General features: G+C 47.2%; 2 protein-coding genes across 5 annotated transcripts; one reads left to right on the top strand and one right to left on the bottom strand.

Annotated features, from left to right (window-relative positions):
- Nucleotides 1–43,672: 43,672 nt before the first annotated feature.
- SHC1 (SHC adaptor protein 1) lies at nt 43,673–179,419 on the bottom strand. Of its 4 annotated transcripts, none has more exons than XM_078671071.1 (14): nt 179,254–179,417; nt 147,672–147,748; nt 114,866–115,027; nt 102,905–102,975; nt 81,625–81,688; nt 66,923–67,042; nt 66,412–66,465; nt 65,071–65,122; nt 64,566–64,692; nt 60,207–60,402; nt 60,047–60,107; nt 47,566–47,739; nt 46,878–47,119; nt 43,673–46,787 (listed from the first exon to the last, which is right to left on the bottom strand). In XM_078671071.1, exons 2-14 carry the CDS (start codon nt 147,681–147,683, stop codon nt 46,659–46,661), a joined length of 1,464 nt encoding a protein of 487 aa, XP_078527197.1. In that variant the 5' UTR covers nt 147,684–147,748; nt 179,254–179,417; the 3' UTR covers nt 43,673–46,658. The 4 variants fall into 4 exon arrangements, with proteins under 4 accessions (XP_078527197.1, XP_078527198.1, XP_078527199.1 ...); XM_078671072.1 differs by lacking the exon at nt 179,254–179,417 and adding an exon at nt 165,290–165,425; XM_078671073.1 differs by lacking the exon at nt 147,672–147,748 and having other exon boundaries at nt 179,254–179,419.
- Nucleotides 179,420–179,988: 569 nt separating this feature from the next.
- Nucleotides 179,989–210,272, top strand: CKS1B (CDC28 protein kinase regulatory subunit 1B). Its single transcript, XM_078669507.1, has 3 exons — nt 179,989–180,146; nt 195,427–195,554; nt 210,124–210,272. Exons 1-3 carry the CDS (start codon nt 180,088–180,090, stop codon nt 210,174–210,176), a joined length of 240 nt encoding a protein of 79 aa, XP_078525633.1. The 5' UTR covers nt 179,989–180,087; the 3' UTR covers nt 210,177–210,272.
- Nucleotides 210,273–239,483: the final 29,211 nt, after the last annotated feature.

Genomic DNA, 239,483 nt, shown 5'->3' with positions numbered 1-239,483 from the left:
TTTGCTATACTCTATAATGTAAACCATATAATAAATACCACCGAATCTTTGATAATGCCTTTAAACATGAGCCACTAGTGAACTGAGAGGCAAGACAGGTGTCGTGTAAACCCTGTACATGAACAAGAGGATTATAGAGAAAAATGACAGTCCACTAAATCAAGCACAATAGATTTTGTACAACTGGTATTCAGAACTCAAATCTGAAAGAGCTTTATTAAACAATAGTGAAGAAAAATAAGTTTTGGTGAAATAACATATTTGAGTAAGATCACACAATTTAACCAGTAAGCCATGATTTATCCAGGTTTTCTGATTTAACTTTGTAAAAATCAGTCACTAAAGAGGTATCTCTTTTTTTTTTAAGGTAAAGGGTTTGTTTTCACCTCTTTGTGCACTTTCTGCAATTTTAATATAGCGCAAACCTGACATGATGGTATTCGAGCGCTTTATGTGGGCACCAGTTATATTACACGAGGTCACATTCTTTATTTTTAAAGGAATGGGGATATTATGTGATTAGCCCAGAATCACAGTATACTGAGCCAGTGCTGAGACTAGATCCTGGTTCCCCAATTCCAAAGTGGGCAGCTCCATGGTACCACATTCTGGGCAGCGATGGGGTGCCAGGCAGAAGCCACTGGAAAGCTTGGCACGGGGTTCCAACAGGACCTCAGCTGAGCCGGAGGTAGGCTTCAGGCAAGCTCGACCTTTCAGTGGCTTGCCAACTTCTAGAATAACATAACATGTGTATTTGTAAAGCACACGTTCACCTTAGGGTATCTTGACGCTGAATAACAGATTTTTATTATTACCCAACTCAATGGTGCTCATGTTATCAACCTCAGAGAGATGAAAAGCTGAGTGAACACGCCAAGATTTGAACTGGTGACCATGAGGTCAAACGCAGACCTTTATAGAGGATGCATTAGTCCACTAAACCACCAGACCCAGCTTTATAAAATAGTGGTATAGTGGTATAGAGATGTTAACAATCTATAATTGGACCAGCTGATTAATTTCTGGACTGGAATGAATGTTTTTATGGTCTAGGCTTCACTGGACAGCTGGCAGAAGAGGTAACACTAAAGGGCCAGGGCCTGTCAGGTGAACTGAACCCTGCCATTTTCAGAGACCTATCAAAGTTATAGGGACCAAGTGGCCCCATGTCCTCCGTGGCACTTCAATCCACCCTGGCTTTTTAATGAACAGCACTTTGCATGCTAAGATTTTGAGCTCAGGCTTACATGCTCAGAATTAAACTACAAGTCCCAGAAAGCAAGATGCAGTTGGCAAAAAAGGCTGAACTGGCTCAGGGTGTCACGCAAGGAATGTGGCCACATGGGAGCTGGGTGTGTAAGTGCACACCTCAACATTTAATACATTTCACAGTATCCCATATCTAATGTGAGTAGCTCATCTAGTAAATTGCTTTGCATTCTGGTACTTGTAGTATTGATTTGTTGGTTAACATTTCAGGACTGCACACTCATGAATGGGAAACAAAACATTGGCAACTGAGCAGTTTAAGAGCTTAGTAACTATTATTCCCCTTGAGAATGTGCAGGACAAATCTCCTGTGATTCATTTTTTTTATAATTTTCATTCTAGTACTTGCATGGTACCTTACTTAGTTGACATCAGGTCTCTGAAATGTGGGGGAACTCACTATGAATGAAAATTGCAAAAGCATAACATATTGTGTATAATTCATTCATGTTTACAATATATGTATAAAGGCATGGATTTAATTTACTTATAACTGTCTTGTTGTGACAATACTGGTCACACGTAATAAGACAATGCCAGCTACTCTACTATAATAGTTTATTACAGCTTGGTTGTGCTATTGCAATGCATGTTTCTAGCGCCAGCAGACAATGAGAAAGCCAGGTCTGAAGCAGATTTAGAACCTTTGCTTGAAAGATGAAAGTGAGAACTGGCTTTTAAACTCTTCTTAACTGTTTTCCTCAGAAAACCCAGAAAGCCAGCAGATACAGAGAGATTATGGCTGTTTTTGTGTTTATTGCCCCGCCAGAGTTTATTAGAGGATGCATTGATCAACATCAAGATTACCACAGATTCTGAAACAACATTTTTAAAGTGATTTAAATTAAATTGCTTATAATTTGTGTTTGCAACAAATTACTAGCTACATATGTTTTATTTCACACCTCAATTTCTAAATGTACAGTTCATATCTGCAACTGTATTACATCATTTATGTGAAGGAACAAAAGAGCTAGGATTTAGGTTGCTTGGAGAAGATTGACTGAGCGACCTTGTTTTATAAGGAATAAGGAATAATATATCCCCCTGTATTAAATTAAAAGATATTGTAAGTCATATCGGAGTTCCATGATCTTCTACACAAACGCGTCCTTCGGTATTATTCCACTATGTGGTCACAAAACCCCTGTGTGACTTGCAATAGCCCTAAAGCGTAGGATAGAGGTTTTTTTTCCAATGTATAATTTACACATACAGATGTTCACGGACTGGGGTGTTACAAAGAGGTTTGGCAGTAAGATGGAAAGCTCTAGAACACGTATAATAAAGTTGCCTGTTTGAAGGAGTCCAGGCCCGTGCCAGACCCTGACAGGTGTGGGAAGCAGCCGGGCCCTTATGCACCAGCTGCCACCAGACAAACTTTCCAAGACTATTTTTAGGATTGCTTTCAGCTCCACGGGGGAAGCGTTCTGGCCGGATGCTTATGTGTGTGGATAAAATCTGAATTATGTCACTTATGCTAAGGTTAAACAAAGGGGAAACTTTTCAAGGTAATGCACTGGGCCAGGGACACCGGAGCAGGAAAACATGGGTTTGAGACAAGGAGTCGCAGTTCCATTAGAACTGGCAAGAACAAGCAAAAAAAAAAAAAAAAAAAACAAAGATAATAAGCCTGGCCTTGGCAAACTGCAAGATGGTACACTTTCTCTTTTGGAAGCATGTGCGACAAAAATATAAAGATTATAAAAAATAAAAAAAAATGCTGCAAGCTAAACGTGGACACTGCATGTTTAATTTTTTAAAAAAAAGTCTAAAATCCTTTGGCAGGATGTCAGGTGAGTTCTGTTTTTTTTTCTTTTTAGAAACCAGAAGAAAACGAGTTTACATTTACAAAAAAAAAAAAAGGAACCATCAAATCCAGGTTTTCAGAGAAGACATTTTTTATAGGGCAAATAAATTGCCCGATTCTGCGGTGGAATTACACTTAATAAGTAATTAGTTTAACAAGGAAGACAAGAAATGTGACAATGCAAGTCAACTTTGATGTGCGCCTGAGGAATTCTAACAGTTTTAATAGTGGCCAAAGGTGGTATTTTTACCCAAATCAGCGGCACTCCTTTTATCGACCCCTAAAACATGAGAGACCGAACAGTCCCATGAACACACCGAGCTATCACACTTGCATTTCAATGAGCCATGCCAGCTTGCCCCTCTTTCTACCCCTAAAGGGGTGACATTAAATTGTCTAGCAGAGCATGGCTTGGGAGCCTGTCTTGCCACTCTGGCGACAGACAGGGACAGGTGGCATTTGAGAATAGCTGGGAACTTCCCAGGGCCCTCGTGACTGGGCAGAAATACCACAGGCTTGCTACAGAGAGGGGACTGTCCCACAGTGCAGCAGGCAGGGCATCTGTGGGTATCATTTTCTGGAGGAGTCACCTACCGAGCATGAGGAGGCTAAAGACACACAGATGATGGATGGAATGCGGAACAAATCAAACATTCACCCCCAGTCAAGAGATCTGGATTAAATCCATCATTGGATGAGGAGGCTGGCACGCCTTTTCCTTGGGGATCTAGGCCTTGTATTATTATACCAGCTTGAGGGCAAAAAGCTACTTTCCTTCTATCACCTTTTTCGATAAACATCAATTTTTCTTTAACCGCTGTGTTGCACAACTCTTTTCTCTACACCTTCCATGATGGGCAAGCACACATGTTAATATGCCACCTTATGGAGAAAACACTTTTTTTTAATGTATGCCCGCATTGAAAGAAAAGACACACTTCCCTAGATGCATTTAGGGGGTGGGGGGGTCTAACACAATTTTCTATCCTCTTAGGGAGGCAAACACCTGTTCTCCTTTAGCCTTTAAAGGAGGGCGGGGACACCCATTTCACACAACCTATTCCATTTACCTATTTCACTCATCCCACTTTGGGTATACATACATTTCCCCTACACACACTTCGTAGGGAAATATCCTTTTACATATATTTACTTTGTGGGTAAATACCTACATCACTGTACCAACTACAGGTAAATACCAATTTCACTATGCCCACTTTCGGGGTAAATACCCATTTAGGGATACATGCTTATCTCAGTATACCCTCTCTAATGGTGAATACTGATTTTATTAAAAATCACTTTACAGACAAAAACCTATTTCATAATAACCACTGTCTTCAGAGTCACGCTCATACCAGTCAAAAATTAAAGATGCCAAAAGTCATATAGCGCCTTGAGGATTCAAACCTTCCATCATGGTTTGAGGAGGGAGTTGCCATTAGGAAGAATCTACAGAAGAAATATTTAAGTGTACCAATTGGGAGACTGTCTAAAGTCCTAAAATTGACAATTGTCTCACTTTCTTCCTCCCGAATTGTGCTTGACTCAAGGTTGGTCAAACCTAGGCGCGGGTGCGATAGCTCAGCAGGTTCAGGGGTTCTCTTTGTAACCTGTAGGTCAAAGGTTCCATGGGCACCTCAACCTTTCATCCTTCTGTGGTCGATAAAAGGAGCAATTTTGAACCAAGATAATAGCAACACCTGCTATTTACAGCTCTTTACGCTGCAAGCCTGTGTCATTTGGACTTACATTAAAAAAGGTCATTATGGTGTTGAGAAACTTTTTGGCTAAAACATTTTTGGACAGAAATGCGGGCAACAGAAGGTTGTGGCAGAATAAGAACTGGACATTGTCCCTCGCTGGACTACCGGCTAAAAATAAAACTTGGGTGGCGGTGTTGGTGAGTGTCTGAGAGTTTACGGTCTATCACTTTCAAAGGTGTCCTCTTCTAGGAGCACAGCGGACAAACAAACGTCCTCTGGCACTTATGCCAACTTTGCAGCTAGTTGGCACCCGCACTGGCACTCCCAGCAGAGAGGTCAAGGACTGCATGGGGGTGGTGCATGGGCCTCTCTATAGCTGTTTATGTCCGGTTCCCAGGCAGAGGCTATGTGGCAGCCCAGTCAGAAAGAAATCCGTTACTGTCAGTCAAGCAACTTTTGTGATTACCTAATTCAGAATCTCAAAACAAACGCTAAAACAATTCAGCAGAGGGATAAGACTCCCCAAAAAGTAGAAAACACCCCTTTTAAGGGGGGAGGGAAGGGGTCACCCATCAAAGAAAAAAGGCTTGGTTTTGTGTACCAGTCTTTCGGCTCTGTAAATGCTTTTGTTTTGTCCTGTGTTTTTTTCTAAACTTTATTATTGGGGAACCTGGGGCCCTCATCAATTTACATTTTTTTTTAATTAGCTAAAAGCACAAATATTTTTGGGGTCTAAAAAAAGAACGCATTCCCTGATTTTGATGCTCTTAGTGCCAAAACGTAAATAAAGATAAGTTATATGTGGATCTCCTTATTGAGTTGTGCGCATCATTTATTGACTATTGTGTGTATTTGCAGATGTCTAACACTCTTCTCTGATAAAACTAAAGCTGCTCGACTACACTACCCCCTTGAGGAGCACCTTGGGATTGCTAGGGCAACCTCCTGTCCACTCATAAGGGAATACCTGTACTCTTTGCACGTATACCTCTTTTTGGTATACTATATGAAGAAGCAGCTTTCTACAGTAAATTTATTATACATACAATTTCAATTTTAGTAAAATCAAAAGGTCTTGGCTAAAGAATAACCTAATACTACAGATGTCGGAATCATGCTAGGTATGGGCACAGGTGCTTGCCCAGTCGAAGACCATTTGAACAACTTCAAGGTGCTATTTTGTTCAGCAACAAGGAGGTGCCAGTGCTAAATGGCTGCAAATACAAGAGAAGGGTGAAAATGATAATGAACATGCATTGGCAAAGCCAACAGATCTCGCCTTTGGCACCTACTTGCTCTGCCAATGCTTTCTGGCATAATCAATCAATCAATCAATCACAGCATTTGCATAGCGCGCTACTCACCCGGAAGGGTCTCAAGGCGCTTGGGGGAAGGGGGTTCGCTACTGCTCGAACAGCCAGGTCTTGAGCTGTCTCCTGAAGGCGAGGTGGTCCTGGGTCAGCCGGAGGTGGAAAGGGAGGGAGTTCCATGTCTTGGCCGCCAGGTAGGAGAAGGATCTGCCTTCAGCGGTGGCTCTTCGGATGAGTGGTACGGTTGCGAGGGCGAGGCTGGTCGATCGTAGCTGGCGGGTGGGCGTGTAGAAGGTCAGGCGGTCATTGAGGTACTTGGGGCCCAGGTCGTGGAGAGATTTGTGTGCGTGGGTGAGGAGCCTGAACGTGATCCTCTTGTCAACGGGGAGCCAGTGCAGGTCCCTCAGGTGGCCGGAGATGTGGCTGCGTCGGGGGATGTCCAGAATGAGTCTGGCGGAGGCGTTCTGGATGCGTTGAAGTCTTTTCTGTAGTTTGGCTGTGGTTCCGGCGTAGAGGGTGTTTCCGTAGTCCAGTCGGCTGGTGACGAGGGCCTGGGTGACCGTCTTCCTGGTTTTGATCGGGATCCATCAGAAGATCTTGCGAAGCATGCGAAGGGTGTGAAAGCATGATGAGGATACGGCGTTGACTTGTCTGGTCATCGAGAGGGAGGAGTTGCGTGACGGTTGGCTTGGGGGCGGTGCCCAGGGCTGGGGCCACCAGGAGTCGTTCCAGGCGGAGGGTGATGGTCCCAGGATGAGCACTTCCGTCTTGTCTGAGTTCAGTTTCATACTACACAGGATTAGTAAAAAGCAAGGCATTTTCCTGGTGCTGGTCAGTATCCGTGGGCGCGGGGGTGAATGGCGTGATGACGTCCCCGCTTTTGGCAGTTGAGTCATTCTATAGACACGCACCTACAGAATGATGTGGATGGCATTTTCTTTTATTTTTTTATCGACCGATATAAAATGGTGGGCGGCACTTAGATCAGTCAATAAAAAAAAATGACACTGTAGGTGTGCGAAAGCTCCTTTGTGGAGGGCCGACAACAATTTGGTGCCTGACCCTCCAAATAAATAAATAAAAGAATATACTTTAAAGAAATTACGGCAGAGGTGAAGGGCAATGAAGGAGCGGTTTGGGGGAAATGTAACGGCGAGTGAATTGGTCCACCAGAATAGAGCTACATTTCCCGGCTTGGGAGAAGCATATCAGGGGGTAACAAAGGCTCCCACAGCTCCCATGGTGCAGTGGGCCCCAGGCTTACCCATACTGGAGGGGGCCCCCTCAGCCTCTACTGATGTGAAAGTGAGGGGCTCCTTCAGCATATCTTGCAAGGGGTCCACCTCACGTTTTGTTATGCCACTGAAGTACACGAGGGAGACAGCAACACGTGATGCGGAAGGCAACGCAAACAAGGGAAGCAGCACCACAGAGCCCTGGGGGAGGAATGCCAGTAGAGGGAGTGACTAGGGGCCACAAGACTAAGAGAGAGCAAACACAGAGCACAAGGTGAGTGTATTTGGGGCAGGAGAAACGCAAGATGAAGAGAGCTGGAAAACACATGCACTCTGATGGAGTGCTAAACCAAGAAGAAAAGTAGTTCCCTAAAAGTGAGCAGTGGAAGGACACAAGTAAGTCATTCAAGGGGATGGTTAGCAGGCTATGCTTCAGGGGTGAGACAAACACAAGAAGGAAAGCCATCAAACAAGAAACAAGCACATGAGAGTGAAAAGTAAACAATGGTTGGGCTCTAAGCCCCTGTAGCTTTTTGGTAAGCTCACAAGAGGTCTTTCACAACCAGACAGCTTGTGCTGCATGGTGGGCTCAACCTAAAAGGAGACAACATTATGTGGGAGTATGGATAGCCATTTTTGTACTTCCTCTTTTAGGAATGTGGACATTGTTTAGGCTCTTGGATCGAAAAGTGGTCAAAGTTGCAGGTGGACAATGTATCAAGTTGGATTTTGATCTGTTTAAAGGCCAGGTTTAGTAAATGGTGGTATTATAACCTTCCCAGCCATCTCAAATTAGTAGTATTCAACCTCGTGAGGATGAAAGGCGTAGTCATCCTTTCAAAAATTCAAACTGAACAGCTTTCTCGAGCTAAGCAAGAAAAGGATTCACAGACATATCCATGCAGAAAGGCTAGGACAGAAAGCATTATAGTTTTTATTATCATCACCAGGAAGAGAAGAATTCTTCCACCAAGCACTTTGGTTACCCGAGCAGAGGGCAGCAGGTGGTAGTGGTTTGGGTAGGAAGCGGGGGAAGCAGAGCTTGCCCCAGAATGAATCAGAAAGGCTGGATACCAGAGGGGTCTGCACAAGTGTCTGGGAGGGTCAGCTGGTACCAGCACATCAGCAGATAAAACCCACAGCAGCTGCTGGTAAAAATATCCGCCTTCCTCTTGTAGGCTTGGCTCTCAAACATTTGGCCTGAGACGAGTGACTGGCACTGGGAGGGGCGGAGGGCACAAAATGAGGTTGCGTCCTGGTGGGCATCGTTTGGAATACTGTACGAGGTATGAATGTTCCCTTGGAACTACTGGAGCGGTTCTTAACCTGTGGTCCGAGGACTTCTGATTTATAAAGTGTATATGACTGAAGAAGCAAAATGTACAACTGAAATGTCTTCAATCGTGCTGTAAACGTGAGGGAATTTGACATTGGAGGCCAAAAATGAAGGTAGTATCCACAGATTGAATTGTGGGAACAGTGCAAGTGCATCAAACAGAATGTAATATTGTCGATGTGTGGCCTTAATTGAATTTAGAAAAGCTCCAACCTTCCCATTACAACTAAAATTTAGATTTTTGAATATATGAGAATTAGATTTTTGAATATATGAGAATTAAATGAGATAATAATTTGTGTAGCTTTGATGAATGCTTGTTTTTGTATTTTTCGTGCATTGTTTTGCAGTTCAAATAATCAATACTGCTTAGGCCGAGATACCTGGCTTCCCGTAATGACTCAGTGGGGGTCCGCAGACTCCAATAAGGATGCAGTGGGGTTTCCAGGTTCTAGTAATGATTACATGGGGGTCCACAGTCAAAACGTTAAGAACTACTGTGTCCAGTTCTACAGGAAACATATTGAGTGTTGTTCCCAGGTCTTAGGATAGCGTTTGGCGAAATGGGCAAGTTCTGGAGCCCTATCTGGAGGTTATATCTGGAATATTGTAGCCAGTGCTGGAGGCCCCATTGGGAGTACTGTGTCCACTGGTCCATGTGTGAGCAGCTGATCGACTCCTGGTTTTAGCTATGCAGGTTGGTACATTGTTCTGTTTATCCATTAGACATCTAGGACTGCAAATACCAGAACGTAAACAAGCATTGGCAAAACAAATCAGTCTTGCTTTCTAGCTGCTAATGCAGACCTATTAGCTCTGTCAATTGCTTTTTCCGGATGCTATTCAAAATTAGCAAAAATAAAATATATATATTTTTTGCCAAAGCTGTGCCGTCAGCACAAAAATAAATACATTTTAAAAAGTGCATGATGCATTGGAGTGCATGAGTCATTACACATGTATGGGTATTCGTTCTGATGATACGGCAGCTCTATAGTCACCACGCAACCATTTTATTTTTTGCAGAAATGTACCACTCCAAGATGACGAACACCCATCTAGAATTGTAAATAAATAACACAAAAAAGTGCACCAAAGTGCATTTTTTTCCTAGAAAGTAGTGGCTTGGTAAGAAATTACACCTGCCTGTCTTCCAAGAAAGGTTTTGTTTTTAGAAAATGAGATAGGAAGGGTGATGAAATGCTGGAGTGGGCAGGGGATAGAGTGAATGATGGGAGTAGAGGGAAGTGGGAGTAATGAAGGAGTTGGTTGGGGAAAATATTAAAATCAGAGAGGGTCGGGGAGGCAGGTGCAGTAAGAGGAGAAATTGGGGTCTGGCAAGGGAAAAGGGAGCAGCAACAGTCTGGGGGAGAGGATAATTGAGGGCAGGAAATACAACAGGTGAGACAGGATGGGGAGAAGATTGAGGATGTCAGTAGGGAAGGGATGTATGTCGTTACAACGCATGCTTTACCACGCATGCCTTTACAACGCAAGTCGTTACAACGACTTGCGTTGGGGGGCGCTGGATAGTGAATAGTTTAATTTACTATTCCAACTCCAGTCCACGTGGATAGCAGGGAAGGTGTTGGATAGTAAATTAAACTATTACCTATCCTAGAGCGCCCTCCAGCGCAATTCGTTGTAATGACTTGCGTTGTAAAAGTTGCGTCGTAATGGTAGTGCGTTGTAAAAGTTGCGTTGTAAAGGATGTTTCCCGTAGGGAAGTAGAATACAAGAAAGAGAGGAAGAAAACATATGCATTCTTGTGGGGTGTTAAAAAAAGAAGAAAGACATTGTTTTCTGAGTGCAAGGATACACATCATCCAATCAGAAGTATGAAAAATAAGCTCTGCTCCGGGGAAGAAAAAATATCAAGTAAGACATGAGTAAATGAAATTGACAAGAAAGCCAACCAATGGTAAGCAATGGGCTGAGCAGAAGACCACAAAGTATTGATATTGTCCACAGCAATTCTTCCCACAAGCTCTCTGTAGGTGAGAATTAATAGATATCTGGACTGGATTGGTTACACACACATGGACCTGGGAATCGTAAGAGCAGTTCTCGTCTTGAATACTGCATCCATTTCTGGATGTTCCATTTATTGTACAATGTCCAGTTCTGGCAGCCTCCTCTGCATATTTATTAGTTGTGGAGGTCACAAATGTATTGTACGTTGTCCTGTTTGAGATTTATCTGAATGATTTGATATAGTTCGGGAAGACACACCAGTAGTATCGCTTTCTTGGGACTGCATATGGGGTACTCTTGTCTAATTTTGAAGATCTCATATGGCGTATCAGGTCTAGTTCTGGAGTTAATACCTGGAGTATTGTGTCCAGCTTTCAAGGTCACCCTCGGGAGTATTGTGTTGAGTTCTGGAGATTGCTTCCACAGGACTGTATCAATTTCTGGTGGCCACGTATGTATAGAGTGTCTATTTTTGGAGGTTACATCTAGTCTTGCATCCATTTCTGGAGACCAGACTGGGATATGGAGTTCTTTTCTAGAGGTCACATTTGGGGAATTGTGTACAGGTCTGATAGGAGCATTGTCCCCTGATCCAAAGGACTATATCAAGTTCTAGAGATCAATTTTTGATATTGTGTCAAGTTCTGGAGGTCATATCCGGAGTGCTGTTTCAATATCTGTTGCATCAGGAGATGGTGTCCGGTGCAGAAAGTCGCATCCGAAGCATTGTGATCCACTCTAGACCCACATCTGGTTTACCGAGTCACATTCTGGTGATCACATCTGGAATGTTGCTTCAGCACCGGGAGGACACATCAGCATTTTGTGTACAGTTCTACCGATCACATTCTTAGTACTGTGGCCAGGCCTGGCGATCACATCTTGAGCACTGCATCTATATCTGGATGTTATGCCCCATTCTGGAGGTCACATCTGGGAAGTTGTGACCAGCTCTGGTAATCATTTGGGGAGAATTGTGTCCAGTTCCAGATATCACAACTGGAGTATTGTGTCCAGCTCTGGAAGTCATAATTGTAGCACTGAATCGATTTCTGAAGGTCACTCAATGACACTGTGTCCAGTTCTAGGCTCCTCATTTATTACGTTGCACCCATGTCTGGCGGTCACATCATGGGGAGATTACAGATTGGAGGCAAATCATCACGGCCGGACTAGCCGTAGCGGGCACTGGGCATTTACCCGTTGGATGGAAGGGCAGAGCTGGTCTTCGAGCAGTGGGGGGGCCAGTTAAGTTACTGGCCCGCACCACCCGCCAGGGCCAGTCCAGATGGATAGCCAGGGCTGGTTTGCGTTCCCAGTCTGGCCCTGTAAAAGATTGAAAGGGGACGAACATGGTGTTTGGTTTAGATGACAGGTCCTAGGAGGACAGGCTTGAGCATGTGAAGCAGAACAGAGGGAGGAATAAAACTTACAAAACAGGCTCCAAAAACAGTAGATAGAGGACTTTGAGACGAGGGCAGGAAAAGCGGGTGACATTAGTCCCTCATAGTCAAGAATTTTCTGGGACATGGCTACAGTTGCTGCATCCTGGCAGACCAGCTCTGCTGTCACACTCTCTATATGGTCAACTGCAGTTGCTCTGAAAGAGACAGTGTCATACAGACCTGCACAAGAGAACACAGCTGGGCAGCAAGTAGCTGTAAATTGAGCACAGCTAGTCTGCCTTCACTGTAAGGTTATACAGTGAACAATCATGTGCAGTGTGTCCTGTACAAACACAAAAAGCTAAGAAATGTTGACTGCAGGAGTCAAGGTATGATGAAATCTAGAGCAGAGCTAATAAAATGAGGGGTGAAATAATTAGCAAAACTGTTGGCAAGTGATGTGACAATCTGAAATCAAGAAGAAACAAGCACTGGCGTTGCCAATAGGTCTCGCAGTAGGAAAGTTGGAGCTATTGGTTTTGTAAATGACAAAGCCCTTTATGTTTTTAAAATGAAAAAAAAATAAAAGGCATTGTTATTTGCAATTGTAATGGTTCCAACTTTCCTACTGCGAGACCTATTGGCAACGTGAGTAGTGTTGCGTGTGTGAGTGGCGTTGCGTGTGTGATTGGCGTTGCGTGTGTGAGTGGCGTTGCGTGTGTGAGTGGCGTTGCGTGTGTGAGTGGCGTTGCATGTGTGAGTGGCGTCGCATGTGTGAGTGGCGTCGCATGTGTGAGTGGCGTCGCATGTGTGAGTGGCGTCGCATGTGTGAGTGGCGTCGCGTGTGTGAGTGGCGTCGCGTGTGTGAGTGGCGTCGCGTGTGTGAGTGGCGTCGCGTGTGTGAGTGGCGTCGCGTGGGTGAGTGGCGTCGCGTGGGTGAGTGGCGTCGCGTGGGTGAGTGGCGTTGCGTGTGTGAGTGGCGTTGCGTGGATGAGTGGCGTTGCGTGGATGAGTGGTGTTGCGTGGATGAGTGGTGTTGCGTGGATGAGTGGCGTTGCGTGGATGAGTGGGGTTGCGTGGATGAATGTAGTTGCGTGGATGAGTGGGGTTGCGTGGATGAGTGGGGTTGCGTGGATGAGTGGGGTTGCGTGGATGAGTGGGGTTGCGTGGGTGAGTGGCGTTGCTTGGGTGAGTGGCGTTGCGTGGGTGAGTGTGGTGTTGCGTGGTTGATAGTGGGCTTGCGTGGGTGATTTCCTTTTTAATGAATATTTCTTTTTTTAATCATGGTGAGCCGGCCGCAGACATTTAGCCCCTAAGCACCGACCATACCCTTGTATATAACCCCCAGCAATTAAGGTTGTTGCAGGGTTAGAAACAACTCATGCAGCATAAACACAGGCAGGGCAAAACAGTGGTTTCACAGCAGAATCGGCAGTCTGAAAACCGTAGCAAGGCACAGGGTTTGGGGGACGGGCAAGCAATGAAGAGACAGGAAACAAATTAAATGGGGAAGGGGGGGGGGGCAGGAACGATTGGAAAGCTCACAGAGGAGGAGAGATAAAAGCTGCAAATGCAGTAATAGAGTGATAGATAGCAAATACAAGTTTGCTCAGGGTACTTTATCAATAAAATAAATATTCATCTAAAAAAGTTTGATTGCAAAGCGTCCTGTCCAGCTTAATGAGTGCGTGTTGCAAGCTGGTCAATGATGCCACAGAAAGGGCTTAAAAGTTTCCCCTCTTCTAGGTAAGGACATGGATGGCTGCGCACTCTATGCACGGGGAAGGGTGGGTTGAGGGAGACGTTGCATTCGTGCTCGGAGGGTGGGGGAGGGCTCAACACCAATCCGGAAGGTGAGAGCGCTCACTTTGAAGCTCCGTGGGCTCCTGTGGTGACCTCAAACAAAACAAGGAGGGAAAAAAATGGTGTGCCTGCAGAAATGTTGTGCGGGGAAAACAAATGTAAGCCTGGGGCCACGAATTACTTCTTAAATCCACTTGGGAACGTAACTGTCAACGGCAAACGGCCATCTGCGCCACAATAGAAAAGGAGACAATTATGTAAAAGAAAATTAGTTTTTGCAGCTTAGTGGATATTGGGAACGGGTTTAGACGCTTTAACCAACTGTTCTTAAATTGAGCTTTATTTTCCGCAGCACTGTAAGCATGAACACTCCAAGCAGACAGCCCACAGATGTGCATCAACAGACACACCAGTCACACCAGTCACTTAAGAAATATGCAGTGCACAACTGAGGGTGTATGGATCGGATAACCAACTTAACATCAAAATGATATATTTTTAATTAATTAATTAATTTAATTAATGAAGCAACAGTACATGTCAGGCACTGTTTCATGGTATCACAGTGAGATAGCATCGCAGAAGACTTTCACAGCTGATCATGAAAAGCATTGCACACATGAATGCGAGTATCTTTCTATTATAAGTTATTTTAATGGATCAGCAGAACAACAATTATGATGTACATTATGACTCAGACTTGGTATGTTTTCGCTGGAATATAGACATTTGTCCGGATAAACAGTAATGCAAATAGATTCATGCATTTCTTAGGGCGTACCTGAGTGCCAGGGCTGTGGCCGGAGGGAAGCCGGATGGGGGCAGGAGAGCCTGGTGGGGGGCGGGAATGCGAGCGAGGGGAGGAGAATGGAGGGGGAGGCAAGACAGAGGCAAGGAGTGTGGCAAATGGCCGGAGGGAAGCCGGATTGGGGCGGGAGAATTAAGGTTGTTGCAGGGTTAGAAACAACTCATGCAGCATAAACACAGGCAGGGCAAAACAGTGGTTTCACAGCAGAATCGGCAGTCTGAAAACCGTAGCAAGGCACAGGGTTTGGGGGACGGGCAAGCAATGAAGAGACAGGAAACAAATTAAATGGGGGAGGGGGGGGCAGGAACGATTGGAAAGCTCGCAGAGGAGGAGAGATAAAAGCTGCAAATGCAGTAATAGAGTGATAGATAGCAAATACAAGCAGTGACGTGCCCTGTAATGGCTGCACATGTACTGCTTCCGCACATCGATCTCCAAGTCTGCAGAGCAAAGCTGTGTACAAACTAAAAGGAAAGGCTATAAATAAAAAAAGGAGAAACACGAGAGACGAGGAGAGGTGGGCAAAAACAATGAAAAGGTGGACAAGGGAGGAGAGAAGGAAAGGTGACAGAACTGCTGGCTGCTGGAGGAGCAATGAGGAGAAAAGAAATGCGACACGGCGGGCAGGGGAGGGGGCGGAGCGGGTAAAAAAAAAAACAAGACGGAGGGAAAGGCAGATAAGGGGAGGGGGAGGAGAAATGCGATACGGCGGGCAGGGGAGGGGGCGGAGCGGGGAGAGGGTGTGAAAACAGCAGGAGCCTGGAGTGCGGCTGAGGGAACTGATGTGCACGCACTTTTAAGCTCAATGCACATGCGCATTGAGCTTAAAAGTCACGGGCACTGCAAGGAATCGCCACGATTCCTTGCAACCTGGTTAAAGACTGTTTAAGCCCCAATAGTCTCGCAAGCTCGATGCGCATGCGCATCGACAGGCGAGACCTAAAAACAGTTAGAACCAAGGATGAAGAAACCTTCAGGCAGGAAATGATGAAAGGTGAAGGCAATGGATGATGACTGCTGTAGAAACAAAGGGGTAAATGGACCACTTACTTCTCACGAAATACTCACTGCAATTTGCGACCAGTATTTTTGAGCCCCGTAAATAATTTTCTGAACCAACCTATGTACAAGTAGGTCGGTTCTCAAAATCTAGATTGAGTGTGTCACAAACCAACCTAACTCATTAACGTTTATGACAGGGGTTGCAAACTGCAACTCACTCCAACTGGAGGCTTCTAAAAGGATGGAAGCCTGCTGGGGTCAGCAGACCACCATGTCTGTGATTACCTTTCAGTAAAGTAAACATTTTATTTTCCTTAAAGAAACAGAGATGCGTTTAAAAAGTAAAGTTCATTTTATTTTTTTTTGGTTCAGAATTCGCTGTGCTCTCATGGACCACTGACTACTTCCTAGCAAACTTTAAGATTTTTTTTTTAATAAAGACCCCTTCCATTTTGCGAATGCATTAACATAACACCTCCTTTGAGTTGACAGAAAAATTGTCAATGTTCTGCAATCGGAATTTGGGGGCAAATTGATACCAAGTTGTTATTTAGAAGGGACGCCTACAACATCCCCTTCCATGTACTAAATCAATATTAATTCAGAATTCCATTATAGGATTTGCAAATCCTTTTCAGACGCCTAAAATGGAATTAGTGCGGAGCAAAAAAACATTTTAACCTCGAAAACACCGAATTGGAGTACCGTATTTTCTGGCGTATAAGGCGACTGAGCGTATAAGACGACCCCCTACTTTTCCTTTAAAATATAGGGTTTGGGCTATATTCGCTTGCTCATAAAATGACCCCGGCGTATAAGACGACCCCCGACTTTTGAAAAGATTTTCAAGGGTTAAAAAGTCGTCTTATACGCCAGAAAATACGGTATATGCAACTGTTAAAATGCTTCGCACACCTGGTCAGAAATTTGGGAAAATTAGCGGCAACTGGTTAGCCTGGCTGAGACACAGCATAATGAAAGTCGAAGAAACCAGTGACAGCTGTGGGGAGAAGGGACATGGAACAAGAGACGTCTGAGACAGCTCTGTGCTGAGCTCCTAACAGCTGTGGGGAGAAGGGACAGGTGTCAGTCTGAGACAGCTTTGTGCTGAGCAGAAGCAAACAAGCCAGGAGTTCGAGGTGCCCTTCTGCCCTCAGTTACATGGCTGCCTATTATTGCCCCAGTGAGGAACAAGAAGCCATTTTCCCTCCCTGGGACAGGGCCATGGCATTCTTGCTTCGCCACTGTTACCCGGTTACGACAGTTAATTCAAATAACTTTATTCGGTTCAAAAGAATCATAAAAGTTTACATGAAAGGTCGTACATTCAGTCACTTTAGTAGCCCGCACCTTCGAAAGTTTGAGAGTTTTTTGGTAGCGTCCCTCAGTCTCGCCTGTTCTTTGTGCCAATTAAGGAGGCAGGAAAATACATTTTCGTCTCCCTTCCCTCGACCGTATATGGAGAAATAACAGAAACACAACATTCTATCAGCAAAATAGATCTTCCCCAGTGCAGGGGCGCCATCTGCTGGTCCTGGCGGTGTGTAGCTGATCCTGGTGACTGTTCTAGAAGCTTACAGAGGCTCACCTCACTTAATCAAGTGTAATTGGCAGAAATGACAGGGCGCTGATTTAGAATAAGTGAAGAAAAAAGACTGATTCTTGCGATCTCTTCTCTTCCATCACTAAAAAATTGACACTGTTATAGGAAGGCTGCATATAACACACCACGAATGTAAACGTGGAAGGGAAACTGCTTATATTGTAAAAGTGTTCTATTCTGTAGAGCAAACCAATTCCTTGGCCTCTTGGTGTTTTAGGTACGGGGTCCCCCTGCCTGAGCCTTTTTCAGCCCCAGGAACCGCATCCCCTCGGGCCCAAAGCATTTTTTTTATGGGAGGGTGGGGGAGTGCGAGCCTATCCCCCAGGGATGTAACTTAACTTTAAAAGGTAGGGGACAGTGCAGCCGTCCCTGAACCTTTAATGGCACTGGGAACCCCAGTCCCCAGGGCCAGTTCACATGCTGTCCCCTGGGAAGCCCAGGACACACTACTGTCCCTGTCCGCACTAGCGCGGACAGGGAAAGACGCGTTTGCTCCTGTCTGGCGGGAGCATTTTCAAATCTCCCGCCAAGCGGGAGCAAACACAAAGTCTGCTCTCAGCGGGCAGGAGCTTTAAAAACGCAGACAGGACAATATATTGCTCTAGCCTGGAGGGAGCTTGATTAACAGCAGCTCCTTCTGAGCAAGAGCAATGCCGGCTACTGCACCATGCGGGGTGCCGGCTGGGGCTGTGGGGGCCCGCTTGGATAAAAAGAGTTTCCACTCTAAACTGGTCCCTCTCTTCCTGGCCTTCCTTTCACTGCCTTTTCTTCTCACACATGAAGAAATATCATGGTTCACTTTCCCGAGACATTTACCTATTGGTTTTGTTTTTATTTACTTGCAAGAGGCTAGGGAACAAACTGCAGAGGCCTCCTCAGACCTCTGCCAAAGTTGCAGGAGGTAGGGCTACTGAAAACACAGTAGCCGGCCGCCTATAGCAGTAGGCTTGTCAAATAGGCAGAGGCTGTTGTGTGTTGGAGTCTTCAAGGCCCCCTGTGCCCTGTCTGTATGTCTCCATGCCCTCTATACTCATCTCTAAGATTCCCCTGCTTACCCCTCAGGGTCTCAAAGTTTCCAAAATCCATTGGGCCTGCTCAATAGTTGCCTTTTTTTTCATATCAGTCCCTTAAACTCCAAAATGAACTCACACTCCCTCTTAGTGGCCAAGAAAGCTATCTGCCATTTCCTCCGCCTCAGTAGGTATGGGTACCGGGGCTACTGGTATCTACGGGATGGGATAAAACCATCCTATTAGAAGTTGGACTCTGTGGGGCCATTAACCCCTTCCACGTGAGGCTAATTTCCCCGGAGGGGGGCTCGGCGCCACAGTGCTCGTGACGAGCTGGGCTCGTCATGACTCCACCCACTCCTTTAGAACGCCCGCACAGGCGGGGAATTAGCCGCGCGTGGGAGGGCCGCAGCAGTTATGACGAGCTCAGCTCGTCATGAGCACAGCTCCACTGTGCCAGCATGCAAGGGGTTAAGAAATGAGAAATATTGGGGTAATCAGTAATTTCAGGTCTGTGTCCTTCAGTAATTCCAGATTTTAACCTCAGACTTTCACCTGGATTAACTCTGAGTGAAAGTAAACATCTTGTAATTTTACGAAGAAGGTAACTCCAGTTACTGAATATTTGTAATGAAGACATCAAAGGAGCCTGTGTGAATCACACAGCTGTAGAGTCTCTCTCTGCCCCCCCCCCCCAACTCAAGCTTTGGCCAGAGCTCAGCCAATCTGAGTAGCAACTCACTCTACAAAATGTATATTCCTTCATTTAAGATGAGCCATCTTTGTCTTTTTTGTTTCCATTATTAACCCCCTCGACTGTCAGGTTTTCAGTGCAGTCCTGTGACAATTTGCCATGTTTGCACTGACTTAGCAGAAACATCTTCGGGTCACTTTCCGTGACATTTTTGTCTTGTGTCAAACATATATATGAACATCATTAGCGTGTACAGAGTACACACTTTTGATGACCTCTCGATATGGTGGAACTAATGCATCCACTCCAGGAACCTGTGTTTGACATTATGGTTTGCATCCTTGCGCATGAAACCAAGCCTTTTGTCCTTTTAATCTCTTCGGTGCTCATGACGAGACACAGTGGAGCTGTGCTCATGACGATCTGGTCTCGTCATAACAGCTCCGCTCCGCCCAGACGCAATTGATTCCCCGCCTGTGCGGGCAAATTAATCAGTGGGCGGGGTCGTGACGGGACCAGCTCGTCATGAGCACAGCTCCACCGTGACGCCTGATGAGCTGGTCTCGTCATGAGCACCGCGCTCACCCCCCGGGAATTACCCCCGCAGGGAAGGGGTTAAGCCTGTGAGATGGAGCCGGAGGGAATGATGCAGCGATACCCTGTGGCAGTCGCTGCTTCCCAGGTGTACAACTGGGAATGTCGTGTGCTCTGTACCCCATTGGGAAGGTATAGGCAGGGTATGGCTGCACATTGGGAATATGAGGGTTCTAGAGCAAATGCGCTTCTATTTCCTATTGTCTTCTCCACGGGAAAACCTTATTCTCCATGGAGAAAGCTCTTCCCCTACACACCCACAAAGCTTGTATATTTATGGTCCCTTTCCTAGGCTGGAAGGGGAGTTACTCCAGACCTTTGTTGGATTATTTTTGTGATTTTTCCAGGGCGGAAAAGGGCCTGGGAGGAGTTTATGAATGAATTTTTTTTTTTAAATGAACAAGATTGTAGGTGTTCACAAACTCAGAAGACAAACTGTGCCTTGATCCATTACTCCAGCCTCCTTGCATGGTGTTTATTACGGTGTGGTAGTATGAAGCTGTGGAGTACAATAATATACTCACAAAACTCTTTACGTCCAACAGTAATTTGGACGATAGCGGACTGGTGTAAATGGAGCAATTTTCAGGCATAATTATACGTTTATGGCAGTGAATAGCTTTGTCAATCTAGTCGTCGCTTATTCGTTGTCGCAGAGATACCTCATCGGAGGCGATTTACACACTATAGTAAGCTGTATTAACAAAACATCGTTCATCAATGGACTAGCCACTCACGCTAAAAGTAAAGATAGTACTGACGTGTTTTTGTAATTGTGTTTACAGATCTACCTTCCTTGACAGTATGGATGAGAGTACTGGAAGGACAAAAACAAAGGACATTTCCTAGATTGACAAGAGAGTCGAGCAGCAAAAACCTGGTCATAAATTGTGATGCAACCAATGAACTAATCGGTCGCATGACAAACTTTGCACTTGCAAAGAACAATCTGCCTAATTAATTTTAATTCAAATGGTCTCTATGTGCAACCCTGTACGATTGGCTACAAACACAAGAACAGTAGCCTGCAAGGATAGCAGACCACCTGCCATGTGCCTGCATTCCCAAACAGGAAACATGTTTTACTCTTTTTAAAGGCAGCTCACTTTCTTTAAAGGAACCTCTGCTGTTCTTTAAAATTAAAATAAAAGAAAAAGTAAATACATTTTTTTTGTTTTTTGTTTGCAGAGTTTTATATAGCGCGAACTAGACCCGAACCGAATCAGGTATCAGAGCGCTTTACATAGCACCAGTTACGTTACATGAGGACGGACACACATTCATTTTAGGCACGTGGAGATTAAGTGATTTGCCCCGAATCACAGGTTTTGGCGTCATTACCAAGATTCGAACCCAGATCCACAGGTCCGAGGTCGAACGCCCTAGCCGTTTTTTTCCAATGGGTGCTGCCTCCTTCCACGAAGGCTGGTAACACAATTTTACAAGGGAGAAGATATCCCTTGGGGACATCTCTTTGGAAATCAGTTACCTTCACAGCTATGTTGTCCGCATGTCATTAATGGTTCATGGTGGCAATTGTGGGTATAAACCATTGAGCCGTTCCTCTCTGGTTTCAAAATAGGGGTGGGGCGTCCCTTTCATGCTCCCCCATCCTATTTGCAATTTGGAAAGAATTGCAAAAAGCCATTTAGGAGTCAGAAAGATATTGTCTGGCTAGAAGGCTAGCCCTGACTTTTGAAGGTGCAACAAATAGCAGGCGAGGTCTTATACCTTGGCTTGTAAGGGCTGTTTGTAAAGATTGTTACAATAGTGGACAGATCTCTTCTCTTTAGCTATGTATCATGGCCATGTAGTGGGATTCTTTCAAGATTTCCATGGAATCCTTCAGACGCTGTGGAAAGACTAGTTCTACAATCTTAGGTGCCAAATGAGATAGAGCGATCTGGGGTGGGGCAACTTGCCTTGCTGCTACCGAGGAGATCTGAACTCAGTGGTAGGGTTTCATGGCGATGGATGGGCATTTCCAGGAGTGGAGGGTACCACAGCTGCTGATTCCAGATGGAAACTATGAACATTAATCTCATTGGTGGTGGTTTGAACTTCCTCATTATATATAGAATGCATGATAGTGGGAAAAGCCTAGGCAAATATCCCTGACCGGTTGATCCATAGAGCATGCCCTTGGTTTGTGGGGACCTGGAGGCAAAGCTTTGGCATTTTATGTTCTCGTGTGTGGCAAACAAGTTTACGGCTGGAGGTGCCTAAAAAGAAAGTATTGATAGCCCATGTGGACACAGATTTCATATTTCTGTCTTTGTTGATGTGGTCAGATGAGCCGGTCCGCAACATCGTTGTCCACTCCAGAGAGATGTTCCACCATGAGGAAGACTTGGTGACAAATGGCCCAGTGCCAAGTTGTCCATGCTAGTGTAGACAATTGTAGGGAGTGCTTACCCTCTTGCTTTTGTGAATACTGCTGGTGACTAGTTGAACGAGCATCTTGTTGTGAATGAGGTTGTTAAAGGTAGGGGTAGCAGAACTGCATCAGATCCAGTACATTTATGTGCAGAAGAGCTTGCTGAGGTGACAAAGTGCTTGGATTGTGAGCTAGTAATAACGGTTGATGGTCGATTATGGTTTTAGGGGGTTGAGAAGCTGCCTGCGCCATAACGAAATGGTTACTTACCAGTAGGAGTAGTTTTGCAGCTTGAAGAGTTTTCTGGATTCACATGCTGTGCATCATTCTGCCATCTAGTGGTTTGGTCCAGAATAGTCTTTTTTTCCCCCCGTGTTTTGGGCGTCATCAATCACCATTTGGTGCCAGGTCCGTCCCCTGCACGACGTCAGACGGCGCCCTGGAGGTTGTTGTGCGTAGTAGCCATCTTTGGATTCTTTTTTGTGTTTCAGTCTTATACTCTTTTAGAGGGTACTATAGTGAATTGTGAGTTATAGTTCCCCACCGGTTTGTATTCCTTGTAGGGGACTTTGGGTGGGTCTCGTGTGAATCCAGCAAACTCTTCAAGCAGCAAGACGACTTCTACTGGTAAGCAACCATTTCATTTTGCAGCGTGAATCCTTTTCTGGATTCACATGATGTGCATCAGATTACATAGAGGTTTCTCCCTTGGGGAGGCTGTGGTACGAGGAAGTCTTTGCAAACAGGTGTTGAAGTACCTTTTGTTCAACTTGTGCTTACTTATTCATTTGTATGTCCACACAGTAATGCTTGGTGAAAGTGTGTGGGGATGCCCATATTACTGCAGCACATAGTGTCTATTGGCACATTGGCAATAAATGCTAGAGTTGCTCCTTTCTTCCTTGTTGAGTGAGCTTTTGGCCGAACGCTTCGGGTTTTCCCTGCGGTGGCATAGCATATTTGAATGGTTTGGACTATCCACTGTGTAATTGTTGCCTTTGTGACAGGCGTCCCTGTCTTGGTATGTGAGTAAGCAACAAGCAGTTTGCTCTTACGAGCTTGTTCTGTTTGCTGTAGGTAGTATAGTAAAGCCCTCCTTACATCCAGGGTATAGAGGCTCTTTTCCCATTTTGTTTGTGGGTCTTTGAAGAACACTGGTAGGAGAATGCTTTGATTCAAATGATACTTGAATACAACCTTTGCTAAGAATTAAGGATTAGTTCTTAAAATAACCTTGTCTTTATGGATTTGAATGTATGGTTCTTCTATGGTTAATGCTTGTAGCTCACTTACTCTCCATAAGGATGTAATGGCTATTAGTAAAGCTGTTTTTAACCTGATGTGTTTGAGGTCTGCTTTGTGCATGGGTTCAAATGGTTCTGTCATAATTTGGGTAAGGACTCTATTTAGACTCAACATGGGGCTGGAGATGTCCTTGGGGGTGTAATTCTTTTAGATCCTTCTCGGAATCTCTTTAGGGCAGGTGTTCTGAAAAAGCTTTTGCATGATTTTCCTCTGGTGTACGCAACGATACCTGCGAGGGGTACTTTCAGGCTTGAGTAGTTGATGTGACTGTCTAGGAGGTGTGTTAGGTATATGATCACGTTTCCTGTGTGGATATTGAGTCCATTGGGTTGTTTGTTGTGCACCAAGTGGTGTACCGCTTCCATTTTGTGGCATAGCATTGCCTTGCGGTTTGTTTTCTTGCCTCTTTTAGAATTTCCATTGTTTGCTGAGGTAAGTTCAAGTGACCAAACTCTACGTATTCAGGTGCCAAGATTTGGCCCTGTTGCATTGTTAGCAGGTCATTGTCCGCTTTGAGTCTGATTATTGGTCCCTTGGACAGTTCTAGCAGACTTGAGTACCATGTATGTCTGGCCCATTGTGGAGCAATGAGAAGGAGTAGTTTATGTCCTGTAACTCCAGTTCTGTAGTAGGGGTATCTCTGTTATAGTCATAATCTAGTGAATAGTCCCGCCCCTGTACGTGGACCCCGGAGCAATCAAAACTAATCTCTTAAGTTGTCTAAAAATGCAGTCCTGCAAAGACACTTAAGAGAGAATTTAAAGACATATAATGCAGCCTATATCCACAGGCTACACTGTCCAGTACTTCAGCTAGACATTCCACATTCTACCAAAAACCACAACCAGCACAGCTTGCCAAGTTTTCTTCACAGAGAAAAACTTCCCCTTTTACCAGTAAAGCCTCAGGAATGATAGAGAGGAAGGGGAGGACAGACAAGCCCCACAGGCTGCTATTATGTGGCTCAAAAAGGGATACCGTGCCTTTAAGAAAACTTTATAGAACTTTCTCAGTATCCCAGAATGCCCTGCAGGTCCCATTTACTTTCAGTTCTTTTTGAAGGCGTATAACGCCAGACCTGTAGCATTCCAAACATAATATTTGTCTCCACCCGGTAGGAGGGCGGGCGCTTATGACTATAACAGAGATACTGTTAGATTCCAAAAAATGGGATGGGCAATGCACTGCTGTTGTCAATTGGGAAAGTTGAACTCTTCGTCTTATTTTTAATTGAGTATAAAGGTGCTCCAACTGGAGGCGTAACCGTCCGTTTACGCCGGAGTGTAAACTAAAGATATGTGTGAGCAAATCAATGCGCACATCCCAGTATAGTGGGCACTCCCTCTGGTTCACAAAAAGGACTCCTCTGTTTTTGTTCAAACATTTATTGGTTTGAATTGAAATTCATATTTTCATTAATGGATTGTTTTTCATCCAGGTTTATCCTTTACACAAAAACAACATTGCTCCAATGCATTTCGAGTTGAAAACTCTTTCTCAAGGAGCTCTGTGAAGGAATGAGAACGATCTAAGTTTGTACCAGCATAGCATTAACAGGTAAATCAAGTGAAAACGACATTCTCAACGGTGAATGACAGCAAAATTAAATGAATGTAAACAATCTGTGCATAAAAAGCCGGTGTGACTTTTGAACCAAAAGTGACTTATCACATTGTTTCACATGCGTGATCAAATTATGTAAGAGGATGGTCCTCTGGAAGCGATACCTCGAGTAGGCAACCTAGAAAAACACCCCATGAGACCATCAGGGGTCAACAACAAGATAGAGCACAAGCAAATGAGAGCGCCTCTACATCCAATAGCGGTCCTTTTTTAGAGAAGGGCCCCGCGGCAACCGACGACCCAGGCGAAGTAAGAGACAAGGAACCAGATGTTCCAAACACAAGAGGCTCCAAGAAGGACAAAAAGAAACAGAATCGTTAGTCATTAATATCTCGGATATTGAATTATCGCAACATGAGATTGAACTCTTACAGAAAGGCACGTCTTTTATCCCCACTTCATTTACCAATCAACTGGAATTGGAGACCAGCACATTCAAATTAACTAGAAAGTTAAGACTACGCCACTTCTTCGAAAATGTAATTCCACCATCATCAGATCAGAAAGTGGATCTTCTCTGTGGACTACGCCCCACAAGTTCATATATACCACCCGTTAGCCACAAAAGTATAGACACTTTTGAGACTTTAGTCAAACAGGATTTGGGAAAAATCAATTTCAGGAAAAAAACTAAGAACAGAAATTTAACACAGAAAGATAATGATACATTGAAAAAAATTGCCAATAACAAATTGATCAAATGTATTAAGGCTGATAAAGGCGGGGCTCTCGTCGTCATGAATTCTAGCATGTACAACGCCAAAATGGATGAACATATCGGGAAAACCGATACTTACATTCCATTAGATTCTAACCCCACGAACCTATATAAAACCACACTAACAGTGATTATCAACGCAGCCCACGACAAAGGAACCATCGATGATCGTACCAGGAAATTCTTATTGGTAGATTTTCCAAGAAGTCCCACCATAACCCTGTTACCGAAAATCCACAAAAATCTGATGGACCCACCCATGCGGCCAATAGTGTCCACCAAGGGATCCCTCCACGAGCCTGTGGGAAAATTTCTAGATCGGCATTTGCAACCATTCGTGAAAGAATTGAAAAGTTATGTAAAAGACACAACGGAATTCATTCTCAAATTGTCGGAAATCAAAATAGATAAAAATGACAAGATTTTCTTCTGCACCGCAGATGTGAATAGTTTGTACACCTCAATTCCACACGGAGGTGGAATTGAAGCAATTGAAAAGAGCCTAGCACACAGCAACATCTCAGAAACTTTGAAAGTATTCCTCATGGAGCTCATGATTTATACTTTATACCATAGCTATTTTTGTCACAACAACAACTGGTTCCAACAATCATCTGGGATGTCTATGGGCAACTGCGCCGCACCGGCGTACGCCAATATTTACATGGCTGATTTTGAACAACAGTACATCTATGAAAACCCAACTTGGACCAACAACCTACTGATGTACGTTCGGTACATCGACGATTTATTTTTTGTGTGGAAAGGCACTAGAACCATGCTGGAAAATGAACTCAACAATCTAAACACTAAAGATGATCGAATTCAAATCACATGGAATCTGGATGATACACAAATCAACTTCTTGGATGTACTGATCAAGAGATCTGAAACTGGTTTAATCACAGACCTTTACAGGAAACCAACCGATCGCAATAATACGTTGCATTTCACAAGTTTTCATCAACAATCATTGAAGCGCCATCTCCCATACAGTCAAATGTTACGATTAAAACGCATAGTATCCAATCCGGATACATACATTCAAAGGATTGACGAAATGAGTCTAAGATTCACAGCCAGAGGTTATCCGGCAAACACCACAGTGGAAGCAAGAAGAAAAGCATCTGCAATCACACGTGAAACAGCTCTTAAAAAGACAACGAAAAAAGAAACAAACCGGATGGTAGTTGTTTCGAAATATTCCACACTAAGTGGTAGATACAAGAAGATTATTTTACAGCATTGGAGAATTTTGGCTTTGGAACCAGATTTCAAAGATATGTTTAAAGATCCTCCAATTTTTGCATACACTCGTGCCAACAACCTCAAGGAAATCCTATCGAAAGCAACACCTGTTCAACCCATCTACAAAGGCACAAAACCGTGCCTTAACTGCAACAATTGTAACAACATTATCAGTGGTAACAAAATCAACCACCCAATGAGAGGCACAGAAATCAAGGTAAAAGTCAATGCAACATGCGACTCGTCTAACCTAATTTATCTTCTCAAGTGTCCTTGTGGGAAAATCTACATAGGGAAAACTGAGCGAAAAATGAAAGTCAGATTGAATGAACATAAATCTAATATCAGGACAAAGCAAGCAAAATCAAGTGTAGCTGTACACTTCATGGAAAACCATCATACAGTGGCACAGTTGAAATTCATGATTCTTGAAATTGTGGATAAAAAAGAAGGAAGAGATAACAGCAAGTTCCTTCTCCAAAGAGAGACTTCATGGATTTACCGTTTGCAATCTTATAAACCGTTCGGTCTCAATGACCGCATTGAACTGAGTTGCTTCCTATAAATACCCGGCTGGGTATACAAGGACACATTAATAATTGTGCGAGTTTACATATATGTTTACATATTTGTGTACACATGAATCTATTGTTGCATTTTTTTGACTACTTATTTTTGATTATTAATTCATGGTTTGTTGCACCAACCCTTTTGTCTTACTCTTTGTTGTGTCCTCTACCATTTTTTTACACTGTTTGACGACTCTTTTCTTAGCTTTTCACTATCCTTTCCCTTGCGGCAAACATCCGTTCCAATATGGCGCCCAAAGTCGCTCCGAGTTAGTCCTTCCTTGATCTTCATGATCAGTCAGCCCGCCGCGCGTTCATAACAGAGTCAGCCTCGCATGAGACTCCGCATTGCAAGCCAGCGACTTCACGTCGCTACTAACCAACCCGGAGACCCTTGTAGTCCCTTGAAGAATCCAGCTTTGGTAAGCTTTGACAACACTTTCGAGTGTGTCTCAAACGCGCTAGTACCCGCCCACAGAGCGTTCTCCTAACCTGCTTTTTCTTTCCGTCCCATCCAGCACGGCAGTTTCTGCCCGGCACACACGTGAGCAAATTTTCATTTGCCTACCGCTTTCTCCTACTATCTGCTTTTATATCTTGGTTTCCTTTTTGGGTGCACTGACCATCCTCTTACATAATTTGATCACGCATGTGAAACAATGTGATAAGTCACTTTTGGTTCAAAAGTCACACCGGCTTTTTATGCACAGATTGTTTACATTCATTTAATTTTGCTGTCATTCACCGTTGAGAATGTCGTTTTCACTTGATTTACCTGTTAATGCTATGCTGGTACAAACTTAGATCGTTCTCATTCCTTCACAGAGCTCCTTGAGAAAGAGTTTTCAACTCGAAATGCATTGGAGCAATGTTGTTTTTGTGTAAAGGATAAACCTGGATGAAAAACAATCCATTAATGAAAATATGAATTTCAATTCAAACCAATAAATGTTTGAACAAAAACAGAGGAGTCCTTTTTGTGAACCAGAGGGAGTGCCCACTATACTGGGATGTGCGCATTGATTTGCTCACACATATCTTTAGTATAACAGAGATACCCCTACTACAGAACTGGAGTTACAGGACAGAAACTACTCCTTCTGTAGTAGGGGATCACGGTGTATCGTCATAATCTAGTGAATAGAATGGCAAGCCCATCCCCACACAAAAGCGGCGGTGGAGAAAGAGTACAACACCACTACTGTGCGAACAGATTTCTCAGCGAATCCTGCCCAACCTGAGCATCTGCCCTGGCATCAGAGTCCAGACAGTAATGCTTAGCAAAGGTATGGACTGACTTCCAAGTGGCAGCCCTGCAGATTTCTGCAATGGGAACATTACGTAGCAAAGCAGTCGTAGCAGCTTTGCCCCTGGTGGAATGATCCTTAGGTTTACCCCCTAAGGCAGTGGTTCCCAAACTTTATTGACCCTCGGCTCCCTTGACCTGTTGGCCGTTGGCCACGGCTCCCAATTATGTTACTTTTTTTTGGGCAGGCTGGGGGAATGTAAGCCAAATTTTTCTTTGGGATGAAGCTGATGACGTTATTATAATCATGCAGTCTGGAAAAGTGTGTCGATGGTAGGCTTTGATTTGTGTGACATGACATGGCAAGACATTTAGGTCAGTACTTCCATGCAGTCATTTCACTCACAAATGAGTTTTGAAGAACTATTGCTTTAACACCAGACTTTGCATGTATGCTTGCAGTGCTCGTCACTAACATACGTTGCTTTATGCAACACACTGCATTGTTTACATAGATGGGGAAATGTGGCATTGCTGCTCCATAGTGTGATTGGGCAGGATGAATGATGAAGCGAGTGAAATTCTGGAAGCATGGAATGGACTGCTGGCAAACACAAAACTAGACTGATGTGGCGTTTGGCTCTTGATCCTGTCCCACCCCCCCCCCCTCTCAGAGAGCCTTGCTAGTCTAGCAGGAAATGAAAAGCAAACTATTTCACTAGTAGAAATATGCCTCCTTCCATGCACCCTCAACTTGCAGGTACAGGTACACCTGGTATTTACAACATTAAAAAACACTAAATGCCAAAACTGAAGTAGAACGTGTCACAATTTACTATGTGCAGCATATTGCACTGTGTGTTATGGTAAAGCATCAGATACTATGACAGCCAATAAGGAAAGGCACTGTCCAGTGCAGTGCATTACTCACTTTACCAGGATGCTGCTAGGACATATTCTCTGTGGTATTCTTTGTTATCTGGGGCAGGTCACTCACTGCCCTGTGGTGTTACAACAAGAGGATTGGTAGGACCAACACAGGGGCATTGTCGCCCCCACAGCAGTGAGAAGAAAAAGGAGTGACCCAGACACACACAGAATGTGATCCCCTGCAGAATCTGCTCAGGTGAGAATGCAGGGCCTCAGGCTCTAGGTAGGTTGAGCACACTATGGGCACAAGTTTGGACTACAAAAGAATGGCCATGCAATTACCAAATGAAACAGAATGCAGTACTTTTTTTTTAATTAACTATAAGATTTTGAATGTATTCATTTTAAAGGGAAAACTGTTGTTTAAAGTGCTCGTACAAGAACAGCTTTTTTGTTAAATAGCGGGCATTTGCTTGATCCATATGTAATTGCTGCAACACAATTGGCAACAAGAACAAATGTGGTAGTAAATATGTTCTCGCATGTTTATATGTTGCAAATGGGCTGCAATTTAAAATAACATGAGGTGCCTGCAACCAAGATCCTTGTATACCCAACAAGTTATGTGGAGGCGGAGGGACGTACCTGTTTGTCAGCTTGGAATCTGTGCACATGAAGTACTTCAGTCAGTGTGTTAATTCAGTTTTTATTGTCCTTAATGGTTTGTGCTTATATTATTTAATCTCGAAGCTTCATGGAATTCTTACCTCACAAAAACACAGGTCAAGAGTGCGCTGCTATACGCTGAAGGCTTCTTTGAATAGAGTGTCTGGCGAATAGACCCTGCCTTTAGTCTCCAGCTCTACCATAGCTGCCCTCCCTGTGTTCACAACATGTAATCAACACTTCAGTAAAGGCTTCCATTGGTTACGTCTGCGCCTCCTTCGGTCAGCCCCTCTCTCCACCGAGGCTTCTTTCTCCTTCGTCTCGTTTTAGCCCCGGGTTGGCAGGTTGAGCCCAGGTCTCTGCGCAGCAGCTGCCACCGGAGATTTATTTACAAACACTAGGAGGGACTGTGACCCGACCCCGGCAGCCTTTGTAGGTACAGCGCCCCTCTGCAGTATTTCCCAGTTTGTGTGCAGGTGTGCATTGCTACTGTGGATCGTGGACTTTCTCTACAAGTAAATCAGCCTTTTTAAAATCGATTTTCATATTTAATGGCATTTCCGCAACTTTCATTCCACATACTGTCTTGATCTATTAATATGCCAGGATTAACAAATTAATTTGGTTCCCTAACAGTGCGTTTAGTGCGCGGCGCCCCTGTGTAGTTTTTACGGCGCACTGGGGTGCCGCAGCGCACAGATTGGGAATCACTGCCCTAAGGTCTTACTAGCCTTTTGCTAACACAATTGAATACAGGACACAATCCACCTCGAGATGGACTGCTTAGAGGTAGCAAGACCCGTCCTGACTGATCCATAATTGATAAACAATTGGTCCAACCTACGAATATCTTTGGTTTTATCCAGATAAAATTTCAACACCCTCCTAACATCCAGGGAATGTAAAGACCTTTCCGCTGGAGGATTCTGAAAAAACGTAGGCAAAGTTATAGTCTGGTTGACATGAAAATCAGAAATAACCTTGGGAAGAAATTTAGGGTGAGTACGCATAACAACCTTAGCAGCATGAAATACATTATAAGGTTCTTGGCAACACAACGCCTGAATTTCACTCACCCTGCGGGCCGATGTAATGGCCACGAGGAACGCCGCCTTCCAGGACAGGTGCTGCAACGAAGCCTTATGAATAGGTTCAAAAGGCTCCTTCATCAATCTGGACAGCACCACATTCAATTCCCATGAAGGCGAAGGAAGCCTGACAGGAGGGAATACTTTCTTCAAGCCTTCCAAAAAGTCTTTGATCACAGGGATCTGGAAGAAGGAAGTCTGTGAAGGGCATTTCCTGTAGGCAGTCAATGCAGCCAGATGAACCTTAATGGAATGGACATTAAGGCCAGACTGCGCCAGATGTAGAAGATATGGAAGGATGACATCTTCCTTACAGGTCATCGGGTCATAGTTCTTGGACTTGCACCAGATGCAAAACCTCTTCCACTTGTAAGCATAAGAAGTCCTAGTGGAAGGCCGCTTAGCCTCCTTCAGTATGTCCATGCAATCTTCCGGGAGATTAAGATGGCCATATTGCACTATCTCAGGAGCCATGCCGCCAAACTCAAAGACGAGAGGTTGGGGTACAACATCTGCCCCCCGAACTTCGTGAGAAGGTCCGGCCTGCACGGCAGCCTCATGTGAGGAAGGAGAGACCGGTGAAGCAGGTCCGTGAACCACCACTGCCTGGGCCATTCCGGGGCAATCAGTATCATCCGCGCCCTGCACTGGGACAGCTTGATGAGAACCGTCGGAATCAGGGGAATGGGTGGAAAAGCCTACAGAAATCTGTTCGACCAGTGATCCATAACGCATTTCCCAGCGTCCCCGGCTGGTAGTACCTGGAGGCGAAGTCTCGGCATTTGCTGTTTTCTGCGGTGGCGAACAGATCTACCTCTGGAGTCCCCCACCTTGCGAAGACTTCTCCTAGTACTTCGTCGTTTATGACCCATTCGTGGTTTTCCTGAATCAGTCTGCTCAGTGCGTCTGCCTGAACATTCCTCGGGCCAGAAGCCAGATCGCCTGCGCCTCCTGCGACAGGGTGCGTGATCTCGAGCCCCCCTGCTTGAGGTAATACATCGTGGTCGTATTGTCCGTCTATACAAGCAGAGAGTCGGTCTGGAAGGACGGGTGAAAGGCCTTCAGTGCCAAGTGAACAGCTCTGAGTTCCAGGAAATTGATGTGGTACGTGGACTCCGTCTGGGACCACGTCCCTTGAATCTGTAAGTCTCCGGAGTGCACTCCCCAGCCCTGGAGAGAAGCATCCGTCACGATAGTCTGAGTGGGAATGTCCTTGTGGAAGGGAACCCCTCTGAGGAGATTCTCCGCTGAACACCACCACTTCAGAGACTGAAGAGCATGCAGAGACAGTCGTATCTTGTCGTCCCAAGATCCTCTCCTCTGGTCCCACTGATCCTCCAAGCACTCCTGCAGCGGTCTCATGTGCAGCCGTGCATGTGGCGTCAGGAAGATACAAGAGACCATCGATCTCTGGTCCCACTGATCCTCCAAGCACTCCTGCAGCGGTCTCATGTGCAGCCGTGCATGTGGCGTCAGGAAGATACAAGAGACCATCGATCCCAGTAGAGAAGACACCGTCCTCACTGTTGTAGATGGAGTGGTCATAAGAGCCTGAGCCTTCCGAAGGAGTGATAATCGTCGCTCCTCCTTAGGAGACACGCTTGCTGACCTCGTATCGATGGAGGCTCCCAAGTACTGAATGCACTGGACCGGAGTCGGGACAGACTTGGACATGTTGATGTGCAACCCCAGCTTGTTCAAAAGAACGCACGTCTTCTGGAAGTGCGCTTGAGCTTTCGAGAAGGAGGAGGCCTTGATCAACCAATCGTCCAGGTACGGGTAGACAAACACCTTGTTCTTCCCCAGGAGCGCCGTTACCACAGCCATGCACTTCGAGAAAGTCCTGGGCGCAGACTTCAGCCCGAATGGAAGTACCGTGTACTGATAGTGATTGGTGCCGACTTGAAATCGCAGGAACTTCCTGTGTTGGTGTGCAATGGGCACATGGAAGTACGCATCCTGTAGGTCTATTGCACATAGCCAGTCTCCCTGTTGCAACTGAGGGTAAATCTGATGCAACGACAGCATGCAAAACTTCTCCCTGCGAATCCATTTGTTCGCCTGTCGCAAGTCCAGAATGGGCCTGAACTCGTTCTTGTCCTTTTTGCGGACCAGAAAGAACCGGGAGTACAGACCTCTTCCTCTTTGAGGCAGAGGTACATCTTCTATCGCCCTTTTCCTTAACAGGATATCGGCCTCCGCCTGGAGCTCGTGCAGTTGATACTGCGAGCTGACCGGAGGAATCGATGGAGGAGGGCTGGTGAACCGAAGACTGTATCCATTGCAAACAATATTCAGCACCCACTTGTCCCCACTCTGCCAGAAAAAATTGAACGCTTCCCCCCACCGGAGCGGGTAACGGATGAAGGGGAAGTAACCGCTCAGGGTCGAGACCCGAACGGTCCTTTGTTAGCTGTAGAGGGCTGCTGTCCACCTCTACCCTTCTGGCGCTTCTGGAAAGGTCTCCGGAACTGCTGCTGTTGTTGCTGCTGCTGTCCCGAAGACTGTCCTCGCCCTCTGCCCTGTGCACCGAACCGTCTCTGGAACGGTCGGTAGGGCTTCTTTTCTTTGGGCTTCTCCAAGCCCACTGCAGTCAGGGTCTCTGCCTCCGCCTTCATGCGGGCCATCTCATCATCGGCATGTTTTCCGAACAGAGTCTCTCCACTTGCGCCTCGACGGCGACCTATTGCGCCTCGACGGCGACCTCGACCTCTTCCGCTTCGACGGCGGACCACTCCTCGACGACGAGGATCCCTCCGATGACGATGTTCTCCTCCTCTTTGCCGACGGCGAACGGCGGTGTCGCTTCGATGGCGAGCACCGACGCCAGGCCCTTCGACGGCGATCACCGACAAGGATGACGACGAAATCGTCACCGGAGACTTTGACGGCGGTCTGTGTACATCCCTCGACGTCGAGCACCGACGGCGCTTCGCCCCAGAGCATTGGGGGGACGGGGAACAGACCGTAGTCATCCCTCTCGAAGTCGTGGTCGCTGCAATCGACCCAGACGGAGAGTGGGCACGCTTGCTGGTCTTCCTGCCTCTGGGGTGCCCCCCAGAGGCCTCAGCATGGGCAGAAGGAGCCCCTCCAGACCCACCTTGCGCCTTCAGCCTTCTTTCCTCGAGTCCCTGAAGCCTGATCTTCTGTCTGTCCTTCAGGGTCCTGCCAGAGAAGCCTTGACAAATCTCACACCCCTCTGGGACATGGGAAGAGGGAAGGCAGAGGATACACACCTCATGGGGATCTGATTTGGGCTTCTTCCTGGAGCACTCCGGGCATTTGTCAAATAATGCAGGCATATTTGACATCAAAAGGGAGCAAAAACCAAGAAGAACAGCACCAAAGTACTTTAGAAGCACTCAAAACGAAATTAATAGTGAAAAATCACCAAGAAACCCTTGAAAAAGGGAGAGCTCAATGCTCCAGGGTCCTGCTTGCAGGAGCCGGAAAAAAGAACTGAAAGTAAAAGGGACCTGCAGTGCATTCTGGGATACTGTGAAGTTCTGGAAGGTTCTCTTAAAGGCACAGTATCCTGTTCTGAGCCATATAATGGCAGCCTATGGGGCTAGTCTGTCCAGATCCTCCTCTCCTATCATTCCAGAGGGTTTTTGCTGCTGAAGCAAGGGAAATCTGTACAGGCTATGCTGTTTTGTGGATTTTTTTGGTGGAATTTCTAGTTGAAGTACTGGACAGTGTAGCCTGTTTTATAGGCTGCATTATCTGTCTTTAATTCTCTCTTAAGTGTCTGTGCAGGTCTGCATTTTTTTACACTTTAAGAGATTATTTTTGATTGCTCCGGGGTCCACGGACATGGGCGGGACTATTCACTAGATTAGGACTATACACAGAGATCCCCTACTACAGAAGTATGCATCTTGCAGGTCTCTTGCGCACAGCCAGTCTCCCCTTTGCAGTTGCGGGTAAATCTGGTGTAAGGACAGCATGCAAAACTTTTCTCTGCGAATCCACTTGTTTGCTGGTCTCAAATCCAGAATAGGCCTGAACTCGTTCTTGTCCTTTTTGCGGACTAGTAAGAACCGCAAGTACAGACCTCTTCCCCTTTTGGACAGAGGGACGTCTTCTATCGCCCTTTTCCTTAACAGGGTATCGGCCTCCACCTGGAGCTCGTGCAGCTGAAACTGCGAGCAAACCGGTGGAATTGCTGGAGGCGGGCTGATGAACCGAAGACTGTATCCATTGCAAACAATATTCAGCACCCACTTGTTCCGAGTAATTTTTCTCCACTCTGCCAGAAAATATTGAACGCTTCCCCCCACCGGAGCGGGTAACGGATGACGGGGAAGTAATCGCTCATGGCCTAGACCCGGCCGGGCCTTTGGTCGCGGCGGCAAACTGCTGTCCACCTCTGCCCCTCTGACGTTTCTGGACGGGCTTCCTCTGGAACTGTTGCTGCTGTCCAGACTGTTGACCTCGCTCTCTGCCCTGCGCTCCGTACCGTCTCTGGACCAGGCGGTAGCTCTTCTTCTGGTCCTTAGGCTTCTCCAAGCCCACAGCCGTGAGAGTCTTGGCCTCTGCCTTCATGCGGGCCATCTCATCGTCGGCGTGTTTCCCGAATAGGGTAGCGCCCGAGAAGGGCAGGTTGGCCACCCTCTGCTGGGCTTCCGGCTTCAGTGACGTCAATCTGAGCCAAGCTTGGCGCCTCTGATTAACCCCATGGCAGTACCCGTGGGCTGCCAGGAGGGACGAGTCTGCAGCTGCGCTGATCAGCTAGTTGGACACCAGCAATCCCTTATTCAGGATCTCCATGAAATCCTCCTTCTTTTCCTGTGGGAGGAGGTCGGCGAACTGCTGGAGGGACTCCCACAGAGCCCGATCATAGCGCCCCAACAGTGCCGATGCACTGGCAGCCTTCATAGAGGTAGCGGCCGTCCCGCACACCTTCCTGCCCGCTGAATCCAACCAGCGACTCTCCTTGTCCGGAGGCACATTGGAAGACGGGGGTGGCGTGTTGCTTCCTCGCCGCAGTCACAATCACAGAATCGGGGGTTGGATCCACACGGAGGAAAGCCGGGTCCGCCTCAGGAGCTTTGTACTTTTTAAGTAGCCTGGAGGGGGCTGCTTTCATCACCGCCGGAGTGAGGAAGAGTTCCATGGCGGGCTCCACTAAGCCAGGCACCAAGGGCAACAGAGGCCTAGATAGGTGTTTCTTGTGGAGCGTTTCAAATATTACGGAGGTCGTAGGCGTGGGCACAGTCAGTTGGATGCCCAGCTTGGCCGCACCCCTCAGCAAGACTTCCTGAAAGGAGACCACATCGTCCACAGGGGATACCCTCGTCCGAGGGGATTCTGATAGCGTTGGGGAATAATCCCTCGCGCTGGACGAATCAGTGCTGTACTTGGACCGACCCTTCCTACGGTGTCGTCTGGATCTCGTCGAGGAGCGCCGGCGACTCCTTGATATTCCTTTCCGTCCGGAGCGAGATCTGGGTCTTTTAGGCTTTGGACGTTCCGCGGGTGCTTGCGGCGAAACCTGCGGTGGCGGCCTGACCGGGGACTTCGGCCGAGGTGCCCCCTTAGGCGGCGTAGGAAAGTGCATCAGCGAGACCGACCTTGGAGGGCGTGGCGGTGCATGTGGAGGCACAGGAGGAGGAGGTGGCGGAGGAGTGCGCGGAGGCGGTTCCTTCGGCAGTGAGGAGGCGGAGTAACTGACTTCAGCTTGGGAGGAGAGTACACCACAGAGTACACCGAGCCCGGTGACTCCCTCATCCTCTTCCTCGGTGTAGGAGACCGAGAGGCAGCACCCCCTGTCGGTGACCGACGACGCCGTCGTGCCCCTGAGGACCTGGAAGGACTCCTGGCTCCAGAACGCCTCCTAGAGGGTGAGCTCTTCCTCTACGGCGTCGAACGCCCCTTCGGCGTCAAAGAACGCCTCCTTGATGCCGATGAACGTCGTCTCGACGTCGAAGACCTATGCCTCAACAGCGGGCTTCGCCGCCTCGACGCTGGAGATCTGCGCCTCGACGTTGAACGCCTCCTTCTCAACGCTGATCGCCTGGTCGACGTCGAGGGTGAACGGGAGTGTTGCCTCGACGGCGAGCGCTGTTGCCGTCTGGAATCCTCACGGCGTCGACGTGTCGAAGATGATGACGTCGAAGATGATGACGTCTTCGGCGGCGACCTCGTCAGTCCCCTCGACGCCGAACGTCGACCCAGAGCCCTGGGGAAAAGGGGAGCAGATCGCCGTCATGCCTCTCGATGGTGTCGACGGAGAACGTCAACGTTTTCTGCCCTTCTTGACGCTGGGGAGCCCCCCAGAGGCCTCAGCATGGGCAGAGGAAGCAAATCCAGCCTGCCCAGACCCACCTTGACTCTGCAGCCTTCTTTCTTCCAGTCCTTGGAGCCTGATCTTCTTTCTGTCTCTCAGAGTCTTGGAGGAGAAGGTCTGGCAAATCTCACACTTCTCAGGGAGATGAGTAGAAGGAAGGCACAGGATACACACAGAGTGTGGGTCTGACTTGGCACTCCGGGCATTTATCAAATAATGCAGGCATTTTTTATAAAAAGAACTGCACAGAACACTAGAAGAGGGCACCAAAATATGTCGAGTGTAGACACTCAGACACTTTAAAAGTGCAAAAAAATCTATAATAAACCCAAAAAGGGAGAGCTCTATGCTCCAGGGTCCTGCTAGCAGGAGCCGGAAAAAAGAACTGAAAGTAAATGGGACCTGCAGGGCATTCTGGGAAAGTTTTCTTAAAGGCACGGTATCCCTTTTTGAGCCACATAATAGCAGCCTATGGGGCTTGTCTGTCCTCCCCTTCCTCTCTATCATTCCTGAGGCTTTACTGGTAAAAGGGGAAGTTTTTCTCTGTGAAGAAAACTTGGCAAGCTGTGCTGGTTGAGGTTTTTGGTGGAATATGGAATGTCTAGCTGAAGTACTGGACAGTGTAGCCTGTGGATATAGGCTGCATTATATGTCTTTAAATTCTCTCAAGTGTCTTTGCAGGACTGCATTTTTAGACAGCTTAAAAGATTGTTTGATTGCTCCGGGGTCCACGCTCATGAGCGGGACTATTCACTAGATTATGACTATACACAGAGATCCCTACTACAGAATTAGGTTTGTCCCTGGTTGTATTCCTTTTTCTAGAACTCTTTGGATTAGGGGTATCAGTGGAAAGGCATATGCAAATGTCCCTGACCAATCTAGTAACCGGGCATTCTTTCTTGACAGGTGGTGATGAAACCTGGAGACAAAGAACTGGCATTTCTTGTTCTGTATTGTCGCAAACAGGTCTATCTCTGGGGTTCCCCAGAGTTTGAAGATGTAATGTCATATAATGGCAAAGGTTCTTATATAGCGCCTTATCACCGCAAGGTCTCAAGGCGCTTGCTTTGGGAACCCGTCCTGGCTTTTCCTAGTGAGATAACCCCTACTGGGCATCCCCAAGGTGAAAGCCAGGCATCCCGCCGCGGGGGCGTAGTGGAGAGTAAGCAAGCTATTGCCCAGAGTTGCAGAGTGTGAACCCGTGATTCGAGTAGGCACCGAAGCGAGAATTATCGAGTCCGTGGACATTTTGGGCTCAAGACCCTGCCGCATCGGGAATTGAACCCTGGTCCCGGGTCTGACCTCTGCTTCAGGGTCTGCCTCCTCTAACCAGTGAGCCACCCTTCTCCACTGTATTGTTTTGTGTTTCAATTCCCACTCATGGGATCAGCTGTTCTGTCTGCTCAGTTGATCTGCTGTTGTGTTGTATATTCCTGGTAGGTGCATTGTCTGCAAATTGACTCCTTGTGAAACTGCCATGTTCAGATCTGTTGTGCTAGTTTGCGGAGTGGGAATTACTTTGTGCCGCTGTGCTTGTTGAGGTAGAACATTGTGGTGGTATTGTCTGTTTGCATCAAGGCAGTCTTAATGCTAATGTGTTTCTGGAACGCCTTCAGTGCTAGGAGGACTGTTTTCATCTCCCGGTAATTAATGTGTTTTAAGGAGTCGAGGTTGTTCCACTGTCCTCGTATTTTCAGTTGGCCGAGATGTGCTCACCACCCGCTGTGGGAGGCATCTGTTGTGACTGTCGCAGAGGGGGTGGGGCTTTTGTAAGGTCTGCCTAGTGCTATGTTCCTGGATGTCCACCATTGTATTTCTGCTTACAGTTTGTGTGCAACAACCACTAGATCATCCCAACTCCCTGTGACCAATTGTTGGAAAGCCATTTCTGGAAGGGTCGCATATGGAGGAATGAGTGGGATGCATGATGCAATCATGCCCAGGAGTTTCATGACTCTGCTCACTGTCAGAGATTGACCCCTCTGGTAAAGTGATGTCTCCCGTTTGATGGCTTGTATCCTGTTTTGCGTTGGATACACTTGTGCGAGTTCTGAGTTGAGTCTTGCACCTTATAAGGTTTTTTCTTGTTCTGGGTTTGTGGAGGACTTCTTGTGATTTATTGAGAATCCAAGTATGTGGAGTGTGATGATTACTGTTTGAACATGGCTGCAACATTTATTTTTTGTATGTGCTCTCAGCCAGTAGTCTAAATAAGGGTAGATGTGTATTCCCTCCTTTCATAGGTGTGCTGCAACATTTTATTTGTATGTGCTCTTATCAGCCAGATTTCTAAATAAGGGTAGACATGTATTCCCTCATTTCGTAGGTGTGCTGCAACTGTGGCTGAAGACACTTGGTGAAGACACATGGTGCTGATCTTATTCCGAAAGGTAGTACCATGAACTGGTAGTGTGTTCTTTCGTGTAGGCATCTGGAATATATTTCTGTGGCTTTTCTTCTTGGGGATGTGCAAATAGGCGTCTTTGTGGTCTATTGTTGCCATGTAATCTACGTTTTGGATTTGTGGTATTATTCCTTGTAGTGTAGCCATTTGGAAATGTTGCATTAGAATGAACTTGTTTATGAACCTTAGTCTAAGGTCTTGCTTGGGAACTAGGAAGTATGGTGAGTAGTTTCCCTTGAAATGCCCTTCTTTTAGTACCGTTTCTATCGCTTGTTTTCGAAGGAGCTCTTTGATTTCTCAATTGTGTGATTTCGGATTTGAGGTACTTTTTTTACTTTTGGGAGGGTTTGCTGGTGGTGTCTTTGTTCACTCTATGCAATACTTGTATTTTATCAAATTAAATATCCAATTGTCTGTAGTGATATTTTGCCATTGTTGCAGGTCAGGTATTGTGCTATCCTGCCCCTCACTGGTGTTGTGTGTGGGTCCTCTTTTGTGCCGGAGTCAATTTGATCCAGCTCCCCTTCCTCTGGAGGGCTGTCCTCCGCTCTTCCCCTTCCCCGAAAGGACTGCCTTGGCTGTTGATGCCAGTTTTGATATCATATTTGCTGGCTTGGCTGTTGCCCGTGCCCATAGCCCTGTTGTGGATGAGGCATTTGTTGCCCATACTCAAAGGTTCTTCTTCCTGCGAGTTTCCTCCCCCTAAACCCTCCTCTCTCGAAAGCTCCTCTTTGTTGTAGGGCTCTCATAACTCTTGCAGTTTCGTTCTCCTTTTTTATTTGTTGGAGGGGCTCGTCGACTTCTTTTCCGAACAGGAAGTCCCATGTAAATGGTCTGTTAATAATGGCGGTCTGCACATCCTGTTTAAAAACGGATATTTGTAGCCAAGCAGGTCTCCGTAGTGTGGTACCTTTGCACATTTGTCTGCTGGCCGTGTCTGCTGCGCCGAGTGCTGAATTTAGTCATGTATTTGCAATATTTTTGCCTTTCTGGACAATTGATTTTGCCCTTTTCCTGTCCTCTTCTAGGAGTTTGTTGATAAGTTCCTCAATGTCATCCCACTGCTGGTGATCATATCTGTTTCTAAGGGCGTTTGAATCTGCAATGCGCCATTGTGTCACTGCCTCTATTTTCCTGCCTACCATGTCCATTCTTTTGTTTTCCTTTTCTGGAGGTGGGCCAGTGTTGGAGAGGGAGTTGGCCCTCTTACTTGCCGCGGTGAAAATAATAGAATCTGGCACAGTATTTTCCTGTATATACTTAGGGTCTTTGGAGGAGGGTTTATACTTCTTCTCAACCCTTGATGTCACTCCTATGGCTGGCTCCTCGAAGGCTTCTTCGCCTTGGTCCAGATTGCTTGGTAGCATGGGAAGATACTGTGAGCCCTTGTTCGCAGGGGCTAATGTCTCCAAGAGGAAGCATGTTTCCTCTTTTTCCTCTTCGAGGACGACCCCGAAAGTGTTAGCCTTCTATAACAGCCTTGTGAAGAGAGCAGCTATGTCATCTGGAGGCGATGCCTTTGAGGAATAGCAGCATATCTCCTCTTCTGGGCTTTCCATGTCAAGGTCGTTCCATTGATCCTCGAAAGTCTCCGAGGAGTCCTCATCCTTTGAGGAGTTGATGTTTTCTTCGACGTGCTCTGTGCGTTGTTCGGGGTTTGAGGCGATTCAAGGTTTTCTTCTTCCTCTTCGGCATCTCTGTGCCTTTCTTCTTCCTCTTCGGCATCTCTGTGCCTTCGGTGTCTACATTTTCTGTTTTGGCAGTGGGAACAGTGGGGATACGGAATCCCTGGAGCGCTTCGTCAAACTCCTTCTTTTGGAGGAGTGCCGCCATTTCTGCCTCGAGGCGTTTTTTTTTTCTTTCGACCTCGAGGGCTCTCCCCTGGCATTGGAGACTGGAGAATTCTTCTTCTTTGAAGTGGTACACTCAGTTTGAGGTCAGAATAGTTCCCTTCATGAGTTCGTGCTCAACCCTCTGTTTCGACCCCTTATGCGATCTTCCGTCGTTGGAGTCCTTCGGCAAGGTTCTGTGGGGTTCTTTGATCGCGGCTGACCTTTGATCGCCTTTTCCTTCAGCGTCGGGCTGCCTTAGGCTGTGTCTATTCCTCATGGCCCTTCGGTTCCAACGGTTGTAAGTGTCTGACCTTGTCCGTCTTTTTCTCAGTCTTTCACCATCTTTTTCTTAGTGCAATTTTTCTCGGCGTCTCCTTCGAGAATTTCGAAGTCTGATCCTTCATTTGTCGACTCTGATGGGGCCCTTTGGTCCTAATCGTCGCAGGAGAGACCCAAGTCCTTCAATGAAGATTTCTTCTGTCCTTGGGACATTGTTGTATTGTGGCCCTCACTTTGCTTTCAGCGTGCCCTGAGTATCTTCAACAGCAACACCACAAAGACCTCACAATCCTTGTCCTTGTGATCCTTGGGTAGACGGAGGTTGCACATGCCGTGTGGATCACTTTGGGCGAATTTCTGGTGGCACTTGGGGCAGAATTTGAAGGGGGTATTTTCCATTGCCCCCACCTCACCATTTGTCGAAGTATGCGCGTCATGGAGATGTTCAGTATCAAAGACATCGTCTCCGGAGGTCTGTCGTGTTCTCTGGTCGCATAGTCGATGTCCGATGTAACTTTTTGTTTAAATATTGAGTTTTTTCAGGGATTTTTAGATAATGTTTGGAGCTTCCCCTATTGCCTCCAGAGCCAACAGCATAAAAAAGAATCTAAAGATGGATACTACGCACAACAACTTCCAGGGCGCTGTCGGATGTCACGCAGGGGACAGACCTGGCACCAAATCATGGTCAACGACACAAAACACAAGAATAAAAATAAAAAAAAGGACTATACCGGACCCAACCACTAGATGGCAGAATGATGCACAGCATGTGAATCCAGAAAAGGATTCACACTGCAAAACAAGTTTTTAGTTACACCATTGCAGTTTGTGCTGAGCACTGGGCTCCACCAACACCAGGATTGCCCTACTTGCCAGACACTTGTAAATCATTGTCTCGCAAGGTGCTCTTGTGGAGGGGAGCATGTGTAACCACAAGTTTGCAACCAGCCCAATTCAAGACACAATCTTTTCAAACAGCATTTCATTATTCTTACTGCCCGAGGACACAATGACTGGTAAAGAGAAAGCACCTTTGAAATGCTATCACCATCGTTGCCGGGGTGTGCTTTGCTAGCCATTGTACTGCGTATAGCTCCCAAGAATACTTTTGAGTATTGCTGGCAAAGATGATACCACTGCATTGCGGATGCGCCACTTCTACTGACACTTGATGGGATGGTGCAACCCCGAAAGATAGTACCATTATAAAAGGTGCGGTCTCTTTATCCTCCCTCCACATAAGTCACTTCTATCCAACCTTTTCCTGGGACTCTGGATACAACTCCGCTTCGAAGCATTCGGCTGTAACACTCGCTCCTTGCATGCTGAAAGTCCGCGCTCTAATGTCTTGCCTTCTGTAACTCGATGGTACCTGAGCACTCGGATAAACACCCAAATCCAACAGCGGGAACAAAAACAATTAAGTTTTAAACATGCATAAACCTAGACCATGGAAGGAGCTACAGCGAGCGAACATAGTGAAAACTAGACATTTTGGTGCCGCAATGGTCTTTATGATGGCTGCTTCATCATCCAGGGCCTATAAATGTATAGAGCTGCAGCCCTTTCCTAGAAACCACAGTAAACTACCAAAAAAGACATGGCGAGGTTGATTTTCTTAAAGAAATACTGCCTTTAATAAGCATTGTGTTTTTCCTTTGGTATAATCAAGGCCCATTAACAAATGAAATAGAAAAATACAAAGAAAAATAAAATAATACCAGTAAGCAAACAATTCAAATTCATAAAACCAACTAATAGTCATTTAGAATATATTGTGAAGACAACTACAAAGTGCTGCTATGATATGTAAAGGCGTGACAGCTACACTTTGGTATAAGGATGTGCATGCGAGAGAAGTAAGTATACAAACTGATTTACACTTCAAGAGGGAAGACGGATGGATGGATCAGGGGAGTGACCGTGTGGGGAACGACAAAGTCCTCAAAGGAAATGAGGGTGTTTGCCTTCTAGAAAGCTGTAGACCAGTTTCTCTGGGACAACCCCCACAACTCTAGTCACAGGGCTACCAAGGAGATGGCCTGAATATGAGGAAAGTGGCCATTTTTCTTAGCTAGATTATCATAAAATGAAATATTCTGTATGAGGAATGCTTCCCTCCCCTAACATAGACCACTGGAGTGTAAGGGGATGTTCATATGTGGCAAAGAAAGGGAGGAGTGAAGAAAGTGTCCTACCGAGTCAATGTCACAAGAGTGATTTTCAGAAGAGGTGCACCACTAAAACGCCCCCTCAACGAAGAACGTCTGAAACCACTCGCGACTGTCCACATACAGAGACAGACAACGCTCAGCGTCAACTGGAGATTACCTGACCCTATAGCTCCATCTTCGCTTTTGTCGAGTTTACATAAAACAGCAAACCCCGAAGAGTTCCTTTTCGGATATTGGTTACATCTACAGGATGTGTAAATGCACATTTAACAAAACAAAAAAATGAACAGTCAATATTGTGCTCACAACAGCGAGAGGACAACCTGCTGTTGGTTCATTGTTTTTGGACGTGGGGTCCAATGCTTGGGGACCACACTGAATGGCTTAGGTTATGGAAAGCTTCATGTCAGCTAGTGAAGTAGTTGCACAGCCACTAAGAAAACAACACGTGCCTGCGGGATTGTGGCAAGCAACTCTTGGATTCCATCGAAGGCATGGTGACTGCTCCTCAGCTCATTTGTCACTATGCAGCTCCTGGGGGGTGATGAGGATGAAGGAACAGCCACCTTAAGCCCCAAAGTCATCTTCAATGGTTTGCCACCTTCCTGATGAAGGCCACCATGTTGTTTCTTCTTCTAGGGATAAATCTAATCAGCTAAAGCGGGAAGCTTTTGTGAAAGAAACTGTGCAGGGAACAGCAAAGTCCTAGAGGAAAAAGGCACATGATCTCAGTCACCAGTTGACAGAAATGAAGCAAAATGGGCTGTGCTTTTGGGAAACACATTGCTTTCTTCACACTCAGGAGTGCCCCTTGTCCTCACCCATGGTATACGCAACAAGAAGAGCGACCAAGTAGGCATTCAAGGAAACTCAAAATAAGTAAATAAACGCCGGTGAACAGTGATCCACCGTGAAGCCAACAGTCCACCGCTATAACCTGGTGGCAAGTCACCCCCTGTAGAACCCAAAGATACAAGTTCTAATCACAGCATCAAGTACTGTTGGTACCTACATCGGTCACTGATCTGCAAATTCATTTAACTTTTCTTGTTTTGGTTTAAACTCACATGCATGAAATTAGAAAAAAAAAATCTCACAAAAAAAACAAAGACAGTAGTGTCTTACATCTGGGCTGAGTGGACACCACAGAGAAGTAAAAGATGCATTAGATTCAACCAAATATCCTGGTCAAATTCAATAAAAATGAATGGACTTAACTGGATAATTCAAGGATAAAGAGATACTCTGCAAAGTAAAACTTTGGCTAAAAGGTTGCAATCCAAATCAGCCCAATTAATTAATTTACATTTGATTCAAAACATAAGCAGCAAAGCAGGTCGGTAGAATTAAAAGGCCACATTGGTCACCAAAATCTAAAAAAAATAATAAAAACAATAATATCTAATAATATCTAATTTGAGGATTAAATGCCAGCAAGCAAAATCGTCCAGTCTACTATGCTGAATCAAAGCTTTCACCAGACGCCAACTAATTCAGCCAATCCGGTTATTACACTTTGTAGCAGCTTATTTTCATTGGTTTAAAACCAACATAAAAATATCTAAAAACGGCAAACATTTTGTTCAGATAATGGGAAAGTAAAAACAGTACTATCATCCAGCTGGTAAAAACAGGGGAATAAATGCCTAGATCTTAAGAAATTAGAATTTCGAACTCGTCTTTAGCATGCAAACCAACCAAACGACCTACAAAGTGCATTTGGATGAAGCTGTGTTGCCTCTGAAGAATCCAACACTTCCAGGCAAGGTTCCAAAGTGTGGAAAGCAGGTGCAACCCTAGTAACATGTGCTTTGCTACTAACAGAACAGAACTGGTGAGGAGAGGAACGATCTAGTAATCGGAAGGCCTGACTAAGATACTCATTAGTTTCACAGATCCATAGCGGGCTAGAGGGTACTCTTTCGATTCTCCCCATGGTACAAGGATTCTGGTGTTCCAGCTCTGGCATTTGGTTTTGAAGCCTCCTCCCCCTGGAAGGCGCGGTCTGTTCGGAACATTGTAGCAAGAGAGGCGCCCGGGCTGAGATACGTCCACGGGCTTCCGACTCCCATGTTGCATCACTCTCTGTGAACAAAAGTCACAGCGGTTTTCTGATGCGCACTAGAGACTCGGGTCGCTCCTTTCGAAGGAAGTGATCCCAAGAGGAAGATGTGCGAAACTTCTGAACGAGTGCAGGTGTGGCAGCAGAGTGCAAGAAACAGTGAAAAGGAAACAGCACCCAGGTGCACACAGTTAAGTGTCTGGACACAGAGCACTGCTGGGTAGAAGCTGATCTTCTTAATCAGCAAAGAGACAGCCGTGGAGGTGTTCAATGAAGATCCCCGGTCCACCAGCCACAGGAGAAGCACGCAATGGAGAGTCACTTCGGCTCAAGGATGGACAGATTCACAAACTCCGCTGGAGTTCATACTCTCCTCTCGACGGGCTGCTGAAGGCTCATTTCACTGCCAGCCGAAATGATGGGCAAATGATTGTCCATGTGGTAGCTGATGAGATGACTGACACTCTCAAACCGGTGATCCTTGGTCCGGACCTGTAATTGAGGAGAATGGAAGTAGTGAGAAGAAAAATCAAGGGTATTGCAGCCGAACACAAGCCTTCGACATATGTTAGACTGACTTACCACTCCTTCGGGATCCACAAGAAGAAGGTGCTTGGGCTGAGAGTTCTGAAGCCCCGTCAGGACATACTGACCGGGGGTGGTGGTGCTCTCCCGCACCAGGAAGTCCCCGTTTCCCTTAAGGAGCTTCTCAGCATCCTTCCGGCTCATCTTCCCGTGGTACCAGAGTTCACACTTTAGCTGTTCTTCCATGGAAGCCATCGCCTGCGCTACAGGGGGGACCCGCAGGGCATCTTCAAAAGGCTCTAAACATAAAAAGCAGCGTCAACAGTTAAAACAGGCAAAAGAAAAGGACCAAACAGTAACAATGCCTACACCAGCGGCGTGTGTATAGCCTATTCTGAAACCAGCATTGAACCATGCATCATTTTTCAAAGCTGTAAAATGAAAAAGACGCCTCAATCAAGGGTCTCTTACAAAGACAAAGAATCACATAGATGTCCTCGTCTCAATGTGGAGGAATCGCAACGTTTCCATCCTTTTACTAAAGAGGAGTATCAGTGAATTCCCACCCTCCCCTGTTGAGTGCAGAGTAATCACTAACTGAGACGGCCTTCTGCCTTTGAATAGTAAAACATCAGTAAGCCTTCCTACCATTTGAGGAGTCAAATACTCACCCCATGCCTCCCCTCTAATGCCTACTAATCACACAGTGTTCCCACTCTCACTCAACAATACCGCCGGAACTCACTCATGTCAAAGATATCCCGTTGTGTATTGCCATTGGTGGCGCAGGCGCCCCCGGCGGCGGCCTGGCGAGACTTCTCCAGGTTCTGCACGTTTACGTAAGATGGATCATCAAACACTTCCCCACGATTAGGTGGTTTGTTGGCAGGCGTTGAGGAGACTGAATACTTCTCTCGCCCTATGCAGAAGAGAAAATGCATATATTTTCAGAAGGATCTTTTCAGATCTGTAGCATAATGAGAGAAACTCTCTTAGTTTAGGTACCAATGGCTGGATCTTTTTGAGAGAATAGAACATGTGAAGAATATCAGCCACAAGCAAAAAATACCACTTCAATAGCAGCAAATTTGTCTGTTAATCTACAGTCTCTACCTACCCGTCACGTAACCATTCATTATCTCACCTACCATTCAACTGTGATAAAAAGCCAGGCATTATACCACACTTCGGTCAAAGCAGAAGTAGTCTTTTCTCCATTATACACGCATGGAGTAGTTTCCACCCTTCTAAACACCAGAGCTGAACAGCGCCCTCTTAAAAACAGAGCTGGAGCATCACCTACCTTACCAATAATTTACTCTCCAAACAGCCAGGGGGTGAATGCAGTTTTTTCAAACTAGGGCAGAATTGTGTCTCCCATTATCAAAGACATATCCCTCCGAAGACCAAGGTTCGAGTGACTGTCTTAGTCCTACAGCCTAGAGCAGAGGTGGTAATCTTCCTGTACGCCATTGTCGATAGCGGTGCATCCGATCGTAGAAGCCCTAGGAGATATGACTGGCTATCCCAAGGTGCCAGGCTTGATCCAGAAGCTTTCATAGCAGTGCTCTCGCAGATGCCTGGCTCCTTGCTGACTTGGTTTCACCCCGGAAGTGGCGAAATGTGTTGCATATAAGCACCAACCCAGCCTTCTAATGTCAGTAACTTTCCTGACTGTTTGCACCCTCCAACTAGGACCCCACAAACAATTAAAGGTGCAGATCTCTAATTTTAAAACTTTTTAGATGGGAAAAGAGACCCCTCCACAGTGGCAAAGCACTGAAGAATCAGCAGTATATAGAATATCCATCAGAAAGAGCATTACAGAAGGTAACTTGTTCTGCTGATAGATCTAACCAACCTCAGATTCCTCACCTTTAGAATAAATACCAAAGTAGTACCTGCCTGGGAAGAGTGGGATATCTGTGGAATGGGTTCAGATCAAAACTCCTACCGTGCCCTTTCAGTCACACTTGGCGGTCACGGAAGCAGCTAGCGCTTTGTGAGCAGGTGGAGTGACGCTCAGGTCGCAGCCTGAGAAATATCCACAAAAGGCATTCTATGTGCCAGCGCATTGCTGTCAGCTTTGACCCTGGTGGAATGGGCCCAACTCTGGAGGCCGCTTCTTGGCCAATTCACAGTTCTTAACGCAGAGGACTATCGAAATTGATTGTTCTTTTCTCCACCGCCTTCCCTTTCTTTCACCACAGAACCCTACAAAATGCCCATTATCCACCCAATGGCTTTGGTGCAATCGAAGTATCAGCTAAAAGATCTTTTGGTGTCAAACAAATGAAGTCTATCCTCCTGTTTTTTCACATAGGTGATGGCTTGCCCAATGTGAAAAGGAGTCCCGACTTTTGGCAAAAAGGCTGCCTAGGTCTTTACAAACAGTTTTATCTTGAAAAAAGGCTTTGTAGGGCGGCTGCACCGAGAGAGCCCAAAGCTCACATGTGACAAAGCGAAGTAAATCACAACAAGGAAGAGTCTTTAGAGTCAAAAGACGAAACAAACAGTTGTGCATCAGCTCGGAGATGGTACACAGAAGGAAAGTCTAATTCAAATTAAGATTTCCGCTGCTGCGTCAAAAAAAGTTTGAGAGGAAGACTATTAAACCTTATATGCACCTCATCACAACAGGTGATTCAAACAAGGACGGCTGGTCCATCAAAAGCAAAAAGGCATAGAGGACCAACAAATAACATTTAATGGTGCCCAACCCGAGGCCTTGCAGGGCTGAAAACAAAAAGAAAGAAAATATGGAGTTTGTAGTGTTAGGTGTCCTGTTGCATGCAGACTCATCAGGCCACAAAAATGTCCCAGCGTCTGTAATAAATAGACATTGTAGAGGGGGCAGCAAGGATAACATCCACAACCTCAGAAGGTAGATTGAATGCAGTCAACTGCCGCCACTTAATCTTCACACATGAAGGTGTAAATTGCACAGTTACTGGTGCAGAACTCTGTCCACCTGCTGTGACAGAAGAATCTCTTGAAGCGGAAGCCTGATCAACGGGACAGATGCTCAGACCCAGAAGATCCAGGTACCACACTCTCCTAGGCCAATCCGGCGGCACAAGGATGACTGGGGCGGGTCATTCCTGATCACTTTCAGAACTATGGGCAGAAGAGGTACAGACAATAATTTTATTTATTTATTTATTCAAAGTTTTATATAGCGCGAACAGGATCCTTACAGATATCAGAGCGCTTCACAAAGACAGGGTAGGGGCAGTAGGAGTCAACAGAGATAATGGGAACAGTATAATAGTCAATAACATGGTAATAACATGGATAATAAAAACATACATAAAACCAATCCATATACAATTAGGTAAGGAAGTAACATAGGACAGCACAAGTCATTGATCCCACTACAGAGGTGTCCAGGTGGATCAGTAAACCAGCGTGTATCATATCTTGGACGGTAGTAAGAGAGTAGCGTAGTAGTGCCCCCAACAAGTAGAGTATAGTGCCAAGGGATAGGGTGAGCAGTGATACAAAGCAATGCAGAGTCTCTGAACCAACATCTATAACGATCAGGAGATCTTGGCCAGAAGGATTTTTTTCACCTCTTTCTTGAAGAGTGCAGTGGAGGAGATCAGCCTGGTTTCAGGAGGGAGCGCATTCCAGATCCTGGGTGCCATTCCTGAGAAGGAGCGCTTGTAAGTTTTCACTTTCCGGAATCTACGAGGTTTCAGGAGTAGATTTTTTGTACTCCTATTGGATCTCGAACCTCCTGATATAGACAGCTTTTGAGCGAGGTAGTTGGGTGCCTTGTGGTGCACGGCCGCGTGTGTCATAACTGCAATTTTTAGCTGTATTCTGGCTTCAAAAGGCAGCCATTTTAGAGACTTTAAGTCTGGGGATATGTGCGAATGCTTTCTAGAGCCAGTAATGAGTCTCGCGGCAGCGTTCAGGGAGGCTCTTAAGGGTGCTGTTGTGGATAGCGGGAGACCGCTGAGGGCCGCAATTCCGTAGTCTATTCGAGGGATGACTAAAGCTTGTACAGCAGTTTGGAAGTCTTTGGCCGGGAGGAAGGGTTTGATTTTCCTCAGCGTGTTAATTTGGAAATTAGCTGCTTTTGTGGCTTTGCTGACGTGCTGCTGCATGTTGAGCTTGGCGTCGAGTGTGATGCCTAGGGATTTCGCCGAGTCCACGATGGTAGGTTGGACATTGAGTGCTGTTAGGTTGTTGAGCCAGGTTTGGGTGGTGGAGATTTTCGCCGGGGGTGTGATGAGTAGGAACTCAGTTTCAGAGCATTTAGTTTGAGGTGATTATCGGCCAGCCATGATTGGGTGTTAATAAGCGTGGAATTCAGATGTTTGATATCTTCCGGGGATTGTAACTTTAGATAGAGTTGTGTGTCATCGGCGTACATATGGAATTGAACATTGGATGCTTGAAGCAAGGTGGCGAGCGGTTCCATAACGAGGTTGAACAGTGTAGGGGAGAGGGTGGATCCTTGTGGGACACCTAGATCTGCAGGCACAGGTGTAGATAGCACATTGTCGATCTTGAACCTCTGAGACCGATTGTGAAGGAAGGACGAAAACCACTTGAGAACAGTTCCCGATAGCCCCATTCTAGTGCTTAGCAGCTCCAGCAAGTTCTCATGTTTGACCGTGTCAAATGCTGACAAGAGGTCAAGAAGGATGAGGAGACAGGACTCATTACGATCCAGAATTTGGAGGGCGTCATCAATTATGTGTGTCATAGCTGTTTCCGTGCTATGTTTCGCTCTAAAGCCTGATTGATGAGGGTTGAGGAGGTCAAATTGATCAATGTGTTTTGTTAGTTGGAGTTGGACACATTTCTCCAGCAGTTTGGCCAGGGTGGGGATATTGGTGATGGGCCGATAGTTGTTTAGGTCAGACGGATCAGCTGTAGGTTTCTTGAGTATAGGCGTGACTTGCCCCACCTTAAGGGAGTCTGGAATGTGGCCTTGTTGCAAAGAGCTGTTGATGATCTTGGTCCAGAGAGGGAGGAGCAAGGGGATAAAGTCTTTTACAGCATTAGCAGGTAGATGTATAGCAGGTAATGTATACAAGAGTTGCATGCTCCACTCTAGTTGGAGTGAATCTCTAAGATAGAGCCTTCTTTGGAAATCCAGTGCATACATCATTTTTGACACTGTGTGTTTGAGAGGAGGGGAGATCGAGCCAGGGTTCTCCCCATCATTGGAAGATGGTGGTGGGGTATAGAGCTCATTGGCCTCCTGCAAGTCAATGCATACATGCTCATCATCATAAGGTGGTGGTAAGTCATCCCCACCATCTCCCCGGTGATCGCTAAGTGGTGGCAGGCTCTTATCAGAATCTGAGCCAAAAAGCTGATGGAGCACCTTAGGATGGCTATGCAGTAGAGGCAGTGTTTTACCTGAATCTGACTGTGCGGAGGTCACATGCATCGGCATGGGACCTCAATCAGAGCCAAGACAAGTCTGTAAGCATAGGTAAAGGGTCCTCTTTCGTGTCAACTGCACATATGGCATCAAGGACAGTTCTGCCAGTGGTAACCCAAATAAAGGCCAAGGCGAACTCTTGGGGCCCGAAGGTACACAAGAGGGAATCGGAAGGGTGCCAAAGACGCAAAACATGGCCTCCCTAAAAGGCCTCGATCTGCTGCGTTGTTGCAGATGACCCAGGGAATTTAAGGTGTGTTGCGACCAACTGTGGAATCAGCTCCTAGGTCGAAGATAGAGAGCAAGAAGAAGTGGCACATTGACGCCATAGGGACTGCTCTGGAGATAGGGAGAGGCAGAATGGGAAGTGCCCCACTTGGACTTCTAATGTTTCCAGTTCGAGTTTGACTTACCAGAATACTTTAACCACAACAATAAGGTTTTAAAGAAATGGCCTCGGGAACGGGAAGGAGTCTGTGTCTTCGACTTTGAGCTGGAGCGGAACTTGCACGATTTCTTCCAATGTTTGGAGACGTACAGCTTCGCTTCAAGGTCCCAGATTGTCTTTTGGTTGAAGATGGTGCATTCCTCACACAACTTTGAAGCATGCCCAGTCCAAAGATCAAAGGCACTCCTCTTTAGGGCTGCCACTGCCATTTGTTTAGGACAGTTATTGCATTGTTTGAACCATGAAGTTTGACAAGGTGACACTGTTCCATAGCACACTGGTTCTCAAACCTTTTTGAATAAAAAAGAAAAGTGTCAAACCTACGAGAAATATGTAGAGCACATCCAAATCCACGTCAGAGGGCATGGAAGGAATATGCTACTTACCAGTATGCATCTGTTCTTGGCATGTAGGGCTGCTGATATTCACATCTTATGCATAGATCGCCACCTAGGGTTGGGTCCGGATGATTGCACATTGTTGTCCTGGAAGAGCCTTTGAAGTATCACGAGATAGGTGGCTCCTCCCCTGGACTACAGTGCGCATGGGCATCCTGTCCATCCTCAGATTGTTTTTCGCCATTGTGGCAGGGACGGATTATGGTACAGTAAGTAATGCCCATGCTAGAGAGTAATTCTGAATGCTACAGCTGCTACAGGCACCGGGGAGGAGGGAGGGCGATGTGAATATCAGCAGCCCTACATGCCAAGAACAGATGAATACTGGTAAGTAGCATATTCCGTTCGAGGCATGTGGGCTGCTGAATTCACATCTTATGCATAGAATGTATAGCAGTGTCCTCCTAGCGGCGGTTGCCTGCGCCAGCTGCAGCAGTTTGAAAAAGAGTTTTGAGTACAGCCTGTCCTACAGCTGCCTGCTGTTTGGAGTGTACATCTACACAGTAGTGTTTGGTAAAAGTGTGTATGGTAGTCCATGTGGCTGCCTTACATATGTCCTCTAGAGGAATGTTTCCTAGGAAAGCCATGGATGCCCCTAAGTTGCGCGTGGAATGCGCTCTTGGGGGAACTGTTAATGTGCGTTTAGCTTTTTTATAACAGATTTGTATGCACTTAACAATCCATCTGGCTATGCCTGATTTGGAAATGGGGTTGCCCTTGTGCTGTGGTGAAAAGGCAACAAACAGCTGTTTAGTTTTCCTGAAAAGTTTTATTCTATCTATATAGTAAAGGAGAGCTCTCTTGACGTCAAGGGTATGCAGAGCTCGTTCTGCTACGGAATCTGGGTTAGGGAAGAATACCGGCAGTTCAATAGCTTGGTTGATGTGAAACTGGGACACCACCTTTGGCATAAATTTAGGGTTAGTCCGCAGCACTACCCTGTTTGCGTGAATTTGTGTGAATGGTTCCTGAATAGTTAAGGCTTGTAGCTCACTAACTCTTCTGAGGGAAGTAATTGCAACTAGGAAAGCCACTTTCCAGGTTAGGAACTGTATTTCACATGAGTGTAGAGGTTCAAAGGGCGGTCCCATTAGCCTGGTAAGGACTACATTGAGGTTCCATACAGGAGAAGGAGGGTGCCTTGGAGGAATGATTCTTTTGAGCCCCTCCAGGAATAGCAGGCACTCTAAAGAATGAAAGGTGCTGCCTATTTTGAAGATAGGCGGCTACTGCAGCTAAATGTATACGAATGGAGCTGTAAGCCAGATTGCATCTGTGTAAATGTAGTAGGTAACAGATGATGTTTTGTGTAGATGCATCCAGCGGATTTATGTTATTATTTTTACAATAGATGACAAATCGCTTCCATTTTGCTGCATAGCATGCCCTAGTGGTAGGCCGCCTTGCCTCTTTGATAATATTCATACAGTCGGGAGGCAAGTTGAGGTAACCAAACTCTAGGACCTCAGGAGCCAGATCGCAAGGTTCAGCAGTTGCGGATCTGGGTGCTGAATGTCGCCATGGCTCTGTGTTAAAAGGCTGGGTGTTAAGTGCAGCCTTTGATGAGGCACCATGGAAAGTTCGAGGAACGTGGTATACCATGGTTGCCGCGCCCACGTTGGAGCAACTAGGATTAGTGTCATGGAATGTTGTGGCAGTTTGCGTGCCACTAGTGGTATGAGCGGGGCTGGTGGAAAAACGTACGCAAATCTGCCTGACCAGTTCATCCATATCGCATTGCCCTGAGACTGCGGATGTGGAAATCTGGCGGCGAAGCTTTGGCATTTTGCGTTTTCGTTTGTGGCGAACAGGTCTATCTCTGGGTGACCCCACTGCTGAAAGTACAGGTGCAGCACTGAGGGATGTATCTCCCACTCGTGCATTTGATGGCTGTGTCTGCTGAGCAGATCCGCCATGTGGTTGTCCTTGCCTGGGAGGTGTTCCGCCATGAGGAAGATGTTCCTTTGAATGGCCCACTTCCACATGCTTTGTGCTAGGTGTGACAACTGTGGCGAGTGTGTCCCTCCCTGCTTTTGTATGTAGTACATGGCAGTCATGTTGTCCGTCCGGATCAACACGACTTTGTTGCACAAGTGAATTTTGAACGCCTTCATGGCCATGAAGATTGCCATCAGTTCCAGTAGGTTGATGTGCATTTTCTTCTGTTGGGTTGTCCACAGCCCCTGGACTGTGTAATGGAGGACATGCGCTCCCCATCCCAGGAGAGATGCGTCCGTTGTCAGCACTACTTGTGGTACAGGCCCTTGGAACGGTTGACCCCTGCAAAGGTTTTGTGGATTCCACCAATGCAGAGAGTTGTATGCGCGACCGGTCACCAACACTAGGTCCTTCAATTGTCCGTGAGCCTGGTTCCACTGCCGAGATAAGCGCTCCTGGAGGGGACGCATGTGTAGCCTCGCGTGAGGGACTATGAAAATGCAGGAGGCCATCATGCCTATCAACTGCATAAACACCCTTGCCGGGAGGGAGTGTTGTGGCCTGAACTTTTGAATGAGGAGCAGAATGCTGCTGAGTTTGGCTGCGCCTTGGCCGCCATAGTGTTTATTGTGGCACCCAGATACTGTTGGACGTGGGCTGGCTGAAGATGAGATTTTGGGTGGTATAATGTGAAACCAAGGCTGTGTAGGAGGTGAATAGTGCGGGACACGTGATGGGCACATTGCTGGGCCGATTTTGCTTGGATGAGCCAATCGTCTAGATAGGGGTAAATGTGAACATGGTTTCTTCGTAGGTGTGCAGCCACTGTCGCCAGGCATTTGGTAAACACCCTGGGGGCTGTAGTCACCCCGAAAGGCAGTACCTTGAACTGGTAGTGCTTGTTTTGGATGGTAAACCTGAGATACTTTCTGTGTGCAGGATGTATTGGTATGTGGGAATACGCATCTTTTAAGTCTAGGGTTAACGAGGAAGTCTCCCTGACTGAGTAATGGAAGAACCTGCTGTAAAGTGAGCATGTGAAAATGTTCTGACAAGATGTATTGGTTTAGTGGCCGCAGGTCTAGTATGGGCCTGAGAGACCCGTCCTTTTTGGGGATTAAGAAGTAGAGCGAGTACACCCCTGTGCTTTGTTCCTGTATAGGGATGAGTTCTATGGCCCCTTTTTGCAGCATGCTGAGAACTTCTTGCTGCTATAAGTGTATGTGCTCTGCGGACATAGGACGGTGTTTTGGGGGTATGTTGGACGGAGTGGATGTTAGCTCCAGGCAATAACTATACTGAATGAGTTGTCTCACCCACCTGTCTGTGGTAATGCTCTCCCAGACTGGCAGGAACTGCTGTAGTCTGCCCCCGACTGGTGTTACATGGTCTGGGGGCAGCGACAAGGCGTCACTGCTTAGTATTGGCAGAGGATCTGGTGTTATTTCCTCGTCCTCTGCCTTTGCTGCTGTTGCCACGGTATCCACCTCTGTTTGTTTTAGTGTAGGTGGTTTGCGTGTTCCCTTTGTTGTATTGAGTTTGCTGGGATGCCTGTCCTCTTGAAGCTCCTCTGTTATTGGAGCGACGAAAGGAACTACCTCTGAATTGTTGAGACTGCAAGGCCCCCATAGATTTGGCTGTCTCTGTGTCTTTCTTTATTTTTTCTAAGATGGAGTCTACATCAGGGCCAAACAGAAAATCAGGGTTTACAGGCTGATTTAATAGAGTTGTTTGAATCTCTGGTTTGAACCCTGAGATACGCAACCAAGCATGCCTCCTGAGCATGACACTAGTGTTGATGGCTCTGGCTGCAGTGTCCGCTACATCCAGCGCACATTTAATGGATGCGTTGGATAGGAGTTTCCCTTCCTGTATTAGTGTTTCTGCTCCTTCCTTGTATGCATCAGGCAAATGTTGTAGCAGTTGCTCTAATGTGTCATAATGTGCCCTATCGTATCTGGCTAATAGGGCCTGCGTGTTGGAAATTCTCCAGATGTTAGCTGCCTGTGCAGCTACCCTTTTCCCAGATGCTTCCAACACTTTAGATTCTTTGTCTGGAGGAGGAGCATCACCAGTGGTCTGAGAGTTGGCCCGTTTACGGGCATTGGAGACAACCAAAGAGTCCAAAGGCAACTGTCCCTTAATGTAGGTAGGGTCTACAGGTGCCGGTCTGTATTTTCTTTCAATGCGGGGGTTAACAACCCTTGCCCTGGTGGTCTCTTTAAAAATGTCTCCTGCATGTTTGAGGACACCCTTTAACATTGGCAATGTTTTAAATGATTTCTCTGAAGTGGAGAAAGTGTCAAACAAGAAATCCTCCTCAATTGGGTCAGCATGCATGTCCACATCATGATTATGTGCTGCCCTCTCTATCAGTGCGTTAAACGCTGCTGTGTCCTCTGTGGGTGAAGTTTTTACTGGATAAGAAGGAGTGTCAGGGATAGGTGGGGACTCCCCTTGGTCCGCAGTGTCTGTCCATGTTTGAGCCTGTTCATCTGGATCATTGTCCGCAGGGTAACCATACTGGTCGTCATAGGTGTACCCTAGCTCCTCAGTAGAGCGTGCAGGTGAGTAGGTAGAAATGTCTTGTTCATGGTACTGCACAGTTTCAAAAAGGACAGGCGATGTGGAAGAGTCTCTTTTCTTTTTTAGTGGAATTTTATAGGATTCCAGTGGAGTTTCCGACCTGATTTTCCTTTGATATATAGTAAGTCTGCCAGTGTCGGCGTCGATATGGAGCTTTGATTGTTCATCACAGGATGGCGCCTGATACATAACGCTTGCTTCTTGAGGATGGCTCCTCTTCCCAAGTGTCACAGGTGTGGATTGCTCCAAGCCTTTTGTTGGATCTGTTCCCTTAGGTCGAGCCGTTGGGGGCAGACCGAACTTTATGGCTGGCTTTGGGCCTGGCGTCGATACAGCATCGACGGACTTTGCTTTGTTGTCGTGCGTTCTACTTTGGCTCGGGGGCTTTGACCACTTTTTGTTTTTCGACTCGGTGCCTCGGTTTGAGGGCCTTATGAGAGGCAAGTCCCTTGTTTGTGTTGACGGCCGTTGACGCCGACCCTGTCGGCTCGACGAACTTGGCTGTAGCGATGGCATGAAGCGCACCAATCTTCGGATCGATAGCCTTTGCGGTGGACCTCTTTGGGTCGTTGACAGTCGGCCTCGATGTCGATTCCAATGTGCTTGCACTCTTCGATCCGAAGGCTGCCTTTAGCAGTTTCGGTTTAGTTTTCTCCTCGGTACCTTTCGGTTTCGCTTTCTGTTGGGCGACCGATGGCTCATGTGAAATATTCTTAGCCGGGCCGAGACGCGGGGCTATAGAATGCTGAACACGATCTAGGCTAAGGCCTTTCAGCGATGCCTCGACCGGAGCCTTGGAGAGTGTAAGAGTGTCTTGTTTTGGTCCAGTACCCACTGTTGGGCCTGGTTCATCACTGGAGTCGTCGTCGACGGCTCCGATGGGGGGACACGTCGTCCCTTACCTCTTCGATGTTTTCATCGTCAACGACGTGCTCCTCGTCGACCTCGTAGTAGTCTGAGCCGTGCTCCGAATCTGGATCCGACGGCTGTTGTGGATCCACAGTGTCGACGATCTCCTCGTCGTCTTCATCGAAGATATTCACCGGGTCTGGCGCTGTCTTCGACATCGTCTGTCGTGCTGCACGTCGGAGTCTAAGCGTCTTCTTGCACTGGAACCGAGCACAAGCGAAGCAATTGTCCTCGTTGTGGTCGGGGGATAAGCACTTGTTGCACACCGGGTGTACATCGATGTGCGGGTATTTTGCGTTACAAAGGGGGCATTGTTTGAATGGGCTCCGTTCCATCGACGATCGGGCCTTGGTGTCGAAAAGGCCACGCGGCACTCTTCGACGTCCTGCTTCGAAAGAAACTGGAACAAGAACTCGGCACCGAACGAGAGAAACAATACCGACGACCCCGAAGGCCTTTTGGCCTTGAAGAAAAGTTTCCGAACTGGAGTTAAGAGAAGAACATCCGAACCCAATGGCGGAAAAAAACAATCTGAGGATGGACAGGATGCCCATGCGCACTGTAGTCCGGGGGAGGAGCCACCTATCTCGTGATACTTCAAAGACTCTTCCAGGACAACAATGTGCACTCATCCGGACCCAACCCTAGGCGGCGATCTATGCATAAGATGTGAATTCAGCAGCCCACATGCCTCGAACAGAAAGGCACTAACTGAGTGCACATATATGCGGCTCTGGTCATCTCTTATAGGGTGGAACAAAGTCAAGGCTGTGCCGCACGGCATCACATAGCAGAACACAGGAGCACCGCTATGAAAGCTTCTGGATCCAGACTGACACCTGACAATATTCTAAAAGGCGAGTAATCTGCTGTTACAAGCATAATTAAGAATGCGTTATTTGTAACATACTGTATATCTGTGTAACTATATATTACAGCTATAGTAATGTCCAAGCCCATCACTAAATGGCAGGAGTGTGCAAAGCATGTGCTCTACAGCTGCACTTGCTAAACACACAAACACGGTGTGTAACACTGGTTTAGTTTCTCCACTACTGGTGTGACCACAGCCACAAATACATCCATTGCCTCTTTATGTCTCCACCGACATAAGATGCAAGGTTCAAGATCCTCTGAATAACATTTCTGGTAGTAAAGAAATATTTTAAGACAAGTGAGCAGTGGGTTGTATCTTTTTAAAGGAAGCCATCATGCTGTCTCTCAGAGATCCTCATAACTGACCATAATGAATTTGTACACAGCTAGTAGGCTGCTGTGATCAAAGGTCCCTTTTCATTCCAGCTGTCATCAAGTTAAAGAAAATCACTGCTAATCATGAATTGTTTAGGACCAATATGATCAGAAACAAAACAGGGAAATGTTTGAATGAGGCAGGATGCATAATGGGCCAAAATGCTGATATCTGTTTTCTTCATTGCAAAACAATGTGCTTCAGCAGTGCCATCATAAGGAATTCTGAAATAGGAAAACAATAACATATATCTTATTGCACAACGTTCAGCAATTACCCTGGGTCACATACCTTGCACTGGAGGGTGCTGCTTCCGGTTATCGTAATCTCCGCCAGACATCTGACCGACAGGCTGCAAAAGAGTAAGGAGTTAGATGCGGGACCTTCTGAAACAAGCAACAACCACTGGGGCCTTCAAAAGGAACTGGGTCTAGCAGCAGGTCAGACTCACCAGTGTGGCTCCCAGGTGATTGGGGAGCTGCCCGGATGCAGGGGGCCGAGCCTGCCCCACGCCTGGACCATCTCGCAGCCGCATGTCGACCACACCCCCGATGGGAGGCTCCTTCCCAGGGAAGTCATTGTAGTACTGGTGATCTGGAGGCTCCTCTTCTTCCTCGTCCCAGGCAGAGCCATCGAAACCTGCCATTCTGGAGAGAAAGCAGAATAAGGAATCCCTGAATGCAAAAAGGGCTCCTTCTGTCCTGGCATAACATTTCTTTTACAAAACTATGGCCAGAGGCCGGAAGGGTAGAGAGGGTCTTCACAATGCTGGAAGAGAACAAAGGGGGATACGTCCTCCCAACTAAACACTGACCATCACAAGAGGTATCCCACCTGATTGGGCTATACAGCAGGCACTATCCTCTCTTCAAGGAGCCTCATAAGATTAATTCAAGCATGAATGGGAGCAATTCCTTTTTATTTAGTAAAAAGGAATCGCTCCCATTCTTAGTTGAATTAATCTTATGAGGCTCCTTGAAGAGAGGATAGTGCCTAGTAGATAACCCAACCAGGTGGGATCTCTTGTGATAACATTTCTTCTGCCATCCCAGACATTACAAAATCAAATGTAGAGTCATCCTCAAAGCTTTAGGGCAATCCTTTTACCAGCAGCAATGTAGGCAAAACCCTGAGACCAAGACCGCACATCCATCCACAAGTTTCTTATGAGCAAATAGAACTGATTCCAGCTCGAGCTGGACCTAGAATTGCTTTTTTACCACTGTGTGCACAGCTCGCTTGTGAACGTTGTTCGAGTGAATTCAATGCCTTTGGCCAAGCTTCCGTCTTAACTGCTGTGTACACCACTCAGCCAGTTATGCATGCATATTTCTATCTGTGTGTACTTTGCATAGTGCTGCCTCTTGCAACTCTTGGCTGTTGAATGCATCATTGTTGGTATGCATATGTGGTTGCCCTTTGTCTTCTTTATCAGTGGGTACACTATTCATCAGATAGCACATGAGCCCACACCCTGTGTGTTTGTAAACTACAGGAACACACCACTGTTTTCTCAACTGTGGGGATACCTGTCCATGTTTATTGAGCCCAATTTTAGTATGTACAGCACACACGGCTGCTAGCATATTACGGTGTCCACGGATGATATGTTGGATGCAGGATATCCTATGCTCTCCCCTTGTGTGCATCAAAGTATGTGCAATTACTGGTACATGTTGCATCCTTTGCTAAGTGTCTCCTCGCGTGTTTGCTCATATGGCTAGTCCCTACAGCTTTGTTGTGTGCAGCGGGGTGACCACTGTCTGTATGATTCTATGTGCATGTTTCAACAAGTTCCCACCTGCAACACTGTCCTCTTGTGTCCAGTGAGTGCACGGTGTACACCCTTCTGCTTGTGTACAAGCTCTCTGCTAATGTGTGCACTCTCCTGAGTGTGTGTGTATGCCTTCCTGAAGCCTTAGATGTGTTGGATTTAGAATCCATTATAGCCCAAATCGGGGCCCAATCATTACATTCTGTGGCTATTTTATTACAGACACTACAGGGAACGTGTGCATCTTCTTAGCAAAACTGCTCTATGTGCCATAGGACTCAAGCTGCACCCCTACTGAGGAGGCCCAAATAACCAGGGACCGATCTGGAGCTGCCAGCGTTCTCCATCAGGGGGCACCTGGCTTGGCAGATTGTGCTGGACTGTTCCTATTGCAGCAGGATCAAGGATGAAGCCATATGGCTGGTCAGTGTGTAAGGTGCCACAGTGGACAAAACAAAAATTTGATTAGATCGCTGTCCAGAATATAAACCAGAGGCAGAGATTAATTTAATCAATCCACCTATCACTGTTTTCTTTCCCTCAGTGTGACACCCTAGGTGCAACAGATATGCCCAGATGTGGATCTTCTGCTACAACATTTCAGTTTGTCGTTCTTCCTTTTTGAATTTAGAATATTCTACCCTCCGTGGGTGGAATGTTTAAACAGCCCTTTAGCCCTTCTGCCTTTGGGTTATACCAGTCTCCCTCGTAATAAGCACTTGAATGCGGCTTGGGCCAATAGCTCGGGTTCAGGGCCTTTAACAACCAGTATAGCTTTCGGCAATGAACTATAGTATACATTGTCATTTTGTCTGGGTTTTTTTTCTCCAAAATGTTCTGAGGGACGAGGTTACTGACACAGACACACACCCCCACCTCTCGACCCCCTTCTCCCAAACTCCCATCATCAAAACCAGCTTTACTCAGGGTAATCTAAGGCTGGTATTTCCACCCTTTAAAATTTCATCTGCTGTCACAAATGCACCCCTGCCTCTTTCAGTGTTAGGTGTTGTTATGATGGCACTTTGCAGCTGCAGAGTTGGAGGACAGTTGACACCCCCTCCCCCAAAAACAAGCTTCGATTCCTGAATTTGCAGCCTTCGCTTGTAATCTTGCCTCATGAATATTGATCAAGCAGCATAGTTGTGAATCGTCTGTATACCACTGTTGCACGTGCAGGCTTGGCACAAAGTTCACGGTGGTAACAACTCGCCAGGTCGGTTCAAGGACGATGTGCAATTATTGCTCTGTAGTGCGACTTGGCTCATAGTCCACCTGGGACATCCAGTGTAAATGTTCTGAATAGGGGACATCAGAACAGGGATTGGTCTCTATCCATTGCCCCATATATCATTCAGATGGCTCTGGAAGGACAGCTGTTTCAACAGGACTGACCCACAAATGGCTTCCTGGCCTTCTCACTCTTGCAAGCAAAGGTGCCGTGAGGACCACCACACCGTGCGTTTTGGAAACCAGGATTTTGGAGGGGCTCCTGCTTCAAACTATGAGGTCATAAGCATCACTACAATGTCACCGAAAAAAACAACTGGATAGGGTTAAGGTATCAGTGACGTGAAGTAAGGTGGCCCAAAATTGAATGCATACGTTGCAGGTCGCTGCAGGAAACGTGAGCGTGACTTTTAATGGTGGAGGACTTCTTATTTTTTTAAGGCACGCTACATTGTTGAAACAGCAGGAGTTACAGGTTGTTGAAAAAAAGAAAAAGAAAAAGTGCTGGCCATGCGCTTGGGTGCAGGGCCACTACATCCTGCTAAATTACGATTTCGACATGACAGGAAGACTTCTATTTACTCATACTGAAGATGGTCAAGAGTTTCTTAAACAGAGGAAAGGCTGTAATGGGGACTCAGCCTGCTGAAACTTGATCTGAATTTCTTTTTTTTGTTCAGTGTTACGAGTTACTGCTGGGATTGCTCAAAACATGTCCCATACATAGCTGAAGAACACAAACAATGAGGCTGCAATGGTATATAGATATCCCAAATTTAGTGAGTTTGCGATGTGCACATTAAATTTATTTCAAATGTATTACTGTACTCCTTCTCCCTCCTGCCTGCAAACTGGGGCCAGACCTCCTTCACTGGATGCTTGGAGCCACCGAGGCAAGGCACTTATTTTATTCGGCCGTGGTCCAACAATACCCAGTGCACTTGTGTTTGGCATTCTACTTTGCACATTTTGGAGTGGATCCCTACTCCTGTTACTCTGATGTCACACACTGCGGTTTGCTATTGCATCAATAAACATTGTTTGAATTAATAAATAAGGGAGTACCATGGCATCTACAGTTAATGCTTTTTTCTCTCTGAGAAATGCGAGGAGTTGGCTTTTGCTATTAGGTTCCTGATGACCAAGAGAAGGTATCTGAAGCGCATGCTTGCTATTAGAATTCCCACCCCTAAGCACTTTGTCTAGACTTCTATTTCACCGGAAAGCACTTATCATATTTTTGGGAGTATTTGAGGCAAGTTAAAAACAGCTGACTAGCTTTCCCAATGCAGTACTGAACCTTGAAATAGAAAAAAACTAAAACTGAAGTCAAAGTTGGGATGTATTAAACAAATATATTAAACAACTATTTATTAATTTTGCCGAGATATTAACATGCCATAATGAAGTGGAAAAGAATTATTACCCAGGAATAGTACCGACTCATACTGGCATGGTTCCGTATGCAATTTTAGTTATGTAGTCGTAGTTATTAAAAACCAAATGATGCATTATGTGTGGCATGTGCGTTAAACTGCGTATAATGAACAAATGTGAAGCGAGAGGCTGAACAGATTCTTCCACAGCACTTTTTTGTTTTTGAGAAGATTTGCTTGCGTTTTAAGCTGGACAACGAAACCAAAGAAACCACGCAGGCTCCACACTATAAGATGCATACACGTTTTCAAACCCCAGGAGTGTATTCGCGCTCTTCACTACAGGCTAGACGCCCAATCCCATTCCAAGACAAGTCATGCATTAATCACACAATATCCCGTCATATGCAAGCATCGCCGTCGCATTTACCTGTCGTGGGGCGTGACGAGCTTCGGTGGGTTCTTCAGGTACTGCTTGAATCGCAGCTCGAAGGCTTGTCCAATGGTGCTAATCACATCCTGAGCCAGGCCCTCCTGACACTCCAAAATATGGCATGCTGAAAACAGACGTCGAACAGCTTCATGAAAGGGAGCACCCAATACTCATCCAATTCCAAACACATTCTATTACATTTTGTTCTTCCCACTGTCTCTTTAAAATCAAACACCAGTGCCCCCAATTTAAACCCTTTTACTGATACCAACACGTAGGAAATGTGGGGTAGCCAAAACTCTTTAGGCCTGCTAAGGCACTACAAGCCAGGAAGGCTTCCGCTCTCGAGGACTCCTCTTTAAAGACTTTTTTCCCACCAGGCAGTGTACATCAAGCATCCACCATTCCTCCATTCAAAGCAGCCTATTTTAGGAGCACAAAAATAGAAAAAACCTCTGGCTAGTGGTTGTCGAACCCCCAAGCTAACCACTCATCAACGCACCTCTTTGATTCACTGGATCTTTGGCAACGTAGGCGACATATTCAGCAGTGTCCTACATGATGAAACAGAAAAACAACATTTAATGCAAGCGTGGCGGAAAGAAGACTTTTCTTCCACATTGTGGCTAAGGTAATCTGTTGCAAATTGCTAGTATAGACATTAAGGAAGCCACAAACCTTGAACAACTGTCCAGCGAATGACTGGAGTATGAATATTTGGCTATGAACACAACCCCCAAATTTAAAAGCAAATTACTCAACGACACAGGCAGCCCGACATCGTCTAAAGCCCGATACCTGCAACTGTTATCCTTTTTACTTACTGAACTTCTGCCGCTAAATCTCAGCCTGAGTCACTGCTGTTTTTGCGTGGGGACATTACTCATTTTCTTGACCTACCAATAGGGCCCTGACAGAGTAGCGCCAAGGGAGGAGGTCTATAGAAGAATATGTGAAGAGTGTGTCTCTAGCATAGAGATGGCGATGGCCGGAGCAGCAGCAGCTCCTGAAGCAAAAGTCCTCAAGATCATCACTGCGCTCACTTGCAGCCAGCGTACAGCAATCGCCATCAGCAGCTGCAAGTATTGTAGCTATTGGTCAGCTATAAACCCCTTTAGCCCACAATTAACATCAATATCTCAGACACAGAAGATCTTTATACTCAACAGTAAATAAACAATGTTGGGCTAAAGCAGCAGCAGAACAGCCATGTTCGCCTTATTGAACTAACATTGTATCCGTAGATACAAAACAGAGGAAGGGGGAGCGCTCCAGCCACCATCTTGAAATAAACAAAATAATCATTGGGTCACGCGGGTACGTAATGGCAGCATTAAATTAAATTTAGGCATTCATGCTACAGCCAAGAATATTTACACACACAGCTCTGGTGCATATTTCAGTGAGATACTAAAGGATTTTAGACTATTTACAAACCCAATATATACAAACGTATCTAAAGTTCGAGAGTGTAAGATTAATAAGACAGTTTACTACATACATTAGTAACAGCAGCCCAACGCTGATTGCAGTTTCTTTTATACAGCAGCCTCTGCAAATTTCAGAGCAGACCAACTCGATGGCCAAGAGGCTCATACCACAAGGAAACCGCTCGTCCGCTATCTGCACAGTAGCTTGGAGAACTGGTTGAACGGTAACCCAGTTGTGGTGTTCAGGATTACACTTTATTTTGATAACGTAGTACTCGGGTCTATTTTCAGGTAGTGCCAGGAAGACCCTAGTACTTAACTTTTAAATGACCATGCGATCACATTTGTTTGCTGGTGCCGGTGAGAAACTACAATCACAGTGATCCTTTTTTAAAGGCAAATGGTGTACTTACCGGGTCACCTCCTGAGGCAAAGGAGATGGACTGCATATGGTGGTTGGCAATGATCTGTCAAAGAACACACAGAATAAAAAAGTATGACTTGTAAATTCTCCCATTTAAGAAAAGGGAGTGGAGAAGAAAACAGTCAATGCATTGAGAGGGGACAGATGATGTGACCATACGGAAATCCATTTGGGAGAAATCGAAAGCAAAATGTATAAACACTCTATGCAAAGGCAGTGGATTCATGAGCTAGCAAGTGGTCTAAGCTTGGCCTGGAAAGTGCACAGACCTAAGAATAAAAGTTGAGTCAGATCTTATGGGTCAGCACCTGGGCAGAGAGACCTGCTCGAATCACAGCAGGGTCCACTCATCCATCTAAATTCATTAAAACAGAGTTCGATGAATGAGAATATGTATACAAGATGTAGGCTTAAGAGACCGGCAAAGCTGCAAGAGTCCAAATTTGTAGTTTCACTCAAACTTCCCACCCTCCCTCCACACAACCACCACCGCGGCTCACCTGCTTGCAGTCAGAGGCCATAAGATTGAGGCTACTTGTGGAGATGGTGAGCGTGATTGGCATCCCGGCAAACTTCAGGTTACTCTTCCCCAGGATAGAAGTGAGCGAGCGTCCGCAGGTCTAGGAGGGAAGCAAGCATGTGGGTCAGAGAAGAAAGAGAAAACCTGACAGTGTTAGACAGAAGATGGAGAAGGTGAAAAAACACAGGACAGGATACTGGATGACTGGAGCAGAATGTAACCACAAAAACAACGTTTACCGTACGGAGGGGTAAAAAGATGAACCCCGCAGGATTAAAGTGAACACGGTTTTGAAGGAACACAAGCACAACAGTCACAGATCGCACCGGGGATAGAGGGAGCAGGATCAATACAGAGTGGAAAGACAGGAGGATGACTTCAGATTGGAGGATTAAAAAAAAGGAAACACCTCTGCTGGTAGAGAGGGGAGCTGAAAGATGAAGGGTTAAACACAGAACCTGCAGGGTGGAAGGAAGGAAGTGACTGATGGTCTACGAGAACATTTGTTAGAAAAACACACACTGAAAGAGGATCTCCAGAATGCAAGAAAGGTATCATGAGGACCAGTTTGTGGCAGATCAAGGGGACTGAAAGAAGGAACTAATGTGGATTGAAAGGGCAGGGCGAGTCAGTGCACTATCAAGGAGACAGGTGGGGGGCAGGTGTGGGAGAGAGGCAGAGAGAATCTCCATGCAAGGTACAGGATGGAAGGGCACTGAGGGGGACTTGAGAAGATGAACAGGAGGAAAGAGGATTCTGTGCTGCTGGGTAAGGGTCAGCAAACTACCACCGTGCAAAGTAAAAAGGCTGAACGAGGGCCCTATCCATGGTGGGTGGGCAGAAATAGGACCCTTTTCTGAGTAAAGAATCAGAAAGAATAATCCAAACAGGAACAGCTGAACTAAGGAAGGCCCTGTGATTGGTGCGGGGGTAGAATGAGGGCCTTATGCAGTGTATAGGGACACAGAGCGGGTGATTTCATTTTTAGGTCTCGCCTGTCGATGCGCATGCAGCTTGCGAGACTATTGGGGCTTAAACAGTCTTTAACCAACTTGCAAGGAATCGTGGCGATTCCTTGCAGTGCCCGTGAAATACAAGCTTAATGCGCATGCGCTTAAAAGCGCGTGCACATGCCCCCAGCCGCCTGCCTGCCCCTGCTGCTTTTACACCCTCTCGCCGTCTGTTCCCCCTGCTGCGTCATCAAAGGCTTTCACGGCCGGCCGGCCGTGCTTTCAGTTTCACTGCCGGCCGGCCGTGTAAAGTGCGCTTCAAAGGCCGCTCTCCCCGCTCCGCCCCCTCCCCTGCCCGCCGTGTCGCATTTCTCCTCCCCCCTCCCCTTCTCTGCCTTCCCTCCGTCTTGGATTTTCCCTCTGCTCTTTCCTTTATTCTTTTTCTCTTTCCTTTCACATTCCGTTTCTTTCCTTCCCTAGTTTGTTTCTTTTTTCCTGTTCCATTTTAAACCTCACACTGTATTTTCTGTACTCTTCCTGGGTGCACGCACCTCTTTTAGGACAAACGTTTAATCACACACAGGGTGATGAACAAGGGGTTACATTTGCATGTTGTTTAGAGCTTCACTTCAAAGGGAACCACTCTCCCGCCCCCTGCTTCACACTTCAAAGGAATGCGCCCACGCCCACACAATGCCGAGAGCATTTCCCGGCCGATTTTCACCTTTTTTTTTAACATTGTAAGTGCTGGCTCAAAACGTCCCGACTGAAGTCATCATGTATGGCGTTCTATGTTTGCATTTGCGGAAGAAAGAAGCCTGGATCCAAGTCATTTGCCTTAAATAGTGAGGTCCTTGTTGAGCCATGTCACTACTGCGCAATGACTCGTACACCTTATTTGAAACATTTTGCGTGTTTTCAGAAATGCCGGGAGCCTTTGTCACCCATTTAAATCCGGATACTGACAAACGCACTTTAGGCAGCCATGTTGTACGTCTCTTTCTCTATACGCCAATGTCTGCGTGTCCTCCTCTCCTCCCCCTCTCATTTTTCCCTCCACTCACCCTCCTCTCTCCCTGCCTTGTTTTTATAATGCTCTGTATTTATTACGCCAATGTCTCCGTGTCCTCCTCTCCTTCCCCTCTCATTTTGTCCCCCCCCCCCCCGTCACCCTCCTCTCTGACTGCCTTGTTTATCTAGTGCTGCACGCCACACGTGCCATTTCCAAATACCTGTAAATGCCATGTGTGATTGTTACCCAGTTTAAGAGAGGCCAGGTAGCTTCACATCACCGCACGTTTCAGCGACGAATGTCCAACTCACTGAACCTTCTTTCCTGCTTAAAAAAAATAAGAGTGAACACTACAACCGGGCGTACTACTCCCACGTGTGATGGGCAATTTGAGACCTATGAAAACCTAACCATTATTTTGGCCACATTTAGATATTACTACCTTACTTGGGACTGCTTAATTCAGCGGCCTCTGCTCTTTTGCAGCTAAACCTCAGAAGCTTCCGGCAGCAGGCTGTTCTCTGCAGCAGCCCCCGAACCCTTTCAGCTATCCTCTAGTTTAAATCCACCCCAAGTACAGTGGCTTCGTAGGGAAGTGTTTCACTGCAGTTCCTTTTAACCTTCTCCATGAATTCAACCCCTGGGACACACCTCGTGCTGGTATTGTGCAATATTCTGCAATTGGCCAATTTAATATCGGGTTAACGTGTTGTTTTGCAACTAGCTGATGTGAAGTGCTTCAGGGTACTACAAACAACTCGTTTTTTTTGTAAAGTTAGATCTGCCCTGGTTTGCGGCTTCACATCTCAGTGATTCGTAGATGCTATTTAACTACAACACAGCGTTGCACATTTTTCTCGACTTCGGAAGGATGAGTCCCAATCTCATTTGTGCAAAGTGTTGTAATGGGATTATTGGAGAGTTAGAGAAACGTGCTCACAAGTTACATTTTTATGCAAATCATCTGAGTAAATAAACAATAGCATGGTGCCGTTTGCGTCCTTGACTTGATCTGGTTTTTATTTTTATTTTGCTATTATTCTCACAAAGGCTAAGGTCTGCCTACTTTAGTATTAAGTGCTATACGTCGCATAAGCAACAGCTAACCATTCACTCAACCACGCAACGCCACTCACCCACGCAACGCCACTCAACCACGCAACGCCACTCAACCACGCAACGCCACTCAACCACGCAACGCCACTCAACCACGCAACGCCACTCAACCACGCAACGCCACTCAACCACGCAACGCCACTCAACCACGCAACGCCACTCAACCACGCAACGCCACTCACCCACGCAACGCCACTCAGCCACGCAACGCCACTCAGCCACGCAACGCCACTCAGCCACGCAACGCCACTCAGCCACGCAACGCCACTCAGCCACGCAACGCCACTCAGCCACGCAACGCCACTCAGCCACGCAACGCCACTCAGCCACGCAACGCCACTCACACACGCAACGCCACTCACACACGCAACGCCACTCACACACGCAACGCCACTCACACACGCAACGCCACTCAGCCACGCAACGCCACTCAGCCACGCAACGCCACTCAGCCACGCAACGCCACTCAGCCACGCAACGCCACTCACACACGCAACGCCACTCACACACGCAACGCCACTCACCCACGCAACGCCACTCATCCATTTGCAAAACGAAAAATGTAAAACTCTTCTATTGCGAGACCTATTGCATTTTCAATGCTTGTTTAAATAATAGCCATAAGGACGGCTCTGCTTCGGGTTAAGAATTAAGTGGCAGAATGCCGGTCCAATGCTGGGTGAAAGAACAGAAAGAATTAAAGTTACCTGCAACAATACTTTTGCAGTAGGACTACTTTAGTGGTTTAAAACATAAAAAACCTTAAAGTGCTTTCTGGTGGCCATGGGTACGGAGCCATAGGTTCAGCCTAATTGAGGAGTGGAATGGGCTGGTTTTGAATTAATTGTTGTTCATTCAAATCACATGAAAAATCCATCTTTTTCAATAGAAAAATTATCCAAGAAGGAGCACAATGACACATCTTAAAGAGGTCGTTGAGCGAGTAAGTCCATGTGGTACAAGACGAGACTGGTCATCACCTGAATGCGACACAATAACACAGCAGCACCCCAGTCCTGGGTGCCGACCCTCCAAGAGCATGGACATTACAGTCCCCCTTCTCTCAAAGATTTATTTCACAAGAGAGCTCTGTAGGGCCCAGTCCTAATAATCCCCGAAATGTGACTTGGCATTGGTATCATGCTGATTCAGAGGGTAAATCACAAAGAAGTTGGCTCTGGTGTGCGGTCTTGGGAGAAAAAGCCAGACTAATTTCAGTACTGGTAAAAAGGGCCTTGTTCAGGAATAACTGGTCAGAGAGAGCGAACACTGGGTCAGAATGGGCTGAGAGGGATCAGTGACCCTCTAACACCGCGGGGAAGACTGGACAACATGAACAAGTGGCAAAATGACGCCCCTCCACCACCATCATCATCATCTGGCCAGGAACACTGGGCCAATGCAAGATCCGAGATGACAGTGCCTGCTACCATCAGTGAGCACTGTGTTACTTTCGACTGAGGAGGATAGTTGTCTGCACTAAAACTACACTTCCAGGCACCATGCTGAGCACTGGGTCAATGCGGGCGGTTCATGAATGAAGTCCATAGTCCAACGTTCACTGCTGAGGTATATTGGCAAGTTTACATAAGGCTGTTCTGATGTAGTTCATTACCCCCCCCCCCCGCACACACACTCCTAACAAAACCTGCATTAGACCCTCGCACCCACCAGTCCCTCATTGAACTACCTTTTATCAGCAAGATCACTGAAAAACAGTCTACGCTCAGCAAGATCACATCAACCTCAACAATCTCCTGCAAGACTACCACACTGGCTTTAGACCACGCTACAGCACTGAAAGCTAAATTACACATCGTACACAACTCTCACATGAACACAGACGAGGAGGGTTTCTTGGTCCTGCTATTGCTGGGCCTCTCAGCTGCCTTCAACGCCGTTGATCATCCCACCTTTATTCATACCCTGAGGTTTTGAATGGGTTTCACTGTTAAGATCTTCTAAAGGTTCTCCTCCTTCCCTTCCAAACAACACCAGTTTGTTCACATGACGAAGACTAGGTCTCAGAACATCACCATCACCAGTGGAGTCTCCCGGGGAACCTCTGGCACCTTCAACCTCCACGTGAAGTCTCTATGACAGCATCCAAATTCACCAATACGCCAACGAATCCCAACTCTACCTTAAAGTCACCTTTGCTCCAAATAACGAACACCTCAAACCCAGCCTGCACCTCATTCAGACATCGATGTCCAACAACTACCCAATGTTCAACCCAACCAAGACAGAATTCCACTTATTTGCCAAGGACAACAAGCAGAAAATACCACAAACCTGGCTCAATGGTATGCACATTGATGGCTTTGAATTCTAACTTTCCCCCAATGTCAGGTCACTTGTATCCACCCTGGGCACCAACCTCACCCTCAAGGAACATGCTGCCAAGAAATCAAAGACAGCCTGGTACCAACACTGTGTACTGAAGAAAGTGCAACTGTTCCTGCCAGAAAACTGCTGTTCACGCCCTCACCCTCTCACATGTGGATGGTGAAAAACCCGGTCTGCTGTCTCGCAGTCAATAATGGTCTGCCTAAGGGTATGCTACACATCTCATCGGGACCTAAAGAAATATGATCATATTACCCACATCCCTGTGGAACTCCACTGGCACCCCTTGCTGGTACATACCATCTTCAAAAGTAGCCGTATAATTTACCAAGACATCGTGAACTACACCCCCATGTAGCAGGCTGACAGTTCACCATCTCTAGTGGCTTTCAGCACACCTTCAGCCAGGACACCATGAGACTGGAAGCCAAGAAACATAAAAAAACACAACAGTCCTTTTCCATCTATGCACCCAAGATCTGAAATAATGGCCCTCTAAACAACCAGGACCTCAAAAAACCGGGTCAATTCAGACAAGAGCTCATCATGACAAACTAGTAGTCCACAAACCAGCTACCTCTGCAATTATTTGTTAACTGTACCCTTAAATTTGATCTTTTACAGCACTCCATTACATTCGGCTAGGTTTGCACTATACTCTATTCAGATGATACATACATACATACATACATACATGTTATAACCCAGTACTCAAAAGCATGGGTGTAGTGCCAGAGATCTTCAAATGGCATCCCTGTACTCACATGAGGCGGAGCTCACTGAACGAGTGGAAATAACATGGAGAGAAAAAGAGCATGAATAGGATGATATCGCTACATCCGCATTGTTGGGGGGGGTGACCAAGGCGAGCATAGGCCAGGCCATCTATGAAAGGACCATATTGTGATGACCTAATGACCCAGTGACAGGAACTACTGGAAGGGCAAAACACAAAGCCCATCGACCTAGAACCTTGAGATTCAGAACCAGAGAAACGGGTTCTGTGATTAGCCAGTGGTCAAAATTAATGCGGACAAAGATGGGTCTATTGATGAACAACACTTTTTTTCTGTTGTATCTAGTTTCAAATGGAGCAACGGTGAGCACATTTAATTGCTTGATATTAAGGGTAAAAGGACACAAGGGGGAGAGGAAGAGGGTAAGAATGGTTGGTGGAAAGTCTGCAATATAGGAAGTTCGAGCAGTCTAAAAATCAGCTGCATACGTTTGATATTCATATAAAAATAGGGGGGAAAACCTGAATATGTACAGTCTAGTTTTGGTGGTAGGGAGGAAATAGAACTGTATTAAAAAATAACCAAGGGAAACGTTTAAGAACAGCAAGTTTGAGATAGAACTAAATTGGAAAATAGAAAGATTTGTGTTTAATGAGTAAGGAAGTAGAGTAGCCACTTGACATCTCAATTCCAAAACCCGCATGCACCAGGTGACTTCAGCAGTTGTGAGGGTGTGAAATAAAACAAGAAGATGGTGAATTACTGATCACTGGATCAAAACTAGTTGGGGGCAGGGGTGGATAATTACCCCCACAGTTGTAAGCACTGGGTCACAGCAGGTACCAAGGGAAGAATTACCTAAATAAATGGCTGGAACTTGGAAGGTATTAATTCAAAGAGGAGAATTACCCTTACAGTGATTTGGGTATTGGGTCCAAATTGACTGCAAGAGAAGAAATCCCCCAACAGTGGTGGGCATCTTTTTTTGGTCCTAAGACCACCACATTGGCTTCCTGCTGTCAGAACTCCTACGAAAGAAAGATCTGATCTAAATACAAAAACTATGCTTGGGAAAAGATCATTTATGTTACAATCAACTAAAAGTAGTAGTTTCTAACCGATGGTCTGGGGAAACCTATGGTCTGGGGACCCGGGGGGTCTGCGATGCCTACTCAGGGGTGCCACGACCGCTTAGAAAATGAAGTAATATTAACCGATTAATAACATGCATGTAAATAGAAAAGCAAAAAGTAAAATGTAACATTTTAAAACGTTCCGTAAAATTGAAGAAATTTGAAATTGTAGGCTGAAAATGAACTAGGTACCCTCAGATTGATTGGTGGCAGCAGTGCAAGTGCATCAAACAGTATAGTATGGACAACAAGAGTCAACTGGATTCAGAAAGCTCCAAACTTCCCAATAAAATTACGTTAATACTTGTTTGTGAACTGAATAAAATATTTGATCATTTGTATATTTATTTGATGAATGCTTATTCCTGTTTTTTGTGTATTTGCTTTGCAATTCAAATCATCGAAAGTGCTTAGGCTGTGGGCCCAGATTCAATCAATGAATCAGTGGGGGTCCCCGGATTCCAACAATGAATCATTGGGGGTCCCTGAATTCCAATAATGCTTCAGTGGGGGTGCCCGGATTCCAATAGTGGCTCACTGGGGTCTGTGGATTCCAATAATGATTCAGTGAGAGTCACTGGATTACAGTAACGATTAAGGGGAGGTTCACAGAAGTCAAAGGGTTAAGAACTACTGATATAACATTCAATTCTGTATGGGATGGGTAACGCTGATCACCTGATTTCCAAAGTCGCATTTAATACCAGTTTTTCCCGTAGCTACCTATAGCAATGATGTGCCCAATCTCCAAAACCTCCCCATATTCACCAGCACAAAAATATACTATAAAAAAAAGAAAAAAACTCAATGAACATTAATTTCAAAGGAACTTGCATACCACTGCACATCATGAACAGTCATTAGCCAGCATGGACTACAGAACTAGGTGACTCATTAACGTTAGGTTAGGAACAGAGCCTCTGACCTTCCCGACAGGCCCCGCAGTCTGCTATTCACTAGTCTGGTAAATCTCATCCCTACTGGATGGGGTGAGCAGGCAAAAGATAACCGCCCATGGGACACGCCAGTTGAAATCCAATATGTGGGCTCTCAACACTCACAAATTTTCCAGATGGACTCAGTACATGATCTCAATGGTGTGTTGGCGTAAGAGGTGACAGCTTCTCGGCTTGGCCTTCACTACCAACCTGATCACCTCCACCTGGAATGAATCTTGCTTACATTGCGGAAGGGTGTTAACTGAGTCATGACAGTTACTCTACTCCCCATTAAGGGCTACACCTACAAGACAAACCGGTGACTGCTAAGGTTAATGCAGGAGGTATTTGGTCAACAGATATTAAAATACTGGGAGTACAACATGCTATCCTATTGCCACTGAATGTAAGCAAGCGCATGGTCGCAGCTGTGTTAAGAACAGCTCTCGGCATTCCTTGCAACTTCACTCATGACCTGGACAAATTACAAACTACAATGCCTATTAACCAGGGCCAGCACTTCAATAAGGCAAGTAATGATACTTGTGATGACGTCACATCCTGTGGCAGCAAATTACATAGAAAGGTTAGAAAATTGCTAATTTGTGGATCGCGTCAGTGCTTTAAAAGGGCAGGTACTGTCGGGTATTGAGTGTCTGCACTTCTTTATTTTGAGAGGGAGTACCTGCACTTCTCAGCAGAGGTATACTGATTGTAAGTGGAGAGTACTTATCATAAGCAAGTAGGTCCTCCGATATAGGGTACCTGCACTTCTACTTTTCCATTTAAAGCACGACATAGGCAAAATGGTGGACTCCTAAACATCATCGACTCCTTCCACGCACCTAAAAACAAGTATTCATGGCCCGATCGATAATCAATCGACCTAGGCTAGTATCCCTCCGACCTGCAAAAAAGCACTAGTAAAAGGGCGCTATACACGCCAAGCAGCAATAACACTGACTGAACTCATTCATCCAAGGTAAGGTCCTTTCTCGGTCCCCCACGCCAGTAAGAGCAGCGTCCCCCATGCCCTGGCCCCCACACTGGGGCCCCCCAGGCCCTGCTTCCCGGAAGGCGCGGCCCCACCCTGCAGTCGCAGGCCCTCCGTCCCCTTCCTTCCTCTAATTAAATCCCTGCTCTGCTGTTCTGGCGCGGCCTGCTCGAGGCCTCCTCCCGGCTGCCAGAAGAGGCCATTTTATTAGCAGGCCGATCCATTACCTCTCATTAGCCGGGGGGGATGTCAGGGCCGCTTAGTGTCAGCCGGGCGCACGTAGCGCCCACAGGCTGCAGACACGAGGCGCACGGAGGGCGGAACAGAGCCATCGATCGCGCGGCCTCATTAATCGAATCCCCATCACACCAGGGCGGGGTATGGGTGGCGCACCCCGATGCAGCCACGGGGGTGGCACCGATGCGGGTGGCGAGGGGTTCAGACAAACGGGGTAATAGATGCACAACCACCCCGACCGTCATCGAGTAAAAGGTAATAACCGCGTGATGTGTAAATTAGAATACAGGATAATGGGAGAGGGGTCCTCTCGTTAAGACACAAGGGCTCAATTTGTAAACAAAACAAATTCACAAAAAATAAGTGATAGGGCCAAAGCCTTTTGTTTTATTGTTCCTCTATGTATTTATCCTCAACTAGCTGACATTTGCTATGTCAAGATAACCGGCTTTGCATGCTTAAGTTTTGTACCATGATTGCACCTATCCCATGCTTTTATTCCATTTTTGGTTTCTTGCTTACATTTGTCTGTAAAGGGCTCTGCTAAGAGTCTTGTTCGCGCTACATAAAACCTTCAAAATAAAATTAGAGGTCCGGCCCATCTCTTCCAGCTTCTTTAACTCGCTTTTGTCGGAGTTTTCTCACCCCTGCTTTCTCCCCTTTTCACAGCTTTTCTTCTTGCTGTGTGTCAAAGCAGGATGACGGAAAAAGTTCCGTCCCAAACGAGCATTGACAAAGCCAATAGGTCTCACCCTTGGGACCAATTAGCTTTGCTAATGCTTTTGGCGAAGCTGTACAGTATAGGCAGGATGCCACCCAGCATGGCCCTAAAAAAAAAAAAAAACCACCAAAAACCGTCAAAGAAATGCGATTTTGCAGCTGCCATTTTGTAAGTGAACGCACGTGCGCCTAAAAAAAATGATGCAGGTGACACTTTAAGGCGGGAGGGGGGGGCAGCCTGGTTCTTCTCCCGCCCCTAAATGATGCTTTCTGTCTAAAGTAGAGGGTGGGCATGTGTGAGGGGCAAAGGTGGAGCGGGTATAGGGGAAGGACTAGGAAGTGGGTGGGAGCGGGAGGCCGGGAAAGCAACACAGGGTGGGGAGAAGCGCATGAGCAAGAAAGCAACAGCGCGGGGGGAGAGACACACACGAGAGCACATATAGGTTGAGAGAGACAGTAACACGGAGCACAGGCAGCGTCGGATTGGTAACGCGGGCATTCGGGCAATGCCCGAGGGGCCGGTGTCCGAGTGCTGCTGTGGGCTGCTTTTTTGAGCAGTCTGGGGGGCAATTTGGGCGCTGTCTCTATTGTTCGAACAGCTAGCGGCCCAGTGGGTGTCTGAGTGGCCCTTCTATAGGCAGATGGGCGCTCATTACCTCCGTTTAGCAAGAGGTGTCACTCCCTTTGTCTCGCTGGCCGGCCCATTAATGTATGCATACTGAGAAGTGGCCTCACTTGTTTCCAGGTGTATTTCAGCAGTGTAAACTAACGTGTACATTTTTTTACCCCCACTCCACCCCATACGCCCCCCCCCCCGCTTATTTTTTTTTTTATAAGATTACGCCGAAGCAGTCATTTGAGTAGTGTTTATGCAAATGTGGGGCGATTTTTTTTTTGCGTGCCCGGGCCAATTTTCAATCCCGATCCAACCCTGAGCACAGGAGCTGGTATTTAGCAGTAGGGAAGCACATAAAGGAGACCGCTGGAAAGTTAGTGCACTCGCGGAGTGATTAAAGAAAAAGAAAAGCAGTGGATGGACAGAAGCCAGCCAATAAAAGACGGTAAAGTGGTTACGCTCCTGGGGAGGGACAAACAAGATTAACAGACTGGGACAAGGAAAACCATCAAATAAGAAGAGACGGACAAAAAAGCCAACCAATGGTAAGCAGTGGGTGAAGCCCCTGTGTGTTCTTGATAAGTCCACAAAAGGGGTCAGATGTACCTGGTACTGGTCACAAAATAATGGTCCATAAAAGGGGGCAGATGTGCCTACAACTGTGCACAACATACTGGCCGCTATTTGCAGACCGTATTTTTGAGACCAGGGAGGAAATTTGCAAAGCAAACCATGAACTAATAGGTCGATTTGCAAATTACTGATTCAAAGTGGGTCGCTTTTGGACACAGCCGGTCGGCAGTAGGAGTTCCTGCAGGGCGGTGACGTGGGGAGGGGCAGGGTGGGGTTAGTAATGTATGGATTACAGAGTTTAACAGGTAAGTAAACATATAAATAAATAAAACAAATTTTGTTGCGCGCACTGCATCACCAAATGAGATAATGTAATCCATACATTACTATCCCCCACCCTGCCCCTCTCCCTCCCCACGTCACCGCACTGCAAGAACTCCTAATGCCGACCGCAGCTGTTTGGACATATCTCATGAACATTAGTGAGGCAAGTCATTAATTGTGAGCCACCAGGAACCACATCCATCACGGGGAAGGTGGCCTGCGGAGATCAGCAGACCACAATGTTTTAAAAAAAATATTTTTTTCTCTAAATGCAACCCGGTTTCATTAAACAAAAACAGGATGGGTTTAAAAAAAATGGTAACTTTAATTTGAGGGTAGGAAGTGGTCCAATGGACCAAGCCCGCCACATTTAAACATTTTTTTTCAACATTCATAAAAGTGGTCCCCGGGGGACCCCTTTCTGTTTGAAAACGGGTTACTGCCCTTTTGAGGTAAGGGTAAAATATTAAAGTTTTGCAACCGAATTTCGGTCACAAAAGCCTAATACATACCACTAAGATTATTGAATTTGGAAGGTATGTCGTAAATGTGCCCTTTCCAAATACCGAATCGGTATTAGATAGTAAACCCAAATTGCGATTTGGTAGTATGTATCTGAATCACAAGTTGGGTTAGATACATAGGACAAAAAACTTTTTACATTTGCAAATGGTCGGATTCTGTGAATCAGGCAGTTTGCGACTGCAAAAACGCTTCATACATCTGGACCTGGGTCTTTTACAACCAGACAGCTTGCACTGTTGGGTAGGCTCAACATAGAAATGTGTTGGTGTCCACCACATGCTTGCATCCACATAAAAAAGGTGGGCAGGTGAGACCATTGCCTGCATCACCTAAAAATGATACATCAGACCATCCACTGATCTGCGAGACATTTTCATCTCACACCACTCTCCTTGCGTGATTTTCCTAAGAAGGTTATGCGCACATGCAGTGTTAATACAGACATGCTGAAAGTATTTCATATTAACACACATTTTCTTCAAAAGCTAGGGACATGTCCCTTCCTTGCCCACAACTGGTATGCATTTGGCCCCTCGTACCCTGGGGCCCAAGAGTCACTGTTCCTCCTATATACTATTGATAGCCGATGCCAGCCACCCGACGCAAGACAGATTTCTTGCTACACTGCTTTTCCAGTTCCTAGGCAAATTACCCCGAGTTAGGGTTGCCACCTGGCATGTTTTTTACAGGCTTGACCAACATTTTAATGTCCTGGCTGGTACAAAAATTTCAGGGGGGAGGAATCACCTAAACACGGTATTTCTTTCCCCTTTTCAATATGCACTTTAAACAGTACATGTAAGAAGAAAACATTTTAAAATGCCCTTATGAGCCCGGACTGGTAATTAAAGTAAACAAAGAGACAGGCAATGTTAGAAATGAACGCGGCCGACTTCATATAAAGTTCTACTAAAGAATCATGTCCAGGCCTTTGCAGAATGTTTAAACGTGTTCAGATGTCTGGTATTCTTCTCCGGGGAAGGTGGCAACCCTACCCGAGTCCACTCTGGTCTTAATGAGTGTTTAGGGTTGGATTAAACTGATATGCCAGTTCAATTACTGTGTGGAAACCTTGGTTAGATGGGGACTTTAGAGACTGTGTTATTTTTGGGGCACTTTCATGCAATTTAAGAGTATCAGGATTAAGAACAGCATAGCTGGTAAGAAAAAGAGGAATATAGGAACAATTTAAACATGAATCAATGTGGCATTTTCTAAATTTGTGTTCGAAGGCATGTGTAGTTATATAAACACAATTGCGCCTGTAAAACATCGGCTCCCCGGGATTATAAAATATTTAACGCAGTTAAGAAGCCACTCCCTTTTACTGAGCCTTGGCTGCACAGACCAGAATGTACTCTCTTTGAAGAATTTGTACCATTGGCAAAGAAGCGCAGGCAAAAGTTACTTAACAAAACAATATCCCTACCACGGGCATTGCTGGAAGAAATGTGTGTACAGGGTGAAAGTGAGAGCATTGTGGGCGAGGCAGGTTTGTCTTTTATAAGCAAGGGCAGAATTCTTGCAAGAACATTTGCAGACCAGTGCAGACTCTGGTTTTAACAACACAGTGTAAACAAGTCCACTGGGATATATATGGGATGACAAAGTCATAAAATGGTGCTGTGGCCTGGGAGGGGCAGGGGGTGTGCTAAATCTAATACCAAACTTCCACAATTAAAGAGGGGGAGAGGCTGTTGATCGGCAGTGTCCGTTTGCTGTGGTCAGTGCTTGATTTGTAAAAAACATAAGTGCCAGGGCCCTCGTCAGGAGCCCCTCAACTTGCACCACCCATGGTCCCTGCCATCTCAGCGAACGACACAACCAACACAACTACTAACCATCACACTCCTAAGTGTGACAGTTCAGACTATTCCAGGACCCCTAAGCTATAAGAATGGCTTAAGCGGCAGGTATCACCCATTTTTAATGTATATTAAATTAATTTAAAAAATTTGTTACACTCATCTGTAAATTTCATAGTCAACGCTACGATGTGACAGACTGTCATAAGCTCCGGTGTTGAAAATTAAGTGCCAGTGTTGAGCACCGGAAACCACCAGCTCAAATTAAGGACTGTTTGTGGTAAAGTTCAACCTCCTTTACCACTTATGCTACGCCCACAAGTTCCAGGTAAAAAACAAAGTTATTTTTCTCCATTTCATACGGAGGTATATGAGCAGAAACATGCGTGTAAGACGACTGGCAGTAACCAATCCCACCACCACCACCCTCAAATTTTGTCTGAATAGTATCGTCCTATTTGCTAAACAGTTTCCTACAATTTCGACCACTCCTAAACAGGACACTCTTTTGGCTAAAAATGGGCTACTCTGCCATGTAGCAGATGAATGTTTAATGTGGGTTTCTTTCAAGCCTTCCACCCAAGAAACGACAGCGTTTAAGAATTGGCCACCAAAGACATTTCTGTAATATGACCCAGGGGTCCCCGACTCACCTTTCTTCTGCGCAGAGCACCCTTGGCGCCAGGTACCGCCTCACACACCAGACTGATGGCTTCCCTAATATTGGAGACACAAGGTGGCACATGAAAGACTTGCATGCATCCGTGTAAATTCAACATTCAGCCTGACCCACAACCCCTTACAAGGGAGTAGCCAGAACATTTAAATACCCCCCCACTTGAAACATACCTATAATCAGAGCGAGCATGTGAATTGAGCAAATGCGACCTTCCTAAGAAGAGATCCTTTCATACCTATCCTTTCACCCTCATTTCATTTATCCATCCATCTGTCCATACTATCACCTTTACATGTGAGGGTCCTTTTCATAGAGGCAAGGAAAATGCCAACCTGAGCTCAGCAAATCCACTCCCAGGGCAGGTACCAAACACAAAACTGCTGTACAAATCCATTTAATTCATAATCCCCTTCCAGGACTAGGGTGTCCAGCGTTTGACCAAGCAGGCCAAATCCACCCCATATTGTCGAGAGACTCACATGCAAAAAATTGACATAGAATGAATCTGAATGACAATTGTTTAAATATTTAGTTATGTTCCAGAAAACAAAATCGGGCATTGATTCAACGTTGGACACCCTTGTTTCGGTATATAAGGCTGTCAAACAGCCTGAATGGAAATATATTTAATGCATGATATAACGTGCATTTGCAAAGCGCATGTTCACCCAGAAGGGTATCTTGTTGCTGAATAACAGATGTCTATTGTTACCCAACTCAATGGTATGCATGATTAAAACACTTAAAAAATGCAAAGATGAAGGGCGAGATGGCTTTTCTACTATTTTTTTTTCTATTACCCAACGTTTTAACTGGCACACATTCTCAAATATGCAGAATACGTGGATTATTTTGCAGCAAGGAAAGAATACGCCCCGCGAAACTCTTACGCGCCTTATTCGATTTAAATAAAAATGCAACAGACCACACAACTTGCCAAGATGCAGCTACGTGAGAAGTGTACAACGGACGTGAAAAGGAATACATCATACAAATAACTTATTTATTTATTTGAAATCTAATAATCATGGGTGAAAGGGCAATGGAAGCATGATTGTGGACATTCCTTGAAAGGATGGCCCTCTCAAAGGCTGGCATGGCTGAGGCAGAGTCAGACAGAGACCTCCAAACAGACATACAGACCCTACTCTTAAATCAAATGGGCCCTTCTGTTCGCCAACTTCTGGAAATGCCAAGGCCGAACTCTCAAGACTTAAACAAATAAAAATAACTAGATTTTGTTTTTTGGGGGGACGGGGAGATAGGGGTGAACAAATACCAGCATACTGCTGTGCATCCAGAGATTTTGGAAATCAACAGGTCAAGAAAACTTAGCATATAGAACATTAGGTCTGTAGGGAATCTTTAAAATACCTATGAGCCCAGGTCTAGGATTATATCAACCTGAACTTTAGAGAACTTTCTCGTCCCACAAGAGAGAGTACTGGGCAGCGTGAAATGTAAAAATATACCCAAGCTGCATGGCGGGGGCTACACTTCATACATTACAGAGGGAGGGAGGGAGATGGGCACTAAAAGACAAATACACAGCAGTACAGAGTGCGTGGGATTTGAATTTGTATGCAAGGGTTGGGTGGCAAGCATTAAGTTGGTGGGCATGCCCACCTATTTGTGTTGTACTTGATTACCTGGTGAAATATTTTCGCATTAAAAAAGAGAACCCTAAAAAGTTCCATCACCCTAAAATAAAAATTGTGTAATGGGTACTTAGGAGTCCTATGTCCATCACTCAGTTAAACTTTCACACAGTCTCAGGTTCCAAGCTCTCTTGCTATATATATAGGTCACATGTATGCACCATGAATCCCAGAATACACACTGAGCCGTGGGGTGACCGAGACCATCAGAGATGTCTTAAGATTCTTCTTTCCACAGGATCCAGTTAGGAAGGAGTACAATGTGTTACATTTACATAATGTCTCCAGGTGCACGCTCTCATGAGGCTTGGATGCAAAAAAAACCCCACAAAAAAACATCAACAAGCATTGGCAAAGCCAAAAAGTGTCACCTTTGAGATCGATTGGCTCTACCAATGTCGTTTTTCCATGCTGGTGTGCTTCAACGCCTGAGTTACAGCGGAGCAGGTTGTTTGTGTAAGAAAAGTGAAGTGCTAAGTGAAGTGCAGTTATGTGTTAAAAATTGTCTCTAGGTATAACCCTCATGAGACTTTTAATGGCAGGGCCCTAGGACAAGGGTTAAAAACAGTCATGGGATCTACTTGAGGTTTTTAATGTACCTCAGTATGCCCGTTAAAAATAAAGGTCTACTAGTTTCAGCCTTTAGTTTGGATCATAAGGCTTTCTTCAGGACCAACCAAGTGTCTGTGACCCAAAAAAAAACCGGGTCACAAAGGTGATAATATCAGCACACACCCTAAAGTGTGCTGTGAGTGTAGTGGATTGTTTTACTTACAAATCCTGTTTGGAGTACTTTGACTCTGAGCTAAATATGCCTCATGGATCCGATCAACCACTGCTACTACCCTGCCGACTGTTTGTCGTGGGCGAAAGGTTCGGTATAACCTAGTTAGCTGTTCGGGTCCCGTTGGCGCACCAGCGGGTCTCGAACAGCTAACTAGGTTATACCGAGGTTCCTGTGTTGAAAGCGTTTGGTAATTTTATTCCTGATGAAGAGTGGTTCTGTTCCATGTATCGCTTTGTGTGCGATACAAAGCAGCTTGAACATGGATCTTCTGGCAACCGGTAATCCAGGCCGGGCTTTCAAGTCAGGGGAGATGTGGTCTTGAGGTTTTATATGTAAGAGTAGTCGGGCAGCAGAGTTTGGAATCCGTTGTAGTCTTTTCATGGTCGTTAAAGGTGATCCGTGGTAGAGGCTATTGGTGTATTCGAGTTAGGACAGAACAAAAGAGATGGAAGCTTGGACCTTGTGTGGAAATCCTAGATAGGGAAATATTAGTCGCAGAGTTTTTATAGTACCAAAGCTTGATTTTGCTAGTTTGTCCACTCGGGCATTCATCGATAGCTTGGTGTCGACGTTCATTCTGAGGTTTCTTACTTCCTTCGATATTTTAGGCGATGTTCCCAGACCATTAGGCCATACGGCGAGCGAGTCATAATGTTTCCAAATTGCCACACCGAGTATTTCCGTTTTGGAAGCATTCAATTTGAGATGGCTCCACGTTATCCATTTATCCACAGCTCGGAGACAACTAAAAAGTGGCGAGTTTCCAATGTCTTTGGGGCATTTCAGTTGAAGGAGTATTTGGTGTCATCTTCATAGTTATATCACGTGAGGTGAAATTGATTGATCAGAGCTGTTAATGACTTCATGTAGATGTTGAAAAGCATGGGCGAGATGATAGAGCCTTGAGGGACCCCTGCTTATGTGAAGCACGGTTTGGACGAGAAAGTGGAGTAAGGATGACATTAGTTCTGTTGTGAAGGTAGGAGGCAATCTAGTCTAGAGCAGTCCCCTCTATGCCGGCTTCGTAGAGTCTTTGAATCAGTGTCAACCATGTCACAGGCAGCCGATGGGTCCAAGAGCAACCCTATTGTGGTCAACTGTGTTCTTCAGGTCATCCCAGATGGCAAGGAGGGCAGATTCTGTGCCTCTTTCTGGGCCAAATCCTGTTTGGAAGTCTGAGAGTATAGCATTTTCTTCAATGAATTGTGACATCTGGGCGAACGCTGCTCTTTCTATCAGTTTGGCCAGGAATGGTCCATTATCAATCGGTCTGTAGTGGTCGGGCTTCAGCGGGTCCAAGTTTGTTTTCTGCAGTAATGGGCGTATGTATGACTATTTGAGTTCTTCTCTAAATATTCAGTCAGTTAAGGAGTTGTTGATGATGATTCTTCGTACTGGAGTGGCAGCAGAGGTTGTCAGAAGAATGGTCTTGAAGGTTTGCATTGGACACGGGTCAGGAGGGCTGCCAGCAGGCCTACTTGCCTTCAACAGGTCGATAAATTCATCGCGTGAAATGTGTTGGAAGGAACGGAGAGGCTGGGTTAGAGTATTCTTGGATTGTTGTTTTGTAAAAAGGTCAGTGCTGGTGTTTTGTGTTTGTTTTTAAGTATGAGACCAATGTGTCTGCTTTGTCAGTGCAATCATTTGCCAATTTGTCTGTAAAATCTTGAGTAACGGGATAAGATCCTTCTGGGCAAGTTGGTTTACAGAACTCATTGAGAATTTTTATAGAATTCTTTATTTTCACATTTAGCATTTTGAATTTTGTCTGAATAGTAGTTTTTCTTCGTTTTTTTGATAGCAGACTTGTATAATCTGTAAACATTTTTGTAGGCGAAGTTTGTCTTGAATGGCGTTGGTTTTGAGCCAGGCTTGTTGCTGCTTTCTAATTTGTTATCATCACTTTTATCTCTGTATTTCTCCAAGGTACTTGCTTTCTTTTGTTCTATTGTGTGGATTTTAGTGGTATAGGGTTTTCAAAGGCTTCCTGTAGCCACTCATAGGTATTTAACAGAATTTATTGTTTCTCGATCTGTAATAGATGTTAGTTGTGTTTCTAAGTGTTCCAAATTGAGTTTATGATGTTATTGTACTATCCACTATATATTGAGATCTGGTAGTCTAGAGATTGCTTTAAGCTGAATCACTAGCCTCATGTAATGCAAAAATCATTTTTTTAAATCACAAATCAAATACTTGAATACATACGAGGGGCTTCAGTTCAGACCTCTTCATCCTTTGGTCTGCTTGCTTGTCTTGCACATTCTGATTCCATCCACCCAAGCATACAGCATGCAACAATGGATTATTAGCCCACTTCAGGCATTGGCTCCCCTGCACCTTTAGTGACTATTTTACTTGGCACATGTGCACATCCGCCTCAAAAAAACACACTACAGTGCGGGTGCAGAAATTAAAAATGCATTTTGCCATTTTTCTTTTACTTCATTATGCTTTTTTTAAAAACTCATTTTGGTGTGTTTAAAGTAGGTTTTCAGGTTACACCAATGTAAAGCCAATATTACAGTTTTATTGCGCCAAAATGAATCATATTTTCCTGCAATGTGCATTAAAACTAAGTTTTAAAGCTGATCAAAGCAAACCTGCATGCAAGAAAACTGCTCCATTAAAGCTATATGCAATGGTAATGGTTTTGTTAATTTCCATTTTTTATTGCAAGTATTTGGCTGTCAGATTTAGGCGGTAGTATTTCTTTTTTTTTCTTGTTGCATATGCATGCAATAAAAAACAAAACAAAAAAATGCACATGCTTGGCAAGGTTAGACATCATGTCTTTGCCAACGCTTGTTGACTATTTGCAGAAAGTTATGTAAATGGATTGCCATGTGTTTCTTTGAAGAATACAGGAAATACCATCTGTCTGTTTTGGAGAGATCTGAACAGGAGTGAACTAACCGCAAGTAGAAACATTTTTCCAATGTAGAGGCTTGAAGATTTTCCAGTGGCAAATTATCAGCAACCTACACTAAATTTCCTGGCTGCCCACTGGAAAAATGACCATATGGTTTTAAAACCCACAAGCGTAGAGACATCAAAGAACAATCCATGCAGTGCTGTTAAGTGTCTCACATCCAATAGTTGAATATTTCATGATTTGTCTCTTCCTGTCTGGTAGACTTTGGACAAGTTGAGGCAGGGATGTTCTTACACCTCAGCTGCTTCCTGGAAAACAGCAGCTCCAATAGACGGGAACCTGTGGCACCAACCCAGGTCCCTACATCCGGCAACCGCGCTGCCTGCAGAAGATGGCCTAGAAAAGTGTAAGCGATATTCTACACATTGACGCGTTTCAAGAGTTGCTTCTAAGCAAAGGATCACCAAAGAAAGCCAGCAGGGATTGTATTAATTAGCTTTGCAATGTGGTGAAGCTCCCTTGACCAGTTTTTAAAACTTCTAGCAGTCCTCCATGATAATAAAATAATTTGTAAAGTGCTTGGTCACACCACAACGGTGTGTCCCCGCGCTGGAATGTAGATCAAACTAGAAGAGGGGAACACTCAAAGGAAAACAAGAGAACAGAAGACAACGGACCGGATTAGAATTGAGCAAGATTGCTAAAAAGCCATGTTTTCAGTTTTATCCTAAAGTCAGTTTCCGATTGGAGAATCACTGAGGATCCTGGGAAGGGAGTTCCATAGTTTAGCCACTATGTACCAAAAGATTTAGCTCCCATTCTCACCTTCCTGATCTTGGGGATCGCGCCAGATTGGCAACAGAAGATCTGAGGTTACAAGTAGGGACGTCGGTTGAAACCAGAGTGAATTTAGCTGTGGCCTTTTTTGCATTAGAATGCGGTGGCATATGCCTAGAGCTTTAAAGCGGATTATTTTAGTTACTGGGAGCCAGTGTAGCTGGTCGAGGGCGCTAGAAGTTGACGATCATTTGGGGAGATTCAGAATCAGTCTAGCTGCCACCTTTTGGACTCGTTGCAACAGTCTAAGATTCCCTTTGTAGGCATCTAAGTATAGTACATTCCCGTAGTCCAGCTGGGAGGTAATGAGAGGGGAGAGGGTGTGGTCTGATGGCTAGATTGCCGACTTTGGTGCTGGAACCCAAGGTTCGAGCCTCAGGGTCGCGTTCACATCCTGTGATTCTGGGCAAATCACTTAATCTCCCCATTCCTGAATGTGTCCTTGTGGAACGTAACCGGTGCTCATGTAAAGCGCTCCAATACCTTTGGGGCGAGTTTGCAATATATAAATCTGCATTAAAATAAAAACAAATTTTTATTGAGTGCATGAACTATGATTTTCCGCGATCTGGTAGGAATTAGTTCGAGCATTTGCCACAGAGTCTTTAGAGTGCCAAAACATTTCCCTGCAGTTTTACAAAATTTGATCTTCATAGGGTTGTTTTGAGTCAAAGATTACTCACAGGTTCCTGGCCTTGTGTTTAGGGGCTGTGGGTTCCCCCAGGGACACTGTCCACCAGGCTGATGTCAAATTGAGTGAGTTCTTCCAAATAGTAGAATCTTCGTTATGTAGGCATTCAGTTTTAATCAGTTGTTACTCATCCAAGATGCAACGTCAGACAAATTGGCCTTAAACCTCTTGGCCATGATGGCAGTGGAATCCGACAGATTTACTATTAGTTGAGTGTCGTCGGCATACAATACCACTTGAACATTATGACTTTTAACAATGTCTGCCAGGGGTTTCATATATAGATTGAATAAAGTGGGGCTCAAGATGTAGAGCGAAACCAGTCCGAAACACAGGATTTGAGTGTAACTTGGAAGGATCTGTCACGTAAAAAGGAACTAAATCATTCCAGGGCATTGCCTCTAATTCCGGAATCCTGATGCGTTTGGACCAATACGTCATGCAACACCATGTCAAAGGCTGCACTCAGATCGAGTAGTATCAGAACAGAGGTCTGGCCCATGTCAGCATTCTGTCTCAGTGTTTCCTCAGATAGGAGGAGGGCAGATTCAGTGGAGTACGTTGCCCTAAAAACAGATTGCGTAGGGTCTAGCAAGTCATTGGATTCTAGGAAACTAGTCAAGCAGGTATTGACATGCTTCTCTAATATTTTTATCCCAAACGGGAGAAGGGAGGTGGGTCTTAAACTGTATAGAATGGAAGGGTCAATCGAGAGATTTTTCCTCCATCATGAACATATATATATATGGGGGGGGGGGGGGGCTGATTCCATAGCTTCTCTTCATCACAGGACATTGATACCATGCTTACACATATTTTGTTCAATCTAGGTTCCACCTCCTTTTTTTGTCCCCAGTTCCTTTAACCTGAACATTCTTGGTGGCTTGTGTTCACTGAACTAGGCTCTCTGGTGCTTTTGACGTGGGCAATTGACCCAAATTGGGGAGCGCCACCCATACAGATGCAATACCATAACTATACTCCTCTAATTAACCCTAGAAGTACCACCTGCCACTCTTCTTCTAAAGGGGACCTCCCTCTAATTGTACAGTTTAGGTCTAGGAAAACCCACCAAAAAAAACTATCAAAAACCTCCCACTTGACCTATATTTCTTTCCTTGTAGGGCAAAAAGAACTCCAATGGGTTAATAATCTACAGTCTGAGACATGATCCATACTTGCTACTTTATCAAAAATATTTACTTATTTCTTATTTTTTTAACATGATTTACTTCAATATTTGTATCAAAAAAGTTTTAAAAACATACATTGTGTTCATAATTTTATCAATTTTTCTTTTGTTTAACAAATGTGTTGTACAGTTCATAGAGCTATTTGTACATCATTGATGTTGTGTATAACCAACCCCTATAAATTCACCACACTCGTACGGACCTCTCGCTTCCACACACATACTCGCACAAGTCATTCACACTGTCAACCCACCCAAGAGCACATACACCTTCTGGTCAGTGTGCAAATAATCATTTTGTAAATTAGCGGACTTTTTTTTTTTAACAGAACTGGCGTGTTTATTTGATTCTTTAAACATAGTTTAAAGCTCATACACCTTGGTCATTCATAAACTCTCAGGTAAATCTTGTGCTTGGCTGTTGGGCAAAAGCTGTGCAGTGTGAGAGGCTTGATCGCTATTGCTTCTATTGGGTTCCACTAGGAAATTATGGATTAGACCTACGCTTAAAGGTAAATAGTTGTTGGGACTTCTGGTCAGCCCCAAGACAAGACTTACAGGTACTAAATATGGAATTTAGGTGACCATACAAAGTTTTCAGGGGCCGAATGAGGATCAGTTTTCATGTTGAAAAGTTTCAAGACATAAATGATAGATAACGGTGGCCCTGGTACCAGTTTTGGTCATCGCTGGTGCTGTGAAAATGATTGGCCAGTGTCCACCTCGAAAATCTGCTGACAACCTAGTGGACGAAGGGCAACGGATTCCCAGAAAGCAGTTTACAGCAACAAAAAGTGTAAATGAAAACTGTCAGTTACTGGCTTTGCTCCTAGTATGTAATGGACTCCGTCTTTAGGTTTAGATAGACTGATTTTTCTTCAGAAATGGAAACTGCTAGTTGTGGATCAGGTAATGAACTCTTGGAGTTGCCTTTATTTTCTCTGATGAAGATATGCCTTGGATAGGAGAGGCGTCCATCTACAGATAAACCCTAGTTACGTACCCGCAAAGTTGAAACACACCACCAGAAAGGGTACTGTTGGAATACATTAGAGAGGACTCCATAGAAAAGGAACAAACTATACGAGACAATGTAAGAGATTCTATATTTTCTTTGGTACGAAATAGCCCTTTTCGAAGATAAAGGAAGGAGTAAACATCTTTGTTCATCTTTAGTAATGCAAGCTACAAGTACTATACACCCAGAACCATGCAGCTTATTAGAACCCGTTCTAGCTCTTTACCTTTTGCAGGTACTACCAAGTAAACTGAAGAGTATGGTGCTGCCGAGATCATAGATGAGTTTATCCATTCCTCCTAGTTTTCCAAGTTGTGACTACACGGATCTTCTGGCCTATGATTTCGGGTGGATATTGAGGAGGTTTGTTTTGAGTCTGGTGTATAAACGTACACCAGCATGATCACTGATGGAAGGTCGTTCTTCAGTAAACGAAGCAAATGGGCTCGGCAGTGTCTGTCTCGAATGAGCTTCATTCAGTGGTAGATCTACCTCTGACAACAAGCACTGGCAATGCCAACAGGACTCGCTTTAAAGGAGTGCTGCATGGTAATGCGAACCATTACAAGTAGTTAGCATGGAAATAGATACGTATTTGACTGGAAGCAAAACAAGCATTGGAAATGCAATAGGTCTCGCAGCATTAGAGTTAGTGCTTTTAGAATTGTTTATGGGTTTTTTTGTAAATCTTTAGCATTTTTGTTTCCTGTAGCCAATGCTAAAGAATTAAAAAAAAAAAAAAACATAAACATTTCTAAAAGCTCTAACTCAAATGCTCCGAGACCTATTCCACTGTGTGAGGGTGAGGGGTTGAGGGTGGGTGAGGGTGAGTGAGGGTGAGGGGTTGAGGGTGAGTGAGAGTGAGGGTGAGGGTGAGTAAGGGTGAGGGTGAGTAAGGGTGAGGGTGAGTAAGGGTGAGTGTGAGTGAGGGTGAGTGAGGGTGAGTGAGGGTGAGTGAGGGTGAGTGAGGGTGAGTGAGGGTGAGTGAGGGTGAGTGAGGGTGAGGGTGAGGGTGAGTGAGGGTGAGGGTGAGGGTGAGTAAGGGTGAGGGTGAGTAAGGGTGAGTGAGTGTGAGTGAGGGTGAGTGAGGGTGAGTGAGGGTGAGTGAGGGTGAGGGTGAGTGAGGGTGAGTGAGGGTGAGTGAGTGTGAGTGAGTGAGGGTGAGGGTGAGTAAGGGTGAGGGTGAGTAAGGGTGAGGGTGAGGGTGAGTGAGTGTGAGTGAGTGTGAGTGAGTGTGAGTGAGGGTGAGTGAGGGTGAGTGAGGGTGAGTGAGGGTGAGTGAGGGTGAGTGAGGGTGAGTGAGGGTGAGGGTGAGTGAGGGGGAGGGGTTGATGTTGAGGGTGAGGGGTTGAGGGTGAGTGAGGGGTTGAGGGTGAGTGAGGGTGAGGGTGAGTGAGGGTGAGGGGTTGAGGGTGAGTGAGAGTGAGGGTGAGTGAGGGGTTGAGGGTGAGTGAGGGTGAGGGGTTGAGGGTGAGTGAGGGTGAGGGGTTGAGGGTGAGTGAGGGTGAGTGAGGGTGATGGGTTGAGGGTGAGTGAGGGTGAGGGTGAGTGAGGGTGAGGGTGAGTGAGGGTGAGGGTGGGTGAGGGTGAGTGAGGGTGAGGGTGAGTGAGGGTGAGGGTGAGTGAGGGTGAGGGTGAGTGAGGGTGAGTGAGGGTGAGGGGTTGAGGGTGAGTGAGGGTGAGGGTGAGTGAGGGTGAGGGTGAGTGAGGGGTTGAGGGTGAGTGAGGGTGAGTGAGGGGTTGAGGGTGAGTGAGGGTGAGGGTGAGTGAGGGTGAGGGGTTGAGGGTGAGTGAGGGACCGCAAAGCTATGGGGGGCAGAAATACCACAGGAGGGGGCTATAGCATAAATACCACTGGGAGTTGATAGAGCGGGAAAACGGCCAGAGATTTGCAGGGCAGAGAGAGCACCACAGCGAGACAGCAAGGTGCGAACTGTGTGAGATATTGTGACCGGCGCACGGTGGGGCATTCCCAGGGTAGAAACGCACTGGGACAGTGGCAGGACAGAGAACCCGCGCGAAGCTGGAATGGCAAGAAGATCTCTGGGGTTGGTATGGGTTGAGTACCACTAAGGCTGGTAGGAGGGGTGTACCACGTGAGACTGGGGAGTGTGAAATAGGAGCAGCTTTGTGAAAAACGCCGGAGGGTGGTCCGTGGAGAATTTGGAGATTATTGAAAGCATGGCGGCGCCCCCAGATGTTCTTGTTCTGCGTACAGTGTTGTGGACGCGCAAATAGCCGGAAATCCGTGAATTGCTCACGGCAGCAGCGGCGGTGTTGCAGGACTCCTGCATGGTGCTTGCCAGAACTTGGATAACTTCAGAGAATACGGATAAAGTACATTTCAATGCACGCAGGAGACTCCAGGAAAAGGTGCAAGGCGCACCGAAAATGGAACTGCCTGACAGGATGCAGATTTAGAAGGTCGCGTGCCAAATGCAAATAATTAAGACAGTGCTGCATTCCGTAATGTAGCCCGTGAAGCAGCATGCTGGAACAATGACAGAGGGATCTGCTTAGCAAAACAGTCATTCCAGGGAAAACAGCATGACCAGGCGAGAGCAGAATGCTGTGACGCACTTAAAGCAGGCATGGAAATTCTGCCAGGCTAACTCAATCTATCTTCGATGATTCAAGTCTCTTCTGCAGGTAAAGATTACGAAGCGGACGGCACATGAGCGTTTGTTATAATGCAAACCGCTCGAGCTAACTCGACAGACGTCTGAAGCAGGACCAGGGCGCCTAGAAGACCACCCGAGGTGATACACAGTGGTATGCAAGGGATGGCACCCACTCATTCGATCTCACGCAGGTTCACATAATAACAGCTCTCTAACACTCTAGGTCAAATTTTGAAGTGCATATTAGGGAGTCAGGGAGGAGATATGGTGGTGGTGGGGGGGAGGGGGGGTAGTGTTGCTAAAGGAGATTTTGAAAATCGTCAGGTCATTTAAGATATAAATGCGCGAGCGATAAGGATTAACACAACCAAGAATGGGGAAATGAAGCAAAATACACGCAGAATGGGGCAAGTGGCAAGACAAACTTGAAACAAAAGGGGGAGGGTAAGGGTTCGTAGGCATGCTATAGATGCCGATCCTGCCACGCCTCTGTAGCAAACTAGAAACTATATGGTAGGCAGGGACATTCGGAAAGATGTCAGCTACTTTAGGCAGTGTTCTATCTACCGTAACAGCATAAAAAATGTTTTTAAAAACGGTTCGACTTAATGGTTTGACGGTAAGAGCTGTAATTTTAAGTACTGAAAAATAGAGCTTGTGCAAAATTCCATGAAAAATAAACTGGAAATCTTTAGATTTATACAGCAGCTGAGGAAATTGCCCACTTATTTTCATTTTTTTCCATTTCAAAATACTTATTTTTTTTCACGCTGCATACAGACATGTAACATAATTTTGTTAAAGATTTGATCCAAACTTCAAGTTACCGGCAATATTTTCCATTATACAGAAAACCATGGCAGTTCACAGCAGCTGTGCTTTAATGTACAACAAATCGGGAATCTTTTTTTATTCCACTGATACATTTGCCTTTTAGCGGAATTGGAAGTAACATTTTCTTAACAGCTAAGGTGTGTTTAAATTGTGCCTGTGGTGGTGGGCCCGCACACTCGATGGTGACCCAGAGCTAAACAGAGAAAGACAGAAAACGAAGAAAGACCGAGGAAGATATAGATAGAAAAACAGTCACAAAGGAAGACAACAAAGATGAAAACAAGACGGAGGGAAGAGAGGGGAGGGGGGAGGAGAAATGCGACACGGCGGGAAGGGGAGGGGGCGGAGCGGGTACAATAAACAAGACGGAGGGAAGAGAGGGGAGGGGGGAGTAGAAGTGCGACAGGGGAAATGCGAGACGGCGGGAAGGGGAGGGGGCGGAGCGGGTAAACAAAGACGGACGTGCGGAAATTGCCCACTTATTTTCATTTTTTTCCATTTCAAAATACTTATTTTTTTTCACGCTGCATACAGACATGTAACATAATTTTGTTAAAGATTTGATCCAAACTTCAAGTTACCGGCAATATTTTCCATTATACAGAAAACCATGGCAGTTCACAGCAGCTGTGCTTTAATGTACAACAAATCGGGAATCTTTTTTTATTCCACTGATACATTTGCCTTTTAGCGGAATTGGAAGTAACATTTTCTTAACAGCTAAGGTGTGTTTAAATTGTGCCTGTGGTGGTGGGCCCGCACACTCGATGGTGACCCAGAGCTAAACAGAGAAAGACAGAAAACGAAGAAAGACCGAGGAAGATATAGATAGAAAAACAGTCACAAAGGAAGACAACAAAGATGAAAACAAGACGGAGGGAAGAGAGGGGAGGGGGGAGGAGAAATGCGACACGGCGGGAAGGGGAGGGGGCGGAGCGGGTACAATAAACAAGACGGAGGGAAGAGAGGGGAGGGGGGAGTAGAAGTGCGACAGGGGAAATGCGAGACGGCGGGAAGGGGAGGGGGCGGAGCGGGTAAACAAAGACGGACGTGCACGCGCTTTTAAGCTCAATGCGCATGCGCATTGAGCTTAAAAGTCACGGGCACTGCAAGGAATCGCCACGATTCCTTGCAGTGTGGATAAAGAGCGGATAAGTCCCAATACTCTCGCCTTGCTCGATGCGCATGCGCATCGACAGGCGAGACCTAAAACTGTAGAATAATATTGATGTAGGTTAAAAGGTCAGGTGACAACTGCACTGTCAAGCCAGACCTAAAAAACCATGAAGCCTTCATAATGCCCTCCTCCCATCTGTGTTGCTGTCAGAGAAACACACCATACATTATCTAGTTATCTAAGGCACTCATAGCATTACAATGTGCTCCTGAAACTTCGAGCTCTGGCAGCTGGATAAATAAACAAAAGATCACAGCTCTGTGGACAGCAAGCACTTTTTTGTGGCAGCACACAACTTATGCTCACTGAAAAGATGTACTCCGGTCTCCCAGTATGTGGAAGGGGACAAAGGTGATGCTCGCATAATTGTCTTCCGGCAGCTGCACTGTCAAGCCAGACCATGAATAGGGTTACCATGCCTAGTCACAAGTTCAGTGCCAACTTTTTTTTTTTTTTAAAACAGACACCCTTGAAGAATAACTTCTTTATGGGATGCTACTGTTATGTTTAGAGAGGTTGTGTCAGCTATAACAATGTGCGGCTTCTTGGTGCTGAATAACAGATTTGTACTGTTATCCAACCTGACGGTAGTGTTTGTATCAACTTCCGAAAGGTAAAAGGCTCCCCGGGGTTCGAACCCGTGACCAGAAGGCCAAAAACAACTTTCTGGAGAGGATACCCAGGACATTGAGTCTCCTGGACCTGGCATTAGGTAAGTAGGTTTCAATTGTACAGGTGATGCTCCCATCGAATAGTTCGATGCTAGCCGGTGAACTCAAGAAGAACAAAAGCTAGTGGTTGCCGTCATATAGAGATTCTGTGAAGTCTAACTCTGGCCCGTAAATTCCTGGCACAAACACTGTGCGATTTAGGGAACAAAAAGAGCACTCTACCTACGATTATAGATTTACATCATCAGATCAATGCCGAACAAAATGCATTACTATACATGACTGCGCTGATGGACGTATCTATAGGACAAGAGTCTGGGACAAAATGCCTTCCAGGAAAGCAGAGAAAGTTCCTAAGCTTTAAATGAATCACTTTTGATGGCTCTTGGACAAGATCTTCTTCACTAGGCGAAATACTGGTAACCTGAATAGTTTCTTAGCAGTAAATGAAAGATTTAAAACAGAACTCGAACACAAAACAGAAGGCTTAAACCTAATTATGGACAACTAGCTAATTTTAATTATAAACACAGCTAAAATAATTGAAGGCGTTGTGCTAGTTGGAAGCCCTGGCAAAATAACCTGGCATAAAAGGCCAGGTACAAATCATCAGGTCCCAAAAAAATGTATTGATGAAAATAACACTGAAATTACCCAAATTAAAGCGTATCAAAATGGTGAAACTGAAAAAGATGTACACGGTTTACACACAATAACCCCCCCTTCCCAATTACTACCGTCAACAGGATTACTATATCACTGTAGAATCCAGTCCAATAAAAGCAGAGACGAAAAGACAAAGCTACTATGGTCAACAGGATGATCATCTCAGGGATGATAGCACCGGAGAAGAAGATAAATAAACACAACCCTTTTCTGGCCAGGTCAGAATAATACATCATATAAAAAATACTTTAAAAAACATTTGAAAGTCTATTTTCTTGTACCAAGGTCAATGAACACTCAACTAAATCTACACAGAATTGGAAAATAAGACTAGTTTTAATCCTCCCACCAGAAATCTTAGGTTTTAAAAAGGCAGTACTTGCAAATCTGGACAATATGGAGGGCAACCACAGGCAACACTGCGACAACCTCCCCAGAGCCGAACACCAGGCACTCGGAATTAATTAACAACACCAACATGAAAATTAAACAGGCAGACAAAGGTAGCGCCATTATCCTATAGGATACAAATACCTTCAGACAAGAGCGCTTGAAAGAACTTTCAGACGAGACACACTACAACAAAGTTACACATGATCCTGCTACAACCATGAAAGACAGAATTGCTTACACTATGGAAGAAGTCTCGACAGCAGGGCAGATATTAAAATAAGAAAAATTCTGAACGACTAAAAATCCGACAATTCCATACTTTTTTACTGCACAGAAATTCAAATGAATAAACTTCCTCCACCTGGGTGGCCGATCGCTTCTGGAGTCAACTCTATATTGGAGCCTCTCGCACAATCTGCAGATTTTTTTTCTATCAACCCCATGTATAAAAAAAGTGTACCTGAATAGACACATTGAATCAAAAGTGAGAGTATCTCATAGGTTCAAACACATTGATCTTAAGCTCCTCAGAGGACAAGACCCTTTGTGCTTCTACATGCTGCCTTGAGGGCCATTGAGTACATCCTAAAAATTACAGTGGGGTCCATATTATCATGGAATGTGCTACCTTAGTAACGAAAAATAACTACTTTAAATTGGAGGTGGGACTAGCAGAGCAAATACTAGATGTCCACCATTTTTAAAAGAAATATGTATTTCAGGACTACGACAATTGCATAACAAACATAACAATGTAGGGTCATTACATTGTGGACATATTACTCATTTTGGACTGCGATGAACACAAAGCCAATTAATTTGTCCATTGGCCACATGTACGTGGCCCCCACTTATAGTTCACTGTAACTATGGATAGAACTTGACTTACATTCTTAAGCTTACGTATTCGGACCTTGGACAGCAGATTATATACATGTGTGCTCAAAGCCTACTGACAGAAACTCTTACATTTTGAAAGAGGTCGCCCTTGTTCCCTCCGAGCAACCCTACTGGTACGATCAATTCCTCGGGGCAAGAAGAAGCTGTTCGGGATCAAGCAATTATAACAAACAAGCAGTATCACTATGAACCAAACTAAAAAAGAGGTATTGTCCAGAAAATCGGACAGAGAAAAAGAGCAAACAACCATCTGCTAAGAAATAAAGTTTAACATGCATCACTGAATTCTCTTCTCTATCCAACCAGGTCAGGAAAATGTTCAGAAAACACTAGAAAACCCTAAAAACCGGAAAAACAATAATAAATAATCAAGTGCTTGCCTTAAAAGGAGGCAAACATATTAGAAACTGAATAGTACCAGAAGGTTTATGCCTATCCAAACCCCAAAGCAAATGCTATAGCACCTTCCAGCAGTTACAGGACCGAAACAGAACCCAACATCCATCTAGACCTTGGCCGTAGGACCTTACTGCAAAAAGACAACAAACCGCATTAGCAAAAATGTGGTCTTCATGATCCCATGCCCTTGTAACACTGCATACAAAGCAATAACTACAAAGAAAGTAAGGACCTACATCCCCAAAACACAAGGATACCATTAGCCGCAGTAGACTTACGATAAAACGAGAGTATCATTTCCAAGAAACTGGACACAGAAAATATTAAACAGACTGTATGGGAAAAAAATAAAGCCAATATAGGGGATCAGACCCTGCTGAATTTTTTTTAAAAAAAAGATCAATAATGGATTTGTTGTCTGTCCACGGATAGCAAGAGACTGGAGGAGGAGGTCAAAAGAAATACTTTGTAATCATTTGCCTACAACACAAACACTACGTACAACTAGGTCGACTCTAGGGTTTCTGAAGCATCTCAAATGAACCTGTGACTCTGTGGAACACACCAGTGAGAGAGGTAAAATGAAAGGAAAAAGGAGGTGTGTACAGTATAAACACTAGGACGTCAATCTCCTGTGGGTGCTCCCGTCTGTGAAAGCCGAGCTTCCAATTTTCTACAAAATGCCTAGTTTTCTGATTCAGACCTTTCTATATTTAGGGTCCCAGGACTGTAAAACATGTGCACACCTTAGGAGTACAGCTTATTCAGGGGATTAGATTTTGGGACATTTTAGAGGAATGGAGAACTACTTTCTTGCAGAGACGTTTGAGTTTTTTGGGAATTTCGGTTTGAAGCAGAAGGCTTGCGAGGCTCATTATATTCAGCCATTTGCTTATGAATCAACGTTGGAAACCTGGTTATTTCAGAGGTATTATTCCTCTCAGCCCTCTTCTTTAAGCTCTGTGCTGTATGGATTCTCTGCTGGTACCTGATCAGTCTGCACCCTGTGTCAATTTTTTCTCATTTCAGATCAGTTCTAGGTCTGACAGTAAAGAGTACTGCAGATTGCACCACTTATGACTGCTTCTCCCCCCTATGCAACTGTGCTTCATCCAATAGCGCCTCTTCTGGTGGGCTATTATCCCTCTCAAAGAAGAGTCCTCACATGGGAAGCGACCTCTTCAGCTTTGTGTGTATTGGGAGTGATTAGCTTTGTGGCTTTGTGGTACCATGTTATCTTTTTAATTTGGTTTTACAGTTATTGATGGCACGGTTTCTCCTGCATCCTGAGGCAGTTTTATTCCTGGAACAGATTAGGTAGTGCGCTTACGGGTGCCCTGGAGAGTATGAATAATAAAAACATGTGGATGCTGCTCAACAGCGATTAATGTCAAAGTATCTCTTGGAGTCCAGGCGACTGTTGGTCATGAACACTGCCCCCGCTTGTATATCAAAAGGTAACAAGTCCACCAACATCAAAGCCTAAACACCAAAAGCAAAGTGTGTCTAAGACAAAAATTAGATCTAAATACTAGTTCTGCAAGAACAAAATATTTATTTATTTAAACCTAGGACCTTTAAACATAGTTGATTCACTCTACAATTACACACTGGTGGAAGGGAATACAGGAAAGGATTAGTTTCAGAATTGAATCTCCAATGCGACCAATAACTCTTATACTAATGGCTTTAAAGTTAAATTAGTGTTGCGTGTGGAAGACTTATGAAATGGTTATTGCCTGCATGATGACTTGCACTGTGACCGCTGATGCTGGATCAGGAACTGCTGCACCACGACAGCTTTGAGTGCTTTACGCTCACCTTTCGTTCCCTTTGATTTCTGCGTGGACCTCAGCTGGAGGGCTTTACAGTAGGTGCCTTTATTTACAGGTTACTGGAGCATTGGGTGGATCATGTTGCATGCTAATACAGACCACTATTAACAATTTAAACGCAAGAAGAGATACATTTAGAGATGGTGCATCATATATTATAGACGGTTGGAAGTGGGTATATATGTACAAAATGTACAGCTCCGATACAGGTTACCAACGAAGTATGAGTATAGTCAAGTTAGAGTTTTGAGGGAAAGCCAGCATATGGCGGCACGAGGCGGGTGGATTGTGGGGAAGGGAGTGTAACTTACGTATAGCAGAATAGAGAAAAAGAAGTGCGATCAGTTATTTCTCGACAGTAGAGCGCCATCCAATCTCAGATGAGGAGGAAGCTCATGCCAGACTAGTGAGTCTTAAGGAGGGATGGGAGTGAAGTCAAGCAGGCTGATGAGTAAATCAAGCCCCCCTCATTGACAAGGTGACTACAAGGGCTTTTGCAATGGTACACAAGGGGAATGCAGTGATAAATATTGTATCTTGTGCAGAAACTAATCTGGTAGAAGGCTCTTTGGGTGTTCCTGTTTACGTGGTCTTTGATGGATGTTAAAGTGTCTGTGATGCAACAAAGAGCGCTTTGTTACACTACATGGAAGATTTTGATAAACCCTGCTAATCTGCACCCGACTATCTTTGGCACTTACTACACACAGTAGTACTAATGCTGGAACAAAATATAGAGCAACAGTTTTTCCAATACCCTGGACATTGTACTACAAACACTTTGGGGGATTCCAAAAAGTAGAAACATGGCTTTATGATGTATTGAAGATTCGACACAGCGGAAAAGGTCACATGGCACAAAATCCCCAATCTCTTTAGACATAATCAGTACAATAATCTCTGATTCTATACAGAGCACACCCAATAAATACCAGGATATAAACGCCTATCTCCCTCAAATGCATTCAAATTTCATGCAATTAGGTCAATGGTGGCAAAGTTACTGAGCGCGAACAAAAGTAACATTTACCATTTTCGCCCAAAAGAAAGTACACCAAACTAGGTATCAAGTTATAACTTTACTTAAAATATATCCTTTTCTGGGTTGCTTATACACATGTAGTCGTTTTTTGGGAAACCGGCATTAAGAAATTAGCCAGGATTGAAAGGTTAATCTATTTTCAAATTTGGACCAATATGCTGGTGAAGAGTTTGTGGCAGTAATTCAAAGTTGCAACAAAGGTATTTGGCTTAGACAGTTTTTTAAATATTCAACTACTTAAGGATCGCTTGCTCAAGGAGTTCGATGACCCTACCAATATGGCTGGCGGCCATAACTAGAAAATGTTAGTGGCTGCCAGGGATCTTGAACAACACGTTGAAAGAAAAAATAAAAACTTTGGGCGCTTGAAGAGGAAAGTGGACCCAGGCCTGTAGACCCAGCTATGCACTTTTCTAGCCATAACCCGTACCAGGATAATCACAATAAAACGACCACAGAACGCGAAGAATTTTTGGACACTTTGGCAAGCAGAAAACTTCACAGAAGTAATCACTGCAAAAAACACCAATCCACTGTGCGATCTTCAAATGGATGTGGTTACTCAAACAAGACACCTGTAGTTCGCAGACCATGTAATAAAACCATATCATGGTTTTGATTTAAAAAACGTAATTTTTTAAAGAAAAATAATAATGTAAAAAAAAAAAAATGAGGAAATATTCCATGTCAAAATGGGCACGGTAGACCGGGTGCAGGGCCTAGCCAAAGGCCAAGACCTGCACGGGCTACCTGGAGCATATGGCCAATGATTGCGCTTTGAAGATTAGTAGACGTGAATTTCAGTGTGGACAAAGGTCACTCTGGGGGTCTGTAGGTAAAGCTCTGCATTTAGATCCTGCTGTGCTTGGCTGAAGGTGATGCACTTTGGGTTTTATGGGTATCTTACATTTAAAAAGGCAGCGCACCTGGGTTTGGCTGCACGGATCTGGCTGGAGGATACACCTTGCACATAAAACCCACTGTGAATAGCTCAGGTCTGTTCTCGGTGCATTCTGTGGGCATGGGGATATGGCACATGGAACGGGTCTGAGACCATATAATGAGCCTTGTGCCCAATGCAAATACATGGGCTACTCATAGGGTGTGGCCTGAGGTACACTGTAAATCCAATGCACGCTGTATATTGCAATAGGCCAACACAGTGGGTTCTGAGGGAATGGACATATAGCTTGGCCAAAGGTACCCTCTATCCGATGCACACAGACAAATGATTGGGGGCTGAGACTGGCCACTGGAGGTGACTTAAGACCATGCCCTACATACAAAGCTAGTACAAGTTTGCTTCCATACGGTTCTGCGGGACTGGGTAGAGGATGCGGCCTTATACCCTGCTCCCCAGGGAGAAAAGTACAAAGGAACCTAAAATAATTCACAGAAAAAAACTGTAAAAAGGAAGCCAGGGTTCATTGCTCAAATCTCAATGTACTATTTTTTTTATCTACCTGTGTATATGTAATAACACTAGGCGCAGCAGCATCAAAGCGGACAATACTGCCACACAGTTGAGCAATTACAAAATGCCTAACATGTCACCTTTCTGTCATTCGCAATCGTTTTTTAATAATGATCAAAAGGCCAATTTCCACAAAAAGTAAATACAAATCTCAGTTTTGACTGTAGTTAGGCAGAAGACATACCTGGTGACCTGCGTTCTGGTGTTGAAGTCCAGGGCTCGCATGGACTGCAGCACTTCTACGCACCCCATGTACTGCATGAATGACAGAGAGAAACAAAAATCAGAGGACAGTCAACCACAGCCTGTGGCTGGAACTGAATGCAGCACATTGATCAAAGCATGGCAGGCAGAATATGGACGTCCAAGAATGATCTTCTGGATGCAACATCCAAATCACCCACTCAAGGAAGAGACCAACCAACAGTGCGAAGACACAAAGTACGAGATCACCACATGAATGGCACCTGGTGCCATACTGAAAGTCTAGACTAGATGTTTGGTGTCAGAGTGCACTGTCTGGGTTATGGGGCGGAGACACCATAGGTGATGCTGTAACTGTAATGTCCAGGCAGTACTTGGTAATCATGAGGTGGCCACCAATCATGTCTACTGGGAGATGATGTGACGATTGATCCTCTCATAGATGATGTGCCCATTGATCTGGTCTATTGTGGGATTATGTGCCCACTGATCGTGTGTATTGGGAGATGATGTGCCCATTGATCTGGTCTACTGGGAGCGGATGTGGCCATTGATTTTGTCTAATGGGAGATGATGTGGCCATTGATTTTGTCTAATGGGAGATGATGTGGCCATTGATTTTGTCTAATGGGAGATGATGTGGCCATTGATCTTGTGTATTGGGAGATGATGTGGCCATTGATCTTGTGTATTGGGAGATGATGTGGCCATTGATCTTGTGTATTGGGAGATGATGTGGCCATTGATCTTGTGTATTGGGAGATGATGTGGCCATTGATCTTGTGTATTGGGAGATGATGTGGCCATTGATCTTGTGTATTGGGAGATGATGTGGCCATTGATCGTGTGTATTGGGAGATGATGTGCCCATTGATCTGGTCTTCTGGGAGAGGATGTGGCCATTGAATTTATCTAATGGGAGATGATGTGGCCATTGATCTTGTGTATTGGGAGATGATGTGGCCATTGATCTTGTGTATTGGGAGATGATGTGGCCATTGATCGTGTGTATTGGGAGATGATGTGCCCATTGATCTGGTCTACTGGGAGAGGATGTGGCCATTGAATTTATCTAATGGGAGATGATGTGGCCATTGATCTTGTGTATTGGGAGATGATGTGGCCATTGATCTTGTGTATTGGGAGATGATGTGGCCATTGATCGTGTGTATTGGGAGATGATGTGCCCATTGATCTGGTCTACTGGGAGAGGATGTGGCCATTGAATTTATCTAATGGGAGATGATGTGGCCATTGATTTTGTCTATTGGGAGAGGATGTGGCCATTGATCTTGTGTATTGGGAGATGATGTGGCCACTGATCTGGTCTATTGGGAGATGATGTGGCCATTGATCTTGTGTATTGGGAGATGATGTGGCCACTGATCGTGTGTATTGGGAGATGATGTGCCCATTGATCTGGTCTACTGGGAGAGGATGTGGCCATTGAATTTATCTAATGGGAGATGATGTGGCCATTGATTTTGTCTATTGGGAGAGGATGTGGCCATTGATCTTGTGTATTGGGAGATGATGTGGCCACTGATCTGGTCTATTGGGAGATGATGTGGCCATTGATCTTGTGTATTGGGAGATGATGTGGCCATTGATCTTGTGTATTGGGAGATGATGTGGCCATTGATCTTGTGTATTGGGAGATGATGTGGCCATTGATCGTGTGTATTGGGAGATGATGTGGCCATTGATCGTGTGTTTTGGGAGATGATGTGGCCATTGATCTTGTGTATTGGGAGATGATGTGGCCATTGATCTTGTGTATTGGGAGATGATGTGGCCATTGATCGTGTGTTTTGGGAGATGATGTGGCCATTGATCTTGTGTATTGAGAGATGATGTGGCAATTGATCTGGTCTATTGTGAGATGATGTGGCCATTGATCTTGTCTATTGGGAGATGATGTGGCCATTGATCTTGTGTATTGGGAGATGATGTGGCCATTGATCTTGTGTATTGGGAGATGATGTGGCCATTGATCGTGTGTTTTGGGAGATGATGTGGCCATTGATCTTGTGTATTGAGAGATGATGTGGCAATTGATCTGGTCTATTGTGAGATGATGTGGCCATTGATCTCGTCTATTGTGAGATGATGTGGCCATTGATATTGTCTATTGGGAGATGATGTGGCCATTGATCTCGTCTAATGGGAGATGATGTGGCCATTGATCTCGTCTATTGGGAGATGATGTGGCCATTGATCTCGTCTATTGGGAGATGATGTGGCCATCGATCTCGTCTATTGGGAGATGATGTGGCCATTGATCTCGTCTATTGGGAGATGATGTGGCCACTGATCTGGTCTATTGGGAGATGATGTGGCCATTGATCTTGTGTATTGGGAGATGATGTGGCCATTGATCTTGTGTATTGGGAGATGATGTGGCCATTGATCTTGTGTATTGGGAGATGATGTGGCCATTGATCTTGTGTATTGGGAGATGATGTGGCCATTGATCGTGTGTTTTGGGAGATGATGTGGCCATTGATCTTGTGTATTGGGAGATGATGTGGCCATTGATCTTGTGTATTGGGAGATGATGTGGCCATTGATCGTGTGTTTTGGGAGATGATGTGGCCATTGATCTTGTGTATTGAGAGATGATGTGGCAATTGATCTGGTCTATTGTGAGATGATGTGGCCATTGATCTTGTCTATTGGGAGATGATGTGGCCATTGATCTTGTGTATTGGGAGATGATGTGGCCATTGATCTTGTGTATTGGGAGATGATGTGGCCATTGATCGTGTGTTTTGGGAGATGATGTGGCCATTGATCTTGTGTATTGAGAGATGATGTGGCAATTGATCTGGTCTATTGTGAGATGATGTGGCCATTGATCTCGTCTATTGTGAGATGATGTGGCCATTGATATTGTCTATTGGGAGATGATGTGGCCATTGATCTCGTCTAATGGGAGATGATGTGGCCATTGATCTCGTCTATTGGGAGATGATGTGGCCATTGATCTCGTCTATTGGGAGATGATGTGGCCATTGATCTCGTCTATTGGGAGATGATGTGGCCATTGATCTCGTCTATTGGGAGATGATGTGGCCATTGATCTTGTCTAATGGGAGATGATGTGGCCAATGATCTTGTCTAATGGGAGATGATGTTCCCATTGATCTTGTCTATTGGGAGATGATGTGGCCATTGATCTCGTCTATTGGGAGATGATGTGGCCATTGATCTCGTCTATTGGGAGATGATGTGGCCATTGATCTTGTCTATTGGGAGATGATGTGGCCATTGATCTCGTCTATTGGGAGATGATGTGGCCATTGATCTCGTCTATTGGGAGATGATGTGGCCATTGATCTTGTCTATTGGGAGATGATGTGGCCATTGATCTCGTCTATTGGGAGATGATGTGGCCATTGATCTCGTCTATTGGGAGATGATGTGGCCATTGATCTTGTCTAATGGGAGATGATGTGGCCATTGATCTTGTCTATTGGGAGATAATGTTCCCAATGATCTTGTCTACTGGGAGATGATGTTCCCAATGATCTTGTCTACTGGGAGATGATGTGGCCATTGATCTTGTCTATTAGGACATGTCTCAGAGTGGAGTAGACTTCAGTCCCTTTGAGCTTTTCTGTGGCCATCTACCCCCGATTACCTCAACTTTGTGACAAATGGGTGGAATGAATATATGTGGAGTGGGAAGAAGGACTCCTGCTGGGACATTTGAAATGATTAGTTCAAAAGAAAAAGGGGGGCAAGGGATGTGTATAACTCAAGATCAGAGGGACTAAGTGGCCCCAGTGCTGGCTGAGTGAAAAAGAGTTAAGTGGACAAAGAGACTAAACATCGTATAGTCAAAATATCTAATCTTTCTAATTTTTTTGTTCTTCCCTACAGAAAGCTTACATTATTTTAATTTCCTGAATTCAGCAGAACATACTTCTTGTTTGTTCTACGACTGTGTTCTACTATCCAAACAGGTATAGGGCCAGGCCTGCTCTTGCATGTGCCTTTTTGAATCTTCAAACGCTGGATCCTTTTCAAGTTATGATGTCACCAAGACACCTTTCTAGACTAGCCTGGTTACAAAAATGTTTTGTCAATATTCCGTAGATCATGAGATCAGTCCAATGTAATATGTGGAGCCCGGACCACAGTAACAAGGTGCTCCAAGGCTACCATATCTTTAGGACCCATACACTACTGTGTCCTTCACTGTGGAACTGAAATAACTGGGCTTTTAGTGATCTTTGATTGAGAAAGACTTGCGTTTATATCTTCAACTAACTAGAAGACTAGTTAAGACTTTGTGGATAAGCAGGTTCCTCAGCAGTACACTTAGAAACCTGTCTCTTGTTAACAGAAGTAGTTCCTGGACTTCCACACATCTCGATTTGATCAAAGAGGTGCCATGGTGTAGGTAGGTGGACACTTTTCATGCACCCATGCAGAAATCAGGTGCAGGACCTCTTGTCGTGCAATGCTTGGTGAGATAAGTGGTGCCAGGGACGATGACGAGTGGCTCTGTGCTTTAAGAAAAGGGTTGATCTGTGGTGGAGAGTGCTTTCAGCAGGATGAATTACACTCCATGGGTTAGTTCACCTGCATTTCATCATTGCTGGTGTTGCTCTCAACCATTTCTAATGAAGACTCTCTTCAGAGCTTCATGGTGCTGGGTGCATTTCCTCTAATCTTATTGGCTTGGGTCTCCTCACTTGAGCAGCACTTCCATTTTGGTTGCAGGAGGTGGTTCAGATAGCATCAGGCTTGCCCCTATCCCAAAGGGGACAGAGAGTGAGCTTAAGGCTTCCAATTGCTGCAGAGGGATCCAGCTTGTAGCACCAATCTGTGGAAGCGAGGCCATCAGCACTGCCAATCATACTCTAGAATGGGTTCAAAGTGCTGGCACTAGCCAATCATACTCTAGACTGGGTTCAAAGGGCTGGTGCTAGCCAATCATACTGCCTTCGACCTTGGGGGCTTTCTTCTGCACTTGGCTGGCCAGCAGTACCTTCTAGTCGCGACTCGCTGAACTGGGGTATTCTATTGCTGGGCGTAAGAACAAATGCTCTACTTCTAGTATGCTCTTCAGGTCACAAGCATGTGTTAAAGGACAAGTTCCAGGACTCCTTTTCATTTGAAGTTGGTTGGGGAGGTAATTTGTGGATTTCCTCCAGACAGCAAAGAGGAGGACAGCAGGAGGGACCTTCTTATGATGCATGCACTAGGTTTGGGTTGTTTTAATTAGAGCACACCACAACACATCTAACAGCCAGGATTTAAAGAATAAAAGAACGGATGGGACAGCTAGTATGAACAGTAGAGAGCTTCTGTCCCTGCTGTGACCCGCAACGAGATACAGCAGCAGCTCAGATGAAAAGTGGCCCTGAAACAGCCATAGAGTTCTGGCTCTGTGGGAAGAGTGCCTCTGCTACAAGATGCAGTACTGGCACAGAAGGAAGAGTGGCCTGGGATAGAGATACAGTACTGGCACAGAAGGAAGAGTGGCCCTGGGATAGAGATACAGTACTGGCACAGAAGGAAGAGTGGCCCTGGGATAGAGATACAGTACTGACACAGAAGGAAGAGTGGCCCTGGGATAGAGATACAGTACTGGCACAGAAGGAAGAGTGGCCTGGGATAGAGATACAGTACTGACACAGAAGGAAGAGTGGCCTGGGATAGAGACACAGTACTGGCACAGAAGGAAGAGTGGCCTGGGATAGAGATACAGTACTGACACAGAAGGAAGAGTGGCCTGGGATAGAGATACAGTACTGGCACAGAAGGAAGAGTGGCCTGGGCTAGAGATACAGTACTGGCACAGAAGGAAGAGTGGCCCTGGGATAGAGATACAGTACTGGCACAGAAGGAAGAGTGGCCCTGGGATAGAGATACAGTACTGGCACAGAAGGAAGAGTGGCCATGGGATAGAGATACAGTACTGGCACAGAAGGAAGAGTGGCCATGGGATAGAGATACAGTACTGGCACAGAAGGAAGAGTGGCCATGGGATAGAGATACAGTACTGGCACAGAAGGAAAAGTGGCCTGGGATAGAGATACAGTACTGACACAGAAGGAAGAGTGGCCTGTGATAGAGATACAGTACTGACACAGAAGGAAGAGTGGCCTGGGATAGAGATACAGTACTGACACAGAAGGAAGAGTGGCCTGGGATAGAGATACAGTACTGACACAGGAGGAAGAGTGGCCTGGGATAGAGATACAGTACTGGCACAGAAGGAAGAGGAGCCCTGGGATAGAGATACAGTACTGGCACAGAAGGAAGAGTGGCCCTGGGATAGAGATACAGTACTGGCACAGAAGGAAGAGTGGCCCTGGGATAGAGATACAGTATTGGCACAGAAGGAAAAGTGGCCTGGGATAGAGATACAGTACTGACACAGAAGGAAGAGTGGCCTGTGATAGAGATACAGTACTGACACAGAAGGAAGAGTGGCCTGGGATAGAGATACAGTACTGACACAGAAGGAAGAGTGGCCTGGGATAGAGATACAGTACTGACACAGAAGGAAGAGTGGCCATGGGATAGAGATACAGTACTGGCACAGAAGGAAGAGTGGCCATGGGATAGAGATACAGTACTGGCACAGAAGGAAAAGTGGCCTGGGATAGAGATACAGTACTGACACAGAGGGAAGAGTGGCCTGTGATAGAGATACAGTACTGACACAGAAGGAAGAGTGGCCTGGGATAGAGATACAGTACTGACACAGAAGGAAGAGTGGTCTGGGATAGAGATACAGTACTGGCACAGAAGGAAGAGGAGCCCTGGGATAGAGATACAGTACTGGCACAGAAGGAAGAGAGGCCCTGGGATAGAGATACAGTACTGGCACAGAAGGAAGAGTGGCCCTGGGATAGAGATACAGTACTGACACAGAAGGAAGAGTGGCCTGGGATAGAGATACAGTACTGGCACAGAAGGAAGAGTGGCCTGGGATAGAGATACAGTACTGACACAGAAGGAAGAGTGGCCTGGGATAGAGATACAGTATTGGCACAGAAGGAAAAGTGGCCTGGGATAGAGATACAGTACTGGCACAGAAGGAAGAGTGGCCATGGGATAGAGATACAGTACTGGCACAGAAGGAAGAGTGGCCTAGGATAGAGATACAGTACTGACACAGAAGGAAGAGTGGCCTGGGATAGAGATACAGTACTGGCACAGAAGGAAGAGTGGCCTGGGATAGAGATACAGTACTGACACAGAAGGAAGAGTGGCCTGGGATAGAGATACAGTACTGACACAGAAGGAAGAGTGGCCTGGGATAGAGATACAGTACTGACACAGAAGGAAGAGTGGCCTGGGATAGAGATACAGTACTGACACAGAAGGAAGAGTGGCCTGGGATAGAGATACAGTACTGGCACAGAAGGAAGAGTGGCCTGGGATAGAGATACAGTACTGACACAGAAGGAAAAGTGGCCTGGGATAGAGATACAGTACTGACACAGAAGGAAGAGTGGCCTGTGATAGAGATACAGTACTGACACAGAAGGAAGAGTGGCCTGTGATAGAGATACAGTACTGACACAGAAGGAAGAGTGGCCTGGGATAGAGATACAGTACTGACACAGAAGAAAGAGTGGCCTGGGATAGAGATACAGTACTGACACAGAAGGAAGAGTGGCCTGGGATAGAGATACAGTACTGACACAGAAGGAAGAGTGGCCTGGGATAGAGATACAGTACTGACACAGAAGGAAGAGTGGCCTGGGATAGAGATACAGTACTGACACAGAAGGAAGAGTGGCCTGGGATAGAGATACAGTACTGGCACAGAAGGAAGAGTGGCCTGGGCTAGAGATACAGTGCTGACACAGAAGGAAGAGTTGCCTGGGATAGAGATACAGTACTGACACAGAAGGAAGAGTGGCCTGGGATAGAGATACAGTACTGACACAGAAGGAAGAGTGGCCTGGGATAGAGATACAGTACTGACACAGAAGGAAGAGTGGCCTGGGATAGAGATACAGTACTGACACAGAAGGAAGAGTGGCCTGGGATAGAGATACAGTGCTGACACAGAAGGAAGAGTGGCCTGGGATAGAGATACAGTACTGACACAGAAGAAAGAGTGGCCTGGGATAGAGATACAGTACTGACACAGAAGGAAGAGTGGCCTGGGATAGAGATACAGTACTGACACAGAAGGAAGAGTGGCCTGGGATAGAGATACAGTACTGGCACAGAAGGAATAGAGGCCCTGGGATAGAGATACAGTACTGACACAGAAGGAAGAGTGGCCTGTGATAGAGATACAGTACTGACACAGAAGGAAGAGTGGCCTGGGATAGAGATACAGTACTGACACAGAAGGAAGAGTGGCGTCCCTGGGATAGAGATACAGTACTGACACAGAAGGAAGAGTGGCCTGGGATAGAGATACAGTACTGACACAGAAGGAAGAGTGGCCTGGGATAGAGATACAGTACTGACACAGAAGGAAGAGTGGCCTGGGATAGAGATACAGTACTGACACAGAAGGAAGAGTGGCCTGGGATAGAGATACAGTACTGGCACAGAAGGAAGAGTGGCCTGGGATAGAGATACAGTACTGACACAGAAGGAAAAGTGGCCTGGGATAGAGATACAGTACTGACACAGAAGGAAGAGTGGCCTGTGATAGAGATACAGTACTGACACAGAAGGAAGAGTGGCCTGTGATAGAGATACAGTACTGACACAGAAGGAAGAGTGGCCTGGGATAGAGATACAGTACTGACACAGAAGAAAGAGTGGCCTGGGATAGAGATACAGTACTGACACAGAAGGAAGAGTGGCCTGGGATAGAGATACAGTACTGACACAGAAGGAAGAGTGGCCTGGGATAGAGATACAGTACTGACACAGAAGGAAGAGTGGCCTGGGATAGAGATACAGTACTGACACAGAAGGAAGAGTGGCCTGGGATAGAGATACAGTACTGGCACAGAAGGAAGAGTGGCCTGGGCTAGAGATACAGTGCTGACACAGAAGGAAGAGTTGCCTGGGATAGAGATACAGTACTGACACAGAAGGAAGAGTGGCCTGGGATAGAGATACAGTACTGACACAGAAGGAAGAGTGGCCTGGGATAGAGATACAGTACTGACACAGAAGGAAGAGTGGCCTGGGATAGAGATACAGTACTGACACAGAAGGAAGAGTGGCCTGGGATAGAGATACAGTGCTGACACAGAAGGAAGAGTGGCCTGGGATAGAGATACAGTACTGGCACAGAAAGAAGAGTGGCCTGGGATAGAGATACAGTACTGACACAGAAGGAAGAGTGGCCCTGGGATAGAGATACAGTACTGGCACAGAAGGAAGAGTGGCCTGGGATAGAGATACAGTACTGGCACAGAAGGAAGAGTGGCGTCCCTGGGATAGAGATACAGTACTGGCACAGAAGGAAGAGTGGCCTGGGATTGAGATACAGTACTGACACAGAAGGAAGAGTGGCCTGTGATAGAGATACAGTACTGACACAGAAGGAAGAGTGGCCTGGGATAGAGATACAGTACTGACACAGAAGGAAGAGTGGCCTGGGATAGAGATACAGTACTGACACAGAAAGAAGAGTGGCCTGGGATAGAGATACAGTACTGACACAGAAGGAAAAGTGGCCTGGGATAGAGATACAGTACTGACACAGAAGGAAGAGTGGCCTGTGATAGAGATACAGTACTGACACAGAAGGAAGAGTGGCCTGGGATAGAGATACAGTACTGGCACAGAAGGAAGAGTGGCCTGGGATAGAGATACAGTACTGACACAGAAGGAAGAGTGGCGTCCCTGGGATAGAGATACAGTACTGACACAGAAGGAAGAGTGGCCTGGGATAGAGATACAGTACTGGCACAGAAGGAAGAGTGGCCTGGGATATAGATACAGTACTGGCACAGAAGGAAGAGTGGCCCTGGGATAGAGATACAGTACTGGCACAGAAGGAAGAGTGGCCATGGGATAGAGATACAGTACTGGCACAGAAGGAAGAGTGGCCTGGGATAGAGATACAGTACTGGCACAGAAGGAAGAGTGGCCTGGGATAGAGATACAGTACTGGCACAGAAGGAAGAGTGGCCTGGGATAGAGATACAGTACTGGCACAGAAGGAAGAGTGGCCATGGGATAGAGATACAGTACTGGCACAGAAGGAAGAGTACCCATGGGATATTGTTCGGGCTCTGTGAGAAGAGTTGCCCTAGAACTGGAATAAGAACTGACAGAGAAAGAAGAGTGGCCCAAAGACAGAGATACAGTACTGACACAGAAGAACAAGTGGCCCTGGGACAGCGACAGTACGGACATGGGCAATACCTGGCAATGCTGTAGGCAGGACTGGGGTACTCAGATGAACGGTCTGTGCCACCCCATGGGCAATAGCTAGAGATGCTGAAGGTCAGGAATGGGGCACCAAAAATAACGGCCCGTGCCCTCCCCCGTGGGCATTACCTGGAGATACTTTATGCCTGGATTGGGGTACTGAGATGAACTGTCTGTGCCCGCCACCCAAGGGCAATATCTGGAGATGTTGAAGGCCAGGACTAGGGTACTGCGGAAATGCCTGTGCCCTCCCAATTCGTGGGAAATATCTGGAGACACTGTAGGCCAGGACTGGGGTACTGAGATGAACTATCTGTGCCCCTCCCATGTGCAATACCAGGAGATGCTGAAGGCCAGGACTGGGGTACTGAGATGCGATATCTGTGGACACCTGTGGGCAATACCTGGATATGCTGCAAGCCAGGATTGGGGGCAGGCCCTCTTTGTGCTGCTTGAACACCTAATGATGTTGCAGGTCCCACTGGATTTACACTGATAGAGTTGGCCAGTGCCCCTGCGACAGAGCAGAAGATGCGGAAGTTAAAAACAGAGGTACAGTGATCGGAAAGTGTTTTGGAAGGAATGATGCCTGTCTGTATCAAGGCACACTCGGCGAGCTGTAGGAGAGCCCAAGTACTGGAAGAGTGAGGAGTGCTGGGGTCAATGACGGGTGCTGTGACCCATGAGGGTTGCTGTGACAGAGCTAAGGACAAGGTTCCTTAAGCCAACCTTTGCATAACAGCAGACAAGGCTGTAGGCCAGAGATGAGGTGCATAAGCAGAACTTTGTACAACACCAGGCAAGGCTGCAAGTCAAAAACGAAGAGCAAAAAGCAGAGCCATTTAGGAATCCAAAAACTGTAACAGTGGGGGCTGATCGATAAAGAATTGAGGTGCATCACGAAAGCAATGTCTGCGCCTCCTTACTCTGACTCCATGGTGTGCAGGAGATACGTATCGAACCTGTTGTAGGGCAGCGATGAAGGAGTTAGAGGCATTAAAAACTGCAGGTCTTATCTGCAGTGAGGATCAGGACTGCTGACTGCCTGGACTGTGGCCCTCTGGTGAAGCTAAGAGTCAATCTCAGCACTGACTACAAAAGGGGTCCTAGCTGTGAGGACAGAGGTGCACTGGCTGAGCTACCATTTGTAAAAGAAGAGTCTCACAGTGTGCTCTGCAGGAGTAAAGGCGACTGGCACAGGTGTGAGTGGGATGATAGAGGAGGGATGCTGTACGCTGGGATGGAGGTGTAAGGTTAGAGCTGTGTGTGGTTCCAGGAAGTGGAGCAGCAGGTGCTGATGGGAGGCAACATGGAGGAGCAATGGCAGAACTTTTAGAGTCTTAGTAGAGGTGGCACTACTAGAAGAGAACCAGCCGCTTTATGCCCCAGCATTGGCAGAGAATGCTCATGTTAGGGTGTACTGTGAGGTGCATTGGCCGAGCAGTGCCAGCGGCCCGTGGCAGAACACCAGAATGTACTGGGGGGTCAGTAGCCTGGGTGCGGATACCTACAGAGCGGGAAGCACTGGACTACATCTCAAAAATTCAAGTGTTGACATGAGGAGGCCCAGAACACACATGGCGTGCAGAGACAGACGTATAAAAAGAGGTGTACTCACCCGGACCAGGTAGGAGACTCCAGGCCCCATCACTTGTTCGTCTGGGTGCAGCCACCCCCGGGTGGGCTTGTTCACGAAGCTGCCGTGTCGGGTCCACTCATCGCCGCCTAGCTGGCCTCCTTCCACTCGGCTCTTCCTCCCACAGCTCAGCTTGTTCATATCCTGTGAGAAGACAGTGATAGTCCTGGCTAAGTCTGGGCTGGAGTCTAGTGCCGGTGCAGGCCCACCGGGCGAGCCCGTGTCCCCTGGGCTCACAGAGTCCTTCCCACCCGCCGAAAAGCCCTTCAAGTTCAGTAAGTTGGCCGGGTTAGACAGTTTGATGTTGCCCATCTTGGGAAAGAAGGAGCAGAGGGTGGTGGGGCTGTCCTCAGACTCCGAGAGCTCACCAATGGGCAACATGGGGGTCAGAGAAGACGACGAGACCGAGCTGGGTAAGGACTGGGGGCCCATAAGCTCGGACGCAGACGGGGATACAGCCCCCACCATCAACACATCCTCCACCGAGCTGACCGACTCGTTGCGCAAGTGGTTGTACTTGCTTTTCTGCAGGAGATCCATGGCAGGGCCGGCCTGGGCCCGGTTTGGTAACGGGCAACGGTGCAAATGGCTATTGGAAGGCGGTTCTCTCATAGTCTGGGCTGACACGTTGGCAAGGCCTAGGTGGCAAGGCCCGGCGGGACCTCCCAGTTCATGGACAACCACCTAAGAACATCAGTCAACAAGCATGGAGGACGTGTGGACAATGAAAGTCAACTAGGGTTGCCCCAAAACCCAAATCCCAGCACAGGCACTCAATATCCAGGGTGACAAGCAATGGTGGCCAACTAGAAACCCTGGAGAACAACAGCTAGACTCAATTTCAACATCCAAATGGCAAATGAGTTGGTGCAAGAAGTCTGGAGTGGACCCAAGGAGACATCTGGTCAAAGAGTTTGAAAGTGGTAAAAAACAAATTACACAATCCGGCACAGAAAAAGGCTTGACCTCCTACGGTACAATCACAGCAACTCACGAAAATAAATCAGACTGTCGAGGGAGCTTCCTGTTGCAATGGCAGGCTTTCCATCTGCCGGATAGGTAATCAATAGCCACGCAGTCAGGGCTGAGCGGCTGGAGGCACTCTCATCCCACGTCAGCCCGCCCAACGTGAAAGTAGGCCATTCACCACCCTTGCAGTGTGGCCCGCCATTGAATCCTTCCCACGGGGCTGCCTGGAGGCTCTCCAACCCCTCTTTGCAACTAACAGGACTGTCTTCCCAGCCCCCGACTCACCGACCCCTCTGTCCTCCCACCACTCACCGGCCCCCTATGCCCAGCGCACAACTCACTGACAGACCCCTCTTTCCAGCTGCTTCACCGACCCTTCTACCCAGCTTCTCACTGACCCCTCTTCCCAGCTAGTAACTCACCGACCCCCTTCTGCCCTGCCCAGGACTCACCGACCCCCTTCTGCCTTGCCCACGACTCACTGATTGCCCTTTGCCCGGCCCACGAATGACCTACCCCCTGCCAACTCAACTGCCCTCTGCCCGGCCCACGAATGACCTACCCCCCTGCCAACTCAACAACCCTCCTACACTACCTGATAATCCCAACCTTTTTTGCCCAGAACACCACTCACCAGCCCTTCGACCCAACTCACTAATTCGTGAACTTTGAGAGTGTGCTCACAGCTCCCCAACTATTCTCTTGACCCACTGCTAACCAACCCCGCTAATCTCAGTTCCCGTCAGCCCACTGCTCGGTGGGGCAGGCCAACTAGTTGACTTGCTACTCCCTACCCATTCTGCCCAGCTAACTGTTATCACCCCAACCCACCCCACCTATTTCTCCTCCTCTCCCTCCAACCAGTCTGCTACCTCCTATCACCAGCCAGCAAGTGAGGGGTAACTGGGAGGGAAAAAGTGGGGCACAATATGGCGGCAGACCCCAGTGGGATTCCCTTCCACCAGAAATACCCAACTCTGCCCGGTCTCTAAGTGCCACCCTTGAGCAATATGGTAAAGCAGTGGCACAGTCGACCCAACATACCAGTGAGGACGATGGCCGAGGTCAAAGCACAGTGGGGGTTGGTTGACCTCCAATAAACTGAGCCCCCAAGCGGAGGTCATTCACCGAGGGACAGCTCGCTACGAAACTGGGCCACTCTCGCCACCCCCACGCAGCTCTCGAAGAGGCTCACGGATGGAGGAATTAATATTTAATAATAAAAAGAGCAAGAAACTGCTCCGAGCAGAGCCCACCTCCCAGACAACCAAGCTTGATGGGCACACACCCAGCCCTCCGGCTCAGAGGAGGCCCAGGGCAGAGGCAATGCCCCCAAAATAGAATGCAGAAGTGATGCCCGCCCCTCCACCCTTCGCCTGTTCCTCGAAGTCAGGGCAGACCCTCCCTGAAGGCCTTCCCCTTTCGCCTCGATTCCTTCCTCAATGTGAGGGCGGAAGCAAAACACTGGAAAGATGTTCTTTTCACTGACGCAGACCTCAGGCCGTCGCTATTTCTGCCACCCAGAGAAGGCGAGCTCCCGGCAGTGTTCTAGACAGTGCCACACCGTGTGATCCCCGGCACTGCCCGGTAGCCATCAATTATATTCCCATGTGTCAAACCAGATCCCCGTCAAAACAGGATGCGTTCAGCGGAGCTTCCTGGCAGTGCCAGGGAAAGATTAGGAAGGACAACAAAAGGGCTCGACAGCCCTGCGCTTTAACAGATGCTCTCGACTGTGCCCAGGAAGCCACCAAGCGCTACTCCCGCTGGTGGCACAAACTGCCCTGCTAGTGCCCGGGGCTCACAGGGGACGGTGCCATCCGTGCCAGGCAAAGGTCTTCGAGTGCTCCAAAGTATCCCCGTGCCACGGGGGCCGGAGCCCCCTCGCCTCTGCTTTGCTCCTGGCAGCGCCTGGTCCTGACTTTGCAGCGCTTAAGGCCGTGACCCTGCAGGCGCCGGATAGTGCCTAGAGTGCTCCAGCAGTCCTCTGGGAGCTCCTTGCTGCCCACGAGTGCCCGGCCCTCTCCAGGCTGCGTTCCTGTCTGTCCTTCAGCCGTGCAGGGGTCCGGGGTGGGGTGCTGGGATCCCTGGTAAGGCCCGGTGACTTCACAGCGGTGCCCGGGCAGTGGCCGGGTCTATGCCCCCAGTAGTGCTTCGGTTTGTGCCCGGTGCCCTGGGGCCATGCGGTTCTCGAGTGCCCCAGGAGCTATTTATTCATCTGGGTTCTCCAGTGCGCTCCTGGTGCCCGGGGCTGCCCGCCGTGCCCCCTGCCTTCCCTGCGCTCGCTGTCCTCGCACAGTGATCCCAGGCGGTGCCCTCTGCCAGCCCCGCTCCTGGTGCAGGCGGTGCCCTCTGCCAGCCCCGCTCCTGTCACCGAGGGGAGGGAGGCGTGTGCTCGCTGTGTGTGGGGAGTGCCCACCCCTGGCTGCCTCGCCCCGACCAGGACCCACGGTCACTCCTGCAGAAATGACCCAGCGGCGGCCGGTGCCCGCGCCGTGCCCTCTGCACACGCGGGCGGATCTGGCGCAGACTTGTACCCAGAGGGGTTCAGCTTCCCGCGGCGATGCTGGGCGCCTCGAAGCCCCTCTGCAGGCGGCAGCGCCTCCCTCTCGCACCCCCAGCGGGCCGCTCTCTGGGCAGCGCCCGCAGGTTTTATGAATGGGCAGGTGCGCCGGGGCCGGCTTGGCACGGCTCCTCCTGACGCTTATTCATGGACCACAGGCTCCCAGTGACTGCTGCATCCTGGAAGCGGCGCCGGCCAATCAGGAGCGCCTGCTGACTCACACGCCGTGCGGCGAGGAAGGGCGGCTGCGCCAGCATCTCCGAGAGCAGCAGATCCCACAGGACCCGGCGCACGTGAGCGCAGCATCTCCAGGAGCGAGAGCATCTCTGAATGGAGCTCTCCCCAGGAGCAAGAAGAGCATGCAAGGGCAGGAGCAAGAGCATCTGAGAGAGCAGCATCTCCAGGAGCAAGAGCATCTCTGAATGGAGCTCTCCCCAGGAGCAAGAAGAGCATGCAAGGGCAGGAGCAAAAGCATCTCTGAATGGAGCTCTCCCCAGGAGCAAGAAGAGCATGCAAGGGCAGGAGCAAGAGCATCCGAGAGCAGCATCTCCAGGAGCAAGAGCATCTCTGAATGGAGCTCTCCCCAGGAGCAAGAAGAGCATGCAAGGGCAGGAGCAAGAGCATCTGAGAGAGCAGCATCTCCAGGAGCAAGAGCATCTCTGAATGGAGCTCTCCCCAGGAGCAAGAAGAGCATGCAAGGGCAGGAGCAAAAGCATCTCTGAATGGAGCTCTCCCCAGGAGCAAGAAGAGCATGCAAGGGCAGGAGCAAGAGCATCCGAGAGCAGCATCTCCAGGAGCAAGAGCATCTCTGAATGGAGCTCTCCCCAGGAGCAAGAAGAGCATGCAAGGGCAGGAGCAAAAGCATCTCTGAATGGAGCTCTCCCCAGGAGCAAGAAGAGCATGCAAGGGCAGGAGCAAAAGCATCTCTGAATGGAGCTCTCCCCAGGAGCATCTGAGAGCAGCATCTCCAGGAGCAAGAGCATCTCTGAATGGAGCTCTCCCCAGGAGCAAGAAGAGCATGCAAGGGCAGGAGCAAGAGCATCTGAGAGAGCAGCATCTCCAGGAGCAAGAGCATCTCTGAATGGAGCTCTCCCCAGGAGCAAGAAGAGCATGCAAGGGCAGGAGCAAAAGCATCTCTGAATGGAGCTCTCCCCAGGAGCAAGAAGAGCATGCAAGGGCAGGAGCAAGAGCATCCGAGAGCAGCATCTCCAGGAGCAAGAGCATCTCTGAATGGAGCTCTCCCCAGGAGCAAGAAGAGCATGCAAGGGCAGGAGCAAAAGCATCTCTGAATGGAGCTCTCCCCAGGAGCAAGAAGAGCATGCAAGGGCAGGAGCAAAAGCATCTCTGAATGGAGCTCTCCCCAGGAGCATCTGAGAGCAGCATCTCCAGGAGCGAGAGCATCTCTGAATGGAGCTCTCCCCAGGAGCAGGAGCATCTGAGAGCAGCATCTCCAGGAGCAAGAGCATCTCAGAGAGCAGCATCTCCAGGAGCAAGAGCATCTCAGAGAGCAGCATCTCCAGGAGCATGTGCTCAGAGAGCAGCATCTCCAGGAGCATGAGCATCCGAGAGAGCAGCATCTCCAGGAGCATGAGCATCAGAGAGCAGCATCTCCAGGAGCATGAGCATCCGAGAGAGCAGCATCTCCAGGAGCATCTGAGAGAGCAGCATCTCCAGGAGCATGAGCATCTCAGAGAGCAGCATCTCCAGGAGCATCAGAGAGCAGCATCTCCAGGAGCATCTGAGAGCAGCATCTCCAGGAGCAAGAGCATCTCTGAATGGAGCTCTCCCCAGGAGCAGGAGCATCTGAGAGCAGCATCTCCAGGAGCAAGAGCATCTCAGAGAGCAGCATCTCCAAGAGCATCAGAGAGCAGCATCTCCAGGAGCAAGAGCATCTGAGAGAGCAGCATCTCCAGGAGCATCAGAGAGCAGCATCTCCAGGAGCAAGAGCATCTCAGAGAGCAGCATCTCCAGGAGCATCAGAGAGCAGCATCTCTGAATGGAGCTCTCCCCAGGAGCATCTGAGAGCAGCATCTCCAGGAGCAAGAGCATCTCTGAATGGAGCTCTCCCCAGGAGCATCTGAGAGCAGCATCTCCAGGAGCGAGAGCATCTCTGAATGGAGCTCTCCCCAGGAGCAGGAGCATCTGAGAGCAGCATCTCCAGGAGCATGAGCATCTGAGAGCAGCATCTCCAGGAGCAAGAGCATCTCAGAGAGCAGCATCTCCAGGAGCATGAGCATCAGAGAGCAGCATCTCCAGGAGAAAGAGCATCTCTGAATGGAGCTCTCCCCAGGAGCATCAGAGAGCAGCATCTCCAGGAGCAAGAGCATCTCTGAATGGAGCTCTCCCCAGGAGCATCTGAGAGCAGCATCTCCAGGAGCAAGAGCATCTCTGAATGGAGCTCTCCCCAGGAGCAGGAGCATCTGAGAGCAGCATCTCCATGAGCAAGAGCATCTCAGAGAGCAGCATCTCCAGGAGTAAGAGCATCTCTGAATGGAGCTCTCCCCAGGAGCATCTGAGAGCAGCATCTCCAGGAGCAAGAGCATCTCAGAGAGCAGCATCTCCAGGAGCAAGAGCATCTCTGAATGGAGCTCTCCCCAGGAGCAAGAAGAGGATCTGAGAGCAGGATCTCTCCAGGAGCAAGAGCATCTGAGAGCAGGATCTCTCCAGGAGAAGAGCATCTCTGAATGGAGCTCTCCCCAGGAGCAAGAAGAGCACATGAGACCTGGATCTACCCAGGAGCATCAGCATCTCTGACTGGAGCTCTCCTTAGAAGCATCGGAGAGCAGCATCTCCAGGAGTAAGAGCATCTCTGACTGGAGCTCTCCCCAGGAGCATCTGAGAGCAGCATCTCCAGGAGCAAGAGCATCTCTGAATGGAGCTCTCCCCAGGAGCATCAGAGAGCAGCATCTCCAGGAGCAAGAGCATCTCTGAATGGAGCTCTCCCCAGGAGCATCTGAGAGCAGCATCTCCAGGAGCAAGAGCATCTCTGAATGGAGCTCTCCCCAGGAGCAGGAGCATCGAGAGCAGAATCTCTCAAGGAGCATGAGCATCTGAGAGCAGGATTTCTCCAGGAGCAGGAGCGCTTCAGAGAGCGGGATCTCTCCAGGACCAAGAGCATCTGTGAGCAGGATCTCTTCAGGAGCAAGAGCATCTGCGAGAGCACCATCTCGAGGAGCAAGAGCAGCATCTCCAGGAGCATGAGCATCTGAGAGAGCAGCATCTCCAGGAGCATGAGCATGAGCATCTGAGAGAGCAGCATCTCCAGGAGCATGAGCAGCATCTCCAGGAGCATGAGCATCTGAGAGAGCAGCATCTCCAGGAGCATAAGCATCCAAAAGAGCAGCATCTCAAAGAGGAAGAGGATCTAAAGGAGCAAGAGCATCTCTGACTGGAGCATCTCCAGGAGCATGAGCATCGAGAGCAGGATCACTCCAGGAGCATCCAAGAGCAGGATCTCTCCAGGAGCAGGAGAACCTGAGAGCTTGATCTCTCCAGGAGCAAGAGCGCTTCAAAGAGGAGGATCTCTCCAGGAGCAAGAGCATCTGTGAGCAGGATCTCTCCAGGTGCAAGAGCATCTCCAGGAGCAAGATCATCTGAAAGAGCAGCATCTCGAGGAGCAAGTGCATCTGAGAGAGCAGCATCTCGAGGAGCAAGAGCATCTGAGAGAGCAGCATCTTCCAGGAGCATCTGTGAGCAGGATCTCTCCAGGAGCAAGAGCATCTGAGAGAGCAGCATCTCCAGGAGCATGAGCATCTGAGAGAGCAGCATCTCCAGGAGCATGAGGATCTGAGAGAGCAGCATCTCCAGGAGCATGAGGATCTGAGAGAGCAGCATCTCCAGGACCATAAGCATCCGAGAGAGCAGCATCTCAAAGAGCAAGAGGATCTAAAGGAGCAAGAGCATCTCTGACAGGAGCAAGAGCATCTGAGAGAGCAGCAGCTCCAGGAGAAAGAGCATCTCCGACTGGAGCATCTCCAGGAGCAAGAGCATCTCTGACTGGAGCATCTCCAGGAGCATGAGCATCGAGAGCAGGATCACTCCAGGAGCATCCAAGAGCAGGATCTCTCCAGGAGCAGGAGAACTTGAGAGCTTGATCTCTCCAGGAGCAAGAGCGCTTCAAAGAGGAGGATCTCTCCAGGAGCAAGAGCATCTGTGAGCAGGATCTCTCCAGGTGCAAGAGCATCTCCAGGAGCAAGAGCATCTGAAAGAGCAGCATCCCGAGGAGCAAGAGCATCTGAGAGAGCAGCATCTTCCAGGAGCATCTGAGAGCAGGATCTCTCCAGGTGCATGAGCATCTCTGACTGTATCTCTCCAGAAGCATAAGCATCCGTGAGCAGGATCTCTCTATGAGAAGAGCATTTCTGACTGAAGCTCTCCTCAAGAGCAGGAGCATTTCTCAAGGAGAAAGAGCATCTGTGAGCAGGAAATCTCCAGGAGCAAGAGCATCTCTGACTGGATCTCTCCAGCTAACAATATGTATGCCAGGACTGATAATTTTTTGAACAATGCAAATTGATTGATCCTTATGAATAAAACAAACATCTGCTTAAACATTTGCAACATTTAATGATACAACTCAATTTTTTCTTATTTCAATTTTTTGAAGAAAAATAATTACTGTGTGAGAAAACACCATATACAATAATTTCTATAAACAAATATGTACACAATATATACAAAACATTTATATTTTAGACCACTTGCACCACATTCAGACCTCTTTCAAACAACACACACATCCAACACAATTGTCCCTAGGGGCACCAAAGATAAAAATGGAGCAAATCAAAGTGAAACAAAAATCACAATTCAATAATAAAGGTTAATTGTAAAGCGTAGTTTGTAATGTTTTTTTTAATTTTAAAACGACCAATCGACTTAGATAAACAGTGATGGCTTCTTAGTTCAGGTGGCCTGGGACTAGGTCGACGCGTTTCGAACCCTCAAACTGGTGGGGTTCTCATCAGGACCATAACGACTCTTAAGTCTTCAACAACCAATCCACAGCGTGGTGAAACTGTCTTTGCAGAAACCGGTCCCCGGAAGCTTGTTTCCTTCCCAGTGTAAGAATTGGCTTTTGTAGTCTGGTCTGCCCTGTTCCCATGATGCACTGGGCCAGGGACAGACTAATTTGCATACAGCCAGGTTCTGAAACTGGGATGGTGCAATGAGCTAAAAAACGGTGTTGGATCTAGCCCTGATCTCTTGACTGGGTGAGAGTACTCTGCTTAATTCAGAGACTCTGTCCATCACCACCCCTTGTTGTAAATAATTTTGTCCACCCTAAGCGTGGAAGGGTATACTCAGATGTGAGTCCCTTGCTCATTGCACCATCAGGATTCAAGCAAGCCGGGCCGAAGACGCCTGAAATGGCAGAAACCGGTCCCCGGAAGCTTGTTTCCTTCCCAGTGTAAGAATTGGCTTTTGTAGTCTGGTCTGCCCTGTTCCCATGATGCACTGGGCCAGGGACAGACTAATTTGCATACAGCCAGGTTCTGAAACTGGGATGGGACAATGAGCTAAAAAACGGTGTTGGATCTAGCCCTGATCTCTTGACTGGGTGAGAGTACTCTGCTTAATTCAGAGACTCTGTCCATCACCACCCCTTGTTGTAAATAATTTTGTCCACCCTAAGCGTGGAAGGGTATACTCAGATGTGAGTCCCTTGCTCATTGCACCATCAGGATTCAAGCAAGCCGGGCCGAAGACGCCTGAAATGGCAGAAACCGGTCCCCGGAAGCTTGTTTCCTTCCCAGTGTAAGAATTGGCTTTTGTAGTCTGGTCTGCCCTGTTCCCATGATGCACTGGGCCAGGGACAGACTAATTTGCATACAGCCAGGTTCTGAAACTGGGATGGGACAATGAGCTAAAAAACGGTGTTGGATCTAGCCCTGATCTCTTGACTGGGTGAGAGTACTCTGCTTAATTCAGAGACTCTGTCCATCACAACCCCTTGTTGTAAATAATTTTGTCCACCCTAAGCGTGGAAGGGTATACTCAGATGTGAGTCCCTTGCTCATTGCACCATCAGGATTCAAGCAAGCCGGGCCGAAGACGCCTGAAATGGCAGAAACCGGTCCCCGGAAGCTTGTTTCCTTCCCAGTGTAAGAATTGGCTTTTGTAGTCTGGTCTGCCCTGTTCCCATGATGCACTGGGCCAGGGACAGACTAATTTGCATACAGCCAGGTTCTGAAACTGGGATGGTGCAATGAGCTAAAAAACGGTGTTGGATCTAGCCCTGATCTCTTGACTGGGTGAGAGTACTCTGCTTAATTCAGAGACTCTGTCCATCACCACCCCTTGTTGTAAATAATTTTGTCCACCCTAAGCGTGGAAGGGTATACTCAGATGTGAGTCCCTTGCTCATTGCACCATCAGGATTCAAGCAAGCCGGGCCGAAGACGCCTGAAATGGCAGAAACCGGTCCCCGGAAGCTTGTTTCCTTCCCAGTGTAAGAATTGGCTTTTGTAGTCTGGTCTGCCCTGTTCCCATGATGCACTGGGCCAGGGACAGACTAATTTGCATACAGCCAGGTTCTGAAACTGGGATGGTGCAATGAGCTAAAAAACGGTGTTGGATCTAGCCCTGATCTCTTGACTGGGTGAGAGTACTCTGCTTAATTCAGAGACTCTGTCCATCACCACCCCTTGTTGTAAATAATTTTGTCCACCCTAAGCGTGGAAGGGTATACTCAGATGTGAGTCCCTTGCTCATTGCACCATCAGGATTCAAGCAAGCCGGGCCGAAGACGCCTGAAATGGCAGAAACCGGTCCCCGGAAGCTTGTTTCCTTCCCAGTGTAAGAATTGGCTTTTGTAGTCTGGTCTGCCCTGTTCCCATGATGCACTGGGCCAGGGACAGACTAATTTGCATACAGCCAGGTTCTGAAACTGGGATGGTGCAATGAGCTAAAAAACGGTGTTGGATCTAGCCCTGATCTCTTGACTGGGTGAGAGTACTCTGCTTAATTCAGAGACTCTGTCCATCACCACCCCTTGTTGTAAATAATTACAGTTCGAGTGGGAGGGCGTCTCCGGGGAGTTACGAATAGCGGTCTGCACCGACATGCCCGTGGACTGCCTACTGGGTAACGACCTGGAGAGCTCCCCGTGGAAGCAGGTAGAGCGAAAAACCCACCTAGAGATGGTGGGCCTGCCCGAGCCACTTTTACTGGCCCGGCATGCGCTCCGATGTGGAGGCCCACTGTAAGTCCTGCCCCACGTGTCAGGCCAGCGGGAAGAGCGGAGGGAGGCGCAAGGCCCCGCTCCAACCCTTCCCCGTGGTCAGTACCCCCTTTGAACGGGTGGGAATAGATATCGTGGGGCCTCTAGATCCCCGGACCTCCTTAGGCCACCGGTTTATCCTCGTCCTGGTGGACCATGCCACCCGATACCGCGAGGCCATTCCCCTCCGAATGGTGACGACCCCCATAGTGGGGCGGGCCCTCATGGGGATCTTCTCCCGAGTGGGATTCCGGTGAGAGGTGGTGAGCGATCGAGGGACGAACTTCATCTCCAAGTACATGAAGTCCCTCTGGCAGCAGTGCGGGGGGACGTACAAGTTCACCACCCCATACCACCCCCAAGGTAAAGGCCTGGTTGAGCGATTCAACCGGACCCTCAAGGGAATGATCATGGGTCTCGAAGAGCCCCTGAGGCGCATGTGGGACGTCCTCCTTCCCTGTCTCCTGTTCGCGTACCGAGAAGTCCCCCAGAAATCCTTGGGGTTTAGCCCCTTCGAGCTGCTCTATGGGCACCCCGTCCGGGGGCCCCTCAGTCTAGTCAAAGAAAGTTGGGAAACAGTGGCCCCAGAGCCCCCTCCAGATGTGTTTCGATACATCCTGGCCCTCCAAAATCAGACTCGGAAATTCCGAGAACTGGCCGAGGCAAACCTCGAGGCCAGTCAGGAAGAGATGAAACGCTGGTATGACCAGAATGCCACTCTGGTCGAGTTTCAGCCCGGACAGCAGGTCTGGGTGATGGCCCCAGTGGAACCTTGTGCCCTGCAAGACAAGTGGACAGGGCCCTTCAAGGTGGTGGAGCGCAAGAGCCAGGTGACATACCTCCTAGATGTGCAGTCCCCCAGGAACCCCTTGAGGGTCCTTCATGTGAACCGCCTCAAACCCCACTTCGTGCTGTCCGAGTTGAGTTTGCTCCTCGCCACCGACGACGGAGCAGAAGAGGACACGGAGCCTCTACCCAATCTCCTGTGTCCGAAAGAAAAAGATGGCTCCGTAGAGGGAGTGAGTCTCTCCTCCTCCCTCACCCCCGAGCAGCGCGAGGACTGTCGCCAGTTACTGGGACAGTTCTCTGACCTTTTCTCCCTCATCCCCGGCGTCACCAGCTGGTGCGTCCACGACGTGGACACCGGGGACAGCCCTCCGGTACGGCACAGAGCCTACCGAGTCCCTGACAGAGTCCGGGCCTGCATCAAGGCTGAAGTCTCCAAGATGCTAGCCCTGGGAGTGGTCGAAGCCTCCGACAGCCCATGGGCCAGCCCCGTGGTCCTGGTTCCGAAGGCGGCCGCCCCCGGCGCTGTTCCCGAGCTGAGGTTCTGTGTGGACTACCGTGGGCTCAACGCAGTCACCAGAACCGACGCCCACCTCATTCCACGAGCAGACAAGCTCATTGACCGCCTTGGGTCTGCTCGCTATCTCAGCACTTTCGACTTGACCAGCAGATACTGGCAGATTGCACTCACCGAGGGGGCCAGAGAGAGAGATCCGCCTTCTCCACCCCGGATGGTCACTACCACTTCCGGGTGATGCCATTTGGGATGAAAAATGCCCCCGCCACCTTCCAGAGGCTGGTTAACCAGGTACTGGCTGGGTTGGAGGAATTCAAAGCAGCATATCTCGTTGATATAGCGGTGTTCAGTTCCCACTGGTCCGAGCACCTCCAGCACCTCTGGGAGGTGTTGATGGCCCTGCGAAGGGCGGGCCTCACAATTAAAGCAAGCAAATGCCAAATCGGACAAGGGTCCGTGGTCTACCTGGGGCACCAGGCCGGAAGCGGCCTAGTAGCTCCCCTCCAGCCCAAGATCGATGCAATCGTGGCCTGGGAGGCCCCCACGACCCAGGCGGAAGTGCGGGCATTCCTAGGGCTCACAGGGTACTACCGAAGATTCATAAAAGGGTACGGCAGCATCGTAGTCCCCCTCACGGAGTTGACCTCCAAAAACCAGCCGAAGAAAGTCAGCTGGACCCCCGCCTGCCAAGAGGCGTTCGAAGCATTGAAAGATGCCATGTGCACTGCTCCTGTACTCCAGGCCCCAGACTACTCCCGAGAGTTCGTGGTCCAAACGGACACGTCCGAACATGGCATCGGAGCGGTCCTGTCCCAGATGAACGAAAAAGGCCTAGACCAGCCAGTGGCATTTATTAGCCGGAGGTTACTCCCTCGATAACAAAGGTGGAGCACCATCGAGCGGGAGGCCTTCGCAGTGGTCTGGGCCCTGAAGAAGCTGAGGCCCTACCTGTTCGGTAATCACTTCCGGGTCCAAACCGACCACCGACCCCTCCGGTGGCTAATGCAAATGAGAGGAGAAAACCCCAAACTGTTGCGATGGTCCATCTCCCTCCAGGGGATGGATTTCATTGTCAAGCACCGGCCTGGTGTTGACCACGCCAACACCGATGGCCTGTCCCGATTCTTTCGCCTCAGTGAAGAGTACCCCCAAGGGGATGGGTAGTTCTCTCTGCCTTGAAGCTGGGGGGGGGGGAACCCGTTTTGGACCTGGCCTCGTGGCGTGGTTCCCCCCCGTTCCTCAGCACCCTGTTAGCCTAGCCCTGCACCCAGAAGCCCCTGGTCGTCCTGCTCCCTGTACGTCCAAACTCCCTGCACGACCCCGCCAGCCGACGACCAGCCCCGCACGTCCCTGGCCTCCTTCCCGGCTCCGAGCACCCAGAACTTGCATCACCCCACAGGGCCCCCGGCAGCCATTTTTCCTTCCCGGGGTCCCTGACTCCCTGGGCCTAGCATGACCCCGGCCCCAGCGAAACTTAGACTCCAAGGCGCGCCAGTCCCGGCAGGGGGGTAAAGGGCTCCCTGAGTGAGACAGGACAGGGAGTTTCGATTGCACCTTCGGCCTCCCCTGAAAGACTGGTTTCTCTCACCTCTGGCCTCCCCTGTCGGCCGGTTTCGATCGCACCTCTGGCCTCCCCGAGAGCTGACTCCAGACGCTGCTGGGCGTCTGGGAATTCCCGGACGCATCTTCAAAAGGATCAAAGGGCCAACCGACGGACCTCTCCAACGACCAGCCCCCAAGGCCTGAGACCTCCGCCTGCGAGGGTCCGGACATCAAAGGGCCGCTGGACTATATCAAGGCCCGCCCAACAACTAGCGGGCAGTTGTATCCTGGACAAGAAAGCCCTGTTGATCTGATCGCGGCTGAACCTTGGGGAGAACTGAACCTCTGAACCCTTCGAGCCCTGCTGACGCTGTCCCGGCTCCTTCTCGTAACACAGAACTGGAACATCGGAGCCCTGCTGACCTCGTCGCGGCTCAAGGAGAACTCTGGTCCGGCTGGACCATCGACGCTACCAACACGACCTGAGTCGACTCGAAGTGAGTGAAGCAGCCAGTACGACTATCATCTTCCGTACCCCCCGGCTCGAGGATTGAGAGCTGTGCGCAGGGTACGCTTCGTACTAGCCTAAAAACTGAGACTGTCCCGCTTCCCTCTTCCCGAATTCCTGAGACATTACGATCCCTCGATCGCTTGTAAATAAGAGTGCGGATTCCTTTTTACTGTTCATAAAGAACTTGTTACTGAAAACCTACGGTGTGGCGTCCGTTCGTAAGTGTGGTGTGAACTCAGTGTGTACGATCCTAGACCCGACGTCCTCCCCGGCGAGGACTTCACGTTAAGACTCGGCATTACTTGTGGGAGAGGTGGGTCCCGGGGTGGTCGGGTGAGCATAACCTGGCCCTCTGAGATCGCCCTTCTAACATCATCTGAGAACAGGAGCTCTACAGGAGCATGAGCATCCAAGAGCAGGATTTCCGCATGGCATCTGAGAACAGGAGCTCTCCAGGAGCAAGAGAATCGCTCAGTGGAGCTCTTTCCAGGAGCCTGAGCACCTGACAGCAGGATCTCTCCAGTAGCAACAGCATCTCTGAAAGCATGTTCACCCCAGGGGCAACAGCGTCTCAGAGAGCAGGATCTTTCCATGAGCAACAGCCTCTCTCTGAGTAGTATCACTGCAGGAGCAAGAGTATCAGAAAGGAGCGTATCTACTAAACTTACAGCATCTCTGCAGGCGACTGAGAGCATCATCTTTCCAGGAACATGAGCACCTCTGAGGGCATTTGCTCTCCAGAAGCAATAGCATCCCTGGTGGTAAGAGATCTGCAGGAGCATCCCAGAGAAACATCTCTAAGACATTTGCAGCATACCTTCAGGAGCAACAGTATCTCTGAGAGCAACATCTCTCTGGGAAAAAGAGAATCCAAGAGCAACTCCTCTCTGGGACTTACAGCATCTCAGAGAGCACCATCTCCATAGGATCAAGAGCATCTCAGACAGCACCATCTCCCTAGGATCAAGATCATCTCAGACAGCACCATCTCCCTAGGATCAAGAGTATCTGTGACAGTAGCATCTCAGGAGCACCACAATCTCTCCGAAGCAAGAGCATCTCTGCAAGAGCATATCAGTAGGGACAATTTCCCCAAGACCAACAGCATCTTTGTAGGGATCATCTTCTCATGATTAATAGCATATCTGGAGTGATAATCCCACAAGAGCATCTCTGTATGGATAATCCCTCTAGGAGCATCTCTGCTGAGATCATCTCTCCAGGAGCAACAGCACTTCTGAGAGAAGCGTTTGCCCAGGAGCAAGGGCAACTCACAGAACAACATCTCTCCAGGAGAAAGTAAATCTCAGACAGAAGTTTCTCTCAGAGAGCAGTGTATCTCCGGGGATAACAGGGGAAAAGTCGCACAGGATAGCAGCATCTCTCCAGGAGCAGAGCAATCACAGAGAGCAATATCCACCCGAGATCAAGAACATCTATGACAGCAACATCTCTCCAGCAGTAACAGCTATCACAGAGCAGCATAGAGCCCAGTTCAATGGTATATCTGAAAAACAATTTCCACTAGAGAATCTCTATGGTGCACCATCTCCCATAGCAACAGCAGCATCCAAAAGGTTGGCCTCTCCAAGAGTAAAAGTATCTACGAGTAGAACAACCCACCATAGTTGCACGGCATTTGCGGAACACAAAAAAAAGTGATGGATGCGATGCCTGAATTCATCTCAGCCACTAGTAACTACTCAGGGACCAAAGGACGAGGTTACTCACTGGTGAAGCTGCTTGGGTTCCCATTCAAACGGGACCTGGACTGGCAGTCCGGGCTGTAAAGTTCCCGTTGGATCAAGTATGAAATGCATATTGCTGGTTCCCGTCTTAGAGGGAAACTTGGATTAAAAATGTGACTTAGAGTAATTACCAGTGGCTGAAATTAACTGAAGCATTCCACTGGTGACTTGTAGTAGCTCACACACAAGCAAGCTAAGACGATAACAGCATCAAGGCATGGAGCAACAGGCAAGTATTTCTATCAACATCTTTATGAGAAACAAAAACCTCTGTGAGAAGATCACCTTCTGTAGTAGCAAGATCACTTGAGAGCAGCATTTCCACAATAAGAACAGAATCTTAGGATTACATATTCCCCTCAGGGGGTACAATCTTCTTACACTAGAATCTACCCTGTGTGCAAGAAGATCGCTTCGTGAATATCTGCGGCAGAAGAAGCAGATTACTGCGAGATTCAGCAGTTCACGACCAACGGCTTCATGAGGACCTCTAAATAGCGCTTTTCATGAGGATCAAGTCTCCATCTCACCTCGATCTAGGAGCACTGCACCCCCAAGTACGCACATCATGCAGAGAAAGGAAAGAATAGTCCTCTGCACTAATGAGTGCATCTCTCCAGTGAGAATAGACAATATTGTCACAGGGCGAGGTCCACCGCCACTCCAGTAGGAAGCTCACGATCCTTAGCAGTAACACTAGCAGATTTCCAGCAGGGGCAGCATCTCTAAAATAAGAGCAACAGTAACTCATTTGGAGGAGCGGCTGCACAATCTCAGCAGCAGCATTTAAGACATCTCTCCACTATAGGCAACTCATCAGAAGTTAAGAGACTCCTTACTTTAGGAAAAACTCGAAGCATGGAGAATGTATTCAACACTTCAATCACTAATGGTTGCTCCACACTGAAACTTAGATTAAAGTCCCAATGGGGGCGTTAAACGTATTCATGGATAATATACAACGAAGAACAAGTTGCTTCAACCTGCCTTTTTTCACCAACCTTTTCCTCGTAGATTCCAGACTTGCAAGCTGGGATACCATAGCTCCCATCCGCCGATTAGGAAAAATCCTCACATTACACTGAGGCTAGAAGTCTAACTACTGGATAGGTCCTCAGTGTAGTGCTGTCTAGCAGTCTCTTGGAAACCACAAGCATCCAGGCAGAAGATACTGATGAGAAATTCTGGGATGGGATTACGGAAGTTCAACTAAAATTTGGGGCATCTTGAATGCACTCTAAAGAATATGAAGATAAACTTTCTTCTATGATAAAACGAAGTGTTATCCATTACAACATTTGTGGTCCCTGGAACCCAAAGTGTTCGATCTAGAAACACTTCCTAGCTGTTCACTAGTACCTTCCCATCACTTTACTAAGATAATATATAGGGATGACTTATATACTTTATAGGGACTTTGCTCTGAACATTCAGTACTCAGTCGGCTTGCTTGCAGCTCAGGGCTGGTGTATGGTCTTTTTAATATACCTGTGCATGAATAATAACGAATAGTGCATTACCGTACGGAAAAATGTGTGATAAGTTAAGTTACAAAAGTGACTCCCGTGTGGTAGCAGAATATTGTTAGAAAAATATTATCTGACAGAAATATTGTGCCCTAAATATAGTTGCCTCTATTAAGTTAATAATAGAAACCCTCCACCTAAACGATTACCATTTTTGTAAATTAAATTTATAACGTGATATTTCTCTTGCACAAAGTTTTAGGTCGAGCCTAGAGCAGCGCATGCGCTGCTTGCTCGACTTTTAGTAAGTGGGATTTCAAAGTGCTACCCACCGCTGGCCTAAAGCTTGCATTCACGAGAGCGTGAACGTGCACAGCTGCCAGCTTTCAACATGATTACTTTAACTTTTGGTGCTGCTGCGCGCGCACTACTCGCATGTTTGCCGGCGCGCGCATGCAATCCCCCACTCCTCCCACTTGTTTACATCTTGCGACCCCTAGCAGTTTCCGGTCCTCGTTTGTTTTTTTAATGTTTGTTATGCTTCACTTTATAAGGGGCCCACGTTATGGTCTTTGGACAGAACTTACTTTGTCTCTCCAATGTATTCTCCCTCCTACCTCCTTTACTCCACCCCCTTTCTCCTTTACGCTCCATTTAGCCATCCTCTTTGCTCTTTAATTGTTTTTCCTGTTGAGACCTAGCTGTTTGGCTGATGCCCGGTAGAGCTACCCAATAGCTAGAGAGGAGATGGGCTGTGGACTTCCCCCTCGGCTGTCACCTACCCAGCCGGACTTTGGGCAGACTCTCCTTCCTCTCTCCATCCGATCTACTTCCTTCCCCTTTACCCCACCCCTTAACCTTCTAAGCTCCATTTATTTTGTCTTCTATTTTCTTGAAATGTTTTTCTAGTAACTGATGTAACGTGTAACTGATGTAATTTTGTAATTTCTGTGGAACCTTATGTAAAGCGCTCGGATACCTCCGGGTCTAGCCAGCGCTATATAAAACTCTCCAAAAAAAAAAAAATATATATATATATATATATATATATATATATATATATATATATATACATATATATATACACACACTAAGATAATGCTGAGGCCACACAGCCTTTGTAGCCGTATTGTTAAATTTACGAAGAAAGGCTTTGTCTTAAAATAACTTTTATACATACATTCTGTAGCATTTCCCAGGTCTAAAAATCTAGTCTTTTTTGGAGGAGAGTTGTTAACGTATGCTTCCTGTTACATCTGCAGTCCGGTCCACGAACCGAGAAGTCGGAGGCAAAATATTATAGTACAGTAAGTCTCTGTTATTTATATTCGATCCAAAAATACATGCGTTCCCGCGACAATCGGCCTTTACATACGCAGGCCTCCCCACTAGCTTCAGCCCCGTGACCTTATGCTGCAGTAATGCATCAGGCTTTGCCCTTCGATGCCCACTGAACCAAATCTGAATTTTAAACTGCATCGGAGGCCAGCGAGAGAGGAATGCAGCCCCCTATAGCCGTACAGACCGGGAAACATCCTTTACAACGCAACTTTTACCACGCAGTGCCTTTACGACGCAACTTTTACAACGCAAACCATTACAGCGCATTGCGCTGGGGGGCGCTCTAGGATAGGGAATAAGTTTAATTTACTGTCCAACACCTTCCCTAGTGTCCACGAGGACTGGAGTTGGAATAGTAAATTAAACTATTCACTATCCAGCACCCCAAAGCGCTATGCGTTGTAAAGGTATGCGATGTAAAAACCGCGTTGTAAAGGCATGCGATGTAAAAGTATGCGTTGTAATGTCATACATCCATACAGACCGCTGGGTGCAAGGCATTCTGAGTCAGGCAGAGGGGTGGAAAACACTATACGTTCTGTTAGAAACCACCCTATTGGCCATTGTGTGTCTTCCTGAGAGAGGCATTCTATTTAAAGACCTTTCTACGTAGTTATTATTTTGCAAACGTGATGCATATTAAAATCTGCCCACGCACAGACAAAGCACTTTTAAACACATTTTGCATGTGTGACTTTTACTTTTCCCATTACGCATTCAACTGTTTAAAGTGCTGCCTTCTGAAATAAAGGATTGATGTGGGGGCACTTCCGGACGAATCCGAGCAGGTGTAGCCACAAGTCATGCACATCCCAATATCCTCTGCAAAGCCAAACAGCATAAAAATCGTTTCTTAGATCGTCTAACTACGCGATCCAGTGGGGAGAGGAGAGGGGAGGGGAGGGGAATAACCAGGTGGTCCAGGGACTCAGGTTTTAGACCCTAGAGATGACCTTTCTCTGTGTGCTTGGTAGACTGAAAATTTGTAAACCACATGGGTAAACGTGTCTCCCGGCCCACAAGGACATCTTGAAATTAAGCTGAAGAGGGATGACTTGATCGAGAAGGTCAAATCCAGTCTGTGATACGTCATGGTTGCATGCAGAAATTTCTGCATATTCGGCTCCCAAGTAAAACAAGCATTGGCAGAGCCAATAGGTCTCCCCTTTCGGACCTTATAAGTGTTTAGTCATTCTACACTTGATGTTGCACCAAGGATATTTTGCTGGATAACTAAACACTTATAAGGTCCCAAAGGCGAGACCTATTGGCTATGCCAATGCTTGTTTTTAAACGATATTTCAACATTCGCCTCTGCAGGACATTTACATTAAAACCTGCTCACAAAATATGGATAAAAATAGTCCTAGAACAGAGATACAATCTCGACTTAAACCAATACTATTTCTGTTGCCTAGTACTCGCTTAATACAAGAAGGACCGCCATCGTATAAAAACTAGATGCACACAGACTTGAGGGTAGTGTTTGGGCAAGACAAAAATAAATCAAATGGAACTTGGGTGCAGAAAAAAGTTAAAAGTACCAGATCTGCGACTTGTGTAACTTGAGCTGGATTAGTAGCATGCCTTGTGTTATCTGCCCGTCTTACATTATAGGAATCCATAAGACATTCAGTACAATCTTTATTTTTATCTGAATACAGGCTAATTACAGTAGTTTTATAAATGTTATGCTATCCAGAATCAGCAAACATTGGTTGTTGCTTATATAATTATTTGAAATCCTTTTTTTCATTTTAAATAGCCTTTTGTTATAACAGTATCCAGGCCTCCGCCAATGGCTTCTATAACTAAATAGATTAAAAAGCCAATATATTAGAACATACAAGTAGCCACAGCCGGGAAGGGGGGGGGGGTGCTAAATACATAGAGCCTCCTGACAGGCCGAAGGCGTTGAAATGCCCTGAGCTAGGGACTTCAATCAGACAGTGCCAGACAAGGGGCCGAAGACGGCCATGCTAGGGGCCACCCAAGGCCATGGAACCAGGTGTAAACGCAAGTGACATCTGACTAGGTAGTACTGCTAAATGAACAATGATGTATGCAAGGGGCCTTATTTAGAAATTAATCTTTTCTATAGTAGGGAACCCTCGTGGTCTGCCACACTTACAAGTCGTGGACGTCACAGGAGCACCTTGGAGTACTCCATGTTGTTTTTTCTAGTTTACAAATCAATACCCCATTACCTACCAGCTGTTGAATTATCACTTCTCATCCGACTTGGATGGCTGTACCTACAAACATATTCTATGCGCCTTCTCTTATGAACGATATATCTCTTACCTGCACTCGCGCGTCTGACCTCTCCCAAAGGCACCTTGCATGTGACTGCTTGAGACATCCAGTATTCAGTGAGAGGAGTGACGTGGAATTTCATATTGTGCCAACAGAACTGCAGGGTGTGGCAGGTAAACACCTGGCAAGGAGGCACTCTTATCTTTGTATATAGCATTTGAAGGTTGCTGTAAACCATTTCCCCAGATTTATTGGGTGAAGAAAAAAAAACTGCATTCCAAATTCAGAGCGGAATATTGGCATTTCGTTTTAATACCCCAGAATAATGACAAATGAAAGTTAACCAGGTGAGATAACCAATCAGAATGTTGATGGTTTAAACCACTAATCCTCCAATGGAGGAGGCATAAGACTCCAGATCTATAATGAATTGGATGAAACAAGACCATGAGACATTTTCACGAGGAATGTAAACAGTACAAGAAGATGTGCGAGTCAGAAGTATTAAAGAAATCTGACATCACAATAACATATTCACAGAAAGATTAGGAAATTGATGGAGCAGACTCCAACACATGTGGAAGAGACTCAACTGAAAGAGGCCCGATGCGACGCAGCAGTACAGAGGAAGACAGTGGTGAAGCTGGAGACCACATGCTAACCATCTTAGCCTGTAGAAGGGCTAACTGTGTGTGGGTGAAAATCCTCTGGCCTAAATAACCCGGCCTGCCTGGAGTGGGCAGAGTGCTCACTAAGTTGTCTTTAATGAGCAGTTCCTGCCCACCATTTCAGTGTCTGACCTCTCTCTTTCTAAGTGGGGTCAACAGAGAAGAGTAAAGATTGACCAGACTGTTCTACCCACCTCTTGCTCGCCAGGCAGGGCTACTGGGGATGGCGGTCCACTTTCCTTCTATCACAGACATTAATGATGTACAGTCATGGAAAAGATTGGCAGGAAGGATGCCAGAGTGGGATCCTGGCTGTGGGGTATTAGCGAAAACAGAGAACAAGGGAACCCTGCTCACTACGGAGCCAGGGTGATTTAACAATACAAGAAAACAAAGGTTCCTGTGGAATGGTATACATATATATATAGATATTTGTAATGCGCAATCACGATAAACAGGGATAGAGTGATGTCAGAAAGAAAAGACCAAAAACACAAAGGATTTCATAGAATATGTATGTATTACTCAAATAATATACAAAAAGATAAACAAGTGTCCCAAGTGCTACAAGAACCTAAAGGGTATGTGACATAGTGTGACAATATTTTCAAGGATTCTTTCTACAGAAAACGACTATTTTTGAATTTGTAAAAAAATATATATGCCGCTACTTTATACAATATTAAGTGTTGAATCAGTGGTTCGCTTTCATCATTATAGTTGACTGCGTTTCGACCCTTTCTAGAGTATAGGGTACTATCAGGACATATGTAATAGGCACATCTGATTTTATAATCACTCAGCTGAGTGAAGTGTGCCAACTGTGGTTAGTGGTGAAAGAAAGATACTCACAGGGAGACCCAGCCAGGTTTGCTGGTGAGCATGTGGGCTGGAGATCAAAGGGATGATGTGGTGCTGATGCGGAGGATGAAACTCATTCCGCCATTATAATGAGCCCCATGGTCTTTAAGTAGGTACTGTGCTATTCACACTGCAAAATAAATTGCAGAAGATGCCCCAAACCAATGTTCAGAGTGTCCTAAGGTCGTATCCATAAAAATATCTCTCAGTAGTTCCTACAAGAACTTTACTGGCTTCTTATATCCAGTGGCTCTGACTTCAAGGGACAGCATCCATTAACAAAGACCCAAGACGGGGCTCACATCCAAGCAAATTTCAAAGTGAAAACTCTGTTCTAGCCCATCACCCTGGCTGGTCATCCCCATTATAAGAAAAGCATCAATGAAACCTTCTCCTACCTACAAGAGCAAAACTACAGCATTTCCCCTGGGCCAAGATGAGAAACATCCAGGACCACTCAAAACTCCAGAAAGAAGCTAATATCGGGCGCTCTTCTAGCAAATGACATACCCGACTCCACTCCATTTAGAGCTCTAGGAGGGTAAAAACATGCCTATCATCAGAATAGTAGACACGTTTCCCTCTCCAGAGCATTAGAAGCCTATCTGGAGATTTTCAGAAGACATGCTGGTAATATCCCACACCTCATTTACATATTTTTAAAAATCAAATTGTCTCCTGTAACATTTTACCAGCAATGGAGAACTGCTATAATGACAGTCGGAAACAATTTGTCCATCAATTTTCTCCCCAAATCTTTAGCAGTTTAAAATACTGCATTACTGGCTTCAATGTATGGCGAAAACAGACTTGCCATTTCTAGAATACCTGCAGCAGCTTTCACATAGGGCCACAGAAGGAAGTTTAAATAGTAGACCAGCCCTAATGCCTAGCTTCAACGGACTGCGTTCAACAAGGATCGGCGTTCAGATCACTGAAAGTGTCCCTAGGAGATGGCCACTTCTGGAGATCTCACAGTTCCCTACAGAATAACATCTCCCTTCTTAGATCCCTATATATAAGGCTGACCAGATGAACTGTTAGTGAGAACATTTCAACAATCTTTTTAGACCTTTACTCTACATAGTTTTTGTATTTTCTAGTTGCTAATTTTTAACTCATTTCATGAAACCCTTGTTCGGCACTGTAAGATCTTTGAGTATTATTTAGAACAGGCTAAAACGACGAGTCACTCAAGAGCAACTGGTAGCTCTCCAGCTCCTTACAAGTCGCTCTCCTGTGTGCAGCTCAACCAACCAATTTAGAAGCTTTTGTTTGGTTAAATTAATTAATGTAGGTCAAATTTACAAAACTTATATCGGAGTTGAAAATGCGTGCATCCTCAGAACTTATAAGCTGATGTTTGGAGAATAATGGCTGAATTTCCAAAATACAGTTAAAGCGGATATTGGAGTGAAAAATAATACAGTGTTGCAGAGATTTATTAATATGATTACTTGGTGCCAAGGGCAGTGTCGCTATGGCTTTTATTTATTACCCCTGGAGAGGTATTCCATATGGACAAGGCTTGTTTTTTTTACATCACTGTAGGCAACCACTCTTGATGACCGGAGATGATCACTGCTTGTATTTTGCATTTGGTGGCTGCTAATGTAATCTTGTCTGATGTAGTCACTATTACAACACTAATATTAGTAGCTTGGGGTGATTTTCATTCAACTTAGGTAGCTCCTACCACAGAACAGATTAGACTCCGTATTTAGAATTTGGATGGAAATGAAAAATCTGTAGATTTCATCACAAAATTGTAAATACAAAAGTACATTCCACAGATGGAATTTCCTCTACCAAAGCTACAATATTGTATACAATTCCGCAGTGAATTCTACTCCATATTTAAACTTTTCCTCCACAAACTGGAGGATTTTGTTTAACTTTATTGTCGCTCAGCATTTACGTCGGCCATTAGAAACGTTTCGACAGTGATAAAGTTCCAAATGTTTTGCAGTTTTATAAAGCGCTTACTCGACCCGTGGGTATTGGAGCGCTTTACATGAGCACCAGTTACATTCTGAAATGTGCACCGAAGGCCTTTCTCTGGATAGATCTGTGGAGATGTGCTCTAGGTGAGGGGGTGCTACCTCTCCCTGCCGCGTTTCCACCCTCTCTGGAAGGATGGGGCCCCATGCTCAGCCACACTAACTCCAGGGTTGGTGCTTTATGAGTTTGCACCCAGGGCGCCTCCCTGAAGAGGCTGCTTCAGGACACCAGCAGGGACACGGGCTCTGCTCCTCTTCCCGCCCGTCCTGTCACGTCGAGTCTCTCACCCCACCCCTCCGTCCCAGGGCGGCTTCCTTCCTCCCCTCTCTCTGCCAGGGATCCCTCTCTCTCTATCCTTACTCCAGTCCCCGGTCTCTGTTTCTGTCTCCATTGCTTCTCTGTTAAACTCCTTCTTTTCTGTTTGTCCCACGCCTGTCTGCTCGAGGTCTCCCTCCTCCTACGCAGCTGCCTCCACTTCCTTCCTCCCCTCCCTCCCTCTGTTTAGGGGGCCCTCCCACCTCTCTAGGCGCCCTTTCTTCCACTCCCTCTCTCTCTAGGGTTCTCTTCCTCCTCGCCCTGTTTCTCTGTCCGCCTCTCTCGCTCCAGGGCCTCCTCTCCTTCCTTCCCTCCCTCCCTCCCTTCCTCCCTCCCTCCACCCCATGCCCTTTTGAACTGATGTTCTATTTATTGACTGGCGGGGGTCCCCGGGGGCCGCGCTTCCTACAGAGATGGCTCGGAGCACTCTGGAGCAGGATGAGCGGGGCCGAGGCAGACCGCGCGCAGGAAGCAGCAGCAGGCCGCGTGGACATGGAAAGTGCGTGTGCGCGCCCAGCCGCCCACACATGCACACGAACACGCCACACACGCGGGGGGGGGGGGGGGGGGGGGGGGGCTCGCGGCTGCCTCGAGCGCCCACTCACCCCCCCCCCCCCCCCAAGACAGAAGGGGGGGGGGGGCTGCACAAAACACACTGTGCCCCTAATCCCCCCGTTACAGGTGAAACACCAAGAACGCCCAGTCAACAGTAAGGTGACGTGAGTGGACACGGCCAAAACTGAACAGAGACAATAGTATTATTTTAATCTACCTACACTGTCCTGGGGGTCCCACCCACAAAGGAGGCAAGCACCTTACACGTTGTTTGCACTGTAAAATGGCCGGCGTAGCACCGGATTCTCATTTGCTGGTCAATCACTTTGTGGCACCTTAATTCCACAAGGAAATTTGGAAATAGCTCCATGAATGTGGTAAAATTCTGTGTTTCTAGGAAGTGCTTTGTTGCATAATTTTCCTCGCTTTTACAGTAAAGTACTTACTACTTGTTTAATGACCCCAGCTCTAAGAAAACAATAACCATGTCACGGCAGCAGTAAATGATCTAGCTCCTTCTAGAACCAAAAAGCAAGGAAAGCGCCAACTTATAAATGGTTGGTTCAATGGGCACCCAGCCAGATAACTCTTTCTGTTCACCAATAGGAACAGTGCTGGACTGTTCCCACTGGCGCACTGTCAAGGCTGATTTGCATGTGGCTGGGTCCAAACCGAGGAGTCATGGTGTGTATAATAACAGTGGACTGGTAGATGGCCTGAGTAATTACTAGCAGCCAAGAGTAGTAATTCAAGCATTCCAGCCATCACTTTTTATTAAACTTCAGTTAGACGCCCTACGTGGGACGGGTATATCCAGACGCGGGTCCCGTGCACACTGTCACTTGAAGCAAGCTGTACCTGCTGATGAGCCCCAATGAGGCCAAAACCGGTTCCAGTTTGCTTGTGTTCTGGTTCAGGGAGGACCTAGTTTGGCAGTTCGAGCTGGACTGTTCACATTGGAGCAGGGCAAAGCAATAGTTGAAAATGGCGGAGTCCAAACCGAGGTGGCTAGAGAAGGCCAGCATACTTCGAAGATGCGGAAACCACACATTTGTACATAAAAAGACAGTCATAGGGACAACAGGGGCTCTATGTTACAGGATCATGCCAGGGCACCACTCAAGGGTAAAATAAGGGGAGATGTGTGCCACTCTCCTCCACTGGCATAGATATCAGAAATAGAGGACCATGAGAACCGGAACCGCAGGGTGAAAGTAGCTGCATATGAAGGACATGAGCAAGAAAATAATATAAAGAGAAAGCATAATCTCCTATCTTCAACACCTTCACACACAAGTTAGGGAGGGCCTAGAACATGGTCTCCACTAAGTAGCTCTCCAGCTACCTGTGCGTAGCTCCTTTATGTGTAGCCCAACCTAGTGAATGAAAAGATTTTGTTTAATTGAATTAGGTATGTTTTTAAAATTGAAACGGATATATTTAAAAATAAAATGTGTGTTTTCAGAATTTATAAGCCGTTTCCAGAAAAATATATACATTTAATCTGATATTTAAACGATAATTCATGCTGTTTTGGGGGATCTCTATGTTCTTTCTATGCGATAGGGGCATTGTGTATACATATCATTGCTTTGACATGAAGAGGCAGTCAGAATTTTAAGTGATGACGTTTTTGTTACAATAATAGCTTGTAATCCTGCATGCAAAGGGGACTAATGGAACCTTGTTTGAAGTGGTTACTAATGTAAAACTCAGAATGTGCGTTAGTAGCTCAGGGTGTTTTTTATTTTAAATTATTTTTAACAGAAGTATTTCTTGCTACAGAACAAGTTGGAGATCCCTGGCCTTGAGGTGACAAAGGAGTGAGTAGGAGCATCCTCCTCACCCGATGTGTGCTCGAGAGAGAAGATTGCTCTTTGGGGGACTGATCACAAGCTACTCCCTCGTGGTTTTCACCTTCACCCAAAGTCTCCTTCGGAGCAATCTCTCCACTACGCATCCATACAAGCACCCTTTACTCACTCAACAACAAGCCATTTTTCAACAGCTTTCTCACTTATCATGTGATCTGAAGCCATTTTCTCACAAGGTTCAGTATAGGAACCCATTCCGTATCCTGTGTTTCTACAGGGGACCCTTCCTGGCTGATGGTCTGGCAAGTACTGGCGGCCCAAGGTCTGAATGCAGCCCCATCACCCCTACTCCAGGATCTGCAGAATAACGCGGTATTCATAGAGGGTACAAGAGAATCTCTGAAGCTAAGGGCTGTAGGCTGCTAGAGAATCTTCAGAAATGTCTGCACGAGTAGCTTAGAGCATTTTTTTGCCAGTTTTTCCTTTCATTACCAGATTTTTGGCCTTCCCCCTATGTATTCCTCAGAGAAAGGGCAGGGTAGCATTCCCAATGTGTACCACAGAAGCTATTAAGGCAGCTCCAGCGCATGGATATTTGGAGCCTCAGACAAAAAAAAAAAATCCCAGTTTGCCATTTAGGTGCTCCACACTTTAAGAGAGATGGCAATTTTGGATGTCATTGGCCATCCAGGCTCTAGTAATCTCCTTTGCCTTCTTGCAAGGATTGGGGAGATTTCGGTTGATTGGCAGTCTGTCCTCGTCGGTGGCATGGTCTTGTTACTCCAAGGTATGCCACAGTACCATCCTGAGTGAAATCGACACAGTCCCTTGCTGCCCACCCAAGCAGGTTCTATATTAGTTTTACTTTGTAGCCCTTGATCTTCAGCTACCTGAGACCCAAACTCCAGGATACCTATCCATACAGGTACCGGTTTTGGAGACGTCTCGCAAGTTTTCAGAGTTTGGTGGGCCTAAAGAAGATATGTACACGTGATGAGTTCCAACCAACATTCCCATGTTAGTAACATATCCTTAAAAGGTATATAGAGGCGAGTCCAACTACCTTTTCAGGATCCTGTAGCCATCTTCTAAAATAGTATTATTACTCTATTATGATGTTGTGCCATGCTAAACATTTTATTTTCAAAACCCGAATCTCCCCATTTTAGATAGGACTACTTTGCAGCCCGCTTCAGGTAGCCTGTCCAGATCAACCAGTGGAAAATACAAAGGAAACTACATCTTTTATACATAGTGCCTGTCACTGAGTCAATAGGGTGTTCTAACTACATGCTCATCCAATCCTTGGCCTCTCTGAGACCTCTTGGTCTCAGAGCAATAGTGTCATGTGCCAACTGTAATTAATAACTAGTCAATGTTGAGGTCTCGACATCGCCAAAAGAAAAGAAAATTCAGCAGTTGTAAATACACACACATGTACGCGCAAGTGGGTGGAGAAGTGGAAGAAACCAAAAGTAATACATGCTAGAGGACAGAGTATAAATTACAGTGATGGGGAAATTAAGTATCATATATTGTATTGTAATTGCATTTATATACCGCTTACTACCCCTGACGAGGCGGCAAATCGCTTTTTCGGCGAAGAGGATTAGTGTTGAATTAGTATAGAGAAACATGCAACTACATTTTAAGTGGTGGATAGGTTAGTCAGTTATTTGGAATGATAGCAGAAGGATAGAGGAGGAAAAAGGTTTGTATTTATTTAGCGCTTGTTACCCCTGATGGGGTGTTGAAGCACACTATTCAGGAAGCCCATAAAGGATAAGGGGTGAATTAGTATGGTGAAATATGAAAGTAATCTTAGTGGTGGATATTAGTCAGTTATTTGGAGTGAGGAGGATAGGGGAGGGATAAAAGGGGAAGAAAGGTTTGCATTCATATAGCACTTGTTACCCCTGATGGGGTGTTGAAGCACGCCACTACGGAACCCATAAATGATTAGTGCCGAATTAGTATAGTTGAATATGAAACTTGAGAAGTGAACATGTTAGTCTGTTAATTTTGATTGAAAAGGACAGTGGAGGGATAAATAGGTGAAGGATTTTATTTTTGTTTTGTTTTTAGGTCTTAGCAGTAGGGTGTTGATATAGGATCTTCAGAATAAGAAATGAGTGAAGAAAAAGGCAGTGGCTAATGGGGAGAGAGAGGGAGATTACAGATAAGGGTGATGTGAAGGGAAGAAAGGCAGTTCCTGATAATCGGATATTTAGTAAAACTCAGTGCTATCATGAGTTAGTAAAATCAACAGGTCTGGCTTACTAAACCAATCTGTCTTGTTCGTAATTGTGTGATATTGCTGTGTGCACTAACAGATAACACATTTGTTCGCATCTGCATACTGGGTAGATAACGTGGTGTGTCAAGCAAAAGATTGGAGTTCAGATGTTTTAGGCCATGCTTGTAATTAGATAGGTCACACCTCTTGTAAAAGATTTCTAGTTACATTTCTTTGGCCAGACATTTAAGGGGAATCTCCACCCCACCTCTACCCCAATTCTTTTAATTCCCCTTAAAGCGCTGTACACAGGTCCAAGCATACAGAGGAATCAGTGCTACTGCTAATGCTGTGCTGTGACAATATCTAGTCAGCACAGCAAAAGGGGGGAGACAAGCTCTGTTTCAATGCCCCCAGGCTCAAAAAAACCTTTGTACAAGGCAATCAAGTATGGTCTAATTGGGCCCTAAAAGTTGTCCATATTCTCATTTCTACCGGTCGCGGCAGGGTTTTTCTGGTGCATCATTGCTCCGACATACAACACAGCGCTTTCAGAGTACTGGACATCAGATTGTACTGCAGTAGAGTTTTGGTCATCCATTCAGGCACCCTGGGCCTTGAATCGTGGTAGGAGAGTCACTAAGTCTTCATCTTATCTGGCCAGGTTCTTCTTGACCCCACAGGCCTCTTCTAAAGTTGAACCAAGTGGAAGGTCTGGTGTTCATGAGTCCTAATCCAGCCACTACGGCTACAATGTGCTGCACCACAGCCCTCCTGGCTGTTGATGCTGGGTTCAAGCCAAAGGCTAACAGTTACTGTACCTCAGTACCTGCTGGTGGAGATCAAAGCAGCGGGTCACCAAGGATGACCCATACTCCTGTAGAACAGGTAGCCTGGTAGGAGCTATAGTTCAACATCACACCAAGCACAGATATGTTCTCTATCCACAACAATAGTTGGGGTGTGGTTGGGGAGGGTGGGCTGTGAGTCTGTTGGTCCTAACCAGGGCTGCCCAGCTACTCCTAGTCATCTTAGCGAGCCTGGTCAGTGCTCACTCTGGTGCTGCTGGCCAATTCACTGTCCAGCTCTGTGTTCTCAAGCGGTCTAGTAGGCTAAACCTTGGCTGATTAAGGTTCTTTCTGCTGGAGGCACACTACCTGTCTCTAGCCAAACACTTTGGGGAGAAAACCCGGGTCTTTTGGGACCAATCTAACATTTACAAAATTAAGTTAGAAAGGGGAGAAAAAAACGAAGAAAAAAAACCGAATGCATATTAGATTCACACTTTCGCTCAAACAATCTGTAAAAGAACTGAAATATAATCTTGAATGAAAAGCTTATTCATCATCACCTGGGGCTCCCCGCCCATCAGAGCACCCACTCAGAATAGATTTGCAGTCCGTCGGCTATCAAGCTTTTTGTACACAATCCTGTAAGATCTCAGTTGGAGGTAAATAGAGGGCCATGATCTACGCTTCCATTGCGGTCTACGCAGGTATTCCGGGAGTTGCTCATTAATGTACTTATTCAAGGAACAGATCCAGATTTGAAATTTCAGGCAACTTCACCAGTGAACTTCAGAAGCCCAAGTACCAGAACGGCAAGCTCAAGATCTCGGTTGACCAATGAAATACTATTTCATCCCGGCCTTGGACGTTACCAAAACATGCATGATCTACAACAGCCACAAGTTATTTCATCCTTAAGGTTATTATTTACATCCTCCCTGTACTGTGCGTCATTGGTTTATGTTAAGCGTGCGCTTAAAAAGAAACCTATATACATTTAGCTTCTGAGGTATTGGAGTCTTTTCAAAGACAAACTCGGGGAATATTGGGTTAGCAAAAAAAAAAAAAAAAGGTGTCCCAGCCTAAAGTCATTCTTTAAAGAAAGAACTACTTTTAAAAGCACAGAGTTACAGGTAGGGCTGAAGAGAAGTCAGCCTCACAGACAGAGGAAGCGTTGCAGTGTGGAAACCATAATACGGCAGGCACATACCTCTTATGCAGCAATCTCAATCATACACTAAACATTCCCAGCACACCATCTAGGTAAAAGGAAGGGGTAGCTTTGAAAGAATATGTGCTTTACATGGGGTGGGGGCAGGAGGCGGCAGCAGAAAAACTCTACATCCTTTGGTGCAGATCTTCGTGGTCGTTGCAAATATTCCATCAGACAATTTCCTCCATAACCAAGTGAGAGATTATTCTTTTATAGAGAATCTTGCGAACTGAGTTACTATAAAGCACAATTTTTACACAGAGCATTGAAAGAAACAAGGATGCACAGCGTAAAATGTTGCTTTGAAGTCCTCTCTCACCCCCTCCTGAAGCACATAAGTTTCATGGAAGACCTGGAGGATTTGGGGTGATGAAGTCTCGGGTTTGGAGCATTCCATACCACCGAGTGCATAAAATGCCCTCCACCAGGAAAGGTTTTGCTGCCAATGGTGCAATGCCACAAACACCATTTCCAGCACAAGACTATTCCAGACATACAACACCACTATGGACAAGCAGTAGTGCCAACATCATTATATATTTAGCGTGATGCATTTCACACAAGTCTGCAATCCAAAATGTTCTTTGGATGGGCAAACCTTGGCTGCAAAGGTAGCAAGCCCACACCTCCTGTACCCAGTCACAGATGTTCTTCACCCACTCAGAATGCCCAAGAGATAGATGGAAGGCATGGAGAAGCCATCACCATCAGATCAGCAGTTAGATGCATCCCTCTGTGGTCTGTTCAACAGAAGGTGTGAAAGTGCTCTCTGCGTGTACGGATGTATGCATGCACACTTCTGTGCACTTAACACATATCACCCATTAGTGCAAAGACCAACTTCAACCAGGTTGGAACTTAGAACTCCCAGGGGGCAACATATTCCGACAGCAGCAGCATTCCCCTAATATTTAACAAAAATAAGTTTCTTGGTAATTACAATCCTTCATTCGTTCAATCCCAATCGTCAATTATTATTTTATTTTGAGTCAGTTTACTACATACACTTTGCAACAAAAAAAGGGTCTGAAGTCAATCCCAAATTTCAGTGCCTTTTTGGCTGCATCCATTTAATTTCAGGGTGCCAATTGGTATGCATGCAACCAGCCTCAACTTCATAGACAACAGGGATTTCTAAGCCAATACTTGTGCAAAATACAGTGAGCAGAAAAGCCTTACTTCAACAATGCTCACTAGACCAGGAAGTAGAAATAAAGTGTGAAAATTGTCTCATGGAGACCCTTTGTTCAGCAGATGAGACCGATGAATGGAAGCCATCTTGAGAAGCTGACATTTTGCGGTACTTTGCTGCAGTCACTGGAACGGTCCCCTCCATCTCAATCACCGTCCCATCACCACCACCACCAAACCCACCTCCACCACATGCCTAGATTGTGTAAAGGTGAGGTGCCTTACCATGTACTCCATTCCTTGGGGGTCAACGGGCTGCGCAGAGAGCCTGAAGCGCTAAGACGCTCTTCACCAAGACAGACCTGAATTTCAGTGACAAACAGGGAGTGTTAAAGCTGAATGTCAGGCTGTGAGGGGGGGGGGCTTGCTTCATGTAAGGGGCAAAGTCACAGAATAAAAATAATAGTCCATTGGCGAGTACAACAAAAGGTGCAGAGCGCAAGAACCAAAACCCACTATGGAGATTAAACATTAATCACAGAATTGCTTTTCGGGTGCAAACAAATAATAAATAAATAAAAACACAATTGGCAGAATTCTGACAAATAATAATCTCGCCCTGATCATAATTTTCTCTTGGTATCACCATTATGATTGAAACAAATAATTGCCTATGCTGGCGCCCGTAGTACTGAAGCCATTGTTTGAAGGGGCATAACTCATTTTGTGACTGCATAAGGGAGTCAGGGAGAGATGTCACAGAGTGAGGAGGCATTAGGGGCCAGGGCACGGAGCTGGCACAGAAGAGGAGAACGAGCAGCGGGCACCTCTGTGAACGCTTCTGGGCAATACTTATGCTATGGTTTCAACCTTATTGAATCACACTGCTATTCTTACCCCCGGAGAGTTCCAACGCGCTGTAATGTAGCTCTACCAATGGTTTCCTTCCTTAATTGGTTGCAGTTAAATGTTGCATCTCTCAGCTGAATTGGAAATCCTGCTTTTGACCCACCAGAAAAAAACGTGAGTCAAGAAGTTTTGTATTCCTTTGGTATGTGGAGATTTTGTTGGAAATCAGTGGAGATAAAACTTGGGTGTGTGGAGGGTGCAAACAAGTCGGTTTTGAATGGACTATGGCCTGCGCGCTCGATTATCAGGCACTTAAATTCAAGGGGCGTGTTATTTCCGAGCAGCACGCTTCCTGCTCCCCAGTTGGAATGTGCCTCCCCCGTGTTATGGCCCCAGCATCGTGAGGTTGAGACGTGACCTCACGCAGGGGAGTCATCGCTCCGTAATCAGCGCGCGGGGGCCTAGAGGCGCGCGCGGGCGTGACGTCTGCCGTGTCTGGCGGAAGTGGAGGGCATTGCGGACATTCAATGCGAGTGGAAAGAAAAGAAACCTACCGCTATAGACGAGGCCCAGTCATTTCCCTGGAGATTATAGGGGTTCCGTGGAGCTACCAAGTCAGCTAATCACTCACGAGGAAAGGTGCCCCAGGCCCACCCTCAGGTCCCATTTATTTATCTCCTGCAGATAAGGGCAGCAGGCATATTTGCTCTGCGCATTTCCGGCCTCGGCTTAACAAATAACGCGTCGTGATCCCCGACTTTGCTCTCGTTTTCTCAGTAATGGTACACCCCCACACTTTTGTTCCAAGTTTTTTTTTGATTTTATTAACTTTTATTGTTTTTCTGCTTTCACGAGAGGGCTATACTCTGCATGCAACTCACCTTTTGGACTATAGCACTGCCCCCCATGCTTTTACCAGATTTTAACCTTGATCACTCTCGGGAGTCTATGCAACTCAGACCCACGCTCCAGGGTTACTCCTGTGCTTCGGGTCACCCAACGTAAAACGGCGATACTTTACTCCTGCGCATCCTGACACTTCACTCATGCTCATTTGTGACCTTGCCACACAGTCTCATTAGGACACCTCACTTCCGGGCCACTGACCAACCAATCTCATCATGGCCCCCCTCCCCCCTACTTCTGGTTAGAGTCTGGTCCTCTGCCCATCTAATCTCATATTGTGACCCTTTACTCCTGGTCCTCTGTCCAGCCACTCATATTGAGAACGCTTACGCCTGCTTCTCTGTCCAACCAGTCTTATATTACGACCCCTTATTCTTAGTTCTCTGTCCAAGCAATCTCATATTGTGAATATTTACTCTTGCTTCTCTGTTCAACCAATTACATATTATGACCTCTTACTCCAGGTTATCTGTACAACCAATCTCATATTGTGAATTTTAGGCCTGTGCCTCTATCCACTTTGCCTCATACCAGGACCTCTTAAAGCTGTGCCTCTATCTGTCCAGCCTCAGTGTGAACCCTTACTCCCAGGCCACTTTCCAACAAGTAGCACTCCTAAATTGTGGTCTCCTTCTGCAGGGTCACATGCGACTTCGAACCATGGGCTTCCTTACACCCAGCCTCATATCATTTCCCAAGCCCTAGAAGTACTTGAGAGAGACAGGTAGCCTCCTGAACATGTTTGCATTGTAACACGTCAGATTATCCTCTACATGCCCCCTTCCTTCTGTAAGCATTGGTCCATGCTCGAATGTCTCCTCATAGAACTTCTGGTTAAACATACATCAATTAAATAAACAGATTCTGAACTCTTTCCAATCTACCTTCGCATTCTAAAGATGTGGCTTCTAAAACTTGACAAATGCCCACATGAGCTGGATAACTCCAAATATTTCAAAACGTGGTCCATTAATCTAGATGGGGGTATCCTTAACAAATCCTGATGCTGCCCCATTGTCCAGGAACTGGCCATCGACTTAGATGGGGGTTCAAGAACGGGACAATACACCAGAAGAGACCTACAGAGCCGAATACAGTAGTCCGTAAGAAGTGGTGGCTAACGCTGAATGAGAGTTTCAATCTAGAACTATAGCCAATACTGTACATTGGCTATCCAGAACTAATCAATCATTGTGTGTCCCTACAACTGAACCATATTCTAGACGAGGGCTCCAGAACTGGACAACACATCAGATGTGGCTTCCAGAACTCGAAAACACGCAAGATGACACTCACAGAACTGGAGAATATATGTCCTCCAGACAGAATGCTAAAAATATGGATTCCATACCTGAACACAATAAGAGACAATATTCTAGCTATGGCATCTAGAGCTTGTTAATATAATAGGCATGGCACTCAGAACTAGACAATACACCATATGCGGCCTCCCGAACTAGACACAAAAATGCACATTTGGCTTGAGGAAAGAAACACAGCATTCTAGATATGGCCTTCAGAACCACATCCATTACACTCAATATTGACTTAAGAAATAGACACAATATGCATCATGTGGCCCTCAGAACTGGGTGTCATACAAACTACCACTGCAGAAAGAAAAGGACAAAAATTCCGAATGCGGCCTCTAGAAATGGACAATGCTTACATACAACCACCAGAAGTAGAACATTTTTTCAGATTAGGCCTCCTGACTTCAAAATGCTGGACGTAACAGTTGAAATGCCTCCCCCAGAGTACTTCAATTATGCTTTTTTTCTGGAATGCCTCGTTCTCTTCACTCCAACTTCACATATCCTCCCCCAGGAGCCACTTCTCAGTTTTGTAATTTTGAAGGTTTACGGTATGGTAACACCAAAAAATTATGCTTTTTTCTGGAATGCCTCGTTCTCTTCACTCCAACTTCCCCTATCCTCCCCCAGAAGCCACTTCTCAGTTTTGTAATTCTCTGGGTAGCTTTTGATACCTCACCAACTTGTAAGACTCCTCAGAATTTCGGTACACTATGTACAGGAAAAAGCAACTGGTTGAATTGATGTCTTGGAGTCCATACCAGTACTGAGAACCAGATAAATACTTGATTTAACAAGACCTGGCATTCTCTTCACCTTTAATGGTACCTGTACTAAAGGGATGCATTCATGGGCTCTGAAAGTGGCTGGACCAGTGCCTCTTAACCTGTGGTCTGGAGACCCCTGGAGGTCCACAATGCTTCATATTGGGGTCCGTAACTTCTAGAAAATTAAATAACATTAACAGGTTAATGACGTTTTACAAACGTGAATGGATTTAAAAATAAAATGGAAGCTAAAAATGAAGTTTGTATTGACAGACTGATTAGTGAGAGCTGTTCAAGAGCATCAAACAGAAAGAATATAGTAGGGATGATGGATGGCCTCAGTTGAACTTAGAAAAGCGCACACCTTCCAATTAAAATTAGGATTTATATGGGTTTGTGAATTAATAAATAAAACGTCATAATTTGTTGATTTTATTTTTAGGAATGCTGGTTTCTGAATTTTTGAGTATTGTTTTATGGTTTAAATCAACTAAACTGGGGGGCGCTAGAGGGCGCACTGCGGAATGGCTGGCTAGTGTGTCAGCTCCGCCGGACGGTCGCGCGCTTAGCGGCCTTTGACCCCTTAGATCCACACCAAATGCAGTAACTAGCGGTGCATTGGTCATCGGAAATCACGGCCGATATTGTCCTGCATGCAGAAGACGCCGACGAGGCTAAATAAGGTTGTTCCAGCCTGGGAGACGGAGATCGCGAGGCGGCGCATCAAAATGGCCGCTCATGGAGATCGGCGACTCAGCGCTGGAGGGGCGACCAGGCGGCGCGGGGCCGGGTGCTGACTCAGCACAATTACAGTTGCAGCTAAGTTCCTCCAAGTAAGACAATGCGGTGGGACAACACAGCGCAGTGCGGTAATTAGCGGCGAATTGCTGTGCGTTTCACGAGAGCGAAAATGGCGGCGCCAGTGGAACGCATAGGTCCGGTAGCGGTGATCAACTGAGCCGAGCGCCGGATATGGTGCAGACCCCCGTAGTTGTTTGGCGGGTTAGTGGAGCACTGAAGATTGGAGATTGTGTGGGGCTCCCCGCCCTCGCTGCTGACTGTGCTGCGCGGCTTTCCAACCAACCACACACCGAGGGCTGAGGCGGCGGCGAGGTGGGAGAGGCGACCCGCGCATAGCACAAACAATAAGGCGCGAAGATCTGGCAAACTGTCCACGAGCGTGTCAAAATCCTATGGGCTCTGTCAATTGCCCTGAACCGACGCCATTAATTCCAGGAGAGTGATTACGCTAACAAAAAGAGCACTGCTGACACGGCTCCCCAAGGGATCCATAGCCTACAATATCTGCTGTATTTACAAGGCGCTCCTAAGCTGCGGAAGGCTTCATACCCACACCAGTAATGGCCGGCTGATGTCTGCGCGCACGGCGAGGTGGGGGGCGGCAGCGACCGCATATCGCGCCAAATCAACGCCGAATTAACAACAGAGCACTGCTGCGGCGGCACCCCAAGAGATCCATAACCTGCATTACTCGCTGCATTCACGAGGCGCTACTTGGATGCGGACGGATTCATACCCACACCTGTGTTGACTGGCTGCTGACTGCGCGCACGACGAGGTGGGGGGCTGCAGCGACCACATATCGCGCCTACTCAACACCAAATTAACAACAGAGCACTGCTGCAGCGACACCCCAAGAGATCCATAACCTGCTTTACCCGCAAAATTTACAAGGCACCACTTAGCGGCGGACGGATTCATTCCCACACCTGCATTGACCGGCTGATGACTGCGCGCAAGGCGAGGTGGGGGGCTGCAGCAACCACGCATCGCGCCTACCCCACGACAAGTGCGACGAGCGCTAGCAGCCCTAACTCAAGCGGACAAACTACGCCAAAACAACCCCACGATATGGGGAAGCCGGACCGGCAACAAACAAAGCTCCAGTTCGAAACGCGAAAACAGGGCAAAAACACTGCACCAGACCTCGAAGCGGAAGGGGGCCAAGAACCATCGGAAGAATCGGGCATGGAATCGGTGCTACGGGCGATCCAGCAGAGCCTGCAGGAGATGAACGGGAAACTGGATAACGTGGTACAGAGAGTGGACAACATGGCGGCGAAAATTGAACAACATGACGGGCGCATTCTGGAAGCCGAACAGCGCATTTCGCAGGTGGAAGACGACCAAAGAACCACGTCCAAAGCCTGCAGTGGGCTGGAAAAGACAGTAGAAAGCCTGCGAGCCAAAGTGGAGGACCAAGAAGCCAGGTCCAGGCGCAACAACGTCCGGATTTCGGGTTTGCCGGAATCCACAAACACAGGGAAGATGGAGACCTATATAGAAGGACTGGTGAGAGAGATCTTCGGCTCTGAAAAACTATCCCCAGTGTTTCTGGTGGAGAGAGCTCATCGGTCACTGGCTCCGGTCCCGAAGCCTGGCGCTGCCCCACGCATGATCATCGCCCGCATGCTTAATTACAGGGATAGAGACACGATCTTGAGGCTGGCCAGAGAACTGGGTAAAATAACGCATCAAGGGAACACGCTGGAATTTTATCCAGATCACACCATGACGGTGCAACTTGCTCGGAAGGAATTCGCTCCGGTAAAAAAGAAGCTGAGGGAACTTGGCCTGGAGTATGCCATGTTATATCCGGCGAAACTCAAAATCATCTCTGGCGGGAAACCGGTCATACTACAGACGGTGCAGGCGGCACATGAATATTTTCAACAACAAGGAAAACGGCGAAAGCAGCAAGAAAGGAATGAACCAACAAGCGATGTGGAATGACCGAGTTTGTTTGTGCGCAGGCTGAACTGGACTACGATGCACACGAGCAAGAGGCAGCTAGCAGCAACTACACCTGACGGCGGACGCATCTTTGTGCACTGGAGACGTCGCTTGACACTAATGATGGACTGGCGAGGCAATTACGAACTAACTGTGAGTACAGACCATGGAATTGTGATGCCGTGAGAAAGACGTTTGGCAAGCGAGTATCGGCAGTAATGTGAGCAAAGAAGGAAGCTGGGTAGACTAGCGGAGGGAGGAGGGTGGCCGCAGACTGGTGACAGGCACCCTGGCTGGAACTGTCGTCCTACTACTCACCAGCAAGAAAGAAGGGGTCGGTGCCGTGGCTCCGCACGTCAGCCGCATGTATATGCGGGAACTCTAATGGGCCTTTACTGCACTGTTGCATATATGCTGATTGACTTGAGGGGATTGAGGGTTATTACACACATGTATAATAACGAATAATATACGTGCGACTGTCCACATCCACTATGTGGATGGAGATGTGTGAACCTGGCGACACCCCCATGCGGGTGTGCCCCAAAACATGTTCGACACCAAAGTTACAGTTTGTTTGGGGATGGCTTTGGCGAAGTTTGGGAGCTAAAGTGGGAGGGGGGTGGGCGGGAAGTTTGAGATACACCCGAATGCAGCCTCTGTATCTGAGAAGCATGGCGAACTCCTTGATCATACATGGACATGTGAATGTTGTTAATGTACGGAATAAACCACTGTCACTTTCGGAAGCAGTAAGATGTCACACGACGCACACCTACTATTCGATGCGGGCTCCATGCCAGCAGTGCGTAATATCTCTCCACGAGCATGCTCATGGCCAGTAATAGTACCCTCAAATTCCTCACATGGAATGTGCGAGGTCTAGGTAACCCGAAAAAAATCAGGAGATTGTTTGCCTACTTTGACAGATTGCAAATTAACATTGTTTTTTTACAGGAAACACACTTGGGTCGGGATGGCACGTCTACGCTGGGTGCTAAATGGGCTGAATCTGTGACCAACTCAAATTACTCGTCCTACTCCAGAGGGGTGGGCATACTGATTAAAAAGGGGACTGGCTTTGAGATAACTAAGGTGCACAGAGATGCAGATGGGAGAAGCGTGGCGATAGCTGGCACGGTCAGGCGACAAAAGCTACTATTAGTGAACACATATGGTCCTAATGTGGATGACCCGGGGTTTTTCAGTACAATATGGCACCTCATCACGGATATGCAGACGACTCACGTGATATGGGGAGGAGATTTCAATGTTACACTGCAGGACACGCTAGATAGAGCAGCGCATACGTTGGAACAGCATGGGAATGCCAAAACAATGCTGCAGGACGCAATGGAGGACCTACATATGGTTGATATGTGGAGGTCACGTAACCCAGGGCTGCAAATGGCGACACACATACATGCAGCAAACAATAGTTGGTCTAGGCTAGACTACTGGCTGGGCACACAAGAAGTACTGTCATGGGTTGTAGATATCAAACACTTACCACGTACACTTTCTGATCACAATCCGGTACTGTTAGAAATAGCCATCCCGTATTACGATCCACCACCCTTCACTTGGCGCTTCAACGCAGCCGCACTACGGGACCCCATATACGTTGACACAATACAGAGGGCGATTGTAGATTACTTTGAACTTAACAGCCCATCAACAAAGGACCCAGGTTTGCTGTGGGAGGCCTTTAAGGCTACAATTCGGGGTATCTGTATCAGTACGACTTCAGGCATCCTCAGGGATATACGGCAGCAACTCCACGCGCGTGAAAAGGCCATCCAGACACTGGAACACACATATACCCAGACGGGAGACACTACAGTATTGAGGGACATTCAGACGCTGTTAACGGAACACGATAAATTTGCAACTGACGAACTTAACTATGTGTCCAAGCGAGCCACAGCTAGACGATATGGGGAAGGAGGTAGACCCGGTAGAGAACTGGCCGCAAAGATCTGCGCAGGTAAAACGCCACAGAATGTAGCGTCCATCAGTACTGACACCGGGGAGACGGTCACAGACACGAAGGGGATTCTGAGGGAATTTATGAACACATACGGCACACTATATAGGGCACACCCTTCACCCCCACAGGCAGAACTATTGAAATATATGGAAGATATAGAAATGGCATGGCTAGCCGACGGACATAGGAAATATTTAGAACGACCTATAACGGTGGAGGAGGTTACAGACACCATTAAGCGGTTACCCAATAACAAAGCACCGGGACCAGATGGCTTTGTAACGGAATTCTATAAGACATACGCAGACTTACTAGCCCCGCACCTAGTGCGACTGTATGGGGTGGCACATGAGGCCCAGACACTACCAGCCTCTCTGAGGGAAGCCCTACTCATCACGTTGTTGAAGCCTGGCAAGGAAGTAGATAAATGCGACTCATACCGCCCTCTCTCCTTATTAAATGTAGACACCAAAAGTATAGCTAGTTTACTGGCGGACAGGTTAAAACCACTTATGCCATTAGTGATCAGGCCAGATCAGTCTGGATTTATCCCCGACAGGGCCACCTCACATAACACCCGCACACTATTTGCATTGGCACACTATTTGGCCCCGGAGACAAAGGCCGTGGCAGTGTTACTTGACGCTGCTAAGGCATTTGACACCATTAGCTGGCCCTTTATCCAGGCAGTGCTGGTGCGTATGGGATTCCCTTTAATATTCCTGGGATGGATAGCGATGCTATACAACAACCTAACGGCACGCATCCGCGTGAACAGGTACATATCAGAACCCATTCAAATATGCAGAGGAACTCGGCAAGGATGTCCACTCTCGCCGATGCTCTTCGCCTTGGTGTTAGAGCCACTGGCCTGCAAAATCCGGCAACACCACCACTACTCGGCGATTCAACTGCCATCCAGGCCAATTCATATCTCGTTATATGCGGATGACATGGTACTATATATCAAACATCCGGAACAACATCTCAATCCGCTTCTACGAGAGTACATAAAATTTGGCCAACAATCCGGATTGCAGATAAACTGGAATAAATCCCTTGTCCTATCCCTGACAGACAGCACACGTCCAATAAAACTGGACTATCCGCTGGAATGGCAAGAGGACCCCACTAAATACTTGGGCATATGGTTCCATAGAGACCCGGAAGTTGTGATTAGAACGAATTACGGGCGGACCATTTCATCCCTGGAGGAAAAAATTAAAAGATGGAACAGGCTACCTCTATCATTGGCAGACAGGGCAGCAATTGTCAAAATGGTGCTACTGCCAAAATTCCTGTATTTATTTAACAATATTCCGATCAAACCTCCGGCTGCTGTATTCCGAAATATCAAAACGCTAGTACTCAATTTGCTTTGGGCGGGGAAGCAGGCAAGAATGGAACTGCGTACCATGACGCTGCCGTATGCCAGGGGGGGCTTCAAAGTGCAAGACTTATATTTATATTACCTATGCGCGCAGGCGCAATACGCACACTTCTGGTACCACGAGGTGCCATTTCTGACACATGTGGCCGTGGAAGCCGGAGATGCAGACCCGATCCCACTAGCGAGCATACTGACACATAAGCGCACCAGGCTACACGACCATGACATTAATCCGGTGAACGCCACTTCGGAGGCATGGAGGCTGATGGGTAAAGCAGCAAACAACCTACCACTATATGCACCAACACTTCCACTGGCACATCACCCTGCCCTTTCGGTGACGCAGGAACGGGTAGGCATGGATCTATTTAGACGGGCGGGAATAGACACTCTGGGGGATCTATACAAAGATGGGGCATTCCAGACATTAGATAAGTTACAATACATCAGGAACCCATCCACACTGTTTAGTTTCAACCACTTTCGACTGCAGAGAGCGCTTCGGGAACACTACCCTTCACATCCAGAAGAGCCACCTACCTTTGCACCCCTGCAACTACTCCTCACCACACCCACGGCGTCCCATCTAGTGTCCAAACTATATGCGGCTATGCAAGAGGCGGTGGGGGAACATACACACAGGGCCAGGGACAAATGGAGCGCTGTACTTGCTGAACCCCTAACGGATGTAGAATGGGAATCCTCTTGCATGCTCACAGGTATGCTAACTTCGAACGGGAACCTGAAAATTATACATTATAAATATTTACATCAGGTGTACCACACGCCTCAGAGACTGTATAAATATGGTTTGAGGGATGATTCTCAATGTTGCAGATGTAAACAGGAGGATGCAGACTTCATGCATCTAGCATGGCATTGCTGTAAAGTGGCTGGATTTTGGGAACAAGTTGTGAAAATTTTGAATGATATGCTTGGGGTTTCCATGCTGTGTGATCCGAAAATCTGTTTACTGGGTATTGTTCCGCAACTGAGAGCCTTGAAACGCAAATTTTGCGCAATTGCACTACTGCTGGCTAAGAGAAGGGTGTCTCTCCACTGGAACAGCAAAAGGGCTCCAGCAGTAAAGCACTGGATTGAGGATATGGTTTATTGTCGAGACACGCTTACCACATACGAGGAGTTGCCGGGCGGCTCTAGGCCTAAGGACTATTGGGGGTACCTACGTGCCTATTTGCTAATACATGGTGAGACAGAATCGGAAACAGGCGTGGAGTGAGATACACACCTAGCGGTGACAATAAGATGCACAAAATACTGTACTACTGGCTTTGAGGAGGGAGGATGCTGTGATGCAGTTTGGCTGTAACAAGGGGAAATCTACATGTTGGGTGTTGCACTGTTATGTTTGATTAAGTTAAGTATATAAAGGTGAAAAGGTAAGATTACGGATGTATACCTACGCAACTACAGCACTGACAAACAAATGGGAGCTAAACAAATATCACGCCGCCGGTCCGCTGGATGTCGGCTGATGGGCCGTGTACTAATGCTGAAAAATGATCTCGAAAGTGTACACACATAGCCGGCCCATAGCGGTTGTAGGCAATTACACTGTATATGATTTTCGTTTTCTGTATATGCTGATCAGTGCATAGATCTTCTTACACCAATAAATAAATAAAAAAAAAAAAAAAAAAAACTAAACTGCTTAGACTGGGATCTCCAGATTTCAATAATGATTCAGTGGGGGCTGTCCAGATTCCCGTAGTGATTAAGTGGGAGTCCACCGAAGTCAAAAAGTTACAAACCACTGGGCTAGACTAAACCAACATCACGAGGCGTGGGCGCTTAGGAAAAAAGGAAAAAGAAAAAAACCACCATTCATAGCTAATGGGTGGATACAGACTAATACGTGAAGACTTTCAGATGGAGGAGCATTCTGTGTACCTAGAGTTTTATAATTCATGATATGTGGTCAGAGCAGACACCGCATGGAAAAGCTCTTAGTGCTTCCCACAACCGGGCTGAGACAGAGGAGCACTCCTAGGCACCCCAGCACTAGCAATAATGGCAAGGCTTTTTACTACACCAGCACAAGCCTGAGGGGGTACACCCTACAACGCCGCTTTCTAAGGTTTCCCACAAACTCTGCAGCCTCACCTGAAAAGGCAAGGTGTTTAAGCCTGCAAGACGTCTTAGATCACATCTGCAGCAAGCAATCGGCCCTATCAGTCAAGAGCTCCAGTCTTGTGAAGACCAACTCAGCATTTCATCCTTCCAAGGTCGGAAACGGATCTTAGTTGAATAAATGATAGTTACAGACTAAGTTTAATAAGGCATCTGAAGTTCCTTGCTTGGTCACTGTGGAACAAGTTCCTCATCTTATCTGCCCATGTTCATCCAGAGCCTAGTATGTTCCGTTCACAAGTCATGCAAGCTGCTCACAGTGCCTGTCCACAAGGCCCAACTTTTCGCAGTCTGCCATCGTCCCCCTTTGTCCAGGATTTTCACCAGCTATCCTGGCCGATTTCAGCAAATTTGGCTCATATCCCGGTTTTTAGAGAAGTTTTACTGAAAACAGTGGGAGACGCTTTTTTAGGTGTTCCAAAGCAGGGCCAGCTAGCAGCTGGTATGAGTAAGTAATTTCATTCACGGTAGGATGCTGGTTTAAAAAATTACATTTTATTTATTTCTCTAGTGCCTCTTCTGCGTTTCTATGTTGATGAGGGCGGCCATTCTTTGCCGCTCTGTTAATGTAAATCTGTGTCCTATAGCTTGTAAAATATCCTGGTCTTTGGTTCTCACGATCTCATCACCCTACCTTTATCCCCATCTCCTGACACTGTCTGCCTGGGCACAGCATCACGGTAACCCAAGCTTTGTAAATGACTGTCCTCTCACACTCTGCTCGAGTGGCACAAACTTCTCACACCCTCTACCAGAGTGCCTCCAAATTCTATCACGTGTACCATAAGCCCCTCGCACTGTGTGCCATGTGTTCAAACACTACCACTATGCCCGAAGCTCCCCTACCCTCCGCCAGTGTGTCACAAGCTCCCACGCCCTCAGCTAGTGTGCCACAAGCTCCCCCATGCCCTCAGCCAGTGTGCCACAAGCTCCCCCATGCCCTCAGCCAGTGTGCCACAAGCTACCGCACCCTCAGCCAGTGTGCCACAAGGTCCCCCATGCCCTCAGCCAGTGTGCCACAAGCTCCGCCACACCCTTAACCAGCGTACCCCAACTTCCCCATAGCCAGTGTGCCACAAGCTCCCACACCCTCAGCCAGTGTGCCACAAGCTCCCACATCCTCAGCCAGTGTGCCACAAGGTCCCCCACGCCCTCAGCCAGTGTGCCACAAGCTCCCACACACCCTCAGCCAGTGTGCCACAAGCTCCCACACACCCTCAGCCAGTGTGCCACAAGCTCCCACACACCCTCAGCCAGTGTGCCACAAGCTCCCACACACCCTCAGCCAGTGTGCCACAAGCTCCCACACACCCTCAGCCAGTGTGCCACAAGCTCCCACACCCTCAGCCAGTGTGCCACAAGCTCCCACACCCTCAGCCAATGTGCCACAGGCTCCCACACCCTCAGCCAGTGTGCCACAGGCTCCCACACCCTCAGCCAGTGTGCCACAAGGTCCCCCATGCCCTCAGCCAGTGTGCCACAAGCTCCCACACACCCTCAGCCAGTGTGCCACAAGCTCTCACACCCTCAGCCAGTGTGCCACAAGGTCCCCCACACCCTCAGCCAGTGTGCCACAAGGTCCCCCACACCCTCAGCCAGTGTGCCACAAGCTCCCACACACCCTCAGCCAGTGTGCCACAAGCTCCCACCTACCCTCAGCCAGTGTGCCACAAGCTCCCACACACCCTCAGCCAGTGTGCCACAAGCTCCCACACACCCTCAGCCAGTGTGCCACAAGCTCCCACACCCTCAGCCAGTGTGCCACAAGCTCCCACACCCTCAGTCAGTGTGCCACAAGCTCCCACACCCTCAGTCAGTGTGCCACAAGCTCCCACACCCTCAGCCAGTGTGCCACAAGCTCCCACACACCCTCAGCCAGTGTGCCACAAGCTCCCACACCCTCAGCCAGTGTGCCACAAGCTCCCACACCCTCAGTCAGTGTGCCACAAGCTCCCCTACGCCCTCAGCCAGTGTGCCACAAGCTCCAACACCCTCAGCCAGTGTGCCACAAGCTCCCACACCCTCAGCCAGTGTGCCACAAGCTCCCACATCCTCAGCCAGTGTGCCACAAGGTCCCCCATGCCCTCAGCCAGTGTGCCACAAGCTCCCACACACCCTCAGCCAGTGTGCCACAAGCTCCCACACACCCTCAGCCAGTGTGCCACAAGCTCCCACACCCTCAGCCAGTGTGCCACAAGCTCCCACACACCCTCAGCCAGTGTGCCACAAGCTCCCACACCCTCAGCCAGTGTGCCACAAGCTCCCACACACCCTCAGCCAGTGTGCCACAAGCTCCCACACACCCTCAGCCAGTGTGCCACAAGCTCCCACACACCCTCAGCCAGTGTGCCACAAGCTCCCACACACCCTCAGCCAGTGTGCCACAAGCTCCCACACCCTCAGCCAGTGTGCCACAAGCTCCCACACCCTCAGTCAGTGTGCCACAAGCTCCCCTACGCCCTCAGCCAGTGTGCCACAAGCTCCCCTACGCCCTCAGCCACTGTGCCACAAGCTCCCACACCCTCAGCCAGTGTGCCACAAGGTCCCCCATGCCCTCAGCCAGTGTGCCACAAGCTCCCACACACCCTCAGCCAGTGTGCCACAAGCTCCCACACACCCTCAGCCAGTGTGCCACAAGCTCCCACACCCTCAGCCAGTGTGCCACAAGCTCCCACACACCCTCAGCCAGTGTGCCACAAGCTCCCACACCCTCAGCCAGTGTGCCACAAGCTCCCACACCCTCAGCCAGTGTGCCACAAGCTCCCACACACCCTCAGCCAGTGTCCCACAAGCTCCCACACTCTCAGCCAGTGTGCCACAAGCTCCCACACACCCTCAGCCAGTGTGCCACAAGCTCCCACACCCTCAGCCAGTGTGCCACAAGCTCCCACACCCTCAGTCAGTGTGCCACAAGCTCCCCTACGCCCTCAGCCAGTGTGCCACAAGCTCCCACACACCCTCAGCCAGTGTGCCACAAGCTCCCCTACGCCCTCAGCCAGTGTGCCACAAGCTCCCACACCCTCAGCCAGTGTGCCACAAGCTCCCACATCCTCAGCCAGCGTGCCACAAGGTCCCCATGCCCTCAGCCAGTGTGCCACAAGGTCCCCCATGCCCTCAGCCAGTGTGCCACAAGCTCCGCCACACCCTTAACCAGCGTGCCCCAACTTCCCCATAGCCAGTGTGCCACAAGCTCCCACACCCTCAGCCAGTGTGCCACAAGGTCCCCCATGCCCTCAGCCAGTGTGCCACAAGCTCCCACACCCTCAGCCAGTGTGCCACAAGGTCCCCCATGCCCTCAGCCAGTGTGCCACAAGGTCCCCCATGCCCTCAGCCAGTGTGCCACAAGCTCCCACACCCTCAGCCAGTGTGCCACAAGCTCCCACATCCTGAGCCAGTGTGCCACAAGGTCCCCCATGCCCTCAGCCAGTGTGCCACAAGGTCCCCCATGCCCTCAGCCAGTGTGCCACAAGCTCCCACACACCCTCAGCCAGTGTGCCACAAGCTCCCACACACCCTCAGCCAGTGTGCCACAAGCTCCCACACACCCTCAGCCAGTGTGCCACAAGCTCCCACACCCTCAGCCAGTGTGCCACAAGCTCCCACACACCCTCAGCCAGTGTGCCACAAGCTCCCACACCCTCAGCCAGTGTGCCACAAGCTCCCACATCCTCAGCCAGTGTGCCACAAGGTCCCCCATGCCCTCAGCCAGTGTGCCACAAGGTCCCCCATGCCCTCAGCCAGTGTGCCACAAGCTCCCACACCCTCAGCCAGTGTGCCACAAGCTCCCACACACCCTCAGCCAGTGTGCCACAAGCTCCCACACCCTCAGCCAGTGTGCCACAAGCTCCCACACACCCTCAGCCAGTGTGCCACAAGCTCCCACACCCTCAGCCAGTGTGCCACAAGCTCCCACACACCCTCAGCCAGTGTGCCACAAGCTCCCACACACCCTCAGCCAGTGTGCCACAAGCTCCCACATCCTCAGCCAGTGTGCCACAAGCTCCCACACCCTCAGCCAGTGTGCCACAAGCTCCCACACACCCTCAGCCAGTGTGCCACAAGCTCCCACACCCTCAGCCAGTGTGCCACAAGCTCCCACACACCCTCAGCCAGTGTGCCACAAGCTCCCACACCCTCAGCCAGTGTGCCACAAGCTCCCACACACCCTCAGCCAGTGTGCCACAAGCTCCCACACACCCTCAGCCAGTGTGCCACAAGCTCCCACATCCTCAGCCAGTGTGCCACAAGCTCCCACGCCCTCAGCCAGTGTGCCACAAGCTCCCCTACGCCCTCAGCCAGTGTGCCACAAGCTCCCCTACGCCCTCAGCCAGTGTGCCACAAGCTCCCCTACGCCCTCAGCCAGTGTGCCACAAGCTCCCACACACCCTCAGCCAGTGTGCCACAGACTCCCACACACCCTCAGCCAGTGTGCCACAGGCTCCCACACACCCTCAGCCAGTGTGCCACAAGCTCCCACACACCCTCAGCCAGTGTGCCACAGGCTCCCACACACCCTCAGCCAGTGTGCCACAAGCTCCCACACACCCTCAGCCAGTGTGCCACAGGCTCCCACACACCCTCAGCCAGTGTGCCACAGGCTCCCACAAACCCTCAGCCAGTGTGCCACAAGCTCCCACACACCCTCAGTCAGTGTGCCACAAGCTCCCACACCCTCAGCCAGTGTGCCACAAGCTCCCCCACACCCTCAGCCAGTGCGCCACAAGCTCCCCCACACCCTCAGCCAGTGTGCCACAAGCTCCCCCACACCCTCAGCCAGTGTGCCACAAGCTCCCACACCCTCAGCCAGTGTGCCACAAGCTCCCACACACCCTCAGCCAGTGTGCCACAAGCTCCCACATCCTCAGCCAGCGTGCCACAAGGTCCCCTACGCCCTCAGCCAGCGTGCCACAAGCTCCCACACACCCTCAGCCAGTGTGCCACAAGCTCCCACATCCTCAGCCAGCGTGCCACAAGGTCCCCTACGCCCTCAGCCAGCGTGCCACAAGGTCCCCATGCCCTCAGCCAGTGTACAACAAGCTCCCACACCCTCAGCCAGTGTGCCACAGGCTCCCACACACCCTCAGCCAGTGTGCCACAAGCTCCCACACACCCTCAGCCAGTGTGCCACAAGCTCCCCCACACCCTCAGCCAGTGTGCCACAAGCTCCCCCACACCCTCAGCCAGGGTGCCACAAGCTCCCCCACACCCTCAGCCAGGGTGCCACAAGCTCCCACACACCCTCAGCCAGTGTGCCACAAGCTCCCACACCCTCAGCCAGCGTGCCACAAGGTCCCCTACGCCCTCAGCCAGCGTGCCACAAGGTCCCCACACCCTCAGCCAGTGTACAACAAGCTCCCACACCCTCAGCCAGTGTGCCACAGGCTCCCACACACCCTCAGCCAGTGTGCCACAGGCTCCCACACACCCTCAGCCAGTGTGCCACAGGCTCCCACACACCCTCAGCCAGTGTGCCACAGGCTCCCACACACCCTCAGCCAGTGTGCCACAAGCTCCCACAGACCCTCAACCACTGTGCCACAAGCTCCTCTCACACCCTCAGCCACTGTGCCCAAGCACATCTCTGCCAGTGTGCCACAAGCACCCGAGGCACTCAGCCCATACGTCCCAAAGACACCGAGCTGCAAGTCCACCTGCTCAAGGCATGCCCACGTGAGTGACGGGTATTTCCATTAAGGCTCCCTCTCTAGCCCTCTGCACCTGGAAGCAGTCCTGCGGGGGTGCTCCCTGCTGCGCTTCCTGGTGCCACCCTAGCCCCTCCTTACCTTATCCTAGATCCACGGAAGGGCCCCCCCTCGTTTCATGCCCCGAATGCACCAAGCCGGCGCCGTGCAAGGAGGGAGTCTCAAGTGGGTGTCCTGCCGCAGTGCGACTGCTGAAAGGCGGCCCCTACCCACGACCCCTTCTGGGAGGTGAGCTCGCAGCCCCGGCTTGTCCCAGCTTGACGCCGCCGGCCGGGCCGCATGCTCCGCATTCCTGCCTCACCTGTCTCGGGAGAGACAGGAAAGATTGGGGGTGTGGGAAGGCGTGATCTGGGACGGCGTAATCCCTCTGTTCGCCCCACCTTTGATCCAGAGTGATCATCCACCCAATAAAGATGAACCGTGCACACAGCGCCTACTGCCGCTGACCTCGTTTCGAAGCGCTTCAAACGACAATTGCAGTGGCCTCCCCAAACCAAAGAAATCTATTGTCTAGGAAGGGTGAAATGTTGTCAGTATCAGTAACCAATCAGCTCCCATAGAGGCCCACATACCGGAGTCCCAGAAACAATGCGGGGGGGGGGGGGGGGGGACTGAACCCTAATTCCAGGCTTGATCATTACTCGACAGAGAATCCTCCGTGTTTTCGGTTTGATGGTCACGAACGCAGATTCGTGGCAAACCTTAAGTAGAACGGACTGAGATGTAGATCCATGTGGGAAGGAAGTCCCTGTGATGGGAGCTGGAGGAAAGGTAGGCGGAAATGACGTGTGGGGTTTAGCTGATGTGGCATTTGTGGTTTTCACTCGTGGGGCTGTTAAACTTTGATAAAGTCAACTGTTCTAGCAATTGTATGAAAAAGATGAGGTTTCACCTAGTAGTTAGTGGAACATGGCAGTAGCAATGCAGCCCCCAACAGGTACAGCAAAGGAAGCAGGCGCGTTCACGCAAGCGCAGATGTAGCGTAAAATAAAAATAAATAAAAAAGTAACAAAGCTGTACGCAGAAACAATTCACTGCCTTTCTTGGTACTCGCGGAAAAATAACCTGCACCAATTCCTAATCTTGATGCGGACACACTGGACACTGCCCTCGCCACTAAAGTTGCAAAGAGTCCCGCAGAACATTTTTATATGTCAACATGCGAGAAATCAAGAAGGGCAATTGTAGAAGAACTTCTACGCTAGAGATTGAAGGCCAGGGCAGTGACGACAACGCCTATGCTGAACACCATCCCATTGTAGCATGAATCTGTGCACATAACCAGGCGTGGGAATACGCCGGAGGAGAGTTGTGCCTCGGTTGAGGGCCTGGCCCAGGTTCTGCTGACCCTGAGGTGGAACGAGGGTGCCATACGGTTAAGGTGAGCGCGACAGGAGGTTCTTTCCATAACTTAAGGAAGGTTTGGTTGCAAATCGTGAAAAACGAACCATTAACCAGAGCCTAAAAAAAGCCTCCTTTGGTGGAAAACTACTTCCAGCAGGAAAATCTACTCACTCAAAATAAGCTATGAAATGACTGATTCAAAAACACATTAGTTATGAAACAGTCCAAATAAATCTGCGAGATCATTTTCTAGGCTTGGACTAGAAAGGTAAACTAGACACGCTAATCTAGAACGATGCTGAGTGTTTGACAACAAGGGACCATAGGCCAAAGGTCAGGATTGCCTTAATAAATAGGTTCCAGTAGAAACAATAACATCCTTATATGGCATTTAAAAATTTGGCCCAAAAAAACTAAAGGGGAAAAATATATATATATTGTATCTCCTTCAGAGCCCCCCATTCATGAGTACCCAGGCACACCGTCTCCCCAGTTTGGCATGCCCAATTACCTGCCAGAGCTAGGCACTGCTGAGTATTACACAGAATACTCAACTGAGTATCAATATAACCAGAAACAAAAGAGACAAGCTGTTGAGGCACAGGTGTAGGGATGGAAGACTCGGTCATATAGCTACAAACAGTGATGGGCAGAAACTGTCGACACCAGGTACTTAACTAAACACAATCTAAAGAGTCCTCTCCTAAAACGGTCAGAGACTTTGATAAGTCCCCGGCAATCCCCATTATACATCCACTGTGAACCTCGCTAGGATTGTCTGTAAGAAAGTGGTTCTACCTGTAATGCAACGGAGAACTGTACTACAGAGTCTTTAGTAAAGACTAGGAAATATTTTGCATTGTGTACAAAATAAATGGACAACTGGAATAGGAATGAGTAATGAGACACTCTACTTAAGGCTCATGACACTGATCCAGAAAAAGTTTACCCCTCACTTTGGACAGTGACGAAAAATTAGCAGTTTTAGCCTTTAAACTGTCTTGCACTCCTTACAAAGCTATGATACAAGGACAATTAAAGGTAAACTTGGTTGCACAGAAGTTACCCCAGAGATGAAAGAGGTCCACTGATTGGTTCCCTGTGCTGAGATGGGCTGATTCCACTCTGCACTATCTACCAAGGACAATTTGGGTATTGGCCATGATAACTAACTTCGCGCTGCACACCAAATCGCAAATGCAGATCAATGTCCTTGTGGTTAGGCTGCTTCCTGACTACGTATCTGCCCTGCAACAGTGGTTTACATTTTTTTCTCAGCAGCAAGGCCCATACCATGGAGGGCACAAGCACTGATGTAAAACCATACGCTATTTTCAATAGAATAGAAAGTTTAAAAATCCTCTGTTCAAATGCTCACGTAACCTGCATGATGATGCAAATATCTATACAATTTATTAGCATGCTCTCTACATAAAATTCTAAATGAATACATACTCAGCATATTTAAAGCCTTTGTCTTGCTTGCCTTCCTACAGATTTTGGGCAGAGGACTGTAAAAATGTTGCAATTATCAGTAATATCACATGCGTTTAGTTAACTATGAATATACTCACACTTTGTACACCCTAGACACATTCTCATTTGCCTCTCTCACGAATTACAATAGATCACTAATACAGATGATCACGAAGGCTAGCCCTAGATTTAGCGACCAAGATATTGATATGATCCTCCGGTATATGACGCAGAGCCAGAATAAAACCGCTTTCAGTTTCCCGCAATTGGGTATTAGCGACACAGCCCATTGCGTCAAAATGTTCAAAGATGTCAATCAATACAACAGTGGCTGTGTATTCCATTTCTACAGATATTGTGGGAAGGACAGTTTATAAATTAGAGGAGTTATGCCGGTCACTTCTGCATCTCCGTGTACTAGTTATACTTTTACATATGGATTATTAACAAGTGATTGCATACAACAGGCTTCTCTAGGTCATCTTAGTTGCTGCATAAAGCGTGTGGTTAGAAGTTATGCTCCAACATCAGCCCAGAGGTTAAAGGTCTCTTAGAATGCCTTTGGCAGGAACAAACTTCAAGCCTAGTGAGAAATAATGGTCTTAAGGATGAAAACGCAGTAGGATGTATGGTCTAGATTAGAAAGTCGTACTTGAACCTATATGCTTTCAAGCCCGTTTTCAACCATGATAATAAAGGTAACTGTGATTTATTGTTATTTTTTTAATGCAATCATCTTCTCTTACTACTTGTACTTGGTTTTAAAAATTTTCAGTAATGGAGGATTCAGTTGACTACCATTTCATATTAAGTTATGCGCATACACACATATAGCGCAACCCATCTTGGCTTTGTTGGATATGCCCCAATACACGCACGCACGTTTCCAATTAGAGGCTACATTTTTGTTTGCTTCTCGGGAGGTTTAGATATTTTAGCGGCTATGTTTCACAAAAATGTAGCGTTCCAAGCGCCTAAATTTTCATGAGTGCACATTAATACTAATCGACGTTGCACATTCCAATAAACTGTATTAAACATACAGAACAGCTTAATGCAATTGAAACTTTACTTATTTTTAGTTTATAGGTGTTAAAAGAACAGCAAGTGATTTATAGGCCATCAGCTTTTTATTGCTTTGTTTTCATTTTATTGATTCCCAGCTTTCCGCTTTGATTTGTTTCTTAAGTTCTGCACTTTCCACAATTTGCTTTTTGGGCTTAATTAGTTGATGTGACAACTGTTCCCAAAATAGGTGGACTCTGACACAGCAATTTGGTGATTTGCTCTACATGGGAAGTGCGCACCAATTCCAATTCCACCCAGAACAAGGAGGTGAAGAGGACTTCATCGGCTTAAAGACTGCGCCAAACTAAAATTAATCCTCAAAGTGCCTCTGAGATGTCTGAAAATTCATGGGTTGCAAAAAGTGTGTGGCTAAAAGTAATCCATATCATCCATCACCTTTCATACTTGTGGGGTGTGCGCCACATTAGGCGCCTATGTGATGCTTCGGAAGACTGTGGTCTGAAACATGAATATATTCCCCATATTGCTTCCACCCAGCTGTGATTAATACGCTATATAATCCACCACTAACCGGCTTTCGCATTTAATGCTGCATAATCCCTGCCTCGCACAGATGTTCATGGATGGCGATCAGCTGCCCAACAGATTCAGCCCTGCACATTCACAATGCATTGGCAAAACCTTGATTAAAATAATAACAAGCCAAAAGGAAATACCCACTAATTTGCTACCCATCCTTTCCAGGGAGAGAATGAGATTCAGAGGATCTATACCAGACAAACAGACAGACAGACAGACAGACAAACACACACACGGATCAAGACCACAAGTTTTCCTAATTCGATGCTTTGTGTCTTCGCTAAGACACCAGACAACTTGAAGGGGGGCCTGCTAAGAAGTAGGCCGTTCATACTCACCCAGGTTCAGTGTTGGCATGAACTTGGTGAACTCTGACCTCTAATAGGAATTCAAGCATCACTGCTTGCACTAAGTGGGGCTGAAACCCTCGTGAGTCACCAGATCAGACAGGCCATAGAATGAGGTCGGGAAGGAGATGCCTTGGAGGAGTGAGCTCACAGTGACTGTGCAACACTGACTCACTGGCTCCCAGTTACAGTGAAAATCTTTAGCCGATCTATACTTTCTGTAATTGCATTCATGCAGTTTAGAGATGCAGCCGAGAGGAGTTTGTCCTTGGTTGTACCTTTCAAAGTCTTACCGCTTCAACAATCACCCGGTACCCTCAGTCCGCCTGGTACTCTCAGGGTATAGCGGATGCTGGTTCTGCCGGGTACCCCTAACTGAGGCCTTTCTCAACGAATGCAAAATGTAAATTCAATCGCATAAAGGCAATCTTCTAGATCTTTGGATAGGGAGAGTATTAGCCTATATCACTCCCTAAAGCCAAGCCGATACTACCAACACAAAACAAGAACCAAAGGCATCTGCTCCTGCTTCCACCACCATCGCTCTGTTGAGATCTTCAAACAATAGCACTTTGCCACAGGGGCAGCTAGATTATCTGCCCGACTCGAAAAGGACCAGAGAAAGTATATTTTTACTGCCTAAAACGACAGTCTCTCAAATTCCAAAGAAGGGAGTTAGCATCTCCGGTGAGCCATCTCATTCTTGTGCAGAAAAAGCAAATATGATCATGTCCTGATGCACAGTGGAAACAACAACAAGCTGAAGCACTGTACTTGGGCAGAATGCAGTCGGAAAAAATGCTATTCTAAAGTAAACTATCCCAAAACACCACATTGCTTTGCACAAGTCACCCACTACCAAGGCAAGTGGCACACCAAAAATAAAGTCAGTGCTTAAATTCCGCAATGGCACTCCAGATTTGCCGTGCACCGACAGTAGGTCCTTCTACTGCAGAACTTGAATCACCTGCGGCGAAGGCCCAAGCAATTGGTATGCACCTGCAACTTTTCACCAAGTATCACCGATAAATCTGACATTACATAAACACCACACCTGAAGGTCCTTCAAATGCAACCCACCAATGAATCCTCAACGAAGCAATACATCGAACATACTTCAACTCGAACATACTTCAACCTAAACATCGCTAGTAGCAGCTGTAAGGTGAAGCTCTATTCAAGTGCTTTTTGCAGTTAGCAAAGAGCATCCAAACTGAACATCTGCGCGAAAGGACAGTCATCATCAACAAATTGTCTTTAACTCTACCTCACATTGTAATTGTAATTGCATTTATATAGCGCTTACTACCCCTGATGAGGCGTCAAATCGCTTTTTTGGTGAGTAGAACGCTACTCCCGAACCCCTAAAGGATTAGTGTTGAATTAGTATAGTGACATAAGAAAGTAATTTAAGTGGTGGATAGGTTAGTCAATTATTTGGATTTAGAAGGATAGCGGAAGGATAGAAGAGGGGAAAAAGGTTTGTATTTATACAGAGCTAGTTACCCTTGATGGGGCGTTGAATCGCTTTTTTTGGCGAGTAGCACGCTACTCTGGAAACTCAAAGGATTAGTGTGTACTATAATGACCAAGTCTACCAAGCACCAATAGTCAATCCACTGGCGATGTGCTGCAAACACAAAATCCATACAGCCTTTCTGCAACTCACCAGTCATTCCTCCATCACCACACGCAAACACAATGTCCTCATGTCACTTGAAACACCTCTCTCCCACCTCGGACTGACCAAAGCTTTGTCGTGCCCCAAAATCTCACCTTACAGCTTTTGCATGCATGTGCCATTACCGCATTGATCGATCCTGCATGATTCCATTCACCAACAGCAATACTGCTCACCGCCAAGGCACTAACAGACAAACTCAGGTGACAAATGGATCAAATGATGGAGTAGAGAATAATTGTTGTAACCAGGCCTCGCACACCCCACCCAAGTAACGAAGCTCAGGTAACACCACATGTCACAGAAGAAACGCACAACATCCAACATAACACCATATAATCACACTCTCAACTCTATACTCAAAGTAATCCCTACTGGCTTGCATACCATTTCAAATCATGGCTTGAAAATATTTGCCCAACTATCTCGCTTATTGAAATTATGCAATAGAAAAGCTTACAAATGTATTGAGCGGCAGGAAATTAAACAAGCATTGGCAAAGCCAAATGGTCTCACCAATGCAATAGCTATTGGCTTGGCCAGCATCTCTTAGCCATGTGGTAGAGCAGCGCAACTCCTGTTCAGGATGGCTAAAAGTTAGAAACAAAGTGCTACGACGGGGCTCGTGGTTGCTGCATCATAGCATTTTTCTTTTCTGATGGTGGGTGGAGGGGGCAACACAGAACTGCGGGATGATTGGAGGGAAGAAGCAACACTTATAGCGGGAAAGTGCGAGCTGGGAGGGGATAAAGCAATATAAACAACGGGGAATAGTGGGGAGGAAGCTAAATGCAAGAGGACATGGGAGGCAGAAGAAGCAACACAGACAACAGGAGCCAGGAGGAGGACTAAGCAACACAGACAACAGGGGCATGGGGGGTGGACGAAGTAACACAGACAACAGGGTTTGGAGAGGGAAGAAGCAACACAGATAACAGGGGCACAGGAAGTGGAAGAAGCAACACGGGCAATGGGAGGGAAGAAGCAACTCAGAGAGAATTTCCATGGGGGAAGAAGAAAAAAATATAGGGGTTGGAGGAGGAGAACAAACAAAATAGTACCCCAATTACAAGCATACTAATCTAGATGAGGTAATCAGCACTTCATTCATGTTCCACACGAAAGAAGACAAAGTGATGCCGGAATGTGCCCGCCAATTAGGAGGCAGCAAATAAGAGTGGTCTGGTCATGAAGCCAATGAATGGTAACCAATAGACTGGCTCCGAACCCCTTGTTGTGTACAATCTCTCTTGCAGGCAACAGCGCATGCATGCTATCTAAGGCAAGACCTAAAAAGAATGGTCTACAGGATCGCTGGCCCATCTCAATTAGAAATGATTTAGGAACTTAGGGCCAGATTCATCAAACCAAAATCCGCTCGCAAAGGGCCAGATTCTGAGAATCTGGCCCTTTGCGAGCGGTATTTTTGCATTTGGGATGCATCATCCCAAATGCAAAAATCGCAATTTTAGGAATCGCTACATTGCGATTATTTGCATTTAAGGAATCTCAATTAGAGATTCCTTAAATGCAATGCATGAACCATTTAAAAATTGCGAATTCACAATCTGGGGCCGCTATTTACCGCGAAGTCTGACTGCGTGGTAAATAGCAAAAACTTAGAAAAATGCACTATAGTGCATTTTTCTAAGTTGTATGTTACACACACACATGTCCTTGGGACATGTGGGTGCGCAACACCAGTGTACATGACCATTTCAGGGGTGCAACAGGGTGTCCTTTGGACACCCTGGCACCCTTGAAATTGCTTCCTTATTTGCGATTCGCTAATTGCTAATCGCAAATGAGGAATGACTCCTCATTCATTCCATTGGGCCTTTAGGCCCATAGGAATGAATGGGAAAGCCATTCCTTATTTGCGATTATCAATTAGCGAATCGCAAATAAGGATACAGTAGAAATCGCTAAAAATATTGCGATTTCTACATGCATCCCGTTTTGCGAGTCTTTAATAGCGAATCCTTAAAAATCGCTATTAAGGACTCGCAAAACATGACTTTGATGAATCTGGGGGTTAACTTCTTGGTGCTGAATAAAATTTACAAAATAAAAACAAACGTTCTAGGATTATATGGAGACATCATCACATGGGCAGCATGAGCATTGACCTCTGAAGTTCAAATCTTGAAAACTAAAATGAGCAGATAAGAGTCCAACTTAAAAATAATAAAAAAAGATCAAAACAGGGAAATAACAGAAGCAAATATAATGCAATCCCATTACTGCTTTTAAGAGGTGTAAAGGATTGGATGGAGGGTTTTCCAAGGTCAGCAACTTCCTGCTCTAGACTCAGTAAAAACAAAATTCCCTACATCCGGGCCAGCAAATATTTCTATTTATATAATCATACCAGGAAATGAGGCATGCCTTATCAAACTTAATGATATCATTTAGAATTAATCTGGAAAGAGTAGCAAAGGATTTGTACAAAATCCAACAGCAGTGCCATGGCACCATATTATTTAATTCTCTAAAGACCTTACTATACGTTCTTCATGTCTTACAAAACTGGAAGATGTATATTGTCAAAGTGCTTCTAAATCAACAGCACTTTTTTACACCACACCTTGATACAACGTGGAATCATTCAACTAACACACAAGTTATAATACACAGTTCACACAAGAACATCCTAGTCTGCAATGCTGCCCCTCAAACACTCAGCATTGGCGGACTTATGGATACCTGACTGGCCAGTTGCCAAAAAATACTAATGGTACATTCTAGATCGAACACATTTTGTATTCACATTAACCAACATGAATTGTTACGATAGTAAACTACTGCCCGCTAATAACCCACTATCTAACACTATGAAACATGTGTAGTAACGGCCAGAGCTGCTGACTTTGGAACTGGGGAACCAGGTTCGAGTCTAGGCCTCGGCACAACATCCTGCGATTCTAGGCAAATCGCTTTTGTAATGTAGCTGGTGCTCACGTGAAACGCCCCAATACCTTCAGGTCGAGAGTTCGCACTATATATATATATATCTATCAGATTGATAGAATACCCAAACCGTATGAAATTGCGCAGAAATTAACAAATTGCTACAGTGTCACGCTATTAGTAGAAAGCACACCTGCTGTTGACACAATATTATATAAAATACCCCTCTGAAGTCTGCCTAAAGACAAATGTCCGCGTCTCATAGGTCTCATACTCCAAAAATAACTTGGAATGAAAAATACCTACATATATACACATACAAAGAGTATCACCCTTTTCATCCATTAGTTTGTTCGACTACTGTTTATATATTGCTTGCTCCACCATAGCAGAAGTTGTCCTCACTGATGGAAGAGTGTCCCTCTACAGGGAGAGCTGCAGTGATTGTCTCTTGGTGTGTGTGTGTGTGTTTTTCTTCTTCAGGTAAGGTGGAAGAATCCTGATGGGGAGAATGTATTTATTGGTTATGGGGTTGTGTGGCTGTGTCCTCTAATGGTAATCTTCTCTTCATGCAGCTAAGACCTGGAGTTGCAAACTCCTCTATGGTAGATGGCGATATGCTGCATGTGTCAATGCTTCTGGGCGTGCCAGTCTTTCAGTCTTTCAAAACGGGAGGGCAGGAGTTACTGTATTCCATCATTGATGATGGCGCATCTATGAGTGCAGGTTGGTGTAGCCATCTGCTGTCATGGATGTGGGACACTACCATTGGTGAAGGTTTGGGCGTTTGCCTGTGTTGTCCTTCTTATAATCTGGGCTAGCAGTTGGCTTTTTGGGTTTTTCGCTATCCTTTAGGCAAAGATCATGGTAGTCTTCATCCTTAAGAGACATGGTGCATTCATACAGGGCAGGGTTGAAGTCACTATCTACTCTTGGATTTGAGATCATTCTAACACCTATGGGGAAGCCTCATACTTCTTGAGAAAAAATACAAGGTTATCTTACAGGTGCGAGTTGGCCATCCCTTCGTCCATTCATGTTTATACTGTCATCCTCTTCCCAACCTCATGAATGTTTTCACTCCTCATCCTCTCATCTCAGTTCAGTGAATGCAGTTTCTGTTCATCACCACAATAACACACATTGATTGAAATTAACAGACATACGGGAAATTATAGTTTCTGCCTCTGTTACCTCAACTGCTAGCTCCCGTCTGATCTTTATGGACTTTAGATGCTGCACCCTCTCTCTTCCACTCCAGGAAGGCCAACGCCAGAATGCAGCTTTGCTCTTGGACCCTAACCTGAACTGCTCACCTCCTGGAGGGTCTGGTCTGGGCACAAAAGCATCCACAAGCAGACATCAGTTGCCAGCCTAAGACCATCCTCCCAGTCCTACAAGAGACTACAGAGCTCACCAGGTGAGGATGGGCAGGGACACTATGAAGAAGGAGACATCTGACCAATATGATGAACAAGTGCAGATGAGCTAACTTGATTAGCGAACCTGCTGGATGTGTATACTCACCTTACTTTGATAGTGCGGCCCAGCAGAACACATCCCCTCTCAAAGGGGGGGGGGAAGTGCTGCTTTGGAATTTCCATTCGTAAACAGCCAGGTGGGACTGAAGCACTCTGCATACGAAGTCACATGAACTGTTTTAGTTTGGTATCAGGAACAAGTAGGAGAGGATGGTGCTTTGTAGATGTAGCTCGAGAGCAGAGGAAAAAACAATAGGTCTATCGCTGGCAACCAAGATGCTCTCTTAAGAAAGAGGTTTTTTTTTTTTTTTTTAAAGGAGAGTCATGTGTGCAGTACCTATTTAGTCCAGATATGCAAATGGTGTGCTTAGGCCAGGCATGGTAGCATGTTACTATTTTCTAGTAGCAGACGGCACAACATATCTTGAAGGCGGTGCAAGCTTGCAGTGGGGTGCCAACATATGTGTGCATTGGTGGGGATAACAGGTCATATTTCTTTAAGATTTTTTTGCATAAAAGGTGCCCTTAGTTGGGGGGTGGGTAAGAAAGTTAGCAAGTTGTCCAAATTGGAAAGGACCAAGGCTTAAGCAGTGAAGCTCGCGTCCAGAAGACATGGGGCAACTTCAGGTACAGTATGGTTTATTACTTTGTGGATCTATCAGCTCTGAAGAAAAGCTTGCTGTCCCTCATTAAATAAGCAACCCTGAGGTATGAATCTTTTCAGGTTTGGGAGCGATTTCAGACCTGGGCTTGCTAGGCGCTATTGGTGATTTGGATAAACTCTAACCTGGTAGGGTTCACTTTAAGATAGATGATCCAGGATTGGAGGAGAGCAGACAATTCTGGAGTTTTCATGAAGTTGCTGGCTATGAACAGGCCTTACATTTTAATAGACAATTGGTAGATGGATTTTTGACGTACTGCACAGGGGACTTAAAATCACAGGATTCTAGATGACAACTCGAGGAGCATTTGGATATTGGAGAGGGACAAAATGAACCTTTGTGGTATGTACCGCATAACCCATGTGATTCTACAGAATTAATCCATGATGGTCAATGTTTCTGAAGGCTCATAGTAGATTGAGAAGGGCCCGGAGCGGGAATCACCATTGTCTTTGATTAGGGCATCATCTACGGCTGGAAGGAGGGATCTGCTGCTGGTTGATCTATGCTTGCTTCCTAGATGGGAGGCAAATTTGGGGTGAGAATACAATTTTACTGCATGGATGGACCAATCAGTGGTATTACTGTTGCGAGTCTGCATGAGGAGGACAAGGATGAATGTGTTTCCTGTTGCATTCGATTGCACAATGAGGTGCTGCATGATGCTCACGGGTATCAAGGTGGTTGCCGAGAGCATTTCTCATGGTTTTGAAGCTGCGGGTTCCGGATAGGATGATATCACAAAAAAAAAGGTTTTTGGTCTAGCGGGTGTCACTGTCACTAAGATGAACGTAATTATCTTAATTAACGAGGTAGTTCAATATGAGCTACTACCCTCCACTCGATTAGCACAGTATTCTTCCCTTTGATGCCAAAACTATACTTATTATCAAAGCAAACATGTTTGATTTATAAGTCAGGACTTAAGTGAGATTTCAGCTTATCAATAATATTTTATATTGTTCAACTACTTACTCTCTAGAAACTATACACCACATTTGAATTTGGCATTCTAGCCCTACCAGCTCCGTGATGGAAATATATTCTTAATACATTAGTAGGCGCGCACAAGAATTTAAAGGAAACCATGTTAGTATTAAGCCTCAGTAAAAGGGCTTACAAACATAATTTTTCAAGCCGCAAGAAGGCTGACTGAGACCACTTCTTCCTGAAAAAGACATGCAAACTATGGCAGATAAGACACAATAGCTCTGAGCACTTCCTGTCACATTTTACAGAACTGAGTAAAAAATGTCAAGTACTGAAAACTAAGACGGGGTACTGTGGGGCAATTTACTAATGCAAAATTCAGCGTTGCATAAACATACAAATACAGAAGCAACCCCACTGAAGACACCGTAGTTCCGTGGCTCTGCAGATTGACCAATGCTAATCTGCAGTGCTGGTCACAATGTAAATAAGGCCAGCAAGTACAAAGTAGGGTGAGTCAACACAGAGGGATAGTCAGGAGGAAGTGAGGAATGACTCAGTTGCAGCACCTCGAGGAACTGAGCCAGGGACCAACCCCGAGAACAGCTGCAAGGACGTGGGGACTCCACTTTCGGGCTCTTAAGTTGTGCAAGGAAGCAGCTGAGTAAAATCAGCATGGTGAAATAAGGAGGGGAACAAAGCGTAGAGGGAAAAGAAAACATTTTGGGAGGCTGAGAGAACAAATAGCAAGGAGGTTCCCTCAGTCCACCAGTGAGGCCGTGATAGCGGGGTAGTGAGCCAGAGACAGGCAAAGTGCTTAGAGTTGTAGAAATGAAAGCTGTCAAGAGATCTCGGGGAGCTCTTTGCAGAAGAAAGAATTTTAGGATAGAAAGCACACTGGTGGAAAGTGGGTATGAGCAGGCCCCCTGGAATCATGCTATTGTGCTAATGAAGTGATACTATTACAAAATATACAGCATAATGTGCCTTTTATTGACGCATAATTTAGACTCAATGCAACTGAAACTCACCGGGGAGAGTTAAAGTAGTCTAATGGAAAAAAGAACCAAGGGGAGTTAAATTCACATTAACGATAAGATGGACATGTGGACCGGTGATGAGCTGCATCGAACGGGCAACATCACACTAAAGAGAGGGGTACTTCTAGGAAAGGGATCTTGGAGAGTAAATGACCCTTCATAGGAAAAAGTTCTGCAGAAAGGAAAAGTGCCCCTGATAGTTAAAGAGCTATGGCAAACAGTGAACTTATAACAAAGAGCAACTAAATACCAGAGAGTGACCCAACAGGGAGGGGGTGTTCACCAATAACAGCAACACGTTACCGGCAGAGAAGGGAGCAGACTCAAAAGGAGGGTCTGGCGAACAGTGGTAGGAACCATAGCTAACAAATGGGGGAAACAGCAGACAGGAAAAAGGATTTCTGACAAATCACATGTCACTGTAATAAGTGGAAAGTCAACTGACAGAGAGGTAACCGACTAGAGTAAAGAGTCACACCAAAAAAGGGGATCAAACGAAAAGAGGGGAGCATCGATTGATTCCTTCTTTGCACAGTTCCTACTCTCTTTTATGCCATGCTTACCAGGGCCGCATGGATCCCGCTCCACGATCTAGGGAGGTCTCCTCCCTTACCACTGCCTCCCAGGGCTTTCAGAAACTTCAAAGCAGGGGAATATTAAACTTTCTGTAGCTTCTCTCTAGCCAACTCCTGGCCACTTCCGGTTCATCGCGTCATTTCTGACGTATGAGCTGTGCTGAAACGAGAGACACCCCAGTTAACAACATCAAAAAGCGCATGCGCCTGGTGTCAAGTCAGCCGGCCATAGTGAAGTCAGGTAATCACCACTGTGAAGCGGAGTGACACTTGGAATCATTGAAAGCGAGAATGAACATCAACGGTCAAGCCCTCGCTACTGCTTAACCGGCTTAAACAGAATTCCCTACTTAGTGATAATTCCCACAAAGCGATGAAAAGCTGAGAAGTGACCGAAAATTTGTCAAAAGATTAATGCAGGTCAATATCTCATCAATTAAAAGAGACTTAAAAGAATCTCAAGAAAATTAAAATTATTTATTTAAAGAGAGAAATATGGTTCCTTTATACGCAGAAATATGTGTATCCATGCTAAACATTTGTTTCCTTCACATTCAGCAACAATCATTACTTTAGGGAAATGTTTAGCTCGTACGCATCCGTACGCCACATGTTACGTAGAAGCTCCTCTCTAAGATGGCCGCTGGCTTCCTTGAACAAACCTGTACAGCATCCTCGCGACTAGGTTCGTGTCACGTGCCAGTGGCGCCGAGGACGTCACGGTTTTAGTTCAATGGCCAGCTGCGGCGCGAGCGTGTTTGAAAGTGAGGCTGCGCGCCGGGTTCTGTCAGCGGTTGAAGTGGGTGAACGCGCACCGGCACGATGTCCTATAAACAGATCTACTACAGTGACAAGTACGACGACGAGGAGTACGAGTACCGGTGAGCGGAGGGGCCGCACGGGCACTCGCGCTAGTGCTTTATTTATTGTTATAGAAGTTTTTTTATGTTGGCGCATGCGCAGCAGCTGGCGCCTGTCTATTGAACAGACCATAGCAGACAACCTTAACAGCCCTTCTCTTGTATTTATTTATTTTTTACCCTGGCTGCTTGCTTTCTGTGTGCGTCGTCTTTTATTTACAAAGAAAACTATAACGTTTTACCACAATCAAAGCCTGATATCGCTAGTCATCCTTTGTGTCACATAGTTTAGGGGACCTTATTCTCGCTCTTGATCAAAAGTTTAAACGTTTTATGAATCGTTTGGCGCCTCCATGGCTTTGTCGCAGTGTTTGACGAAACTCTATAGAAATAGGGAGATTAGTAATCCACCCACTGCCCTACAATCAATTCAATTTAGAAGGTGCAATAACTTATTTTTTTTATGGCGGTGCCTCAAGTGGCTGCTGTGCAGGATTCATGTTAGTCCACTTACTGAGGCTTTTTGACCTTCCTGTGTCTGCCTTTGCGTATCAGCTTCTATAAGCAATGTTAATTAGGAATGCAGTTGTACACTGCAGGTTCATGGGTCTCCACTTCTTCTAGTCCATCACATGCTAGAGTGACTGCAGTAGTGCTGCCGTGTTAGCCTTCAGGATCTTGTTTTTTTCCCCGTGTGGATGTCAAGGCCATGTTGTAATAATAATAATAATAATAATAATAATCCACATTTGTAAAGCGCACAATCACCCGTAAGGGTCTCTAGGCGCTGGGGGCCGTCGGGAAGATTAAGCAAGCTATTGCCCAGAGTCACATGGTGCTGGGCTAATCTGCCGCCGGTGCCAGGAATCGAACCGTGATCCCCAGATTCCGGAGTCAGTCGCCCTAGCCGCGGCGCCACACCTCTTCCATACCATTGTACTGATGTGGCTTCCACTTTGTCGGTCTTCTCTTGCATTTGCAGATGAGTATGGGAAAGTAGGGCCATCGCTTGCAAAGTCCTGGTCATTGAGCTGCGTCCAAGGTGTCCACCTAATCCAATTTCTTTATTCTTTTCTTGCTGTGGATATCTTCATGATCCAGTCTGTGGACAGCAGGAAGACAAAAGGCTAGAGCAAAAAACTCTGGCCAGGGGTGGAGAATCATATCGCTTGAACCACGTCTGTTTTTATAATGGGCAAGAAGATTTAGTGTATATTTTGTTGGATGGACAAGTAGACATAAAATCACTAAACACTGGTCTCTGCTTTCCAGCTCTGTGGCACAGTGAACCGGAAGCGCGCTGTCCCAGAAGTGAAGCTGGGGAGCCGACACGGACATAGAAACGGAGAGGAGGAGGGTGCTGTCTGTGCAGCTGCTGTCATGTAGAGGCCAGTGAGTGCAGGAGCGGAGGGACTGGCACAGGGGCCACATGAGCCTAGAGTGACAGGGAACAGAGGCATAGCACAGGCCCAGGAGAGGGGGCCGAGAGGCAGCAGACACAAGCCTGCAGAGGACTGGAAGGAGGGGGCTCAGAGACAGACCTCGGAGAGAGGAAGGCCAGGCCTGAGGATACCCAGGGGGGCAGAAGCTATCTTTGGGTTAATTAGGACAGTGGGAAGGAGAAAAGGCTGTCTGCCCAAGGCACAAGGGGAAAAGCCAGTCAGTAGCACAAAGAGGTTGGCCAGGAGGGCGGAGACTGGCCAGACAGTGGGACAGCGAGAGACTGCCCACCTGGTAGAGATGGACTACCCTGGGACAGAGACAGGTTCATGGTAGCTCTGATTGGTGCAGTGGGCAGGCTGCTCAGAGGGGAGGCCCGAAAGAGCCCATCTGAGAGTCAGAGCCTGATGCAGGGGAAAGGCAGCTTGGGGATTACAGACAGAACGGGCCCGCAGAGTGCAGCCTGTGGACTGGGATAGGTGTGCCTCCCTGTCGGGGTGGGTCAGGGGTGGGGGGGCAGGGGAAGGAGAAAGGGGCGGCCAACAGAGGAGGGGAGCTTGCAGCATGGGACAAGAGAGAGACTGAGGTGGCCGACTGGCCCTGGGCACTGAGCAGAGAAGAGGCTGCAGGTAAGTGACTTCCCTGGGATGCAGCTGTGAGGCAGATACATTGCCAGTGTTAGTATCACCCTCTGCCTCCATTCCGTCATGAGGCTGCAGCCGTGGGGGCATAGACACCTCCTTCCACAGACCTTCATCACTTGGCACCAGCCCACCTTGCGCCTTACCTCATATACCTCACTAACATTTCTCCTTAGCACAGGTTGTTGGTCGTCCGCTTTTACCTGTCTCTGAAGTCCTTCTATGCATCCCTCTAGGTCCATGGAAGTTAGCTGTGTCCTCTTTTGCTCTGTTACTTTTCCTCTCGGTGAACGTACCTCAGTGGCTCCTTTGTCCATTGGATGGGCTCTGTTCTCCAGTTCTCTATGCTCATTCATTTTTACACCCCTCGCCTGTGGTATCGCATGCAGTTTCAGTTGTGAAATTTAGTAAGTTGTTGCCCCCTGCCCCACCCCAACCCTTAAAGGGTGAATTCTGCATTTGGGGAATGCTGTTGGAGTCTTATAGGTTTTCAGCTTTTTTCAGTGGCGGCTGCTCCCAGGAAGCAGCAGTGAGGTGGGGGGGACACTTGCCTGCCTACTGGCTGGCCGCTACCTCTCCTCTGTCCTCTTCCTGGCTTCCTCTGTCCTCTTCCTGGCTTCCTCTGTGGAAACATGAAGCTCCCCATAGCCAGGTAAGAACAGCAATGAAAGAGTGTTACTTGTTTGAAAAACACAAGTGTTAGAGCACAAAAGGAAAAACAACACCTATTTGGTGTGTTTAGAAAGCCCTCCCTCACCGACCTGGTCGGTGACATGCTTCATCATCGGGCCCCACTGGGAGTGACCGAGTGTCACCCCAGTGTGCTTCAACGCCAGATTTACTGCGGAGCGGGTAATGTGAAGATGTGAGAGCTAAGTGATAGACTATGTGAAAAAAGTGACGTGGTGTGTTTAAAAATGCCTATATTGTATCAAAAATTGATTTAATGGCTGATCAATAAGGACATGTTAAAAATGTGTTGGCAAACTAGACCAACTAAGTTGAATGGTCTGTTTCCAATATTCTTAGGTGATGGTCAACATGTTTCTGCCAATGTTGGTATAATTAACCTGGCATTCGTCAGGACCTATGGTGAATTATGCCCCGGCGGTATGGACATGCTAAGGCCCACCCTACCAAGGGACGTGAAAGTTAAGTCTTCTGAAAAAGTGCAAATGGTAAGGGGACCACACATAAAATATCAGTGGTGAGAACCCTTCCTGGTCTCTGGATTAGAGGCTCCAAAAATTAAAATGCACCTGCGGAGACAAATGACGCACACAAACATCAAGAGACAAACAAACAATTAGTTTCAACTCTCGAGTTTGGGAGTATCAAAATTGTGACTAGTGCTCATGTAGACCGACAAATCCACACATCACTAAACTATCTGTAGATTTAGGTGACACCGCCTGCAGGTGTGTGCTAAGCTGCGTCGAAAACAGCAGTTTGGAGTGAAGACGATCAATAACAATGCCCGCGCTGGTGGGCAATGGGAGTCGCCCACCGGAGCGCGTGTGTGATACAATGCGCATGGGGGGGGGGCAAGAGGAATACTTGACACTATGGGGAAAAAGTGAAGCTATAGTAGTAAGCCCTTAGACAACGCGGAACGCGTTGTATATGTGCCACAGGCGGATCAATGGGCCAAAGGCCAGTGACCGCTAACCCCCGCAATGAAAGAATAAAATGCGGAAATTCTCACTTGGAAGGTGATAAAATATCACCACATAGACCACGGGAGGGGGGTGATGGCGTTTTTGGCACACCCTGCAAAAGAACGAACAACAGAACAAACTGTAAAAGAAGCCGTGAGAAGTACTTAGCTGGTAAAGGTAATGCGAGCTCGGAAACACTCACGCCCACAACGCCAGGCACCCGTTTGTGAACCTGCACGATCCCTCTGAACCGGGTCTCGACGATGGGCTCCCGGTGCAGCAGAGCGGAATAAGTAGCGTGAACAGGGCGAGCAACGCTCTCATTTCCGGGGTGGGCGTGGTTTCGTCGCGCGTGCGTGGAGTGCTCCAGTGGGCGGTGACACAGAGGTAAACAGTACTGTGTCACTGATGGAAGACTAGAGCGCTAAGACCGCTCGATATGATACAGAACAAACAAAACTTTAATCAAATTGTGTTGACATGGGAGCGTGGCCATACGGAGATAAAAAAAAAGTGCACACACTCACAAGGGAAGTATTCGTATCCCAACCGCGTCAATGAATACGGGATTAGTCCAAGTCTGGAAAGCAGAACGGAGAGACATAGTTCTATATCAATGGGATGACAAAGAAGAGGGATTATATGTCACAGTGGTGACAAAAAACAGGGTTTTCAGCTTTTTTCAGTGGCGGCTGCTCCCAGGAAGCAGCAGTGAGGTGGGGGGGACACTTGCCTGCCTACTGGCTTGCCGCTACCTCTCCTCTGTCCTCTTCCTGGCTTCCTCTGTGGAAACATGAAGCTCCCCATAGCCAATCATAGCCATGGTTCGGCACTCAGTCAGGGATAAGCAGCCTGGGCATGTTCTCCACACTGGCTGTAGTAGAGCCTGCATGGAGAACATGCAAAGTGCGCATGAATGTTTGGCCTTCCCGTGAGGGCTGGTTAAACATTCATGCGCTCTTACATAATGCCCACCACCCCTCCCTTGCTCTGAGAGCAGAGCAGATCCACCCTCCCCACTGAGAGGCTGCAGCAGGAACAAAAAAAATAATGATAATGCTAGCTATTATGATTTTATTTTTCCTTTTACCTGTGGCAACGCTCCTCCGTCTTTAAAGGTGGATTTACAGTGATGTCAAGAGGGACAACACAAAAAAATAAGTGGGAGTTGAGGTGTGGTTTATGCTTTCAATCTTTCCGAAGTTGTTGGATTGAGAACGAATTCCCATCATGGTTGTAATATCTACATTCTTCTGATTGTGTGCAAGTATGCACTTTATGCTCTTGGCTGCTTTTCCCTCCTGCAGAAGTTATCTTTTCGGCTCCAGCCACCTGTGCACTGGAGTAGATGACTTCAGCTCTCTTTTCTGTGATCAATGGTGAGTTCTCTGTCTAGAATATGCTTGTCTGCTACCTCGTTTGTGGACCTGTGCAGACTGCCTAGCTGTAAAATATTTATGCACATCGCACCCTCTGTGACTAGTTGAGGGGGGGATTCTTGCTCCAGGGCCGGGTGTAGGGGCAACACTTGCTTCTTGACCTAGTGTTTTAGAGGATTAATAAGAGTGGCAATCAGACTGTTTTAGAGGACTGGCGAGACTGGGTCATGGGTCTTGTTTGAGTGTAGGTATAGTGGCTCGTGGACCTGTGTTAATTGGGTGTTAGTGGGTTGCTGACTTGTGGCCGGGTTTGGGAGGGAGGTTGGGTGCTGGTGTCTGGTTTAGGGGGTGCAGGCTCAACTTTGTTGCATGGTTGGAGACTCCTGGGTCTTGTTGATAGGCTGGAGACTCCTGTGCGTGATCTAGAAGTGGATGGAGACTCCTGGGAGCGCTCTACAGGGCTTTGGCTTGTGGGACAAAATTAGGGAGGCACTGGTGCATATGCTCAGTTTAGGGGTGCTGTTTTCTGAGCTGAGATAATATCGCAGGTGCTGTTTTCTGAGCCCAGTTTAAGTCGAGAGTGTTAGTTCTTGGGACCAGTTTAAATGTGGGTGTGCCGGTTCCTGGTCTCAATATAATCGGGAAAGGTTGCTGGTTCCTGGAGCAAGGTTATGTATTATCAATTCTGCCCTCACTTAAAGCGGACTGTGATATCCTGCGTGTATGGTAAGCAGTGGTAAATGTACGTATTTTCACATAAACTAGACACAGTTGTTTGTCTGTCAGCCCTTAAAATTGATGTATGAAGTAGGTGGGACAAGTGGATTTTACAGGACCTGTAGATTTCAGTACCATTTTTGTCCCTTGGCCAAGTAGATTATTAAAAAAATTACACACCCCTGCCTGGCGGACTCTGGTCCTCACTTCAACGGTTTCTGTGAGTTCTCCATGAATTACCTTGCAGGTCATTCCCTCATAGGAGTTCTTGGTGATTGTTATGAGTTTTTATGGCACACCTTTGTGGCAGAGGGTTTCAAAAGGGTCTCTCTGTCTACACTGTTGAATGCGTTTTCATAGTCATTTAATTTTACATAAAGAAAGGAGTTCCATTCCATCGACTGCTCAACGATGATGGGCAGTGTGGTAATTTGGTGTGTACATATCTCTTTGCGGAAGCCAGGTTACTGGTCTGGTAATTGAGCGTTAACTTCTTCCTTCATTCCGTTCAGAATGACTCTGCTGAACACTTTGCCTGGGGCTGAAAGATGAGTTATCCCTCTGTAGTTTGTAGAGTAACTCATGTCACCTTTCTTGGGGATCTTGATGGGAAGTCCCTCCCAGTCTGACAGTACCACTTCTTCTTTCCAGATCCTTCCAAACATGGGGTAGAGCATGTCTACTGATGTTTCAATGTCTGCCTTCAGTCCCTCTTCAGGAATGTTGTGGGGTCCTGCTGCCTTCCCATTTCTCAGATGTTTGATGCCTTGATGTATTTCTGTCTTGATTAGTCTGCTGCAGTCGATTGGCAAGTCCTAGCCGTCTGTATGTCTGGTGTAGACTGCAGCACCCAAAGTTTTATATAGTGCGAACTTGACCCGAAATCGGGTATCAGTGCTTCACATGAGCACCAGTTGTGTTACATGAGGGAACATTCATTTTTGTTAGGCACAGACGGATTGTGTTAGTCCAGAATCACAGAATCTTGAGCGTCATTGCTGAGACTCGAACCTGGTTCCCCAGATATGAGGTCGCCCGCCCTTGTCGTTAGACTACATCCTCTCCTTTCAATGATTGTCTTCCCAGCTTTGCCTTTAACAGGTCTTTCTGGCTTGCTGTATCTGCTGGAAAGTTTCCTCGTTAGATTCCCTTAGTTTTCATTTATGAATGTATAGCTTCATTTATGAATGTGTAGGTTCATTTATGAGTGTGGAGCTCAATATTTTATTGTATTGCAACATGTATATCCACTTACTATCACTAAGTGGGGCAATTTAGAGCTTGTCCACTTAGCATGCTGCGCTGAGTAGAGTGTGGTTGGAAAGTTGTTGTCTTTGTTTTTGATCCTATGTGCAGGGTTGTGGAATTTGATCAAATATCTGCTTGTCCATGGGACTGGTTGCTTGATAAATCTACTTTTCCTGTAAACAAATCTACTTGTCCCTTTGGTGGCACATAGTGTGGTGAGAAATGATGGCAGCAGTTTGCTTAAAAAACTCTGTTAACAGCCTCTGTTATAATGTGAGGGCCCTTGCTATAGTAGAGTTTGAATATTATCAATTCACTGAGTTGCCACCTTTCCGCAGATCTTCATATTGGGCAGGTAGCCGCAAGCAATCATTTCAGGTTTGGACTGCACTTTTGAGTCTGTGCAAGCCAATTAACATGCATGTTTTCGGGGTTTTCACCTGCTCTTCTCTAATTTTCTCATACTGAGAAAGATTGGAAATACTCCTGACAAGGGCTGAAGTAAAGCGTATTCCAGGGTGTGAACAAATGAGTTGGAAGAAAAGTGAATTTGTAAAGGCTTAACAGATTTCCACATGAGCAAATCGACACATGCATATCTGCTCGTGCTAAAATGTAGTTCAGTAATTTTCTCAGAGGACCATTCCCTGGCCTACTTATGTAAATTCATGAAAGCCGTAAATTTGTACTAATGCAAGAACGTATACCAGGGTGCGCTTTTGTGACTTCTTTAAAAAATTGGGCTCCTAATTAGGTCTGGCGTTAACCAAGACATTTTGTTTATATAAAAAGTCTGTCACCCTCACGGGTGAGTAGCGCGCTCTACAAATGTATTGATTGTCTCTTTATCTATCTGCCAACTGGCTTCAGAGTGAGTGACAGCATTTCGCTCTTTCTCAAGGTGCATATCGTCACAGTTTTAAGTAACGGGAACTACTATGATAATAGGTGCATTTTGAGACCAAAATAGTTTTACTTTTTTGCCAATGTTTGTTATAATGGTGAGGGCATGGCAGCTCCCACAAAATTAAAGCTTTACAATAATTAAGTCGGAGCAAGACGCGTAGTGGTAAAAACCAAAAGGCTGACCACAATGTCTGACCTATTGGCTTTGCTGGTGCTTGTTTATTTTTGTATTCCCCATAATCTTGTTGAAACTGCCGGTTGTACTGATTTTTCCATTATGATTATTTTTGGAAATACTAGCATGTATCAACACATTTTACTAAATGATGCATCAAAGAAATGGTCCCAAAAATTCCACAGTAGTTAAGCAAAAATAATTTTCATCGTTTCACTTACTTAACTTTCATTTTAAAGCAAAGAATCGTCAATCTTGCTTTCAAGCTTCTGCAGATATTTGCATCTAACCAGAGGGCTTTCTGGGAGCATCATATGTAGCCTTATATTGTTAGACTTTGCAAGCGTGTACACTTAAAAAAAAAAAAAAAAATTAACAGTGGAACCACCGTCAGTATTGCAGTCTGAACTTGCATTGCCTTAGAGTGTTCACCCTAATAATAACGGATTTGTATTAAAGAGCCCTAAATAAAGCTCCAACAGTATTCACATATGGACACAAATATTACTATAACTGCAGACTATGTATACCCTTCCCTGATCCATAATGTGGTACTGTAAACTCAGTCCAACAGCTGTTCTGCGGGGGTTGAGGCCTACGTGTCCCAAGGACAAAATACACATGAAAAAGGGCTACGCATGATGACATATGGAATGCAACGCTTAACAGTGTTGTGGGTCAAGAGGGTTGCTAGGTGTACAAACACTTTATGGTTTTCAATGGGGTGGCAGCTTTTAGTAGCTCTGTATGTCCCTTTATTGTGTTCCTTATGATCATAGTCAACTTAACTGTTTACTGCATTGGTTTGTACAGTCTTGGCTAATTTATTTATTAAGTTTCTGATTCTGAGATGGCGTGGTTGGAGAGGGAAATGGAGGGGAGATTTGCTGTAATGAAGTTTACGATCATCCGTTATGTCACTGTCAATGTGAGACCTAAAGGAGCAGTTGTAGTATTTTGCTAGTTGGGACCTGCGGTGGTGAACTACATTAGAGTTCTCCAATTGGCTAGCAGTATGTCGCAGATCTCTTTATTCCATGCCTGTTCAGTTGGTCATGGCTGTATTATGGGATGGTAGAGTGCTTGGTGATCAGCCCAACCCATAGCAGATAGGTGTTGAGTGTAAGATGATTGAACAGTCGAAGGAAATTGTGCAGCATGTATGAACTTCAATTGGTTGCCAACCTCTGAGTGTTATGTTAGTATTCATGTGGGCCAAAAGGGTCGTCTATGAATTGACATTACTAAACAATATACTGCGTTTTTGGTTTACAGATGACTTGGTTAGCAGGTCAGAGTACCTTGCACTTGATCATTGCATGTCCTGGAAGCCTTTAGGGAACTTTCAGATCTGCTTTTCAAATGTTCATCCGTCATCTTGCTCAAGCACATTCCCACTGCATGATTTTGTAGCCTTTGCAGTATGTCAGTAAGTTTGTTTGGGAGCCTGGTAGTGCTGCTGTTGCTGCTTTGAGAATGGTTTTGTTTGTAGGCATTCTTCCTAGTGTTGATTCTGGACAGAGGCTACTGTGCTTGGTCCTCTTAGCACATGGTTTGGATGTTTATTGAAGTGGTGGGGTTTGCCAATTAACATTTTTTAGTAGACTTTTTCAGTAGCAAGTAAACTTGCTCTGCCTAGGCTGGAAGTGGGTTCCAGAGATATGAGCTGCAACTTTAATGGGTTCCTTGGAAACTCTTTACTCACATTAGTGAGCTGAGTTCTCGCAGTACACTGAGCAGGAGGAGCAGCTGCCGAAATAGGCTAACTCCACGGACTGAAGCTGAAGGAGATGGGGCTTCTAATGCCAGTTACTGCCCTCACGAACTATGCATACCCTCTGCGGCCCATCGTGGTTGTTGCTGGCCGTGGACCCTTGCAGACGCTTTAGGCTTCTTGTTCATCTGGCATTGGTGCAAGTAGCTGTGCAATAGCAGTAGCCTCTATATTAATACCAGTTGGGATATTGTTTGTTTATTCTCGTTCTCTTCGTGGTACCCTTGCGCGCCTTGAGACTGAGATTAAAGCTTTGGACCTTCAACAATCCTCCAACCCGCGATCTGAATCTCTGGCCCAGATTCGAGGTAAACTTTCTGAATTCCAGGAAGAGGCGGATTGATAACTGGCATTTCTAGGCAAAGTGGAGAAGGCTCGCCGCTATGGAGAAGGCATCCGCCCCAGCAAGACCCTTGCCAACTTACTCCGGCACCCCTATGCTTCCTCCTATGTCACTGCTCTACAGAGAGGTCACACTGACAGAATCGCTTCCCGTTCGGATATCATCGCTCACTTCTCCGCTTTGCACGCCCAACTGTACTCCCCAGGTGCGGTGCCCTCCAGCGAGCTATCTGACCAATATTTCGACACCATCGATCTCCTGTGGTTGGGTAATGCACACCTGGAGTACCTGGGAACCGTTCACCCAGGAGGAGATATTCGTTGTTATCTCAGGACTTCCCGAGGACACAGCTCCCGGCTCTGATGGCTTCACTACGGCCTTTTACAAGCAATACACACCCCTCCTGGTTTCTCACCTAACTGCCATGTATAATGATTCTCTGGAACGCGGGTGCCTCCCCCTTCTCTTTGAGAAGCCATGCTCCTCCTTCTCCTTAAACCCGACAAATCCCCCTGAGCTTTGCAACTCCTACCGCCCTTTGTCCCTAATTAATATTGACAACAAAATCTATGCTAAACTACTGGTCACTCGTCTCCTTCCCCTAATGTCGTTGCTCGCGCGTCCTGACAATCTGGATTCATCACAGAGAGATAAACGGTTAAGGGGGGGTCCGAGGGGAAAAAATTATTATAGACCTACTGGTACCTAGTCCCCCAACTAGACACTAAAACACACGGAAGGTACAGAAGGTCTCAGAAATACAGCGGGAGAGAGAAGAAAATAGCAAATCTCTCTATTGGGACCTAATAGTGTCCTCTTTACATGCCCAGAATACACAGTTAATCTGGAAACAGCCAAGAAAACAAAAACAAGAGAAGATACACAAGGAGAGGAAAAAGATACCCATCAGCCCACTCATAAGTGGAATCTCGTCATCTGGGTATATGTTGGTAAATGGTGTCCTCTAGGGTCTGCCTTGGAAACAATCCATAGGACTGCCTAGTGATGGACCCAGAACATTTCACCAACAGATGACAGTATATGAGCGGGAGGGGTTGAGGTTGCAGTGCTCAAAGAAAAGGAAGAAGAAAAGGAAAATAATCCAAGTGATTCTAAAAATACCTACGATGATGTCATGAAATACTTTATTAGGGCTGACCATCAAAGTGGTATGGTTAAAAACAGTATGCTGATAGCATGTAAGGAATTGCTACCCACCAATGTTGTTATTCGGTCAACATGTTTCAGCCTCAAGGGCTTTCGTCAGGACCTATGGTGCTACTGCAACACTTACTTAAGTGATGTGAAAGTGGGATCTACATCTGCTTTCCAAACTGAAAAGAGTGTATCTTCTCCCTTATTGTGGGGAGAGAAAACCTCACCTCACCTGGCCACTGCTCAGGAAGAAAGGGAGGCCACGCACTCTCCGTCGTTGCCTCGGAGTGAAAACTGAGCCGAGGGGGAGTATCTTCTCTTGTTTTTGTTTTCTTGGCTGTTTCCAGATTAACTGTGTATTCTGGGCATGTAAAGAGGACACTATTAGGTCCCAATAGAGAGATTTGCTATTTTCTTCTCTCTCCCTCTGTATTTCTGAGACCTTCTGTACCTTCCGTGTGTTTTAGTAATCCGGATTCATCCCCTGGCGTACCATGTCGCATAATCTTCGAACCATCTTCGCCGTGCTTCACCAGTTAAACCTGTCTCTTCCTGCTGTTGCTGCACTTTTAGACGCCAGTAAAGCTTTTGACACCCTTGAATGGCCTTTCCTCTTCTACCTTCTACCTCCTCCCTTGGGCTTTGTGCGCAAGATCCAGCTTCTCTTCACCCTCCCTACGGCCCGCATCCATGGACATTTCACAGAGCCTTTTTCAGTCTTGAGGGGCACTAGGCAGGGGTGCCCTCCCCTTGCTTTTTGCGATCGCCATGGAACCTCTTGCCACCCGGCTCCGGCAACCCAACACTCAGCGCGGCCTTGGCTTCGCGGCCTCTGCCCTGGTTATACACATGTATGTGGATGACGTCACGCTTTACATCCACAATCCGCAAGATAATCTTGGCCCTATGACCAGGGAGGTTGTGCGCTTTGGGGGCCTTTCCGGCATCCACGTCAACTGGAGTAAGTCTCTTCTTTTTCCCCTTACAAACGCTATTAAACCCTCCACCCCAGACTACGCTTTTGTCTGGGCGTCCGACCCCACCAGATACCTCGGTATCTGGCTCAGTCGTGATGCTGTCATACTCTGGCGCTCTAATTTCGGACACGTTATGAATTGGTTTGAGTCCAGGCTACCGGCTTGGCAAAAACTTTCTCTGTCACTGGCGGAATGCATTGCGATAGCAAAAATGGTCATCCGCCTGAAAGTTTTATATCTTTTTTTTTTTTTTTTAAACATCCCAAACACCTCGCACTTTTTACGCAAACTGAATTCACATATTATCGCGCTGGTATGGGCTGGCAGATAACCCAGGATAGCATACAACATTCTCACACTTCCCCTGTCCTTCTGGGACATGGGTGCTCCTGACTTTCGCCTATATGCGCTCTGCGCCCAAGCCAGCTTTCTTCACTTCTGGCGCCACCCTAACCCCTTCTGACCCCACATTGCTGTCGAAGCTGATCTTGCCCCTTGGCCACTCCAGACCGCACTATTTATTGCGCCTAAGCATCCGCACGGTGAAGTAGACACGGTGGAATGTTTGCGCTGGGCCTGAAACAGACTCCGGATACTGGCTAGCCTATCTACACTCTATGCTCCTTCCATGCCGCTAACATGTAACCCAGCGTTTCCTCCCCTCCAAAAGTCTGGCATGGTTAAACGCACTGCGTCATTAGGCCTCCCCTCTATGGCTGACCTCTACCCTGACGATACCTTCTTCGCCCATCCCGAAGATACTGTGCCGCTAGATAAGCTCCTCTACTACCAAATCTGAGCTACCTGTAGGGCACTCCACCCCTCGTCTCTGAACCCTCCACCGAAGCTTGCTGCTCTCGAGTTGGTATACTCTTCTACCTCCGCTAGGAAGTTAGTCACCAGACTCTATGCTCTTTTGCTTGCCGCTTCCCCTGCTAGCACTGACAGAGCCCGCACAGCGTGGAGTGAGGACCTTGGCAGGGATCTCCCCCAACACGTTTAGCTGTATTTCTGCAATCGGATAAAACGCTTGTCGCCTAACTATTGCTTGCGGTTAATCCATTTTAAATATATGCACAGACTATCGTACCCCCGCTTCACTGCATAGAATCGGACTCCTTGCTAGCGATAGGTGTGTGCGCTGTTCTGCTCCTGACTTCTCGCACCTGGCTTGGATGTGCCCAAAGGTCTCTTTGTACTGGCAGGCTGTATGTGCGGCCATTATTGATATCGCCACTGTGAGAATAGACCCTGACCCGTTGGTGTGTCTCCTTGGCTATGTCAAGCGTCTTCCTAATGCTAGTCACAAGCTGACCGCCATGCTCCTTGTCCTTGCCAAAACGCAGGGTATCACTTCACTTGGGGTGTAGGCCGGCGCCTACAGTGGCTGGTTGGCTAAACAACGCTACCCATTGCCAGACTCCCCCCCCCCCCCCCCCCCACCCGAATTTCCTACTTACAGAGCTTAACCGCTGTACCTGGTTCCCCCAACACTGTTATACGGGCCTCACTTGCTCAAACTTATACTGATTACCCCCCTCTCCCTACCATCGACCCTCTACCCTCTGTGTAACATGATCACTCCACCGTTTAGATCTTCTTCCCTGAAATGTGCCTCTCTATTCTTTTCCTTTTTCATGCATGTTTTCCTCCTGAGGTTCTAAAGGGAAGTAATCCATGTGCCGATGCCATTAACTCATTTAATGTGGTGCCGTGCAATTATCTGCCTGTTTTGTATTCTTTTTTAAAAACCAATAAATACATTTTTTTTTTTTTTTTTAAATGTAGAAATTTCTAGTTATTTAGGGAGTCATGCTTAACTGCAGGGGATCCTGGCAGCCACAGCTGGAAACTAGGAACTTTCAACTGGCAAGGAGCATTAATGCTGTATTCTCCATTTCAGCTAAGTTAGGTAAAAGATGACTTGCCCATATACAGCGCAAGATGTGTTGGCGTAGCGACGTATGGGGCCAGAATTTGGGATATACTGGCTGCACTCCTACAAGTAACAAGGGGGGGAAACAATCGCACAACACTTACTGGCTCTGCCAGCGTCCATCACATCCTTTTATTATTATTCATAGGAAACTAGGGCTTCTACATATTGAGGACTTCCTTAGAACCTGCCCTATGATGTTATGACGTAGGGTCTGGACTGTTTTAAAGCCATTATTGCTTAAGCACCACTTGCGCCACTCCACTGATGCACTACACTTTCTGTAGTCAGCTGGTTCAGAGTAGATTCTTTACGGTATACACTCTTTTTGAAGCTGGTGTTAAGGGCGAGGAGATTGCTTGGGTAGCTTATCAATATGAAGGTGCTTCTCTGCAGGTATGGTTTAACATCTTATGTATGAATTCCAGATATCTTGATAGGGCTGTGATGTACCATGCTAACAGAAATCAACTATAAAGACTGAATGTGCTACCGGCCAAGATCACATTTATATTGTGTGAAGTAAAAATGATTTTGATTATGTTTCTCATACTCGTACATATGTTTTAGAAACTTGCTTGTAGTCATCCCAATGGATGCTATTTTATATGCTGTATTTGTTGACACTATTTTAACCATGGGATACGGTTTTTTAAAAAAAAATGTTATTTTTTATTTTTTTATCCATCGATATTTAAATGCATTTGAACTATTCTGTGATGTCCTGTTGTATGTTATTGCACTCCACTTTTATGGTTATTTCGATATGACCGAATAGAGTTAATTGAACTGAACTAATGGGCTAATTTAAAGTCATTTTGTTTTGGCGAATATTCAGTTTCGCTGAATTCCTTCTTGCCTGTTTATGCCAGATCAATGTTTGACACCGCTATTTGTGAAAAAAATGGATCATCCAAGCAGGGTTTAACAGTGTGCTTTCTTTATTTTGCAGACATGTGATGTTGCCTAAGGACATTGCAAAGCTAGTCCCCAAAACGCACTTGATGACTGAGACGGAATGGCGGAACCTTGGCGTTCAGCAGAGTCAGGGTTGGGTTCACTATATGATCCACGAGCCAGGTAATTCTTTTTTTGCAGGGGTGATGCTCCTTCTTTGGAGTTCGAGTTACACTTGTGATTGAAGGTGAAATCAATGTTCATTTAATGATATTTCTTGCTGCAGATTATTCCATGAGAAATACTGCTTGGTGCTAGACAGGCCAAATGTAGCTTGGTTCCTAGGTTACAGTGAGCTTGCAAACCACATCCGTGCATAAACATTGTACCTAGGGTGTTGTACAGAAGTATACGAAAAAGTGATGGGTGGAAGGCTTGGATTAATCTCAATCACTGGTAATTGTTCTGAGCCGCATTTCAGTCCATGGTTCTTTTGTATTCCATGCATACTCTGGTTGGGCATAGTCGTATACAAATCATTCTTGGCCCTGCTATGATGGGAACAGTCAAGTCGGATCTGCCAAGCCAGGTCCTCTCTGAACAGGAATATAAGCAACCCAAGACTGCTTTTGGCCTGGTTAAGGCTCTTCAGTTGGGTTTAACTTAGTTTTGTATGGTTCTTAGCCCATCAATAGAAAATTAAGTTCTGGTGCTGCTCATGCTTTCTGTAAAAGACACTGGCCTACTTAATACAACACCTAGTAAGGAAGTGGTAACGTCTGTATGTAAATTGTGCAGATAAAGGCTAATAAGACACCAATTAAAGGTAATTCGAATTGCACATTGTTAGACCTGACACCTTTTGGCGTGGTTCTTCCCCATCTTTTTGCCTCTGACTCATGTATTTTTGATGCTGTGCTGGATTTCGTTTTTGCTGGTTTAGATGCTTTGGACACTCTGCCACTGCTGGTCAGTGCCAGAGTGTAAGTGCTCCCTCTGTAAATTGCCATAGTGATTACATATACCTGATTGGCATATTTGCATCACCATGAAGTCCCTAGTAAAGTGCACTGTGTGTGCCAGGGCTGGTGATGACCGATGCTACTAGTGGGCCTGCAGCGCAGATTGCGCCACCCACATGAGTAGCCCTAAAAAGGTGACTCAGGCCTGCCAGCGCAGGGCCTGTGTGCAGTCAGTGACTGCCTGTCCCCCTGGCCAGTATCTCCACTGGCTGTGCCTGACCCTTCCCTGTCTGTGCACCTCAGTCACCCCTATGGAAGGCTCTAGGTACCCCCCTGGGCAGGGTGCAGTGTATGGATAAGGTAGAGCATGTACTAGTGCAGGTCACATGCTCTGGTAGTGGGCTGCAGCCATTTTATGTGCTCACTGCTGTAAGGCTATCTTGCTCCATAGAGTAACATGGAGGAGGCTGGTCCCATGGGATACCAGCCTATCTTCCCATAGGAACAAGATGGGACATAAGTGAAAGATATCCCTGAACTCAGAATTTAATAACACATCTTTTAGTGAAGGGTGTTTTTAAATCCTGTAATGGAGAATAGCACTTTTAGAAAGTGGCTGTTCTCTTGTCTAAACCTTTCTGTGTGCCTGGGTTTGTGGAATGCCTGTCTGGTCTGGGTGTGACAGAGGGCTGCAGGGCCCCCGGAGGAGGGGGTCGGAGTTAGCCATGGGTGAAAGGCCGCATCTGCTGCTAGGGAGGTGGGAGGAAGAAGCGCCTGATAGTGCTGGGCTGTGCCTGCCTACCCCCCATGCTGGCTCCCTCTCCTGCCGGCCAACTGACACCTCTGACCCTGAAGCTGACAGGAAGAAGAAAACCAGAAACACCTCAGTGTTTCGGCCAACCCCAGAGCTGGTTTAGACTGGACTCAGGGCCGCTTGCACAAAGACTTCAAAGGACTTCAAAGACTTTGAGGGGTATAAGGAAAGGACCCCTGACTACAGAAGATCAGATTCTAAGATCCTACCATCAAGAAGGAACCTCCGCTGGAAGAAGGACGGCTGGAGAACTAAAGGAAGATTGCCTTGCTGTGTGCTCTAAGGGCTGACCTGTTCTGCTGTGCAACTGAAAGCTGAGGAGGACAAAGGGACTTTGCTGTGTGCTGTGACCCTACCTGCTTGAAACTGCCAAGACTTTGCTGTGTGCTGTGTCTGCAACTTGAATCTCCAAGGGCCTGAGAAGAGCTGGCCTCCTGTTGGGAACACAGGGTTAAAGGTTCCTACAACTTTGCCAAACGCAGCTGCAAGATCGTGCTGTGGTGACCTGGGACGTGTGGTCCTCGACTGCGGAGCGTGAGGAAGGGATCGGTGTGCTCATCGGCACATTCCTAGCGAGGGTCGGAGGCTTGTGGTGCCTCCCCTCGTGAAATTCGCTCCAGAGTGGTTGTGAGGCCGAGAGGGGGGTCTATTCGGGACCTGCGCCCTCAAAAACCCTTTGCCGCCAAATCACCATCGCGGCCCGGGGCCAGGAACACCCCCTGCAACTTGCTTCGGTGTTCAGGAGCTGCAAGGCCGAAGATCGAAGCCGCCGCGCTCCCATTGGACGAAGGAGCCAAGCCCCCTCACTAACGCCGCGACGGGATTGGCCCGTGCGGCGCAGCGTCATTGCCGTGGCTGAGCAGGGATTGGGCGAGGAAGCGGAGCGTCATCAGCGAGGCTGCGCTGCCATTGTTTGGCGGCCTCGCGTTCAGAGGGGCTCGTCTGAAGAGCCGCGACGGGATTGTCTGCCTTAGCTGAGGCGGCTGGAGGAGCTGAGGAATCGCTGCGATCAACGCCGGGACCGGGGAAGACTGACCCGACCCGGCCGAGGGAATCTGAGGCGTCCCGCACCCCTGGCCAGCCGTCCCCCACAAGGTGAGCAGCACCGCCTCCCCCGCCGCTCGTTGGATTGTCGAGAGCGGGCGGGAGAGGACAGGGGACCGGCCGGGGCGGGGACGCGTGCGATCTGCACGGCCTGGGGCGCCTGAGGCCCAAGAAGGCGCGAGGCTGCACCTGGGGAGAGAAAGAGTCCCTGGGCCTCGGGAAGGAGCGCAGTTGAAGCGTTTGAAGCCCACAAATCAGAGTACACGTGGGCAGTGGTTCCTTGCTCGTTTATTTTTTTTTAGAGCACCTTTCTCTGAAATAAGTCAGGACTGCTTATTCTGAACCCTGATCTTTAAAGAGACTTGAGACTATCTTTTTACATAAGAACTTCCTGAAATTAAGTACCACCATAAAGATAAGTGCAACCATTAAGATTAAGTACAACATCTGTCTAAAGAAATGATTATCGTACAACTGCCTTATTTACCTTGCTGAAACTAGATAAAGTTATATATTTTTATAAAATATACTTACCTGTGTGGTCTCAGTTTGTGGTGGATTGGGGATTATTGTTGTGTTAAGTGCAAATGTTATCCACATTGCCTCTGTTTAGCCTAGACTGCTCGCGCCATGCTACCTAGAGGGTGAGCAGGGGTTATCTCAGAGGGTTATTCCTTCACCCTGACTGGAAGCAGGGGTCCCTACTTGGTCTAAGGTACTTACCTCTACCAACTAGAGACTCCCGGTTCTAACATTGTTGGACAGCGGTGCGGATTTTGAACTAATAATTGCACTTGACCTGCAGTGATTTCTTGTACATCACTAGTCTAGTTTAGCAGAACAGGTTGCGCAAGATTTTTTCTTTTTTTTGTGAAACCTTTTTTTAGTTGAAAAGGTTAGGAAGCATCATGTCTCAGAACGCGCCAAGCGTGAATGGAGAAGTGAAAGTGGAATTTGAAATCCAGGAGTTGTTCATCTATAGCAAGGAGCAACTGAGAAAATTCTGCAAACGGCTTGAATGCCCAGTGAGGGGCAGCGCAAACAAGGAAGAGCTAAGGAAAGCTCTGAGGGCCTGGTGGGAGGCCAAGCATGGTGTTCCAGAAGCTACTATTGGAGAGGGAGGCACACAGGAGAATGGGTTTTTGCCCAGTGAATTGCCAGTGAGGAAGCCAGGGTCTAGGACCGGCAGCAACCACTCCGGTAGGATTATTTCTCCAGAGGAGGTGGAGGAGAATCAGAGAGCTAGGGCCCATGAGAATGAGCTTTTTAAGCTCAAAGCTGAGAGAGAGGCGCAGGAGAGAAGACATACTCTTGCTTTGGAGGAGAAGAAACTCCAATTGGCTCATGAGTTGAGCATGAAGGAGCTGGACATTAGATTCAGAAAGGAGGAGTCCAGTTCTAATGGTGGCAGCGCACAACTGGTACAGGCGGGTAAGGTATACATACCAAAGGATCTGGTACAGAATTATCAGAGGGGTGAGGATATTTATGCATGGTTCAGAGCGTATGAACTTGCCTTAAGGATGATTGAAGTGCCTGAGAAGAATTGGGGGGCAGGATTGTGGAAGCATTTTGAGGCCTCTGGGAGGGATGTTTTGGCACCCTTAGAAGCCGCAGGTGCTTTAGCCTACCCCGCTATGAAGGAGGCTTTGTGCCTCAGGTATGGGCTCACTGCAGAACAGTACCGCCAGAAGTTTAGGAACTTCAAGAAGCTTGATTCAAGTACTTGGGTGGAGTGTGTGAGTATGTACACGCGTGCACTGGAAGGTTGGATAAAGGGCAGCAAAGTTACTGATTATGTTGGGTTGTGTCACTTGATTAGTTGGGAGCACTTAAGTAGTTTGTGTTCCAGAGCTGCGCCAGCATCTTTTGGATAGCAAGTTAACGGACCCCAGTGAGCTTGCTAAAGAGGCGGACCGCTGGACTAGCACCAGGGTCCACAAGGGGGTGGTAAGTACCCCAGCCAAAGGTGGACAGGGTCCCCAGCAGAAGAGTGGGGGGGACATGGGTAATCAAAAGGAGTCTTCTAAAGGGCCCCAAAATGGTTCCCAGGAGAAGGTGTCTCAACCCCCGCAGCCTAAGAAGTCCTGGCCCCTAAGGGCACGCAGGACAGAAGGGCCCCACTTACTTGCTATTCATGTAGGGAGGTGGGGCACATTGCCCCCAAATGTCCAAAGAAGAAATCGGCACCCACTGGTGCTCCAGCTCCGGCGTTAGCCAGTGTAGCTTTGGGAGGGGATTTGATTTCTAGTGGGGAGAAGGGGTTAGCATTGATGACCCTTGTCTCTCTAGGAGACCAAGAGATGGCCCCGGAAACCTTGCTGCCCCAAAACACTAAGAAATACGGGCAGAAGGTGACCATCAATGGACAGGAGGTGGAGGCTCTCGGAGACACAGGGGCCAGCGTGACATCTGTCAGGTGTCGGTGGGTGTCTGAAGAGCAAATTGTTCCCAAGGTACTCCGACCTGTGGTGGCAGCTGACAGTTCAGTGCGCTACTGCAAGTTGGCCAAGGTTTCATTTGAATGGGGAGGAGTCTCCGGTATTTTGGAGATTGTTGTAAGTGATGCCTTGCCTGTAGATTGTCTATTAGGTAATGACCTGGAGAGCTCCCCATGGAAAGAGGTGGAGCACAGGACTCACTTGGAGATGCTGGGTTTGCCTGCGTGGATCTGTGTGTCCACCCGTGCAATGACAGCCAGAGAGGGCGGTGTAGCAGAGCTGTAGCCTGGAACAATGGCCCAGGGACCTGCCAAGAGAGGAAGGGGTAGAGGGCGCGGGAAACCAGCCCCCACTGTTCCCACGGTCCAGGAGGAAGCAGACCCAGAGGGGGATTTAATTTAATTTAATTTAATTTAATTTTAATTTAATTTAAAACACTTGTAGAGCGCGGCGTACACCTTGCGGTTTCTTGGCGCTGGAGGTTCAGAACTGAGGGGGAAAGACCATGGAAGGGTGGAGTGAGTATTAGGCGGGGAAAGCCTGGCTGAAAAGGAAAGTTTTCAGGTCTCTACGGAAGGAGAGATACTGAGTTGCGGAACGAAGATTGTCTGGAAGTGAGTTCCAGAAAGTAGGAGCCAGAGTTGAGAAGTTAGAACCGCCCCATTTTTTGCGTGAGAAGCGGGGGATCTGGAGAAGGGACTTGGAGGAAGACCGGAGATTTCTAGCGGGGACATAGGGTTTAATTAGTGAGGCGATGAAAGCGGGGGCAGTGCCCTGGCAGGCCTGAAACCATGCATCCGATCTTGAAAAGGGAGCGTTGTTTCACAGGGAGCCAGTGAAGCTCTTTTAGAAGGGGGGTGGAGTGGTGATAGCGCGGAAGGCCGTATATCAGCCTGGCCGCCTGGTTCTGGATGGTTTGGAGTCTACGCAGGCTGTATGCTGGAATGCCATGATAGAGGGCGTTGGCGTAGTCCAATCGTGAGATTACCAGGGCGGCTATGATGATCTTAAGTGCCTGGGGAGAGAAAAAGCGGGAGACAGAGCGGATAGTTCGGAGAGTGAGGAAACAGGAGGAAACCACGGAACTGACTTGTGAGTGAAGAGTGAGCTGATTATTCATTTTGACACCCAGTGTTTTGACCGTGGTGGATGGGGATGGTGCCGGGCCAAGAGAGGGGGGGCCAGAAAAGAGAGTTCCAGGGGATGCCCTGGAACCTACAGGGGAGCAGGTGGCCGAACTAGGGGAATTGCCTGAGCTGTCTCAGTGGCAGCAAGAGGGTGGTCCCTCCAGGGAGGAATTCTGCCAGGCTCAGAAGGAGTGCCCTTCTCTCATTGGTGTGCGGCAGCAGGCCTGGGGTCCAAGGAGCACTTGATCTACTGGGAGGACGACTTACTTTATAGTGAGCCTAAGTTCGCTGAGCCCGGTGCAGCCCGTGTGCTGGTAGTACCCGAGCGCTTCAGGAACTTCCTACTGGGTCTGGCTCATGACGTGCCTCTCGCAGGACATCTGGGGCAAGACGAGACCTATCACAGGCTTGTCACCCATTTCTACTGGCCCCAGATGAAGAAGCTCGTCGCTGCCTTTTGTAAATCTTGCCAGACTTGTCCGGCCAGTGGCAAGAGCGGAGGGAAGTGCGTGGCACCCCTCCAACCCTTTCCTGTGGTGAGCACCCCTTTTGAGCGGGTGGGCATTGACATCGTGGGGCCCCTAGACCCCAAGACAGCCCTAGGCAACAGGTTTATCCTGGTCTTGGTGGACCATGCCACTCGGTACCCGGAAGCCATCCCGCTCAGGACAGTCACAGCCCCAGTGGTGGGCCGTGCCTTGATGGGAATCTTTTCCCGGGTGGGATTTCCCAGGGAGGTGGTCTCAGACAGAGGGACAAACTTCATTTCTAGGTATATGAAGTCCCTGTGGAGTGAGTGTGGGGTGACCTACAAATTCACCACACCTTACCACCCTCAAGGAAATGGGTTGGTTGAGAGATTCAACCGCACATTGAAGGGCATGATTATGGGCCTGGAAGAGCCCATGAGGCGGAAATGGGACGTCTTGTTACCATGCCTGTTGTTTGCCTACAGGGAGGTGCCTCAAAAATCCTTAGGGTTCAGTCCCTTTGAGTTGCTGTATGGCCACCCTGTCAGAGGGCCTCTTACTCTGGTGAAGGAGGGGTGGGAGAAATCCCGTGGGAAAACCCCTCGGGATGTGTTCAGCTATGTGCTGGCCATTCGCAACCAGACCAAGCGCTTCAGGAAGCTCGCTCAAGAGAACCTGGAGGCTAGCCAGGAGGAAATGAAGAGGTGGTACGACCAGAACACTTCTGTGGTTGAGTTCCACCCTGGTCAGAAAGTGTGGGTGATGGCGCCAGTGGAGCCTTGTGCGCTCCGTGACAAGAGGTCTGGGCCATATGAGGTGGTGGAGCGCAAGAGCGAGGTTACCTATTTGGTTAACCTGAAGACTCCCAGGCAGCCCCTGAGAGCCTTCAACACTTCAGTGAGGTGTTGCAGGTGTTCCTCCCAAGTGGAGCTGAACACAGCAATGTCATCCAGGCGTGGTTCTTCCCCATCTTTTTGCCTCTGACTCATGTATTTTTGATGCTGTGCTGGATTTCGTTTTTGCTGGTTTAGATGCTTTGGACACTCTGCCACTGCTGATCAGTGCCAGAGTGTAAGTGCTCCCTCTGTAAATTGCCATAGTGATTACATATACCTGATTGGCATATTTGCATCACCGTGAAGTCCCTAGTAAAGTGCACTGTGTGTGCCAGGGCTGGTGATGACAGATGCTACTAGTGGGCCTGCAGCGCAGATTGCGCCACCCACATGAGTAGCCCTAAAAAGGTGACTCAGGCCTGCAAGCGCAGGGCCTGTGTGCAGTCAGTGACTGCCTGTCCCCCTGGCCAGTATCTCCACTGGCTGGGCCTGACCCTTCCCTGTCTGTGCACCTCAGTCACCCCTATGGAAGGCTCTAGGTACCCCCCTGGGCAGAGTGAAGTGTATGGATAAGGTAGAGCATGTACTAGTGCAGGTCACATGCTCTGGTAGTGGGCTGCAGCCATTTTATGTGCTCACTGCTGTAAGGCTATCTTGCTCCATAGAGTTACATGGAGGAGGCTGGTCCCATGGGATACCAGCCTATCTTCCCATAGGAACAAGATGGGACATAAGTGAAAGATATCCCTGAACTCAGAATTTAATGACACATCTTTTAGTGAAGGGTGTTTTTAGATCCTGTGTTGGAGAATAGCACTTTTAGAAAGTGGCTGTTCTCTTGTCTAAACCTTTCTGTGTGCCTGGGTTTGTGGAATGCCTGTCTGGTCTGGGTGTGACAGAGGGCTGCAGGGCCCCCGGAGGAGGGGGTCGGAGTTAGCCATGGGTGAAAGGCCGCATCTGCTGCTAGGGAGGTGGGAGGAAGAAGCGCCTGATAGTGCTGGGCTGTGCCTGCCTACCCCCCATGCTGGCTCCCTCTCCTGCCGGCCAACTGACACCTCTGACCCTGAATCTGACAGGAAGAAGAAAACCAGAAACACCTCAGTGTTTCGGCCACCCCCAGAACTGGTTTAGACTGGACTCAGGGCCGCTTGCACAAAGACTTCAAAGGACTTCAAAGACTTTGAGGGGTATAAGGAAAGGACCCCTGACTACAGAAGATCAGATTCTAAGATCCTACCATCAAGAAGGAACCTCCGCTGGAAGAAGGACCGCTGGAGAACTAAAGGAAGATTGCCTTGCTGTGTGCTCTAAGGGCTGACCTGTTCTGCTGTGCAACTGAAAGCTGAGGAGGAGAAAGGGACTTTGCTGTGTGCTGTGACCCTACCTGCTTGAAACTGCCAAGACTTTGCTGTGTGCTGTGTCTGCAACTTGAATCTCCAAGGGCCTGAGAAGAGCTGGCCTCCTGTTGGGAACACAGGGTTAAAGGTTTCTAGAACTTTGCCAAAAGCAGCTGCAAGATCGTGCTGTGGTGACCTGGGACGTGTGGTCCTCGACTGCGGAGCGTGAGGAAGGGATCGGTGTGCTCATCGGCACATTCCCAGCGAGGGTCGGAGGCTTGTGGTGCCTCCCCTCGTGAAATTCGCTCCAGAGTGGTTGTGAGGCCGAGAGGGGGGTCTATTCAGGACCTGCGCCCTCAAAAACCCTTTGCCGCCAAATCACCATCGCGGCCCGGGGCCAGGAACACCCCCTGCAACTTGCTTCGGTGTTCAGGAGCTGCGGGGCCGAAGATCGAAGCCGCCGCGCTCCCATTGGACAAAGGAGCCAAGCCCCCTCACTAACGCCGCAACGGGATTGGCCCGTGCGGCGCAGCGTCATTGCCGTGGCTGAGCAGGGATTGGGCGAGGAAGCGGAGCGTCATCAGCGAGGCCGCGCTGCCATTGGTTGGCGGCCTCGCGTTCAGAGGGGCTCGTCTGAAGAGCCGCGATGGGATTGGCTGCCTTAGCTGAGGCGGCTGGAGGAGCCGAGGAATCGCCGCGATCACCGCCGGGACTGGGGAAGACTGACCCAACCCCGCCGAGGGAATCTGAGGCGTCCCGCACCCCTGGCCAGCCGTCCCCCACAAGGTGAGCAGCACCGCCTCCCCCGCCGCTCGTTGGATTGTCGAGAGCGGGCGGGAGAGGACAGGGGACCGGCCGGGGCGGGGACGCGTGCGATCTGCACGGCCTGGGGGCGCCTGAGGCCCAAGAAGGCGCGAGGCTGCACCTGGGGAGAGAAAGAGTCCCTGGGCCTCGGGAAGGAGCGCAGTTGAAGCGCTTGAAGCCCACAAATCAGAGTACACGTGGGCAGTGGTTCCTTGCTCGTTTTTTTTTTTTTTTTTTTTTTTTTTTTTTAGAGCACCTTTCTCTGAAATAAGTCAGGACTGCTTATTCTGAACCCTGATCTTTAAAGAGACTTGAGACTATCTTTTTACATAAGAACTTCCTGAAATTAAGTACCACCATAAAGATAAGTGCAACCATTAAGATTAAGTACAACATCTGTCTAAAGAAATTATTATCGTACAACTGCCTTATTTACCTTGCTGAAACTAGATAAAGTTATATATTTTTATAAAATATACTTACCTGTGTAGTCTCAGTTTGTGGTGGATTGGGGATTATTGTTGTGTTAAGTGCAAATGTTATCCACATTGCCTCTGTTTAGCCTAGACTGCTCGCTCCATGCTACCTAGAGGGTGAGCAGGGGTTATCTCAGAGGGTTATTCCTTCACCTTGACTGGAAGCAGGGGTCCCTACTTGGTCTAAGGTACTTACCTCTACCAACTAGAGACTCCCGGTTCTAACACACATGAATCCTGTCCCTTTAATTCCTATGTCCATCCGACGACAGTCTCTTCTGCACTAGCACAATGACTTAGCAAGTCTGCAGCATGACTCTGTGATTCAAACCAGTTTCATGCTTTACTGCTGCTCGAAGTAATAACTAGGAGCAGAAGCAGACCTCTAGTTGCTGGAACGCAGGAGCTGGTTGAAATGGTATGGGTAGTCTGCATGCAAGAGCATTGGGAGAAACCAGAACTGGTGCTCATTATTATTATTTGATACTGATAGACCGTGCACAGGTTTAGCAGTTTTTTTAGTCTGGCAGACAGGTGACAATGTGAGGATAAGGTACGGGTAGACAGTGCGACGAATTCAGATTGTGACTTTTATATAGTTCACTGCTACCCTCATCAGGGTGTCATGGTGCTGTAAAACATTGTGAATTTAAACGACAGGGCTATCACACCAGCAGCTTTCATGGCACCATATTGGTTACTAACCTTCTCCCAAATAATGGATTTTAGCATAGAATTGGGAGGGTCAAAAAGGCCTGTATTGAAAATGTATCTCTTTGAAAGTTACAGAAGTTCTTTCGACCATGTGCATCATTTTATTAACTTGTAGTTAGTTTGCTGTAGTCTGACTTTCTAACGTTAGAGCAAAAATCCATTCTTTCTATATTTTAGTAATTATTAGATGAAACTGGCAACTCTGTTCTTCTAAGTTTGGTGAGGATGAACAGCATATGTCGAACCCTATAACCTAGATTATTATGGTCAAAGTGCCATAGAAATCCCCTCCTATTTTCCAAAGAAATGTTGTTGCACCTTGCTCACAGGTGTGCACTGTGATAGACTTGAGCACATTAATGAGTAAAGAGATGTGAAAGTTTTCTAACTTCTTGCTTCAAGGCCCCTTTACTTAATAGAAATAAAATAGTTTATATCTCTTGGCTTAAAATGCAAAGTTTAGAAAGAAATACAGATCTGTGTTCTAAGAACCAAAGTTGCAAAGAAAATGTGTAATCTTTTTTTAGAGCTTGCTGGTTGTATATACTTTTTTTTTTCTTCCAAAAACCTGACCCAATGTGTTTTTTATCTGCTTTTCTTCACCTCAGCCATTGATGGGGCATACAAGGGCAACGTGGATCTTTTGGTTTGCAGAGCTTTGGCTTGTAAGAGGCAAGACCTGGTTCGTGAATGCTATCCATTCATGGCATGCTTCCTATATCAAAGCCCTTTGGTTGATAGCAGGAGAGAATACAAACCTTTTTCAAGATTCTATGCACTACATTGTGACGTAAATTGTCTGCAACATTTGGGTAAAAAAATAATTGGTTATAAAGTTGATCATTTCATTGGCAATTAAGAAAAGAAACAATGGTATACACATTAAAGTACATTAAAGGAGAAAGACCAATGCAGGTCAGAGATCCCTGGGAGAAAATCTTCACTATCAATCCGCTCTTCACAACATTCCATTAAAAAGTATCATCATACAGGTGAGTGGTGGCCTTCAGAAATGTCTCTGTCTCACTAGAGGTGGACAGGCACAAGTGAATGAATGTACAACCCAACTAGCTGCAAACTAAGTCAACACAACTTTATATCAAGTATCAACTGTCCTGCTGACATAAATGGAAAGACCCTACATGTAGTTATTGTCAGAGGAAAGTGAACCGTCTCGTTCTTGTTTAAGTGAGGTGATCCAACAATTGTATGAACATACGCTCACTACACACCCTAACACATACCTGTTCTCAAATTCATCTTTAAAAACTCATTTAGGAGCTTCTCGGGTCTCCTCTGCACTGTGACTAAAAGATGGTTCTGAAAACACTTTCTTAAGTAATGACTGCATCATTTGCCAGGTACAATGATGCAGAACAAAACTCTTTGAATCAAACCCACCTATTAAAGTGAAACATGTTCTAAAGAAAGGTATCTCGTGGCTCTTGGAAAAAGAAAGGAAAAAGAAAAGACAATAGTAATTGAATAAAACACCCAAATTGTTGTTGGCTCAAAAGGTAGCTAGGAAGAAATAGATGACTGACGTGATTGTGGCAAAAGCTGAATATCTCCAAACAAAAAATACGTATTCGGGCTTCTGAACTTTAATTCAGCCCACTCCAAAATCTAGCTGTAGCCAATCTCAATCAAAAGGCAAATCATTTTTCAAGGTTTTTAGTAACAATTTACCTGTTCTCATAACTATAATCATGCACTTTAACCTCACACCACATTCCTCTAATTTGAAAATAAAAACCCCTGCTCCAACAACATTTTAAGTGCCGGTCCATTTTGTCACCACTCTAGAGAGACGATACAATCTAAACCCAACTATCTTTTGTGAAGATAGTACCCCGTCCACCGTGACAAAGCAGAACCTTGAATCATAATGCAATTAATAGTGCTACTGATATCTAGCTCTCTAAACGAGGGGTATCTCCAGGTTAGACAATTCACAATGACTAAAGTAACACCAGGATGTTTAAAATATAGCTGAGAAATATTAGTCAGAGACTAATCTGTATAACTGATCAACTTCACCGGAAATGTCTGGCTACTCAACAGGAGTCCTTGGAGCTTAATGCATAAAAACATAAGGATATTATATTCAGGTTAAGCACTCAAGGTGCACAAAACTGATTCTTTTTTCCTACATCTTGGAGTAGCAAACTGTCTTTGCAATTATGCTTTTCTCTAAATGAATCAAAGAGCTATTCTTTGGATCTTGTACTTTATGCACTGATGTGTAGAGCCCAACCTATGCTAATGTCAAATGAAATGTCAGTAAAAGTAAATGATACTCCCTCTTGCTCTATGGGAGCAGTGTTAGCGACTCCCTCTTGCTCTATGGGAGCAGTGTTAGCGTCTTCAAATAAGATAGTCGCTCTGTACACACACTTTCTTAAAATTAATGGATGGACTAACTCTGTTTCCCCAACCCCCCCCTGGGGAATTGGAACAGTAAAATCTGTTTGCAATAGGTCCCGCCAGTTTCAATAATTTAACTTGGTATATTAGAGTTCAGTCCAATCCTGTTTTTGGGCTCTTTCTAGGACTTATGTTTTACCATTTGGATGTTTAATTTGACGTTTGATATTGCTTTGGGAAAGGATATTTGAACAGGCCATTAAGCCATAATTCTATTGATATCCTTTTGAATGGTCTTTTTAAACTGCTGCATAAATAACAAACCATGAAAGAAAGAAATAGTCTTTAATACTTGAGATTCTGGGGGTTGTTTATGTGAATGATGCACTTCACTCGTCTTTAGGAGTTGCAAATATAGTATTAACCAGCCTTTTTTCCTCCAAGACCAGTTCCAAGCAATCACTGGCCTCTTCAGAGTGGGTGAATAAACACCACCCCCTTGTTTCATATCTTGTCCTGTGCCAGTTGTGGCTTACCTTGAGGTTGTAACCTTCTTTTTTCAAAGTGTACTCTTTCAGCCATTTATAAGACAAATTACATTTCTGACCAAATGCTTGGCAGGGTTGTGTGAACACCAAAGTAATGAGCAGAGCAAGCCATCCTACACAACACTCTTACTACTTTGGAACCCATGAATGCGGAGTATTTGTCTCTGGTCGGCAGTTGGCAAAGAGATTGAGTGGTGCTCAAAACTCTTTTGGAGCTGCAATGTTTGCTGTGTGGTTTGCTGCAAAATCCTAAGGAACTTTGTCCACCATGAAGCAAACTTTAAAACAGCAGTATGAAATAGAAGTAGAGTTGTTCTCCAGCAGTCCTTTGATACTGGCATGGAGTTATTGATGGACCCTAGAACACATAAACAGCAACATACATTACAGCTTCAAAGTCCTTTTTGATTAGGGGGTTAGGTTGGTATATTTACAAAGATGGTTTGATTTAGATTTTATTGAGATAGGGAGTTACTGCGTTTGCTTTGCACCAAAACAGACATTCCTCAATCTCTATTTGTGGGTCATGCCTCTTTATTTAACCTAATTGACAGTATTAATCTAGGGTGTACAAAGCATTTTTCAGACCGAATAGTGATAACAAAGCCAAACATGCAGTACCTGCAAATATAATTATGAAAAAACCTCGGCGTTTAAAATAACCAGCAGCCTAAATTCAAGCCTCCTTGGTCACGTGTCATGGTTTAGTGTGATATGCTTTGACAGAGCGAGAAGCAGAGAACAAAACTTTTTATTTAGAGGTACGAGAATAGAAAGTGTTTAACATTTGTATTTTTGTTTTTTTTCTTTAGAGCCACATATTTTGCTGTTTCGACGACCGCTACCGAAGAAACCAGAAAAATGATCTCCCTTTCTTGTACTATATATGCCTATATCTATATATAATGTTCATAATTTTGCTCTTAGCTGCAAGCACCTTTTTAAAAGTGTTGGAACTGTTTGTATTTCCAAACTACTCCTTTTTCTTTTGTGGTAGGTGGGAAAATATTTGCAATACAACATAGTTGTGCCACACGAGAAAACTACATGAACTCTTCAATGTGCTCCTAAAAATGGGGGAAATTGGACTCTTTCCAGGTTGACTCTTTCAACCTAGGATCTGGCGGGCCCAGAGAAGTCCTGGTGAGCTTGGCTGGTCCCGTGGCTACCTCTTACAGTGCTCATGCTCAAGAAAATGAAAAATTGTTTTGACTTTGGCTGCTTCTCTTACGTTTAATATGTCTGTGCATTGAAACTCTTTGCATTCTACCCCTCCTTTCTGCTTCAATGAGTGTTATATATGTTTTCTTTGTTCCATAATTTGGAATGCATAGACATCCATTTAAAAAAATCACTTGAATAAAGTGAGAGGTTTTTATAAAAAAAAAAAAGGGTATGAGCTATTAATTTTGTCTGGTGACAAAGCTGTATGTAAACTTCATGGGCCCTTACACCTTATTGACCAAGGCAAAGTCAGAAAATGTCCTGCACTTCTTACTTTTGCTAAACCTGTTAATCTTCCTGCTGGAAATGCTTACAGGGGACAGGATTGATTATTCTCACCCCCAAACTACCCTGCTGCCTCCTTTCCATTCAGGATGCCCTGCAATCTATAAAGGTAAATGCATTGTGTGGAATCTTTCTATTGTAATCATTATTACATTATCTTTTGAAAAGGCCTCCAAACCCTATCAGTATATCATGTCAATTAACAAAGCAGAAATACAGTTAGTATGTTTGTGCGTTGCTGCTGAGAAAGTAAAAATTCTCCAGTATTTAGGTGTCTTTCATAGATTCACATGCCTGAATCATTCCCCGTCGTCTGAGTAGGAGTCCCACGGTACATAAAAAAAGCAATAATTATGCACATAATAACCAGAAACCTTGGTAACATAAAACCAGGAAGTAAACTAGCCCAAAGCTACAAGGAAAAAAGTTCCACATCTATGACTATCATAGTCATGATGCATAGTCCAAACTGGAGCCAATCAGGCGACAGCACCCACCAGAATGCTCTCCTCAGAGGCTCAGGATCTCAGATTTTCTACCGCACGTCGTGTGAAGCGAGTCTCCCTGGGCTCTGCTCAGTACTTTCCTAATTCCTCAGGAATTTCTTCACTTAAGATGTCTTCTTCAAAGAAATCTCTCTTTAGACCTTGTGAGTCTTGTGGGAATCTCCGGCTTTTCTCTGAAGATCCCCACAAGAAATGCACTAACTGCCTTTACCCGGATCACCAGGTGAGAGACTGCAAGATATGCAGGACCTTCCCTCAGAAAACCCTCTGGGACGGAGAAGGGTGTCTGCTTCTGAGGCTACAGAAGATTAAGGACCAAGACAACCCCTTATCTGAGGTGAGAAGTATTGCCTCTGGTTCAACTGTGTCCTCTAGGAAGAGTGTTGCTGATGAGGATTTGTCTTTTCCTAGGGCTAAGGTGTTGAGAAAACAACAACTCTCTAAGGGTTCTGAATTGCCTTCCACCTCAAAAAAGGCTCCTCCACCTTCTACGGGCAAGCCTCTGCCTTCCTCACCCCAGAGAAAAAATGTGATGCTCTGGCTTCAAAATGGCCTTCTGAGAAGGATTTACCTCCGAAAAAGATCCTGTCGTCGACTGCGACGACTTCTTCGTCTGCGATAATCACTGTTGATGCGACTTCTATGTCGACTGTTACCTTCTCGTCACCGAGTCCTCAAATGATTGTCATCGGCGTCATCCCCGTCGACGCTAGTCCCCCCTCTCTGTGAAGCCCATCTCGTCGACAAGGGAGATATTGCTTACCGATGACGACGAAGGTTAGAAGGATCTTGTCGACGGCTGCCTCGTCGACGACCACCTCCTTGTCGACGGCCGCCTCGTCGTCTAAGACTACCTCGGCTGCGGCGAAGACTGCCCCGTCGACTAAGATTACCTCATCGTCAAACTTCCTCGTCGACGGTCTCACCTTTGATTGCCGTGCAACCGACGACCACTCCGTCGACGGCCCCCGCGCCGATGCTGCATTTATCATCTTGCACAGAATTGCAGGTCTGGTCCGTGTCTACGGAAACAACTACACAGTCTACGACAGCATCTTCTTTATTACAGAGACGCGGTTCTTCACTGGAGGCCTTTTCTCCATTGCATATTTCTCCAACCAAGGTACCTCTTCAGGTTCCTGAACAATTACTGGATTCGGAAGAGAGTGAGGAGGACTCTGAAGTGGATGACAGATTTCGCACTGCCAGAAGCCCTTCAGAATTGTTCATTAAATATCAGGAGGATGACCAGGATGAACAGCCTTCCCCAGAGCCTGTGGCCCCACCTCCGGATACCATACCTACAGCTCAGATGCCTCTAGCTCTGCTGAGCAATCTTCAATATATGTTAGACGACTATTCTCGCCGGTTTCCGACACCTGTACCTCAAGCTTCCACCTCTGCATTCAGGTCTCCTAGACCACCTTCTCCGGTGCAGTTGCATCATTCTCCTGATGCAAATTCATCTGATGACGATAGGGAGGAAGGAGAAGTGGTTGATAGATCTCTTAAGTCGGAGTGGGACGAATACCAAAGGCAAACTCCATCTCCTTCAACTCCAGCTCCCATTGATTCTCCTCCAGTGGACATCGGTGGCTTCCACCTCCTCATGGAAAGGGCAACGCAAAGGTTCCTTCTAGCCATGGATCGGCTCGACAAAAAATATAAAGCGACAGACAACTCACCGGCATGCCTCCTAGGTCAACCAAAAGCTGACTCTGTAATTGTGCAAGCTGCACAAAGACGGGAAAGGAATCCTTCTTCTCCAATCACAGCTCCTCCTGACAGGCAGGCAAATGTGGTCGGACATTTCGCCATATATCAACATGTTGCCGGAACCATCAAAAGCTGAAGCTTTAAAGATCCTACAAGAAGGGGAGCGTATCTCTGCGGAGGTCATAGATTCGGCCGTGGATGTCTCATCCACAGGATTTAGGCAGCTAGCGGGTGCCGCAGTTCTACGTAGGCAAGACTGGTTGAAGTCAACATCTTTTCGCCAGGAGGTTTTCCCTACACACCATCAAAAAAGACACAGAGACAGCAAGATCTCTCTGTACTCTACAATTCCGTAAGCCGCCCTTTCGGGGTGCTAAAGGACTTGGATCATTCTCTAATTGAGGGGGCTACAACCAACAAAGATCATACCGATCATAATAAGGGAATCGGTGATACCAGCCTCTTACTGGTTGTTTGCTGACGCTGGGAGCCGTTTTTAAGATTTTACCTTTGCCTGCTTCTGCAACACCCACACCTTGCCGGACCCGCTTCGCGGGTCCCGCTGCGCCCTCCTGGTTCTTGGACTTTCTGGGGCTGTGAAGACCGAGTGATTGCAACCGTCTTGAGGCACCGGCAGGGCTGCGAGCAGTACTGCAGGGACTCAATATCCCAAGAGTCCCTGCCTGTCACACCTGTGGCTGCTCTCCCTGCCGGCAACGCCCCCGCCCCTTCTTAAACTGTGCTGGAGGTAGTATGCTCTGGGAACCCTTACTGGTTGTTTGCTGACGCTGGGAGCCGTTTTTAAGATTTTACCTTTGCCTGCTTCTGCAACACCCACACCTTGCCGGACCCGCTTCGCGGGTCCCGCTGCGCCCTCCTGGTTCTTGGACTTTCTGGGGCTGTGAAGACCGAGTGATTGCAACCGTCTTGAGGCACCGGCAGGGCTGCGAGCAGTACTGCAGGGACTCAATATCCCAAGAGTCCCTGCCTGTCACACCTGTGGCTGCTCTCCCTGCCGGTAACGCCCCCGCCCCTAGCTCTACATAAGAGTTAGTGGATCCCGCTGCGCGGTAGCGCGCGGGGCTAAGCCCGGGCAAAGGGCGGGCCCTCTGTGGCCCTCCGAGGCCCGTAGAGCCTGGTCTGGGCCATATCTCCAGGTTATTATTTTTGATTGTTTGGTAATTGTTATAAATAAGGGTGTCTTTCATTACTTCTTATAGGGCTGTCCTTTGAGTCCAGGGATGTGCACTCGTGAAACCCGAAGTAAGGCTGCTGCTAGCGCCGCCAAACTGACGGGTACCCTGGATAATTTTATTGTGCGCACTAACACGTTAATAGATGAGGGAATTGCCCTCATGGAACGAAGAGTGTCCAGGGATCTCGAGGTTGCTAGGAGATCATCGTTGGGCCCTTTAGCCCATGTACCCTCACCAAACAGTTCCCAATGCATTCGCCTCCTAGACCCTTCACAATCCATTTCTGGAAACCAACCGGGTTCTACCAGTCATACTGCATCTGAGGACCATACTCCCTTACTAACCCCCCAAGTTGCCTCTTTGACTTCATTAATAGTACATCCAAATAATTCAAATGAACCTGATGCACTACTAGCATTTAAAGGTCTTAGGGAAGGTGCTATACCCAAATCCTCGCATTGTTCGAATCAGAATAACACTGTTTTAATACCCGTATTGGTTGAGGGGGGAACCCCTAGAGATCCAAATTGTTTGTCTGGTGGGTTGGAGGTAGAAAACGATACTGTGGGCTTCGTATTAACCAGCGAAGACAAAACTGCGGAGCATCGTGCTTCTCACCCCCTACCTTTGGGTATTCCCGATGACACAGCCTCAACCCAAAGTTTGGAAAACTTCCTTGAGGATTGTTCTCAGGTGGAGCAACCTGATGGGGAGGAAGACGAGAGAGGTATTTTTATGAGCTCTATAGCTACACTGATGGCTTCCCTTCTGGCCCCTTTGGAAACTAGATTAAAGGCCATAGAAGATAATCTGAAAGCCTTGAATCTAGAATTAAAAGGTAAACCAATACCATTTCCAGTAAAGACTACTGGAGGGCAAGTTTTAGCTGGTGATATACCTTCCTTGCCCTCCTCACCAGCTGTAGGGAATGTCCCGGCCCCACATGTGCGTCCTGCTAAAACCCTCCCTGCCAAGACTGTTAACAATAGCTCCAACATCCTTCCCTCCAAGTCAAACAGCTTGCCTTTAATAGGGAAGGTTGCCTCAACTACTGCCCCTAAATCTCCCAATACAACTGATCCTAAACCACCCCCAGCCCCTCCTGTAGGTACTAAATCCTCCAATACAACTGATCCTAAACCACCCTCAGCCCCTCCTGTAGGTATTAAATCACGACGGAACATCAACCTACCCCCTGATGCTCACCCCTATGTAATTGTCTTAACAGGAGTTCCCGAGCTACCCCCCTCTTCATCTGAACCATTTTGGGCTCTTAAGAATAAAGTATGCTACTGGCTTGACAGAAATTACCCTTTACCGCCAAATACTCGCAGTGACATGCTTATGTTAGAAAGAGCACCTTGGGTGGGCCAGAAGACCAAAAACATTCAGGGGGATTGTATAGTTGTGACATTTGAGGACCCGCGCACAGTAGAATTCATCTGTGCCGGACCCCCATGTGACACTAACTCGCCTATTCAGGTTAAATCGCTCTCCTACTTTTATATGTCTCATGATCAACGTAGCAATAGATGGAGTTGGTTAAGAGCTTCGAACAATTCAAGATGGGGATCGAGAGAATCTTTCCGTGATCATAAAGCTAACTTCTGGGATGGAGGGGAAGATAGAGGATGGAGTACCGTACGAAGGAGAACAGGCAGATACCCTCAGGGGGCTAGCCAGTTTCAGGGAGATTGGTTGGGCCAGCAACATTACCCCCCCCCTCTTCCTTGTTTCAATCATTTTAGTAGCTTAGAGGGAGTAGATTTACTTCCAACCCACATCCCAGGTGATAGGGTCCTAATACAGACTGGTGGAGAAAATAGAGAAGATTCTTTGATCGATATGCCCATTAGAGCGATTGAATCTGAGTGCAGCCCCCTGTCCTCAACTCCGGTAATAGTCACTGACTCTCGGTCCATCCACATTCTCTCTTGGAATATAGCGGGACTAAGGAAAAACCTTGAAATCCCAGAATGGAATGACTTTGTTGATAAATTCCACATTTGTATGTTTCAGGAAACATGGTGCATGACTCCCCAATATAAAAATGGGTATTCTTCTTACTTTGTGCCAGCGGTCTCTATAGGCAAAGGGCGCCCCTCTGGCGGCCTGCTTATTTGGGTGAAAGTGATTTTGAATTATTCTGTTACGTTACATAATACACTGTCAAGCGATATTCTGCATATTTCTCTGAAAAGTCCCAATGGGAGCTGTGTTCATCTGTTTTGTGTATATGCTAGAGGGACACCGGGTGGTTCTATTTCCCCAACGATTGAGCTTTTAGATGTTAAATTGTCCGAGCTTCCACCTAAGTCTAGAATCTTGCTGGGGGGAGATTTTAATTGTACATTTGAACCTTTGGATGAGGAGGATGTCATGGGTTCAAATACTGATGACGTGAGTCAGGCTATTCCACTGTTAACGTTGGCGCCTATCAAAAAGTGGACAGCAAGAGCATTACAGTTGAATGCATTAGCTCTGGACCATAACTTACGGGCATTAAATGGTCGGACAATTTCTGATCGTGAAGGAGCAATGACCTTCAACAGAATTAACTGCCCTTCACGTATTGATTATATCTTCCTAGATGTACCTTCTTGGGCTAGTCTAAAAGATATGGAAGTCAAACAGTCCTCTGACAGTGACCACAACCCACTTTGTATGGAAATTGACTGGGGCATTGGGATTAACAACAAAGGTGGCCCCGAGATGATCACAAAGGATGTTCAACCATCCAATTGCAATCGGAAACTGAGGTGGGAGGTGGTTAAGCTTGAAGAGGGGAAAATCGATAAAATTAGGGAACTGGTCCGAATAGAAACTTCCAACCTTGTTGAAGTGGTAAGAAGTAATACTCCCCCTATGGGCCAAAAACTTTTGGACCAATACCAAACTTTCATTGACAAAGTAGGAGCAAATTTTGTTAAAACACCCCAAAGGAAACCCGCAGTGACCAATGGATTGTCTAAAGAGAATCCGTGGTTTACTGCAGAATGCAAAGCCAAGAGGAAAGCTATTGGCACAGCAATAAAATTAAAGGACCCACTGTTAGTTAGATTAGCAAGGAAAGAATACCGTGGTGCCATTGCCTTGGCAAAAAAAATTGGGAGGAAGAGCACTGGCAGAAGCTTAAAACTGCTGCCAGCGGTAAAAATTCCATTATATTTTGGAAATTGATTAACAAGTTAGACAGGAGGGCTGGTAGTCCAATTGTAAATCATATTACTGATCAGCAATGGTATGCCCATTTTTTAAAATTATACTGTAATCCTGTTGTCCAGGCACCCATCCCGTCTTTGTTGGAGTTTAATAAAATTGCATCTGGTTCGGAAATGTTGACTAATGGATTACCTTTTTCCGAGTTAGAAGTTAAAGCGGCGATTTTAAAGATGTATCCAGGGAAAGCAGCTGGCCCAGACGGCCTGCCGGGAGATCTTATACTACATGACCCCCCACTCTGGGCTAACTATATAGCTACTTTATTGGCTCTTATTCAGCTAGGCCACCCAATCCCTGCATCATGGAAAGGTGCGGAGGTGATTACAATCTTTAAAAAAGGAGATAGAGAGGACCCGGCTAACTACAGACCCATCAGTCTGATTGACACTATCCAGAAGGTAGTTGGTAGGGTCATCATAAACCGAGTAGAGACCTGGTTAATGGATAATGACATCCTTACGCATTTTCAGGCTGGTTTTAGGCGGAATGTTGGTGCTATGGACCAAGTCTTCCGGTTTTGTGCCGTATACTGGAAGTCAGTATCAATCACCAAGGGTTGCCTGTACTTGGCTTTCATTGATCTAAAAACGGCATTCGATGTTATCCCTCGGGCTAAGTTATGGGAAATTCTTGAAGCTATGGGGTTTCCATGCCCTCTACTCCAATTAGTTATTAAAATGCATGAGAACACCTATGCAAGAATACGTTGGGGAAGGCAGGGCCAACTGACAGAGAGGGTTCCAGTCAGCAGGGGGGTACGGCAGGGATGTGTGATGGCGCCAACACTATTCTCCCTCTTTATAAATGGGGTGGTGGACCATTTGAGGGAGGTTCCGGCAGATGCCCCCATTCTTGCCGGGGAGAAAACCCCGACCCTCCTCTTTGCTGACGACACCCTCTTGATGTCTAAAACCCCCAAAGGTTTACAAACGCTTCTTGACCGTTTCTCTTTATTTTGTGAGGACCGTGGGTTAACTGTCAACACTTTGAAGACTAAACTAATGGTCTTAACCCCCAATAGTAAGTTGAGAAAGGTACATGTTACCCTGTGTGGTTCACCCTTGGAGGTTGTGAGTGAGTTTGACTACCTGGGGGTGAGACTGTCTAACCGTATGACTTGGGACTCCCATATTTCTAAGATGGTACTGAATTTAAAAAGGGTGTCTGGTGCAATAACAAAAAATCAGCGACTTTCCATAAGCCGTCCGGTAGCCCCGGCCCTACTAGTCTACGAAGGGAAGGCTTTATCTTCGGCAGTTTATGGCGCCGAACTTTGGGGGGCAGAAAACACTAGGCCACTGGTAATTGCTGAAAATAAGTTTATCAGAGATTTAGTGTCACTTCCGATTTCCTCACCCTTGTTACCCCTATTTTTTGACATGGGTAAAAAGTCAATTGCGGACAAAGTTCGGCTTCGGCCTTTGTTATTCTGGGTCCGCCTTAGAAGAACCGAGGAATTAAGGGGGTACGCTCGAGTGTTGGATGAGCTAATTACTCTCAATGTTTCCAAACAAATAAAATGGCTTAACAACCTCAAAAAACTAGTAGTGTCAGTAGGACTGGGGGAGTTTTGGGCGTCACAGGATCCACCCCCAAAAGAAAGTGTAAAAAAATTGTACTGGGATTGGGTTGAGTCCAAAATTAATAACAGTTCAAACTTGGGAACGCTAACAACGAACTTTCTTGCTCATAAACCACACATGAAGCTAGAACCGTTCTTAGATTTCATCCAAATAGCCAGCCATAGAACATTATATTTGAAATTAAGGTATGGCACCCTGCCCCTTAATGGTTTTGTGGGAAAATGGAATTCTAAGGGGGGAACTGAATTAAAATGTCCAGGGTGCCAATGTCCTGAGGAAACCCTTCCCCATTTCCTATTTGCTTGCCCAACGTATAAAGTAGTTAGAACTAAATGGCTGAAACCTGTATGTAGGGAGTTGGGGGTTAAAGATTGTATGTCAGCCCTACGTATTATCACAACCAACACGGTTTCTTTGTACATTGTTTGTGGGGTGGCCAAATATTTGGGGGGTGCGTGGATATTACGCTCTAGATTGGTGAACAATGTGTAAATTTCGGGAAAGGGGAAGTTAATTTCTTAAAATAATTTCTGTTTTTTCCTGTTTCATGAGATGTAATTGCAGTACTATGGCTCATTTGTTTTATATGTTTGTACGTTTGTACTTTTATGATACCAGCCTCCGTGACAGCAGTCGTACGGACAACGCAACACTTCCTATTCACAAGAGGAAGCCCTCCTACCGCAGACTGGATTCAAATAAGAAACAATGAGAACCTCCACCAGCCACCTCTTCTGCCGCATTCCCATGTAAAAGTTGGAGGAAGGATCTCCCATTTTTCTCGAACTGGTCCGCAATAACATCGGACAAGTGGGTCCTGGACATCGTGGCCAGAGGCCATGTTTTAGAGTTCGTAAAGGTTCCTCCAAATTTTCCTCCAAGAGGCCCACCTCCAGCTCATCTCAAGGAGCCGTTTGCCCAAATAAATTTGATGATTAAAAAAAGGAACGATCGAAAGGGTCCCTCAGTTACAGAGGGGAATTATTCGAGATTTTTCCTGATAATGAAGAAATCGGGAGAGTGCCGTCCCAGTCTCTATCTTCGCTCCCTCAACAAATACTTAAAGAAGTTGTCCTTCCGGATGTTAACGCTTCAAGAAATCTTTCAACTCCTGTCGGCGGGGGATCACATGGCCACCCTCGACCTCCAAGATGCGTACTTCCATTTGCCAATTCTTCCCAGACACAGAAAATTCTTGTGGTACAGAGTGGCTGGCAGGGACTTCCAGTTCAAAGTCCTTCCTTCGAACAACGGTCAGCACACCGTGTGTTTACCAAGGTTCTAGCACTGGTAGCTGCACACCCTCGTCTGCAAGGGGTTCAGATCTTTCCTTATTTAGACAACTGCCTTATCAAGGCGAATTCTTTTTCAGACACAGCCACCCACACCCAGAGATGTTTGTCCCTGTTTCAATCTCTGGGTCTCTCTATCAACCTTGACAAGTCTCATCTCGTTCCTTCACAAAGACAAACGTTCTTAGGGGCAACGTTCGACACGCAGCTGACTCTGGCCTTTGTCTCAAACGAAAGACAGCAACAGATCTGCAAACTGGCACGCCTATTAAGATCAAAAGGGTGCGTTTCAGTCTGGCAGTTAAAGTCCTTTTTAGGGATGATCTCTTCGTGTATCCCCTTGATACCCAACTGCCATCTCAGGATGAGGCCCCTACAAGAACTCAACCACCAATGGTTGTAGGTTTCGGGATCGTTCGACGATCTCATTCATATCACTCCTCAGATGCTAGAAGCCTTCCTCTGGTGGACTCGAAAAAAGAATGTAGAGGAAGGATGCGCATTCCTAGAAGAAGCGCCAAATTTGACCATCACCACAGATGCGTCCCTCGAGGGAAGAGGGGCACATCTTCAAGGGCTGACTGTCAGCGGCAAATGGAACATCCAACAGCGGATGTGGCATATCAACCTTCTGGAATTGCGAGCCATCTTCTTGGCCCTGAAATCCTTTCGAAACGTCATTCTAGGAGCTTCATTACTAATTCGGACAGACAATACAACAAGTATGAGCTACTTGAACAAACGAGGAGGAACAAGATCTGCCCGACTCAACAAGCCCAAGAAATCTGGGACTGGGCGATACGACACAGAATCAGCCTATCAACTATGCATGTACCGGGAGTTTCCAATGCCTTAGTGGATTCCCTCAGCAGATCCACAGTATCCACTCACGAGTGGGAACTGCAACTGCATCTTCAGTTCACTTCGAACTCGGTAGTGCTACGCACTAATCCCAGGTGTATGCCAAAAGTACCTTCGGACTTCCATCTCAACGAGCAAGTCATTTTAAAGACTTTCTTTCCTAATCCGCAACCTCCTGGGGAAAGGACTTTGCATACCCTTGACATCAGGAGATGTCTCAAGTTCTATTTACAACGGACCTCTACAATTCGTAAAACTGACCAATTGTTTGTTGCCTATGGAAGAATACGGCAAGGACACTCCGTATCAAAACAGACCATAGCTCGTTGGATTTCTGCCGCTATTTGCTTCTGCCATCACCAAGCAGGAAGACCTTTACAAACAACTCCAAGAGCACATTCTACAAGAGCGGTCTCATCCTCTACTGCTCTCTTTGCTGATGTGCCTCTTCAACAAATCTGCAGAGCGGCGACTCGGTCCAGCAGACACACTTTTACCAAGCACTACTGTTTGGAGGCTGCCAGTAATGCAGATACGTCAGTGGGACAAGCGGTTCTCCGCAATCCTTTTTAAATAAGGTGAGCATCTGTTCTTCCCTCCTCCTCTGTACTGCTTCTCAGACGCTTACTGTCATGCCTATTTTTTATATTATATATATATATATATATATATATATATATCCCTGTATTAGCAAGCATACATGTATTTATGCATAATTATAGCATTGTTAGTATCTTACTGCATAATGTTTTTTATACATGTTTGTTACAAATAGCAGTATACAAATAATGCTATGAAGACGCTATCTACTCTGATTCAGGCATGTGAATCTATGAACGACACCCTAATACTGGAGAAGAACAATAGTTACTTACCTGTAATCTGTAGTTCTCCAGTATTGGTGTCTTTCATAGATTTGCATGCAACCCGCCTACCTCCCCTCAGAAGCTGTTTATGCTCTTATCTCTTGGTTACACTCTTGTGCGAGAAAATCTGAGATCCTGAGCCTCTGAGTAGAACATTCTGGTGGGTGCTGTCGCCTGATTGGCTGCAGTTTGGACTATGTATAATGACTGTGTTAGTCATAGATGTGGAAATTTTTTCCTTGTAGCTTTGGGCTGCTTTACTTCCTGTTTTTGTTACCAAGGTTTCTGGTTATTATGTGCTTAATTATTGCTTTTTTATGTACCGTGGGACTCCCACTCCGACAGGGAATGATTCAGGCATATGAATCTAAGAAAGACACCAATACTGGAGAACCACAGATTACAGGTAAGTAACTATCGTTCTTCATTCCCATGCTGTGATACCACATCCTCATTAAAAATATGCCAATGTTTGATTATGCTTTAATATGTGCAGATCACATTTATTTCTGAATTACATTGTTCCATTTACTTCCCCCACTGCTTCCCCGTTGCTCCACATTACCCATCAACACCCTGATTAAACTTTTTAGTCATGCCACACCAGGAGTGTCACAATACTCTAAAAGAAAAAACTGAACATATTTCATAAACTTTGTGTTCGGGGCATACGAGCTGTAGATCGTATACTTGTGCATAGATTGCCATCTGGTGTTGGGCTCGGATGTTTGCACTTTGTTTTTGTCTTGGAAGAAGTCTTTGTAGTCACGAGGTAGGTGACTCCTCCTTAGGACGATAGTACACATGGGCATCGACTCCATCTACAGATTAGTTTTTTCCGCCATCGGGTTCGGAAGTGATTTGCTGCGCTCTGGGTCGGCATCTGTTTCGAACCCCCCCTTTGACACGCAATTCCTCTCTACGGTATTGTCTCGATTGTGTTTCCCTTTCGATGCGCATCTTCAAAAACAAACTTGACGATCGTCCACGCGGGCAGTTGGGCCTATACGCGCCGACCACGCCTCCAGTCAATGGAAGAGACTCCCTTTAAAAAATGCCCCCGGTGTGGTGCTAAACTCCCACACACGGACTTGCACGAGGTTTGTAATCTCTGCCTCCCTCTGGAGCACGAAGACAAAAACGTCAAGGCCTGTGCATCGTTCAGGTCAAAGAAAACCATCCGTGACCGTCTGGCTCGACATCACAATGTCTTGCGGAAGCAGCTCGATTCCGGACATCTTCGGAGCATATCCCAATGTCCTGCCGGAGCAACAAGGTGATGAAGAAGACCTCTCAGTCTCCGAGGCCGACCACTCCAGTGTCGAAGAGGAGACCATCACCCCGGCTCAGCGGTCCGTGAGTACGGAAAACCCTCTCCCAAAACCCAAACCTAAGGCTCCGTAGTACCCTCTGGTTCGGGCCGACACCGGCAACATGTCTCAGACGCCCCGCCCTCGGGCCTGGCTATGAAACCTAAAGACAAGCCTTCGGGCTTGAGCCAGCCCCATTCCGGTGCCCATCTTGGGCTTAGGTGCCAAAGATGTGCCACGCCCTTCGTCGGCACCGAAGACAGCCCGTCGCCGAACCCCTCGGCGTCAAAACATACCAAGGACAAACTGTAGGAACTGAAAAAATCTTCGATGAAAAAAGCCTTGGAGCCACAAACTCCTACAACAAAACCTAAGGAGCCCAAGCAAAAAGCCTCAGAGACTCAGTCCAAAGAACATTCTGACCCAAAATCTTCAGCACCGAAAAGACATTTTATCCACAGTCTGTACCTAATTTTTCGGATCCAAAACAAAAAACTCTTTTTATTGATCCAGAGAGCAAAGTCGTTGCCAAGCCTCCAAAAAAGAGAAAACTGGACACTTCAGAGGAACCTGGAATACCTTTGAAACAAGAGGAGTTCTAACACCTCTCCACCTCATTCTCCTCCTACAGCTGATCCAAATTTTTCAATTTCTCCACCACACTTACACAGCATACTTTTTCACCTCCAACACCAGATTCACCTCCAACACCAGATGATGAGGATACCGATGGGGTGGGAATATAGATCCAGATAGGGATAATGATGGTCATACCTTCCCACGCGAGGTAGACCCGTGGGATGACTACAACACAGATCCCGACCCACATAATGACCCGGACCTCTACCCATCTTGGCCATCACCACCTGATGACTGTATTGGGTTTGCACAACTAATCAATAGGGCTGCCCAATACGACGGGGTACAGTTACATTCTGATCCCTTAGGGGAAGATTTTTTTTTTATTTGAAACCTTGGCACCCTCGCAAAAATCCACACACACCCTGCCAATGCTAAAGGGCGTACTCAAACATTCCCCAGAATCGTTTAAAGACCCTGTCAGGGCTAGGATTCTCAACACCAGTGTAGACAAAAAGTATAAGGCAGCCCCCAATGACCCAATTTACATTAAAGGTCAAGTCCCTTAAGTTTATCTTTTGGTGTCTAATGCATGCAAGAGGGCAAACTGGCAGAGTACAGGTGACCCCCTCCTGATAAGGAGTCCAAACTAATAGACGCATCTGGTAAACGTATTGCGTCACCTGCTGCAAATCATTGGTGGATTGCCAATGTCCAAGCTTTATTGGCTAGGTAGGACAGGGCGAACTATGATGAGCTTTGTAAAGCTCATGCAACACATTCCTGACCAGTACAAACAAAAAGCAAACTACCTTATACAAGAGGGGAAATTGATCACAAACACCTCAATTAAATGTGTGCTTGACGCGGCTGATACTGCAGCTCGTGCCATTAACACTAGCATTTTGTTGCGAAGACACGTTTGGCTCTGGGTCACCGGATTCAAACAAGAGGTGCCACCTCACCTCTACTCCTCCCAGACAACGTCCAATGCCCTCAGAACATCTGACACTTCTCAAACAAGAGGTTCTCTCTCTCTTACAAAAACATGCAATAGAACCAGCCCCCTTGTCTTATCAAGGCACAGGGGTTTACTCCCTCTATTTCCAAAAAAGGATGTCTCTCTCAGGCCCATATTGGACCTCAAACCGCTAAACCTCTACATTCAGTCGGATCCCTTCCACATGGTCACTCTCCAACAGGTGTATCCTGCTTCAACAGAGTGACTTTCTCTCCACTCTGGATTTAAAGGACGCCTACTTTCATATTCCCGCTCACAAGAAATATCTCAGGTTCGTAGTAGACGGACAACACTACCAAACTACTACTTCAAAAGCTCTAGCATACCCTAGCCCAGTCAGGATAACCGCCATACAAGCTCTAATGGCAACATGTCGGCCTCAACACTCACTCCTAGCTCGAGTGTTTATGCAGCTAGCTAATCGGGATGATTGCCCTTTGCATTCTCATTGTCTATTTTATGCAAGACTCCAAATGCATCCCTTACAGGAGTGTTTGGCACGTCAGTGGAACCAGGCTCAGGGTCAGCTAACAGATCTGGCGTTGGTAGACCGTACCCATCGCTCTCTGCAGTGGTGGAACACACAAAAACTTTCCAAAGGGCGGATGTTCCTCAACGCATCGCTCACCGGCTGGGGAGCTCATCTTCAAACTCATACCATTGAGGTCATGTGGACCCCTGAACAAAAACAATTCCACTCAAATTACCTTGAATTGTTGGCGATCTTCCTAGTTTTGAATTGTTTTTTAACTCCACCTCGTAGGCAAAGCTGTCCTGCTCTGTACAGACAACATGACAGCAATGTATTACATACAAAACCAGGGAGGGAGACACACTCTGCAGCTTTCACACCTAGCTCGAGGCATATGGAGATGGGCCACTTCGCCGAACATATATCTCCTTGCAGAACACCTCCCAGGAGTACACAATCAGAATGCAGATCCACGAATGGGAACTTCATCCTCAAGTTCTTCTATTCTTTCAAATGTGGGGCCACCCAGAAATAAACCTGTTCGCCACACACCAAAACGCTCAAGCTTCGCATCCAGGTATTCACACCCAGGTATCCACACCCATTGTCCAAAGTCAATGTGCTATGGATGACTGGTCAGGCAAATTTGCTTAGGCTTTAACGCCTTTTACGCTCATTCCACTAGTGGGTCGGAAGCTCAAACAGCAATTCCTCACAATGCTCCTGATTGCTCCATAGGTCTGACCGCCATGGTTCACAACCTTCTTGGAACTATCAGTAGTTACTCATCAATAGCTATGCCTCTCACCCAAGCTTCTCACTCAGAACCACGGAGAGATGAGGCATCCAGATCCCAGTCAACTCAATCTTGCGATCTGGCAATCTTTGGCTATCTCAATCTCCTGCCAGACTGCATGAACATCATTAAAGAGGCTAGACGTCATACCACTAGAACTTGCTATGCTGCAAAGTGGAAAATATTTGTAATTTACTGTACAAATAACATAAACCCACTAGATGCTTCTATTCAAAACATCTGCTACCTTTTTGCATTTACAACAATGTAACCTAGCATATACATCCATTAGACTACACCTTGCTGCAATAGCAGCCTATCTCCAAAACTACGGCCGACCGATGAGTTTCAGTAGAGGACTTGAAGCCCCGCCCCTCATTTCCATTGGCCGGTGTCACCGTTTATGCTAAACGGTGGCCTGCCATTGGAAATGAGGGTTTTTGGTTGCCGCCCTTTGGCCTGAGATCCGGACTGGGTCGCCTGCTTCACGGCTGTTGTGAAGCACTTACTTATCTTTATGGGGCCATGTGTTTAAACACATGGCACCATAAAGGCAAGAGATCCCCATGCTCCGGCTGCAGTGCGGTCCTCTTTCACTTTTGGAACCGCGCCCCTATCCCGACGCGTTATGTCTAAAGTTCATATTCATGTTTCGACTTTAGACGCCTCACACCCAAAAACAACACCGGCGCTCGGCTCAACCGTATACTCCCTTGGTGTACTCCCACTGTACAGTTTCGACACCAGTGTTTACCCGCTAAAAGGAGTGACTTTTGATTTAAATATACATTTATAAAAGAGCTTGACATTTGCTCACGGGACAAGCTGGTGGCGTACTACCAGTCTTCAAACGGAAGTGCCTAAAAATGTACCCTTTGCCTCAATGATGCCCATTCGTCTTTAGAAAAACCTGCCTTTACCACCTGCTTGTTTCTGTTTTGCATTTTCTTTAAACACACCAGCAGCTTTTGTGGCTAGTGTCTAAGTGTCTCCCTTGATATTTCAAAGCCTCTCACCTCAGGAGCTGCTGCTAAGGAGCGAATGACAGGTCAACGGTTGAAGATCCGAGGTCTAGCTTGTCCAATGAGCATCGGGGAATGAGCAGATATTTGTACGGGGCTACGGGTGGTAGAGAGCAACAATCACAAGGCAATTCTTCTCGTTAGCGTGTTTTAAAAAAATTAAGTATCCACTTTGCAATCCCTTTTAGGTTTCGACCTGGCGAAAGGCTGCAGCGCAGCTTTTCGGCGCAGGTCGAAATCTTTTGAGTTACATTGTACACTTCAGTTCAGCCTCTCTCTTCCATTGGCTAGCTCCATAAATGGAGGCTAGCCATTGGAAGAGAGAACTGTCCGTCATTGCCCGAGGCGATTGGTGGGCGTTCCCGACGATTATTTCCCTCTCTGCAACGTCATGAAGACGTGGGCACTGTGGGCGTGGACTTTTTCTTTTCTTTTCATGGCTGTTTTCCCTCATTTCTTCGATCGTCCTGGTCCCGCATGGTTGAATCCCGCTGTCCGTCCCCCCCTCCCGCTGTCCGTGTCTTTGTTCGCCCCCCCCCCTCCTCCTTGACTCCCGCGTCTGGCCTCGTGCTTCCTTTTCCTCGCTGGCTGTGGACGAGGCATCATGAAGGCATCGGGGAACGTAAGGGCGCTTTTATTTGATGGTGTTGCGCATGCTAAGGGTCGAGTAGTGTGTCTTTGAGTGTGGACCAACACACGGGCGCGAGTGCGCACGGCGAGAAGTTTGCAGCATGGCGGCGCACCATGAGCGGGCCAAGTGCGAGCGCTTCCTGTGCGTTCTGAGCCCAGGCAGGCTGGAGAAGGAGGGTGGCCGGGTCAATGGCGGAGAAGAGCTGCGAGACGAACTGGCGTCAATGTGCCGGCGCTGCGCCGGGCCTCCACCGCGGGCCGCTCCCTGGCAGCGTCTCCAAGTGGGTGCGCCTCAACATTGGTGGCACCTACTTCCTCACCACCCGACAGACACTGTGCAGGGATCCTAAGTCCTTCCTGTACCGCCTGTGCCAGGCCGACCCCGGCCTAGACTCCGACAAGGTAAGCGGTGTAGCTAGTCAACTGGAGGAGTGGGCGGAGGGAGGGCACAGTTTGAAACAGTGGATTCAATTGTCTGCTACCTGCCCGATGCTCAATACATTCTTCCAATAACCGGCAGTGTGTTGGTCTGCGTTGTTGTGCTCACGCAGTTTGCCACCGTCGCAACAATGGCGACAATGAATTCTGAACTGTACAGGACCCTAAAGAACTATCTTTTCAAAAAAGGACGAAAGTAATTTTTACTAATTGGCATTAGTAAAAGTGTTGCTTTCATGTGTGCTCGACCCACACCAGTATATTTCCGCCGGCATTACCGTGAGTAAGAAAGGAAAAGTAGCATCATTTGCTCGTGTTAGAGGATAGCATTAAATTGGTACTTGTTGAACCATGGAATTTCGTTTACACAATGTTAAAATATTGTCCCTTTAGTACCCAGGTGGCTGTGATGTTGTTTTTCCGCAAATATACTTTTCCAGAAGCTCACACGATCAAACTTGAACCGTGTAAGTGTTAATGCAACTGTTGAATGGTGCTAGCAAACTTAAAAGTAAAACTTTTAGTGCAATGGTAGTGTGCTTATTTGACAAACGGCAGGGCTGAATAACTCGGATTAGGCTAGTATGAACTAGACTAAAATATTGCCCAACATCACAAGCGCAACTTTGTGTTTAGATTGTTAACCCGAAAAAGCGAACGGATTAAGAAAAAAATAGATTGGTGTGCTTACTTTTCATTAGTGATGCCAGAACAGTAGGAATTAAAACTTGTTATATGAATAACAGGGTAAAAAGGTAATGATGGGTCCTGAAGGAAATTGCACCTGTAGTTTAGGTACGAGATGTTGCTTCGAGTGGTCAGTCCTGATGCTATCTTTTGGAAGCGTCTAACATTTTCTACTTTGTGAACAGAATGTGCCTGTCTCACTTATTGATGTTTGTGTGTGGTTTTTTTTCTTCAGAATTTTGGTAATTGTATGCATTAACTGATTTTGCGCGAGCCATTTGTGGACCCGCACCAACTGGAACACTTGCCTCACTTTATTTCTTGACTAGTGTTGGTCGCCTTGATTTATCTCCTCGCAAGAGCTCGTATCACCCATAAGGATTCGTCCTATGCCATCACCGTATCCAGCAGCGTCTATGGATAGGCTGTGACACATCCAGTGCTTGTGTTTTTCTGAGCCCAAGAGCATCCTTGGTTCTAAAATGTTCTGATGCATGTTTATGGGGGCTAAGATTCAATGAAAACTGGCTGGCAGCGTTCGTGAGTAATGTTTTCATTATCTGGCAAAGGCATTTTGCCAAGTTCCTCACTATTGGACAGCGTTATAGATTACTCTTATACTTTTTCAAAATATTTTTTTAATGTACCAGCTTTGCTTTATGCATCCCAGCGTTTTTACTAAACCTCGACGGAGTTTCTGCACGCATTAGTTTTAAACAAGTTAATATTTCACTTGCTCAGTTGGTGCACCAGATGTGTGTGTGTGTGTGTGTGTGTATATATATATATATATATATATATATATATATAGTTTTTTGAGGCGTTTGACATTTTTGGTCATATGCTTGGTGGTTTATGTTATAGGCCAATACCTATACTTCTGTATATATTTTGCCTTTTCAACAGTGCCCCACAGCTGTACGTTTCCTAAACTTGTGTAAATGCTGTTTAGAGTGAAAACGTTTCATTATTAGTAGCTCTGAATTGCTGAAGATACTTGCATCCGAGAGTTGTCTCCCTTGCTTGCCCCAGTGCAGCGTGTGGGGGGGGGCTCTGTGTGGGTGTGGGGGGGGCTCTGTGTGGGTGTGGGGGGGGGGGCTCTGTGTGTGTGGGGGGCTCTGTGTCCGGGGGCTCTCTCTGTGTGTGTGTGGGTGTGGCATTTGCGAGAGATTAAGCTATTGGCATTGTAAATGACAATGCCATTTATTTATCTGTTTTCAAAACCAACACATAAATAAAAATGTTGTCATTTACAATGCAAATAGCTCTAACTTTTGCAAAGGCGAAACCGTTGCATTGTAAATGCTTGTTATGAGCGCCGTCGAGTGATTACCTCCTCCAAGCACGTATGCCCGCTTGTGATGAAGGCAGCGAGCGTGTCAACAGCATTCTACCAGTGCTTAATTTGTACGGGTGGGTGCAGATGGCAGCCACCGGCACTCGTTAGTTATACATTTGTTTTTAGGTTTCGACCTGGCGATCTGCGCAAGCAGTTCGCGCAGGTGAAATCTTTTGTTTACCATATTGGCTATCGGAACGTCCCCCACCTCCCATTAGCTAGCTCCATAAATGGAGGCTAGCCATTGGGAGCCGGATCTGTCCGTCAAGGCGGGACCAGATTCGGGGGCGTTCCCGCAATTTTTTCCCTCTCCGCCTCTGCGATGTCGTCATCGCGGCGGTGGGCGGAGTTTCGTTTTTTTCCTTCTGTGTTTGTTTTGGTCATTCCATGCGAGGAAGCCCAGGTGAGTGCTTGTTTTTTAGTGGTGGAGCACGTGAATTCAGTGTACGTTGGTTAAAAATACATGATGAAGACACAGGCCACGATCTGGCTGTTCATCAAGTGCATGGGCGCTAAAAGTAGTTTTTGCCCCTTTATTTGTAGTGAGGACTCCACAGTGGTTTGTCTGATGTGAAATTGCTTGGCTGATCCCCTTTGTTGCAGCATGCATAACTTTTCATTCTTTCAGTTCGACTTTACAGTCTGTTTTAATACTGTCCTTAAAACTGCGGGTGTCCAGTACCCTAACGTCCTAAATAGACTCGTATGGGCTAAGCATCTCGTGCCCCTCGTGAGACACTTGTAAAACTGCTCATAAGATTTGCAACAGGGAGTTTTTTCATAGTTTGGCATTTTTCGTAATGCATTACAGTTGAATTTATATAGCGCTTCATATCCTAACCGCACTGCAAAGCGCTGAAGAGCATCAGAGGCCATAAGGTACGTGCTGCAAAGGTGATTAACAGCAAATGGGTAGGGAGTGCAGGGTGGATAGGGAGTGCAGGGTGGATAGGGAGTGCAGGGTGGATAGGGAGTGCAGGGTGGATAGGGAGTGGATAGGGAGTGCAGGGTGGATAGGGAGTGCAGGGTGGATAGGGAGTGCAGGGTGGATAGGGAGTGCAGGGTGGATAGGGAGTGCAGGGTGCATAGTTAGTGCAGAGTGGAGAGTGCATAGGGAGTGAAGAGTGCATAGGGAGTGGAGAGTGCATAGGGAGTGGAGAGTGCATAGGGAGTGGAGAGTGCATAGGGAGTGGAGAGTGCATAGGGAGTGGAGAGTGCATAGGGAGTGGAGAGTGCATAGGGAGTGGAGAGTGAAGAGTGCAGAGTGCATAGGGAGTGGAGAGTGCATAGGGAGTGGAGAGTGCATAGGGAGTGGAGAGTGCATAGGGAGTGGAGAGTGCAGAGTGCATAGGGAGTGGAGAGTGCAGAGTGCATAGGGAGTGGAGAGTGCATAGGGAGTGGAGAGTGCATAGGGAGTGGAGAGTGGAGAGTGCATAGGGAGTGGAGAGTGGAGAGTGCATAGGGAGTGGAGAGTGCATAGGGAGTGGAGAGTGCATAGGGAGTGGAGAGTGCATAGGGAGTGGAGAGTGCATAGGGAGTGGAGAGTGCATAGAGAGTGCATAGGGCATAGAGAGTGGAGAGTGCATAGGGAGTGGAGAGTGCATAGGGAGTGGAGAGTGCATAGGGAGTGGAGAGTGCATAGGGGGTGGAGAGTGCAGAGTGCATAGGGAGTGAAGAGTGCATAGGGAGTGGAGAGTGAAGAGTGCATAGGGAGTGGAGAGTGAAGAGTGCATAGGGAGTGGAGAGTGAAGAGTGCATAGGGAGTGGAGAGTGAAGAGTGCATAGGGAGTGGAGAGTGAAGAGTGCATAGGGAGTGGAGAGTGCATAGGGAGTGCAGCTCGAGGGAGTGGAGAGTGCATAGAGAGTGGAGAGTGCATAGGGAGTGCAGAGTGGAGAGTGCATAGGGAGTGGAGAGTGCATAGGGAGTGGAGAGTGCATAGGGAGTGGAGAGTGCATAGGGAGTGCAGAGTGGAGAGTGCATAGGGAGTGGAGAGTGGGGAGTGGAGAGTGGGGAGTGGAGAGTGCATATGGAGTGGAGAGTGCATAGGGAGTGGAGAGTGCATAGGGAGTGGAGAGTGCATAGGGAGTGGGGAGTGCATAGGGAGTGGAGAGTGCATAGGGAGTGGAGAGTGCATAGGGAGTGGAGAGTGCATAGGGAGTGGAGAGTGCATAGGGAGTGGAGAGTGCATAGGGAGTGGAGAGTGCATAGGGAGTGGAGAGTGCATAGTGCATAGGGAGTGGAGAGTGCATAGGGAGTGGAGAGTGCATAGGGAGTGGAGAGTGCATAGTGCATAGGGAGTGGAGAGTGCATAGGGAGTGGGGAGTGCATAGGGAGTGGAGAGTGCATAGTGCATAGGGAGTGGAGAGTGCATAGGGAGTGGGGAGTGGAGAGTGCATAGGGAGTGGAGAGTGCATAGGGAGTGGAGAGTGCATAGGGAGTGGAGAGTGCATAGGGAGTGGAGAGTGCATAGGGAGTGGAGAGTGCATAGGGAGTGGAGAGTGCATAGGGAGTGGAGAGTGCATAGGGAGTGGAGAGTGCATAGGGAGTGGAGAGTGCATAGGGAGTGGAGAGTGCATAGGGAGTGGAGAGTGCATAGGGAGTGGAGAGTGCATAGGGAGTGGAGAGTGCATAGGGAGTGAAGAGTGCATAGGGAGTGCAGCTCGAGGGAGTGGAGAGTGCATTGGGAGTGGAGAGTGCATAGGGAGTGGAGAGTGCATAGGGAGTGGAGAGTGCATAGGGAGTGGAGAGTGCATAGGGAGTGCAGAGTGGAGAGTGCATAGGGAGTGGAGAGTGCATAGGGAGTGGAGAGTGCATAGGGAGTGGAGAGTGCATAGGGAGTGGAGAGTGCATAGGGAGTGGAGAGTGCATAGGGAGTGGAGGGTGCATAGGGAGTGGAGGGTGCATAGGGAGTGAAGGGTGCATAGGGAGTGGAGGGTGCATAGGGAGTGGAGAGTGCATAGGGAGTGGAGAGTGCATAGGGAGTGGAGAGTGCATAGGGAGTGGAGAGTGCATAGGGAGTGGAGAGTGCATAGGGAGTGGAGAGTGCATAGGGAGTGGAGAGTGCATAGGGAGTGGAGAGTGCATAGGGAGTGGAGAGTGCATAGGGAGTGGAGAGTGCATAGGGAGTGGAGAGTGCATAGGGAGTGGAGAGTGCATAGGGAGTGCAGCTCGAGGGAGTGGAGAGTGCATAGGGAGTGGAGAGTGCATAGGGAGTGGAGAGTGCATAGGGAGTGGAGAGTGCATAGGGAGTGCAGCTCGAGGGAGTGGAGAGTGCATAGGGAGTGGAGTGGAGAGTGCATAGGGAGTGGAGTGGAGAGTGCATAGGGAGTGGAGAGTGCATAGGGAGTGGAGAGTGCATAGGGAGTGCAGCTCGAGGGAGTGGAGAGTGCATAGGGAGTGGAGTGGAGAGTGCATAGGGAGTGGAGTGGAGAGTGCATAGGGAGTGGAGAGTGCAGAGTGCATAGGGAGTGGAGAGTGCAGAGTGCATAGGGAGTGGAGAGTGCAGAGTGCATAGGGAGTGGAGAGTGCATAGGGAGTGGAGAGTGCATAGGGAGTGCAGCTCGAGGGAGTGGAGAGTGCATAGAGAGTGCAGCTCGAGGGAGTGGAGAGTGCATAGAGAGTGGAGAGTGCATAGGGAGTGGAGAGTACATAGAGAGTGCAGAGTGGGGAGTGGAGAGTGCATAGGGAGTGCAGAGTGGAGAGTGCATAGGGAGTGGAGAGTGCATAGGGAGTGGAGAGTGCATAGGGAGTGGAGAGTGCATAGAGAGTGCATAGGGAGTGGAGAGTGCATAGGGAGTGGAGAGTGCATAGGGAGTGGAGAGTGCATAGGGAGTGGAGAGTGCATAGGGAGTGGAGAGTGCATAGGTAGTGCAGAGTGGGGAGTGGAGAGTGCATAGGGAGTGGAGAGTGCATAGGGAGTGGAGAGTGCATAGTGCATAGGGAGTGGAGAGTGCATAGGGAGTGGAGAGTGCATAGGGAGTGGAGAGTGCATAGGGAGTGGAGAGTGCATAGTGCATAGGGAGTGGAGAGTGCATAGGGAGTGGAGAGTGCATAGTGCATAGGGAGTGGAGAGTGCATAGGGAGTGGAGAGTGCATAGGGAGTGGAGAGTGCATAGGGAGTGGAGAGTGCATAGGGAGTGGAGAGTGCATAGGGAGTGGAGAGTGCATAGGGAGTGGAGAGTGCATAGGGAGTGGAGAGTGCATAGGGAGTGGAGAGTGCATAGGGAGTGGAGAGTGCATAGGGAGTGGAGAGTGCATAGGGAGTGGAGAGTGCATAGGGAGTGGAGAGTGCATAGGGAGTGGAGAGTGCATAGTGCATAGGGAGTGGAGAGTGCATAGGGAGTGGAGAGTGCATAGGGAGTGGAGAGTGCATAGGGAGTGGAGAGTGCATAGGGAGTGGAGAGTGCATAGGGAGTGCAGAGTGCATAGGGAGTGCAGCTCGAGGGAGTGGAGAGTGCATAGGGAGTGGAGAGTGCATAGGGAGTGGAGTGGAGAGTGCATAGGGAGTGGAGAGTGCATAGGGAGTGGAGAGTGCATAGGGAGTGGAGAGTGCATAGGGAGTGGAGAGTGCATAGGGAGTGGGGAGTGCATAGGGAGTGGAGAGTGCATAGAGAGTGGAGAGTGCATAGAGAGTGGAGAGTGCATAGAGAGTGGAGAGTGCATAGAGAGTGAAGAGTGCATAGGGAGTGAAGAGTGGAGAGTACATAGGGAGTGGAGAGTGCATAGGGAGTGGAGAGTGCATAGGGAGTGGAGAGTGCATAGGGAGTGGAGAGTGCATAGGGAGTGGAGAGTGCATAGGGAGTGGAGAGTGCATAGGGAGTGGAGAGTGCATAGGGAGTGGAGAGTGCATAGGGAGTGGAGAGTGCATAGGGAGTGCAGCTCGAGGGAGTGGAGAGTGCATAGGGAGTGGAGTCGAGAGTGCATAGGGAGTGGAGTGGAGAGTGCATAGGGAGTGGAGAGTGCATAGGGAGTGGAGAGTGCAGAGTGCATAGGGAGTGGAGAGTGCATAGGGAGTGGAGAGTGCAGAGTGCATAGGGAGTGGAGAGTGCAGAGTGCATAGGGAGTGGAGAGTGCAGAGTGCATAGGGAGTGGAGAGTGCAGAGTGCATAGGGAGTGGAGAGTGCATAGGGAGTGGAGAGTGCATAGGGAGTGGAGAGTGCATAGGGAGTGGAGAGTGCATAGGGAGTGGAGAGTGCATAGGGAGTGGAGAGTGCATAGGGAGTGGAGAGTGCATAGGGAGTGGAGAGTGCATAGGGAGTGGAGAGTGCATAGGGAGTGGAGAGTGCATAGGGAGTGGAGAGTGCATAGGGAGTGGAGAGTGCATAGGGAGTGGAGAGTGCATAGTGAGTGAAGAGTGCATAGGGAGTGGAGAGTGCATAGGGAGTGGAGAGTGCATAGGGAGTGGAGAGTGCATAGGGAGTGGAGAGTGCATAGGGAGTGGAGAGTGCAGAGTGCATAGGGAGTGCAGAGTGGAGAGTGCATAGGGAGTGCAGAGTGCATAGGGAGTGGAGAGTACATAGGGAGTGCAGAGTGGGGAGTGGAGAGTGCATAGGGAGTGGAGAGTGGAGAGTGCATAGGGAGTGGAGAGTGCATAGGGAGTGGAGAGTGCATAGGGAGTGGAGAGTGCATAGGGAGTGGAGAGTGCATAGGGAGTGGAGAGTGCATAGGGAGTGGAGAGTGCATAGGGAGTGGAGAGTGCATAGGGAGTGGAGAGTGCATAGGGAGTGGAGAGTGCATAGGGAGTGGAGAGTGCATAGGGAGTGGAGAGTGCATAGGGAGTGGAGAGTGCATAGGGAGTGGAGAGTGCATAGGGAGTGGAGAGTGCATAGGGAGTGGAGAGTGCATAGTGAGTGAAGAGTGCATAGGGAGTGGAGAGTGGAGAGTGCATAGGGAGTGGAGAGTGCATAGGGAGTGGAGAGTGCATAGGGAGTGGAGAGTGCATAGGGAGTGGAGAGTGCAGAGTGCATAGGGAGTGCAGAGTGGAGAGTGCATAGGGAGTGCAGAGTGCATAGGGAGTGGAGAGTACATAGGGAGTGCAGAGTGGGGAGTGGAGAGTGCATAGGGAGTGGAGAGTGGAGAGTGCATAGGGAGTGGAGAGTGCATAGGGAGTGGAGAGTGCATAGGGAGTGGAGAGTGCATAGAGAGTGGAGAGTGCATAGAGAGTGCATAGGGAGTGGAGAGTGCATAGGGAGTGGAGAGTGCATAGGGAGTGGAGAGTGCATAGGGAGTGGAGAGTGCATAGGGAGTGGAGAGTGCATAGGTAGTGCAGAGTGGGGAGTGGAGAGTGCATAGGGAGTGGAGAGTGCATAGGGAGTGGAGAGTGCATAGGGAGTGGAGAGTGCATAGGGAGTGGAGAGTGCATAGGGAGTGCAGCTCGAGGGAGTGGAGAGTGCATAGGGAGTGGAGAGTGCATAGGGAGTGGAGAGTGCATAGGGAGTGCGGAGTGTGCATAGGGAGTGCGGAGTGGAGAGTGCATAGGGAGTGCGGAGTGGAGAGTGCATAGGGAGTGCAGAGTGGAGAGTGCAGAGTGGAGAGTGCATAGGGAGTGGAGAGTGCATAGGGAGTGGAGAGTGCATAGGGAGTGGAGAGTGCATAGGGAGTGGAGAGTGCATAGGGAGTGGAGAGTGCATAGGGAGTGGAGAGTGCATAGGGAGTGGAGAGTGCATAGGGAGTGGAGAGTGCATAGGGAGTGGAGAGTGCATAGGGAGTAGGGAGTGCAGCTAGAGGGAGTGGAGAGTGCATAGGGAGTGGAGAGTGCATAGGGAGTGGAGAGTGCATAGGGAGTGGAGAGTGCATAGGGAGTGGAGAGTGCATAGGGAGTGGAGAGTGCATAGGGAGTGGAGAGTGCATAGGGAGTGGAGAGTGCATAGGGAGTGGAGAGTGCATAAGGAGTGGAGAGTGCAGAGTGCATAGGGAGTGGAGAGTGGAGAGTGCATAGGGAGTGGAGAGTGCATAGGGAGTGGAGAGTGCATAGGGAGTGGAGAGTGCATAGGGAGTGGAGAGTGCATAGGGAGTGGAGAGTGCATAGGGAGTGGAGAGTGCATAGGGAGTGCAGAGGGAGTGCAGAGGGAGTGGAGAGTGCATAGGGAGTGGAGAGTGCATAGGGAGTCGAGAGTGCATAGGGAGTGGAGAGTGCATAGGGAGTGGAGAGTGCATAGGGAGTGGAGAGTGCATAGGGCATAGGGAGTGGAGAGTGCATAGGGCATAGGGAGTGGAGAGTGCATAGGGAGTGCAGCTCGAGGGAGTGGAGAGTGCATAGGGAGTGGAGAGTGCATAGGGAGTGCAGAGTGGAGAGTGCATAGGGAGTGGAGAGTGCATAGGGAGTGCATAGGGAGTGGAGAGTGCATAGGGAGTGGAGAGTGCATAGGGAGTGGAGAGTGCATAGGGAGTGGAGAGTGCATAGGGAGTGCAGCTCGAGGGAGTGGAGAGTGCATAGGGAGTGGAGAGTGGAGTGCATAGGGAGTGGAGAGTGCATAGGGAGTGGAGAGTGCATAGGGAGTGGAGAGTGCATAGGGAGTGGAGAGTGCATAGGGAGTGGAGAGTGCATAGGGAGTGGAGAGTGCATAGGGAGTGGAGAGTGCATAGGGAGTGGAGAGTGCATAGGGAGTGCAGAGTGGAGTGCATAGAGAGTGGAGAGTGCATAGGGAGTGGAGAGTGGATAGGGAGTGGAGAGTGGATAGGGAGTGGAGAGTGGATAGGGAGTGGAGAGTGGATAGGGAGTGCAGCTAGAGGGAGTGGAGAGTGCATAGGGAGTGGAGAGTGCATAGGGAGTGCAGAGTGGGGAGTGGAGAGTGCATAGGGAGTGGAGAGTGCATAGGGAGTGCAGAGTGGAGAGTGCATAGGGAGTGCAGAGTGGAGAGTGCATAGGGAGTGGAGAGTGCATAGGGAGTGCAGAGTGGAGAGTGCATAGGGAGTGGAGAGTGCATAGGGAGTGGAGAGTGCATAGGGAGTGGAGAGTGCATAGGGAGTGGAGAGTGCATAGGGAGTGGAGAGTGCATAGGGAGTGGAGAGTGCATAGGGAGTGGAGAGTGCATAGGGAGTGGAGAGTGCATAGGGAGTGGAGAGTGCATAGGGAGTGGAGAGTGCATAGGGAGTGCAGAGTGGAGTGCATAGGGAGTGCAGAGTGGAGTGCATAGGGAGTGGAGAGTACATAGGGAGTGGGGAGTGGAGAGTGCATAGGGAGTGCAGAGTGGAGAGTGCATAGGGAGTGCAGAGTGGAGAGTGCATAGGGAGTGGAGAGTGCATAGGGAGTGGAGAGTGCATAGGGAGTGGAGAGTGCATAGGGAGTGGAGAGTGCATAGAGAGTGGAGAGGGCATAGAGAGTGCATAGGGAGTGGAGAGTGCATAGGGAGTGGAGAGTGCATAGGGAGTGGAGAGTGCATAGGGAGTGGAGAGTGCATAGGTAGTGCAGAGTGGGGAGTGGAGAGTGCATAGGGAGTGGAGAGTGCATAGGGAGTGGAGAGTGCATAGGGAGTGGAGAGTGCATAGTGCATAGGGAGTGGAGAGTGCATAGGGAGTGGAGAGTGCATAGTGCATAGGGAGTGGAGAGTGCATAGTGCATAGGGAGTGGAGAGTGCATAGGGAGTGGAGAGTGCATAGGGAGTGGAGAGTGCATAGGGAGTGGAGAGTGCATAGGGAGTGGAGAGTGCATAGGGAGTGGAGAGTGGGGAGTGGAGAGTGCATAGGGAGTGGGGAGTGGAGAGTGCATAGGGAGTGGAGAGTGCATAGTGCATAGGGAGTGGAGAGTGCATAGGGAGTGGAGAGTGCATAGGGAGTGGAGAGTGCATAGGGAGTGGAGAGTGCATAGTGCATAGGGAGTGGAGAGTGCATAGGGAGTGGAGAGTGCATAGGGAGTGGAGAGTGCATAGGGAGTGGAGAGTGCATAGGGAGTGGAGAGTGCATAGGGAGTGGAGAGTGCATAGGGAGTGGAGAGTGCATAGGGAGTGGAGAGTGCATAGGGAGTGGAGAGTGCATAGGGAGTGGAGAGTGCATAGGGAGTGGAGAGTGCATAGGGAGTGGAGAGTGGGGAGTGGAGAGTGCATAGGGAGTGGGGAGTGGAGAGTGCATAGGGAGTGGAGAGTGCATAGTGCATAGGGAGTGGAGAGTGCATAGGGAGTGGAGAGTGCA

This window comes from Lissotriton helveticus, chromosome 12 (genome assembly GCF_964261635.1).
Source record: "Lissotriton helveticus chromosome 12, aLisHel1.1, whole genome shotgun sequence".
Lineage (NCBI taxonomy): Eukaryota > Metazoa > Chordata > Amphibia > Caudata > Salamandridae > Lissotriton > Lissotriton helveticus.
This window is presented reverse-complemented; position numbering and strand designations above follow the sequence as displayed.

What these genes read in the sequence shown, in the direction of transcription:
- SHC1 (XM_078671070.1), bottom strand. Translation starts at nt 115,423, where the DNA reads ATGGATCTCCTGCAGAAAAGCAAGTACAACCACTTGCGCAACGAGTCG. An exon ending in AGATCCAGTGAATCAAAGAG is followed by an intron (nt 64,693 to 65,070) that starts GTGCGTTGATGA and finishes GTCTGTTTTCAG; the next exon opens with CATGCCATATTTTGGAGTGT. An exon ending in CTCGTCACGCCCCACGACAG is followed by an intron (nt 60,403 to 64,565) that starts GTAAATGCGACG and finishes CTTTCTCTCCAG; the next exon opens with AATGGCAGGTTTCGATGGCT.
- CKS1B (XM_078669507.1), top strand. Translation starts at nt 180,088, where the DNA reads ATGTCCTATAAACAGATCTACTACAGTGACAAGTACGACGACGAGGAG. An exon ending in GACGAGGAGTACGAGTACCG is followed by an intron (nt 180,147 to 195,426) that starts GTGAGCGGAGGG and finishes TTTATTTTGCAG; the next exon opens with ACATGTGATGTTGCCTAAGG. An exon ending in CTATATGATCCACGAGCCAG is followed by an intron (nt 195,555 to 210,123) that starts GTAATTCTTTTT and finishes TTTTTTCTTTAG; the next exon opens with AGCCACATATTTTGCTGTTT.